Source organism: Panulirus ornatus, chromosome 10 (assembly GCF_036320965.1).
Source record: "Panulirus ornatus isolate Po-2019 chromosome 10, ASM3632096v1, whole genome shotgun sequence".
NCBI classification, from domain to species: Eukaryota; Metazoa; Arthropoda; class Malacostraca; order Decapoda; family Palinuridae; genus Panulirus; species Panulirus ornatus.
In genome coordinates, this window is record NC_092233.1 from 31017508 (window position 1) to 31301419 (window position 283912).

At 41.5% G+C, this 283912-nt stretch overlaps 3 protein-coding genes across 8 annotated transcripts; all 3 read right to left on the bottom strand.

Moving 5' to 3' along the window:
* Nucleotides 1-19859: 19859 nt before the first annotated feature.
* Nucleotides 19860-241235, bottom strand: LOC139750877 (probable methyltransferase-like protein 25). 6 transcript variants are annotated; one of them, XM_071665729.1, is made up of 9 exons: nt 241099-241235; nt 236391-236611; nt 222646-222761; nt 200076-200193; nt 182673-182821; nt 130680-131786; nt 91703-91867; nt 46591-46737; nt 19860-19994 (listed from the first exon to the last, which is right to left on the bottom strand). In XM_071665729.1, the coding sequence occupies exons 2-9, from the start codon at nt 236602-236604 to the stop codon at nt 19896-19898; spliced, it is 2115 nt and encodes a 704-aa protein (XP_071521830.1). In that variant the 5' UTR covers nt 236605-236611; nt 241099-241235; the 3' UTR covers nt 19860-19895. The 6 variants fall into 6 exon arrangements, with proteins under 6 accessions (XP_071521830.1, XP_071521827.1, XP_071521829.1 ...); XM_071665726.1 differs by lacking the exon at nt 241099-241235 and adding an exon at nt 240054-240277; XM_071665728.1 differs by lacking the exon at nt 241099-241235 and adding an exon at nt 239949-240276.
* On the bottom strand, nt 214605-222608 carry LOC139750876 (uncharacterized). The gene has a single exon (XM_071665725.1). It carries the CDS (start codon nt 218847-218849, stop codon nt 217581-217583), a length of 1269 nt encoding a protein of 422 aa, XP_071521826.1. The 5' UTR covers nt 218850-222608; the 3' UTR covers nt 214605-217580.
* A 33703-nt stretch (nt 241236-274938) lies between the features above and the next one.
* On the bottom strand, nt 274939-279398 carry LOC139750622 (glutathione S-transferase theta-1-like). The gene is made up of 2 exons (XM_071665297.1): nt 279225-279398; nt 274939-277033 (listed from the first exon to the last, which is right to left on the bottom strand). The coding sequence occupies exons 1-2, from the start codon at nt 279396-279398 to the stop codon at nt 276725-276727; spliced, it is 483 nt and encodes a 160-aa protein (XP_071521398.1). The 3' UTR covers nt 274939-276724.
* Between the last annotated feature and the right edge of the window lie 4514 nt (nt 279399-283912).

A 283912-nucleotide genomic window follows, 5' to 3' on the forward strand; every position in this document is an offset into this window, starting at 1 on the left:
GGGATGTAAGTTTGAATGGAGAAAAATTGGAGGAAGTGAAGTGTTTTTGATATCTGGGAGTGGACTTAGCAGCAGATGGAACCATGGAAGCAGAAGTGAGTCACAGGGTGGGGAAGGAGGTGAAGGTTCTGGGAGCAATGAAGAATGTGTGGAAGGAGAGAACATTATCTCGGAGAGCAAAAATGGGCATGTTTGAAGGAATAGTAGTTCCAACGATGTTATATGGTTGCAAGGCATGGGCTATAGATAGGGTTGTACGGAGGAGGAGGGATGTGTTGGAAATGTAATTTTTGAGGACAATATGTGGTGTGAGGTGGTTTGATTGAGTAAGTAATGTAAGGGTAAGAGAGATGTGTGGAAATAAACAGAGTATGGTTGAGAGAGCAGAAAAGGGTGTGATGAAATGGTTTGGATATATGGAGAGAATGAGTGAGGAAAGATTGACAAAGAGGATATATGTGTCAGAGGTGGAGGGAGTATGGTTGAGAGAGCAGAAAAGGGTGTGTTGAAATGGTTTGAAAATATGGAGAGAATAAGTGAGGAAAGATTGATAAAGAGGATATATGTGTCAGAAGTGGAGGGAACAAGGAGGAGCAGGAGACCAAATTGGAGGTGGAGGGATGGAGTGAAAAAGATTTTGAGCAATTGGAGCCTGAACATACAGGAGGGTGAGAGGCCTGCAAGGAAGAGAATGAATTGGAACAATGTGGTATACCGGGGTCAATGTGCTGTCAGTGGACTGAACCAGGGCCTGTGAAGCATCTGGGGCCTGGATGTAGGTAGGGTGTTGTGGTTTTGGTGCATGACACACAAAAGCTAGAGACTGAGTGTGAATGAATGTGGCTATTTTGTCTGTATTCCTGGCACTGCCTTGCTGAAGTAGGAAAGAGTGATGCTGTTTTCCTGTGGGGCAGGGTAGTGACAGGAATGGATGAATGCAAGCAAGTATGAATATGTACATGTCTCTGTATGTATTATCTGCAGATGTGTATGTATATGTTGATATGTATATGTATGTATATGTGCGTATGTGGGCATTTATGTATATATATGTGTATATGAGTGGATGGGCCATTCTTCATCTGTTTCCTGGTGCTACCTCACTGGTGCAGGAGGCAGCAATTATGTATAATGATTAGATAAAAAATATGTATGTGTAACAAAAGAACATTTACTCAATGAAAATCAACCTTTTTAAGAACTGATTATCTGACCAATTATCATAGAAAAAAACAATATCAGAAGAGCCTCTTCTATAAAAAGGGTCCTCCATACTTCACTAAAGACTTACGCCACAGAAAGAGGTTAAAGTAGAAGAGAAAAAGTAGAAAGGCTTTTCCATTATGCCACTATTCACACCATCTAGTCCAACAGATTACCAGTATGATAATGATACAATACAATAAAGAAATACTTACATACTACAGAACTTAGAATCTTCAGGTTTCAGGAACTTACTAGCTACCTCAAGGAAACTCAGATGAGTGGACAATGTCATATGAAAATAACTGGTAAACGAATACTGAAAAGAGTTAAAAACTGAGAATGATGCCTGGATCACAAAAAGACAGAGTAAGCAGTGCTCATCTTCCTAAAGCTTAGTCCTAAGAAAGGCTGTAGCAGTAGTACTAAAAGGCTAAATTTCCTAAAACAATGAAAATTCAAGGACAGTATCTGTATCCAACTGTTTTAAGATTTTAAGTCTACTGCAGCAGAATATCCCTGAGCTAAACTGGGCATAATTAGGCAGATTAGGTGAGGTCAAGTTTGGAATTACAAAGGTATGTATATATGTATCAGAATTCTAAAAATTTTGCTGTAGAACAGTTTCACCTTTACACTTAATTAGACCATCATCATTGGATGTTAAAAACTGGTGCATAAAAGAAAGAGCTAGTGGTGCTGCCAGGAGGTTGCATACTCTTCCTCCTCAAACTCGATTATCAAGAAGTTAACTCGACTACATTAGAGAAGCAAGAGAAGAGTTAAAATCATTACACATAATGACCCATTGATAATATATTATGAAACTACCAATTCATCAGGTTACTAAGTACCTCAGTAATAGTGCAAAGATCTAAGTAGAGAGCTAACCTTCATATAAACAACAAAATGCATAAGAGTAGATTTAAAGAATGATAAGTAATTTTAGTGTCCTTACATTTGATTTGCAGCAGTAACTGCCTAACATTTTTGTAGAGCACCTAAACTGAAATGTCAAGCTTAGTGCATATCATCATCCACAAAACTTTCTTAAAATCAGCAGAGGCTGATACACCAAAAAAGTATAATTCAAGCTGAGAAATCATTTTTCTGCTTGATAGTTTATTGTCCTTTTTAAAAGTAATTAGGACTTACCTATTGAACACTGCTTGACAAACCTATACATATGGAACATAGAATTATTACTGCAGGTCACATGGTGATAAATCTTCTGAAAATCAGATACCACAACAATGAAATGTTGCAGGGTGAATATTCCGCAGTCCTCAATTTTAAACAGTGATAAGCCAAAGCTATATTTCCACATACAGCTAGTATAGAATAAGGCACTGTTAGTAGATGCAGATTAACTCAGAAGCTACACATAAAGCAACAATGGATCTTATGATCAATTACTGGTATGGACCTAACATGTGCCTAAGTCAACAGGTCTGAGATCAGGTAAATAAAAAAATTCTTGCACTTACATGCCTGAAGCTACTCAAAGAAATTTAAGGCTCATATCCAATGCTAATCCTAAGAGACAGCATCTGCCTTGTTCTCATCCTGCTAATACTTCAGCCAGTTCTATATAAGACTGGAGGAAGGTCCATGCTGTGTCATATATTGGCACATAGAGGGTTCATCAAGTCCAGTATGAAGGAAATCTTATAAGCACCTCTTGAATTCATCAGCAGACATACCCTACCCAGTTTCTAATGTTTCAGATAGACAGTTGAAGTGCTCAGCTACCAGACCTAGCCAGTTAAAATGTCAGGTGATCTCTGACATCTGATGAGACCAGGTTAGGTTCTAAGTTCTGAATAATCTTTTGTGTAGATAATCCTTCCCTCTCTTTTGTTCCAAGAGACAGAGTCTGAGGACCATGAGCTGTTCCCAGTTATCCATCTTGATTGTCCTTGAGATTTACTAAGTGAAGTTGCATTAGGCTTCCTCTAGTTCTTTTGTCCCCTGATTTGTGTTAATTCCACTGCTGCAAGCAGTAGTTTAACCTGGATACGACGATACTCATTTCAGGGAGCAGAAAGGGGCCTGAGTCTCATGAATGGAAGATCCTCAGAATCCATGGGTATAAAGCACTGGTTCATGTTGCTAGTGCTTTGGTTGCTTGTTAGGACTCAGGTTCCATGTTATCTCATCTACTGGATCAAAGCAAACTTGGCAGAGTTGAAAGCCCTGTAGTGAAGTAGCCATCAACATTCTTTTCCTCATCACTGCCTGTTATCGCTTCCTCATTTACCCCTTTCACCAAGGTTCCTATTTGTTCTCTTGTTTCTTTGCACATTGTTAACCTCATTTCAAAACTTCATCTTATTCTCCCTGATGTTAACTGATACTCACTCACCCCAACTCTCATTTGCCTTGTTTTTCAATTGCTGCACCTTCTTCATGACCTCCTGTTGCTTTCTCTTATACATCTCCAATCATTTGTGCTCCCTTTCTACAAATAGTGCCCATATACCTTTCTTTTCTCTTTCACTAGCAACTTTCTTTGTCATCACATCACTGGTATTTCTTCAGACAAGTCTTTTTCCAAGGTTACTTACTTTCACCTCTCTCTTCTAACCCATAACATATTATTGCTGAAGACTACATTTATTTTAACAAAACTGGAACATTAAGCAAGATCTCAAAGTAGAGTTTTTTGAACAATAACTTGTTGGTAATAACATATTGCTAGAACTTATTTAATGTCCCTGTTTTGTTAAAAACTTTTAATATTAATGAAGCCTTTAACAATGATAATAATATCAGGGAACGTCTTATCAGAAATTCTGTAACTGCTCAAAAAAGTTTTGTATACAATATCCCCTGTTCAGAATGTGATCACTTTTACATTGATTAAACTAATAAGGTTCCTAATGTTAGTGATGAAAAACATAAATGTAGTGTCATGCATGGTCAAGAATCAAATACGGTATTAGTTCCATTTTAGAGATTTTGATCTACAAATTGACTGGAGCAATGCTAAGGTTATCACATACAATAACTCAGTGATGGTTAGAAATATTGTTGAATCATCTATTAACAAAAAAGTAGAGATATTGAGAATCGGAATTTTGGTTCATATGAATTAGGTAACTATATAAGGAGTAAAAACATAGGTTAACCTGATTTTTCAATCCCTTTACCTGTTTCTTGATTCATTTGCCTGCCCCTCCCAGTGGTAGCTGGTATATAATTCTGTGGTTTTCTTCATCTGTGCTCAATCTTGACAATGTAATTATACAGAAGCACACGACAATTTGTACTTTCCATTTCCTTGTGGTTTTCCCTGGATCCTATCTACACTCACTAACTCACTACTTTACTTTTTCCATATGTTTTTCTTTCTTTTATACATATTTGCCATTTCCAGCACTAGCGAGGTAATGTTAAGAACAAAGGACTGAGCCTAAGAGGGAATCCTCACTTGGCCCCATTCTCTGTTCCTTCTTTTGGAAAAAGTAGAAAACTGGAGGGGAAGGTTTCCAGCTCCCCACTCCCTTCCCTTTTAGTCGCCTTTTATGAAGGGAATATGTGGGAAGTATTCTTTCTCCCCTATCCCCAGGGATATTTTTTTTTCTTTTTGCATGTTATTTATTCATTTATTACAGGTACACCACCAATTTTCTGGCAACTGATGGTTTGGCACTTCCTTTAGTCTGGACAAAATTACGTGAGGGAACTTGAAATTACCGCGGCCACCAGATTAGCTTACTGGGCAGCCACAGACAGCATTGTGGGTAGGGCAAGCTTATTTACATTCTTTACACTGCACTTGTTGGTGATGAAACTGCAATTCTGTGAGATTCTTAGCTTATTTTGCTTAAATCTAATCCTAGCTATGGCTTCTAAGACATATGAGAATGTCAGTCGTGGTGTCAAACTAAACACAAGTCCATATCGATCCAAGATAAAGTAGAACTGTTGAAAAAATGGACCGTGGTGTTTCGGTGTGTAAGCTGTGTGACATCTACAGTATTGGTTCATCAACTATTTATGATATAAAGAAGCAAAGGAAGAAAATATTGAAATTCTATGCAGAGAGCAATTCCAAGAAACAAATGACGATTAGATAAACTATGAAAGATGGTAAGAGTACTGAGCACGATCGAGTGATGATAGAATGGTTTTAACAGAGTCAGAGTGATGGAGTGGTCTTGTCAGGTAGCATGACAATGGACCAGGCTAAGTTCTTCCATAAAGAACTTAAATTACAACATGAGCATGACTATAGTGAAGAATGGATTCAAAGATTCAAGAGGCATCATGGAATTTCCATGAATAAACTGTGCAGAGAAAAGTGGTCTACAAACCATGAAGGAGCTGCCAAGTACATAGATGAATTTGCAAAACTTGTGGCTGACGAGCACCTCAGTCCTGAGTAGGTGTATAATGTATTTCATTTATTTATGTAATTTACATTTAATATATGTTTAATTTAAATTTCTAGCAGTCCATGGTATACTTTAGACACATGGGAGATGTATAATTAGTGGGTTAGAGGTGTGTTGAATTAATATTATGTGACCATGGTTGGTGCTGCAAAATGGTTGATTCAGCAAGGCTTTGGAACCAAGAGTGCTGGAAAATCGGTGGTGTGTTGATGAATTAATATTATGTGACCATGGTTGGTGCGGCAAAATGGTTAATTCAGCAAGGCTTTGGAACCAAGAGTGCTGGAAAATCGGTGGTGTACCTGTTTACTTAATTGCCATCTCCCGTGTTAGTGAGGTAGTGTACAGAGACAGACGAAGGAATGGCCCAACCTCCCCACATACACATGTATATACATAAACGCTGACACATGCGCATATATATACCTATACATTTCAACGTAAACATACATATACATTTATTTATATTTATTTATTTTGCTTTGTCACTGTCTCCCGCGTTATTGAGGTAGCGCAAGGAAACAGACGAAAGAATGGCCCATCCCACCCACATACACATGTATTTACATACACATCCACACACGCAAATATACATACCTATACATCTCAACGTATACATATATATACACACAGACATATACATATATACACATGTACATAATTTATACTGTCTGCTTTTATTCATTCCCATCGCCACCTCGCCACACATGAAATAACAACCCCCTCCCCCCTCATGTGTGTGAGGTAGCACTAGGAAAAGACAACAAAGGCCCCATTCATTCACACTCAGTCTCTAGCTGTCATGTAATCATGCACCAAAATCACAGCTCCCTTTCCACATCCAGGCCCCACAGAACTTTCCATGGTTTACCCCAGACGCTTCACATGCCCTGGTTCAACCCATTGACAGCACATCAACCCCGGTATACCACATCGTTCCAATTCACTCTATTCCTTGCACGCCTTTCACTCTCCTGCATGTTCAGGCCCCGATCACTCAAAATCTTTTTCACTTCATCTTTCCAACTCCAATTTGGTCTCCCACTTCTCTCATTCCCTCCACATCTGACACATATATCCTTTTTGTCAATCTTTCCTCACTCATTTTCTCCATGTGACCAAACTATTTCAAAACACCTTCTTCTGCTCTCTCAACCACACTCTTTTTATTACCACACATCTCTCTTACCCTATTATTACTTACTCGATCAAACCACCTCACATCACATATTGTCCTTAAAGATCCCATTTCCAGCACATCCACCCTCCTGCGCACAACTCCATAGCCCACGCCTCACAACCATACAACATTGTTGGAACCACTGTTCCTTCAAACATACCCATTTTTGCTTTCCGAGATAATGTTCTCGACTTCCACACATTCTTCAAGGCTCCCAGAATTTTTGCCCCCTCCCCCACCCTATAATTCACTTCCGCTTCCATGGTTCCATCTGCTGCCAAATCCACTCCCAGATATCTAAAACACTTCACTTCCTCCAGTTTTTCTCCATTCAAACTTACCTCCCAATTGACTTGACCCTGGGGATATGGGAGAAAGAATACTTCCCACGCATCCCTCACATGTCGTAGAAGGCGACTAAAGGGGATGGGAGTGGGGGGCTAGAAACCCTCCCCTCCTTGTATTTTAACTTTCTAAAAGGGGAAACAGAAGAAGGAGTCATGCGGGGAGTGCTCATCCTCCTCGAAGGCTCGGATTGGGGTGTCTAAATGTGTGTGGATGTAACCAAGATGAGAAAAAAGGAAAGATAGGTAGTATGTTTGAGGAAAGGAACCTGGATGTTTTGGCTCTGAGTGAACGAAGCTCAAAGGTAAAGGGGAAGAGTGGTTTGGGAATGTCTAGGGAGTAAAGTCAGGGGTTAGTGAGAGGACAAGAGCAAGGGAAGGAGTAGCACTACTCCTGAAACAGGAGTGGTGGGAGTATGTGATAGAGTGTAAGAAAGTAAACTCTACAATGATATGGGTAAAACTGAAAGTTGATGGAGAGAGATGGGTGACTATTGGTGCATATGCACCTGGGCATGAGAAGAAAGATCATGAGAGGCAAGTGTTTTGGGAGCAGCTGAATGAGTGTGTTAGTAGTTTTGATGCACAAGACCGGGTTATAGTGATGGGTGATTTGAGTGCAAAGGTGAGTAATGTGGCAGTTGAGGGAATAATTTGTATACATGGGGTGTTCAGTGTTGTAATTGGAAATGGTGAAGAGCTTGTAGATTTATGTGCTGAAAAAGACTGGTGACTGGGAATACCTGGTTTAAAAAGAGAGATATACATAAGTATATGTATGTAAGTAGGAGAGATGGCCAGAGAGTGTTATTGGATTAAGTGTTAATTGATAGGCACGCGAAAGTGAGACTTTTGGATGTTAATGTGCTGAGAGGTGCAATTGGAGGGATGTCTGATCATTATCTTGTGGAGGCGAAGGTGAAGATTTGTAGAGGTTTTCAGAAAAGAAGAGAAAATGTTGGGGTGAAGATAGTGGTGAGAGTAAGTGAGCTTGGGAAGGAGACTTGTGTGAGGAAGTACCAGGAGAGACTGAGTACAGAATGGAAAAAGGTGAGAACAAAGGAGGTAAGGGGAGTGGGGGAGGAATGGGATGTATTTAGGGAAGCAGTGATGGCTTGCGCAAAAGAAGCTTGTGGCATGAGAAGCGTGGAGGTGGGCAGATTAGAAAGGGTAGTGAGTGGTGGGATGAAGAAGTAACATTATTAGTGAAAGAGAAGAGAGAGGCATTTGGACAATTTTCACAGGGAAATAATGCAAAGAGTGGGAGATGTATAAAAGAAAGAGGCAGAAGGTCAAGAGAAAGGTGCAAGAGGTGAAAAAAGGGCAAATAACAGTTGGGGTAAGAGAACATCATTAAATTTTAGGGAGAATAAAAAGATGTTTTGGAAGGAGGTAAATAAAGTGCGTAAGACAAGGGTACAAATGGGAACTTCAGTGAAGGGGGCTAATGGGGAGGTGATAACAAGTAGTGGTGATATGAGAAGGAGATGGAGTGAGTATTTTGAAGGTTTGTTGAATGTGTTTGATGATAGAGTGGCAGATATAGGGTGTTTTGGTCGAGGTGGTGTGCAAAGTGAGAGGGTTAGGGAAAATGATTTGGTAAACAGAGAAGAGGTAGTAAAAGCTCTTCGGAAGATGAAAGCTGGCAAGGCAGCGGGTTTGGATGGTATTGCAGTGGAATTTATTAAAAAAGGGGGTGACTTTATTGTCGACTGGTTGGTAAGGTTATTTAATGTATGTATGATTCATGGTGAGGTGCCTGAGGATTGGTGGAATGCTTGCATAGTGCCATGGTACAAAGGCAAAGGGGACAAAGGTGAGTGCTCAAATTACAGAGGTATAAGTTTGTTGAGTATTCCTGGGAAATTATATGGGAGAGTATTGACTGAGAGGGTGAAGGCATGTACAGAGCATCAGATTGGGGAAGAGCAGTGTGGTTTCAGAAGTGGTAGAGGATGTGTGGATCAGGTGTTTGCTTTGAAGAATGTATGTGAGAAATACCTAGAAAAGCAAATGGATTTGTATGTAGCATTTATGAATCTGGAGAAGGTATATGATAGAGTTGATAGAGATGCTCTGTGGAAGGTATTAAGAATATATGGTGTGGGAGGTAAGTTGTTAGAAGCAGTGAAAAGTTTTTATCGAAGATGTAAGGCATGTGTATGTGTAGGAAGAGAGGAAAGTGACTGGTTCTCAGTGAATGTAGGTTTGCGGCAGGGGTGTGTGATGCCTCCCTGGTTGTTTAATTTGTTTATGGATGGGGTTACTAGGGAGGTGAATGCAAGAGTTTTGGAAAGAGGGGCAAGTATGCAGTCTGTTGTGGATGAGAGAGCTTTGTGAGTGAGTCAGTTGTTGTTTGCTGATGATACAGCACTGGTGACTGATTCATGTGAGAAACTGCAGACTGAGTCTGGTAAAGTGTATGAAAGAAGAAAGTTGAGAGTAAATGTGAATAAGAGCAAGGTTATTAGGTACAGTAGGGTTAAGGGTCAAGTCACATATACATACACAGACATATACATATATACACGTGTACATATTCATACTTGCTGCCTTCGTCCATTCCCATCACCATCCCGCCACACATGAAATAGCATCTGCCACCCACCCCCCATGATGTAGGGCAAGGGAAAGGCAAAAATGGCCACATTCGTTCACACTCTAGCTATCATGTGTAATGCACCAAAACCACAGCTCCGTTTCCACAGGCCCCACCAAACTTTCCATGGTTTACCCCAGACTCTTCACATGCCCTGGGTCAATCCATTGTTAGCACGTCGACCCCGATATACCACATCGTTCCAATCACTCTATTCCTTGCACGCCTTTCACCCTCCTATATGTTCAGGCCCTGATCGCTCAGAATCTTTTTCACGCCATCCTTCCGCCTCCAATTTGGTCTCCTGCTTCTCCTCGTTTGCTCTACCTCTGACATATATATCCTCTGTCAATCTTTCCTCACTCATTCTCTCCATGTGACCAAACCATTTCAATACACCCTCTTCTGCTGTTTCAACCACACTTTTTATTACCACACATCTCTCTTACCTTTTCATTTCTTACTTGATCAAACCACCTCACACCACATATGGTCCTCAAATATCTCATTTCCAACACATCTGCCTTCCTCCCCAGAACCCTATCAATGCCCATGCCTCGCAACCATATAACATTGTTGAAACTACTATTCCTTCAAACATTCCCATTTTTGCTCCAAGATAACATTCTCGCCTTCCACACATTCCTTAACACTCCCAGAACCTTCGCCCCCTTCCCCTCCCTGTGACTCACTTCTGCTTCCATGGTACCATTCGCTGCTAAATCCACTCCCAGATATCTAAAACACTGCACTTCCTCCAGTTTTTCTCCATTCAAACTTACCTCCCAATTTACTTGTCCCATAACCCCACTGAACCTAATAATAACCTTGTTCTTATTCCCAATTACTCTCAGATTTCTTCTTTCACACACTTTACCAAACTCAGTCACCAACTTCTACAGTTTCTCACCCGAATCAGCCACCAATGGTGTATCATCAGCAAACAACAACTGACTCACTTCTCAAGCCCTCTCATCCACAACAGACTGCATACTTGCCCCTCTCTGCAAAAGTCTTGCATTCACCTCCCTAATAACCCCATTCATAAACAAATTAAACAACCATGGAGACATCATGCACCTCTGCCGCAAACCGACATTCACTGGGAACCAATCACTTTCCTTTTTTCCTACTCATACACATGCCTTACATTCTCGATAAAAACTTTTCACTGCTTATAGCAACTTACCTCTCACACCATATACTCTTAACACCTTCCACAAAGCATCTCTGTCAACTCTATCATATGCCTTCTCCAGATCCATAAATGCTACATACAAATCCATATATTTTCTAACTATTTTTCATATACATTCTTCAAATGAAACACCTGATCCACACATCCTCAACCACTTCTGAAACCACACTGCTCTTCCCCTATCTGATGCTCTGTACATATGTTTACCCTCTTGTTTAATACCCTCCCATATGATTTCCAAGGAAAACTCAACAAACTTATACCTCTGTAATTTGAACACTCACCTTTATCCCCTTAGCCTTTGTACACTGGCATTATGCATGCATTCCACCAATCCTCAGGCACTTCACAATGAACCATACATACAATGAATATCCTTACCAACCAGTCAACAACAAAGTCACCCACTGCAATACCATTCTGCTTTGATGCACGAGACCGGGTTATAGTGATAGGTGATTTGAATGCAAAGGTGAGAAATGTGGCAGTTAAGGGAATAATTAGTGTATATGGTGTTCAGTTTGTAAATGGAAATGGTGAAGAGCTTGTAGATTTGTGTGCTGAAAAAGGACTGGTGATTGAGAATACCGGGTTTAAAAAGAGCTATACATAAATATACATATGTAAGTAAGAGAGATAGCCAGAGAGCATTATTTGATTACGTGTTAATTGAGAGACGCGGGAAAGAGAGACTTTTGGATGTTAATGTCCTGAGAGGGGCAACTGAAGGGATGTCTGATCATTATCTTGTGGATGCGAAGGTGAAGATTTTTAGAGGTTTTCAAAAAAGAGGAGAGAATGTTGGGGTGAAGAGAGTGGAGAGAGTAAGTGAGCTTGGAAAGGAGACTTGTGTGAGGAAGTACCAGGAGACACTGAGTGCAGAATGGCAAAAGGTGAGATGAAGTGATGTAAGGGGAGTGGGGGAGGAATGGGATGTATTTAGGGAATCAATGATGCCTTGCGCAAAAGATGCTTGTGGCATGAGAAAGGTCGGAAGTGGTCCGATAGAAAGGGTAGTGAGTGGCTGGATGAAGAATTAAGATTGATAGTGAAAGACAAGAGAGAGGCATTTGGACAATTTATGCAGGGAAGTAGTGCAAATGACTGGGAGATGTATAAAGGAAAGAGGCAGGAGGTCAAGAGAAAAGTGCAAGACATGAAAAAGAGGGCTACTGAGAGTTGGGGTGAGAGAGTATCATTAAATTTTAGGTAGAATAAAAAGATGTTTTTTCTGTTTCCCATTTTAGAAATTTAAAAATACAAGAAGGGGAGGATTTCTGGCCCCCTGCGCCCATCCCCTCTAGTCGCCTTCTACGACACGCGAGGAATGCGTGGGAAGTATTCTTTCACCCCTATCCCCAGGGTGACTGAGTTTGGTAAAGTGCGTGAAAGAAGAAAGTTAAGAGTAAATGTAAATAAGAGCAAGGTTATTAGGTACAGTAGGGTTGAGGGTCAAGTCAATTGGGTGGTGAGTTTGAATGGAGAAAAACTGGAGGAAGTGAAGTGTTTTAGATATCTGGGAGTGGATCTGGCAGCGGATGGAACCATGGAAGCGGAAGTGGATCATAGGGTGGGGGAGGGGGCGAAAATTCTGGGAGCCTTGAAGAATGTGTGGAAGTCGAGAACATTATCTCGGAAAGCAAAAATGGGTATGTTTGAAGGAATAGTGGTTCCAACAATGTTGTATGGTTGCGAGGCGTGGGCTATGGATAGAGTTGTGCGCAGGAGGATGGATGTGCTGGAAATGAGATGTTTGAGGACAATGTGTGGTGTGAGGTGGTTTGATCGAGTGAGTAACGTAAGGGTAAGAGAGATGTGTGGAAATAAAAAGAGCGTGGTTGAGAGAGCAGAAGAGGGTGTTTTGAAATGGTTCGGGCACATGGAGAGAATGAGTGAGGAAAGATTGACCAAGAGAATATATGTGTCGGAGGTGGAGGGAACGATGAGAAGAGGGAGACCAAATTGGAGGTGGAAAGATGGAGTGAAAAAGATTTTGTGTGATCGGGGCCTGAACATGCAGGAGGGTGAAAGGAGGGCAAGGAATAGAGTGAATTGGAGCAATGTGGTATACCGGGGTTGACGTGCTGTCAGTGGATTGAATCAAGGCATGTGAAGCGTCTGGGGTAAACCATGGAAAGCTGTGTAGGTATGTATATTTGCGTGTGTGGACGTATGTATATACATGTGTATGGGGGTGGGTTGGGCCATTTCTTTCGTCTGTTTCCTTGCGCTACCTCGCAAACGCGGGAGACAGCGGCAAAAAAAAAAAAAAAAAAAAAAAATATATATATATATATTTTTTTTTTTATACTTTGTCGCTGTCTCCCGCATTTGCGAGGTAGCGCAAGGAAACAGACGAAAGAAATGGCCCAACCCCCCCCCCATACACATGTATATACATACGTCCACACACGCAAATATACATACCTACACAGCTTTCCATGGTTTACCCCAGACGCTTCACATGCCTTGATTCAATCCACTGACAGCACGTCAACCCCGGTATACCACATCGCTCCAATTCACTCTATTCCTTGCCCTCCTTTCACCCTCCTGCATGTTCAGGCCCCGATCACACAAAATCTTTTTCACTCCATCTTTCCACCTCCAATTTGGTCTCCCTCTTCTCCTTGCTCCCTCCACCTCCGACACATATATCCTCTTGGTCAATCTTTCCTCACTCATCCTCTCCATGTGCCCAAACCACTTCAAAACACCCTCTTCTGCTCTCTCAACCACGCTCTTTTTATTTCCACACATCTCTCTTACCCTTACGTTACTCACTCGATCAAACCACCTCACACCACACATTGTCCTCAAACATCTCATTTCCAGCACATCCATCCTCCTGCGCACAACTCTATCCATAGCCCACGCCTCGCAACCATACAACATTGTTGGAACCACTATTCCTTCAAACATACCCATTTTTGCTTTCCGAGATAATGTTCTCGACTTCCACACATTCTTCAAGGCTCCCAGAATTTTCGCCCCCTCCCCCACCCTATGATCCACTTCCGCTTCCATGGTTCCATCCGCTGCCAGATCCACTCCCAGATATCTAAAACACTTCACTTCCTCCAGTTTTTCTCCATTCAAACTCACCTCCCAATTGACTTGACCCTCAACCCTACTGTACCTAATAACCTTGCTCTTATTCACATTTACTCTTAACTTTCTTCTTCCACACACTTTACCAGACTCAGTCACCAGCTTCTGCAGTTTCTCACATGAATCAGCCACCAGCGCTGTATCATCAGCGAACAACAACTGACTCACTTCCCAAGCTCTCTCATCCCCAACAGACTTCATACTTGCCCCTCTTTCCAAAACTCTTGCATTTACCTCCCTAACAACCCCATCCATAAACAAATTAAACCACCATGGAGACATCACACACCCCTGCCGCAAACCTACATTCACTGAGAACCAATCACTTTCCTCTCTTCCTACACGTACACATGCCTTACATCCTCGATAAAAACTTTTCACTGCTTCTAACAACTTTCCTCCCACACCATATATTCTTAATACCTTCCACAGAGCATCTCTATCAACTCTATCATATGCCTTCTCCAGATCCATAAATGCTACATACAAATCCATTTGCTTTTCTAAGTATTTCTCATATACATCCTTCAAAGCAAACACCTGATCCACACATCCTCTACCACTTCTGAAACCACACTGCTCTTCCCCAATCTGATGCTCTGTACATGCCTTCACCCTCTCAATCAATAACCTCCCATATAATTTACCAGGAATACTCAACAAACTTATACCTCTGTAATTTGAGCACTCACTCTTATCCCCTTTGCCTTTGTACAATGGCACTATGCACGCATTCCGCCAATCCTCAGGCACCTCACCATGAGTCATACATACATTAAATAACCTTACCAACCAATCAACAATACAGTCACCCCCTTTTTTAATAAATTCCACTGCAATATATATATATATATATATATATATATATATATATATATATATATATACATATGAAAAATGTAAGAAATAATTTAGAAAATTGAAACTTCTAGCTTGAAATGAAATGAAAAATGAATGTCACATAATGGTTCAACCTCTGGCTATGGAAAAGGGAAATGTATAATTTATTTACACAAACGTCAATAGTAGTTTTCATCAATTTAACCACTGTATCATACTGCCTGGTCCACTTCTCTCATCATGAAACAGGAATATTGGCTTATGATGTTTCTCAATTGTCATCACACAAAGCACAACCATATCTTGGATACATGAGGGTAGGTAGTTGGTCATCCGCCATAATAAAGCCTTGACAGACCAAAAATTTATCTGGACCTCAACTTTTCCAGTACATTTCTGAAAAACACCTTTTTGCTTTCCATCTCTATCACTTTGAAAAAAAAACTCCCTTTGTTCACATTTCAATGAAAGAATAAGCTTCAATGTCTAAGCTACATTTTTTTCCAATTTCACTATTTTCTTGTCAGAGCACCATGTATGAAAACTATCACTCCAGTAACACAGCTATAAACAGTGGATTGAATCAGGGCATGTGAAGCGTCTGGGGTAAACCATGGAAAGTTGTGTGGGGCCTGGATGTGGAAAGGGAGCTGTGGTTTCGGGCATTATTGCGTGGCAGCTAGAGACTGAGTGTGAACGAATGGGGCCTTTGTTGTCTTTTCCTAGTGCTACCTCGCACACGAGGGGGGAGGGGGAAGGTATTCCATGTGTGGCGAGGTGGCGATGGGAGTGAATGGGGGCAGACAGTGTGAATTGTGCGCATGGGTATATATGTATGTGTCTGTGTATGTATATATATGTATACATTGAGATGTGTAGGTATGTATATTTGCGTGTGTGGACGTGTGTGTGTATACATTGTGTGTGGGGGTGGGTTGGGCCATTTCTTTCGTCTGTTTCCTTGCGCTACCTCGCAAACGCGGGAGACAGCGACAAAGCAAAATAAATAAAATAAAAAGATGTTTTGGAAGAAGGTAAATGAAGTGCATAAGACAATAGAACAAATGGGAACATTGGTGAAGGGGGCTAATGGGGAGGTAATAACAAGTAGTGGTGAAGTGAGAAGGAGATGGAGTGAGTATTTTGAAGGATTGCTGAATGTGTATCCTGATAGAGTGGCAGATATAGGGTCTTTTGGTCGAGGTGGTGTGTGAAGTGAGAGGGTTAGGGAGGGAGATTGATTTGGAAAACAGAGAAGAGGTAGTGAGAGCTTTGTGGAAGATGAAAGCTGGCAAGGCGGCGGGTTTGGATGGTATTGCAGGGGAATCTATTAAAAAAGGGGATGATTGTGTTGTTGACTGGTTAAAAATATTCAATGTATGTATGGTTCATGGTGAGGTGCCTGAGGATTGGCGGAATGCATGCATAGTGCCCTTGTATAAATGCAAAGGGGATGAAGATGAGTGTTCAAATTACAGAGGTATAAATTTGTTGAGTATTCCTGGGAAATTATATGGGAGGGTATTAATAGAGAGGGTAAAAGCATGTACAGAGCATCAAATTGGGGAGGAGCATTGTGGTTTCAGAAGTGGTTGAGGATGTGTGGATCAGGTGTCTGCTTTGAAAAATGTATGTGAGAAATACTTAGAAAAGCAGATGGATTTGTATGTAGTATTCATGGATCTGGAGAAAGCATATGATAGAGTGGATAGAGATGCTTTGTGGCAGGTAATAAGAGTATATGGTGTGGAAGGTAAGTTGCTAGAAGCAGTGAAAAGTTTTTATCAAGGATATATGGCATGTGTACGAGTAGGAAGAGAGGAAAGTGATTGGTTATCAGTGAATGTCAGTTTGCTTTGTTTATGGATGGGATTGTTAGGGAGGTAAGTGCAAGAGTTTTGGAGAGAGAGGCAATTATGCAGTCTATTGTCGATGAGAGGGCTGGGGAATTGAGTCAGCTGTTCGCTGATGATACAGCGCTGGTGGCTGATTCGAGTGAGAAACTGCTGAAGTTTGGGACTGATTTTGGTAAAATGTGTGAAAGAAGAAAGCTGAGAGTAAATGTGAATAAGAGAAAGGTTGTTAGGTTCAGTAGGGTTGAGGGACAAGTTAATTGGGAGGTAAGTTTGAATGGCAACAAACTGGAGGAAGTGAAATGTTTTTGATATCTGAGAGTGGATTTGGTGGCAGATGGAACCATGGAAGCTGAAGTGAGTCACAGGATGGGGGAGGGGGCGAAGGTTTTGGGAGCAATGAAGAATGTGTGGGAGGTGGAACGTTATCTCTGAGAGCAAAAATGGGTATGTTTGAAGGAATAGTGGTTACAACAATATCATATGGTTGCGAGGCATGGGCTATGGATAGGGTTGTACAGAGGAGGGTGGATGTGTTAGAAATAAAATTTTTGAGGACAATATGTGGTGTGAGGTGGGGTGATCAAGTAAGGAATGAAAGGGTAAGAGAGATGTGTGGAAATATAAAGAATGTGCTTGAGAGAGCAGAAGAGGGAGTGTTGAAATGGTTTGGACATATGGAGAGAATGAGTGAGGAAAGGTTGACAAAGAGGATGTGTGTCAGCTGGAGGGAACAAAGAGAAGTGGGAGGCCAAATTGGAGGGGGAAGGATGGAGTGAAAGAAATTTTGTGCGATCTGGGCCTGAGAGGCATGCAAGGAACAGAGTGATTGGACTGAACCAGGGCATGTGAAACATCTTGCGTAAACCATGGAAAGGTCTGTGGTGCCTGGATGTGGATAGGGAGCTGTGGTTTTGTTGCATTACACATAACAGCTAGAGAGTGAGTGTGAAAAAATGTGGCCTTTTTTTTTTTCGTTTTCCTGGCACGATCTCACTGAAGCAGGAGGTACCAATGCTGTTTCCTGTGGGTCAGGTTAACGACAGGAATGGATGAAGGTAAGCAAGTGTGAATATGTACATGTGTATATATTCATATATTTGTGTATGTGTATGTATATGTGTATATGTTGATATGTATTTATATGTGTGTGTATGGGCATTTATGTACATGTATGTGTACATGAGTAGATGTGCCATTCTTTGTCTGTTTCCTGGCACTACCCCACCTCACAGGAAACAATGTCCCTACCCTCTGCTTCAGCGAGGTAGCGCCAGGAAAACAGACAGGAAAGGCCACTTTCTTTCACACACAGTCTCTAGCTGTCATGTGTAATGCACCAAAACCACATCAAGGCCCCACAGACCTTTCCAAAGTTTACTCCAGACATTTCACTTAGAAAAGCAAATGGATTTGTATGTAGCATTTATGGATCTGGAGAAGGCATATGATAGAGTTGATAGAGATGCTCTGTGGAAGGTATTAAAAATATATGGTGTGGGAGGAAAGTTGTTAGAAGCAGTGAAAAGTTTTTATCGAGGATGTAAGGCATGTGTACGTGTAGGAAGAGAGGAAAGTGATTGGTTCTCAGTGAATGTAGGTTTGCGGCAGGGGTGTGTGATGTCTCCATGGTTGTTTAATTTGTTTATGGATGGGATTGTTAGGGAGGTAAATGCAAGAGTTTTGGAAAGAGGGGCAAGTATGAAGTCTGTTGGGGATGAGAGAGCTTGGGAAGTGAGTCAGTTGTTGTTCGCTGATGATACAGTGCTGGTGGCTGATTCATGTGAGAAACTGCAGAAGCTGGTGACTGAGTTTGGTAAAGTGTGTGGAAGAAGAAAGTTAAGAGTAAATGTGAATAAGAGCAAGGTTATTAGGTACAGTAGGGTTGAGGGTCAAGTCAATTGGGAGGTGAGTTTGAATGGAGAAAAACTGGAGGAAGTGAAGTGTTTTAGATATCTGGGAGTGGATCTGGCAGCGGATGGAACCATGGAAGCGGAAGTGGATCATAGGGTGGGGGAGGGGGCGAAAATTCTGGGAGCCTTGAAGAATGTGTGGAAGTCGAGAACATTATCTCGGAAAGCAAAAATGGGTATGTTTGAAGGAATAGTGGTTCCAACAATGTTGTATGGTTGCGAGGCGTGGGCTATGGATAGAGTTGTGCGCAGGAGGATGGATGTGCTGGAAATGAGATGTTTGAGGACAATGTGTGGTGTGAGGTGGTTTGATCGAGTGAGTAACGTAAGGGTAAGAGAGATGTGTGGAAATAAAAAGAGCGTGGTTGAGAGAGCAGAAGAGGGTGTTTTGAAGTGGTTTGGGCACATGGAGAGAATGAGTGAGGAAAGATTGACCAAGAGGATATATGTGTCGGAGGTGGAGGGAACGAGGAGAAGAGGGAGACCAAATTGGAGGTGGAAAGATGGAGTGAAAAAGATTTTGTGTGATCGGGGCCTGAACATGCAGGAGGGTGAAAGGAGGGCAAGGAATAGAGTGAATTGGAGCGATGTGGTATACCGGGGTTGACGTGCTGTCAGTGGATTGAATCAAGGCATGTGAAGCGTCTGGGGTAAACCATGGAAAGCTGTGTAGGTATGTATATTTGCGTGTGTGGACGTATGTATATACATGTGTATGGGGGGGGGTTGGGCCATTTCTTTCGTCTGTTTCCTTGCGCTACCTCGCAAACGCGGGAGACAGCGACAAAGTATAATAAATATAAAATAATTTCACATGTCCTGGTCCAGTCCATTGATAGCATGTCAACCCCAGTATACCACATAGTTCCAATTCACCCTATTCCTTGCACACCTTGTACCCTTCTGTATGTTCAGGCCCTGATCACTCAAAATCGTTTTCACTCCAACCTTCCATCTCCAATTTGCTCTCCTGCTTTTCTTGTTCCCTCTGCCTTTGACACATATATCCTCTTTGTCAATCTTTCCAGACTCATTCTCTCCATATGTCTAAACCAAGTACCAGTTTATTAGCTAACCCCTCAGGGAGAATGAACAGCTAGGTTGACTGGAGCAACTGCCACAACCAGAATTGAAACCTATGCTCTCAACCCTGGGCAACCCATGAATGCATGACATCCAGGCATTAGAATATGATAAAGGAGACTGAAGATTCAAATACTCAATTTACATAATATACTTGCAAAATATCATTTATTAGGTACAATGCCAATGATTCTTAATGGCAATTATCCCATAGCAACGTGGAGAGATGACTGGGTCAAACAGTTGGACAAGGTGAGCAGAAACATTCTCCTGTAAAGAAAAAATACAAGTACAGTAAGTCAGAATGTTTAACCCCAAGAGTTTGTGAGTTACATAAGCAACACTACCTTTTCTATGAATTAAGGTTAGAAATAAGCTTTATGGTTCAAAAGGCTAGACATAATCCCTTTACTCAATGTATGTCAGCACGTAAGAGCCAGAACATCTAGGTTTCTTTCCTCAAACTTACAATTTCTCTTTCCTCTCTTCTCATTGTGGTTACATCCACATGCATTTAGACACTCAAGCCTGAGCCTCTCCCTACTTGGTTCCTTCTTTTAGAAACGAATATAAAGAAGGGAGGGAAGCAGTTTCCAGCCCCCCCAACTCCCAACCCTCTTGTTGCCTTCTATAACATGCAAAGTAGTAAAAGAGTGAGGAGATGGCCCTTTTTAGTGTATTTAGTGATGGACTTTCATGTGTAATATTGTTCTGTGGTTTTCCTCAACTGTAAGTTATCTTTTTTTTGTTTCCATATGTTGTATTTAGATTGTACTACCCTTCATGAGATTTTTAATTTGTTCAGTGTTTCCCTTACTTTTATGTGCTATGTGATGCATTTCTCTGAGTGCTTTTATATTTTGTTTCCATTTCACTTTTCTAATCGAAGTTTTGTGATGCATTTTTCCTCTTTTTGTAGATTTCTGATGATGCCTCAGTGAAGCTGAAAGCTTGAATGTAATAAATGTCGGACTACAGACAAGTGGTGTTTGAGCATCCACCAAATGGTAGGGTAATACTAAGATAACAATTGAACAAACGAAAGAAGATTAATAACTCTAAATATGCTATCGTTTTCAATTCTATGTGCATTAGAGAAAACCTGCTCCTAGCATATACTAATATATCATTTATTTTTTGCTTTGTCGCTGTCTCCCACATTAGCGAGGTAGTGCAAGGAAACAGATGAAAGATTGGATGAACCCACCCACATACACATGTATATACATACACGTCCACACACACAAATATACATACCTATACAACTCAACGTATACATATATATACACACAGACATATAAATATATACACATGTACATAATTCATACTGTCTGCCTTTATTCATTCCCATTGCCACCCCACCACACATGAAATAACCCCCTCCCCCTCATGTGTGTGAGGTAGCGCTAGGAAAAGACAACAAAGGCCACATTCGTTCACACTCAGTCTCTAGCTGTCATGTAATAATGCACCAAAACCACAGCTCCCTTTCCACATTCAGGCTCTACAAAACTTTCCATGGTTTACCCCAGACACTTCACATGCCCTGGTTCAATCCACTGACAGCACGTCGACCCTGGTATACCACATCATTCCAATTCACTCTATTCCTTGCACACCTTTCACCCTCCTGCATGTTCAGTCCCCGATCGCTCAAAATCTTTTTCACTCCATCTTTCCACCTCCAATTTGGTCTCCCACTTCTCATTCCCTCCACCTCTGACACATATATCCTCTTTGTCAATCTTTCCTCACTCATTCTCTCCACGTGGCCAAACCATTTCAAAACACCCTCTTCTGCTCTCTCAACCACACTCTTTTTATTACCACACATCTCTCTTACCCTATTATTACTTACTCGATCAAACCACCTCACACCACATATTGTCCTCAAAATTCTCATTTCCAGTACAGCCACCCTTCGCCGCACAACTCTGTCTATAGCCCACACCTCGCAACCATATAACACTGTTGGAACCACTATTCCTTCAAACATACCCATTTTTGCTTTACGAGATAATGTTCTCAATTGCCACACATTCTTCAACGCTCCCAGAACTTTCGCCCCCCTCCCCCACCCTATGATTCACTTCCGCTTCCATGATTCCAACCGCTGCTAAATCCACTCCCAGATATCAAAAACACTTTACTTCCTCCAGTTTCTCTCCATTCAAACTTACCTCCCAATTGACTTGTCCCTCAACCCTACTGTACCTAATAACCCTGCTCTTATTCACATTTACTCTCACCTTTCTTCTCTCACACTCTTTACTAAACTCAGTCACCGGCTTCTGCAGTTTCTCACACGAATCAGCCACCAGCGCTGTATCATCAGCGAACAACAACTGACTCACTTCCCAAGCTCTCTCATCCACAACAGACTACATACTTGCCCCTCTTTCCAAAACTCTTGCATTCACCTCCCTAACAACCCCATCCATAAACAAATTAAACAACCATGGAGACATCACACACCCCTGCCGCAAACCAACATTCACTGAGAACCAATCACTTTCCTCTCTTCCTACACATACACATGCCTTACATACTTTCTTTCATACTATTCGCCATTTCCCGCGTTAGCGAGGTAGCGTTAAGAACAGAGGAATGGGCCTTAGAGGGAATATCCTCACCTGGCCCCCTTCTCTGTTCCTTCTTTTGGAAAATTGAAAAAAAAAAAGAGAGGGGAGGATTTCCAGCCCCTGCTCCCTTTCCAGCCCCCCGCTGTATTTAGGGAAGCTGTGATGGCTTGTGTAAAAGATGCTTGTTGCATGAGAAGTGTGGGAGGTAGGCAGATTAGAAAGGGTAGTGAGAGGTGGGATGAAGAAGTAAGATTATTAGTGAAAGAGAAGAGACAGGCTTTGGGACGATTTTTGCAGGGAAATAATGCAAATGACAGGGAGATGTATGAAAGAAAGAGGCAGGAGGTGAAGAGAAAGGTGCAAGAGGTGAAAAAGAGGGCAAATGAGAGTTGGGGTGAGAGAGTATCATTGAATGTTAGGGAGAATAAAAAGATGTTTTGGAAGGAGGTAAATAAAGTGCATAAGACAAGGGAACAAATCGGAACATAAGTGAAGGGGGCTGATGGGGAGTTGATAACAAGTAGTGGTGATGTGAGAAGGAGATGGAGTGAGTATTTTGATGGTCTGTTGAATGCATTTGATGACAGAGTAGCAGATATAGGGTGTTTTGGTCAAGGTGGTGAGCAAAGTGAGAGGGTTAGGGAGAATGATTTGGTGAACAGAGATAAGGTAGTAAAAGCTTTGCGGAAGATGAAAGCTGGCAAGGCTGGGGGTTTGGATGGTATTGCAGTGGAATTTATTGAAAAAGAGGGTGACTGTATTGTTGACTGGTTGGTAATGTTATTTAATGTATGTATGACTCATGGTGAGGTACCTGAGGATTGGCAGAATGCTCGCATAGTGCAATTGTACAAAGGGAAAGGGGATAAAAGTGAGCGCTCAAATTACAAAGGTATAAGTTTGTTGAGTATTCCTGGGAAATTATACGAGAGGGTACAGAGTGGAAGGGTGAAGGCATGTACTGGTTCCTTTCCTCAAACATACCACCTATCTCTTTTTTTCTCATCTTGGTAACATCCACACACATTTAGACACCCCAATCTGAGCCTTCGAAGAGGTTAAGCACTCCTTGCGTGACTCCTTCTGTTTCCCCGTTTAAAAAGTTAGAATACAAGGAGGGGAGGGTTTCTAGCCCCTGCTCCCATCCCCTTTAGTCGCCTTCTACGACGCGTGAGGAATGCGTGGGAAGTATTCTTTCTCCCCTATCCCCCGGGATAGATTGATATGGGTAAAAGTGAAAATGGATGGAGAGACATGGGTAATTATTGGTGCATATGCACCTGGGCATGAGAAGAAAGATCATGAGAGGCAAGTGTTTTGGGAGCAGCTGAGTGAGTGTGTTAGTAGTTTTAATGCATGAGACTGGGTTGTAGTGATGGGTGATTTGAATGCAAAGGTGAGTAATGTGGCAGTTGAGGGAATAATTGGTGTACATGGGGTTTTCAGTGTTGTAAATGGAAATGGTGAAGAGCTTGTATATTTATGTGCTGAAAAAGGACTGGTGATTGGGAATACCTGGTTTAAAAAGAGCGATATACATAAATATATGTATGTGAGTAGGAGAGTTGGCCAGAGCGTTATTGGATTATGTGTTAATTGATAGGTGTGCGAAAGAGAGACTTTTGGATGTTAAAGTGCTGAGAGGTGCAACTGGAGGGATGTCTGATCATTATCTTGTGGAGGCAAAGGTGAAGATTTGTAGAGGTTTTCAGAAAAGAAGAGAGAATATTGGGGTGAAGAGGGTGGTGAGAGTAAGTGAGCTAGGGAAGGAGACTTGTGTGAGGAAGTAATAGGAGAGACTGAGTACAGAATGGAAAAAGGTGAGAAGAAAGGACGTAAGGGGAGTGGAGGAGGAGTGGGATGTATTTAGGGAAGCAGTGATGGCTTGCGCAAAAGATGCTTGTAGCATGAGAAGTGTGGGAGGTGGGCAGATTAGAAAGGGTAGTGAGTGGTGGGATGAAGAAGTAAGATTATTAGTGAAAGAGAAGAGAGAGGCATTTGGACGATTTTTGCAGGGAAATAATGCAAATGAGTGGGAGATGTATAAAAGAAAGAGGCAGGAGGTCAATCTTATCGTGGAAAGCAAAAATGTGTATGTTTGAAGAAATAGTGGTTCCAACAATGTTATATGGTTGCAAGACATGGGCTATAAATAGAGTTGTGCGGAGGAGAGTGGATGTGCCAGAAATGAGATGTTTGAGGACAATATGTGGTGTGAGGTGGTTTGATCAAGTAAGTAATGAAAGGGTAAGAGAGATGTGTGGTAATAAATAGAGTGTGGTTGAGAGAGCAGAATAGGGTGTTTTAAAATGGTTTGGTCACATGGAGAGAATGAGTGAGGAAAGATTGACAAAGAGTAAGGTTATTAGGTTATTAGGTATTAGGTATCAGAGGTGGAGGGAACGAGAAGTGGAAGACCAAATTGGAGGTGGAAGGATGGAGTGAAAAAGATTTTGAGTGATCAGGGCCTAAACCTGCAGGAGGGTGAAAGGTGTGCAAGGAATAGAGTGAATTGGAATGATGTGGTATACCGGGGTCGACGTGCTGTCATTGGATTGAACCAGGGCATGTGAAGCATCTGGGGTAAACCATGGAAAGTTCTGTGGGCCTGGATGTGGAAAGGGAGCTGTGGTTTCGGTGCATTATACATGACAGCTAGAGACTGAGTGTGAACGAATGTGGCCTTTGTTGTCTTTTCCTAGCACTACCTAGCGCACATGCGGGGGGAGGGGGTTTTCATTTCATGTGTGGTGGGGTGGTGACGGAAATAAATAAGGGCAGACAGTATGAATTATGTACATATGTATATATGTATATGTCTGTGTGTGTATATATATGTATACGTTGAGATGTATAAGTATGTATGTGTGCACGTGTGGACGTATATGTATATACATGTATATGTGGGTGGGTTGGGCCATTCTTTCGTCTGTTTCCTTGAGCTACCTTGCTCACAAAGGAGATAGTGACAAAGTATAATAAGAATAAATATATATATATTTTTTTTTTTTTTATACCTCGTCGCTGTCTCCCGCGGTTGCGAGGTAGCACAAGGAAACAGACGAAAGAAATGGCCCAACCCCCCCCCATACACATGTACATACACACGTCCACACACGCAAATATACATACCTACACAGCTTTCCATGGTTTACCCCGGACGCTTCACATGCCTTGATTCAATCCACTGACAGCACGTCAACCCCTGTATACCACATCGCTCCAATTCACTCTATTCCTTGCCCTCCTTTCACCCTCCTGCATGTTCAGGCCCCGATCACACAAAATCCTTTTCACTCCATCTTTACACCTCCAATTTGGTCTCCCTCTTCTCCTCGTTCCCTCCACCTCCGACACATATATCCTCTTGGTCAATCTTTCCTCACTCATTCTCTCCATGTGCCCAAACCATTTCAAAACACCCTCTTCTGCTCTCTCAACCACGCTCTTTTTATTTCCACACATCTCTCTTACCCTTACGTTACTTACTCGATCAAACCACCTCACACCACACATTGTCCTCAAACATCTCATTTCCAGCACGTCCATCCTCCTGCGCACAACTCTATCCATAGCCCACGCCTCGCAACCATACAACATTGTTGGAACCACTATTCCTTCAAACATACCCATTTTTGCTTTCCAAGATAATGTTCTCGACTTCCACACATTTTTCAAGGCTCCCAAAATTTTCGCCCCCTCCCCCACCCTATGATCCACTTCCGCTTCCATGGTTCCATCCGCTGACAGATCCACTCCCAGATATCTAAAACACTTCACTTCCTCCAGTTTTTCTCCATTCAAACTCACCTCCCAATTGACTTGACCCTCAACCCTACTGTACCTAATAACCTTGCTCTTATTCACATTTACTCTTAACTTTCTTCTTCCACACACTTTTCCAAACTCAGTCACCAGCTTCTGCAGTTTCTCACATGAATCAGCCACCAGCGCTGTATCATCAGCGAACAACAACTGACTCACTTCCCAAGCTCTCTCATCCCCAACAGACTTCATACTTGCCCCTCTTTCCAAAACTCTTGCATTTACCTCCCTAACAACCCCATCCATAAACAAATTAAACAACCATGGAGACATCACACACCCCTGCCGCAAACCTACATTCACTGAGAACCAATCACTTTCCTCTCTTCCTACACGTACACATGCCTTACATCCTCGATAAAAACTTTTCACTGCTTCTAACAACTTTCCTCCCACACCATATATTCTTAATACCTTCCACAGAGCATCTCTATCAACTCTATCATATGCCTTCTCCAGATCCATAAATGCTACATACAAATCCATTTGCTTTTCTAAGTATTTCTCACATACATTCTTCAAAGCAAACACCTGATCCACACATCCTCTACCACTTCTGAAACCACACTGTTCTTCCCCAATCTGATGCTCTGTACATGCCTTCACCCTCTCAATCAATACCCTCCCATATAATTTACCAGGAATACTCAACAAACTTATACCTCTGTAATTTGAGCACTCACTCTTATCCCCTTTGCCTTTGTACAATGGCACTATGCACGCATTCCGCCAATCCTCAGGCACCTCACCATGAGTCATACATACATTAAATAACCTTACCAACCAGTCAACAATACAGTCACCCCCTTTATATATATATATATATATTTTCTTCCGCCCACCAGTGATGCTACTACATTTGTGAATCAAGAATCATTGCAACACAAACCTCGCCAGGTGGTAGAGTGTCCCGCAGTGTATCGAGACAGACTTCCCCAGAACTTTTTTAGAGGGGAAGTAAATGTTTATAGTTGTGTTACTGGAGTGATAGTTTTCATACATGGTGCTTTGACAAGAAAATAGTGAAATTGGAAAAAATGTAGCTTAGACATTGAAGCTTCTTGATACAGTGGTTCAATTGATGAGAACTACTATTGACGTTTGTGTGAATAAATTATACATTTCCCTTTTCCATAGCCAGAGGTTGAACAATTATGTGACATTCATTTTTTCATTTCATTTCAAGCTAGAGGTTTCAGTTTTCTACATTATTTCTTACATTTTTCATATGTATATATATGTATATGTGTGTGTGTGTGTATATGTGCGTATGTATGTGTATGTGTATGTATATGTATATATATATATATATATATATATATATATATATATATATATATATATATATATGTATTATCCCTGGGGATAGGGGTGAAAGAATACTTCCCACGCATTCCTCGCATGTCGTAGAAGGCGACTAGAGGGGACGGGAGCGGGGGGCCAGAAATCCTCCCCTCCTTGTATTTTTTTTAACTTTCTAAAATGGGAAACAGAAGAAGGAGTCATGCGGGGAGTGCTCATCCTCCTCGAAGGCTCAGACTGGGGTGTCTAAATGTGTGTGGATGTAACCAAGATGTGAAAAAAGGAGAGATAGGTAGTATGTTTGAGGAAAGGAACCTGGATGTTTTGGCTCTGAGTGAAACGAAGCTCAAGGGTAAAGGGGAGGAGTGGTTTGGGAATGTCTTGGGAGTAAAGTCAGGGGTTAGTGAGAGGACAAGAGCAAGGGAAGGAGTAGCACTACTCCTGAAACAGGAGTTGTGGGAGTATGTGATAGAGTGTAAGAAAGTAAATTCTCGATTAATATGGGTAAAACTGAAAGTTGATGGAGAGAGATGGGTGATTATTGGTGCATATGCACCTGGGCATGAGAAGAAAGATCATGAGAGGCAAGTGTTTTGGGAGCAGCTGAATGAGTGTGTTAGTGGTTTTGATGCACGAGACCGGGTTATAGTGATGGGTGATTTGAATGCAAAGGTGAGTAATGTGGCAGTTGAGGGAATAATTGGTATACATGGGGTGTTCAGTGTTGTAAATGGAAATGGTGAAGAGCTTGTAGATTTATGTGCTGAAAAAGGACTGGTGATTGGGAATACCTGGTTTAAAAAGCGAGATATACATAAGTATACGTATGTAAGTAGGAGAGATGGCCAGAGAGCGTTATTGGATTACGTGTTAATTGACAGGCGCGCGAAAGAGAGACTTTTGGATGTTAATGTGCTGAGAGGTGCAACTGGAGGGATGTCTGATCATTATCTTGTGGAGGCTAAGGTGAAGATTTGTATGGGTTTTCAGAAAAGAAGAGTTAATGTTGGGGTGAAGAGGGTGGTGAGAGTAAGTGAGCTTGGGAAGGAGACTTGTGTGAGAAAGTACCAGGAGAGACTGAGTACAGAATGGAAAAAGGTGAGAACAATGGAAGTAAGGGTAGTGGGGGAGGAATGGGATGTATTTAGGGAATCAGTGATGGATTGCGCAAAAGATGCTTGTGGCATGAGAAGAGTGGGAGGTGGGTTGATTAGAAAGGGTAGTGAGTGGTGGGATGAAGAAGTAAGAGTATTAGTGAAAGAGAAGAGAGAGGCATTTGGACGATTTTTGCAGGGAAAAAATGAAATTGAGTGGGAGACGTATAAAAGAAAGAGACAGGAGGTCAAGAGAAAGGTGCAAGAGGTGAAAAAGAGGGCAAATGAGAGTTGGGGTGAGAGAGCATCATTAAATTTTAGGGAGAATAAAAAGATGTTCTGGAAGGAGGTAAATAAAGTGCGTAAGACAAGGGAGCAAATGGGAACTTCAGTGAAGGGCGAACATGGGGAGGTGATAACAAGTAGTGGTGATGTGAGAAGGAGATGGAGTGAGTATTTTGAAGGTTTGTTGAATGTGTTTGATGATAGAGTGGCAGATATAGGGTGTTTTGGTCGAGGTGGTGTGCAAAGTGAGAGGGTTAGGGAAAATGATTTGGTAAACAGAGAAGAGGTAGTAAAAGCTTTGCGGAAGATGAAAGCCGGCAAGGCAGTAGGTTTGGATGGTACTGCAGTGGAATTTATTAAAAAAGGGGGTGATGGTATTATTGACTGGTTGGTAAGGTTATCTAATGTATGTATGACTCATGGTGAGGTGCCTGAGGATTGGCAGAATGCGTGCATAGTGCCATTGTACAAAGGCAAAGGGGATAAGAGTGAGTGCTCAAATTACAGAGGTATAAGTTTGTTGAGTATTCCTGGTAAATTATATGGGAGGGTATTGATTGAGAGGGTGAAGGCATGTACAGAGCATCAGATTGGGGAAGAACAGTGTGGTTTCAGAAGTGGTAGAGGATGTGTGGATCAGGTGTTTGCTTTGAAGAATGTATGTGAGAAATACTTAGAAAAGCAAATGGATTTGTATGTAGCATTTATGGATCTGGAGAAGGCATATGATAGAGTTGATAGAGATGCTCTGTGGAAGGTATTAAGAATATATGGTGTTGGAGGCAAGTTGTTAGAAGCAGTGAAAAGTTTTTATCGAGGATGTAAGGCATGTGTACGTGTAGGAAGAGAGGAAAGTGATTGGTTCTCAGTGAATGTAGGTTTGCGGCAGGGGTGTGTGATGGTTGTTTAATTTGTTTATGGATGGGGTTGTTAGGGAGGTGAATGCAAGAGTTTTGGAAAGAGGGGCAAGTATGAAGTCTGTTGGGGATGAGAGAGCTTGGGAAGTGAGTCAGTTGTTGTTCGCTGATGATACAGCGCTGGTGGCTGATTCATGTGAGAAATTGCAGAAGCTGGTGACTGAGTTTGGTAAAGTGTGTGAAAGAAGAAAGTTAAGAGTAAATGTGAATAAGAGCAAGGTTAATAGGTACAGTAGGGTTGAGGGTCAAGTCAATTGGGAGGTAAGTTTGAATAAAGAAAAAGTGGAGGAAGTAAAGTGTTTTAGATATCTGGGAGTGGATCTGGCAGCGGATGGAACCATGGAAGCGGAAGTGGATCATAGGGTGGGGGAGGGGGCGAAAATTCTGGGAGCCTTGAAGAATGTGTGGGAGTCAAGAACATTATCTCGTAAAGCAAAAATGGGTATGTTTGAAGGAATAGTGGTTCCAACAATGTTGTATGGTTGCGAGGCGTGGGCTATGGATAGAGTTGTGTGCAGGAGGATGGATGTGCTGGAAATGAGATGTTTGAGGACAATGTGTGGTGTGAGGTGGTTTGATCGAGTAAGTAACGTAAGGGTAAGAGAGATGTGTGGAAATAAAAAGAGCGTGGTTGAGAGAGCAGAAGAGGGTGTTTTGAAATGGTTTGGTCACATGGAGAGAATGAGTGAGGAAAGATTGACCAAGAGGATATATGTGTCGGAGGTGGAGGGAACGAGAAGTGGGAGACCAAATTGGAGGTGGAAAGATTTTGTGTGATCAGGGCCTGAACATGCAGGAGGGTGAAAGGAAGGCAAGGAATAGAGTGAATTGGATCGATGTGGTATACCGGGGTTGACGTGCTGTCAGTGGATTGGATCAGGGCATGTGAAGCGTCTGGGGTAAACCATGGAAAGCTGTGTAGGTATGTATATTTGCATGTGTGGACGTATGTATATACATGTGTATGGGGGCGGGTTGGGCCATTTCTTTCGTCTGTTTCCTTGCGCTACCTCGCAAACGTGGGAGACAGCGACAAAGCAAAAAAGAAAAAAGAAAAGAAAAGAAATATATATATATATATATATATATATATATATATATATATATATATATATATATATATATATATATATATATATATATATATATATATATTTTATCCCTGGGGATAGGGGAGAAAGAATACTTCCCACGTATTCCCTGCGTGTCGTAGAAGGCGACTAAAAGGGGAGGGAGTGGGTGGCTGGAAATCCTCCCCTCTCGTTTTTTTTTCTTTTTTTTTTTATTTTCCAAAGGAAGGAACGGAGAGGGGGGCCAGGTGGGGATTTTCCCTCTGAGGCCCAGTCCTCTGTTCTTAACGCTACCTTGTAAACGCGGGAAATGGCGAATAGTATGAAAAAAATATATATATATATATATATATATATATATATATATATATATATATATATATATATATATTATTTATTTTGCTTTGTCGCTGTCTCCCGCATCAGCGAGGTAGCGCAAGGAAACAGACGAAAGAATGGCCCAACCCACTCCCATACACATGTATATACATACACGTCCACACACACAAATATACATACCTATACATCTCAATGTATACATATATATACACACAGAGACATATACATATATACACATGTACATAATTCATACTCTCTGCCTTTATTCATTCCCATCACCACCTCGCCACACATGAAATAACAACCCTCTCCCCCCTCATGTATGCGAGGTAGTGCTAGAAAAGACAACAAAGGCCCCATTCATTCACACTCAGTCTCTAGCTGTCATGTAATAATGCACCGAAACCACAGCTCCTTTTCCACATCCAGGCCCCACAGAACTTTCCATGGTTTACCCCAGACGCTTTGCATGCCCTGGTTCAATCCATTGACAGCACATCGACCCCGGTATACCACATCGTTCCAATTCACTCTATTCCTTGCACGCCTTTCACCCTCCTGTATGTTCAGGCCCTGATTGCTCAAAATCTTTTTCACTCCATCCTTTCCACCTCCAATTTGGTCTCCCACTCCTCCTTGTTCCCTCCACCTCTGACACATATATCCTCTTTGTCAACCTTTCCTCACTCATTCTCTCCATGTCTCAAAACCATTTGAACACATCCTCTTCTGCTCTCTCAACCAAACTCAACCAAACTCTTTTTATTACCCCACATCCCTCTTACCCTTTCGTTACTTAATCAAACCACCTTACACCACATATTGTCCTCAAACATTTCATTTCCAGCATATCCACCCTCCTCCACACAACCATGTCTATAGCCCATGACTCACAACTATATAACATTGGTGGAACCAGTATTCCTTCAAACATACCCATTTTTGCTCTCCGAGATAACGTTCTTGCCTTCCACACATTTTTTAATGTTCTTAGAACCTTTGGCCCCTCCCCAACCCTGCAACTCACTTCCACTTCCACGGTTCTATCCACTGCTAAGTACACTCCCAATTATCTAAAACACTTCACTTCCTCTAGTTTTTCTCGATTCAAACTTAACCTCCATTTAACTTGCCCCTCAACTCTACTGAACCTAATAACCTTTCATTCACTTTTACTCTCAACTTTCTCCTTTCACACACTTTCATAAACTCAGTCACGAACCTCTGCAGTTTCTCACCCGAATCAGCCACCAGCGCTACATCATCAGCAAACAACAACTGACTCACTTTCTAATCCCCCTCATCCACAACAGACTGCGTACTTGCCCCTCACTCCAAAACTCTTGGGTTCACTTCCCTAACCACCCGATCCATAAACAAGTTAAACAATCAAAGAGACATCACACACCCCTGCCACAAACCTACAATCACCGGGAGCCAACCACCTTCCTCTCTTCCTACTCGTACACATGTCTTACATCCTTGGTAAAAACTTTTCGCTGCTATTAGCAACTTACCTCCCTTACCATATACTCTTAAACCTTCCACAAAGCATCTCTATCAACCCTATCATATTCCTTCTCCAGATCCATGAATGCTACATATAAATCCATCTGTTTTTCTAAGTATTCCTCGCATACATTCTTCAAAGCAAACACCTGATCCACACATCCTCTATCACTTCTGAAACCACACTGCTCCTTCCCAGTCTGATGCTCTGTACATGCCTTCACCCTCTCAATCAATACCCTCCCATATAATTTCCCAGGAATACTCAACAAACTTATGCCTCAGTAATCTGAAAACTCACCTTTATCCCCTTTGCCTTTGTACAATGGCACTATGCATGCATTCCACCAGTCCTCAGGCACTTCACTATGATCCATACATACACTGAATATCCTTACCAACCAAACAAAAAAACTATGATCAATACATACTTTGAATATCCTTACCAACCAAACAAAAAAAAGTCATCCCCTTTTTTTGAATACATTCCATTGTAATACCATCCAAACCTGCTGCCTTGCCAGCTTTCATCTTCTGCAAAGCTTTCACTACCTCTTCTCTGTTTACCAAACCATTCTCCCTGACCCTCTCACTTCCCACACCAACCCGAACAAAACACCCTATATCTGCCACTCTGTCATCAACAACATTCAACAAACCTTCAAAATACTTACCCCATCTCCTTCTTACTTCATCGCTACTTGTTATTACACTTCACCTCCTCCAGTCTCTCTCAATTCAAACTTACCTCCCAATTAACTTGTCCCCAAACCGTACTGAACCTAACACCTTGCTCTTATTCACATATACTCTCAATTTTCTCCCTTCACACACTTCACCATACTCAGTCACCAAACTCTGCAGTTTCTCACCCAAATCAGCCACCAGTGCTGTTGCTGAGAGTGGACATGGAAGCGGAAGTGAGTCACAGGGTGAGGGAGGGGGCTAAGGTTCTGGGAGCGTTGAAATATGTGTGAAAGGTGAGAATGTTATCTTGGAAGGCAAAAATGGGTTTGTTTGAAGGAATAGTGGTTCCAACAATGTTATAAGGTTGCGAGGCATGAGCTATAGATAGGGTTGTGCAGAGGAGGGTGGTTGTATTGGAAATGAAATGTTTGAGGACAATATGTGGTGTGAGATGGTTTGATCGAGTAAGGAATGAAATGGTAAGAGAGATGTGTGGTAATAAAAAGAGTGAGGTTGGGAGAACAGAAGAGGGTGAGTTGAAATGGTTTGGACACATGGAGAGAATGAGTGAGGAAAGATTGTCAAAGATGATATATGTGTCAGAGTTGGAGGGAACAAGAAGTGGGAAACCAAACAGGAGGTGGAAGGATCGACCGAAAAATTTTTTTTGAGCGATTGAGGCCTGAACATACAGGAGGGTGAAAGGTATTGCAGAAATAGAGTAAATTGGAACGATGTGGTATACCAGGGTCAACATGCTGTCAATGGACTGAATGAGGGCATGTGAAGCGTCTGGGGTAAACCATGGAAAGGTCTGTGGGGCTTGGATGTGGAAAGGGAGCTGTGGTTTTGGTGCATTACACATGACAGTTGGAGACTGTGAACAAATGTGGCCTTTTTGTCTTTTCCTGGTGCTACCTCACTGATTGGAAGGGGGAGGGGAAGGATGCTATTTCCTCTGTGATGGGGTAGCAACAGGCATGAATGAAGGCAGCAAGTATGAATATGTACATGTGTATGTATATGTATGTGTGTATGTTTGTGTGTATGGGTGTTTATGTATGTGTAAATGCGTATATGAGGAGTTAGGCCATTCTTCATCTGTTTCCTTGCGCTATATCATTATGCGGGAAATAGCAATTAAGTATAATAGTAAAAAATTATAGCATATACATCCCTGGGGATAGAGGAGAAAGAATACTTCTCATGTATTCTCGCATGTCATAGAAGCAACTAAATGGGGAGAGAGCAAGGGGCTGGAAACCCTCCCCTCCTTGTATTTCAATTTCTGAAAGTGGAACAAAAGGAGTCAAGCGGGGAGTGCTCATCCTCCTCAAAGGCTCAGATTGGGGTGTCTGAATGTGTGTGGATGTAACCAAGATTTGAAGAAAGGATAGATAGGTAGTATGTTTGACAAAAGAAACCTGGATGTTCTGGCTCTGAGTGAAATGAAGCTCAAGGGTAAAGGGGAAGAATGGTATGGAAAAGTCTTACGAGTAAAGTCAGATGTTGGTGAGAGGACAAGAGCTAATGAAGGAGTAGCACTACTCCTGAAGTAGGAGTTGTGGAAGTGTGTGATAGAGTGTAAGAAGGTAAATTCTTGATTGATGTGGGTCTGAAAGTGGATGGAGAGAGATGGGTGATTATTGGTGCTTATGCACCTGGTCATGAGAAGAAAGATCACGAGAGGCAAGTGTTTCGGGAGAAACTGAGTGAGTCTGTCAGCAACTTTCATGCTCGAGACAGGGTATTAGTGAAGGGTGATTTAATTGCAAAGGTGAGTAATGTGGCAGTTCAGGGTATGATTGTTGTACATGGGGTATTCAGTGTTATAAATGGAAATGGTAAAGAGCTTGTGGATTTGTGTGCTGAAAAAAAGGGTGGTGATTGGGAATACCTAGTTTAAAAAGAGATATACATAAGTATACGTATGTGAGTAGGAGAGATGTTGAAAGGGCATTAGCAGATTATGTTTTAATTGATAGGCATGTAAAAGAGAGACTTTTGGATGTTAATGTGCTGAGAGTGGCAGCAGGAGGGATGTCTGATCACTATCTTAAAGAGGCGAAGGTGAAGATTTGTGGAGGTTTTCAAGAAAGAAGAGAAAATGTTGGGGAGAAGAGAGTGGTGAGAGTAAGTGAGCTTGGAAAGGACACATGTGTGAGAAAGTACCAGGAGAGACTGAATGCAAAATTGCAAAAAGGTGAGAGCAAATGATGTGAGGGGAGTGGGTGAGGAATGGGATGTATTTAGGGGAGCAGTGATGGCATGTGCAAAAGATACATGTGGCATGAGAAAGGTGGGAGGTGGGCAGATTAGAAAGGGTAGTGAGTGGTGGGATGAGGAAGTAAAGTTATTAGTCAAAGAGAAAAGAGAAGCGTTTGAACATTACTTACAAGGAAGGAGTGCAAATGATTGGGAGATGTTAAGAGGAAGTTTTTTTTTTTTTTTTTTGTCGCTGTCTCCTGCGTTTGCGAGGTAGCGCAAGGAAACAGACGAAAGAAATGGCCCAACCCACCCCCATACACATGTATATACATACGTCCACACACGCAAATATACATACCTACACAGCTTTCCATGGTTTACCCCAGACACTTCACATGCCTTGATTCAATCCACTGACAGCATGTCAACCCCGGTATACCACATCCCTCCAATTCACTCTGTTCCTTGCCCTCCTTTCACCCTCCTGCATGTTCAGGCCCCAATCACACAAAATCTTTTTCACTCCATCTTTCCACCTCCAATTTGGTCTCCCTCTTCTCCTCGTTCCCTCCACCTCCGACACATATATCCTCTTGGTCAATCTTTCCTCACTCATTCTCTCCATGTGCCCAAACCATTTCAAAACACCCTCTTCTGCTCTCTCAACCACGCTCTTTTTATTTCCACACATCTCTCTTACCCTTACGTTACTTACTCGATCAAACCACCTCACACCACACATTGTCCTCAAACATCTCATTTCCAGCACATCCATCCTCCTGCGCACAACTCTATCCATAGCCCACGCCTCGCAACCATACAACAGTGTTGGAACCACTATTCCTTCAAACATACCCATTCAAGGCTCCCAGAATTTTTGCCCCCTCCCCCACCCTATGATCCACTTCCGCTTCCATGGTTCCATCCGCTGCCAGATCCACTCCCAGATATCTAAAACACTTCACTTCCTCCAGCCTTTCTCCATTCAAACTCACCTCCCAATTGACTTGACCCTCAACCCCACTGTACCTGATAACCTTGCTCCCATTCACATTTACTCTTAACTTTCTTCTTTCACACACTTTACCAAACTCAGTCACCAGCTTCTGCAGTTTCTCACATGAATCAGCCACCAGCGCTGTATCATCAGCGAACAACAACTGACTCACTTCCCAAGCTCTCTCATCCCCAACAGACTTCATACTTGCCCCTCTTTCCAAAACTCTCGCATTAAAAAAGAGGGCAATTGGGAGTTGAGGTGAGAGAGTATCAGTAAACTTTAGGGAAGATTAAAAGATGTTTTGGAAGGAGGTGAATAACATGCATAAGACAAGAGAACAAATAGGAACATCGGTGAAGGGTGAAGTGGGGAAGTAATAGCAGTTACTGATGAAGTGAGAAGGAGGAGGAATGAGTATTTTGAAGATTTGTTGAATGTGTTTGATGAAAGGGTGGCAGATGAAGGGTGTTTTGGTCGGGGTGGTGTGCAAAGCGAGAGGGCCAGGGAGAATGGTATAGTTAAGAGAGAAGAGGTAGTGAAGGCTTTGCAGACAATGAAATCCAGCAAGGCAGCAGGTTTCATTGGTATTATGGTTGAATTTATTAAGAAAGGAGGTGACTTGTGTTGTTGATTGGTTGGTAAGGATATTCACTATATGTATGGATCATGGTGAAGTGCCTGAGGATTGGCAGAATGCATGCATCGTGCCATTGTACAAAGGCAAAGAGGATAAAGGTGAGTGTTTCCTGGGAAATTGTATGAGAGGGTCAAGGCATCAGATTGGGGAAGAGCAGTGTGGTTTCAGAAGTAGTAGAGGATGTGTGGATCAGGTGTTTGTGTTGAAGAATGTGTGTGAGAAATACTTACAAAAACATGGATTTGTATGTAGCATTTATGGATCTGGAGAAGGCATCCACACACATTCAGACACCCCCAATCTGAGCCTTCAAGGGGGATGAGCACTCCTCGAGTGACTCCTATTTCCTCTTTTAGAAACTGAAATACAAGAAGGGGGGTTTCAAGCCTGCTGCTCCCGCCCCCTTTGGTTGCCTTCTACAATACACGGTGAATATGGAGGTAAAATTCTCTCTCCCCTACCTCGGGGATAATAATGATAATTATTATTATCATTATTATTATTATTATTATTATTATTATTATTATTATTATTATTATTATTATCATTATTATTATTATCATTATATTATTAGTATTATCATTATTATTATTATTATCATTATTATTATTATTATCATTAATTGCTGTTTCTCGCATCAGCGAGGTAGTGCCAGGAAACAGATGAAGAATGGCCCAACCCCTCATATACATAGGTATATATACACACAAACGCCCATACACGCACATATACATACATATACCTTTCAACGTGTACATTTATATACATTAACAGATGTACATATATACACATGTACATATTCATACTTCCTGCCTTCATCCATTCCCATTGCCACCCTGCCACACAGGAAACAGCATACCTACCCCCCCCCAGTACAGTGAGGTAGTGCCAGGAAAAGACAAAAAGGCCACGTTCGTTCACACTCAGTCTCTAGCTGTCATGTGTAATGGCCCGAAACCACAGCTCTTTTTCTACATCCAGGCCCCCACAGACCTTTCCATGGTTTACCCCAGATGCTTCATATGCCCTGGTTCAATCCATTGACAGCATGTCGACCCAAGGATACCACATCATTTCAATTCACTCTATTCCTTGCGCACCTTTCATCCTCCTGTATGTTCAGTCCCTGATCACTCAGAATCTTTTTCAACTCCATCCTTCCACCTCCAATTTGGTCTCCCAAATCTCCTTGTTCCCTCCACCTCTGACACATATATCCTCTTTGTCAATTTTTCCTCACTCATTCTCTCCATGTGTCCAAACCATTTCAACACATCCTTCTCTGCTCTCTCAACCACACTCTTTTTATTACCACATATCCCTCTTACCCTTTCATTACTTACTCGATCAAACCACCTCATACCACATATTGTCCTCAAACATTTCATTTCCAATACATCCCCCCTGCTCTGCAGAATCCTATCTATAGCCCATGCCTCACAACCGTATGACATTGTTGGAACCACTGTTCCTTTAAACATACCCATTTTACCTCCCAATTAACTTGCCCATCAACCCTACTGAACCTAATAACCTTGCCCTTATTCACATTTACTCTTAACTTTCTCCTTTCACACACTTTACCAAACTCAGGCACCAACCTCTGCAATTTCTCACCTGATCAGCCACCAGCTCTGTATCATTAACAAACAACAACTGACTCACTTCACAAGTCCTCTCGTCCACAACAGACTGCATACTTGCCCCTCTCCAAAACTCTTGCATTCACTTCCCTAACCACCACATCCATAAACAAATTAACCATGGAGACATCACACACCCCTGCCGCAAGCTGACATTCACTGGGAACCAATCACTCCTCCCTTCCTACTCATACACATGTCTCACATCCTTGGTAAAAACTTTTCACATCTTTTAGCAACTTACCTCCAACATTATATACTCTTAAAACCTTCCACAGAGCATCTCTATCACCCCTATCACATTCCTTCTCCAGATCCATAAATGCTACATACAAATCCATTTCTTTTCTAGGTATTTCTCACATACATTCTTCAAAGGATACACCTGATCCACACATCCTCTACCACTTCTGAAACCACACTGCTCCTCCCCAATCTGATGCTCTGTACATGCTTTTACCCTCTCAATCAATACCCCCCATATAATTTCCCAGTAATTCCCAACAAACGTATGCCTCTGTAAATTGAACACCCGCCTTTATCCCCTTTGTCTTTGTACAATGGCACTATGCATGCATTCCATCAATCCTCAGGCACTTCACCATGATCCATATATACAGTGAATATCCTTACCAACCAATCAACAACACAGTCACCACCTTTTTTAGTAAATTTCACTGCAATACCATCCAAACCCGCCACCTTGACGGCTTTCATCTTCTGCAAACTTTCACTACCTCTTCTCTGTTTACCAAACCATTTTCCCTGACCCCTCTCACTTTGCACACCACCCCGACCAAAATACCCGATATCTGCCACTCTATCATCAAACACATTTAACAAATCTTCAAAATACTCACTCCATCTCCTTCTCACTTCATTACTACTGTTTATTACCTCCCCATTTACCCCCTTCATCGATGTTCCCATTTGTTCTCTTGTTTTACACACTTTATTTACCTCCTTCTAAAACATCATTTTATTCTCCCTAAAATTTAATGATACTCCCTTACTCCCACTCTCATTTGCCCTCTGTTTCACCTCTTGCACCTTTCTCTTGACCTCCTGCCACTTTCTTTTACACATCTCCCAGTCATTTGCACTACTTCCAGGCAAAAATCATCCAAACGCCTATCTCTTCTCTTTCACTAGCAACCTTACTTCTTCATCCCACCACTCATTACCCTTTTTAATTTGCCCACCTCCCACCTTTCTCATGCCACATGCATCTTTTCTGCAAGCTATCACTGCTTCCCTAAATACATCTCATTCCTCCCCCACTCCCCTCACATCATTTTCTCTCACCTTTTGCTATTCTATGTTCAATCTCTCTTGGTATTTCCTCACACAAGTCTCCTTTCCAAGCTTACTTACTCTCACCACTCTTTTCTCCTCAACATTCTCTCTTCTTTTCTGAAAACCTCTACAAAGCTTCACTTTCACCTCCACAAGATAGTGATCAGACATCCCTCCAGCTGCCCCTCTCAGAACATTTACATCCAAAAGTCTGTATTTTACATGCCTATCAATAAACACATAATCCAATAATGCCCTTTGACCATCTCCTCTACTTACATATGTATATTCATGTATATCTCTTTTTAAACCAGGTATTCCCAATCACCAGTCCTTTTTCAGCACACAAACAACAAACAAACAACACTGAACACCCCATGTAAACCAATTATACCCTAACTGCCACATTACTCACCTTCACATTCAAATCTCTATAACCTGGTCTCGTGCATCAAAGTTGCGAACACACTCACTCAGCTGCTCACAAAACACTTGCCTCTCATGGTCTTTCTTCTCATGACCAGGGGCATAGGCACCAATAATCACCCATCTCTCCCACCATCCACTTTCAGTTTAACCCACATCAATCTAGATCTTTCTTTCAATCTTTCTTACACACTCTATCACATACTCCCACAGCTGCTTCAGGAGAAGTGCTACTCCTTCCTTTGCTCTAGTCCTCTCACCAACCCCTGACTTTACTCCCAAGACATTCCCAAACCACTCTTCCCCTTTACTCTTGAGCTTCATTTCACTCAGAGCCAAAAAATCCAGGTTTCTGTCCTCAAACATACTACCTCTCTCTCCTTTCTTCTCACCTTGGATAAATCCACACACATTCAAATACCCCAGTCTCAGCCTTCGAGAAGGATAATCACTTCCTGCTTGACTCCTTCTGTTTCCCCTTTTAAAAATTTAAATACAAGGATCATTATTATTACCATTATTGAAATACTAGGATTATTATCATTACCATTAGTATTATTAGTATTATTATTCATTTATCATACTTGATTACAGTTTCCCACATCAGCGAGGTAACACCCAGAAACAGACCAAGAACGGCCCACCACTCATATACACATATATACATACATAAATACCATACACATATACATACACATACAAAGACATATACATATATACACATGTACATATTCATACTTCCCTACTTTCATTCATTTCTGGTGCCACCACACCCTGGAGGAAACGGCAATACTAGCCCCCGCTTCATCAAGGTGGTGCCTGGAAAACAGACAAAACAAGCCACCCACATTTGTTCACTCTCACTCTTTAGCTGTCACGTTGTATTGCACTAAAACCACAGCCCCTTATCCACATCCAGGCCCCATAGGCCTTTCCATGGTTTACCCTAGACATTTCACGTGCCCTGGCTCAGTCCATTGACAGCATGTCAACCCCAGTATATCACATCATTTCAATTCACTCTATTCCTTGTACACCTTTCACCCTCCCTGAACTTTTTCACTCCATCCTTCAACCTCAAATTTGGTCTCTTGCTTTTTCTTGTTCCCTCTTACTATGACATATATGCTCTTTGTCAGCCTTTCCTTACTTATTCTCTTCATATTTCTAAACCATTTCAAGACACCCTCATCTGCTTTCTCAACCAAACTCTTTCTATTATTATTATTATTCTTATCATTAATATCACTAATATTTTTTTATTATACTTAATCACCATTTTCCCAGGTAGCATAAGGAAACAGATGAGGAATGGCCCAACCCACCTATATACACCTGTATATACATAAACGCCCACACACGCACATATACATTCCAGCGTATACATACATATACATAAACAGACATATATATACATGTACACATTCTTACTTGCTGCCTTCATCCATTCCTGTTGCCACCCCTCCACACATGAAACAGGGCCCCTCCCACCCCCTCCAGCAAGGTAGTGCCTTGGTCTCCTGCTTCTCCTTCCCTCCACCTCTAACACGTATATCCTCTTTGTCAATCTTTCCTCACTCAATCTCTCCGTGCGACCAAACCATTTCAATACACCCTCTTCTGCTGTCTCACCCACACTCTTTTTATTACCACACATCTCTCTTACCCTTTCATTACTTACTCAATCAAACCACCTCACACCACATATTGTCCTCAAACATTTCAATTCCAACACAACCACTCTCCTTCGCGTAACCCTATCTACAGCCCATGCCCCGCAAACATATAACACTGTTGGAACCACTATTCCTTCAACCATACCCATTTTTGCTCTCCAAGATAACGCTCTTGCCTTCCACACATTCTTCAAATCTCCCAGAACCCTCACCTCCTCTTCACCCTGTGACTCACTTCCGCTTCCATGCTTCCATCCGCTGCCAAGTCCACTCCCAGATATCTAAAGCACTTCACTTCCTCCAGTTTTTCTCCATTCAAACTTACCTCCCAATTGACTTGTCCCTCAAAACTACTGAACCTAATAACCTTGCTCTTATTCACATTTACTCTCAACTTTCTTCTTTCACACATTTTACCAAACTCAGTCACCAACTTCTGCAGTTTCTCACCCGAATCAGTCACCAGCAATGTATCATCAGCGAACAACTGACTCACTTCCCAAGCCCTCTCATCCACAACAGACTGCATACTTGCCCCTCTCTCCAAAACTCTTGCATTCACCACCCTAACAAACCCATCCATAAACAAATTAAACAACCATGGAGACATCAAGCACTCATGCCGCAAACCAACATTCACTTAGAAACAATCACTTTCCTCACTTCCTACTCATACACATGCTTTACATCCTTGATGAAAATTTTTCAATGCTTCTAGAAACTTACCTCCCACACCATATATTAAAACCTTCCACAAAGCATCTCTATCAACTGTTTCATATGCCTTCTCCAGATCCATAACTGCTACATACAAATCCATTTGTTTTTCTAAGTACTTCTCACATACATTCTTCAAAGTAAACACGTGATCCACACATCCTCTACCACTTCTGAAACCGCACTGCTCCTCCCCAATCTGATGCTCCGCACATGCCTTGGCTCTCTCAATCAATACCCTCCCATATAATTTCCCAGTAATACTCAACAACCTCTGTAATTTGAACACTCACCTTTATCCTCCTTGCCTTTGTACAATGGCACAATGCATGCATTCTGCCAATCCACAGGCACTTCACCATGAACCATACATACATTGAATGTCCTTACCAACCAGTCAACAACACAGTCACCCCATTTTTTAATAAATTCCACTGCAATACCATCCAAACCCACTGCCTTGCCTGCTTTCATCTTCCCCAAAGCTTTCACTACCTCTTTTCTGTTTACCAAACTGTTCTCCCTGACCCTCTCACTTCACACACCACCTCGACCAAAACACCCTATATCTGCCACTTTATCATCCAACACATTCAACAAACCTGCAAAATATTCACTCCATCTCTTTCTCACTTCACCACTACTTGTTATTACCTCCCCATTAGCCCCCTTTACTGATGTTCCCATTTGTTCTCTTATCTTATGCACTTTATTTACTTCCTTCCAAAACATAATTTTATTCTCCCAAAAATTTTATGATACTCTCTCACCCCAACTCTCATTTGCCCTCTGTTTCACCTCTTGCACCTTTCTCTTGACCTCCTGCCTCTTTGTTTTATACATCTCCCAGTCATTCCCACAACTTCCCTGCAAAAATTGTCCAAACACCTCTCTCTTCTCTTTTGCTAATAATCTTACTTCTTCATTCTACCACTCTCTGCCCTTTCTAATCTGCCCACCTCCCACCTTTCTCATGCCACAAGCATCTTTTGAACAAGCCATCACTGCTTCCCTAAATACATCCCATTCCTCCCTCACTCCCCTTACGTCATTTGCTCTCACCTTTTTCCATTCTGCACTCAATCTCTCTTGGTACTTCCTCACACAAGTCTCTTTTCTAAGCTCATTTACTCTCACCACTCTCTTCACTCCAACATTCTCTCTTTTTTCTGAAAACCTCTACAAATCTTCACTTCCACAAGATAATGATCAGACATCCCTCCAGTTGCCCCTCTTAGCACATTAAAATCCAAAAGTTTCTCTTTCATGCACCTATCAATTAACACATTTCCTTTTACAACACTGGACATCCCATGTACACCAATAATACCCTCAACTGCCACATTACTCACCTTTCCATTCAAATCACCCATCCCTATAACCCAGTTTTGTACATCAAAGCTGCTAACACACTCACTCAGCTGCTCCAAAAACACTTGTCTCTCATGATCTTTCTTCTTGTGACCAGGTGCATATGCACCAATAATCACCTGTCTCTCTCCATCCACTTTCAGTTTTACCCTTATTAATCTAGAATTTACTTTGTTACACTCTATCACATACTCTCACAACTCCTGCTTCAGGAGTAGTGCTACTCCTTCCTTTGCTCTTGTCCTGACTTTAATTCCAAGACATTCACAAACCATTCTTCCCCTTTACCCTTGAGGTTTGTTTCACTCAGAGCCGAAACATCCAGTTTCATTACCTCAAACGTACTACCTTTCTCTCTTTTCTTCTCATCTTGGTTACATCAACATAAATTTAGACACCCCAATCTAAGCCTTCAAGGAGGATGAGCACTCCCCGCATGACTCCTTGTTTTGTTTTCCCTTTTAGAAAGTTAAAATACAAGGAGGGGAGGGTTTCTAGTCCCCTACTCCCGTCCCCTTTAGTTGCCTTGTACGACACACGGGAATGCGTGGGAAGTATTCTTTCTCCCCTAATATTATTATTGTCATTATTACATTTTTAATTATCATTATTATACTTTGTCACTGTCTCCCGCATTAGCGAGGTAGCATAAGGAAACAGACGAAAGAATGGTCCAACCCACCCACATACACATGTATATACATACATGTCCACACATGCACATATACATACCTATACATTTCAATGTATACATATATATACATACAAAGACATATACATATATACACATGTACATAATTCATACTTGCTGCCTTTATTCATTCCCATCGCTACCCCGTCACACATGAAATGACACCCCCTCCCCCTGCATGCGCGCGAGGTAGTGCTAGGAAAAGACAACAAAGGCCACATTCGTTCACACTCAGTCTCTAGCTGTCATGTATAATGCACTGAAACCACAGCTCCCTTTCCACATCCAGGCCCCACAAATCTTTCCATGGTTTACCCCAGACGCTTCACATGCCCTGGTTCAATCCATTGACAGCGCGTCGACCCCGGTATACCACATCATTCCAATTCACTCTGTTCCTTGCATGCCTTTCACCCTCCTGCATGTTCAGGCCCCAATCGCTCAAAATCTTTTTCACTCCATCCTTCCACCTCCAGTTTGGTCTCTCATCTCTCCTCGTTCCCTCCACCTCTGACACATACATCCTCTTTGTCAATTTTTCCCCACTCACCCTCTCCATGCGACCAAACCACTTCAAAACACCCTCCTCTGCTTTCTCAACCACACTTTTCCCACCACCACATATCTCTCCCACCCTTCCACTACTCACTTGATCAAACCACTTCACACCACATATTGTCCTCAAACATCTCATTTCCAACACATCCACCCTCCTCCGCACAACTCTATCTATAGCCCACGCCTCGCTACCATATAACATTGTTGGAACCACTATTCCTTCAAACATGCCCACCTTTGCTTTCCGAGATAATGTTCTCGACTTCCACACATTTTTCAACGCTCCTAGAACTTTTGCCCCCTCCCCCACCCTATGACTCACTTCCGCTTCCATGGTTCCATCTGCTGCCAAATCCACTCCCAGATATCTAAAACACTTCACTTCTCCAGTTTTTCTCCATTCAAACTTACCTCCCAATTGACTTGTCCCTCAACCCTACTGGACCTAGTAACCTTGCTCTTATTCACATTTACTCTCAGCTTTCTTCTTTCTCACGCTTTACCAAACTCAGTCACCAGCCTCTGTAGTTTCTCACCCGAATCAGCCACCAGCGCTGTATCATCAGCGAACAACAACTGACTCACTTTCCAAGCCTTCTCATCCACAACAGACTGCCTACTTGCCCCTCTCTCCAAAACTCTTGCATTCACCTCCCTAACAACCCCATCCATAAACAAATTAAACAACCATGGAGACATCACGCACCCCTGCCGCAAACCGACATTCACTGAGAACCAATCACTTTCCTCTCTTCCTACTTGTACATATGCCTTACATCCTCGATAAAAACTTTTCACTGCTTCTAGCAACTTATCATTATTATTATCATTATCATTATCATTATCATTAATGTTCTTATTCCTAGAAACTTCTTGTTTTATTATGTTTATCAACTTGGTCAATATTGCTATTAAATACAGTTCTGTTATGTTTTTATAAACTACTTAACTTCAAACTTTTAACTCACACTTGAAATAAAAACTATAAATCCATCGAAAGGTTCTATTTTTCATGCACAAACATAAAGGTTACCTGTTCGCAAAGAAAAGCCAGTCTGTCAAGAAGAATTATTCCCTCTATCACAGGAGCTATAGATGCACGAAGAAGATAAAACCGTTCTAACTTCTTCAAGTCATCTAGATGTTTGTGGTCGTACTGCTCTAACTCTTCCTGTGTCACCTATCAATGAAAAAGAAACAGATACTAACAATGCACCTAAGGAATATAGTTACTATTGCCCACACACAAACATTCTTGTAAAACTTATCTACAGCCAAGAAACAAATGCAACCTTGGAAGCAAACCCTCTGTTTTAGCACACTGTTCTGCACTGAATCAATTAGAATGATACATGAATATTAGATTATGTTTATGCATTCATATTAAGTTAGAATACTTTATGCTGTTGACCATTTTGGCAGTGGACAAAGTTCATTTATACTAATTATTCTAGAAAATTATATATATTATTTTTCAATTCAATTTACATGGAGTGTATCCAGAATTTGATTGGGAGGTGAATTATGAACTCTTCAAGATGAAAGCTCAAAACAAGAATGGAATGTAAGAACAATTATATCTTAGAAAATTTAGCCCTTTCTGAGTGAATTAAATTTCTGATATTACTAATGTCCAGTTCTCATAAAATATAATATAGTAATTGTATACAAGTTTATCATGAGTTCATCAATTGTTTTTGAACAAAAATAGATTGAAGATGGTGGGACAGGTTAGTTGAGGTGAAAGTCTGAATGGAGAAAGACTGGAGGAGGTGAAATGTTTTATATATATGGGAGTGGAAATGGCAGAAAATGGAACCATAAAAGTGGGAGTGAGCAATAGGGTGGGGGATGGGAGGAAGGTTGTGGGAGCAATGAAGAATGTGTGAAAAGAGAGAACATCATTTCAGAGGGCAAAAAAGAGTATGTTTGAAGGAAGAGTAGTCCAACACTATTATTTGGATGCAAGGCATGGACTATAAATAAGGCTGTGCGAGGGAGGGTGAATGTGTTGGGAAAAAATGTTTGCTGACAATAATTGGTGTAAGGAGGTTTGATTAAGTAATGAAAGGGTAAGGGATATGTGTGGTTATAAAAAGTGTGGTTGAGAGAGCAGAAGGAGGTGTACTGACATGGTTTGGACATGAAAGAATGAGTGTGGAAAGGTTGACAGAGGACATACATGTCAAAACTGGGGGGAACAAGGAGAATGAGGAGACCAAATTGGAGATGGATGGAGTGAAAGAGATTTTGAGTAATCAGGGGCCTGAAAGTACAGGAGGGTGAAAGGCGTGCATGGGATAAAGTGAATTGGAATGATGTGGTACATGGGTAGACATGCTGTCAATGGGCTAAACCACAGCATGTGAAGTGTCCTGGGTAAACCATAGAAAGTTCTGTAGGGCCTGCTTATGGACAGGGAGCTGTAGTTTCAGTGCATTAGACATGACAGCTAGAGAATGGATGTGAGTAGATGTGGCCTGTCTTTATCTGTTCCTGGTGTTACCTCACTAATGTGGGAAAGTATAAAAAATATTTGATAACATAAAACAGCTGATAGCAATAATAAAGGATTTTTTTCTATAAGACAAACTGATATGCTTCTTCAGAGATAAGAATCTCATTATCATTCAGTGTTATAGGAAGTGGTTAAATGGGCATAGTTGTTTAACTGGTTGCATGTAAATGAGTAAAACAGTAAATATTTAAATATCTAATTTTCCTTTTGAGGTACTGAGTTAAAATAACAGTAAAAATATATAAATCACTTTTATTGGATAATTTTATTGTATACTGTAAAGCTCAAGTGGGCTTTACTGATAACCTCTCTCAGGTAAAACCAGACAAAACACTTTCATAATACAGCATTATGTTGTATTGTGTAAGTCAACCCTTGTATCCAGTTTTACTTGAGTGAGTTTATCCATGAGATGTTAGGCCAAGGTTAGGTAGAGGGTGGGTTACAATGATCCCCATGCCTATCACTAATTACAAGCTTTATATGACCCCCTTCCAAGTTTTCTCCAGTTCTGTATACATAACCTCTACTGTATCTATTTTCTCACTTCATAACTAGTCCTCTGAAGATGTGGTAATACACAAAAGGGTTAAGGATTCTTGTGTTTCCTTTCCAAGTTGTGCTTTTGTATTTATGATGTCATGTTTTTGTTGTGATTTTCAGCATAAATACAAATAAAAGCAAGGTTATTTGGTATAGCAGGGTTGAAGGGCAGATTAGCTGGGGTGTGAGTTTGAATGGAGAAAAATTGGAGGACATGAAGTGTTTTAGATACTTTGGAGTGGACATGGAAGGGAATGGAACCATGGAAGCAAAAGTGAATCAGAGTGGGTGAGGGGGAGGGGCAAAGCTTCTGGGAGCGATGAATGCGTGAAAAGAAAGGATGATATCTATGACAAAACAGGTATGTTTGAAGGAAAAGAAGTCCCAACAATATTATACAGATATGAAGCATGGGCTATAGATGAAGGCTATATGGAGGAGGGTGGATGTGTTCGAAATGAAATGCTTGAGGACAATATGTTGTGTAAGGTGGTTTGATTGAGTAAGTAAATGGAAAGGGTAAGAGAAATGTGTGGAAATAAAAAGTGTGGATGAGGGAACTGAAAATGGTGAGCTGAAATGTTTTGAACATATGGATAAAATGTGTGAGGAAAGGTTACAAATAGGATATATGTGTCACAAATGGAGGGAATAAGGAGTATGGGGAGGCTGAATTAGGAATAGAAGGACGGAGTGAAACAGGTTTTGAGCGATCAGGTCCTCAACATGCAGGAGAGTGAAAATGCATAAGTGGGATAAAGTGAACTGAAACAATATGTTATACTGGGGTCAACATGCTGGCAAGAGACTGAATCAGAGAATATGCAAGAGACTGAATCAGAGAATATGAAATAACCAGGGTGAACCATAAAAAGTTCTGTGGGGCCTGGTTGAGGATACAGAGCTATGGTTTCAATGTAATACACATGACAGCGACAGAATGGATGTGAGTGATGAGGCCCTTTTTTGTCTGTACCTGGCCTTGCCTCACTAACTCGAGAAATGGTATTCAAGAATAAAAAAGAGAAAAGAGAGGTGTTTGGACGATATTTGCAGAGAAGTAGTGCAAATGACTCGGAGATGTATAAAAGAAAGTGGCAAGAGGTCAAGAGAAAGAAGCAAGAGTTGAAAAAGAGGGCAAATGAAAGTTGGGTTGAGAGAGTATCATTAGATATAAGGGAGAATAAAAAGATGTTTTGGAAGGATGTAATTAATGTCCATAAGACAAGAGAAACAAATGGGAACATTGGTGAAAGGAGCAAGTGGGGAAGTGATAACAGGTAGTGAAGGAGTGAGGAGATGAGGAAAGTATTTTAAAGGTTTCTTGAATGTGTTTGATGATAAGAGTGGCAGATATAGGGTGTTTGGGTCAGGATGGTGTACGAAGTGAGAGGGTCAGGGAGAATGATTTGGTGAAGAGAGAACAGGTATTGAAAGCTTTGCAGAAGATGAAATCAGGCAAGGTGGCAGGTTTGAATATATCAAAAAAGGGTGACTGTGTTGATGATTGGTTAGTATGGATATTCATTGTATGTATGGACCATGATGAAGTGCCTGAGGATTGGAGAAATGCATGTATACTGCCATTGTACAAAGTCAAAGGGGATAAAGGTGAGTGTTCAAACTACAGAGGCATAAGTTTGTTGAGTATTCCTGGGAAATTATATGGGAGGGTATTGATTGAGAGGGTGAGGGCATGAACAGAATATCAGATTGGGGAAGAGCAGTATGGATTCAGAAGTGGTAGAGGATGTGTGGATCAGGTGTTTGCTTTGAAGAATGTATGTGAGAAATACTTAGGAAAACAAATGGATTTGTATGTAGCATTTATAGGTCTGGAGAAGGCATATGATAGGGTTGATAGAGATGCTTTGTGGAAGGTATTAAGAGTATATGGTGTGGGAAGTAAGATATAGGGTGTTTTGGTCGAGGTGGTGTGCAAAGTGAGAGGGTTATGGAGAATGATTTGGTAAACAGAGAAGAGGTAGCTTAGTGGAAGATGAAAGCCAGCAAGGCGGTGAGTTTGGATGGTATTGCAGTGGAATTTATTAAAAAATGGGGTGACTGTGTTGTTGACTGGTTGGTAAGGATACTTAATGTATGTATGGCTCATGGTGAAGTGCCTGAGGATTGGTGGAATGCATGCATAGTGCCATTGTACAAAGGCAAAGGGGATAGATGTATAAATTTGTTGAGTATTCCTGGGAAATTATATGGAGGGTATTGATTCAGAGGGTGAAGGCATGTACAGATCATCAGATTGGGGAAGAGCAGTGTGGTTTCAGAAGTGGTAGAGGATGCGTGGATCAGGTGTTTCCTTTAAAGAATGTATGTGAGAAATACTGAGAAAAACAAATGGATTTGTATGTGGCATATATGGATCTGGAGAAGGCATATGAGAGAGTTGATAGAGATGCTCTCTGGAAGGTATTAAGAATATATGGTGTGGGAGGCTAGTTGCTAGAAGCAGTGAAAAGTTTTTATCGAGGATGTAAGGCATATGTACGAGTAGGAAGAGAGGAAAGTGATTGGTTCTCGGTAAAAATCAGTTTATGGCAGGGGTGCATGATGTCTCCATGGTTCTTTAATTTGTTTATGGGGTTGTTAGGGAGGTAAATGCAAGAGTTTTGGAGAGAGGGGCAAGTATGTAGTCTCTCATGGATGAGATGGCTTGGGAAGTGAGTCAGTTGTTGTTCACTAACGATACAGTGCTGTTGACTGATTCGGGTGAGAAACTGTAGAAGCTATCAACTGAGTATGATAAAGTGTGCGAAAGAAGAAAGCTGAGAGTAAATGTGAATAAGAGCAAGGTTATTAGGTACAAAAAGGTTGAGGGACAAGCCTACTGAGAGGTGAGTTTGAATGATATCTGGGAGTGGCTTTGGAAGCGGATGGAACCATGGAAGCGGAAGTGAGTCACAAGGTGGGGGAGGTGACGAAAGTTCTGAGAGTGTTGAAAAATGTGTGGAAGGCGAGAACATTATCTCAGAAAGCAAAAATGGGTATGTTTAAAGGAATACTGGTTCCAACAATGTTATATGGTTGTGAGGCATGGGCTATAGATAGGGTTGTGCGGAAGAGGGTGGATGTGTTGGAAATGAGATGTCTCAGAACAATATGTGGTGTGAGATGGTTTGATCGAGTAAGTAATGAAGGGGTGAGAGAGATGTGTGGTAATAAAAAGAGTGTGGTTGAGAGAGCAGAAGAAGGTGTTTTGAAATGGTTTGGTCACATGGAGAGAATGAGTGAGGAAAGATTGAAACAGAGGCTATATGTGTCAGAGGTGGAGGGAACGAGGGGAAGTGGGAGACCAAATTGGAGGTGGAAGGGTGGAGTGAAAAAGATTGAGCGATCGAGGCCTGAACATGCAGGAGGGTGAAAGGCGTGCAAGGAATAGAGTGAATTGGAACGGTGTGGTATTCCGGGGTTGATGTCTTGTCAATGGATTGAAGCAGGGCATGTGAAGCATCTGGGGTAAACCATGGAAAGTTTTGTAGGGCCTGGATGTGGAAAGGGAGCTGTGATGTCGATGCATTATACAGGACAGCTAGAGACTGAGTGTGAACGAATGTGGCCTTTGTTGTTTTTTCCTAGTGCTACCTCAAGTGCGTGCAGGGGGAGGGGATTGTCATTTCATGTGTGGCAGGGTGGCAATGGGAATGAATAAAGGAAGCAAGTATGAATTATGTACATATGTATATGTCTGTGTATGTATATATATATGTATACGTTGAAATGTATAGGTATGTATATGTGCGTGTGTGGACGTGTATGTATATACATGTGCATCTCGGTGGGTTGGGCCATTCTTTCGGCTGTTTCCTTGCACTTCCTCGTAATATATATATATATATATATATATATATATATATATATATATATATATATATATATATATATATATATATATATATATACTTAGAAAAGCAAATGGATTTGTATGTAGCATTTATGGATCTGGAGAAGGCATATGATAGAGTTGATAGAGATGCTCTGTGGAAGGTATTAAGAATATATGGTGTGGGAGGCAAGTTGTTAGAAGCAGTGAAAAGTTTTTATCGAGGATGTAAGGCATGTGTACGTGTAGGAAGAGAGGAAAGTGATTGGTTCTCAGTGAGTGTAGGTTTGCGGCAGGGGTGTGTGATGTCTCCATGGTTGTTTAATTTGTTTATGGATGGGGTGGTTAGGGAGGTGAATGCAAGAGTTTTGGAAAGAGGGGCAAGTATGAAGTCTGTTGGGGATGAGAGAGCTTGGGAAGTGAGTCAGTTGTTGTTCGCTGATGATACAGCGCTGGTGGCTGATTCATGTGAGAAACTGCAGAAGCTGGTGACTGAGTTTGGTAAAGTGTGTGAAAGAAGAAAGTTAAGAGTAAATGTGAATAAGAGCAAGGTTTTTAGGTACAGTAGGGTTGAGGGTCAAGTCAATTGTGAGTGAGTTTGATTGGAGAAAAACTGGAGGAAGTGAAGTGTTTTAGATATCTGGGAGTGGATCTGGCAGCGGATGGAACCATGGAAGCGGAAGTGGATCATAGGGTAGGGGAGGGGGCGAAAATCCTGGGAGCCTTGAAGAATGTGTGGAAGTCGAGAACATTATCTCGGAAAGCAAAAATGGGTATGTTTGAAGGAATAGTGGTTCCAACAATGTTGTATGGTTGCGAGGCGTGGGCTATGGATAGAGTTGTGCGCAGGAGGATGGATGTGCTGGAAATGAGATGTTTGAGGACAATGTGTGGTGTGAGGTGGTTTGATCGAGTAAGTAACGTAAGGGTAAGAGAGATGTGTGGAAATAAAAAGAGCGTGGTTGAGAGAGCAGAAGAGGGTGTTTTGAAATGGTTTGGGCACATGAAGAGAATGAGTGAGGAAAGATTGACCAAGAGGATATATGTGTTGGAGGTGGAGGGAACAAGGAGAAGTGGGAGACGAAATTGGAGGTGGAAAGATGGAGTGAAAAAGATTTTGTGTGATCGGGGCCTGAACATGCAGGAGGGTGAAAGGAGGGCAAGGAATAGAGTGAATTGGATCGATGTGGTATACCGGGGTTGACGTGCCGTCAGTGGATTGAATCAGGGCATGCGAAGCATCTGGGGTAAACCATGGAAAGCTGTGTAGGTATGTATATTTGCGTGTGTGGACGTATGTATATACATGTGTATGGGGGGGGGGGGTTGGGCCATGTCTTTCGTCTGTTTCCTTGCGCTACCTCGCAAACGCGGGAGACAGCGACAAAGTATAAAAAAAAAAAAAAAAATATATATATATATCTTTTTTTCTTTCTTTCGTACTATTCGCCATTTCCCGTGTTAGCGAGGTAGCGTTAAGAACAGAGGACTGGGCCTTTGAGGGAATATCCTCATCTGGCCCCCTTCTCTGTTCCTTCTTTTGGAAAATTGAAAAAAACGAGAGGGGAGGATTTCCAGCCCCCCGCTCCCTCCCCTTTTAGTCGCCTTCTACGACTCGCAGGGAATACGTGGGAAGTATTCTTAATCCCCTATCCCCAGGGATAATATATATATATATATATATATATATATATATATATATATATATATATATATATATATATATATATATGGATGGTATTGCAGTGGAATTTATTAAAAAAGGGGGGTGACTGTATTGTTGACTGGTTGGTATGGTTATTTAATGTATGTATGACTCATGGTGAGGTGCCTGAGGATTGGCGGAATGCGTGCATAGTGCCATTGTACAAAGGCAAAGGGGATAAGAGTGAGTGCTCAAATTACAGAGGTATAAGTTTGTTGAGTATTCCTGGTAAATTATATGGGAGGATATTGATTGAGAGGGTGAAGGCATGTACAGAGCATCAGATTGGGGAAGAGCAGTGTGGTTTCAGAAGTGGTAGAGGATGTGTGGATCAGGTGTTTGCTTTGAAGAATGTATGTGAGAAATACTTAGAAAAGCAAATGGATTTGTATGTAGCATTTATGGATCTGGAGAAGGCATATGATAGAGTTGATAGAGATGCTCTGTGGAAGGTATTAAGAATATATGGTGTGGGAGGCAAGTTGTTAGAAGCAGTGAAAAGTTTTTATCGAGGATGTAAGGCATGTGTACGTGTAGGAAGAGAGGAAAGTGATTGGTTCTCAGTGAATGTAGGTTTGTGGCAGGGGTGTGTGATGTCTCCATGGTTGTTTAATTTGTTTATGGATGGGGTTGTTAGTTATGAGTAAATGTGAATAAGAGCAAGGTTTTTAGGTACAGTAGGGTTGAGGGTCAAGTTAATTGGGATAAGTTTGAATGGAGAAAAACTGGAGGAAGTGAAGTGTTTTAGATATCTGGGAGTGGATCTGGCAGCGGATGGAACCATGGAAGCGGAAGTGGATCATAGGGTAGGGGAGGGGGAGAAAATTCTGGGAGCCTTGAAGAATGTGTGGAAGTCGAGAACATTATCTCGGAAAGCAAAAACGGGTATGTTTGAAGGAATAGTGGTTCCAACAATGTTGTGTGGCTGCGAGGCGTGGGCTATGGATAGAGTTGTGCGCAGGAGGATGGATGTGCTGGAAATGAGATGTTTGAGGACAATGTGTGGTGTGAGGTGGTTTGATCGAGTAAGTAACGTAAGGGTAAGAGAGATGTGTGGAAATAAAAAGAGCGTGGTTGAGAGAGCAGAAGAGGGTGTTTTGAAATGGTTCGGGCACATGAAGAGAATGAGTGAGGAAAGATTGACCAAGAGGATATATGTGTCGGAGGTGGAGGGAACGAGGAGAAGAGGGAGACCAAATTGGAGGTGGAAAGATGGAGTGAAAAAGATTTTGTGTGATCGGGGCCTGAACATGCAGGAGGGTGAAAGGAGGGCAAGGAATAGAGTGAATTGGAGCGATGTGGTATACCGGGGTTGACGTGCTGTTAGTGGATTGAATCAAGGCATGTGAAGCATCTGGGGTAAACCATGGAAAGCTGTGTAGGTATGTATATTTGCGTGTGTGGACGTATGTATATACATGTGTATGGGGGTGGGTTGGGCCATGTCTTTCGTCTGTTTCCTTGCGCTACCTCGCAAACGCGGGAGACAGCGACAAAGCAAAAAAAAAAAATATATATATATATGAATACGAATAAAGTGTATATGAACGCGCACCTTCATAGAACATACAAACCTCCAACAGCCAGGATCGAACCTGGGACCCCTTGTGCAAGAGGCAGGTATGCTAACCGCTAGGCTAAGGGACTGTATAATAGGAAACAACTATTCGAAATACTAAGTACTCGAATACCCTTCGTCTCACAATGGTGAGCAATGGGGTCTATCGGTTGTTTCCGAACAGAACACATAGCCAGCTGATAGCGTTTTACCGAACCTGACTGTACAACGTGGAGTTATATGAATACGAATAAAGTGTATATGAACGCGCACCTTCATAGAGGTTTGTATGTTCCATGAAGGTTCATATACACTTTATTCGTATTCATATAACTCCGCGTTGTACAGTCAGGTTCAGTAAAACGCTATCAGCTGGCTATGTGTTAAGAGTAAATGTGAATAAGAGCAAGGTTATTAGGTACAGTAGGGTTGAGGGTCAAGTCAATTGGGAGGTAGGGTTGAGGGTCAAGTCAATTGGGAGGTGAGTTTGAATGGAGAAAAACTGGAGGAAGTGAAGTGTTTTAGATATCTGGGAGTGGATCTGGCAGCGGATGGAACCATGGAAGCAGAAGTGGATCATAGGGTGGGGGAGGGGCGAAAATTCTGGGGGCCTTGAAGAATGTGTGGAAGTCAAGAACATTATCTCGGAAAGCAAAAATGGGTATGTTTGAAGGAATAGTGGTTCCAACAATGTTGTATGGTTGCAAGGCGTGGGCTATGGATAGAGTTGTGCGCAGGAGGATGGATGTGCTGGAAATGAGATGTTTGAGGACAATGTGTGGTGTGAGGTGGTTTGATCGAGTGAGTAACGTAAGGGTAAGAGAGATGTGTGGAAATAAAAAGAGCGTGGTTGAGAGAGCAGAAGAGGGTGTTTTGAAGTGGTTTGGGCACATGGAGAGGATGAGTGAGGAAAGATTGACCAAGAGGATATATGTGTCGGAGGTGGAGGGAGCGAGGAGAAGAGGGAGACCAAATTGGAGGTGGAAAGATGGAGTGAAAAAGATTTTGTGTGATCGGGGCCTGAACATGCAGGAGGGTGAAAGGAGGGCAAGGAATAGAGTGAATTGGAGCGATGTGGTATACCGGGGTTGACCTGCTGTCAGTGGATTGAATCAAGGCATGTGAAGCGTCTGGGGTAAACCATGGAAAGCTGTGTAGGTATGTATATTTGCGTGTGTGGACGTATGTATATACATGTGTATGGGGGGGGTTGGGCCATTTCTTTTTTTTTTTTTTCATACTATTCGCCATTTCCCACATTAGCGAGGTAGCGTTAAGAACAGAGGACTGGGCCTTAGAGGGAATATCCTCACCTGGCCCCCTTCTCTGTTCCTTCCTTTGGGAAATTAAAAAAAAAAAAAAGAAAAAACGAGAGGGGAGGATTTCCAGCCACCCGCTCCCTCCTCTTTTAGTCGCCTTCTACGACACACAGGGAATACGTGGGAAGTTCTACTTAGAGTTGCTTAAAATAAGTGCTTCATAAGGTTTAAGGTTGCATTAAGGATAGTCTGTGATATATGAGATGGGAAAGCCTTTAATCTCCTAAATGTATTATTGATTACATAGCTTGATTTCTCATTTTTTTCTCTAATATTCAATTCAGTTTAGATCCTTGCACAAAAGTGGCCATTCTGTGGTGCAAAAGAAGTTTAGAAAATTGTTGCTTTATAATTGACGGTATTGGTAATAAGCAACAAACATATTTTCAACATCATTCAGTACTGAAAGTATTTGGCTTGCTTTTAAATGCTTTTTTTTTTTTCAATCTCATGTAACACTTAAATTAAGAAAAATCTATGAAACAGGAATTATTTTTTTAAGAGTATAGAGTTTAGTTAATATGAGGAAGTTGCCATATGCATGACAAATGACCTGGGGATGGATTCATCCCCCCTTGAGTTATACATTATACAACGATCATATTCAGTAATAATGATCTTCAGGGTATTCCTACAATTATTCTGACCCTTTTCATCATTTGAAAGGAAAAATTAATGTGCAGTATAAGGGAGGTAAATGCAAGTCTTGGAGAGAGTGTGAGTAGGCAGTCTGTAGGGGATGATGGTGCCTGCAATGTGAGTCAGTTGCAATTGTTTGCTGATGCCACAGCCGGTTCAAGTGAAAAACTGCAGAAGTTTATGACTGAGAGTGGAAGACGAGAGTGGAAGAGTGTGTGAAAGGTGGACTTTGAGAGTAAATGTAAATAAAAGTAAGATTATTAGATTTAGCAGGATGGAGGGACAGGTTAGTTAGGGTGTGAGTTTTGAGTGAAAATTTGGAGGAAGTGAAGTTGGAGTGGACATGTCAACAGATGGAACTATGGAAGTGGGAGTGAGCAATAGGTGGGTGAAGGGGCAAAGGTTCTGGATGCTTTGAAGAATATTTGAAAAGAGAGGTCTTCTTGTGTAAGACAAAAATGGGTATGTATGAGGTATAGTGGTCACAACAATGTTTTGTGGATGCGAGGCATGGGCTATGGATGTGTTGGAAATGAGATGTTTGGTCATCTTTGCCCAGTGGTGCAGATGACTTCCAAGTGATAACACTGAAACTAACAACTCAAGGTAACAGGCCCCAACACACATATATGATGCAGAAGTGGAAGTACTTCTACAAGGTATTTATTCCATGAACCATTAGATATAAACCAGATAACTGAATAAACTCCATGATGAATCACTGTGCACCCGTACCCATTGTATTTGTATAACCATCCTGTTTGTCCATTTTCTTGTTTCAAATGTTAAAAGGCTTTAAAATACCTTAGTAAGAGAAGTCAAATTTTTGAAGCTGTTATTATAAAATTATGGTCAAAAAATAAGATCATCCCGTGAGTTTAGTTATGGTTCCAACATTTTTTGTTTTTTAATGAAGACAGTCTACTGCTAAAGAGGTTTGCAAGTATCCTTATAGTTCTATTGCCCTGAGAAGAATAATGAACTCCTTATGAATGGAAAGTTAAAAGAGATGTCAGCAGAAACTAGAATAATGAGCTGATGAGTGAAAATCTCTCATTTTTTCCTCCAAGTCAGGGAACCACTGATAATAACATTCTTGTGGGGAAAAAACTAATGAAATTAGCCTTAGTGGTAATGAAATGGATGTTGTGAACAAGCCAGTTAAGGAACTAGAAACTAGGAATAGAGCTGTACTCTCAAATAACATCACACAGAATGAAATAAAACTAGATACAAAGACAATTCTAACATTACATCCCAAACCAATTCGTAGAATACAGAACTTGTTGGTGCCACAGGTAGGGGCACTTGTTCACAGTGAAGAAAGCAAAATATATGAAACACTTGTCATATCAGACATTCACCAATGTGTAACACCATGAAGAGACAAAAGACCTTTATTAATTGTAAAAGTTCTGCCACCTGTAAATATGCAGCCAGTTACTCACAAACAATGCCATTATGAAATGTGATTTAATTCTATCAGAATAATTCAGATGCTTATTTGCATGTATATCTTGTAGGAGTGCAATGATGCGGCAAAGAATGACGCCATAGAAAGAGATGAACAAACACTTGAGGGATTAAAAGAGCTGGGTGCATTTGGTCTTCAGGTAAGTATTTGTTTGTACAGTTGCATGATTTTATTTTAAGACTTGATAAAACAAAAAGAATACTGGCAGTACTACTCTGTAAAAGATTAAACTGTAGTCACAATAATGAATTAGTTTAAGTGACTGTGCCTCTAGTATCTTAGTAGCAGAGGATGGTCCTCTTCTCTGCCTGTTACCACTCTGCCTTCTTCTTCCCTCACTAATCTTCCAATTTACTTTCCTCATACTGTTCATCTTCCAAAACACTGAAACCACAGCTCCCTTTCCAAGCTCCACAGACCTTTCCATGGTTTACCCTCAGATGTTTCACATGCCCTGGTTTAGTCCACTGACAGCATGTGTCCCCGATATACCACATCATTCCAAGTCTTTCTATTCCTTGCACACCTCTCACCCTCCTGTATGTTAAGGCCCCGATTGCTCAAATCTTTTTCACTGTGGTTTCATTGCATTACACATGTTTGCAAATCCAGCCTCTCCTCATTTATTCCAGGCGCTACCTCGCTTAAGAGGGAAATGGCAAACAAATTAGGAATTTTTTTTTATTTATTATACTTTGTTGCTGTCTCCTGTGTTAGCAAGGTAGCACAAGGAAAGATGAAAGTATGGCCCAACCCACCCACATACACATGTATATACATAAACGCCCACACACGCACATAAACATACCTATAAATTTCAACGAATACTTACATATACATACACAGACATATACTTATATACAAATGTACGTATTCATACATGTTGCCTTCATCCACTCCCGCCACACATGAAATGGCACCCCCCTCCCCCGCATGCATGCGAGGTTGTGCTAGGAAAAGACAACAAAGGCTGTCGTGTATAATGCACCAAAACCACAGCTCCCTTTCCACATCCAGGCCCCCACAAAACTTTCCATGGTTTACCCCAGATGCTTCACATGCCCTGGTTCAATCCATTGACAGCATGTTGACCCTGGTATACCACATCGTTCCAATTCACTCTAAACCTTACATGCTTTTCACCCTCCTGTATGTTCAGGCCCTGATCGCTCAAAATCTTTTTCACTCCATCCTTCCACCTCCAATTTGGTCTCCCACTTCTTGTTCCCTCCACCTATGACACATATATCCTCTTTGTCAATCTTTCCTCACTCATTCTCTCCATGTAACCAAACCATTTCAGTACACCTATATATATATATATATATATATATATATATATATATATATATATATATATATATATATATCTATCTTTTCTTTTTCTTTCATACTATTCGCTATTTCCCGCCTCAGCGAGGAAGCGTTAAGAACAGAGGACTGGGCCTCTGAGGAAACATCCTCACCCGGCCCCCTTCTCTGTTCCTTCCTTTGAAAAAAAAAAAGGAAAAAAAAAAAAAGAGAGGGGAAGATTTCCAGTCCCCCGCTCCCTTCCCTTTTAGTTGCCTTCTACGACATGCAGGGAATACATGGGACATATTCTTTCTCCCCTATCCCCAAGGATAACATATATATATATATATATATATTTTTTTTTTTGCCGCTGTCTCCCGCGTTTGCGAGGTAGCGATGTATATATATATATATATATATATTCCTATGAGTCCACGGAGAAAATGAAACACGAAAAGTTCCCAAGTGCACTTTCGTGTAATAATCACATCATCAGGGGAAGCACAAGAGAGAAATACAACAGTCAGTTGATATACATCGAAGAGACGAAGCTAGGACGCCATTTGGTAAACATGTGATTGTCCAAAACATACATGGGTATGTTTTGGACAATATATATATTTTTTTTTTTTTTTCAAACTATTCGCCATTTCCCGCATTAGCGAGGTAGAGTTAAGAACAGAGGACTGGGCCTTTTTCGGAATATCCTCACCTGGCCCCCTCTGTTCCTTCTTTTGGAAAATTAAAAAAAAAAACGAAAGGGGAGGATTTCCAGCCCCCCGCTCCCTCCCCTTTTAGTTGCCTTCTACGACACGCAGGAAATACGTGGGAAGTATTCTTAATCCCCTATCCCCAGGGATATATATATATATATATATGAAGAATGTAAGAAATAATTTAGAAATCTGAAACTTCTAGCTGGAAATGAAATGAAAATGAATGTCACATAATGGTTCAACCTCTGGCTATGGAAAAGGGAAATATATATATATATATATATATATATATATATATATATATATATATTTTTTTTTTTTTGCTTTGTCGCTGTCTCCCGCGTTTGCGAGGTAACGCAAGGAAACAGACGAAAGAAATGGCCCAACCCACCCCCATACACATGTACATACATACGTCCACACACGCAAATATACATACCTACACAGCTTTCCATGGTTTACCCCAGACGCTTCACATGCCTTGATTCAATCCACTGACAGCACGTCAACCCGGTATACCACATCGCTCCAATTCACTCTATTCCTTGCCCTCCTTTCACCCTCCTGCATGTTCAGGCCCCGATCACACAAAATCTTTTTCACTCCATCTTTCCACCTCCAATTTGGTCTCCCTCTTCTCCTCGTTCCCTCCACCTCCGACACATATATCCTCTTGGTCAATCTTTCGTCACTCATTCTCTCCATGTGCCCAAACCATTTCAAAACACCCTCTTCTGCTCTCTCAACCACGCTCTTTTTATTTCCACATATATCTCTTACCCTTACGTTACTTACTCGATCAAACCACCTCACACCACACATTGTCCTCAAACATCTCATTTCCAGCACATCCATCCTCCTGCGCACAACTCTATCCATAGCCCACGCCTCGCAACCATACAACATTGTTGGAACCACTATTCCTTCAAACATACCCATTTTTGCTTTCCGAGATAATGTTCTCGACTTCCACACATTCTTCAAGGCTCCCAGAATTTTCGCCCCCTCCCCCACCCTATGATCCACTTCCGCTTCCATGGTTCCATCCGCTGCCAGATTCACTCCCAGATATCTAAAACACTTCACTTCCTCCAGTTTTTCTCCATTCAAACTCACCTCCCAACTGACTTGACCCTCAACCCTATTGTACCTAATAACCTTGCTCTTATTCACATTTACTCTTAACTTTCTTCTTTCACACACTTTACCAAACTCAGTCACCAGCTTCTGCAGTTTCTCACATGAATCAGCCACCAGCGCTGTATCATCAGCGAACAACAACTGACTCACTTCCCAAGCTCTCTCATCCCCAACAGACTTCATACTTGCCCCTCTTTCCAAAACTCTTGCATTCACCTCCCTCACAACCCCATCCATAAACAAATTAAACAATCATGGAGACATCACACACCCCTGCCGCAAACCTACATTCACTGAGAACCAATCACTTTCCTCTCTTCCTACACGTACACATGCCTTACATCCTCGATAAAAACTTTTCACTGCTTCTAACAACTTGCCTCCCACACCATATATTTTGGCAATTTTTGCAGGGAAAAAATGCAATTGAGTGGGAGATGTATAAAAGAAAGAGACAGGAGATCAAGAGAAAGGTGCAAGAGGTGAAAAAAAGGGCAAATGAGAGTTGGGGTGAGAGAGTATCATTAAATTTTAGGGAGAATAAAAAGATGTTCTGGAAGGAGGTAAATAAAGTGCGTAAGACAAGGGAGCAAATGGGAACTTCAGTGAAGGGCGCAAATGGGGAGGTGATAACTAGTAGTGGTGATGTGAGGAGATGGAGTGAGTATTTTGAAGGTTTGTTGAATGTGTTTGATGATAGAGTGGCAGATATAGGGTGTTTTGGTCGAGGTGGTGTGCAAAGTGAGAGGGTTAGGGAAAATGATTTGGTAAACAGAGAAGAGGTAGTAAAAGCTTTGCGGAAGATGAAAGCCGGCAAGGCAGCAGGTTTGGATGGTATTGCAGTGGAATTTATTAAAAAAGGGGGTGACTGTATTGTTGACTGGTTGGTAAGGTTATTTAATGTATGTATGACTCATGGTGAGGTGCCTGAGGATTGGCGGAATGCGTGCATAGTGCCATTGTACAAAGGCAAAGGGGATAAGAGTGAGTGCTCAAATTACAGAGGTATAAGTTTGTTGAGTATTCCTGGTAAATTATATGGGAGGGTATTGATTGAGAGGGTGAAGGCATGTACAGAGCATCAGATTGGGGAAGAGCAGTGTGGTTTCAGAAGTGGTAGAGGATGTGTGGATCAGGTGTTTGCTTTGAAGAATGTATGTGAGAAATACTTAGAAAAGCAAATGGATTTGTATGTAGCATTTATGGATCTGGAGAAGGCATATGATAGAGTTGATAGAGATGCTCTGTGGAAGGTATTAAGAATATATGGTGTGGGAGGAAAGTTGTTAGAAGCAGTGAAAAGTTTTTATCGGGGATGTAAGGCATGTGTATATGTAGGAAGAGAGGAAAGTGATTGGTTCTCAGTGAATGTAGGTTTGCGGCAGGGGTGTGTGATGTCTCCATGGTTGTTTAATTTGTTTATGGATGGGGTTGTTAGGGAGGTAAATGCAAGATTTTGGAAAGAGGGGCAAGTATGAAGTCTGTTGGGGATGAGAGAGCTTGGGAAGTGAGTCAGTTGTTGTTCGCTGATGATACATCGCTGGTGGCTGATTCATGTGAGAAACTGCAGAAGCTGGTGACTGAGTTTGGAAAAGTGTGTGGAAGAAGAAAGTTAAGAGTAAATGTGAATAAGAGCAAGGTTATTAGGTACAGTAGGGTTGAGGGTCAAGTCGATTGGGAGGTGAGTTTGAATGGAGAAAAACTGGAGGAAGTGAAGTGTTTTAGATATCTGGGAGTGGATCTGGCAGCGGATGGAACCATGGAAGCGGAAGTCGATCACAGGGTGGGGGAAGGGGCGAAAATCCTGGGGGCCTTGAAGAATGTGTGGAAGTCGAGAACATTATCTCGGAAAGCAAAAATGGGTATGTTTGAAGGAATAGTGGTTCCAACAATGTTGTATGGTTGCGAGGTGTGGGCTATGGATAGAGTTGTGCGCAGGAGGATGGATGTGCTGGAAATGAGATGTTTGAGGACAATGTGTGGTGTGAGGTGGTTTGATCGAGTGAGTAACGTAAGGGTAAGAGAGAGGTGTGGAAATAAAAAGAGCGTGGTTGAGAGAGCAGAAGAGGGTGTTTTGAAGTGGTTTGGGCACATGGAGAGGATGAGTGAGGAAAGATTGACCAAGAGGATATATGTGTCGGAGGTGGAGGGAACAAGGAGAAGAGGGAGACCAAATTGGAGGTGGAAAGATGGAGTGAAAAAGATTTTGTGTGATCGGGGCCTGAACATGCAGGAGGGTGAAAGGAGGGCAAGGAATAGAGTGAATTGGAGCGATGTGGTATACCGGGGTTGACGTGCTGTCAGTGGATTGAAGCAGGGCATGTGAAGCGTCTGGGGTAAACCATGGAAAGCTGTGTAGGTATGTATATTTGCGTGTGTGGACGTATGTATATACATGTGTAGGGGGGGGGTTGGGCCATTTCTTTCGTCTGTTTCCTTGCGCTACCTCGCAAACGCGGGAGACAGCGACAAAGTATAAAAAAAAAAAAAATATATATGTATGTGTGTGTGTGTGTGTATATGTGCGTGTGTGTGTGTGTGTGTGTGTGTATGATATGTATATTATCCCTGGGGATAGGGGTGAAAGAATACTTCCCACGCATTCCTCGCGTGTCGTAGAAAGCGACTAGAGGGACGGGAGCGGGGGGCCAGAAATCCTCCCCTCGTATTTTTTTTAACTTTCTAAAATGGGAAACAGAAGAAGGAGTCACGCGGGGAGTGCTCATCCTCCTCGAAGGCTCAGATTGGGGTGCCTAAATGTGTGTGGATGTAAGAAAGATGTGAAAAAAGGAGAGATAGGTAGTATGTTTGAGGAAAGGAACCTGGATGTTTTGGCTCTGAGTGAAACGAAGCTCAAGGGTAAAGGGGAAGAGTGGTTTGGGAATGTCTTGGGAGTAAAGTCAGGGGTTAGTGAGAGGACAAGAGCAAGGGAAGGAGTAGCAGTACTCCTGAAACAGGAGTTGTGGAAGTATGTGATAGAATGTAAGAAAGTAAATTCTCGATTAATATGGGTAAAACTGAAAGTTGATGGAAGAGATGGGTGATTATTGGTGCATATGCACCTGGGCATGAGAAGAAAGATCATGAGAGGCAAGTGTTTTGGGAGCAGCTGAATGAGTGTGTTAGTGGTTTTGATGCACGAGACCGGGTTATAGTGTTGGATGATTTGAATGCAAAGGTGAGTAATGTGGCAGTTGAGGGAATAATTGGTATACATGGGGTGTTCAGTGTTGTAAATGGAAATGGTGAAGAGCTTGTAGATTTATGTGCTGAAAAAGGACTGGTGATTGGGAATACCTGGTTTAAAAAGCGAGATATACATAAGTATACTTACGTAAGTAGGAGAGATGGCCAGAGAGCGTTATTGGATTACGTGTTAATTGACAGGCGTGCGAAAGAGAGACTTTTGGATGCTAATGTGCTGAGAGGTGCAACTGGAGGGATGTCTGATCATTATCTTGTGGAGGCTAAGGTGAAGATTTGTATGGGTTTTCAGAAAAGAAGAGTGAATGTTGGGGCGAAGAGGGTGGTGAGAGTAAGTGAGCTTGGGAAGGAGACTTGTGTGAGGAAGTGCCAGGAGAGACTGAGTACAGAATGGAAAAAGGTGAGAACAATGGAAGTAAGGGGAGTGGGGGAGGAATGGGACGTATTTAGGGAATCAGTGATGGATTGCGCAAAAGATGCTTGTGGCATGAGAAGAGTGGGAGGTGGGTTGATTAGAAAGGGTAGTGAGTGGTGGGATGAAGAAGTAAGAGTATTAGTGAAAGAGAAGAGATAGGCATTTGGACGATTTTTGCAGGGAAAAAATGCAATTGAGTGGGAGATGTATAAAAGAAAGAGACAGGAGGTCAAGAGAAAGGTGCAAGAGGTGAAAAAAAGGGCAAATGAGAGTTGGGGTGAGAGAGTATCATTAAATTTTAGGGAGAATAAAAAGATGTTCTGGAAGGAGGTAAATAAAGTGCGTAAGACAAGGTAGCAAATGGGAACTTCAGTGAAGGGCGCAAATGGGGAGGTGATAACAAGTAGTGGTGATGTGAGAAGGAGATGGAGTGAGTATTTTGAAGGTTTGTTGAATGTGTTTGATGATAGAGTGGCAGATATAAGGTGTTTTGGTCGAGGTGGTGTGCAAAGTGAGAGGGTTAGGGAAAATGATTTGGTAAACAGAGAAGAGGTAGTGAAAGCTTTGCGGAAGATGAAAGCCGGCAAGGCAGCAGGTTTGGATGGTATTGCAGTGGAATTTATTAAAAAAGGGGGTGACTGTATTGTTGACTGGTTGGTAAGGTTATTTAAGGTATGTATGACTCATGGTGAGGTGCCTGAGGATTGGCGGAATGCGTGCATAGTGCCATTGTACAAAGGGAAAGGGGATAAGAGTGAGTGCTCAAATTACAGAGGTATAAGTTTGTTGATATTCCTGGTAAATTATATGGGAGGGTATTGATTGAGAGGGTGAAGGCATGTACAGAGCATCAGATTGGGGAAGAGCAGTGTGGTTTCAGAAGTGGTAGAGGATGTGTGGATCAGGTGTTTGCTTTGAAGAATGTATGTGAGAAATACTTAGAAAAGCAAATGGATTTGTATGTAGCATTTATGGATCTGGAGAAGGCATATGATAGAGTTGATAGAGATGCTCTGTGGAAGGTATTAAGAATATATGGTGTGGGTGGAAAGTTGTTAGAAGCAGTGAAAAGTTTTTATCGAGGATGTAAGGCATGTGTACGTGTAGGAAGAGAGGAAAGTGATTGGTTCTCAGTGAATGTAGGTTTGCGGCAGGGGTGTGTGATGTCCCCATGGTTGTTTAATTTGTTTATGGATGGGGTTGTTAGGGAGGTAAATGCAAGAGTTTTGGAAAGAGGGGCAAGTATGAAGTCTGTTGTGGATGAGAGAGCTTGGGAAGTGAGTCAGTTGTTGTTCGCTGATGATACAGCGCTGGTGGCTGATTCATGTGAGAAACTGCAGAAGCTGGTGACTGAGTTTGGTAAAGTGTGTGGAAGAAGAAAGTTAAGAGTAAATGTGAATAAGAGCAAGGTTATTAGGTACAGTAGGGTTGAAGGTCAAGTCAATTGGGAGGTGAGTTTGAATGGAGAAAAACTGGAGGAAGTGAAGTGTTTTAGATATCTTGGAGTGGATCTGGCAGCGGATGGAACCATGGAAGCGGAAGTGGATCATAGGGTGGGGGGGGGGGCGAAAATTCTGGGGGCCTTGAAGAATGTGTGGAAGTCGAGAACATTATCTCAGAAAGCAAAAATGGGTATGTTTGAAGGAATAGTGGTTCCAACAATGTTGTATGGTTGCGAGGCGTGGGCTATGGATAGAGTTGTGCGCAGGAGGATGGATGTGCTGGAAATGAGATGTTTGAGGACAATGTGTGGTGTGAGGTGGTTTGATCGAGTGAGTAACGTAAGGGTAAGAGAGATGTGTGGAAATAAAAAGAGCGTGGTTGAGAGAGCAGAAGAGGGTGTTTTGAAGTGGTTTGGGCACATGGAGAGGATGAGTGAGGAAAGATTGACCAAGAGGATATATGTGTCGGAGGTGGAGGGAACGAGGAGAAGAGGGAGACCAAATTGGAGGTGGAAAGATGGAGTGAAAAAGATTTTGAGTGATCGGGGCCTGAACATGCAGGAGGGTGAAAGGAGGGCAAGGAATAGAGTGAATTGGAGCGATGTGGTATACCGGGGTTGACATGCTGTCAGTGGATTGAATCAAGGCATGTGAAGCGTCTGGGGCAAGCCATGGAAAGCTGTGTAGGTATGTATATTTGCGTGTGTGGACGTATGCATATACATGTGTATGGGGGGGGTTGGGCTATTTCTTTCGTCTGTTTCCTTGCGCTACCTCGCAAACATAGGAGACAGCGACAAAGTATAAAAAAAAAAAAAAAATATATATATATATATATATATTTATTTATTTATTTTGCTCTGTCACTGTCTCCTGCGTTTGCGAGGTAGCGCAAGGAAACAGACGATAGAAATGGCCCAACCCACCCCCATACACAATGTATACACACACACGTCCACACACGCAAATATACATACCTATACATCTCAATGTACACATATATATACATACACAGACACATACATATATACCCATGCACACAATTCACACTGTATGCTCCCATTCACTCCCATCGCCACCTCGCCACACATGGAATACCTTCCCCCTCCCCCCTCATGTGTGCGAGGTAGCACTAGGAAAAGACAACAAAGGCCCCATTCGTTCACACTCAGTCTCTAGCTGCCACGCAATAATGCCCGAAACCACAGCTCCCTTTCCACATCCAGGCCCCACACAACTTTCCATGGTTTACCCCAGACGCTTCACATGCCCTGATTAAATCCACTGACAGCACGTCAACCCCGGTATACCATATCGATCCAATTCACTCTATTCCTTGCCCTCCTTTCACCCTCCTGCATGTTCAGGCCCCGATCACACAAAATCTTTTTCACTCCATCTTTCCACCTCCAATTTCGTCTCCCACTTCTCCTCGTTCCCTCCACCTCCGACACATATATCCTCTTGGTCAATCTTTCCTCACTCATTCTCTCCATGTGCCCAAACCATTTCAAAACACCCTTTTCTGCTCTGTCAACCACGCTCTTTTTATTTCCACACATCTCTCTTACCCTTACATTACTTACTCGATCAAACCACCTCACACCACACATTGTCCTCAAACATCTCATTTCCAGCACGTCCATCCTCCTGCGCACAACTCTATCCATAGCCCACGCCTCGCAACCATACAACATTGTTGGAACCACTATTCCTTCAAACATACCCATTTTTACTTTCCGAGATAATGTTCTCGACTTCCACACATTCTTCAAGTCTACCAGAATTTTCACCCCCTCCCCCACCCTATGATCCACTTCCGCTTCCATGGTTCCATCCGCTGCCAGATCCACTCCCAGATATCTAAAACACTTCACTTCCTCCAGTTTTTCTCCATTCAAACTCACCTCCTAATTGACTTGACCCTCAACCCTACTGTACCTAATAACCTTGCTCTTATTCACATTTACTCTTAACTTTCTTCTTTCACACACTTTACCAAACTCAGTCACCAGCTTCTGCAGTTTCTCACATGAATCAGCCACCAGCGCTGTATCATCAGCGAACAACAACTGACTCACTTCCCAAGCTCTCTCATCCCCAACAGACTTCATACTTGCCCCTCTTTCCAAAACTCTTGCATTCACCTCCCTAACAACCCCATCCATAAACAAATTAAACAACCATGGAGACATCACACACCCCTGCGGCAAACCTACATTCACTGAGAACCAATCACTTTCCTCTCTTCCTACACGTACACATGTCTTACATCCTCGATAAAAACTTTTCACTGCTTCTAACAACTTGCCTCCCACACCATATATTTTTAATACCTTCCACAGAGCATTTCTATCAACTCTATCATATGCCTTCTCCAGATCCATAAATGCTACATACAAATCCATTTGCTTTTCTAAGTATTTCTCACATACATTCTTCAAAGCAAACACCTGATCCACACATCCTCTACCACTTCTGAAACCACACTGCTCTTCCCCAATCTGATGCTCTGTACATGCCTTTACCCTCTCAATCAATACCCTCCCATATAATTTACCAGGAATACTCAACAAACATATACCTCTGTAATTTGAGCACTCACTCTTATCCCCTTTGCCTTTGTACAATGGCACTATGCACGCATTCCGCCAATCCTCAGGCACCTCTCCATGAGTCATACATACATTAAATAACCTTACCAACCAGTCAACAATACAGTCACCCCCTTTTTTAATAAACTCCACTGCAATACCATCCAAACCTGCTGCCTTGCCGGCTTTCATCTTCCGCAAAGCTTTTACTACCTCTTCTCTGTTTACCAAATCATTTTCCCTAACCCTCTCACTTTGCACACCACCTCGACCAAAACACCCTATATCTGCCACTCTATCATCAAACACATTCAACAAACCTTCAAAATACTCACTCCATCTCCTTCTCACATCACCACTACTTGTTATCACCTCCCCATTTTTTATTTATTTTTTTTTTTGCTTTGTCGCTGTCTCCCGCGTTTGCGAGGTAGCGCAAGGAAACAGACAAAAGAAATGGCCCAACCCACCCCCATACACATGTATATACATACGTCCACACACGCAAATATACATAACTACACAGCTTTCCATGGTTTACCCCAGACGCTTCACATGCCCTGATTCAATCCACTGACAGCACGTCAACCCCGGTATACCACATCGCTCCAATTCACTCTATTCCTTGCCCTCCTTTCACCCTCCTGCATGTTCAGGCCCCAATCACACAAAATCTTTTTCACTCCATCTTTACACCTCCAATTTGGTCTCCCTCTTCTCCTCGTTCCCTCCACCTCCGACACATATATCCTCTTGGTCAATCTTTCCTCACTCATTCTCTCCATGTGCCCAAACCATTTCAAAACACCCTCTTCTGCTCTCTCAACCACGCTCTTTTTATTTCCACACATCTCTCTTACCCTTATGTTACTTACTCGATCAAACCACCTCACACCACACATTGTCCTCAAACATCTCATTTCCAGCACATCCACCCTCCTGCGCACAACTCTATCCATAGCCCACGCCTTACAACCATACAGCATTGTTGGAACCACTATTCCTTCAAACATACCCATTTTTGCTTTCCGAGATAATGTTCTCGACTTCCACACATTCTTCAAGGCTCCCAGGATTTTCGCCCCCTCCCCCACCCCTATGATCCACTTCCGCTTCCATGGTTCCATCCGCTGCCAGATCCACTCCCAGATATCTAAAACACTTTACTTCCTCCAGTTTTTCTCCATTCAAACTTACCTCCCAATTGACTTGACCCTCAACCCTACTGTACCTAATAACCTTGCTCTTATTCACATTTACTCTTAACTTTCTTCTTTCACACACTTTACCAAACTCAGTCACCAGCTTCTGCAGTTTCTCACATGAATCAGCCACCAGCGCTGTATCATCAGCGAACAACAACTGACTCACTTCCCAAGCTCTCTCATCCACAACAGACTTCATACTTGCCCCTCTTTCCAAAACTCTTGCATTCACCTCCCTAACAACCCCATCCATAAACAAATTAAACAACCATGGAGACATCACACACCCCTGCCGCAAACCTACATTCACTGAGAACCAATCACTTTCCTCTCTTCCTACACACACACATGCCTTACATCCTCGATAAAAACTTTTCACTGCTTCTAACAACTTGCCTCCCACACCATATATTCTTTATACCTTCCACAGAGCATCTCTATCAACTCTATCATATGCCTTCTCCAGATCCATAAATACTACATACAAATCCATTTGCTTTTCTAAGTATTTCTCACATACATTCTTCAAAGCAAACACCTGATCCACACATCCTCTACCACTTCTGAAACCACACTGTTCTTCCCCAATCTGATGCTCTGTACATGCCTTCACCCTCTCAATCAATACCCTCCCATAAAATTTACCAGGAATACTCAACAAACTTATACCTCTGTAATTTGAGCACTCACTCTTATCCCCTTTGCCCTTGTACAATGGCACTATGCACGCATTCTGCCAATCCTCAGGCACCTCACCATGAGTCATACATACATTAAATAACCTTACCAACCAGTCAACAATACAGTCACCCCCTTTTTTAATAAACTCCACTGCAATACCATCCAAACCTGCTGCCTTGCCGGCTTTCATCTTCCGCAAAGCTTTTACTACCTCTTCTCTATTTACCAAATCATTTTCCCTAACCCTCTCACTTTGCACACCACCTCGACCAAAACACCCTATATCTGCCACTCTATCATCAAACACATTCAACAAACCTTCAAAATACTCACTCCATCTCCTTCTCACATCACCACTACTTGTTATCACCTCCCCATTTTTTATTTTTTTTTTTTTTTTGCTTTGTCGCTGTCTCCCGTGTTTGCGAGGTAGCGCAAGGAAACAGACGAAAGAAATGGCCCAACCCACCCTCATACACATGTATATACATACGTCCACACACGCAAATATACATAACTACACAGCTTTCCATGGTTTACCCCAGACGCTTCACATGCCCTGATTCAATCCACTGACAGCACGTCAACCCCGGTATACCACATCGCTCCAATTCACTCTATTCCTTGCCCTCCTTTCACCCTCCTGCATGTTCAGGCCCCAATCACACAAAATCTTTTTCACTCCATCTTTACACCTCCAATTTGGTCTCCCTCTTCTCCTCGTTCCCTCCACCTCCGACACATATATCCTCTTGGTCAATCTTTCCTCACTCATTCTCTCCATGTGCCCAAACCATTTCAAAACACCCTCTTCTGCTCTCTCAACCACGCTCTTTTTATTTCCACACCTCTCTCTTACCCTTATGTTACTTACTCGATCAAACCACCTCACACCACACATTGTCCTCAAACATCTCATTTCCAGCACATCCATCCTCCTGCGCACAACTCTATCCATAGCCCACGCCTTACAACCATACAGCATTGTTGGAACCACTATTCCTTCAAACATACCCATTTTTCCTTTCCGCGATAATGTTCTCGACTTCCACACATTCTTCAAGGCTCCCAGGATTTTCGCCCCCTCCCCCACCCCTATGATCCACTTCCGCTTCCATGGTTCCATCCGCTGCCAGATCCACTCCCAGATATCTAAAACACTTTACTTCCTCCAGTTTTTCTCCATTCAAACTTACCTCCCAATTGACTTGACCCTCAACCCTACTGTACCTAATAACCTTGCTCTTATTCACATTTACTCTTAACTTTCTTCTTTCACACACTTTACCAAACTCAGTCACCAGCTTCTGCAGTTTCTCACATGAATCAGCCACCAGCGCTGTATCATCAGCGAACAACAACTGACTCACTTCCCAAGCTCTCTCATCCCCAACAGACTTCATACTTGCCCCTCTTTCCAAAACTCTTGCATCCACCTCCCTAACAACCCCATCCATAAACAAATTAAACAACCATGGAGACATCACACACCCCTGCCGCAAACCTACATTCACTGAGAACCAATCACTTTCCTCTCTTCCTACACACACACATGCCTTACATCCTCGATAAAAACTTTTCACTGCTTCTAACAACTTGCCTCCCACACCATATATTCTTTATACCTTCCACAGAGCATCTCTATCAACTCTATCATATGCCTTCTCCAGATCCATAAATACTACATACAAATCCATTTGCTTTTCTAAGTATTTCTCACATACATTCTTCAAAGCAAACACCTGATCCACACATCCTCTACCACTTCTGAAACCACACTGTTCTTCCCCAATCTGATGCTCTGTACATGCCTTCACCCTCTCAATCAATACCCTCCCATAAAATTTACCAGGAATACTCAACAAACTTATACCTCTGTAATTTGAGCACTCACTCTTTTCCCCTTTGCCCTTGTACAATGGCACTATGCACGCATTCTGCCAATCCTCAGGCACCTCACCATGAGTCATACATACATTAAATAACCTTACCAACCAGTCAACAATACAGTCACCCCCTTTTTTAATAAACTCCACTGCAATACCATCCAAACCTGCTGCCTTGCCGGCTTTCATCTTCCGCAAAGCTTTTACTACCTCTTCTCTGTTTACCAAATCATTTTCCCTAACCCTCTCACTTTGCACACCACCTCGACCAAAACACCCTATATCTGCCACTCTATCATCAAACACATTCAACAAACCTTCAAAATACTCACTCCATCTCCTTCTCACATCACCACTACTTGTTATCACCTCCCCATTTTTTATTTATTTTTTTTTTTTGCTTTGTCGCTGTCTCCCGCGTTTGCGAGGTAGCGCAAGGAAACAGACGAAAGAAATGGCCCAACCCACCCCCATACACATGTATATACATACGTCCACACACGCAAATATACATAACTACACAGCTTTCCATGGTTTACCCCAGACGCTTCACATGCCCTGATTCAATCCACTGACAGCACGTCAACCCCGGTATACCACATCGCTCCAATTCACTCTATTCCTTGCCCTCCTTTCACCCTCCTGCATGTTCAGGCCCCGATCACACAAAATCTTTTTCACTCCATCTTTACACCTCCAATTTGGTCTCCCTCTTCTCCTCGTTCCCTCCACCTCCGACACATATATCCTCTTGGTCAATCTTTCCTCACTCATTCTCTCCATGTGCCCAAACCATTTCAAAACACCCTCTTCTGCTCTCTCAACCACGCTCTTTTTATTTCCACACATCTCTCTTACCCTTATGTTACTTACTCGATCAAACCACCTCACACCACACATTGTCCTCAAACATCTCATTTCCAGCACATCCACCCTCCTGCGCACAACTCTATCCATAGCCCACGCCTTACAACCATACAGCATTGTTGGAACCACTATTCCTTCAAACATACCCATTTTTGCTTTCCGAGATAATGTTCTCGACTTCCACACATTCTTCAAGGCTCCCAGGATTTTCGCCCCCTCCCCCACCCCTATGATCCACTTCCGCTTCCATGATTCCATCCGCTGCCAGATCCACTCCCAGATATCTAAAACACTTTACTTCCTCCAGTTTTTCTCCATTCAAACTTACCTCCCAATTGACTTGACCCTCAACCCTACTGTACCTAATAACCTTGCTCTTATTCACATTTACTCTTAACTTTCTTCTTTCACACACTTTACCAAACTCAGTCACCAGCTTCTGCAGTTTCTCACATGAATCAGCCACCAGCGCTGTATCATCAGCGAACAACAACTGACTCACTTCCCAAGCTCTCTCATCCCCAACAGACTTCATACTTGCCCCTCTTTCCAAAACTCTTGCATTCACCTCCCTAACAACCCCATCCATAAACAAATTAAACAACCATGGAGACATCACACACCCCTGCCGCAAACCTACATTCACTGAGAACCAATCACTTTCCTCTCTTCCTACACACACACATGCCTTACATCCTCGATAAAAACTTTTCACTGCTTCTAACAACTTGCCTCCCACACCATATATTCTTTATACCTTCCACAGAGCATCTCTATCAACTCTATCATATGCCTTCTCCAGATCCATAAATACTACATACAAATCCATTTGCTTTTCTAAGTATTTCTCACATACATTCTTCAAAGCAAACACCTGATCCACACATCCTCTACCACTTCTGAAACCACACTGTTCTTCCCCAATCTGATGCTCTGTACATGCCTTCACCCTCTCAATCAATACCCTCCCATAAAATTTACCAGGAATACTCAACAAACTTATACCTCTGTAATTTGAGCACTCACTCTTATCCCCTTTGCCCTTGTACAATGGCACTATGCACGCATTCTGCCAATCCTCAGGCACCTCACCATGAGTCATACATACATTAAATAACCTTACCAACCAGTCAACAATACAGTCACCCCCTTTTTTAATAAACTCCACTGCAATACCATCCAAACCTGCTGCCTTGCCGGCTTTCATCTTCCGCAAAGCTTTTACTACCTCTTCTCTGTTTACCAAATCATTTTCCCTAACCCTCTCACTTTGCACACCACCTCGACCAAAACACCCTATATCTGCCACTCTATCATCAAACACATTCAACAAACCTTCAAAATACTCACTCCATCTCCTTCTCACATCACCACTACTTGTTATCACCTCCCCATTTTTTATTTATTTTTTTTTTTTGCTTTGTCGCTGTCTCCCGCGTTTGCGAGGTAGCGCAAGGAAACAGACGAAAGAAATGGCCCAACCCACCCCCATACACATGTATATACATACGTCCACACACGCAAATATACATAACTACACAGCTTTCCATGGTTTACCCCAGACGCTTCACATGCCCTGATTCAATCCACTGACAGCACGTCAACCCCGGTATACCACATCGCTCCAATTCACTCTATTCCTTGCCCTCCTTTCACCCTCCTGCATGTTCAGGCCCCGATCACACAAAATCTTTTTCACTCCATCTTTACACCTCCAATTTGGTCTCCCTCTTCTCCTCGTTCCCTCCACCTCCGACACATATATCCTCTTGGTCAATCTTTCCTCACTCATTCTCTCCATGTGCCCAAACCATTTCAAAACACCCTCTTCTGCTCTCTCAACCACGCTCTTTTTATTTCCACACATCTCTCTTACCCTTATGTTACTTACTCGATCAAACCACCTCACACCACACATTGTCCTCAAACATCTCATTTCCAGCACATCCACCCTCCTGCGCACAACTCTATCCATAGCCCACGCCTTACAACCATACAGCATTGTTGGAACCACTATTCCTTCAAACATACCCATTTTTGCTTTCCGAGATAATGTTCTCGACTTCCACACATTCTTCAAGGCTCCCAGGATTTTCGCCCCCTCCCCCACCCCTATGATCCACTTCCGCTTCCATGGTTCCATCCGCTGCCAGATCCACTCCCAGATATCTAAAACACTTTACTTCCTCCAGTTTTTCTCCATTCAAACTTACCTCCCAATTGACTTGACCCTCAACCCTACTGTACCTAATAACCTTGCTCTTATTCACATTTACTCTTAACTTTCTTCTTTCACACACTTTACCAAACTCAGTCACCAGCTTCTGCAGTTTCTCACATGAATCAGCCACCAGCGCTGTATCATCAGCGAACAACAACTGACTCACTTCCCAAGCTCTCTCATCCACAACAGACTTCATACTTGCCCCTCTTTCCAAAACTCTTGCATTCACCTCCCTAACAACCCCATCCATAAACAAATTAAACAACCATGGAGACATCACACACCCCTGCCGCAAACCTACATTCACTGAGAACCAATCACTTTCCTCTCTTCCTACACACACACATGCCTTACATCCTCGATAAAAACTTTTCACTGCTTCTAACAACTTGCCTCCCACACCATATATTCTTTATACCTTCCACAGAGCATCTCTATCAACTCTATCATATGCCTTCTCCAGATCCATAAATACTACATACAAATCCATTTGCTTTTCTAAGTATTTCTCACATACATTCTTCAAAGCAAACACCTGATCCACACATCCTCTACCACTTCTGAAACCACACTGTTCTTCCCCAATCTGATGCTCTGTACATGCCTTCACCCTCTCAATCAATACCCTCCCATAAAATTTACCAGGAATACTCAACAAACTTATACCTCTGTAATTTGAGCACTCACTCTTATCCCCTTTGCCCTTGTACAATGGCACTATGCACGCATTCTGCCAATCCTCAGGCACCTCACCATGAGTCATACATACATTAAATAACCTTACCAACCAGTCAACAATACAGTCACCCCCTTTTTTAATAAACTCCACTGCAATACCATCCAAACCTGCTGCCTTGCTGGCTTTCATCTTCCGCAAAGCTTTTACTACCTCTTCTCTGTTTACCAAATCATTTTCCCTAACCCTCTCACTTTGCACACCACCTCGATCAAAACACCCTATATCTGCCACTCTATCATCAAACACATTCAACAATATATATATATATACATATATATATATATATATATATATATATATATATATATATATATATATATATATATATTTTTTTTTTTTGCTTTGTCGCTGTCTCCCACGTTTGCGAGGTAGCGCAAGGAAACAGACGAAAGAAATGGCCCAACCCACCCCCATACACATGTATATACATACGTCCACACACGCAAATATACATACCTACACAGCTTTCCATGGTTTACCCCAGACTCTTCACATGCCCTGATTCAATCCACTGACAGCACGTCAACCCCGGTATACCACATCGATCCAATTCACTCTATTCCTTGCCCTCCTTTCACCCTCCTGCATGTTCAGGCCCCGATCACACAAAATCTTTTTCACTCCATCTTTCCACCTCCAATTTGGTCTCCCACTTCTCCTCGTTCCCTCCACCTCCGACACATATATCCTCTTGGTCAATCTTTCCTCACTCATTCTCTCCATGTGCCCAAACCATTTCAAAACACCCTCTTCTGCTCTCTCAACCATGCTCTTTTTATTTCCACACATCTCTCTCACCCTTACGTTACTTACTCGATCAAACCACCTCACACCACACATTGTCCTCAAACATCTCATTTCCAGCACATCCATCCTCCTGCGCACAACTCTATCCATAGCCCACACCTCGCAACCATACAACATTGTTGGAACCACTATTCCTTCAAACATACCCATTTTTGCTTTCCGAGATAATGTTCTCAACTTCCACACATTCTTCAAGGCTCCCAGAATTTTCGCCCCCTCCCCCACCCTATGATCCACTTCCACTTCCATGGTTCCATCCTCTGCCAGATCCACTCCCAGATATCTAAAACACTTTACTTCCTCCAGTTTTTCTCCATTCAAACTCACCTCCCAATTGACTTGACCCTCAACCCTACTGTACGTAATAACCTTGCTCTTATTCACATTTACTCTTAACTTTCTTCTTTCACACACTTTACCAAACTCAGTCACCAGCTTCTGCAGTTTCTCACATGAATCAGCCACCAGCGCTGTATCATCAGCGAACAACAACTGACTCACTTCCCAAGCTCTCTCATCCCCAACAGACTTCATACTTGCCCCTCTTTCCAAAACTCTTGCATTCACCTCCCTAACAACCCCATCCATAAACAAATTAAACAACCATGGAGACATCACACACCCCTGCCGCAAACCTACATTCACTGAGAACCAATCACTTTCCTCTCTTCCTACACGTACACATGCCTTACATCCTCGATAAAAACTTTTCACTGCTTCTAACAACTTGCCTCCCACACCATATATTCTTAATACCTTCCACAGAGCATCTCTATCAACTCTATCATATGCCTTCTCCAAGTCCATAAATGCTACACACAAATCCATTTGCTTTTCTAAGTATTTCTCACATACATTCTTCAAAGCAAACACCTGATCCACACATCCTCTACCACTTCTGAAACCACACTGCTCTTCCCCAATCTGATGCTCTGTACATGCCTTCACCCTCTCAATCAATACCCTCCCATATAATTTACCAGGAATACTCAACAAACTTATACCTCTGTAATTTGAGCACTCACTCTTATCCCCTTTGCCCTTGTGCAATGGCACTATGCACGCATTCCGCCAATCCTTAGGCAACTCACCATGAGTCATACATACATTAAATAACCTTAGCAACCAGTCAACAATACAGTCAGCCCCTTTTTTAATAAATTCCACTGCAATACCATCCAAACCTGTTGCCTTGCCGGCTTTCATCTTCCTCAAAGCTTTTACTATATATATATATATATATATATATATATATATATATATATATATATATATATATATATATATATATATTTATCATTTTATATTATACTTTGTCGCTGTCTCCCGCGTTTGCGAGGTAGCGCATATATATATATATATATGTATATCATCCCTGGGGATAGGGGAGAAAGAATACCTCCCATGCATTCCTCACGTGTCGTAGAAGGCGACTATAGGGGACGGGAGCCGGGGGCCAGAAATCCTCTCCTCTTGTATTTTAACTTTCTAAAATGGGAAACAGAAGAAGGAGTCACACGGGGAGTGCTCATTCTCCTCGTAAGCTCAGATTGGGGTGTACAGAAGAAGGAGTCACACGGGGAGTGCTCATTCTCCTCGTAAGCTCAGATTGGGGTGTCTAAATGTGTGTGGATGTGACCAAGATGTGAAAAAAGGAAAGATAGGTAGTATGTTTGAGGAAAGGAACCTGGATGTTTTGACTCTGAGTGAAACGAAGCTCAAGGGTAAAGGGGAAGAGTGGTTTGGGAATGTCTTGGGAGTAAAGTCAGGGGTTAGTGAGAGGACAAGAGAAAGGGAAGGAGTAGCACTACTCCTGAAACAGGAGTTGTGGGAGTATGTGATAGAATGTAAGAAAGTAAATTCTAGATTAATATGGGTAAAACTGAAAGTTGATGGAGAGAGATGGGTGATTATTGGTGCTTATGCACCTGGGCATGAGAAGAAAGATCATGAGAGGCAAGTGTTTTGGGAGCAGCTGAATGAGTGTGTTAGTGGTTTTGATGCAAAAGACCGGGTTATAGTGATGGGTGATTTGAATGCAAAGGTGAGTAATGTGGCAGTTGAGGGAATAATTGGTATACATGGGGTGTTCAGTGTTGTAAATGGAAATGGTGAGAGCTTGTAGATTTATGTGCTGAAAAAGGACTGGTGATTGGGAATACCTGGTTTAAAAAGCAAGATATACATAAGTATACGTATGCAAGTAGGAGAGATGGCCAGAGAGCGTTATTGGATTACGTGTTAATTGACAGGTGTGCGAAAGAGAGACTTTTGGATGTTAATGTGCTGAGAGGTGCAACTGGAGGGATGTCTGATCATTATCTTGTGGAGGCGAAGGTGAAGATTTGTATGGGTTTTCAGAAAAGAAGAGAGAATGTTGGGGTGAAGAGGGTGGTGAGAGTAAGTGAGCTTGAGAAGGAGACTTGTGTGAGGAAGTACCAGGAGAGATTGAGTACAGAATGGAAAAAGGTGAGAACAAAGGAGGTAAGGGGAGTGGGGGAGGAATGGGATGTATTTAGGGAAGCAGTGATGGCTTGCGCAAAAGATGCTTGTGGCATGAGAAGCGTGGGAGGTGGGCTGATTAGAAAGGGTAGTGAGTGGTGGGATGAAGAAGTAAGATTATTAGTGAAAGCGAAGAGAGAGGCATTTGGACGATTTTTGCAGGGAAAAAATGCAAATGAGTGGGAGATGTATAAAAGAAAGAGACAGGAGGTCAAGAGAAAGGTGCAAGAGGTGAAAAAGATGGCAAATGAGAGTTGGGGTGAGAGAGTATCATTAAATTTTAGGGAGAATAAAAGGTTTTGGAAGGATGTAAATAAAGTGCGTAAGACAAGGGAGCGAATGGGAATTTCAGTGAAGGGGGCTAATGGGGAGGTGATAACAAGTAGTGGTGATGTGAGAAGGAGATGGAGTGAGTATTTTGAAGGTTTGTTGAATGTGTTTGATGATAGAGTGGCAGATATAGGGTGTTTTGGTCGAGGTGGTGTGCAAAGTGAGAGGTTTAGGGAAAATTATTTGGTAAACAGAGAAGAGGTAGTAAAAGCTTTGCAGAAGATGAAAGCCGGCAAGGCAGCAGGTTTGGATGGTACTGCAGTGGAATTTATTACAAAAGGGGGTGACTGTATTGTTGACTGGTTGCTAAGGTTATTTAATGTATGTATGATTCATGGTGAGGTGCCTGAGGATTGGCGGAATGCATGCATAGTGCCATTGTACAAAGGCAAAGGGGATAAGAGTGAGTGCTCAAATTACAGAGGTATAAGTTTGTTGAGTATTCCTGGTAAATTATATGGGAGGGTAATGATTGAGATGGTGAAGGCATGTACAGAGCATCAGACTGGGGAAGAGCAGTGTGGTTTCACAAGTGGTAGAGGATGTGTGGATCAGGTGTTTGCTTTAAAGAGTGTATGTGAGAAATACTTAGAAAAGCAAATGGATTTGTATGTAGCATTTATGGATCTGGAGAAGGCATATGATAGAGTTGATAGAGATGCTCTGTAGAAGGTACTAAGAATATATGGTGTGGGAGGCAAGTTGTTAGAAGCAGTGAAAAGTTTTTATCGAGGATGTAAGGCATGTGTACGTGTAGGAAGAGAGGAATGTGATTGGTTCTCAGTGAATGTAGGTTTGCCGCAGGGGTGTGTGATGTCTCCATGGTTGTTTAATTTGTTTATGGATGGGGTTGTTAGGGAGGTGAATGCAAGAGTTTTGGAAAGAGGGGCAAGTATGAAGTCTGTTGGGGATGAGAGAACTTGGGAAGTGAGTCAGTTGTTGTTCGCTGATGATACAGTGCTGGTGGCTGATTCATGTAAGAAACTGCAGAAGCTGGTGACTGAGTTTGGTAAAGTGTGTGAAAGAACAAAGTTAAGAGTAAATGTGAATAAGAGCAAGGTTATTAGGTACAGTAGGGTTGAGGGTCAAGTCAATTGGGAGGTAAGTTTGAATGGAGAAAAACTGGAAGAAGTAAAGTGTTTTAGATATCTGGGAGTGGATTTGGCAGCGGATGGAACCATGGAAGCGGAAGTGAATTATAGGGTGGGGGAGGGGGTGAAAATCCTGGGAGCCTTGAAGAATGTGTGGAAGTCGAGAACATTATCTCCGAAAGCAAAAATGGCGATGTTTGAAGGAATAGTGGTTCCAATAATGTTTTATGGTTGCGAGGCATGGGCTATGGATAGAGTTGTGCGCATGAGGGTGGATTTGCTGGAAATGAGATGTTTGAAGACAATGTGTGGTGTGAGGTGGTTTGATCGAGTAAGTAATGTAAGGGTAGGAGAGATGTGTGGAAATAAAAAGAGCGTGGTTGAGAGAGCAGAAGAGGGTGTTTTGAAATGGTTTGGTCACATGGAGAGAATGAGTGAGGAAAGATTGACGAAGAGGATATATGTGTTGGAGGTGGAGGGAACAAGGAGAAGTGGGAGACCAAATTGGAGGTGGAAAGATGGAGTGAAAAAGATTTTGAGTGATCGGGGCCTGAACATGCAGGAGGGTGAAAGGCGGGCAAGGAATAGAGTGAATTGGATCGATGTGGTATACCGGGGTCGACATGCTGTCAATGGATTGAATCAGGGCATGTGAAGCGTCTGGGGTAAACCATGGAAAGTTCTGTGGGGCCTGGATGTGGAAAGGGAGCTGTGGTTTCGGGCATTATTGCATGACAGCTAGAGACTGAGTGTGAATGAATGGGGCCTTTGCTGTCTTTTCCTAGCGCTACCTCGCACACATGAGGGGGGAGGGGGATGTTATTCTATGTGTGGCGGGGTGGCGATGGGAATGAATAAAGGCAGACAGTGTGAATTGTGTGCATGTGTATATATGTATGTGTCTGTGTGTGTATATATGTGTGCAGATTGAGATGTATGGGCATGTATATTTGCGTGTGTGGACGTGTATGTATATACATGTGTATGGGGGTGGGTTTGGCCATTTCTTTCATCTGTTTCCTTGAGCTACCTCGCAAACACAGGAGACAGCGACAAAGCAAAATAATGATAATAAATATTATCTATTACTTATATTCTGGGAATGGGGGAGAAAGAGTACTTCCCACCTATTCCCTATGTGCTGTAGAAGGCGACTAAATGGGGAGGGAGCTGGGGGCTGGAAATCCTCCCCTGCCACTTTGATTTTTCCAAAAGAAGGAACAGAGAATGAGGCAAGCAAGGATATTCCCTCTAAGGCTCAGTCCTCCATTCTTAATGATACCTCACTTATGCGGGAACTGGTGAATATGTTTGAAATATAGATATAATTGTTTTTTCATACATATTTCCCTAGTTTGAGAGGTAGCATTAAGAACAGAGGACTGAGTCTAAGAGGGAAAATCCTCACTCAACTCTCTTCTCTGGTTCAAAAAGTGATATGCACATGTTTGTGTATGTTAGGAGGAATGCTAGTCAGCAGGCATTACTGGATTACATAGTAATTATTAGATAGGCATGTAAAAGAGAGACTTTTGATGTAAATATGCTGAGAAATGCAGCTGGTGGGATGTTTCGTCATTATCTTGTAGAAGCAAGGGTGAAGATTTGTAGAGGTTTGCAGAAAAGAGTAAATAATATCAGTGAGAAGAGAGTGGTGAAAGTAAGGGAGCTTGGAAAAGAGACTTGTGTGAAGAAATACCAAAGAAAATTGAGTGTAGAACAGCAAAATGTGAGAGTAAATAAAGGAATGGAAGTTGGTGAGGAATGGGAGGTATTTAGGAAAGCACTGCTAGCATGTGTGAGAAATGCATATGGCATGTAAAAGATGAGACGTGGGCAAATTAGAAAAGGTAGTGAGTGGTGTGTAATGAAAAGTAGGGTTGCTTGTGAATGAAAAATGGAGGCATTTGGGTGGTACTTACAGGGAAGGAGTGCAAATAATAGGGGGATGTATAAGGAAAGCAGTAGGAAGTTAAGAAAATGGTGCAGGTTGAAAAAGAGTGCAACTGGAAGTTGGAGTAAGTATCAGTAAACTTTAGCAAGAATAAGAGGTTTTGGAAGGAGGTTTGTGATGTTAAAAAAATACGAGAACAAATACGAACATTGGTGAAAGGGGCAAAAGGAAAAGTGGTAACAGGTAGTGATGAAGTGAGGAGATGGAGTGAGTATTTTGAAGGACTGCTGAATGTGTTTGCTCACACAGTGGCAGATGTAGGGTGCTTTGGTCAGGGTGGTTTGCAAAGTGACAGTCATAAAGAGTAGTTTGGTTAAGAAAGGAGAGGTGGTGAAAGCCTTACATTCGATGGAATGTAGCAATGGCTGGAGTGGATGGTATTGCAGTTTGATTTATAAAGAAAGGGGTGATTGTGTTGTTGTTTGGTTAGTTAGGATTTTCACTGTATGTATGGATCATGGTAAAGTGCCTGAAGACTGATGGAATACATATATAGTGCCAATATATGAAGGAAAGGAGGATAAAGGCAAGTGTTCAAACTACAAAGGCATGTCTGCTGAGTGTACTTAGTAAGTTGTATGGGAGGATGGTGATTGAGGGTGAAAGCACATACAGAGCAATAGACTGGAGAGGAGCAGTGTGGTTTCAGAAATGGTAGAGGATGTGTTGAGCAGGTGTTCATATTAACCTAACCTAACATAACCATTACCAAACCTAATCCAGGAAGAGATCTACATGAATAGAGAAAAAAAGGATTTAGTATTTCAAATATTCATTGAGTATTTCTGGTGTATGTGGAAGAATGTGTAGAATGGTGTATGCAAGGGAGGTATGTAAGGACAAGGATAAGCAAGGATAACCTTGATGGGAGTTCCCAGAGGAAATGGGCATCAGAGATATAGATAGATAGATGGTGGAAGGAAGAGATACCAAGATAACTGAGAGGTGAGGGTGATGATTGGTAAGCAACTTAATGTCTGCTTGAGGCAGCTTCTGAGTGAGAAAAACATGAGTAAGTGTGAAAAAGCTTGTTAGAGGGAAAAGGTTAGCATACCTTGATAACAGGAAGGAAATATGGATGTGAACAAACATAATAATGCATATAAAGGTTATAGAGAGGATTTCATGAAATTACGATATGAAGTAAAGAGAGTGGATAGAATGAGAGGTGAAAACTTAAGAATGAAAAGCAGAGTGGTGAAAATTGTGGTTGTGAAAAAAAATAAAATGATCTGGGTACCAGAAAAATGGATGTAGCATGGCTGACTAAGAGCTAATAAAAGAGTAAGGTAAAGGAGGAAGAGAAGGGGGAACCAGAGAGTGAGGTCACAGAAGAGAAAAGAGGGTATTTGAGAAAGGTATATGCATGGAGGAGTATGTGGAACTGTGCAAAGATAAGGCTTTATGAGAGATACTTTGTTAACCTTATGCTTATCCCTATAATCTCCGTCAGAAAATTTAAAAAGCACTCCTGTCTTTGGACACAAGCAGGATATAGGGATTGCATCCCTCATCATGTTTTCAAACAGAATGTTTCCAAACCTGAGACTGTGCTTGCCTGTGTTTCACTTTTTCCTAAAAAGAATCTATCTTAGAAACATTAAACAGTAAAGTTCATCCTCTGAAGGAAAACTGTTCTAACCCTTCCAACTGCTGTTCTGTTGCTTTGACTAGGAATTTTGTTCATAAGATGGGCAACATGGCATAGGAAAAACCTGCCCCAAAGGCCATCTCAGATGAAAGAAATATTGAATATGAGAGAAAAAGGATGTAAACATTAATCAGGACTCTACAGGTCTATGTAAAGCTGACTCTTAAATAGAGGCAGAAAGATTACAGGATAAGGGGAAGACAAATGGAGTAAGAAAATTCCACATCTTAGCTCTTCAAGGGAAGAAGGAAGTATCATAATAGTCAGTCCTAAAGTGGTGTGTCTCCACACATAGACTGTGGGAGGCAGCAGCCAGATGTTTGCCTTGGGTCCAAGAACTGGGGGTGGGAACATATGCAAACAGCTTACGAGAACAGTAGCTACATTAACTGATAATCTGTGAATCTCTCTTCAACTGTCATTTTCTCAAGCATTGCAGGTTTCATGAATTCCTCTGATCATCAGTATGAGCTTTCACTGTGCAAGATATACTGGTATTATCCTTTTGTACATTAGAATATTTCAATATTATTATGACTTAAACTACTTCCAAAGTCTATGAATTTCTCAACTCTTTCTTATGCATCATAAATTTTCATTTTTTCTCCGAATGTCCGTATAGTTTTTACAAAGCAAAATATTCTTGTGATATTCTTTCCTAGATCATCAATCAAGTGAAAAGTTTGGGGAATCCTATTTCACAGCTCTTGATAATTTGAAAGCTTTTGATACAGTGTGACAGACAAATTTGATCTTCCACCTTCTCTTTTTGCAACTTCTTCCTTGACTGCTCTCTTCTTTCTAGCTTTAACACTGGTTGGTCCATTTCTGTACTTTTTGATAAATCAACTACTTTCCCTAAAAACAGCAGGTTTCCTTATGGCTTTGTAGTGTCTCTTACAAACTTATTTGTCTTATTAATAGCCTTCCTTCAGTACATAAACCAGTGCACTAATGCAAAGATGATTTCACTCTCCATTCTTTCACTTCTTAATCTCCATAACTTTTCATGCTCAATTTGTATCTCATTTTTCACATCCACCTTTTTAAATGTGAATTTAGACTGGACTTTCAAGTGGGACAGATACAACCAAGTTAAGTTTTTGCTATTCTAAACTTTAATTTATCCCTGGGGATAGGGGAGAAAGAATACTTCCCACGCATTCCTCAAGTGTCATAGAAGGTGGCTAAAGGGAATGGGAGAGGTGGCTAGAAACCCTACCCTCCTTGTATTCTAACTTTCTAAAAGGGAAAAGAGAAGAAGGAGTCACGCAGGGAGTGCTCATCCTCCTCAAAGGCACAGATTGGGGTGTCTAAATGTGTGTGGCTGTAACCAAGATGAGAAAAAAGGAAAGATAGGTAGTATATTTGAGGAAAGGAACCTGGATGTTTTGGCTCTGAGTGAAATGAAGCTCAAGGGTAAAGGGGAAGAGTGGTCTGGGAATGTCTTGGAAGTAAAGTCAGGGGTTAGTGAGAGGACAAGAGCAAGGGAAGGAGTAGCACTACTCCTGAAACATGAGTGGTGGGAGTATGTAATAGAGTGTAAGAAAGTAAACTCTAGATTGATATGGGTAAAACTGAAAGTGGATGGAGAGAGATGGGTGATTATTGGTGTATATGCACCTTGGCATGAGAAGAAAGATCATGCAAGGCAAATGTTTTGGGAGCAGCTGAGTGAGTGTGTTAGCAGTTTTGATGCATGAGACCAGGTTATAGTGATGGGTGATTTGAATGCAAAGGTGAGTAATGTAGCAGTTAAGGGAATAATTGGTGTACATGGGGTGTCCAGTGTTGTAAATGGAAATGGTGAAGAGCTTGTATATTTATGTTCTGAGAAAGGACTGGTGATTGGGAATACCTGGTTTAAAAAGATAGATATACATAAGTATATATATGTAAGTAGGAGAGATGGCCAGAGAGCGTTATTGGATTATGAGTTAATTGATAAGCATGCGAAAAGAGAGACTTTTGGATGTTAATGTGCTGAGAGGTACAACTGGAGGGATGTCTGATCATTATCTTGTGGAGGCGAAGGTGAAGATATGTAGAGGTTTTCAGAAAAGAAGAGAGAATGTTGAGGTGAAGAGTGGTGAGAGTAAGTGACCTTGGGAAGAAGACTTGTGTGAGGAAGTACCAGGAGAGACTGAGTACAGAATGGAAAAAGGTGAGAACAAAGGACATAAGGGGAATGGGGGAGGAATGGGATGCATTTAGGGAAGCAGTGATGGCTTTCGCAAAAGATGCTTGTGGCATGAGAAGCGTGGGAGGTGGGCCGATTAGAAAGGGTAGTGAGTAGTAGGATGAAGAAGTAAGATTGTTAGTGAAAGAGAAGAGAGAGGTATTTGGATGCTTTTTGCAGGGAAAATAATGCAAATGACTGGGAGATGTATAAAAGAAAGAGGCAGGAGGCCAAGAGAAAGGTGCAAGAGGTGAAAAAGAGGGCAAATGAGAGTTGGGGTGAGAGAGTATCATTGAATTTTAGGGAGAATAAAAAGATGTTTTGGAAGGAGGTAAATGAAGTGGGTAAGACAAGTGAACAAATGGGTACATCAATGAAGGGGGCAAATGAGGAGGTGATACCAAGCAGTGGTGATGTGAGTAGGAGATGGAGTGAGTATTTTGAAGGTTTTTTGAATGTGTTTGATGATAGAGATGCAGATATAGGGTGTTTTGGTCGAGGTGGTGTGCAAAGTGAGAGGGTTAGGGAGAATGATTTGGTAAACAGAGAAGAGCTAGTAAAAGCTTTGCGGAAGGTGAAAGCCTGGCAAGGCAGCGGGTTTCGATGGTATTGCAGTGGAATTTATTAAAAAAGGGGGTGACAGTATTGTTGACTGGTTGGTAAGGCTATTTAATGTACGTATGACTCATGGTGAGGTGCCTGAGGACTGGTGGAATGCTTGCATGGTGCCATTGTATGAAGGCAAAGGGGATAAGAGTGAGTGCTCAAATTACAGAGGTATAAGTTTGTTGAGTATTCCTGGTAAATTATATGGGAGGGTATTGATTGAGAGGGTGAAGGCATGTACAGAGCATCAGTTTGGGGAAGAGCAGTGTGGTTTCAGAAGTGGTAAAGGATGTGTGGATCAGGTGTTTGCTTTGAAGACTGTATGTGAGAAATACTTAGAAAAGCAAAGGATTTGTATGTAGCATTTATGGATCTGGAAAAGGCATATGATAGAGTTGATAGAGATGCTCTGTGGAAGGTATTAAGAATATATGGTGTGGGAGATAAGTTGTTAGAGGCAGTGAAAAGTTTTTACCGAGAATGTAAGGCATGTGTACTTGTAGGAAGAGAGGAAAGTGATTGGTTCTCACTGAATGTTGGTTTGTGGTAGGGGTGCGTGATGTCTCCATGGTTGTTTAATTTGTTTATGGATGGCGTTGTTAGGGAGGTGAATACAAGAGTTTTGGAAAGAGGGGCAAGTATGCAGTCTGTTGTGGAGGAGAGAGCTTGGGAAGTGAGTCAGTTGTTCGCTGATGAGACAGCGCTGGTGGCTGATTCGTGTGAGAAACTGCAGAAGCTGGTGACTGAGTTTGGTAAAGTGTGTGAAAGAAGAAAGCTGGGACTAAATGTGAATAAGAGCAAGGTTATTAGGTACAGTAGGGTTGAGGGACATGTCAATTGGGAGGTAAGTTTGAATGGAGAAAGACTGGAGGAAGTGATGTGTTTTAGATATCTGGGAGTGGATTTGGCAGTGGATGGACCCATGGAAGCGGAAGTGAATCATTGAGTGGGGGAAGGGGCGAAAGTTCTGGGAGCATTGAAATTTGTGTGGACGTTGAGAACGTCATCTTGGAAAGCAAAAATGGGTATGTTTGAAGGAATATGGTTCCAACAATGTTATATGGGTGCGAGGCGTGGGCTATGGATAGAGTAGTGTGGAGGAGGGTGGATGTGCTGGAAATGAGATGTTTGAGGACAATATTTGGTGTGAAGTGGTGTGATCGAGTAAGTACTGAAAGGGTAAGAGAAATGTGTGGTAATAAAAGGAGTGTGGTTGAGAGAGCAGAAGAGGGTGTTCTGAAATGGTTTGGTCACATGGAGAGAATTAGTGAGGAAAGATTGACAAAGAGGATATATGTGTCATAGGTGGAGGGAATGAGGAGAAGTGGGAGACCAAATTGGAGGTGGAGAGATGGAGTGAAAAAGCTTTTGAGTGATCGGGGCCTGAACATGCAGGAGGGTGAAAGGCATGCAAGGAATAAAGTGAACTGGAACGATGTGGTATACTGGGGTCAACGTGCTGTCAATGGAATGAACCAGGGCATGTGAAGCACCTGGTGTAAACCATGGAAAGTTTTGTGGTGCCTGGATGTGGAAAGGGAGCTGTGGTTTTGGTGCATTATACATTACAGCTAGAGACTGAGTGTGAACAAATGTGGCCTTTGTTGTCTTTTCCTAGCGCTACCTCATGCACATGCGGGGGGAGGGAGTTGTTATTTCATGTGTGGCAGGGTGGCAATGGGAATGAGTAAGGGCAGACAGTATGAATTATGTACATGTGTATATATGTATATGTCTGTGTGTGTGTATATATGTATATGTTGAGATGTATAGGTATGTATATGTGCATGTGTGGACATGTATGTATATACATGTGTATGTGGGTGGGTTGGGCCATTCTTTCCTCTGTTTCCTTGCGCTACCTTGCTAACATGGGAGACAGCGACAAAGTATAATAATAATAAAAACTTTAATTTCCTCTTTTTCTTTCAAAGCTCCATACATTAATCTCATCGTCTCTAAAGAAATTATTTCACCACTAAACACTAAAAATATTTCCTATAAACCCCATGAAAGATGGTAGGTTAGCATTATTGGATTACATATTAACTGACAGGCATTCAAAAATAAGAGACTCTTGGGTGTGAATGTGCTGAGGAGGGCAGATGTTGGGATGTCTGATCATTACTTGGTGGATGTGAAGCTGAGGATTTGTAGAGGTTTTCAGACAACAGGAAATGATATGGGTGAGAAGAGGCCTTTCTTTGCCTGTTTTTGGCACTACCTTGTGAATGGTGAACAAGTATGAAAACAATAAACCCCACATTTCACCAACAACTGTTTGTGAATCTTGTTCAGATGCTGAAGATTCTTCTTATCTGAGCAGTTATTCTAGCAGTGAAAGGGACAGATTTGTCATCTTAAGAAATACTGCTATCACTTCTGGGATGAATCTAGATTAAATTAGATACCTGAGAAAATCATTTATAAAACAGTCAATTTCAACTCACATGACTTCAAAATCTTATCAACTTTCCCTCCTCTAAACTTTGTTCTATATTTATAGAACAGATATTACTTTGGCATCTGTTCATAAGAGCTGGCTACATGTGCACCTCTGCTATTATTAAACAAGTCATTGCACCATACAGTAATTATGTGGCCATTAGCAACATGAGGATAAGCCAATGTGAATTCTTGTTTCTTGCCTTGTACCGCTAAGCATGTGAACTTTTTACTTTCTTATGTCTTTATCAACAACTACAGCCAGCCAAAAGGTTAGTTGTTTACTTCTTAATATGCCTTGGACTATTTCTTTTTCAAATTCAAAATTTAGTCTTGACAAGGACTTTCGTCTGCAACTGAAGCTTTAGTCATATTAACATCCAGAACAGTTGGACTGTAGGAAAGAATATATTGGACAGAGAGAACTGAATATCATCAGCATGAAATACAGGTTCTCTGTCTATCTATATATGTAAAGAACCAAAAATGAATATGAGGCAGTTGTTTATATATGTATAGAACCAAGAATGAACATGCAGTAGCTTCCTGTAAGTTTAGAAATACAAAATTAATTGCTCACCTCAATAGCAATTCCCAGTTTTGAAAAAGCCATTCTTGCATATTCTGGGAAGTTTTGGCATTTTGCTGCTATGCGGCCAACATGAGCTATATTAGAAACATCTTTTAACTTGTCCTTCAGCAACAACTGAAGCAGTGCACGCCAGTATAATGGTTCAATCCCACTCTGGAATAGAAATTAAGGATACTAGTAACTATTTTTTATTTATTTATTTTGCTTTGTTGCTGTCTCCCGCGTTAGCGAGGTAGCACAAGGAAACAGACGAAAGAATGGCCCAACCCACCCACATACACATGTATATACATACACGTCCACACACGCAAATATACATATCTATACATCTCAACATATACATATATATACACACACAGACATATACATATGTACACTTGTACATAGTTCGTACTTCTGCCTTTATTCATTTCCATCGCCACCCCGCCACACATGAAATAAAAACCCCCTCCCCCCTCATGTGTGCGAGGTAGCACTAGGAAAAGACAACAAAGTCCACATTCGTTCACACTCAGTCTCTAGCTGTCATGTAATAATGCACTGATACCACAGCTCCCTTTCCACATCCAGGCCCTACACAACTTTCCATAGTTTACCCCAGATGCTTCACATGCCCTGGTTCAATCCATTGACAGCACATTGACTCCGATATACCACATCGTTCCAATTCACTCAATTCCTTGCACGCCTTTCACCCTCCTGCATGCTCAGGCTCCGATCACTCAAAATCTGTTTCCCTTCATCTTTCCACCTCCAATTTGGTCTCCCACTTCACATCGTTCCCTCCACCTCTAACACATATGTTCTCTTGGTCAATCTTTCCTCACTCATTCTCTCCATGTGACCAAACCATTTCAAAACACCCTCTTCTGCTCTCTCAACCACACTCTTTTTATTACCACACATCTCTCTTACCCTTACATTACTTACTCAATCAAACCACCTCACACCACATATTGTCCTCAGACATCTCATTTCCAGCACACCCACCCTCCTCCGCACAAATCTATCTATAGCCCACGCCTCGCAACCATACAACATTGTTGGAACCATATTCCTTCAAATATACCCATTTTTGCTTTCCAAGATAATATTCTCGACTTCCACACATTCTTCAACGCTCCCAGAACTTTAGCCCCTTCCCCACCCTATGATTCACTTCTGCTTCCATGGTTCCATCCGCTGCCAAATCCACTCCCAGATATCTAAAACACTTCACTTCCTCCATTTTTTCCCCATTCAAATTACCTCCCAATTGCCTTGTTCCACAACCCTACTGTACCTAATAACCTTGCTCTTATTCACATTTACTCTCAGCTTTCTTCTTTCACACACTTTACCAAACTCAGTCACCAGCTTCTGCAGTTTCTCACATGAATCAGCCACCAGCGCTGTATCATCAGTGAACAACAACTGACTCACTTCCCAAGCTCTCTCCTCCACAACAGACTGCATACTTGCCCCTCTTTCCAAAACTCTTGCATTCACCTCCCTAACAACCTGTCCATAAACAAGTTAAACAACCTATGGAGATATCACACACTCCTGCCGCAAACCTACATTCAGTGAGAACCAATCACTTTCCTCTCTTCCTACACATACACAAGCCTTACATCCTAGATAAAAACTTCTTATTGCTTCTAGCAACTTGCCTCCTACACCATATATTCTTAATACCTTCCACAGAGCATCTCTATCAACTCTATCATATGCCTTCTCCAGATCCATAAAAGCTACATACAATCCATTTGCTTTTCTAAGTATTTCTCACATACATTCTTCAAAGCAAACACCTGATCCATACATCCTCTACCACTTCTGAAACCACACTGCTCTTCCCCAATCTGATGCTCTGTACATGCCTTCACCCTCTCAATCAATACCCTCCCATATAATTTCCCAGGCATACTCAACAAACTTATACCTCCATAATTTGAGCACTCACTTTTATCCCCTTTGCCTCTGTACCATGGCACTATGCAAGAATTCCGCCAATTCTCAGGCACCTCACCATGAGTCATACATACATTAAATAACCTTACCAACCAGTCAACAATACAGTCACCCCCTTTTTTTGATAAATTCCACTGCAATACCATCCAAACCTGCTACCTTGCTGGCTTTCATCTTCCGCAAAGCTTTTACTACCTCTTCTCTGTTTACCAAATCATTCTTCCTAACCCTCTCACTTTGCACACCATCTCGACCAAAACACCCTATATCTGCCCCTCTATCATCAAACACATTCAACAAACCTTCAAAATACTCACTTCATTTCCTTCTCACATCACCACTTCTTGTTATCACCTCCCCATTTGCCCCCTTCAGTGAAGTTTCCATTGATTCCCTTGTCTTTTTTTTTTTTTTTTTTTTTTTTTTTTTTATACTTTGTCGCTGTCTCCCGCGTTTGCGAGGTAGCGCAAGGAAACAGACGAAAGAAATGGCCCAACCCCCCCCCCCCCATACACATGTACATACACACGTCCACACACGCAAATATTCATACCTACACAGCTTTCCATGGTTTACCCCAGACGCTTCACATGCCTTGATTCAATCCACTGACAGCACGTCAACCCCTGTATACCACATCGCTCCAATTCACTCTATTCCTTGCCCTCCTTTCACCCTCCTGCATGTTCAGGCCCCGATCACACAAAATCCTTTTCACTCCATCTTTCCACCTCCAATTTGGTCTCCCTCTTCTCCTCGTTCCCTCCACCTCCGACACATATATCCTCTTGGTCAATCTTTCCTCACTCATTCTCTCCATGTGCCCAAACCACTTCAAAACACCCTCTTCTGCTCTCTCAACCACGCTCTTTTTATTTCCACACATCTCTCTTACCCTTACGTTACTTACTCGATCAAACCACCTCACACCACACATTGTCCTCAAACATCTCATTTCCAGCACATCCATCCTCCTACGCACAACTCTATCCATAGCCCACGCCTCGCAACCATACAACATTGTTGGAACTACTATTCCTTCAAACATACCCATTTTTGCTTTCCGGGATAATGTTCTCGACTTCCACACATTTTTCAAGGCTCCCAAAATTTTCGCCCCCTCCCCCACCCTATGATCCACTTCCGCTTCCATGGTTCCATCCGCTGACAGATCCACTCCCAGATATCTAAAACACTTCACTTCCTCCAGCCTCTCACCATTCAAACTCACCTCCCAATTGACTTGACCCTCAACCCTACTGTACCTAATAACCTTGCTCTTATTGACATTTACTCTTAACTTTCTTCTTCCACACACTTTACCAAACTCCGTCACCAGCTTCTGCAGTTTCTCACATGAATCCGCCACCAGCGCTGTATCATCAGCGAACAACAACTGACTCACTTCCCAAGCTCTCTCATCCCCAACAGACTTCATACTTGCCCCTCTTTCCAAAACTCTTGCATTTACCTCCCTAACAACCCCATCCATAAACAAATTAAACAACCATGGAGACATCACACACCCCTGCCGCAAACCTACATTCACTGAGAACCAATCACTTTCCTCTCTTCCTACACGTACACATGCCTTACATCCTCGATAAAAACTTTTCACTGCTTCTAACAACTTTCCTCCCACACCATATATTCTTAATACCTTCCACAGAGCATCTCTATCAACTCTATCATATGCCTTCTCCAGATCCATAAATGCTACATACAAATCCATTTGCTTTTCTAAGTATTTCTCACATACATTCTTCAAAGCACTTTATTTACCTCCTTCCAAAACATCTTTTTCACCCCAACTCTCATTTGCCCTCTTATTCAACTCTTGCACCTTTCTCTTGACCTCCTGCCTCTTTCTTTTATACATCTCCCACTCATTTGCATTATTTCCCTACAAAAATCGTTCAAATGCCTCTCTCTTCTCTTTCACTAACAATCTTACTTCTTCATCCCACCACTCACTACCCTTTCTAATCTGCCCACCTCCCAGGCTTCTCATGCCACAAGCATCTTTTGCGCAAGCCATCACTGCTTCCCTAAATACATCCCATTCCTCCCCCACTCCCCTTATGTCCTTTGTTGTCACCTTTTTCCATTCTGTACTCAGTCTCTCCTGGTACTTCCTCACACAAGTCTCCTTCCCAAGCTCTATTACTCTCACCACTCTCTTCACCCCAATATTCTCTCTTCTTTTCTGGAAACCTCTACAGATCTTCACCTTCGCCTCCACAAGATAATGATCAGACATCTCTCCAGTTGCACCTCTCAGCTCATTAACCTCCCAAAGTCTCTCTTTCACGCGCCTATCAATTAACACATAATCCAATAATGCTCTCTGGCCATCTCTCCTACTTACATACACATACTTATGTATATGTCTCTTTTTAAACCAGGTATTCCCAATCACCAGTCCTTTTTCAGCACATAAATCTACGAGCTCTTCACCATTTCCATTTACAACGCTGAACTATACTCAATTAAATATCTGTAACAATGCTTCCACACATACTCTCTCACTCTGTACTTTTCTTTCACTGTTATATCACTCAATACATCTGTTTGGACATTCAATTTGCATAAACTTTCTCTCTACATCCACAACAATAAAGCACATCTCTTATTCCTCTGAGATCTCATTTCAAACCACTGTACATACAGTGAAAATCTTTAAACCTTTATCTACTCTTCAAACACCTCTTTCAAAATACACCTCTACTCCTCTCACCTTGCTTGTCATTATATTGCTACACACTTTAATTTTCTCTTGCATGAAAGGACAGGTTGCACTGTTCACTAGCAACCTGGGTAAAGCTCACATTTCACATTTTTTCCTTTCATCACTCCAAATCTATAGTAAGTACCTGCTTGCACTGTTCTCTTAGATATATGATAATTTATTCCATCATCCTTGCTGAATATTGTACTCAAAGTTTTACTCTTATAATTTCAATTTTGCTCATATATCAATCATGCTGAGATTTTATTGTAGGTGCATGAAAGAGACTTTTGGATGTTAATGTGCTGAGAGGGGCAACTGGAGGGATGTCTGATCATTATCTCATGGAGGCAACGGTGAAGATTTGTAGAGGTTTTCAGAAAAGAAGAGAGAATGTTGGGGTGAAGAGAGTGGTGAGAGTAAGTGAGCTTGGGAAGGAGACTTGTGAGAGGAAGTACCAGGAAAGATTGAGTGTAGAATGGAAAAAGGTGACAGCAAATGATGTGAGGGGAGTGGGAAAGGATGTATTTTGGGAAGCAGTGATGGTATGTGCTAGAGATGCTTGTGGCATGAGAAAGGTGGGAGGTGGGCAGATCAGAAAGGGTAGTGAGTGGTGGGATGAATTAGTAAGATTGTTAGTGAAAGAAATGAGAGAGGCATTTGGACAATTTTTGTAGGGAAGTAGTGCAAATGACTGGGAGATATATAGAAGAAAGTGGTAGGAGGTCAATAGAAAGCTGCAAGAGGTGAAAAAGAGGGCAAATGAGAGTTGGGGTGAGAGAGTTTCTTTAAACTTTAGGGAGAATAAAAAGATGGTTTGGAAGGAGGTAAATAAAGTGTGTGTAAGACAAGAGAACAAATGGGAACATCAGTGAAAGGGGCTAATGGGGAGGTAATAACAAGTAGTGAAGTGAGAAGATGGAGTGAATACTTTGAAGGTTTCTTGAATGTGTTTGATGGTAAAGTGACTGATATAGGATGACTTGGTCGAGGTTGTATGCAAAGTGAGAGGGTCAAGGAGCATGGTTTGGTGAAAATAGAAGAGGTAGTGAAAGCTTTGCGGAATATGAAAGCCAACAAGGTCGTGGATTTGAAAGGGGGTGACTGTGGTATTGATTGGTTGGTAAGGATATTCAATGTATTTATGGTTCATGGCAAAGTGCCTGAGGATTGGTGGAATGCATGCATAGTGCCACTGTACAAAGACAAAGGGGATAAAGGTGAGTGTTCAAATTACAGAGGTATAAGTTTGCTGAGTATTCCTGGGAAAGTATATGGGAGGGTATTGATTGAGAGGGTAAAGGCATGTACAGAGCATCAGATTGGGGAAGAGCAGTATGACTTCAGAAGTGGTAGAGGATGTGTGGATCAGGTGTTTGCTTTGAAGAATGTATGTGAGAAATACTTAGAAAAACAGATGGATTTGTATGTAGCATTTATGGATCTGAAGAGGGCATATGACAGGGTTGATAGAGATGCTTTGTGGAAGTTATTAAGAGTATATGGTGTGGGAGGTAAGTCGCTAGAAGCAGTGAAAAGTTTTTACCAAGGATGTAAGGCATGTGTATGAATAGGAAGAGAGGTAAATGATTGGTTCCCAGTGAATGTCGGTTTGCGGCAGGAGTGTGAGATGTCTCCATTGTTATTTAATTTGTGTATGGATAGGGTGGTCAGGGAGGTGAATGCAAGAGTTTTGGAGAAAGGGACAAGTATGCAGTCTGTTATGGGTGATAGGGGCTTTTTGAGTTTGGTAAAGTGTGTGTAAGAAGAAAGTTGAGAGTAAATGTGAATAAGAGCAAGGTCTTTAGGTTCAGTAGGGTTGAGGGACAAGTTAATTGGGAGGTGAGTTTGAGCTGAGAAAAACTGGAGGAAGTGAAGTGTTTTAGATATCTGGTAGTGGATTTAGCAGCAGATGGAACCATGGAAATTGAAGTGAGTTGCAGGGTGGGGGAGGGCACGAAAGTTCTAGGAGCGTTGAAGAATGAGTGGAAGACGAGAACGTTATCTCAGAGAGCAAAAACGGGTATGTTTGAAGGAATAGTGGTTCCAACAATGTTATATAGGTGTGAGGCATGGGGTACAGAAAGGGTTGTATGGAGGAGGGTGGGTGTGTTCAAAATGAAATGTTTAAGGACAATATGTGGTGTGAGGTGGTTTGATCCAGTAAGTAATGAAAGGGTAAGAGAGATGTGTGGTAATAGAAAGAAGAGCAGAAGAGGGTGTGTTGAAATGGTTTGGTCACATGGAGAGAATGAGTGAGGAAAGATTGACAAAGAGGATATAGGTGTCAGAGTAGAGGGAACGAAGAGAAGTGGGAGACCAAATTGGAGGTGGAAGAATGGAGTGAAAAAGATTTTGAGTGATCAGGGCCTGAACATACAGAAGGATGAAAGGTGTGTGAGGAATAGAGTGAATTGGAACAATGTGGTATAGGTCGATGTGGTGTCAATGGATTGAACCAGGGCATGTGAAGGGTCTTTGGTAAACCATGGAAAGTTTTGTGGGGCCTGGATATGGAAAGGGGGCTGTGGTTTCGGTACATTACACATAACAGCTAGAGACTGAGTGTGAACAAATGTGGCCTTTCTTTTCTTTTCCTAGTGCTAACTTGCGCACGCGCACGAGGGGGGGTGCTATTTCATGTGTGGTGGGGTGATGACAGGAATGGATGAAGGCAGCAAGTATGAATATGTACATGTGTATATATATGTACATGTCTGTGTATGTATATGTATGTATATGTTGAAATATATAGGTATGTATATGCACATTTGTGTATATACAAGTGAATGTGGGTGGGTTTGGGCCATTCTTTCATCTGTTTCCTTGCGCTACCTCAATAACACGGGAGACGGCGATTAAGTATCATAATAATAATAATATTAATAATAATAATAATAATAATAATAATAATAATAATAATAATAATAATAATAGTAATAATAATAATAATAATAATAATAATGATAATAATGATAATTTTTTTTTTTTTTTTTTTATACTTTGTCGCTGTCTCCCGCATTTGCGAGGTAGCGCAAGGAAACAGACGAAAGAAATGGCCCAACCCCCCCCATACACATGTATATACATACGTCCACACACGCAAATATACATACCTACACAGCTTTCCATGGTTTACCCCAGACGACGCTTCACATGCCTTGATTCAATCCACTGACAGCACGTCAGCCCCGGTATACCACATCGCTCCAATTCACTCAATTCCTTGCCCTCCTTTCACCCTCCTGCATGTTCAGGCCCCGATCACACAAAATCTTTTTCACTCCATCTTTCCACCTCCAATTTGGTCTCCCTCTTCTCCTTGTTCCCTCCACCTCCGACACATATATCCTCTTGGTCAATCTTTCCTCACTCATCCTCTCCATGTGCCCAAACCACTTCAAAACACCCTCTTCTGCTCTCTCAACCACGCTCTTTTTATTTCCACACATCTCTCTTACCCTTACGTTACTCACTCGATCAAACCACCTCACACCACACATTGTCCTCAAACATCTCATTTCCAGCACATCCATCCTCCTGCGCACAACTCTATCCATAGCCCACGCCTCGCAACCATACAACATTGTTGGAACCACTATTCCTTCAAACATACCCATTTTTGCTTTCCGAGATAATGTTCTCGACTTCCACACATTCTTCAAGGCCCCCAGAATTTTCGCCCCCTCCCCCACCCTATGATCCACTTCCACTTCCATGGTTCCATCCGCTGCCAGATCCACTCCCAGATATCTAAAACACTTCACTTCCTCCAGTTTTTCTCCATTCAAACTCACCTCCCAATTGACTTGACCCTCAACCCTACTGTACCTAATAACCTTGCTCTTATTCACATTTACTCTTAACTTTCTTCTTCCACACACTTTACCAAACTCAGTCACCAGCTTCTGCAGTTTCACACATGAATCAGCCACCAGCGCTGTGTCATCATAATGATAATAATAATAAAATCAATTTTGGTCATATATCAATCATGCTGTACCTCCAGTGTTCAAACAGTCACTAAACTTTTGATATACTCTTGCCATGCCACATGAGATTTCATTGTAGGTACTCACAGGTAATTGGTACATCTTTCCCTGAATTCATTACTGCATTTAGTCCTTTTGCCAGTTCCCCTACCATCATTTAATCTTTAGCATTTCTGTACTACAACCACTAACATGATTTTTTTATTCTACACTAATTACGATTTCTTCCACTTCCCCATCAGTAATAACATCACCCAGTTATGATATAATGCACACTAGTTTTATCTTTGATTAAATTTAAATTCTAAATCAATCATTATATCCACAGCTACTTGTCGCCCATGTCCAGTTCTTTTGATATGAAATCTGAACCATTCCTTTCAACTTTCTTCATCTACCATACTTTCCATAAAGCAAAATCCAATCCTAACCAGAGCATCAAAAGATTTTCCTTGATCAAAAAAATGCATATTCACTGTATTTCCTTCTCCAACCATCTCTCAATTAATATCATGCTGAAGATATTACCGACACACTTCCTTCCAGGTCATCTTTTCCTTCATTGCTTAGGAAAACTTTTTAATTCTCTGTGTTGCCTTCAAGCCATACACCTTATTGATATTCTTTCTTTCCCATCTTAAGTCTTTTGAATCATCTTAGATTATTCTTTAACCATGTGACTGCAACTGATGGTGTTAGAAGCAAGCTTAACCCTTTGAGTCAAAAATGAAAAAATTGTGAATGCCACCTGAAAAATTAAAATGTGTAAAATCAATATCCATGTTACTTTACTGATTGCTAGAACCTAAAGCATGTGGCATAAGGTACACACCATACCTTAGCTCTTCAAAAGAAGGAAGTATCATAATAGTCATACTACTTTGCACTTCAGTACACTGTGTAACAAAATTTGGGATATTTCAGTAATGATGATTCAAATAAGTGTTCCTCTACTAGATCAGGTCTGCCCATGTGTGTCATCTTAAGGGTCAAGACGAAAATGAGATACAATTTGTATTGTTCCATCACAGACACTTCCCTGTAGGTGAAAAATTTGTAATACAACCCAAGCATCTACACTGAACTAAATGTTGTACAAAGAAATGTGAAATATGGCAATATTACAGAAATTTTTTTTCTATGAAATATAATGGATTGCAGAAAAGTTACTAAAATCTCCCAAAACAACACAGTGCTTCTTCGGCATTGTGCTACATCACTAATTCTTTATCTTACTATTTTTATATTTATATTTATTATATTTTGTTGCTATCTCCCACGTTAGCGAGGAAGCTCAAGGAAACAGGCAAAAGAATGGCCCAACCCACCCACATACACATGTATATACATACATGTCCACACACGCATATATACTTACCTATACATCTCAATGTATACATATATATACACACACAGACATATACATATATACACATGTACATAATTCATACTGTCTGCCCTTATTCATTCCCGTCGCCACCCTGCCACACATGAAATGAAAACCCCCTCCCCCCACATGTGCGCGAGGTAGCGCTAGGAAAAGACAACAAAGGCCACATTTGTTCACACTCAGTCTCTAGCTGTCATGTACAATGCACCAAAACCACAGCTCCCTTTCCACATCCAGGCCCCACAAAACTTTCCATGGTTTACCCCAGATGCTTCATATGCCCTGGTTCAATCCATTGACAGTACATCGACCTAGGTATACCACATCGTTCCAATTCACTCTATTCCTTGCACGCCTTTCACCCTCCTGCATGTTCAGGCCCAGATCTCTCAAAATCTTTTTCACTCCATCTTTCCACCTCCAATTTGGTCTCCCACTTCTCCTTGTTCCCTCCACCTCTGACACATATATCCTCTTTGTCAGTCTTTCCTCACTCATTCTCTCCATGTGACCAAACCATTTCGAAACACCCTCTTCTGCTCTCTCAACCACACTCTTTTTATTACCACACATCTCTCTTACCCTTTCATTACTTACTCGATCAAACCACCTCACACCACATATTGTCCTCAAACATCTCATTTCCAGCACATCCACCCTGCTCCACACAACTCTATCTAAAGCCCATGCCTCGCAACCATATAACATTGTTGGAACCACTATTCCTTCAATTATACCCATTTTTGCTTTTCAAGATAACGTTCTTGACTTCCATACATTTTTCAGCACTCACACAACTTTCGCCCCCTTCCCCACCCTGTGATTCACTTCCACTTCCATAGTTCCATCCGCTGTCAAATCCACTCCCAGATATCTAAAACACTTCACTTCCTGTCCCTCAACCCTACTGTACCTAGCAACTTTGCTTTTATTCACATTTACTCTCAGTTTTCTTCTTTCACACACTTTACCAAACTCAGTCACCAGCTTCTGCAGTTTCTCACCTGAATCAGCCACCAGTGCTATATCATCAGCAAACAACAACTGACTCACTTCCCAAGCTCTCTCATTCACAACAGACTGCATACTTGCCCCTCTTTCCAAAACTCTTGCATTCACCTCCCTAACAACCCCATCCATAAACAAATTAAACAACCATGGAGACATCATGCACCCTGCCGCAAACCAACATTCACTGAGAACCAACCACTTTCCTCTCTTCCTACACGTACACATGCCTTACATCCTCGATAAAAGCTTTTCACTGCTTCTAACAACTTACCTCCCACACCATATATTCTTAATACCTTCCACACAGCATCTCTATCAACTCTATCATATACCTTCTCCATATCCATAAATGCTACATACAAATCCATTTGCTTTTCTAAGTATTTCTCACATACATTTTTCAAAGCAAACACCTGACCCACACATCCTCTACCACTTCTGAAACCACACTTCTCTTTCCCAATCTGATGCTCTGTACATGCCTTCACCCTCACAATCAATACCCTCACATATAATTTCCCAGGAATACTCAACAAACTTATACCTCTGTATTCTGACACTCACTCTTATCCCCTTTGCCTTTGTACAATGGCACTATGCAAGCATTCTGCCAATCCTCAAGCACCTCACCATGAGTCATACATACATTAAATAACCTTACCAACCAGTCAACAATTCAGTCGCACCCTTTTTAAATAAATTCCACTGCAATACCATCCAAACCCGCTGCCTTGCTGGCTTTCATCTTCCGCAAAGCTTTTACTACCTCTCCTCTGTTTACCAAATCATTCTCCCTAACTCTCTCACTTTGCACACCACTTCAACCAAAACACCCTATATCTGCTACTCTATCATCAAACACATTCAACAAACCTTCAAAATACTCACTCCATCTCTTTCTCACATCACCACTATTAGTTATCACCCCATTAGCCCCCTTCACTGATGTTCCCATTGTTCCCTTGTCTTACACACTTTATTTACCTCCTTCCAAAACATCTTTTTATTCTCCCTAAAATTTAATGATACTCTCTCACCCCACCTCTCATTTGCCCTCTATTTTGCCTCTTGCACCTTTCTCTTGAACTCCTGCCTTTCTTTTATACATCCCCCAGTCATTTGCATTATTTCTCTGCAAAAATCGTCCAAATGCTTCTCTCCTCTCTTTCACTAATAATCTTATTTCTTCATCCCACCACTCACTATCCTTTCTAATCTGCCCACCTCCCATGCTTCTCATGCCACAAGCATCTTTTGCACAAGCCATCACTGCTTCCCTAAATACATCCCATTCCTCCCCCACTCCCCTTACACCCTTTATTCTCACCATTTTCCATTTTGTACTCAGTCTCTCCTGGTAATTCCTCACACAAGTTTCCTTCCAGAGCTCACTTACTCTCACCACTCTTCACCCCAACATTCTCTCTTCTTTTCTGAAAACCTCTACAAATCTTCACTTTCACCTCCACAAGATAATGATCAGACATCCCTCCAGTTGCACCTCTCAGCACATTAACATCCAAAAGTCTCTCTTTCATGTGCCTATCAATCCTTTGCTTTGTAATCCAATCATGCTCTCTAGCCATCTCTCCAACTTACATACATATACTTATGTATATGTCTCTTTTTAAACCAGGTATTCCCAATCACCAGTCCTTTTTCAGCACATAAATCTACAAGCTCTTTGCCATTACCATTTACAACACAGCACCCCATGTGCACCAATTATTCCCTCAACTGCCACATTACTCACCTTTGCATTCAAATCACTAAGTATTAGAAATACATCAATACAGTGGTATCCTAATATTATGCACAAAAAGTGTAATGTATTTTACATATTCACAGATATGATCCAATATATACCCCTGTTTGTAGCTGCCTTTGTTTTGAAATGGTCAGGTATTTCATATTAGAACTTGAGATGAGAACTAAATAACATACATATCATTCAGTATTTGTCAACCAAACATTTTAGTTTCCTCTCATACCTCCTTGCCCTTCCTCCCTTAGCGAGGTAACATATTTACATGCTTACACTTGACAAAAATATGCTCTTCCTGATAGTAGTTACAACATAAAGATGTAACTTGCAGGTACCTGTGGGAGTGGTTTTCACCAACACATGTTAATGATGCATGGCCATAAGTACTTAATACCAAAAGATATCATTTTAGATATTTACCTCAAAATATCCCTGGGGATAGGGGAGAAAGGATACTTCCCATGCATTCCTCATGTGTCGTAGAAGGCGACTAAAGGCACGGGAGCAAGGGGCTAGAAACCCTCCCCTCCTTGTATTTTAACTTTCTAAAAGGGGAAAGAGAAGAAGGAGTCACGCGGGGAGTGCTCATCCTCCTCGAAGGCTCAGATTGGGGTGTCTAAATGTGTGTGGATGTAACCAAGATAAGAAAAAACGAGAGATAAGTAGTATGCTTGAGGAGAGGAACCTGGATGTTTTGGCTCTGAGTGAAATGAAGCTCAAGGGTAAAGGGGAAGAGTGGTTCATGAATGTCTTGGGAGAAAAGTCAGGGGTTAGTGAGAGGACAAGAGCAAGGGAAGGAGTAGCACTACTCCTGAAACAGGAGTGGTGGGAGTATGTGATAGAGTGTAAGAAAGTAAACTGTAGATTGATATGGGTAAAACTGAAAGTGGGTGGAGAGAGATGGGTGATTATTGGTGCATATGCACCTGGGCATGAGAAGAAAGATCATAAGATGCAAGTGTTTCAGGAGCAGCTGAGTGAGTGTGTTAGTAGTTTTGATGCACGAGACCGGGTTATAGCAATGGGTGATTTGAATGTAAAGGTGAGTAATGTAGAAGTTGAGGGAATAATTGGTGTACATGGGGTGTTCAGTGTTGTAAATGGAATTGGTGAAGAGCTTGTAGATCTATGTGCTGAAAAAGGTCTGGTGATTGGGAATACCAGGTTAAAAAAGAGAGATATACATAAGTATACATATGTAAGTAGGAGAGATGGCCAGAGAGTGTTATTGGATTACGTGTTAATTGATAGGCACGCGAAAGAGACTTTTGGATGTTAATGTGCTGAGAGGTGCAACTGGAGAGATGTCTGATCATTATCTTGTGAAGGCGAAGGTGAAGCTTTGTAGAGGTTTTCAGAAGCGAGAATGTTACGGTGAAGAGAGTGGTGAGAGTAAATGAGCTTGGGAAGGAGACCTGTGTGAGGTAGTACCAGGAGAGACTGAGTACAGAATGGGAAAAGGTGAGAACAAAGGACATAAGGAGAGTGGGGGAGGAATGGGATGTATTTAGGGAAGCAGTGATGGCTTGTGTAAAAGATGCTTGTGGCATGAAAAGTATGGAAGGTGGGCAGATTAGAAAGGGTAGTGAGTGGTGGGATGAAGAAGTAAGATTATTAGTGAAAGAGAAGAGAGAGGCATTTAGACGATTTTTGCAGGAAAATAATGCAAATGAGTGGGAGATGTATAAAAGAAAGAGGCAGGAGGTCAAGAGAAAGGTGCAAGAGGTGAAAAAGAGGGCAAATGAGAGTTGGGGTGCGAGAGTATCATTAAATTTTCGAGACCATAAAAAGATGTTTTGGAAGGAGGTAAATAAAGTGCGTAAGACAAGGGAACAAATGGGAACTTCAGTGAAGGGGCCTAATGGGGAGGTGATAACAAGTAGTGGGGATGTGAAAAGGAAATGAAGTGAGTATTTTGAAGGTTTGTTGAATGTGTTTGATGATAGAGTGGCAGATATAGGGTGTTTTGGTCGAGGTGGTGTGCAAAGTGAGAGGGTTAGGAAGAATGATTTGGTGGACAGAGAAGAGGTAGTAAAAGCTTTGCGGAAGATGAAAGCTGGCAAGGCAGTGGGTATGGATGGTATTGCAGTGGAATTTATTAAAAAAGGGAGTGACTGTATTGTTGACTGGTTGGTAAGGTTGACTGGTTGGTAAGGTTATTTAATGTATGTATGACTCATGGTGAGGTGCCTGAGGACTGGTGGAATGCTTGCATAGTGCCATTGTACAAAGGCAAAGGGGATAAGAGTTAGAGCTCAAATTACAGAGGTATAAGTTTGTTGAGTATTCCTGGGAAATTATATGGGAGGGTATTGATTGAGAGGGTGAAGGCATGTACAGAGCATCAGATTGGGGAAGAGCAGTGTGGTTTCAGAAGTGGTAGAGGATGTGTGGATCAGGTGTTTGCTTTGTAAAATGTATGTGAGAAATACTTAGAAAAGCAAATGGATTTGTATGTAGCATTTATGGATCTGGAGAAGGCATATGAAAGAGTTGATAGAGATGCTCTGTAGAAGGTATTAAGAATATATGGTGTGAGAAGTAAGTTGTCAGAAGCAGTGAAAAGTTTTTATCAAGGATGTAAGGCATGTGTACGTGTAGGAAGAGAAGAAAGTGATTGGTTCTGTGAATATTGGTTTGCGGAAGGGTGCGTAATGTCTCCATGGTTGTTTAATTTGTTTATGGATGGGGTTGTTACGGAAGTGAATGCAAGAGTTTTGGAAAGAGGGGCAGGTATGCAGTCTGTTGTGGATGAGAGAGCTTGGAAAGTGAGCCAGTTGTTGTTCGCTGATGATACAGCGCTGGTGGCTGATTTGGGTGAGAAACTGCAGAAGCTGGTGACTAAGTTTGGTAAAGTATGTGAAAGAAGAAAGCTAAGAGTAAATGTGAATAAGAGCAAGGTCATTAGGTACAGTAGGGCTGAGGAACAAGTCAATTGGGAGGTAAGTTTGAAAGGAGAAAAACTGGAGGAAGTGAAGTGTTTTAGATATCTGGGAGTGGATTTGGCAGCGGATGGAACCATGGAAGCAGAAGTGAATCATAGGGTGGGGGAGGGGGCAAAAGTTCTGGGAGCATTGAAAAATGTGTGGAAGTCGAGAATGTTATCTTGGAAAGTAAAAATGGGTATGTTTGAAGGAATAGTACTTCCAACAATGTTATATGGTTGTGAGGCATGGGCTGTAGATAGAGTTGTGTGGAAGAGGGTGGATGTGCTGGAAATGAGATGTTTGAGGACAATATGTGGTGTGAAGTGGTTTGATCGAGTAATTAATGAAAGCCTAAGAGAGATGTGTGGTAATAAAAAGAGTGTGGTTGAGAGAGCAGAAGAGGGTGTGTTGAAATGGTTTGGTCACATGGAGAGAATGAGTGAGGAAAGATTGACAAAGAGGATATATGTGTCAGAGGTGGAAGGAACGAGAAGTGGGCGACCAAATTGGATGTGGAAGGATGGAGTGAAAAAATTCTGAGTGATCGGGGCCTGAACATGCAGGAGGGTGAAAGGCATGTAAGGAATAGAGTGAATTGGAACGATGTGGTATACCGGGGTCAACGTGCTGTCACTGGATTGAACCAGGGCATGTGAAAGTGTCTGGGGTAAACCATGGAAAGTTCTGTGGGGCCTGAATGTGGAAAGGGAGCTGTGGTTTTGGTGCATCATACATGACAGCTAGAGACTGAGTGTGAACGAATGTGGCCTTTGTTGTCTTTTCCTAGCACTACCTCGTGCACATGCGGGGGGAGGGGGTTGTTATTTCATGTGTGGTGGGGTGGCGACAGAAATGAATAAGGGCAGACAGTATGAATTGTGTACATGTGTATCTATGTATATGTCTGTGTGTGTATATATTTGTATACGGTGAGATGTTGGAGATTAACCATAAGGTATTACTGGAACCTGTTGTATTACTTAGTATGGACACCTATAGAAAGAAATAGCTTTTCAGGAGTTCAGAACTTTTTCTTCAAACCAGGAATGAGCAAATGACCAATGGATTTGAGAGGGCCTTGCATCTGTTAGGACAATACAATGTTCACACAAACCTTATAATTTACCATGGTTTGCCTAATATACATGCTGAAAGGCAGGTTCACTTTGGATGACCCACTGCTTACTGTCCCCATTGTCATGTCATGAACCCAAACCATAAACTAATCATATGTCATTCAATGGAACTCATCCATTGCTCACCTTTCACTACAGATGGACACCTTCAAGTTGATGTCCTTATTTTTTCTGTTGCAAAATTTGTGAGACTGTCCCTTGTACTTTTGTTTCACTCTTTTCATAAGTTTATGTCACTGATGTGGGGGAAGAACAGAGGACAGGTCTATTTCTTCTATCAAAGGTCATATGTACATTCAACACCAGCCACATTGTTTACTGAGAAATTGATTTTTTTACCTTCATAATTTTTTCTTTATTTTGCGTGATATACAGTGTTTCATTATATTTGTTTTTACTGTGTTGCCATCCTGTGTGTTACATTGGGGTCTACTTCATTTCTTCACATGCTGAATGCCAGATATTTTGTAAGATTATGGTCTCTGGGTGTGACTACATTGCCATGTGACAACAAACCACTTATCAGATCATCACAACTAAAACAGCTCTGCACTTTTTGCCCACTTGTATTTATCAATTTATAGCCAACAGTAATCCAAGATCAAAGTTACTATTACAACCCTTTTACATGGGTTTTGTGGTTTTTACCTAATCAGTTTGCTTTAACTGCATTCTGATTTAGGAATTCAAACAGGCACTTCTTCCTTAGATATTGTTTATCACTTCCTTTACTTTAGAAAAAGAGTTCCCTCCATCCTTCATTTGGATATTCTCTCACTTTCCTTGCTCAATGGACAAATCATGTAATGAAGAAAACATGTTCTGAACTTGTGAAAAGTTGCTGCTTCCTACTGACAAATAGCAAACCAGTTAGCTACTTTGGATTTCTGCCTGTTGGTTCATGGACTTCATTATTGTCTTACTGAATCGTCTTCAGCCTTCCCCTTCATATCACAGTACTGCAGCTTTTCTCATCATTAAAATCATCTTTCCAAGATTTTCTCTTTCTTTCTCTTGATCTTTTGCCTTCATATCATCCCTCTGTTAGATCTTTCAGCAGACTTTTTCATCACAGTATATGTCATATCTGGTTCTTTCATCTCCATGCAATTGCTTTGAGTAATTTCCTTCTCTTTTCCACTTTACATTAAACTTCTTTGTTGCTATAGGATACCACGGAAATATCTTTCTTGATTGCTCACTAAAATATTTTCAGGGGGTTGTTAAAACATGGGGGGCACAACCTTTACAGTATAAGTAAATGTCCCCATCTTGACTCTTCCTGTGGGCACCCATGTTTGTTGTTCAAATGTTCTGTCCAACTTATCTTCATCACTCTTCACCAGGCCCACATTTCAAAGCCTTCTAATAGTTTCTTAATTTTTGTTCTCAAAGTTTCTGCACTGCACAGAACTGTGCTCAATATTAAGCTCCTTGCTGTACAGTATTTTTCTTCAGTTTCTGGTCAGGCTTACCTGTGAACAACCTTTTCTCTTTATTAAAAGCTGCTTTGCCCATAGCAGTTCTAGTTCTTACTTCCTTTCTGCAAACTGGACCTTTCTGCAAACTCCACTGTACAATGCAACACTTCCTAAATACTTGCAATAGTTTACTTCTTCAAGTGTTTGATTTTCATAATGTATAATCATAGTTCCTTGTAGTTTTAGCACATTTATTTTCATGCTGAAAGCACTTGCCATCCCAACTAAACTATTCATCATATGCTGGAGATCTTTGCTTTTGAGTGATGCCTTTTCATCAGCAGACTTGACTGCTTTGACTAGTTCTATTGCAAAGTTCACTTCCTCATCAAGGTCTGAAATTGCTTCTCTCACCATTGCTACTGCATTAATGTTGAACAACACCAGAGTCAGCCGGCAACCCTGTCTGATTTCCCTATTACAGGCATTGATTCCCCATTAGCATTAGCACTGTAAAAGTGTGAATGGGATACAGCTGTTTAATCAAATTAATCTTTGGTCTCCAATGAATATTTGCATATCATTTTTATTCCAACCTTTTTCTTTTTCTATATTTTCATTATACTTGATTACCATTTCCAGTATTAGTGAGGTAGTGCCAGGAAACAGATGAAGAAAGACATCCACTCATATACACACATCTATATACATACATGTACATATGCCTACATATACATACATATACATATATGTCGATGGACAGACTAGTGTATATACACCATGGGTCAGATTCGAACCCTGGGCAGGATGTCTGGCTAGCTCTGCCACATGGATGTTAAAAGACACACACACCAGACTTCTAGTGCTTTTATGTGTCTGTGGCAGAGGTAGCCAAATGCCCTGCCCAGGGTTCGAAAATCCGATCTGTGGCATATACACATTTGTTCGTCCATTGACATATCTGTCACACTATCAGCGCTGCAGTAATCAAAGTCCATGCTATCCCCAACAAGATGAGGTTGGGACACACATAAAAACATTAGAAGTCTAGTGTGTGTCTTTTAACCTCTGTGTGGCAGAGGCAGCGGGACACCCTGCCCAGAGTTCGAATCCAACCCATGGTGTATATACATATCAACATACACATACATACATACATATTTCCACGGGGAAAATGAAACACGATAAGTTCCCAAGTGCACTTTCATGTAATAATCACTTCATCAGGGAAGACACGAGAGAAATATAACAGTCAGTTGATATACATCAAAGACATGAACCTAGGACGCCATTTGGTAAACATGTGGTTGTCCAAGACAATACACTTTAATATACAAATATTCATATATGTACGTATGTACATATTCATATGTACATATTTATACTTGCTCGCCCTCATCCATTCCTGGCACCACCCCGCCCCACAGCAAATAGCATCGCCATCCCCTACATCAGTGAGGTAGCACCAAGAAACAGATGAAAAAAGGCCACATCTGTTCACACTAATTCTCTAGCTGTCATGTGTAACTGTTTATCCCATTGAATTCTCTCTAAAGCATTCTCAAAGTCATTATAACACACATGAATCTCAAAATCATGACCTATTAATTTTTCTCCCCCTAACATTCTTATGGTATTGATTGCTTATTCTTCATCCTTATCTAAATCCAAAGTTATCTTTAACAATGGATTGTTTTGCTCTAATTGTGAAAACAGTTTGAGTGAGATACAGTAGTTTAATCAGTACTGGGCCTGTCCAATCAACATTTGTATTTTTTGATATTCTCATCAGTTTATCCCTCTGAACTCTATCAAAAGCATTATCACAGTCTTTAATATATATAAATCATCTCTGTGGTAGGGGAGAAGAATCTACCTCTGTATTCCCAGTATGTTATTGAAGGCAACTACAGAGAGGTGGAAGCGGAGGGTTGGAAACCTTCCCCCTCTTGTATTTCAATTTCTAAATGATGGAACAAAAGGAGCCAAGCAGGGATTGCCATCCTCCATGAAGTCCAGGCTGGAGAGTCAAAATCTGTGGATGTAACCAAAATGAAAAGTGAGGGAGAGATATGTACCATGTTTGAGGAAGCAAACCTAGGTGTTCTGGCTCTGAGTGAAACAAAGATCAAGGGTAAGAGTGAAACAAAGATCAAGGGTAAAGGGGAAGAATGGTTTGAAAATATATCATGAGTACAGTCAGGGATTGGTGAGAGGACAAGAGCTAGGGAATGAGTAGCACTACACCTGAAGCAGGAGCTGTGGGAGTGTATGAAAGAGGGAGGCATTTGGGCAGTACTTATAAGAGAAAGCAACAGGATGTCAAGAGAAAGGTGCAAAGGTTGAAAAAGAGGGAAAATGAGAGTTGGGGTGAGCAAGTATCAGTAAACTTTAGAGAGAATAAGATGTTTTGGAAGGTTAATAATGTGCAAAAAAACAAGAGAACATGTAGGAACATTTATGAAGTTGGCAAAATTGGAAGTAGTAACAAGTAGTGATGAAGTGAAAAGGAAGTTGAGTAAGCATTTTGAAGGACTGCTGAATTTATTTGAAGATAGGGTGGCAGATGTAGGATGTTTGGGATGGGGTGGTATGCAAAGTGATAGAGTCATGGAGAGTGGTCTGGTGACGCGAGAAGAGGTGGTGAAAGCCTTATGAGGGATGAAATGTGACAAGGTAGCTGGAGTGATGGTACTGCAGTTGAATTTATTAAAGGGAGTGATTACTGAGGATGAGATGTGGCAAGGCAGTTGGAGTAGATGGTATTGGTGTTAAAATATTAAGAGAGGGGTGACTGTTGTTGACTGGCTTGTTAGGATTTTCAGTGTATGTATTGATTATGGTGAGGTGCCTGAGGATTGGTAGAATGCATATATAGATCCAATGTATAAAGGCAGAGAGGATAAAGGTGAGTGTTCAGGTTACAGAGGTATAAGTTTGTTTAATGTATCTGGTAAGCTGTACAAAAGAGTGAAGGTATGAACAAAGCATCAGACTAGGGAGGAAGATTGTGGTTTCAGAAGTGGTAGAGTTTGAGTGGATCAGGCATTTCACTGAGGAATGTGTTTGAGAAACAGATGGATTTGTATGTAGCATTCATGGAGATGATGAAAGCATATGACAGGGTTGATAGAGATTCCTTGTGGAAGGTCTTACAAATATACAGTGTGGGAGGAAAGCTGCTGGAAGCAGTGAGAAATTCTTATTAAGGTGTAAGGTATGTATATGAGTAAGAAGACAGGAGAGTGAGTGGTTCCGTGAAGGGATTGGTCTAAGATAGGGGTGTGTAATGTCACCATGGTTGTTTATTTTGTTTAAGGATGGGGTGGTGAGGGAGGTAAATGCGAGAGTCCTGGAGAGGGGGGTGAGTATGTAGTATGTAGGGGATGAGAGGGCCTGGGAAGTGAATCATATTTTGTTTGCTGATAATACAGCACTAGTGGCAGATTCAAGAGTGAACCTGCAGAAGTTGGTGACTGAATTTGGAAGGATGTGAAAGGAGGAATTTAAGAGTAAATGTGCATAAATGCAAGGTTTAGCAGTTAAAAACAGCGTGAGTTTGACTGGAGAAAAACTGGAGGAACTGAAATGTTTTAGACACCTAGCAGTAGACACGGCAGCAAATGGAACCATGGAAGTGGAGGTGAGTCTTAGGTTGGGTGAGGGGGAGAAAGTTTTGAAAGCAATGGAGAATGTGTAAAAATAGAGAAATTATTATATGGATGAGCAAAAATGGGTGTGTTTGAAAGAATAGTAGTTCCAACATTATTATTTGGATGTGAGATATGGACTATAGATAAGACTGTGCAGAGGAGGATGGGTATGTTGGAAATGAAATGTTTGAGGACAATATGTAGTGTGAGGGATTTTATCGAATAAGTAGTGAAAGCACAAGAGAGATTTGTGATAATAAAAAGACTGTGGTTGATAGACCTGAAGAGGGTGTGCTGAAATGGTTTGGATATATAGAGAATGAGTGAGAAAAACTTTACAAAAAGGATATATGTATCAGAAGTGGAGGAAACAAGAACACAGACACCGAATTGGAGATGGAAGGATGGACTGAAAAAGATTTTGAGCAATTGGAGCCTGAACATACAGGAGGGTGAAAGGTGTGCACAGGACAGAGTGAACTGGAACATTATGGTATACTGGGGATGTGCTGTCAGTGGACTGAACCAAGGCATGTGTAGCATCCAGGGTAAACCACAGAAAGGTTTGAGATATCTGGTTGTGGATTTGGAGCTGTGCTTTCAGTGCATTACACATGACAGACAGAGAATGGTTGTGAACTGATGTGGCCTTTCTTCATCTGCTCCTGGTACTAACTTGCTAATGCAGGAAATGGTGATCAAGTACAAAAACAAATCTAAATCATTAATCTGGTACTTTTTCTCCAAACATTTTTGTGGTAGTGATTGCTTTTCATTACATACCTTCCAAATACAAATTGATTTTAAGCCAAGCTAGTGCTTTACTCTCACTGTCTCACTTTTCATTAGTATCATTAACAGTTTTTAGGAGCATGGCCAATGAGGATAACACAAAAAGCTGAGAATTTTGCGGCTTCCATTCTGTGGGGGATATGAGTATCGTTATTGTTTTCAGGATATCATTATGGCACTTGTCTTTATAATATGTGCTTTTGTATAGACTCATCAACTCCCTCATGTTTGGTGATATTTTTGAAAAACTCTGCTGTAATACTGCCAGATCCAGTTGCTTTTCTATCCTTCAATTCTTTTTAAGACCTCTCCAGTTCTTTTTTTCAGAATTTGGGGTCCTTGACATTCCTCAATCACTTTGATTTTATCTGCTTTGTGATGGTTGGTTTGCCCTGTCATAATGCCCTTCAGTATACTCAACCCATCATTCCTTTAGAACCTTTGATATTTTTTTCTTCTTATGTTATATTATTCATAACATTGCCATTCTTTATTCTTACAATTAAAATCCTTCAAATTCTGTTATGATAAGTCCAGTTTCCCTCCTCTGTAAAGATATATAATTTCCTAACACTGATCTTGTAGCCACTTTTCTCTCACTGTATCAGCTCCTTGCCTAAGTTCATTATTACTTAATTGCCTTCTCTGCACTGACACTGTTCCACTTCAACTTCTCCATTTGTTCAAGCAATTTTAGGTAACCCATAGCTTTCTTGCTCTTTTCTTAACAAAACCAATGTTTTATTCTGCACCCCCCTTAACCACATCCTTTAGTATTTGATACCTTTTGTTGCTATCAACATTTATGGATGCATCATTAAAGGTTTTCTATAATTCTTTGTCTCAAAAGAAATTTTCTTTTCCATTCTTTTCAGTAGCACAGCATTCCATATTCTCCTTACTTTCCTCTTAGGCTTATGTTAGTAGCCATTACAGTGACAGTGATCGGAATCAGCATCTACAACATGAGATACAATTTCTGTATCTATGCCAGACTAGAACATAGCCAGTCTGACATCTTCCAGTATCTCCAGGTTTCAAACAAGTGCTGCCTTCTCTGATGTGTTGGAATCATATATATGTCATCATTTCTTATGTCCAGCAAAAGCCCCTTTTTCTTTCTCCTTCATTTCTTCCTCCAGATTCAAAAGGCCCAATGCACAATAGTGGATTCAAATTGCTGTGAAAAAAGACAGACCAGTTAGCATAACTCTGTATATCATTAAGGTATTGTAGAGGGTAACTTAAAACATATGGAACATTATCTCCAACAGACTCACAAATGAGGTAAACATGGATTGGTACTTGGTAAAAGCATGTAGACACATCAACAAGCTCAGTATAATGATGTATATCAACATTGATGAATGGGAAAAAGAGTAGACTCTTTTCTTAGATTTTGCACAAAAATTTTATAAAGTAAGCTAAAGAGTATTACTCAAAATAGTAATGGATGGGGTTGTTAGGGAGGTGAATGCAAGAGTTTTGGAAAGAGGGGCAAGTATGAAGTCTGTTGTGAATGAAAGAGCTTGGGAAGTGAGTCAGTTGTTGTTCGCTGATGATACAGCGCTGGTGGCTGATTCATGTGAGAAACTGCAGAAGCTGGTGACTGATTTTGGTAAAGTGTGTGAAAGAAGAAAGTTAAGAGTAAATGTGAATAAGAGCAAGGTTATTAGGTACAGTAGGGTTGAGGGTCAAGTCAATTGGGAGGTAAGTTTGAATGGAGAAAAACTGGAGGAAGTAAAGTGTTTTAGATATCTGGGAGTGGATCTGGCAGCGGATGGAACCATGGAAGCGGAAGTGAATCATAGGGTGGGGGAGGGGACGAAAATCCTGGGAGCCTTGAAGAATGTGTGGAAGTCGAGAACATTATCTAGGAAAGCAAAAATGGGTATGTTTGAAGGAATAGTGGTTCCAACAATGTTGTATTGTTGCGAGGCGTGGGCTATGGATAGAGTTGTGCGCAGGAGGGTGGATGTGCTGGAAATGAGATGTTTGAGGACAATGTGTGGTGTGAGGTGGTTTGATTGAGTAAGTAATGTAAGGGTAAGAGAGATGTGTGGAAATAAAAAGAGCGTGGTTGAGAGAGCAGAAGAGGGTGTTTTGAAATGGTTTGGGCACATGGAGAGAATGAGTGAGGAAAGATTGACCAAGAGGATATATGTGTCGGAGGTGGAGGGAACGAGGAGAAGTGGGAGACCAAACTGGAGGTGGAAAGATGGAGTGAAAAAGATTTTGTGTGATCGGGGCCTGAACATGCAGGAGGGTGAAAGGAGGGCAAGAAATAGAGTGAATTGGATCGATGTGGTATACCGGGGTTGACGTGCTGTCAGTGGATTGAATCAGGGCATGTGAAGCATCTGGGGTAAACCATGGAAAGTTGTGTGGGGCTTGGATGTGGAAAGGGAGCTGTGGTTTCAGGCATTATTGCATGACAGCTAGAGACTGAGTGTGAACGAATGGGGCCTTTGTTGTCTTTTCCTAGCGCTACCTCGCACACATAAGGGGGGGAGAGGGATGGTATTCCATGTGTGGCGAGGTGGCGATGGGGAATGAATAAAGGCAGACAGTGTGAATTGTGTGCATGGGTATATATGTATGTGTCTGTGTGTGTATATATATGTGTACATTGAGATGTATAGGTATGTATATTTGCGTGTGTGGATGTGTATGTATATACATTGTGTATGGGGGTGGGTTGGGCCATTTCTTTCGTCTGTTTCCTTGCGCTACCTCGCAAACGCAGGAGACAGCGACAAAGCAAAATGAAATAAATAAATAAATAGTAATTTTAAACATAAAAGGAAAAATTTGAAAATGGATAAAGTAACCTTTAACCAACAGAAGGTTCAAATTAGATGCAAATGGAAACATATCACTGGAAGATGTACTCTCAGAGGCAATGATTCTGGCCATAATACTATTTGTAATCATGATTTGACGTAGATAAGGAGGGAGAGAGAGTGTGGTCAGAGTTTCACAGATGACATGGGAGTAAGTAATGCAATGGAGGGTAAGCAATCAAGAAGTACAGAAAGATTTAGATAGTATCTATAGATGGGTAGATGAGAACTTAATGGAATGTGATGAGAAATCTGAACAAATGTCATGGGGCAATTAATCCTTTTTTTAATGCCTACAAACAGAGATCCTACAGGAATAGAAATCAATAGTGAAACAAAGTCTGAAATTTATGATTCTACCTATGTGAGATGTATAAAAGAAAGAGACAGGAGGTCAAGAGAAAGGTGCAAGAGGTGAAAAAAAGGGCAAATGAGAGTTGGGGTGAGAGAGTATCATTAAATTTTAGGGAGAATAAAAAGATGTTCTGGAAGGAGGTAAATAAAGTGCGTAACACAAGGGAGCAAATGGGAACTTCAGTGAGGGGCGCAAATGGGGAGGTGATAACAAGTAGTGGTGATATGAGAAGGAGATGGAGTGAGTATTTTGAAGGTTTGTTGAATGTGTTTGATGATAGAGTGGCAGATATAGGGTGTTTTGGTCGAGGTGGTGTGCAAAGTGAGAGAGTTAAGGAAAATGATTTGGTAAACAGAGAAGAGGTAGTAAAAGCTTTGCGGAAGATGAAAGGCGGCAAGGCAGCAGGTTTGGATGGTATTGCAGTGGAATTTATTAAAAAAGGGGGTGACTGTATTGTTGACTGGTTGGTAAGGTTATTTAATGTATGTATGACTCATGGTGAGGTGCCTGAGGATTGGCGAAATGCGTGCATAGTGCCATTGTACAAAGGCAAAGGGGATAAGAGTGAGTGCTCAAATTACAGAGGTATAAGTTTGTTAAGTATTCCTGGTAAACTATATGGGAGGGTATTGATTGAGAGGGTGAAGGCATGTACAGAGCATCAGATTGGGGAAGAGCAGTGTGGTTTCAGAAGTGGTAGAGGATGTGTGGATCAGGTGTTTGCTTTGAAGAATGTATGTGAGAAATACTTAGAAAAGCAAATGGATTTGTATGTAGCATTTATGGATCTGGAGAAGGTATATGATAGAGTTGATAGAGATGCTCTGTGGAAGGTATTAAGAATATATGGTGTGGGAGGCAAGTTGTTAGAAGCAGTGAAAAGTTTTTATCGAGGATGTAAGGCATGTGTACGTGTAGGAAGAGAGGAAAGTGATTGGTTCTCAGTGAATGTAGGTTTGCGGCAGGGGTGTGTGATGTCTCCATGGTTGTTTAATTTGTTTATGGATGGGGTTGTTAGGGAGGTGAATGCAAGAGTTTTGGAAAGAGGGGCAAGTATGAAGTCTGTTGGGGATGAGAGAGCTTGGGAAGTGAGTCAGTTGTTGTTCGCTGATGATACAGCGCTGGTGGCTGATTCATGTGAGAAACTGCAGAAGCTGGTGACTGAGTTTGGTAAAGTGTGTGAAAGAAGAAAGTTAAGAGTAAATGTGAATAAGAGCAAGGTTATTAGGTACAGTAGGGTTGAGGGTCAAGTCAATTGGGATGTGAGTTTGAATGGAGAAAAACTGGAGGAAGTGAAGTGTTTTAGATATCTGGGAGTGGATCTGGCAGCGGATGGAACCATGGAAGCAGAAGTGGATCATAGGGTGGGGGAGGGGGCGAAAATTCTGGGAGCCTTGAAGAATGTGTGGAAGTCGAGAACATTATCTCGGAAAGCAAAAATGGGTATGTTTGAAGGAATAGTGGTTCCAACAATGTTGTATGGTTGCGAGGCGTGGGCTATGGATAGAGTGGTGCGCAGGAGGATGGATGTGCTGGAAATGAGATGTTTGAGGACAATGTGTGGTGTGAGGTGGTTTGATCGAGTAAGTAACGTAAGGGTAAGAGAGATGTGTGGAAATAAAAAGAGCGTGGTTGAGAGAGCAGAAGAGGGTATTTTGAAATGGTTTGGTCACATGGAGAGAATGAGTGAGGAAAGATTGACCAAGAGGATATATGTGTCGGAGGTGGAGGGAACGAGGAGAAGAGGGAGACCAAATTGGAGGTGGAAAGATGGAGTGAAAAAGATTTTGTGTGATCGGGGCCTGAACATGCAGGAGGGTGAAAGGAGGGCAAGGAATAGAGTGAATTGGAGCGATGTGGTATACCGGGGTTAACGTGCTGTCAGTGGATTGAATCAAGGCATGTGAAGCGTCTGGGGTAAACCATGGAAAGCTGTGTAGGTATGTATATTTGCGTGTGTGGACGTATGTATATGCATGTGTATGGGGGTGGGTTGGGCCATTTCTTTCGTCTGTTTCCTTGTGCTACCTCGCAAACGCGGGAGACAGCGACAAAGCACAAAAAAAAAAAAAAATGAGTGGATGGGCCATTCTTCTTCTGTTTCCTGGCGCTACCTCACTGACGTGGGAAACAGCAGTTCAGTATAATAAAATAATAAATACCTATGTGAGAATCTTAAATTTATGGAACTTTTTTCTTTTCACTGGAAGCTACAGTCACAGATAAAAGTCCATATCAAGGCCGGGCCTTTACTGCAATATAGAGAGGATTATGAAAGGAAAAAAGAAGAGACAAGTGAAAATATTTACAAATATTGGAGGATGTGAAAAACCTGTCTTAGAAATATGCCAGGTCATAATTATTCAGAAGGACATGAGAAGGTACTGAGTTCCAAAGCTATGAGGTGTAGGGAAAGAAACAGTTATCAAATTGGCCCACCCTTGAGTTGCTAACAGCCATACAGTAGTTATGTGATGCAGCAGCTTTCCGAGTATTGCATGGTCTAGCTAATGGTGGGGGCACATAAGCAGCCAGTTCTTGAGAGCAAAAACCAAAGTAATACCTATAGAACTGAGAAAGTGAACCAACATTGTGGCATACAGCAAAAGGGTCATGTTTTGAAGTTAGCCTGGGAGAGTTTATAAGCTGGAGTGCTTCCACCTGTCAAGTAAGGATGCAGAAGTAGAACCACTCCCAATGTGTGAGCAGTACTCTATGCAAGGACGAATCAGTTCTTTGTATAAACAGAGCAAATTGTTCAGAGGCAAAGAAATTTCAGCATCTAAATAGGACTCCCAGTTTCTTAGAGGCAGACTTACCTATCTACATAATGTGGGTTTTCAAAGAAAGAGTGGATGTTACAGTAATACCAAGTATGTTCATTGTCAAGATTTGGAATAACAGAACCATCAAAGGAGAGATGAAAGTCATGAGGAGTTTTCAAGAGAGAGATGGGTAAAAACAATACTAAAAAGATATTGTTTTCAACCCAAAAAATGAATTGGATGATACTGAGAACATTAGCAACAAGAGACAAACACTTAATTAAAATGTTTAACATATAAAGAATAAGTAAACTTGAAGACTGCTGTGCTGCATAGTCACCAGAACTGGACATAATCAAACAATATCTATCTATTTACTTATTATACTTGATCACCATTTCCAGCATCAGCGAGGTTGTGCCAGGAAACAGATGAAGAATGTCCCATCCACTCATATACACACATATATACATAAATGCCTATACATGCACATATACAAACAAAAAGATATCAACATATACATATACACATACATACACATGCACAAACATATACATATATACACATGTACATATTCAAACTTGCTTGTATTCATCCATTCCTGGCCCCACAGACCTTTCCATGGTTTACCCTAGACGTTTCACATGCCCTGGTACAATCCATTGACAGCATGTCGGCCCCAGTATATCACATCATTCCAGTTCACTCTACTCTATGCACGCCTCTCACCCTCCTGTATGTTCAGGCCCTGATTGCTCAAAATCTTTTTCACTCCATCCTTCAACCTCCAATCTGGCCTCCTGCTTCTCCATGTTCCCTCCACCTCTGACACATATATCCTCTTTGTCAATCTTTCCTCACTCATTCTCTCTATATGTCCAAAACATTTCAACACACCCTTTTCTGCTCTCTCAACCACACTCATTTCCACACATCTCTCTTACCCTTTCATTACTTTACTCGATCAAACCACCTCACACCACATATTATCCTCAAACATTTCATTTCTAACACATCCACCTTCCTCTGTACAACCCTATCTACAGCCCATGCCTTGCAACCATACAATATTGTTGGAAACTACTATTCCTTCAAAGATACCCATTTGTGCTCTCTGAGATAATGTTCTCTCCTTCCACACATTCTTCAGTGCTCCCAGAACTTTCGCCCCCTCCACCACCCTGTGACACTTCCACTTCCATGTTTCCATTCACTGCTAAGTCCACTCCCAGATATCTAAAACATTTCACTTCCTCCAATTTTTCTCCATTCAAACTTACATCCCAATTAACTTATCCCTCAACCCTACTGAACCTAATAACCTTGATCTTATTTACACTTACTCTCAATTTTCTCCTTTCATGCACTTTCCCAAGCTCAGTCACCAACTTCTGCAGTTTCTTGGTTGAATCAGCCACCAGAGCTGTATCATCGGTGAACAACAACTGACACTTCCCAGGCCCTCTTATCCCAAACAGACTGCCTACTCGCCCCTCTCTCCAAAACTCTTGCATTTACTTCTCTAACTATCCCATCTATAAAATGATTAAACAACCATGGGGACATCACACACCCCTGCTGCAGACCGATCTTCACTGGGAACCAATTATTCTCCTCTCTTCTTACTTGTACACATGCCTTACATCCTTGGTAAAAACTTTTCACTGCATCTAGCAGCTTATGTCCCACACCATATACTCTAAAAACCATCAACAAAGCATCTCTATCAACCCTATCATATGCCTTCTCCAGATCCATAAATGCTACATACAAATCCATCTGTTTTTCCAAGAATTTCTCGCACACATTCTTCAAAGTAAACAGCTGATCCACACATCCTTTACCACTTCTGAAACCACACTGCTTTTCCCCAATCTGATCCCTTCACTCTCTTAATCAATACCCTCCAATATAATATCCCTGGAATACTCAACAATTTTCTGCCTCTGTAGTCTGAACACTCACCTTTATCCCCCCTTGCCTTTGTACGATCGCACTATTCATGCATTATGTCAATCCTCAGGCACTTCACCATGACCCATACATACACTGAATATCCTTACCAACCAATCAACAACAGTCGCCCCCTTTCTTAATAAATTCAATTGCAATACTATCCGAACCAATCACTTTGCCTGATTTCATCTTCCGCAAAGCTCTCACTACCTCTTCTCTGTTTACCAAACCATTCTCCCTCTCACTTCGCGCAGCGCCCCGATCCAAACACCCTATATCTGTCAATCTATCATCAAACACATTCAACAAACCTTCAAAATACTCACACCATCTCCTTCTCACTTCATCACTAATTATTACTTCCCCCTTGCCTCCTTCGCTGATGTTCCCATCTGTTTCTTGTCTTACGCATGTTATTTACCTCCTTCAAAACATCTTTTTATTCTCCCTAAAGTTTAATGATACTCTCTCACCCCAACTCTCATTAGCCCTCTTTTTCAGTCCGTGCTCCTTCCTCTTGCCCTTCTGCTGCTTTCTTTTATACATTTCCCAGTCATTTGCACTCTTTCCTTGTAAATATCATCCAAACACATCTCTTATTTTTCACAAACAACTTTACTTCTTCATCCCACCCCTCACTACCCTTTCTAATCTGCCCACCTCACATCTTTCTCATGCCGCATGCATCTTTTGCACATGCCATCACTGCTTCCCTAAATACATCCAATTCCTCACCCACTCCCCTCATGTCATTTGCTTTCACATTTTGCCATTCAACACTCAATATCTCCTGGTACTCCCTCAGACAAGTCTCCTTTCCAAGCTCACTTACTCTCACCACTCTCTTCTCTCCAACATTCGCTCTTCTTTTTTGAAAAACTCTACAAATCTTCACCTTCGCCTCCACAAGATAGTGATCAGACATCCCTCCAGCTGCCCCTCCCTGCATATTAACATCCACAAGTCTCTCTTTTACAAGCCTGTCAATTAACATGTAATCCAATAATGCCCTTTGACCATCTCTCCTACTCACATATGTATACTTATGTATATCTCTCCTTTTAAACCAGGTACTTCCAATCACCAGTCTTTTTTCAGCACACAAATCCAAAAGCTCTTCTCCAGATCCATTCACAGTTCTGAACACCTCATGTACACCAATTATACCCTCAACTGCCACATTACTCACCTTCACATTTAAATCACCCATCACTAACACCCGGTCTCTCGCATCAAAGCTGCTGACACACTCACTCAGCTGCACCCAAAACACTTGCCTCTCATGATCTTTCTTCTCATGACTAGATGCATAAGCACCAATAATCACCCATCTCACTCCATTCCCTTTCAGTTTTACCCATATCAATCTAGAACTGAACAAGAATGGCAGAATACGGAAGCATTTCACAAGAAAAATAAGTGGACAGGGCCTATGAACTACCATGAAAGATTAAAAGAGGTAGAGCTTTACAGTCTCTTTCACAGGGAGAATTTTTTTTTCTATATTCTTATTATACTATGTCGCTGTCTCCCACGTTAGCGAGGTAGCACAAGGATACAGACGAAAGAATGGACCAACCCACCCACATACACATGTATATACATAAACGCCCAGACATGCACATATACATACCTATACATTTCAATGTATACATACATATACATACACTTACATATACATATATACACATGTACATATTCATACTTGCTGCCTTAATCCATTCCCGTCACCACTCCATCAAATGGGAAATGGCACTCCCTCCCCCGTGCGCATGCAAGGCAGCGCTAGGAAAAGACAAAGGCCACATTCGTTCACACTCAGTCTCTAGCTGTCATGTGTAATGTACCGAAACCATAGCTCCCTTTCCACAACCAGGTCCTACAAAACTTTCATGGTTTACCCCAGATGCTTCATATGCCCTGCTTCAGTCCATTGACAGCAAGTCGAACCCAGTATACCACATTGTTCCAATTCACTCTATTCCTTGCACGCCTTTCACCCACCTGTATACTCAGGCCCCAATCGCTCAAAATCTTTTTCGCTCCATCCTTCCACCACTAATTTGGTCTCCCACTTCTTCTCGTTCCCTCCACCTCTGACACATATATCCTCTTTGTCAATCTTTCCTTACTCATTCTCTCCATGTGACCAAACCATTTCAATACACCATCTTCTGCTCTCTCAACCACACTCTTTTTATTACCACACATCTCTCTTACCCTTTCATTACTTACTCAATCAAACCACCACACAACCCATATTGTCCTCAAACATCTCATTTCCAACACATCTACCGTCCTCCGCACAACCCTATCTATAGCAAATGCCTTACAACCATATAACACTGTTGGAACCACTATTCCTTCAAACATACCCATTTTTGCTCTTCAAGATAATGTTCTCGACTTCCACACATTCTTCAATGCTCCCAAAACCTTCGCCCCCTCCCCAACCCTGTGACTCACTTCTGCTTCCATGGATCCATCCGCTGCCATATCCACTCCCAGATATCTAAAACACTTCACTTCCTCAAGTTTTTCTCCATTCAAACTTATCTCCCAATTTACTTGTCCCTCAATTCTATTGAACCTAATAACCTTGCACTTATTCACATTTGCTCTCATTTTTCTTCTTTCACACACTTTACCAAACTCAGTCACCAACTCCGGCAGTTTCTCACCTAAATCAGCCATCAGCGCTGTAACACCAGTGACCAACAAATGACTCACTTCCCAAGCCCTCTCATCCACAACAGACTGCGTACTTGCCCCTCTCTCCAAAACTCTTACATTCACCTCCCTAACAACCCATCCATAAACAAACTAAACAACCATGGAGACATCACGCACCCCTGCCGCTAACCGACATTCATTGGGAACCAATCACTTTCCTCTCTCCCTACTCGTACACATGCCTTGCTTCCTCAATAAAATTTTTTCACTGCTTCTAGCAACTTACCTCCCACACCATACACTCTTAATACCTTCCACAAAGCATCTCTATCAACTCTATCATATGCCTTCTCCAGATCCATATGTGCTACATACAAATCTATCTGTTTGTCTTAAGTATTTCTCATATACATTCTTCAAAGCAAACACTTGATCCACACATCCTCTACCACTTCTGAAACCACACTGCTCTTCCCCAATCTGATGCTCTGTACACGCCTTCACCCTCTCAATCAATACCCTCCCATATGATTTCCCAGGAATACTCAACAAACTTTTACCTCTGTAATTTGAACACTCACCTTTATCCCCTTTGCCTTTGTACAATGGCACTATGCAAGCATTCTGCCAATTCTTAGGCACTTCACCATGAACCATACATACCTTGAATATCCTCACCAACCATTCAACAACACAGTCACCCCCTTTTTTAATAAATTCCACTGCAATACCATCCAAACCTGCCGCCTTGCTGGCTTTCATCTCTCACTTCGCATACTACCTCAACCAAAACACCCTATATGTGCCACTCTATCATCAAACACATTCAACAAACCTTCAAAATACTCACTCCATCTCCCTCTCACTTCACCACTACTTATTTTTACCTCCCCATTTGCCCCTTTCACCAATATTCCCATTTGTTCTCTTGTCTTACGCACTTTATTCACCTTCAAAACATCTTTTTATTCTCCCTAAAATTCAGTGACACTCTCTCATCCCAACTCTCATTTGCCCTCTTTTTCACTTCTTGCACCTTTCTCTTGACCTCTTGACCTCCCAGTCATTTGCACTATTTTCCTGCAAAAATCATCCTAATGCCTCTCTCTTCTCTTTCACTAACAATCTTACTTCTTCATCCCACCACTCACTACCCTTTCTAATCTGCCCAACTCCCACCTTTATCATGTCACTGGCATCTTTTGCACAAGCCATCACTTCTTCCCTAAATACATCCCATTCCTCCCTCACTCCCCTTAGGTCATTTGCTCTCACCTTTTTCCATTCTACACTCAGTCTCTCCTGGTACTTCCTCATACAAGTCTCCTTTCCATACATAGTTATTATATAACTTTGAATTTATAGCATCATTACAAAGGACAGTGGTGAGCAGTGGGTCATTAAAGGTAAAAAAGCTTTTAGGGTTAAATGATAGATAAGCAAAGTACAGGCTGCTCTTGACAAACGAGTTCCGTTGACTGACCTGTCGTCTCTCGAAATGGACATAAGTTGGACGTATGTCACCATGGCATGTAGAATTCTTATACTTGTACAGCATTCTTTTGTTCTACTCAATTTCTATCATGATTATCTGATTCTTTAGTAACTAGCTTTATCATATAATCCAATAGTTTCTTCTTACCTTGTATTTAAGATTCTTTGGTTCAGAGACTTATTCATTCAAGCTTTCAATGAACTTTTTGGCAGCTCCTTCCTCAGCACTTGCTGCTTCACACATGACTCAAATGTTATGCAAGCTATATCTTCTTTTAAATCTATTCAACCTACCATGACTTGCTGCAAATTTCTCGATGTAATCCTGTCCCACTCACTCCTTCAAAGTCTCAAAAAGACTTCTAGCCTTTGCCTGAGTTGTTTGTAAGCTTAGTGGTACACAATTCTTAATATGATCTTCCATCCACAGCATCAACAACTTTTCACTGCTTCATGTATATTTTCTTTGTCCTTTAAAATTGTGGAGAACATCAAATGGGACAACTGTAGATAATGTGCAATCACATTAACTTTTTTTCTCCCTTATACTGGATGATTACCTTCATTTTCAGTTTCAAATCAAACATCTTCCTCAGCTCCTTGCCAGATCTATCAACATATGATTGGTTTTTCCTCTTGCTCGTCATCTTCTTTGGCATTTAATAAGAAAATGGTTTAATCCAGCATGAAAATTCATTAGATAAACTTGAAAAGCATGCACTTACTGAATGGTAACTGAGAACTAGAACTGAGATAGATGATATGATGTACATACACACAGCTGTTAGCACTGGTGGATATATGACCAAGCATAATTTTCATATTTACATATATTTCTAATTTACATATTTTCCATCAGAGCATCAGATTGGAGAATAGCAGTGTGGTTTCAAAAATGGTAAAGGATGTGTGCATCAGGTGTTTGCTTTGAAGAATGTTTGTGAGAAATACTTAGAAAAACAAATAGATTTGTATGTAGCATTTATGGATTTGGAGAAGGCATATGATACGAGTTGATAGAGATGTACTGTGGAAGGTATTAAGAGTATATGGTGTGGGAGGTAAGAAGCTAGAAGCAGTGGAAAGTTTTTATCGAGGATGTAAGGCATGTGTACAAGTAGGAAGAGAGGAAAGTGATTGGTTCCCAGTGAATATCAGTTTGTGACAGGGATGTATGATGTCCTCATGGTTGTTTAATTTGTTTATGGATAGAGTGGTTAGGGAGGTGAATACAACAGTTTTGGAGAGAGGGGCAAGTATGCAGATTGTTGTTGATGAAAGGGCTTTGGAAGTGAGTCAATTGTTGTTTGCTGATGGTACAGTGCTGGTGGCTGATTTGGGAGAGAAACTGCAGGAAGTGAAGTGTTTTAGATATCTGGGAGTGGATTTGGCAGCGGATGGAAACATGGAAGTGGAAGTGAGTCACAGGGTGGGGGAGGAGGTGAAGGTTCTGGGAGCAATGAAGAATGTGTGGAAGGCGAGAACATTATCTTGGAGAGCAAAAATGGGTATGTTTGAAGGAACAGTGGTTTCAACAATGTTTTATGGTTGCGAGGTGTGGGCTATAGATAGGGTTGTGCGGAAGAGGATGGATGTGTTGGAACTGAGATGTTTGAGGACAATATGTGGTGTTAGGAGGTTTGATCGAGTAAGTAACGAAAGGGTAAGAGAGATGTGCGGTAACAAAAAGAGTGTGGTTGAGAGAGCAGAAGAGCATGTATTGAAATGGTTTGGTCACATGGAGAGAATGAGTGTGACAAAGAGGATATATGTGTCAGAGGTGGAGGGAACGAGAAGTGGGAGACCAAATTGGAGGTGGAAGGATGCAGTGAAAAAGACTTTGAGCGGTCACGGTCTGAACATACACAAGGGTGAAAGGCGTGCAAGGTATAGAGTGACCTGGAACGATGTGGTATACTGGGGCCAACGTGCTGTCAATGGATCGAACCAGGGCATGTGAAGCGTCTGGGGTAAACCATGGAAAGTTTTGTGGGGCCTGGGTGTGGAAAGGGAACTATGGTTTCGGTGCATTACACATTACAGCTAGAGACTGAGTGTGAACGAATGGGGCCTTTGTTGTCTTTTCCTAGCCCTACCTCGCATGCACATGGGGAAGGGGGGGTGCCATTTCATGTGTGGCGATGTGAATGGACAAAGGCAGCAAGTATGAATATTTACATTTGTATATATGTATATGTCTGTGTATGTATGTGTATGTATATGTTGTAATGTATAGGTATGTATATGTGCTTGTGTGGGCGTGTATGAATATAAATGTGTATGTGGTTGGATTGGGCCATTCTTTCATCTGTTTCCTGGCACTACCTCGCTAACATGGGAGACAGCGACAAAGTATGATAAATAATATAAATAATATTTTTTCCAGTTGTATGTATGGATAGTCGTAAGTTGCAAAGTTGTAAGTCGGGAAGCAACTGTATAATACTGGGATTACACTTTAATATTATACCAAAGGGAGCAGGAATTTCTAATTTCCCTTGTTCATTAGCATCTCTTGTAAGAAGAAGTAACTTTTCACAAGTTCAAGAGCAATTTTTTCCTTGAAGGAATAGTAGTATAGTGGTTCCAACAATGTTATATGGTTGCAAGGCATGGGCTATAGATAGGGTTGTGTGGAGGAGGGTGGATGTGTTGGAAATGAAATCTTTGAGGACAATATGTGGTGTGAGGTGGTTTGATCAAGTAAGTAATGAAAGAGTAAGAGAGATATGTGGTAATAAAGAGAGTGTGGTTGAGAGAGCAGAAGAGGGTGTATTGAAATGGTTTGGTCACATGGAGAGAATGAGTAAGAAAAGATTGACAAAGAGGATATATGTGTCAAAGATGGAGGGAACAAGAAGTGGGATATATTTCTACTTCAGTAGAAAGAGTAATGAAAGTAAATATTTACTGGGGTCGATGTGCTTCTATGGACTAAATCTGGGCATACAAAAAATCCAGGGTAAACCATGGAAAGGCCTGTCAGGCCTTGCTGTGGATAAGGGAGCTGCGGTTTTTGTGCATTACACATGATGGCAAGAGAATGGATGCGAGTGGATGTGGCCTTTCTTTGTTCCAGGTGCTACCTTGCTAATGCGGGAAACAGCAATTATGCATGGAAAAAAAATAATGTATTTCAGTACACCAGTGTGATTCACTTTAACAGTGTTTGGTATCTGGGGACTTACAATGTCTGTATTCAGTTTGTACATGAAGAATGCAGAAAAATAACTAAATTACATGGATTCTCCTCCAACTTTATGTACTTATTGTCTTTCTTTCTTTGCAACATTCCTAGATGCCATAATATATTTGAATCTTATTTACATGAATATAAACCTTTTTTAATTAGAACAGAAAAAAGTCATTAAAGTTATTGTTATATCAGAGCACTAAATATCTTTAAAATTCTGGTTTTTGGTTTGAATATGAAAAACAATCAATGGCAACTTGACTGTTTGAATTATCTGACTTGTCTAACTATGCTATATAGCCAAGTGGAATGCTAATGCTGACACTAGTATTAATATCATGGCAACTGCATAAGCTCTCTAGAATATTCTCTGAATCACGGAGCTGAATATGCTCATTACACTCTTTCAGGACTAACCCTTATGATGAAATTTACTCTGATGCTTTACTTCTGGATCATTTTCTTGACCCAAAAGTCCAATATGATTCCAATTACCAGCTCATTTACCAGAGGACTTAAAGATATAAATTACTGCATCATTCTTATCTCTAGTATTCAGCAGACAGAAAAAATACAGAAATTCTTTTTTACAAGAAATGACTATACTATTTTGTTTACTTGTGAAAATAAATATTTCCCAAAATGTTAAAATCAAAAAAATACTTAACAGCCTGTTCAAATGAGAAGGGGATATTAGATGAATATCTAAATAACTTACACACTTTCCCTGGGTCAGACGAACTGCTGGCTGACAGGAAAACATTCTGCAATTTCCCAGAATATTAAAATCAAGAAAATGACTATACTATTTTGTTTACTTGTGAAAATAAATATTTCCCAAAATGTTAAAATCAAAAAAATACTTAACATCCTGTTCAAATGAGAAGGGGATATTAGATGTATATCTAAACAACTTACAAACTTTCCCTGAGTCAGACGATCTGCTGGCTGACAGGATAACATTCTGCAATTTCTTCCAAGAGCAAATTTCTCTTCTTTGAGAGTAGAGCTGAGTGGGAACCCATAGCTTAAATGTGGGATTTCAGAAGGGTGCAATGGGTTCAACGGCAGAGCTTCTTGGCTTGTGAGATTATCAGAAGCAAGAACTTGGTCAACTGTTGTACTATCATATTCAGGTACTGGAGACTGTGAAGACATGACAAACTGTTCTCTTTTTGATTTCAAGTCAAATCCATGTTGTGCATCACACAATGAATTATATGCTGAATCAGAAGAATGTTCATCACTTTTTTTCTTTGGGGATATTATGTCAGAGTTGTCCTTACTTTTAGTTTCTTTCTGATTGAAAGGGTTTTTGGAAAATTTCTCCTCAATCAACTGGTAACAGCAACCAATATTACAAAGAAATTCAACATTAGGATTTGACAGAAATAATCGTAAACTATTTGGTGCAAGGTTACCACAAGTGTGGAGCCCAACTAACCCTAAATGAGGATCGTCATTTATTTGACTATTTTTACCTCCAGGACCTAAACAAGGAAGAAAACTTTCATGAGATTCTTTTTTAGGGATGAAAGCATTTTGATTTAAAGAATTTTTTAAAAGCTTTGGAGAATGAATCTCTGAATTTTCAAATATTTCCAAATTTTCCATATTTTCTTCGAGTTCTACATCAGTTTCAGAAGTCTGTTTAAAAGCTGGGTCACACATGACTTCTTTGATTTTATTCTTACCCATATTTTCAGTTTTTAAATCATTTCCACATTTATCAACCTTGTCAGAATCAAAAGTCGAAGAATACTTTATCATATGTTTTTCTTCACCAATAATATCTCTAACAATTTGAACTAAGTTTGTATCATCAGTTATGAAACTTGTAATTCCAATATATCTACCACAAACTTTAGGCCTTGGATTTAAGAAACTGGATGACACTTCCTCAATTTTTCCTTGAGTTTCACTGTTTTGCTTTGAATGACCTTCCCTCCCTTGTTTTCCTCTCATCTTTACAAATCTTCCATCCATTATGCGCGGTTCACTTTGCTTCACCTTTCCCCAGCGTCTCTGTGAAGTATATGCAAAGTTTAAGTGAAACTAAAATGTACATAATGTAAAATGACAGTTGCTTATATGAATATCCATCAGAGTAAAGTTGGAATTGAAATAAAGATAATGAATGAAATTCTAAAGATGCATGGGTTATAATCATTATATACAATTTGTAGCCTAGTAACCCTTTAACGTCTCACTAAATGATTCCTTACTACCTTAAAAATTCACATATTTCAAGTTGCTTAAAAATGAATGTAACCATCCAGTTTAAAAGATATTAATTTTTCTTCTTTGTTTGCCATTTCTCACACTAGTGAGGTAACAGGATCAGACATAGAAAGGTCACTTTTGCTCACATCCATCCTCTAGCTATCATGTTCGGTGCAAATATACCAATAAGAAAATCATTTCAGAAGTATATTATGTTCATTACTTTTACAGTAATAACATTTAGAAATTCTACAGATGTTTCAGCTCAATGCAGTATAAAGTGCAAGAATGTGTCCTGAGTGTCAACTGAGTTAACACTGTGTGTGTCATTTATTCACACCAAAATACAGATCACTGAATTTCATCATGTTTTATCTTACATTATACATCTTTTCTTGCAATAATTAGGGAGGGTCACGGATTTTTTCATAATGGCAAAACCATTTATTATCCATTGTACTTGATTACCATTTCCCACGTTAGCAAGGTAGCGCAAGGAAACAGACAAAGAAAGACCCATCCACTCATATACACACATATATACATACATATAAATATACATATAAACTTATGAATATATAAACCAAGATGAGAAAAAAGGAGAAATAGGTGGTATGTTTGAGGAAAGGAACCTGGATGTTTTGGCTCTGAGTGAAATGAAGCTCAAGGGTAAAGGGGAAGAGTGGTTTGGGAATGTCTTGGGAGTAAAGTTGGGGGTTAGTGAGAGGACAAGAGCAAGGGAAGGAGTAGCACTACTCCTGAAACAGGAGTGGTGGGAGTATGTGATAGAGTGTAAGAAAATAAACTCTAGATTGATATGGGTAAAACTGAAAGTTGATGGAGAGAGATGGGTGATTATTGGTGCATATGCACCTGGGCATGAGAAGAAAGATCACGAGAGGCAAGTGTTTTGGGAACAGCTGAATGAGTGTGTTAGTGGTATTGATGCACAAGACCGGGTTATAGTGATGGGTGATTTGAATGCATAGGTGAGTAATGTGTCAGTTGAGGGAATAATTGGTGTACATGGGGTGTTCAGTGTTGTAAATGGAAATGGTGAAGAGCTTGTAGATTTATGTGCTGAAAAAGGACTGGTGATTGGAAATACCTGGTTTAAAAAGAGAGATATACATAAGTATATGTATATGAGTAGGAGAGATGGCCAGAGAATGTTATTGGATTACGTGTTAATTGATACGCATGCAAAAGAGAGACTTTTGGATGTTAATGTGCTGAGGGGTGCAACTGGAGGGATGTCTGATCATTATATTGTGGAGGCGAAGGTGAAGATTTGTAGAGGTTTTCAGAAAAGAGGAATGTTGGGGAGAAGAGAGAGGTGAGAGTAAGGGAGCTTGGGAAGGAGACCTGTGTGAGGAAGTACCAGGAGAGACTGAGTTCAAAATGGAAAAAGGTGAGAACAAAGGAGGTAAGGGGAGTGGGGGAGGAATGGGATGTATTTAGGGAAGCAATGATGGCTTACACAAAAGATGCTTGTGACATGAGAAGCGTGGGAGGTGGGCAGATAAGAAAGGGTAGTGAGTGGTGGGATGAAGAAGGAAGATTATTAGTGAAAGAGAAGAGAGAGGCATTTGGACGATTTTTGCAGGGAAATAATGCAAATGAGTGGGAGATGTATAAAAGGAAGAGGCAGGAGGTCAAGAGAAAGGTGCAAGAGGTGAAAAAGAGGGCAAATGAGAGTTGGAGTGAGAGAGTATCATTAAATTTTAGGGAGAATAAAAAGATGTTTTGGAAGGAGGTAGATAAAGTGCGTAAGACAAGGGAACAAATGGGAACTTCAGTGAAGGGGGCTAATGGGGAGGTGATAACAAGTAGTGGTGATGTGAGAAGGAGATGTAATGAGTTTTTTGAAGCTTTGTCAAATGTGTTTGATGACAAAGTGGCAGATATAGGGTGTTTTGGTCGAGGTGGTGTGCAATGTGAGAGGGTTAGGGAAAATGATTTGATAAACAGAGAAGAGGTAGTAAAAACTTTGCGGAAGATGAAAGCCAGCAAGGCAGCAGGTTTGGATGGTATTGCAGTGGAATTTATTAAAAAAGGGGGTGACTGTATTGTTGACTGGTTGGTAAGGTTATTTAATGTATGTATGATTCATGGTGAGATGCCTGAGGATTGGCGGAATGCTTGCATAGTGCCACTGTACAAAGGCAAAGGGGACAAAGGTGAGTGCTCAAATTACAGAGGTATAAGTTTGTTGAGTATTCCTGGGAAATTATATGGGAGGGTATTGATTGAGAGGGTGAAGGCATGTACAGAGCATCCCATTGGGGAAGAGCAGTGTGGTTTCAGAAGTGGTAGAGAATGTGTGGATCAGGTGTTTGCTTTGAAGAATGTATGTCAGAAATACTTAGAAGAGCAAATGGATTTGTATGTAGCATTTATGGATCTGGAGAAGGCATATGATAGAGTTGATAGAGATGCTATGTGGAAGGTATTAAGAATATATGGTGTGGAAGGCAAGTTGTTAGAAGCAGTGAAAAGTTTTTATCAAGGATGTAAGGCTTGTGGACGTGTAGGAAGAGAGGAAAGTGATTGGTTCTCAGTGAATGTAGGTTTGCGGCAGGGGTATGTGATGTCTCCATGGTTGTTTAATTTGTATATGGATGGGGTTGTTAGGGAGGTGAATGCAAGAGTTTTGGAAAGAGGGGCAAGTATGCAGTCTGTTGTGGATGAAAGAGCTTGGGAAGTAAGTCAGTTGTTGTTCACTGATGATACAGCGCTGGTGGCTGATTCATGTGAGAAACTGCAGAAGCTGGTGACTGAGTTTGGTAAAGTGTGTGAAAAAAGAAAGTTGAGAGTAAATATGAAAAGAGCAAGGTTAGTAGGGTTGAGGGTCAAGTCAATTGGGAGGTAAGTTTGAATGGAGAAAAACTGGAGGAAGTGAAGTGTTTTAGATATCTGGGAGTGGATTTGGCAGTGGATGGAACCATGGAAGCAGAAGTGAATCATAGGGTGGGAGAGGGGGCGAAAATTCTGGGAGCCTTGAAGAATGTGTGGAACTCGAGAACATTATCTCGGAAAGCAAAAATGGGTATGTTTGAAGGAATAGTGATTCCAACAATGCTGTATGGTTGCGAGGTGTGGGCTATGGATAGAGTTGTTCGGGGGAGGGTGGATGTGCTGGAAATGAGATGTTTGAGGACAATATGTGGTGTGAGGTGGTTTGATCGAGTAAGTAATAATACGGTAAGAGAGATGTGTGAAAAGAAAAAAAGTGTGGTTGAGAGAGCAGAAGAGAGTGTTTTGAAATGGTTTGGTCACATGGAGAGAATGAGTGAGGAAAGATTGACCAAGAGGATATATGTGTCAGAGGTGGAGGGAACGAGGAGAAGTGGGAGACCAAATTACAGGTGGAAAGATGGAGTGAATAAGATATTGAGTGATCAGGGCCTGAACATGCAGGAGGGTGAAAGGCGTGCAAGGAATAGACTGAATTGGAACGATGTGGTATACCGGGATCAACGTGCTGTCAATGGATTGAACCAGGGCATGTGAAGCGTCTGGGGTAAACCATAGAAAGTTCTGTGGGGCCTGGATGTGGAAAGGGAGCTGTGGTTTCGGCGAATTATTACATGACACATGACAGCTAGAGACTGAGTGTGAACGAATGTGGCCTTTGTTGTCTTTTCCTAGCGCTACCTCGCACACATGAGCGGGGAGGGGGTGTTATTTCATGTGTGGCGAGGTGGCGATGGGAATGAATAAAGGCAGACAGTGTGAATTGTGTACATGTGTATATATGTATATGTTTATGTGTGTATAAATTATGTATACGTTGAGATGTATAGGTATGTATATTTGAATGCGTGGACGTGTATGTTTATACATGTGTATGTGGGTGGGTTGGGCCATTCTTTCGTCTGTTTCCTTGTGCTACCTCGCTAACGCGGGAGACAGCGACAAAGTGAAATAAATAAATAAAAATGAATTAATAAACATATACATATATGCATGAGACCAGGTTATAGTGATGGGTGATTTGAATGCAAAGGTGAGTAATGTGGCAGTTGAGGGAATAACTGGTGTTCAGTGTTGTAAATGGAAATGGTGAAGAGCTTGTAGATTTATGTGCTGAAAAAAGACTGGTGATTGGGAATACCTGGTTTAAAAAGAGAGATATACATAAGTGTACAGAATGGAAAAAGGTGAGAACAATGGAAGTAAGGGGAGTGGGGGAGGAATGGGATGTATTTAGGGAATCAGTGATGGATTGCGCAAAAGATGCTTGTGGCATGAGAAGAGTGGGAGGTGGGCTGTTTAGAAAGGGTAGTGAGTGGTGGGATGAAGAAGTAAGAGTATTAGTGAAAGAGAAGAGAGAGGCATTTGGACGATTTTTGCAGGGAAAAAATGCAATTGAGTGGGAGAAGTATAAAAGAAAGAGACAGGAGGTCAAGAGAAAGGCGCAAGAGGTGAAAAAAAGGGCAAATGAGAGTTGGGGTGAGAGACTATCAGTAAATTTTAGGGAGAATAAAAAGATGTTCTGGAAGGAGGTAAATAGGGTGCGTAAGACAAGGGAGCAAATGGGAACTTCAGTGAAGGGCGTAAATGGGGAGGTGATAACAAGTAGTGGTGATGTGAGAAGGAGATGGAATGAGTATTTTGAAGGTTTGTTGAATGTGTCTGATGACAGAGTGGCAGATATAGGGTGATTGGGTCGAGGTGGTGTGCAAAGTGAGAGGGTTAGGGAAAATGATTTGGTAAACAGAGAAGAGGTAGTAAAAGCTTTGCGGAAGATGAAAGCCGGCAAGGCAGCAGGTTTGGATGGTATTGCAGTGGAATTTATTAAAAAAGGGGGTGACTGTATTGTTGACTGGTTGGTAAGGTTATTTAATGTATGTATGACTCATGGTGAGGTGCCTGAGGATTGGCGGAATGCGTGCATAGTGCCATTGTACAAAGGCAAAGGGGATAAGAGTGAGTGCTCAGATTACAGAGGTATAAGTTTGTTGAGTATTCCTGGTAAATTATATGGGAGGGTATTGATTGAGAGGGTGAAGGCATGTACAGAGCATCAGATTGGGGAAGAGCAGTGTGGTTTCAGAAGTGGTAGAGGATGTGTGGATCAGGTGTTTGCTTTGAAGAATGTATGTGAGAAATACTTAGAAAAGCAAATGGATTTGTATGTAGCATTTATGGATCTGGAGAAGGCATATGATAGAGTTGATAGAGATGCTCTGTGGAAGGTATTAAGAATATATGGTGTGGGAGGCAAGTTGTTAGAAGCAGTGAAAAGTTTTTATCGAGGATGTAAGGCATGTGTACGTGTAGGAAGAGAGGAAAGTGATTGGTTCTCAGTGAATGTAGGTTTGCGGCAGGGGTGTGTGATGTCTCCATGGTTGTTTAATTTGTTTATGGATGGGGTTGTTAGGGAGGTAAATGCAAGAGTTTTGGAAAGAGGGGCAAGTATGAAGTCTGTTGGGGATGAGAGAGCTTGGGAAGTGAGTCAGTTGTTGTTCGCTGATGATACAGCGCTGGTGGCGGATTCATGTGAGAAACTGCAGAAGCTGGTGACGGAGTTTGGTAAAGTGTGTGGAAGAAGAAAGTTAAGAGTAAATGTGAATAAGAGCAAGGTTATTAGGTACAGTCGGATTGAGGGTCAAGTCAATTGGGAGGTGAGTTTGAATGGTGAAAAACTGGAGGAAGTGAAGTGTTTTAGATATCTGGGAGTGGATCTGTCAGCGGATGGAACCATGGAAGCGGAAGTGGATCATAGGGTGGGGGAGGGGGCGAAAATTTTGGGAGCCTTGAAAAATGTGTGGAAGTCGAGAACATTATCCCGGAAAGCAAAAATGGGTATGTTTGAAGGAATAGTAGTTCCAACAATGTTGTATGGTTGCGAGGCGTGGGCTATGGATAGAGTTGTGCGCAGGAGGATGGATGTGCTGGAAATGAGATGTTTGAGGACAATGTGTGGTGTGAGGTGGTTTGATCGAGTAAGTAACGTAAGGGTAAGAGAGATGTGTGGAAATAAAAAGAGCGTGGTTGAGAGAGCAGAAGAGGGTGTTTTGAAATGGTTTGGGCACATGGAGAGAATGAGTGAGGAAAGATTGACCAAGAGGATATATGTGTCGGAGGTGGAGGGAACGAGGAGAAGAGGGAGACCAAATTGGAGGTGGAAAGATGGAGTGAAAAGGATTTTGTGTGATCGGGGCCTGAACATGCAGGAGGGTGAAAGGAGGGCAAGGAATAGAGTGAATTGGAGCGATGTGGTATACAGGGGTTGACGTGCTGTCAGTGGATTGAATCAAGGCATGTGAAGCGTCCGGGGTAAACCATGGAAAGCTGTGTAGGTATGTATATTTGCGTGTGTGGACGTGTGTATGTACATGTGTATGGGGGGGGTTGGGCCATTTCTTTCGTCTGTTTCCTTGCGCTACCTCGCAAACGCGGGAGACAGCGACAAAGTATAAAAAAAAAAAAAAAAAAAAAAAAAAAAAATACATAAGTATACGTATGTAAGTAGGAGAGATGGCCGGAGAGCATTATTGGATTACATGTTAATTGACAGGGGCATGAAAGAGAGACTTTTGGATGTTAATGTGCTGAGAGGTGCAACTGGAGGGATGTTCAATCAGTATTTTGTGGAGGCGAAAGTGAACATTTGTACAGGTTTTCAGAAAAGAAGAGAGAATGTTGGAGTGAAGATAGTGGTGAGAGTAAGTGAGCTTGGGAAGGAGACTTGTGTGAAGAAGTACCAGGAGAGACTGAGTACAAAATGGAAAAAGGTGAGAACAAATGACTTAAGGGGAGTGGAGGAGGAATGGGATGTATTTAGGGAAGCAGTGATGGCTTGCGCAAAAGATGCTTGTGGCATGAGAAGCGTGGGAGGTGGGCAGATTAGAAAGGGTAGTGAGTGGTGGGATGAAGAAGGAAGATTATTCGTGAAAAAGAAGAGAGAGGCATTTGGACTTTTTGCAGGGAAATAATGCAAATGAGTGGGAGATGTATAAAAGAAAGAGACAGGAGGTCAAGAGAAAGGTGAGAGAGTTGAAAAAGAGGGCAAATGAGAGTTGGGGTGAGAGAGTATCATTAAATTTTAGGGAGAATAAAAAGATGTTTTGGAAGGAGGTAAATAAAGTGTGTAAGACAAGGGAACAAATGGGAACTTCAGTGAAGGGGGCAAATGGGGAGGTGATAACAAGTAGTGGTGACGTGAGAATTAGATGGTTTGAGTATTTTGAAGGTTTGTTGAATGTGTGTGATGATAGAGTGGCAGATATAGGGTGTTTTGGTCGAGGTGGTGTGAAAAGTGAGAGGGTTAGGGAGAATGATTTGGTAAGCAGAGAAGAGGTAGTAAAAGCTTTGAGGAAGATGAAAGCCGGCAAGGCAGTGGGTTTGGATGGTATTGCAGTGGAATGTATTAAAAAAGGGGATGACTGTATTGTCGACTGGTTGGTAAGTAATTTAATGTATGTATGACTCATGGTGAGGTGCCTGGGGATTAGCGGAATGCTTGCACAGTGCCATTGTATAAAGAAACAGGGGATAAAAGTGAGTGCTCAAATTATGGAGGTATAAGTTTGTTGAGTATTCCTGGGAAATTTTATGGGAGGGTATTGATTGAGAGGGTGAAGGCATGTACAGAGCATCAGATTGGGGAAGAGCAGTGTGGTTTTAGAAGTGGTAGAGGACATGTGGATCAGGTGTTTGCTTTGAAGAATGTAAGTGAGAAATACTTAGAAAAGCAAATGGATTAGGATGTAGCATTTATGGATCTGGAGAAGGCATATGATAGAATTGATAGAGATGCTTTGTGGAAGTTATTAAGAATATATGGTGTGGGGGTAAGTTGTTAGAAGCAATAAAAAGTCTTTATCGCGGATGTAAGGCATGTGTACGTGTAGGAAAAGAGGAAAGTGATTGGTTCTCAGTGAATGTTGGTTTGCGGCAGGGGTGTGTGATGTCTCCATGGTTGTTTGTTTATGGATGGGGTTGTTAGGGAGGTGAATGCAAGAGTTTTGGAAAGTGGAGCAAGTATGCAGTCTGTTGTGGATGAGAGAGCTTGGGAAGTGATTCAGTTGTTGTTCAGTGATGATACAGTGCTGGTGGCTGATTCATGTGAGAAACTGCAGAAGCTGGTGACTGAGTTTGGTAAAGTGTGTGAAAGAAGAAAGCTGAGAGTAAATGGGAATAAGAGCAAGGTCATTAGGTAAAGTAAGGTTGAGGTACAAGTCAATTGGGAGGTAAGTTTGAATGGAGAAAAACTGGAGGAAGTGAAGTGTTTTAGTTATCATGGAGTGGATTTGGCAGTGGATGGAACCATGGAAGCGGAAGTGAATCATAGGGTGGGGGAGGGGTCGAAAAATCTGTGAGCCTTGAAAAATGTGTGGAAGTCGAAAGCATTATCTTGGAAAGCAAAAATGGGTATGTTTGAAGGAATAGTGGTTCCAACAATGTTATATGGCTGCGAGAAGTGGGCTATAGATAGAGTTGTGCGGAGGAGGGTGGATGTGCTGGAAATGAGATGTTTGAGGACAATATGTGGTGTGAGGTGGTTTGATTGAGTAAGTAATAATAGGGTAAGAGAGATGTGTGGTAATATAAAGAGTGTGGTTGAGAGAGCAGAAGAGGGTGTTTTGAAATGGTTTGGTCACATGGAGAGAATGAGCAAAGAAAGATTGACGAAGAGGATATATGTGTCAGAGGTGGAGGGAACGAGAAGTTTGAGACCAAATTGGAGGTGGAAAGATGGAGTGAAAAAGATTTTGAGTGATCAGGGCCTGAACATGCAGGAGGGTGAAAGGCGTGCAAGGAATAGACTTAATTGGAATGATGTGGTATACCAGGGTCGACGTGCTGTCAATGGATTGAACCAGGGTGTGTAAAGTGTCTGGGGTACAGCATGGAAAGTTCTGTGGGGCCTGGATGTGGAAAGGGAGCTGCGGTTACAGTGCATTATACATGACAGCTAGAGACTGATATATATATATATATATATATATATATATATATATATATATATATATATATATATATATTACAGTTACCCCCTTTTTTAATTTGGTCTCCCACTTCTCCTCGTTCCCTCCACCTCCGACACATATATCCTCTTGGTTAATCTTTCCTCACTCATTCTCCCCATGTTCCCAAACCATTTCAAAACACCCTCTTCTGCTCTCTCAACCACGCTCTTTTTATTTCCACACCTCTCTCTTACCCTCACATTACTTACTCGATCAAACCACCTCACACCACATATTGTCCTCAAACATCTCATTTCCAGCACATCCATCCTCCTGCGCACAACTCTATCCATAGCCCACGCCTCGCAACCATACAACATTGTTGGAACCACTATTCCTTCAAACATACCCATTTTTGCTTTCCGAGATAATGTTCTCGACTTCCACACATTCTTCAAGGCTCCCAGAATTTTCGCCCCCTCCCCCACCCTATGATCCACTTCCGCTTCCATGGTTCCATCCGCTGCCAGATCCACTCCCAGATATCTAAAACACTTCACTTCCTCCAGTTCTTCTCCATTCAAACTCACCTCCCAATTGACTTGACCCTCAACCCTACTGTACCTAATAACCTTGCTCTTATTCACATTTACTCTTAACTTTCTTCTTTCACACACTTTACCAAACTCAGTCACCAGCTTCTGCAGTTTCTCACATGAATCAGCCACCAGCGCTGTATCATCAGCGAACAACAACTGACTCACTTCCCAAGCTCTCTCATCCCCAACAGACTTCATACTTGCCCCTCTTTCCAAAACTCTTGCATTCACCTCCCTAACAACCCCATCCATAAACAAATTAAACAACCATGGAGACATCACACACCCCTGCCGCAAACCTACATTCACTGAGAACCAATCACTTTCCTCTCTTCCTACACGTACACATGCCTTACGTCCTCGATAAAACCTTTTCACTGCTTCTAACAACTTTCCTCCCACACCATATATTCTTAATACCTTCCACAGAGCATCTCTATCAACTCTATCATATGCCTTCTCCAGATCCATAAATGCTACATACAAATCCATTTGCTTTTCTAAGTATTTCTCACATACATTCTTCAAAGCAAACACCTGATCCACACATCCTCTTTGTCGCTGTTTCCCGCGTTTGCGAGGTAGTGCAAGGAAACAGACGAAAGAAATGGCCAAACCCACCCCCATACACATGTATATACATACATGTCCACACACGCAAATAAACATCCCCATACATCTCAATGTACACATATATATACACACACAGACACATACATATATATACATGCACACAATTCACACTGTCTACCTTTATTCATTCCCATCGCCACCTCGCCACACATGGAATAACATCCCCCTCCCCCTCATGTGTGCGAGGTAGAGCTAGGAAAAGACAACAAAGGCCCCATTCATTCACACTCAGTCTCTAGCTGTCATGCAATAATGCCCGAAACCACAGCTCCCTTTCCACATCCAGGCCCCACAGAACTTTCCATCATTTACCCCAGACGCTTCACATTCTCTAATTCAATCCATTGACAGCACGTTGACCCCAGTATACCACATAGATCCAATTCACTCTATTCCTTGCCCGCCTTTCACCCTCCTGAATGTTCATGCCCCTATCACTCAAAATCTTTTTCACTCCATCTTTCCACCTCCAATTTGGTCTCCCACTTCTCCTCATTCCCTCCACCTCCAACACATATATCCCCTAGGTCAATCTTTCCTCGCTCATTCTCTCCATGTGCCCAAACCATTTCAAAACAACCTCTTCTGCTCTCTCAGCCACGCTCTTTTTATTTCCACACATCTCTCTTACCCTTACATTACTTACTCGATCAAACTACCTCACACCACATATTGTCCTCAAATATCTCATTTCCAGCACATCCACCCTCCTGCGCACAACTCTATCCATAGCCCACGCCTCGCAACCATACGACATTGTTAGAACCACTATTCCTTCAAACATAGCCATTTTTGCTTTCGGAGATAATGTTGTTGTTCGCTGGGAGGGTGGGGGCATGTGCGGAGCGTCGGGTTGGGGAGGAGCAGTGTGGTTTCGGAAGTGGTGGAGGATGTGTGGATCGGGTGTTTGCTTTGAGGAGTGTATGTGGGAAGTACTTGGAAAAGCGGGTGGATTTGTATGTAGCATTTGTGGATCTGGAGAGGGCATATGATAGAGTTGATGGAGATGCTCTGTGGAGGGTGTTGTGAGTGTCTGGTGTGGGAGGAGGGTTGTTAGAAGCAGTGAAAGGTTTTTGTCGGGGGTGTGGGGCATGTGTGCGTGTAGGAGGAGAGGAAAGTGATTGGTTCTCAGTGAATGTAGGTTTGCGGCAGGGGTGTGTGATGTCTCCATGGTTGTTTAATTTGTTTATGGATGGGGTTGTTAGGGAGGTAAATGCAAGAGTTTTGGAAAGAGGGGCAAGTATGAAGTCTGTTGGGGATGAGAGAGCTTGGGAAGTGAGTCAGTTGTTGTTCGCTGATGATACAGCGCTGGTGGCTGATTCATGTGAGAAACTGCAGAAGCTGGTGACTGAGTTTGGTAAAGTGTGTGGAAGAAGAAAGTTAAGAGTAAATGTGAATAAGAGCAAGGTTATTAGGTACAGTAGGGTTGAGGGTCAAGTCAATTGGGAGGTGAGTTTGAATGGAGAAAAACTGGAGGAAGTGAAGTGTTTTAGATATCTGGGAGTGGATCTGGCAGCGGATGGAACCATGGAAGCGGAAGTGGATCATAGGGTGGGGGAGGGGGCGAAAATTCTGGGGGCCTTGAAGAATGTGTGGAAGTCGAGAACATTATCTCTGAAAGCAAAAATGGGTATGTTTGAAGGAATAGTGGTTCCAACAATGTTGTATGGTTGCGAGGCGTGGGCTATGGATAGAGTTGTGCGCAGCAGGATGGATGTGCTGGAAATGAGATGTTTGAGGACAATGTGTGGTGTGAGGTGGTTTGATCGAGTGAGTAACGTAAGGGTAAGAGAGATGTGTGGAAATAAAAAGAGCATGGTTGAGAGAGCAGAAGAGGGTGTTTTGAAGTGGTTTGGGCACATGGAGAGAATGAGTGAGGAAAGATTGACCAAGAGGATATATGTGTCGGAGGTGGAGGGAACGAGGAGAAGAGGGAGACCAAATTGGAGGTGGAAAGATGGAGTGAAAAAGATTCTGTGTGATCGGGGCCTGAACATGCAGGAGGGTGAAAGGAGGGCAAGGAATAGAATGAATTGGAGCGATGTGGTATACCGGGGTTGACGTGCTGTCAGTGGATTGAATCAAGGCATGTGAAGCGTCTGGGGTAAACCATGGAAAGCTGTGTAGGTATGTATATTTGCGTGTGTGGACGTATGTATATACATGTGTATGGGGGGGGGGGGGCCATTTCTTTCGTCTGTTTCCTTGCGCTACCTCGCAAACGCGGGAGACAGTGACAAAGTATAATAAAATAAAAATAATATATATATATATATATATATATATATATATATATATATATATATATATATATATATATATATATATATATATATATATTTGGATGTTAATGTGCTGAGAGGTGCAACTGGAAGGATGTCTGAGCATTATCTTGTGGAGGCGAAGGTGAAGATTTGTGGGGGTTTTCAGAAAAGAAGAGAGAATGTTGGGGTGAAGAGAGTGGTGAGAGTAAGTGAGCTTAGGAAGGAGACTTGTGTGAGGAAGTACCAGGAGAGACTGAGTACAGAATGGAAAAAGGTGAGAACAAAGGAGGTAAGGGGAGTGGGGGAGGAATGGGATGTATTTAGGAAGCAGTGATGGCTTGTGCAAAAGATGCCTCTGGCATGAGAAGCGTGGGAGGTGGGTTGTTTAGAAAAGGTAGTGAGTGGTGGGATGAAGAAGTAAGATTATTAGTGAAAGAGAAGAGAGAGGCATTTGAAGGATTTTTGCAGGGAAAAGATGCAAATGAGTGGGAGATGTATAAAAGAAAGAGGCAGGAGGTCAAGAGAAAGGTGCAAGAGGTGAAAAAGAGGGCAAATGAGAGTTGGGGTGAGAGAGTATCATTAAATTTCAGGGAGAATAAAAAGATGTTTTGGAAGGAGGAAAATAAAGTGCATAAGACAAGGGAGTAAATGGGAACTTCAGTGAAGGGGGCAAATGGGGAGGTGATAACAAGAAGTGGTGATGTGAGAAGGAGATGGAGTGAGTATTTTGAAGGTTTGTTGAATGTGTTTGATGATAGAGTGGCAGATATAGGGTGTTTTGGTCGAGGTGGTGTGCAAAGTGAGAGGGTTAGGGAAAATGATTTGGTAAATAGAGAAGAGGTAGTAAAAGCTTTACGGAAGATGAAAGCCGGGAAAGCAGCAGGTTTGGATGGTATTGCAGTGGAATTTATTAAAAAAGGGGGTGACTGTATTGTTGACTGGTTGGTAAGGTTATTTAATGTATGTATGATTCATGGTGAGGTGCCTGAGGATTGGCGGAATGCTTGCACAGTGCCATTGTACATAGGTAAAGGGGATAAGAGTGAGTGCTCAAATTACAGAGGTATAAGTTTGTTGAGTATTCCTGGTAAATTATATGGGAGGGTATTGATTGAGAGGGTGAAGGCGTGTGCAGAGCATCAGATTGGGGAAGAGCAGTGTGGTTTCAGAAGTGGTAGAGGATGTGTGGATCAGGTGTTTGCTCTGAAGAATGTATGTGAGAAATACTTAGAAAAACAAATGAATTTGTATGTAGCATTTATGGATCTGGAGAAGGCATATGATAGAGTCGATAGAGATGCTCTGTGGAAGGTATTATGAATATATGGTGTGGGAGGCAAGTTGTTAGAGGCAGTGAAAAGTTTTTATCGAGGATGTAAGGCATGTGTATGTGTAGGAAGAGAGGAAAGTGATTGGTTCTCAGTGAATGTAGGTTTGCAGCAGGAGTGTGTGATGTCTCCATGGTTGTTTAATTTGTTTATGGATGGGGTTGTTAGGGAGGTGAATGCAAGAGTTTTGGAAAGAGGGGCAAGTATGCAGTCTGTTGTGGATGAGAGAGCTTGGGAAATGAGTCAGTTGTTGTTCGCTGATGATACAGCGCTGGTGGCTGATTCATGTAAGAAACTGCAGAAGCTGGTGATTGAGTTTGGTAAAGTGTGTGAAAGAAGAAAGTTAAGAGTAAATGTGAATAAGAGCAAGGTTATTAGGTACAGTAGGGTTGAGGGACAAGTCAATTGGGAGGTAAGTTTGAAAGGAGAAAAACTGGAGGAAGTAAAGTGTTTTAGATATCAGGGAGTGGATCTGTCAGCGGATGGAACCATGGAAGCGGAAGTGGATCATAGGGTGGGGGAGGGGGCGAAAATTTTGGGAGCCTTGAAAAATGTGTGGAAGTCGAGAACATTATCTCGGAAAGCAAAAATGGGTATGTTTGAAGGAATAGTGGTTCCAACAATGTTGTATGGTTGCGAGGCGTGGGCTATGGATAGAGTTGTGCGCAGGAGGATGGATGTGCTGGAAATGAGATGTTTGAGGACAATGTGTGGTGTGAGGTGGTTTGATCGAGTAAGTAACGTAAGGGTAAGAGAGATGTGTGGAAATAAAAAGAGCGTGGTTGAGAGAGCAGAAGAGGGTGTTTTGAAATGGTTTGGGCACATGGAGAGAATGAGTGAGGAAAGATTGACCAAGAGGATATATGTGTCGGAGGTGGAGGGAACGAGGAGAAGAGGGAGACCAAATTGGAGGTGGAAAGATGGAGTGAAAAAGATTTTGTGTGATCGGGGCCTGAACATGCAGGAGGGTGAAAGGAGGGCAAGGAATAGAGTGAATTGGAGCGGGTGTGGTATACAGGGGTTGACGTGCTGTCAGTGGATTGAATCAAGGCATGTGAAGCGTCTGGGTAAACCATGGAAAGCTGTGTAGGTATGTATATTTGCGTTTGTGGACGTGTGTATGTACGTGTGTATGGGGGTTGGGCCATTTCTTTCGTCTGTTTCCTCGCGCTACCTCGCAAACGCGGGAGACAGCGACAAAGTATAAAAAAAAAAAAAAAAAAAAATATATGTGTACATTGAGATGTATAGGTATGTAATATTTGCGTGTGTGGACGTGTATGTATATACATGTGTATGTGGGAGGGTTGGGCCATTCTTTCGTCTGTTTCCTTGCACTACCTCACTAACGCGGGAGACAGCGACAAAGCAAAATAATAATAATAATAATATATATATATATATATCCCTGGGGATAGGGGAGAAAGAATACTTCCCACGTATTCCCTGCGTGTCGTAGAAGGCGACTAAAAGGGGAGGGAGCGGGTGGCTGGGAAATCCTCCCCCTCTCGTTTTTTTTTAATTTTCCAAAAGAAGGAACAGAGAACGGGGCCAGGTGAGGATTTTCCCTCTAAGGCCCAGTCCTCTGTTCTTAACGCTACTTCGCAAATGTGGGAAATGGCGAATCATATGAAAAAAAAAAAATATATATATATATATATATATATATATATATATATATATATATAATATATATATATATATATGTGAATAAGAGCAAGGTTATTAGGTACAGTAGGGTTGAGGGTTCAAGTCAATTGGGAGGTGAGTTTGAATGGAGAAAAAAATGGAGGAAGTGGAGTGTTTTAGATATCTGGGAGTGGATCTGGCAGCGGATGGAACCATGGAAGCGGAAGTGGATCATAGGGTGGGGGAGGGGGCGAAAATTCTGGGGGCCTTGAAGAATGTGTGGAAGTCGAGAACATATATCTCGGAAAGCAAAAATGGGTATGTTTGAAGGAATAGTGGGTTTCCCAAAAATGTTGTATGGTTGCGAGGCGTGGGCTATGGATAGAGTTGTGCACAGGAGGATGAATGTGCTGGAAATGAGATGTTTGAGGACAATGTGTGGTGTGAGGTGGTTTGATCGAGTGAGTAATGTAAGGGGAAGAGAGATGTGTGGAAATAAAAAGAGCGTGGTTGAGAGAGCAGAAGAGGGTTTTTTGCAGTGGTTTGGGCACATGGAGAGAAATGAAGTGAGGAAAGTTGACCAAGAGGATATATGTGTCGGAGTGGAGGGAACAGGAGAAGAGGGAGACCAAATTGGAGGTGGAAAGATGAGTGAAAAAGATTCTTTGGTGGTATCGGGGCCTGAACATGCAGGAGGGAGGCAAGGAGGGCAAGGAATAGAATGAATTGAGCGATAGTGGTATACCGGGTACGTGCTGTCAGTGGATTGAATCAGGCATGTGAAGCGTCTGGGTAAAACCATGGAAAGCTGTTGTAGTAAGTATATTTGCGTTGTTGGACGTATGTATATACATGTGTAGGGGGGGGGGGCCATTTCTTTCGTCTGTTTCCTTGCCAAGCCTCGCAAACGCGGGAGACAGTGACATAAAGTAAATAAATAAAAATAATATATATAAATATATATATATATATATAATATATATAATATATATATATATATAAATTATATAAATATATATATATAGTATATAAGATGTTAAGTGTGCTGAGAGTGCAACTGTGTAAGATTTCTGAGCATTATCTTGTGAGCGAAGGTGAAGATTTGTGGGGTTATCAGAAAAGAAGAGAGAATGTTGGGGTAAGAGAGTGGTTAAGTAAAGTGAGCTTAGGAAGAGACTTGTGTAGGAAGTACCAGGAAAGAACTGAGTACAGAATGGAAAAAGGTGAGAACCAAAGAGGTAAGGGGAGAGGGGAGGAGATGGGATGAGTATTTAGGAAGGTCAGTGATGGCTTGTGCAAAAGCTGCCTCTGGCAATAGAAGTCGAGGAGTGGTTTGTTTAGAAAAGGTAGTGAGTGGGTGGGATTGAAGAAGTAAGATTATATGAAAGAGAAAGAGAGGCATTTGAAGATTTTGCAGGGAAAAGATGCAATATGAACGTTGGTAATGTATAAAAGAAAGAGGCAGGAGGCAAGAGAAAGTGCAAGAGGCTGAAAAAGAGGGCACATGAGAGTTGGGGTGAGAGAGTATCATTAAATTTTCAGGAGAATAAAAAGATGTTTTGAAGGAAGGAAAATAAAGTGCATAAGACAAGGGAGTAAATGAACTTCATGAAGGGGGCAAATGGGGAGTGTGATAACAAAGAAGTGGTGAGTGAGAAGGAGATGGAGTGAGTAGTTTTGAAGGTTTGTTGAATGTGTTGATGATAGAGAGGCAGATATAGGTGTTTTTGGTCGAGGTGGTGTGCAAAGTGAGAGGGATAGGGAAATGATTTGGTAAATAGAGAAGAGGTATAAAAGCTTTACGGAAGATGAAAGCCGGGAAAGCAGCAGGTTTGGATGGTATTGCAAGTGGAATTTATTAAAAAATGGGGGTGACTGTATTGTTGACTGTTGGAAAGGTTATTTAATGTATGTATTATATCAGGTGATGTGCTAGGATTGGCGGAATGCTTCAACATGCCATTGTACATAGGTAAAAGGGGATAAGAGAGAAGTGCTACAAATTAACAGAGGAATAAGTTTGTTGAGTATTCCTGGTAAATTATATGGGAGGGTATTGATTGAGAGGGAGAAGGCGTGTTGCATAAGCATCAGATGGGAAGAGCAGATGGTGGTTCAAGAAGTGGTAGAGGTATGTGTGTATCAGCAGGTGTTTTGCTCTGAAGAATGTAAGTGAGAAATACTTAGAAAAACAAATGAATTTTGTATGTAGCATTTATGGATCTGGAGAAGGCATAGAAAGAAGTCGAGAATGAAGCTCAGTGGAAGGTATGTATGAATATATGGTGGTGGGAGGCAAGTTGTTAGAGGCAGTGAAAAGTTTTTTATCCGAGGAAGAAAGGCATGTGTATGTGTAGAAGAGAGTAAATTGTATTGTTCTCATGAATGTAGGTTTCAGCAGGAGTGAGGTGATGATCCTCCATGGTTGTTTAATTTGTTTATGGATGGGGTTGTTAGGGAGGTGAATGCAAGAGTTTTGAAAAGAGGGGCAAGTATGCAGTCATTGTGGATTAGATAGCTTGAAAAGAGTCAGTTGTTGTTCGCTGATGATACAAGCGCTGGTGGCTGATTCATGGTAAGAAACTGCAGAAGCTGGTGATTAGTATGGGTAAAGTGTGTGAAAGAATAAAGTTAAGAGTAAATGTGATAAAGAGCAGGTTATTAGTTACAGTAGGGTTGAGGACAAGTCAATTGGGAGGTAGTTTTGAAAAGGGAAAAACTGGAGGAAGTAATAGTGTTTAGATATCAGGGAGTGGATCTGTCATCGAAGAACCATGGAAATCGAAATGGATCATAGGTGTTGGAGGGGGCGAAAATTTTGGACCTTGAAAAATGTGGGTGGAAGTCGAGAACATTATCTCTCGAAAGCAAAAATGGTATTGTTGAAGGAATATGGTTCAACAATGTTGTATGGTTGCGAGGGCTGGGCAATGGATAGAGTTGTGCGCATGAGGATGGATGTGCTGGAAATTAGATGTTTGAGGACAATGTGTTGTTGAGGTGGTATTGATCGAGTAAGTAACTAAGGGTAGAGAGATGTGTGGAAATAAAAAGAGCGTGGTTGAGAGAGCAGAAGAGGGTGTTTTGAAATGTATGGGGCACATGGAGAGAATGAGTGAGGAAAATTGACCAAGAGGATATATGTGTCGGAGGTGGAGGGAACGAAGGAGAAGAGGAGACCAAATTGGAGGTGAAAGAATGGTGTGAAAAAGATTTATGTGTGATCGGGGCCTGACATGCAGGAGGGTGAAAAGGAGGGCAAGGAATAAGTGAATTGGAGCGATGTGGTATACAGGTGACGTGCGTCAGTGGATTGAAACAAGGCAGTGAAGCGTCTGGGTTAAACCATGGAAAGCTGTGTAGGTAATGTATAATGCGTTTGTGGACGAGTGTATGTACGTGTGTATGGGGTTGGTGGGCCATTTTCTTTTCGTCTGTTTCCTCGCGCTACCTCCGCAAACGCGGGAAGACAGCACAAAGTATAAAAAAAAAAAAAAACAAAAAAAAAAATAAATGTGTACATTGAGATGTATAGGATGTATATTTGCGTGTGTGGACGTGTATGTATATACAAGTGAATGTGGAGGGTTTGGCCAATCTTCGTCTGTTTCCTGCACTACCTCACTAAACGCGGGAGACAGCGACAAAGCAAAAAAATAATAATAAGAAATATATATATATATATATCCCTGGGGATAGGGGAGAAAGAATACTTCCCACGTATTCCCTCGTGTCGTAGAAGGCGACTAAAGGGGAGGGAAGCGGGTGCTGAAATCCACCCCTCTCGTTTATTTTTTAATTTTCCAAAAGAAGGAACAGATAAACGGGGCCAGGTGAGGATTTTCCCTCTAAGGCCCATCCCTCTGTTTCTTAACCGCTACTTCGCACATTGGGAAATGGCGAATCATATGAAAAAAAAAAATATATATATATATATATATATAATAATATATATATATCTATAATAATATAATATATATATATGTGAATAAGAGCAAGGGTATATAGGATACAGTAGGGATGAGGGTCGAAGTCAATTGGAGGGAGTTGAATGGAGAAAAACTGGAGGAAGTGGAGTGTTTTAGATATCTGGGAGTGGATTGGCAGCGGATGGACCCATGGAAGCGGAAGTGGAATCATAGGTGGGGGGAGGGGGGGGGCGAAAATTTCTGGGGGCCTTGAAGAATGGTGTGAAGTTCGAGAAACATTATCTCGGAAAGCAAAAATGGGTATTGTTTGAAGGAATAGTGGTTCCAACATGTGTATGGTTGCGAGCGGGGCTGATGGATAGAGTTGTGCAACTGAGATGAATGAGCTGAAATGATATGTTTTGAGGACAATGTGTGGTGTGAGGTTGTTTGATCGAGTGAGTAATTGTTAGGGTAAGAAGATGTGTGAATAAAATAAGAGTGCGAGGTTGAGAGAGCAGAAGAGGGTGATTTTGAAGTGGTTTGGGCACATGGAGAGAATGAGTGAGGAAAGATTGACCCAGAGGATATAATGTGTCGAGGTGGAGGGAACGAGGAGAAGATGGAGACCAAATTGGAGTGGAACAAGATGGAGTGAAAAAAGGATTTTGTGTGATCGGGCCTGAAACATAGCAGGAGGGGAAAGGAGGGCAAGGAATAGAGTGAATTGGGAGCGATTGTGGTATACCTGGTTGACGTTGCGTGTCAGTGGATGATCAAGGCATGTGAAGCGTCTGGGGGTAAACCATGAAAGCTGTTAAGTATGTATATTTGCGAGTGTGGGAACGTATGTATAAATTAACATGTTATGGGGGGGTTGGGCCATTACTTTCGACAGTTTCCTTGCGCTACCTCGCAAACGCAGGAGACAGCGACAAAGTAATAATAAAATAAATAAATAATATATATAATATATATATTATATATATATATATATATATAAATATGAGCTTTTTTTTATTTTCCAAAGGAAGGAACAGAGACGGGGGTCTGGATGAGGATGTTTCCTCAGATGGCCCAGTCCTCTGTTCTTAATGCTACCTCCTGATGCGAGGAATGGCGAATAGTATGAAAGAAAGATATATATATGTATAGAGTGGATTGGCCATTCTTCATCTGTTTCCTCTGTGGTTACCCTCCGCAATGTGGGAAACAGCGATCAAGTAAATAATAAATAAGATATCGTTATCAAGGAGGGCATAAAAATGAGTATGTTTTTGAAGGTATATGTAGTCCCCAACTATCATCCCTATGGAGTAAGGCATGGATCATAATTATAGATAAGACTGTGCTAAGGAAGGTGGTATTTTGTTGGAAATTAAATGTTATAATGGACAATATAATAGTGTGACGTGGTTTGAATTGACTAATCAAATAACAGGGTAGATAGAGAATGTGGGTAAAAAAGGGTGTGGTTGAGAGCAGAAGAGAGTGTACTGAAATGGTTTTTGGACACACAGGTAAGAACGAGTGAGGAAAGGTTTACAAAGAGGATATAACTGTCAGAAGTGGAGGGAACAATGAGAACAGGAGACCCAATTGGAGATGGAAGGATAGAATTTCTAGAGATTTGAGCAACTGGGGCCTGAACATGCAAAAGGGTATAGGTGTGTACATGATAGTCTGTGAATTAAATGATGTGCATACTGAGATCAATGTTGTCCAGTTGGCTGAACTAGAGAATACGTTAAGCACCTGTGTTACACTGTTGGAAAGGTCTTGAGGCCTCGTGGTGGATAAGGAACTGCAATTTGGTCTCCCACTTCTCCTCGTTCCCTCCACCTCCAACACATATATCCTCTTGGTTAATCTTTCCTCACTCATTCTCCCCATGTTCCCAAACCATTTCAAAACACCCTCTTCTGCTCTCTCAACCACGCTCTTTTTATTTCCACACCTCTCTCTTACCCTCACATTACTTACTCGATCAAACCACCTCACACCACATATTGTCCTCAAACATCTCATTTCCAGCACATCCATCCTCCTGCGCACAACTCTATCCATAGCCCACGCCTCGCAACCATACAACATTGTTGGAACCACTATTCCTTCAAACATACCCATTTTTGCTTTCCGAGATAATGTTCTCGACTTCCACACATTCTTCAAGCTCCCAGAATTTTCGCCCCCTCCCCACCCTATGATCCACTTCCGCTTCCATGGTTCCATCCGCTGCCAGATCCACTCCCAGATATCTAAAACACTTCACTTCCTCCAGTTCTTCTCCATTCAAACTCACCTCCCAATTGACTTGACCCTCAACCCTACTGTACCTAATAACCTTGCTCTTATTCACATTTACTCTTAACTTTCTTCTTCCACACACTTTACCAAACTCAGTCACCAGCTTCTGCAGTTTCTCACATGAATCAGCCACCAGCGCTGTATCATCAGCGAACAACAACTGACTCACTTCCCAAGCTCTCTCATCCCCAACAGACTTCATACTTGCCCCTCTTTCCAAAACTCTTGCATTCACCTCCCTAACAACCCCATCCATAAACAAATTAAACAACCATGGAGACATCACACACCCCTGCCGCAAACCTACATTCACTGAGAACCAATCACTTTCCTCTCTTCCTACACGTACACATGCCTTACATCCTCGATAAAAACTTTTCACTGCTTCTAACAACTTGCCTCCCACACCATATATTCTTAATACCTTCCACAGAGCATCTCTATCAACTCTATCATATGCCTTCTCCAGATCCATAAATGCTACATACAAATCCATTTGCTTTTCTAAGTATTTCTCACATACATTCTTCAAAGCAAATACCTGATCCACACATCCTCTTTGTCACTGTTTCCCGCGTTTGCGAGGTAGCGCAAGGAAACAGACGAAAGAAATGGCCAAACCCACCCCCATACACATGTATATACATACATGTCCACACACGCAAATATACATCCCCATACATCTCAATGTACACATATATATACACACACAGACACATACATATATATACATGCACATAATTCACACTGTCTACCTTTATTCATTCCCATCGCCACCTCGCCACACATGGAATAACATCCCCCTCCCCCTCATGTGTGCGAGGTAGAGCTAGGAAAAGACAACAAAGGCCCCATTCATTCACACTCAGTCTCTAGCTGTCATGCAATAATGCCCGAAACCACAGCTCCCTTTCCACATCCAGGCCCCACAGAACTTTCCATCATTTACCCCAGACGCTTCACATTCCCTAATTCAATCCATTGACAGCACGTTGACCCCAGTATACCACATAGATCCAATTCACTCTATTCCTTGCCCGCCTTTCACCCTCCTGAATGTTCATGCCCCTATCACTCAAACTCTTTTTCACTCCATCTTTCCACCTCCAATTTGGTCTCCCACTTCTCCTCATTCCCTCCACCTCCAACACATATATCCCCTAGGTCAATCTTTCCTCACTCATTCTCTCCATGTGCCAAAACCATTTCAAAACAACCTCTTCTGCTCTCTCAGCCACGCTCTTTTTATTTCCACACATCTCTCTTACCCTTACATTACTTACTCGATCAAACTACCTCACACCACATATTGTCCTCAAATATCTCATTTCCAGCACATCCACCCTCCTGCGCACAACTCTATCCATAGCCCACGCCTCGCAACCATACAACATTGTTAGAACCACTATTCCTCCAAACATAGCCATTTTTGCTTTCGGAGATAATGTTGTTGTTCGCTGGGAGGGTGGGGGCATGTGCGGAGCGTCGGGTTGGGGAGGAGCAGTGTGGTTTCGGAAGTGGTGGAGGATGTGTGGATCGGGTGTTTGCTTTGAGGAGTGTATGTGGGAAGTACTTGGAAAAGCGGGTGGATTTGTATGTAGCATTTGTGGATCTGGAGAGGGCATATGATAGAGTTGATGGAGATGCTCTGTGGAGGGTGTTGTGAGTGTCTGGTGTGGGAGGAGGGTTGTTAGAAGCAGTGAAAGGTTTTTGTCGGGGGTGTGGGGCATGTGTGCGTGTAGGAGGAGAGGAAAGTGATTGGTTCTCAGTGAATGTAGGTTTGCGGCAGGGGTGTGTGATGTCTCCATGGTTGTTTAATTTGTTTATGGATGGGGTTGTTAGGGAGGTAAATGCAAGAGTTTTGGAAAGAGGGGCAAGTATGAAGTCTGTTGGGGATGAGAGAGCTTGGGAAGTGAGTCAGTTGTTGTTCGCTGATGATACAGCGCTGGTGGCTGATTCATGTGAGAAACTGCAGAAGCTGGTGACTGAGTTTGGTAAAGTGTGTGGAAGAAGAAAGTTAAGAGTAAATGTGAATAAGAGCAAGGTTATTAGGTACAGTAGGGTTGAGGGTCAAGTCAATTGGGAGGTGAGTTTGAATGGAGAAAAACTGGAGGAAGTGAAGTGTTTTAGATATCTGGGAGTGGATCTGGCAGCGGATGGAACCATGGAAGCGGAAGTGGATCATAGGGTGGGGGAGGGGGCGAAAATTCTGGGGGCCTTGAAGAATGTGTGGAAGTCGAGAACATTATCTCTGAAAGCAAAAATGGGTATGTTTGAAGGAATAGTGGTTCCAACAATGTTGTATGGTTGCGAGGCGTGGGCTATGGATAGAGTTGTGCGCAGCAGGATGGATGTGCTGGAAATGAGATGTTTGAGGACAATGTGTGGTGTGAGGTGGTTTGATCGAGTGAGTAACGTAAGGGTAAGAGAGATGTGTGGAAATAAAAAGAGCATGGTTGAGAGAGCAGAAGAGGGTGTTTTGAAGTGGTTTGGGCACATGGAGAGAATGAGTGAGGAAAGATTGACCAAGAGGATATATGTGTCGGAGGTGGAGGGAACGAGGAGAAGAGGGAGACCAAATTGGAGGTGGAAAGATGGAGTGAAAAAGATTCTGTGTGATCGGGGCCTGAACATGCAGGAGGGTGAAAGGAGGGCAAGGAATAGAATGAATTGGAGCGATGTGGTATACCGGGGTTGACGTGCTGTCAGTGGATTGAATCAAGGCATGTGAAGCGTCTGGGGTAAACCATGGAAAGCTGTGTAGGTATGTATATTTGCGTGTGTGGACGTATGTATATACATGTGTATGGGGGGGGGGGCCATTTCTTTCGTCTGTTTCCTTGCGCTACCTCGCAAACGCGGGAGACAGTGACAAAGTATAATAAAATAAAAATAATATATATATATATATATATATATATATATATATATATATATATATATATATATATATATATATATATATATATATATTTGGATGTTAATGTGCTGAGAGGTGCAACTGGAAGGATGTCTGAGCATTATCTTGTGGAGGCGAAGGTGAAGATTTGTGGGGGTTTTCAGAAAAGAAGAGAGAATGTTGGGGTGAAGAGAGTGGTGAGAGTAAGTGAGCTTAGGAAGGAGACTTGTGTGAGGAAGTACCAGGAGAGACTGAGTACAGAATGGAAAAAGGTGAGAACAAAGGAGGTAAGGGGAGTGGGGGAGGAATGGGATGTATTTAGGGAAGCAGTGATGGCTTGTGCAAAAGATGCCTCTGGCATGAGAAGCGTGGGAGGTGGGTTGTTTAGAAAAGGTAGTGAGTGGTGGGATGAAGAAGTAAGATTATTAGTGAAAGAGAAGAGAGAGGCATTTGAAGGATTTTTGCAGGGAAAAGATGCAAATGAGTGGGAGATGTATAAAAGAAAGAGGCAGGAGGTCAAGAGAAAGGTGCAAGAGGCGAAAAAGAGGGCAAATGAGAGTTGGGGTGAGAGAGTATCATTAAATTTCAGGGAGAATAAAAAGATGTTTTGGAAGGAGGAAAATAAAGTGCATAAGACAAGGGAGCAAATGGGAACTTCAGTGAAGGGGGCAAATGGGGAGGTGATAACAAGTAGTGGTGATGTGAGAAGGAGATGGAGTGAGTATTTTGAAGGTTTGTTGAATGTGTTTGATGATAGAGTGGCAGATATAGGGTGTTTTGGTCGAGGTGGTGTGCAAAGTGAGAGGGTTAGGGAAAATGATTTGGTAAATAGAGAAGAGGTAGTAAAAGCTTTACGGAAGATGAAAGCCGGGAAAGCAGCAGGTTTGGATGGTATTGCAGTGGAATTTATTAAAAAAGGGGGTGACTGTATTGTTGACTGGTTGGTAAGGTTATTTAATGTATGTATGATTCATGGTGAGGTGCCTGAGGATTGGCGGAATGCTTGCACAGTGCCATTGTACATAGGTAAAGGGGATAAGAGTGAGTGCTCAAATTACAGAGGTATAAGTTTGTTGAGTATTCCTGGTAAATTATATGGGAGGGTATTGATTGAGAGGGTGAAGGCGTGTGCAGAGCATCAGATTGGGGAAGAGCAGTGTGGTTTCAGAAGTGGTAGAGGATGTGTGGATCAGGTGTTTGCTCTGAAGAATGTATGTGAGAAATACTTAGAAAAACAAATGAATTTGTATGTAGCATTTATGGATCTGGAGAAGGCATATGATAGAGTCGATAGAGATGCTCTGTGGAAGGTATTATGAATATATGGTGTGGGAGGCAAGTTGTTAGAGGCAGTGAAAAGTTTTTATCGAGGATGTAAGGCATGTGTATGTGTAGGAAGAGAGGAAAGTGATTGGTTCTCAGTGAATGTAGGTTTGCAGCAGGAGTGTGTGATGTCTCCATGGTTGTTTAATTTGTTTATGGATGGGGTTGTTAGGGAGGTGAATGCAAGAGTTTTGGAAAGAGGGGCAAGTATGCAGTCTGTTGTGGATGAGAGAGCTTGGGAAATGAGTCAGTTGTTGTTCGCTGATGATACAGCGCTGGTGGCTGATTCATGTAAGAAACTGCAGAAGCTGGTGATTGAGTTTGGTAAAGTGTGTGAAAGAAGAAAGTTAAGAGTAAATGTGAATAAGAGCAAGGTTATTAGGTACAGTAGGGTTGAGGGACAAGTCAATTGGGAGGTAAGTTTGAAAGGAGAAAAACTGGAGGAAGTAAAGTGTTTTAGATATCAGGGAGTGGATCTGTCAGCGGATGGAACCATGGAAGCGGAAGTGGATCATAGGGTGGGGGAGGGGGCGAAAATTTTGGGAGCCTTGAAAAATGTGTGGAAGTCGAGAACATTATCTCGGAAAGCAAAAATGGGTATGTTTGAAGGAATAGTGGTTCCAACAATGTTGTATGGTTGCGAGGCGTGGGCTATGGATAGAGTTGTGCGCAGGAGGATGGATGTGCTGGAAATGAGATGTTTGAGGACAATGTGTGGTGTGAGGTGGTTTGATCGAGTAAGTAACGTAAGGGTAAGAGAGATGTGTGGAAATAAAAAGAGCGTGGTTGAGAGAGCAGAAGAGGGTGTTTTGAAATGGTTTGGGCACATGGAGAGAATGAGTGAGGAAAGATTGACCAAGAGGATATATGTGTCGGAGGTGGAGGGAACGAGGAGAAGAGGGAGACCAAATTGGAGGTGGAAAGATGGAGTGAAAAAGATTTTGTGTGATCGGGGCCTGAACATGCAGGAGGGTGAAAGGAGGGCAAGGAATAGAGTGAATTGGAGCGATGTGGTATACAGGGGTTGACGTGCTGTCAGTGGATTGAATCAAGGCATGTGAAGCGTCTGGGGTAAACCATGGAAAGCTGTGTAGGTATGTATATTTGCGTTTGTGGACGTGTGTATGTACGTGTGTATGGGGGTTGGGCCATTTCTTTCGTCTGTTTCCTCGCGCTACCTCGCAAACGCGGGAGACAGCGACAAAGTATAAAAAAAAAAAAAAAAAAAAAATATATGTGTACATTGAGATGTATAGGTATGTATATTTGCGTGTGTGGACGTGTATGTATATACATGTGTATGTGGGAGGGTTGGGCCATTCTTTCGTCTGTTTCCTTGCACTACCTCACTAACGCGGGAGACAGCGACAAAGCAAAATAATAATAATAATATATATATATATATATATATCCCTGGGGATAGGGGAGAAAGAATACTTCCCACGTATTCCCTGCGTGTCGTAGAAGGCGACTAAAAGGGGAGGGAGCGGGTGGCTGGAAATCCTCCCCTCTCGTTTTTTTTTTAATTTTCCAAAAGAAGGAACAGAGAACGGGGCCAGGTGAGGATTTTCCCTCTAAGGCCCAGTCCTCTGTTCTTAACGCTACTTCGCAAATGTGGGAAATGGCGAATCATATGAAAAAAAAAAAATATATATATATATATATATATATATATATATATATATATATATATATATATATATATGTGAATAAGAGCAAGGTTATTAGGTACAGTAGGGTTGAGGGTCAAGTCAATTGGGAGGTGAGTTTGAATGGAGAAAAACTGGAGGAAGTGGAGTGTTTTAGATATCTGGGAGTGGATCTGGCAGCGGATGGAACCATGGAAGCGGAAGTGGATCATAGGGTGGGGGAGGGGGCGAAAATTCTGGGGGCCTTGAAGAATGTGTGGAAGTCGAGAACATTATCTCGGAAAGCAAAAATGGGTATGTTTGAAGGAATAGTGGTTCCAACAATGTTGTATGGTTGCGAGGCGTGGGCTATGGATAGAGTTGTGCACAGGAGGATGAATGTGCTGGAAATGAGATGTTTGAGGACAATGTGTGGTGTGAGGTGGTTTGATCGAGTGAGTAATGTAAGGGTAAGAGAGATGTGTGGAAATAAAAAGAGCGTGGTTGAGAGAGCAGAAGAGGGTGTTTTGAAGTGGTTTGGGCACATGGAGAGAATGAGTGAGGAAAGATTGACCAAGAGGATATATGTGTCGGAGGTGGAGGGAACGAGGAGAAGAGGGAGACCAAATTGGAGGTGGAAAGATGGAGTGAAAAAGATTTTGTGTGATCGGGGCCTGAACATGCAGGAGGGTGAAAGGAGGGCAAGGAATAGAGTGAATTGGAGCGATGTGGTATACCGGGGTTGACGTGCTGTCAGTGGATTGAATCAAGGCATGTGAAGCGTCTGGGGTAAACCATGGAAAGCTGTGTAAGTATGTATATTTGCGTGTGTGGACGTATGTATATACATGTGTATGGGGGGGTTGGGCCATTTCTTTCGTCTGTTTCCTTGCGCTACCTCGCAAACGCAGGAGACAGCGACAAAGTATAATAAAATAAATAAATATATATATATATATATATATATATATATATATATATATATATATACTTTTTTTTTTTTTCCAAAGGAAGGAACAGAGAAGGGGGCTGGATGAGGATGTTTCCTCAGAGGCCCAGTCCTCTGTTCTTAATGCTACCTCGCTGATGCGGGAAATGGCGAATAGTATGAAAGAAAGATATATATATGTATATGAGTGGATGGGCCATTCTTCATCTGTTCCCTGGTGTTACCTCCGCAATGTGGGAAACAGCGATCAAGTATAATAAATAGATATCGTTATCAAGGAGGGCATAAAAATGAGTATGTTTGAAGGTATAGTAGTCCCAACATCATCCTATGGATGTAAGGCATGGATCATAATTAGAGATAAGACTGTGCTAAGGAAGGTGGGTTTGTTGGAAATTAAATGTTTAAGGGACAATATATAGTGTGACGTGGTTTGATTGACTAATCAAATAACAGGGTAAGATAGAGATGTGGTAATAAAAAGGGTGTGGTTGAGAGCTGAAGAGAGTGTACTGAAATGGTTTGGACACACAGGAAGAACGTGTGAGGAAAGGTTAACAAAGAGGATATAACTGTCAGAAGTGGAGGGAACAAGGAGAACAGGGAGACCAAATTGGAGATGGAAGGATAGAATCTAGAAGATTTTGAGCAACTGGGGCCTGAACATGCAAAAGGGTGATAGGTGTGTACAGGATAGTCTGAATTAAATGATGTGGCATACAGAGATCAATGTGTGGTCAGTTGGCTGAACTAGAGTACGTGAAGCACCTGGGTTACACTGTGGAAAGGTCTGTGAGGCCTCGTTGTGGATAAGGAACTGCAGTTTCATTGCATTACATATGACAGCTAGTGGCAGGAAAAATGATCTAAAAAGAAAAAAAGCAGGGCAGTTAACAGAAAGCTAGGTGCAAAGGGAAAAGTTTAACTTGAAGTGGAAATATGATGACAGCAGCTAACATGTCCAACTAAGGAAATAACATTAGTACAAGAGAAAAATGTTTTTAACAGAAAGTGTAGTACAATGATAAAACACAGAAATGCAGCTTTAATTCAAGGATTACTGGAAACCATTTTATTTGTAACTGTATTGTAATCATAACAGCAGATGTATTAAAGAAACATTAAAAATGGGAAAAGCTCAAATTTATGAATAATCAGTGTTGTTAATGACAGTTTTGTTTTCCTGAATGAATACAGTTACCATGAATCAGGAGGGATGTGGACTGTTAAGTAAAAGAGATAATCATACTGACCTACCATCTATCCAAACATTTCTTTTTTTTTTTTTTGCTTTGTCGCTGTCTCCCGCATTTATGAGGTAGCGCAAGGAAACAGACGAAAGAAATGGCCCAACCCACCCCCATACACATGTATATACATACGTCCACACACGCAAAATATACATACCTACACAGCTTTCCATGGTTTACCCCAGACGCTTCACATGCCCCGATTCAATCCACTGACATCACGTCAACCCCGGTATACCACATCGCTCCAATTCACTCTATTCCTTGCCCTCCTTTCACCCTCCTGCATGTTCAGGCCCCGATCACACAAAATCTTTTTCACTCCATCTTTCCACCTCCAATTTGGTCTCCCTCTTCTCCTCGTTCCCTCCACCTCCGACACATATATCCTCTTGGTCAATCTTTCCTCACTCATTCTCTCCATGTGCCCAAACCATTTCAAAACACCCTCTTCTGCTCTCTCAACCACGCTCTTTTTATTTCCACACATCTCTCTTACCCTTACGTTACTTACTCGATCAAACCACCTCACACCACACATTGTCCTCAAACATCTCATTTCCAGCACATCCATCCTCCTGCGCACAACTCTATCCATAGCCCACGCCTTGCAACCATACAACATTGTTGGAACCACTATTCCTTCAAACATACCCATTTTTGCTTTCCGAGATAATGTTCTCGACTTCCACACATTCTTCAAGGCTCCCAGAATTTTCACCCCCTCCCCCACCCTATGATCCACTTCCGCTTCCATGGTTCCATCCGCTGCCAGATCCACTCCCAGATATCTAAAACACTTCACTTCCTCCAGTTTTTCTCCATTCAAACTCACCTCCCAATTGACTTGACCCTCAACCCTACTGTACCTAATAACCTTGCTCTTATTCACATTTACTCTTAACTTTCTTCTTTCACACACTTTACCAAGCTCAGTCACCAGTTTCTGCAGTTTCTCACATGAATCAGCCACCAGCGCTGTATCATCAGCGAACAACAACTGACTCACTTCCCAAGCTCTCTCATCTCCAACAGACTTCATACTTGCCCCTCTTTCCAAAACTCTTGCATTCACCTCCCTAACAACCCCATCCATAAACAAATTAAACAACCATGGAGACATCACACACCCCTGCCGCAAACCTACATTCACTGAGAACCAATCACTTTCCTCTCTTCCTACACGTACACATGCCTTACATCCTCGATAAAAACTTTTCACTGCTTCTAACAACTTGCCTCCCACACCATATATTCTTAATACCTTCCACAGAGCATCTCTATCAACTCTATCATATGCCTTCTCCAGATCCATAAATGCTACATACAAATCCATTTGCTTTTCTAAGTATTTCTCACATACATTCTTCAAAGCAAACACCTGATCCACACATCCTCTACCACTTCTGAAACCACACTGCTCTTCCCCAATCTGATGCTCTGTACATGCCTTCACCCTCTCAATCAATACCCTCCCATATAATTTACCAGGAATACTCAACAAACTTATACCTCTGTAATTTGAGCACTCACTCTTATCCCCTTTGCCTTTGTACAATGGCACTATGCACGCATTCCGCCAATCCTCAGGCACCTCACCGTGAGTCATACATACATTAAATAACCTTACCAACCAGTCAACAATACAGTCACCCCCTTTTTTAATAAATTCAACTGCAATACCATCCAAACCTGCTGCCTTGCCGGCTTTCATCTTCCGCAAAGCTTTTACTACCTCTTCTCTGTTTACCAAATCATTTTCCCTAACCCTCTCACTTTGCACACCACCTCGACTAAAACACCCTATATCTATATATATATATACTTATTTCTAATGATAATAATAACAAAACATCATTACATAAACAGAATAACTGGGGTAACTTCCACTCGCTTCTATTAGTATTCAGATGAACAATCATCCCTTGCTTTCACATCACATAATGTCCCTGAAAAATATTAACACATGGGTACATTACCACACACTAATACACATCCACGTTATTTACTCTCCACACATTACAAAACCTTTAGACAGCACTTGAAAGTTATTCAGATGCAACACAAGAATTCAAAATTTTCTAAAATTCATTTTCACTGAATTAACCTTTCAAACTCTGCAAGTGTATCCTTTGTACACTTTCCTCTTTTTTACTAGATTCTCTCCACTACCCATAAATGTTGAAAAGTTTGATAAAGATAACCTCTTCCCTTCCTATATACATCTTATTTTCTTAACTAAAAGGAATTCATTTATCTTAACCATAATCACTGTTGATCTGGCTAACTATACTGAGAGCACTTATTCCTCTGTATTTATTATTCATTTATTCATTATACTTAATCACTGTGTCCTGCGTTAGCAAAGTGGCACAAGGAAACAGACGAGGAATGACCCAACCCACCCACATACACATGCATATACATAAATGCCCACACACACACACACACACACACACACACATTTACATACATATACAATTCAAAGTATACATACATATACATACACAGACATACACATATATACACATGTACATATTCACACTTGCTGCCTTCATCCGTTTCCACTGCCACCCTGACTAGCATCCCACCCCCCTCCAGTGAAGTAGCACCAGGAAAAGACAAAAAGGCCCCATTCATTCATACTCAGTCTATAGCTGTCATGTGTAATGCAACAAAACCACAGTTCCCTTTCCACATCCAGGCCTAACAGACCTTTCCATGGTTTACTCGAGACACTTCACATGCCCTGGTTCAATCCACTGACAGCACGTCGACCCCAGTATACCACATCGTTCCAATTCACTCTATTCCTCGCATGCCTTTCACCCTCCCGTAAGTTCAGGCCCCAATCGTTCAAAATCTTTTTCACTCCATCCTTCCACCTCCAATTTGGTCTCCCACTTCTCCTCGTTCCCTCCACCTCTGACACATATATTCTTTTTGTCAATCTTTCCTCACTCATTTACTACATGTGTCCAAACCATTTCAACACATCCTCTTCTGCTCTCTCAACCACACTCTTTTTATTACCACACATCTCTATTACCCTATTATTACTTACTCGATTATACCACCTCACACCACATATTGTCCTCAAACAATTCAGTTCCAACACATCCACCCTCCTCCATACAACCCTATCTATAGCCCATGCCTCACAACCATATAACATTGTTGGAACCACTATTCCTTCAAACATACCCATTTTTGCTCTCCGAGATAACGTTCTCGCCTTCCACACATTCTTCAACACCCTCAGAACCTTCGCCCCCTCCCCCACCCTGTGACTCACTTCCACTTCCATGGTTCCATCAGTTGCTAAGTCCACTCCCACATACCTAAAACACTTCACTTCCTCCAGTTTTTCTAAGTTCAAACTTACATTCCAATTAACTTGTTGCCTCAACCCTACTGAACCTAATAACCTTGCTCTCATTCACATTTACTCTCGGTTTTCTTCTTTCACACACTTTACCAATCTCAGTCACCAACTTCTGCAGTTTCTCACCCGAATCAGCTACCAGCGCTGTATCATCAGTGAACAACAACTGACTCACTGCCCAAGCCCTCTCATACATAATGGACTGTGTACTTCCCCCTCTCTCCAAAACTATTGCACTCACCTCCCTCACCACTCCATCCATAAACAAACTAAACAATCATGGAGACATCACGCACCCCTGCTGCAAACCAACATTCACTGGGAACCAATCACTTTCCTCTCTTCCTACTTGTACACATGCCTTACATCCTTGGTAAAAACTTTTTGCTGCTTCTAGCGACTTACCTCCCACATCATATACTCTTAAAACCTTCCACAAAGCATCTCTATCAGCTCTATCACATGCCTTCTCCAGATCCATAAATGCTACATGCAAATCCATCTGTTTTTCTAAGTATTTCTCACGTACATACTTCGAAGCAAACATCTGATCCACACATCCTCTACCACCTCTGAAACTACACTGCTCTTCCCCAGTCTGATGCTCTGTACATGCCTTTACCCTCTAAATCAATACCCTTCAATATAATTACCCAGGAATACTCATCAAACTTATGCCTCTGTAATTTGAACACTCACCTTTATCCCCTTTGCCTTTGTACAATGGCGCTAAGCATACATTCCACCCATCCTCAGGCACTTCACCATGATCCATACATACATTGAATATCCTTCCCAACCAATCAACAACACAGTCAACCACTTTTTTAATAAATTCCACTGCAATACCATCCAAAGCCGCTGCCTTGCTGGTTTTCATCTTCTATAAAGCTTTCACTACCTCTTCTCTGTTTACCAAACTATTCTCCCTGACCCTCTCACTTTGCACACCACCCCGACCAAAACACTCTATATCTGCCACTCTATCATCAAACCAATTAAAAAAACCTTCAAAATATTCTCTCCATCTCCTTCTCGCTTCATCACAAGTTATTACCTCCCCATTTGCCCCCTTTACCGATGTTCCCATTTGTTCTCATGTCTTACACACTTTATTCACCTCCTTTCAAAACATATTTTTATTCTCCCTAAAGTTTAATGATACTCTCTCACCCTAACTCTCATTTGCCCTCTTTCTCGCCTCTTGCACCTTTGTCTTGACCTCCTTCCGCTCTATTTTATACATATCCCAGTCATATGCACCACTTACCTGCAAAACTCATCCAAATGACTCTCTCTTCTCTTCCACTAACATCTCCCAGTCATTTGCACTACTTCCCTGCAAAAATCGTTCAAATGCCTCTCTCTTCTCTTTCACTAACAATCTTACTTCTTCACCCCATCACTCACTACCCTTTCTAATCTGCCAACCTCCCACCTTTCGCATGCCACATGCATCATTTGTGCAAGCCATCACTGCTTCTCTAAATACATCCCATTCCTCCCCCACTCCCCTTACCTCACTTGCTCTCACCTTTTGCCATTCTGCACTCAACCTCTCCTGGTACTACCTCACACAAGCCTCCTTTCCATGCTTATTTACCCTCACCACTCTCATCTCCCCAACATTCTCTCTCTCTTCTTTTCTGAAGACCTCTACAAATCTTCACCTTTGCCTCCAAAAGATAGTGATCAGACATCCCTTCAGCGGCCCCTCTCAGCACATTAACATCCAAAAGTCTCTCTTTCACATGCCTATCAATTGACACATAATCCAATAATACCCTCTGGCCATCTCTCCTACTTACATACATATACTTATGTATATCTCTCTTTTTAAACCAGGTATTCCCAATCACCAGTCCTTTTTCAGGACACAACTCCACAAGCTCTTCACCATTTACATTTACAACACTGAACAACCCATGTACACCAATTATACCCTCAACTGCCACATTTGCATTGAAATCACCCATCGCAATAACCCAGTCTCATGCATCAAAGCTGTTAACACACTCACTCAGCTGCTCCCATCACTATAACTCAGTCTCATGCATCAAAGCTGTTAACACACTCACTCAGCTGCTCCCAAATCACTTGCCTCTAATGATCTTTCTTCTCACGACCAGGTGCATAGGCACCAATAACACCCATCTCTCTCCATCCACTTTCAGTTTTACTCATATCAATTTAGAATTTACTTTCTTACACTCTATCACATATTCCCACAACTCCTGCTTCAGGAGGAGTGCTACTCCTTCCTTTGCTCTTGTCCTCTCACCAACCCCTGACTTTACTCCCAAGACATTCCCAAACCACTCTTCCCCTTTACCCTTGTGCTTCGTTTAACTCAGAGCCAGAACATCCAACTTCCTTTCCTCATACCTTTTCTTTTCTTTTAAACTATTCGCCATTTCCCGCGTTAGCAAGGTAGCGTTAGGAACAGAGGACTGGGCCTTTTTTGGAATATCCTCACCTGGCCCCCTCTGTTCCTTCTTTTGGAAAAAAAAAAAAAAAAAAAAAAAAAAAAATCAGACATATTCAGACACCCCAGTCTGAGCCTTTGAGGAGGATGAGCCCTCCCTGCATGACTCCTTCTTCTGTTCCCCTTTTAGAAATTTAAATATACAAGGAGGGGGATTTTCAGCCCCTTCTCCTGCCCCCTTTAGACACCTTCTATGACACGTAGGGAATATGTGAGAAGTATTCTGTCTCCTCTATTTTTACTCCATTAACATTTATGCAGAAAAAAGCTGCTTCAAACCAGTCATCAGGCACTCAATTACCTTTTTATGCTACAGAATACAGTTTCAAAAGATATCCAACTACAGCCTCACCATGATTCTTAGTTGTCTTCATTCCCATTCTATCTAGAATTTTTTTGTATATTTTTGTCTGTTCCTATGCAATTCATCTACACCTAATCCTACTTTCCTAATACTTGTATCTCTCACTGTCTGCAGTCAATAATCATTAATCTCTCATGTAAATTTACTAAACCCTCACTCTCAAACAAACGTCCTTTTCCATCTATCTCCTGAAGTTTCACATGCAGCCTCTGCAACATCACACACATCCTTAACCAACATCCACTTTCTTAAAGTGAACATTGTACTTCCTGACTTAACAAAGTGCATCATACTTTTTCAATTATCCCTGGAGATAGGGGAAAAGAATACTTTCCACATATTCCTCACATGTTGTAGAAGGCGACCAAGGGGGACAGGAGTGGGGGCTAGAAACCATCCCTTCCTTGTATTCTAACTTTCTAAAAGGGGAAAAAGAAGAAGGAGCCACGTGGGGAGTGCTCATCCTCCTCGAAGGCTCAGATTGGGGTGTCTAAATGTGTGTGGATGTAAACAAAATGAGAAAAAAAGGAGAGATAGGTAGTATGTTTGAGGAAAGGAACCTGGATGTTTTGGCTCTGAGTGAAAAGAAGCTCAAGGGGAAAGGGGAAGAGTGGTTTGGGAATGTCTTGGGAGTAAAGTCAGGGGTTTGTGAAAGGACATGAGCAAGGGAAAGAGTTGCACTACTCCTGAAACAGGAGTGGTGGGAGAATGTGATAGAGTGTAAGAAAGTGAACTCTAGACTGATATGGGTAAAACTGAAAGTGGATGGAGAGAGATGGGTGATTATTGGTGCATATGAACCAGGGCATGAGAAGAGAGATCATGAGAGGCAAGTGTTTTGGGAGCAGCTGAGTGAGTGTGTTAGTAGTTTTGATGCATGAGACCAGGTTATAGTGATGGGTGATTTGAATCCAAAGGTGAGAAATGTGGCAGTTGAGGGAATAATTGGTGTACATGGGGTGTTCAGTGTTGTAAATGGAAATAGTGAAGAGCTTGTAGATTTATGTGCTGAAAAGGGACTGGTGATTGGGAATACCTGGTTTAAAAAGAGAGATATACATAAGTATATGTATGCAAGTAGGAGAGATGGCCAGAAAGCATTATTGGATTATGTGTTAATTGATAGGCGCACGAAAGAGAGACTTTTGGATGTTAATGTCCTGAGAGGTGCAACTGGAGGGATGTCTGATCATTATCTTGTGAAGGCAACGGTGAAGATATGTAGAGGTTTTCAGAAAAGAAGAGAGAATGTTGGGGTGAAAAGAGTGATGAGAGTAAGTGAGCCTGGGAAGGAGACTTGTGTGAGGAAGTTCCAAGAGAGACTGAGTATAGAATGTAAAAAGGTGAGAACAAAGGACATGAAGGGAGTGGAGGAGAAATGGGATGTACTTAAGGAAGCAGTGATGGCTTGCGCAAAAGATGCCTGTGGCATGAGAAGTGTGGGAGGTGGGCAGATTAGAAAGGGTAGTGAGTGGTGGGATGAAGAAGTAAGATTATAGGTGAAAGAGAAGAGAGAGGCATTTGGACAGTTTTTGCAGGGAAATAATGCAAATCACTGGGAGATGTATGTAAAAGAAAGAGGCAGGAGGTCAAGAGAAAGGTGCAAGAGGTGAAAAACAGGGCAAATGAGAGTTGGGGTGAGAGAGTATCATTAAACTTTATGGAGAATAAAAAGAAGTTTTGGAAGGAGGTAAATAAAGTGCATAAGACATGGGAACAAATGGGAACATCAGTGAAGGGGGCAAATGAGAGGTGATAACAAGTAGTGGTGATGTGAAGAGATGGAGTGAGTATTTTGAAGGTTTGTTGAATGTGTTTGATGACATAGTGGCAGATACAGGGTGTTTTGGTCGAGGTGGTGTGCAAAGTGAGAGGGTTAGGGAGAATGATTTGGTAAACAGAGGAGAGGTAGTAAAAATTTGTGGAAGATGAAAGCCGGCAAGGCAGCAGGTTTGGATGGTATTGCAGTGGAATTTATTAAAAAAGGGGGTGACTATGTTGTTGACAGGTTGGTAAGGTTATTTAATGCATGTATGACTCATGGTGAGGTGCCTGAGGATTGGCGGAATGCTTGCATAGTGCCATTGTACAAAAGCAAAGGGGATAAAAGTTATTTATTTATTTATTCATTTTGCTTTGTCGCTGTCTCCCACGTTAGCGAGGTAGCACAAGGAAACAGACGAAAGAATGGCCCAACCCACCCACATACACATGTATATACATACACGTCCACACACGCAAATATACATACCTATACATCTCAACGTATACATATATATATATAAACACACAGACATATACATATATACACATGTGCATAATTCATACTGTCTGCCTCTATTAATTCCAATCGCCACCTCACCACACATGAAATAACAACCCCCTCCCTCCTCATGTGTGCGAGGTAGCACTAGGAAAAGACAACAAAGGCAACATTTGTTCACACTCAGTCTCTAGCTGTCATGTAATAATGCACCGAAACCACACCTCCCTTTCCACATCCAGGCCCCACAGAACTTTCCATGGTTTACCCCAGACACTTCACATGCCCTGGTTCAATCCATTGACAGCACGTCGACCCCGGTATACCACATCGTTCCAATTCACTCTATTCCTTGCACGCCTTTCACCCTCCTGTATGTTTAGGCCCCGATCACTCAAAATCTTTTTCAATCCACCTTTCCACCTCCAATCTGGTCTCCCACTTTTCCTCGTTCCCTCCACCTCTGACACATATATCCTCTTGGTCAATCTTCCCTCACTCATTCTCTCCATGTGACCAAACCATTTCAAAACACCCTCTTCTGCTCTCTCAACCACACTCTTTTTATTACCACACATCTCTCTAACCTTATTATTACTTACTCGATCAAACCACCTCACACCACATATTGTCCTTAAACATCTCATTTCCAGCACATCCACCCTCCTGCACACAACTCTATCCATAGCCCACGCCTCGCAACCATATAACATTGTTGGAACCACTATTCCTTCAAACATACCCATTTTTGCTTTCCGAGATAATGATTTTGACTTCCACACATTCTTCAACGCTCCCAGAATTTTTGCCCCCTCCCCCACCCTATGATTCACTTCCGCTTCCTTGATTCCATCCACTGCCAAATCCACTCCAAGATATCTAAAACACTTCACTTCCTTCAGTTTTTCTCCATTCAAACTTAACTCCCACTTGACTTGACCCTCAACCCTACTGCACCTAATAACCTTGCTCTTATTCACATTTACTCTCAACATTCTTAAACGCTCCCAGAATTTTCGCCCCCTCCCCCACCCTATGATTCACTTCCGCTTCCTTGATTCCATCCACTGCCAAATCCACTCCAAGATATCTAAAACACTTCACTTCCTTCAGTTTTTCTCCATTCAAACTTAACTCCCACTTGACTTGACCCTCAACCCTACTGCACCTAATAACCTTGCTCTTATTCACATTTACTCTCAACATTCTTAAACGCTCCCAGAATTTTCGCCCCCTCCCCCACCCTATGATTCACTTCCACTTCCTTGATTCCATCCACTGCCAAATCCACTCCAAGATATCTAAAACACTTCACTTCCTTCAGTTTTTCTCCCACTTGACTTGACCCTCAACCCTACTGCACCTAATAACCTTGCTCTTATTCACATTTACTCTCAACTTTCTTCTTTCACACACTTTACCAAACTCAGTCAGCAGCTTCTGCTGTTTCTCACATGAATCAGCCACCAGCACTGTATCATCAGCGAACAACAACTGCCTCACTTCCCAAGCTCTCTCATCCACAACAGACTGCATGCTTGCCCCTCTTTCCAAAACACTTGCATTCACCTCCCTAACAACCCCATCCATAAACAAATTAACGAACCATGGAGATATCACACACCCCTGCCGCAAACCTACATTCACTGAGAACCAATCACTTTCCTCTCTTCCTACACGTACACATGCCTTACATCCTCGATAAGAACTTTTCACTGCTTCTAACAACTTGCCTCCCACACCAATATTCTTAATACCCAACACAAAGCATCTCTATCAACTCTATCACATGCCTTCTCCAGATCCATAAATACTACATACAAACCCATTTTCTTTACTAAGTATTTCTCACATACATTCTTCAAAGCAAACACCTGATCCACACATCCTCTACCACTTCTGAAACCACACTGCTCTTCCCCAATCTGATGCTCTGTACACGCCTTCACCCTCTCAATCAATACCCTCCCATATAATTTCCCAGGAATACTCAACAAACTTATACCTCTGTAATTTGAGCACTCACTCTTATCCCCTTTACCTATGTACAATGGCACTATGCAAGCATTCCGCCAATCCTCAGGCACCTCACCATGAATCATACATACATAAAATAACCTTACCAACCTGTCAACAATAGTCACCCCCTTTTTTAATAAATTCCACTGCAATACCATCCAAACCCGCTGCCTTGCCAGCTTTCATCTTCCGCAAAGCTTTTACTACCTCTTCTCTATTTACCAAATCATTTTCCCTAACCCTCTCACTTTGCACACCACCTCGACCAAAACACCCCATATCTGCCACTCTGTCATCAAACACATTCAACATACCTTCAAAATACTCACTCCATCTCCTTCTCACACCACCAGAATTACAGAGATATAAGTTTGTTGAATATTCCTGGGAAATTATATGGGAGTTTATTGAGTGAGAGGGTGAAGGCATATACAAAGCATCAGATTGGGGAAGAGCAGTGTGGTTTCAAAAGTGGTAGAGGATGTGTGGATCAGGTGTTTGCTTTGAAGAATGTATGTGAGAAATACTTAGAAAAGCAAATGGATTTGTATGTAGCACTTATGGATCTGGAGAAGGCATATGATAGAGTTGATAGAGATGCTCTGTGGAAGGTATTAAGAATACATGGTGTGGGAGGCAAGTTGTCAGAAGCAGTGAAAAGTTTTTATCGAGGAAGTACGGCATGTGTATGAGTAGGAAGAGAGGAAAGTGATTGGTTCTCAGTGAAAGTTGGTTTGTGGCAGGGGTGTGTGATGTCTCCATGGTTGTTTAATTTGTTTATGGATGGGCTTGTTAGGGAGGTGAATGCAAGAGATTTGGAAAGAGGGGCAAGTGTGCAGTCTGTTGTGGATGAGAGAGAGCTTGGGAAGTGAGTCAGTTGTTGTTTGCTGATGATACAGTGCTGGTGGCTGATTCCTGTGAGAAACTGCAGAAGCTGGTGACTGAGTTTGGTAAAGTGTGTGGAAGAAGAAAGCTGAGTGTAAATGTGATTAAGAGCAAGGTTATCAGGTACAGTAGGGTTGAGGGACAAGTCAATTGGGAGGTAAGTTTGAATGGAGAAAAACTGGAGGAAGTGAAGTGTTTTAGATATCTGGGAGTGGATTTGGCAGTGGATGGAACCATGGAAGTGGAAGTGAATCGTAGGGTGGGCGAAGGGGCAAAAGTTCTGGGAGAGTTGAAGAATGTGTGGAAGTCAAGAACGTTATCTTAGAAAGCAAAAATGGGTATGTTTGAAGGAATAGTGGTTCCAACAATGTTATATGGTTGTGAGGCATGGGCTATGGATAGAGTTGTGTGGAGGTGGGTGGATGTGCTGGAAATGAAACATTTGAGGACTATATGTGGTGTGAGGTAGTTTGATCGAGTAAGTAATGAAAGGGTAAGAGAGATGTGTGGTAGTAAAAAGAGTGTGGTTGAGAGTGCAGAAGAGGGTGTTTTGAAATAGTTTGGTCCCATGGAGTTCTAGAATGAGTGAGGAAAGATTGACAAAGAGGATATATGTGTCACAAATGGAAGGAAAGAGAAGTGGGAGATCAAATTGGAGGTGGAAAGATGGAGTGAAAAAGATTTTGAGTGATCGGGGCCTGAACATGCAGGAGGGTGAAAGGCGTGCAAGGAACAGAGTGAATTGGAATGATGTGGTATACCAGGGTTGACATGCTATCAATGGATTGAACCAGGGCATGTGAAGCGTCTGGGGTAAACCATGGAAAGTTTTGTGGGGCCTGGATGTGGAAAGGGAGGTGTGGTTTCGGTGCATTATACATGACAGCTAGACACTGAGTGTGAACGAATGTGGCCTTTGTTGTCTTTTCCTAGAGCTTCCTCGCGCACACGTGGGGGGAGGGTTTTGTCATTTCGTGTTTGGCGGAGTGACGATGGGAATGAATAAGGGAAGACAGTATGAATTATGTACAAGTGTATATATGTATATGTCTGTGTGTGTATACATATGTATACATTGAGATGTATAGGTATGTATATGTGCGTGTTTGGATGTGTATGTATATACTTGTGTATGAGGGTGGGTTGGGCCATTCTTTCGTCTGTTTTCTTGCACTACCTCACTAACGCGGGAGACAGAGACAAAGTATAATAAATAATATATACTTTTTCAATTTGATTATCATTGTAATTTGTCAAGTGAGATCAGTGTTTCCATTCATAACACCATCATATACAAAATGTTTACATTTCTTTCAATCCCCAATCATTCCTCTTAACATCTTCACATGAAATATTCTTAGCTCTATAAATTTCTACTACATTTATCCATCTTTTCTGTAGTCTAATTCTCCTTGTACTTTTTGCTGCACTGCTTTATATTTTAATCAACCAGTCATCTGCTAAATGTATTTTCTGCTACACTGCTTTATATTTTGATCAACCTGTCATCTGCTAAATGTTCTATGTGATCAAACCGTCCTACGTGACTTTAATCAATGTGCCTTTCTAATGACCTCTTCATACCACATGACCCTCTCACGTTTTCATTCTATCTTTTTTATTTTCATACTATTCGCCATTTCCCGCATTAGCAAGGTAGCATTAAGAACAGAGGATTGGGCTTTTGAGGGAATATCCTCAACTGGCCCCCTTCTCTGTTCCTTCTTTTGGAAAAAAAAAAATAACGAGAAGGGAGGATTTCCAGCCCCCCGCTCCCTCCCCTTTTAGTCACCTTCTACGACATGCAGGGAATATGTGGGAAGTATTCTTACTCTCCATCCCCATCTATCTAACCTCCTTACTACCAACTAAACTGCATATATCATCCATCTTTTCTACTTTAATCTTTTATCTGTCCTGACCTATATCCACTTGGCATTCACAGCCATATATCAGGACTGGGACAAGTACTTATTTGTGACTCTGCGCTTAACTATTTTCCATTCAGAAGAGTTTTGATCTCACAAAATATCCTCTCTTCCTTTTCAAAAACTAGCTTCCTGCATATATTTGCCTTTACTTACAGCATTCTCCTCCTACATACATAATTTGAACCTGCCCACCATTGTAATCAGTTCTTTCTCTGATTCAGCTAACCATACAATATCATCTGCATACACAAACTTTGGTAACTTTCATTTTGTTTCTCCAAGATTAAGTATCACACTAAAATCACCCCACTCTACTCTCATCTCATGCAATGACCCATCCATAAAATCTTTTGATTAACCATGGTGATGTCACACAACCTTGACTCAATCCCTAATTCAATTCAAACAATTGATTTACTTTCACACATACTACATATTTATTTATTTTTTATACTTTGTCGCTGTCTCCCGCGTCAGTGAGGTAGCGCAAGGAAACAGACGAAAGAATGGCCCAACCCACCCACATGCACGTGTATATACGTACACGTCAACACACGCACATATACATGCCTTTACATTTCAACATATACATATATATACAAACACAGACATATACATATATACACATGTACATAATTCATACTGTCTTCCCTTATTCACTCCCATCGCCACACCGCCAAACATGAAATGACAAAACCCTCCCCCACAAGTGCGCGAGGTAGCTCTAGGAAAAGACAACAAAGGCCACATTCGTTCACACTCAGTCTCTAGCTGTCATGTATAATGCACCGAAACCACACCTCCCTTTCCACATCCAGGCCCCACAAAACTTTCCATGGTTTACCAAAGACGCCTCACATGCCCTGGTTCAATCCATTGATAGCATGTCGACCCTGGTATACCACATCATTCCAATTCACTCTATTCCTTGCACGCCTTTCACCCTCCTGCATGTTCAGGCCCCGATCACTCAAAATCTTTTTCACTCCATCTTTCCACCTCCAATTTGGTCTCCCACTTCTCCTCATTCCTTCCATTTGTGACATATATATCCTCTTTGTCAATCTTTCCTCACTCATTCTCTCCATGGGACCAAACTATTTCAAAACGCCCTCTTCTGCTCTCTCAACCACACTCTTCTTATTACCACACCAAATTGTGGACGTGTATGTATATACATGTGTATGGGGGTGGGTTGGGCCATTTCTTTCGTCTGTTTCCTTGCGCTACCTCGCAGACACGGGAGACAGCTACAAAGCAAATAAAAAAAAAACAAACAGACTTAATCTATTATTCATTTATTATTTTGCTTTGTCGCTGTCTTCCGCGTTAGCGAGGTAGCGCAAGGAAACAGACAAAAGAATGATCCAACCCACCCACATACACATGTATGGACATACAAGTCCACACATGCACATATACATACCTATACATCTCAATGTAAACATATATATATATTATATATTTTTATTATACTTTGTCGCTGTCTCCCGCGTTTGCGAGGTAGCGCAAGGAAACAGACGAAAGAAATGGCCCAACCCCCCCCCCATACACATGTATATACATACGTCCACACACGCAAATATACATACCTACACAGCTTTCCATGGTTTACCCCAGACGCTTCACATGCCTTGATTCAATCCACTGACAGCACATCAACCCCGGTATACCACATCACTCCAATTCACTCTATTCCTTGCCCTCCTTTCACCCTCCTGCATGTTCAGGCTCCGATCACTCAAAATCTTTTTCACTCCATCTTTCCACCTCCAATTTGGTCTCCCACTTCTCCTCATTCCCTCCACCTCTGGCACATATATGCTCTTGGTCAATCTTTCCTCACTCATTCTCTTCATGTGACCAAACCATTTCAAAACACCCTCTTCTGCTCTCTCAACCACACTCTTTTTATTTCCACACATCTCTCTTACCCTTTTATTACTTACTTAATCAAACCACCTCACACCACATATTGTCCTCAAACATCTCATTTCCAGCACATCTACCCTCCTCCGCACAACTCTATCTATAACCCATGCCTCGCAACCATACAACATTGTTGGAACCACTATTCCTTCAAACATACCCAATTTTCCTTTCCGAGATAATGTTCTCGACTTCCACACATTCTTCAATGCTCCCAGAACTTTTGCCCCCTCCCCCACCCTATGTTTCACTTCCGCTTCCATGGTTCCATCCACTGCCAAATCCACTCCCAGATATCTAAAACACTTCATATCCTCCAGTTTTTCTCCATTCAAACTTACCTCCCAATGGACTTGTCCCTCAACCCTACTGTACCTAATAACCTTGCTCTTATTCACATTTACTCTCAGCTTTCTTCTTTCACACACTTTACCATACTCAGTCACCAGCTTCTGCAGTGTCTCACATGAGTCAGCCACCAGCACTGTATCATCAGCAAACAACAACTGACTCACTTCCCAAGCTCTCTCATCCCAAACAGACTGCATACTTGCCCTTCTTTCCAAAACTCTTGCATTCACCTCCCTAACAACCCCATCCATAAACAAATTAAACAACCATGGAGACATCACACACCCTAGCTGCAAACCAACATTCACTGAGAACCAATCAGTTTCCTCTCTTCCTACACATACACATGCCTTACATCCCCGATAAAAACTTTTCACTGCTTGCCCCCCGCACCATATATTCTTAATACTTTCCACAGAGCATCTCTATCAACTCTATCATATGCCTTCTCGAGATCCATAAATGCTGCATACAAATCCATTTGCTTTGCTAAGTATTTCTCACATACATACTTCAAAGCAAACAGCTGATTCACACATCCTCTACCACTTCTGAAACCACACTGCTCTTCCCCAGTCTGATGCTCTGTACATGCCTTCACTCTCTCAATCACTACCCTCCCATATAATTTCCCAGGGATACTCAACAAACTTATACCTCTGTAATTTGAGCACTCACTTTTATTCCCTTTGCCTTTGTGCAATGGCACTATGCAAGCATTCCTCCAATCCTTAGGCATCTCACCATGAGTCATACATACATTAAATAACCTTACCAACCAGTCAACAATACAGTCACCCCCTTTTTTAATAAATTCCACTGCAATACCATCCAAACCTGCTGCCTTGCCGACTTTCATCTTCCACAAAGCTTTTACTATCGCTTCTCTGTTTACCAAATCATTCTCCCTAACCCACTCACTTTGCACACCATCTTGACCAAAACACCCGAATCAGCCACCAGCACTGTATCATCAGCGAACAACAACTGACTCACTTCCCAAGCTCTCTCATCCACAACAGACTGCATACTTGCCCCTCTTTCCAAAACTCTTGCATTCACCTCCTTAACAACCCCATCCATAAACAAATTAAACAACCATGGAGACATCATGCCACAAACCAACATTCACTGAGAACCAATCACTTTCCACTCTTCCTACTCGTACACATGCCTTACATCCTCGATAAAAACTTTTCACTGCTTCTAACAACTTGCCTCCCACACCATATATTCTCAATACCTTCCACAGAGCATCTCTATCAACTCTATAATATGCCTTCTCTAGATCCGTAAGTGCTATATACAAATCCATTTACTTTTCTAAGTATTTCTCACATACATTCTTCAAAGCAAACACCTGATCCACACATCCTTTACCACTTCTGAAACCACACCGCTCTTCCCCAGTCTGATGCTCTGTACATGCCTTCACCCTCTCAATCAATACCCTCCAATATAATTTCCCAGGAATACTCAACAAACTTATACCTCTGTAATTTGAGCACTCACTTTTATCCCCTTTTCCTTTGTACAATGGCACTATGCAAGCATTCTGCCAGTCCTCAGGTACCTCACCATGAGTCATACATACATTAAATAACCTTACCAACCAGTCAATAATACAGTCACCCCCTTTTTTAATAAATTCCACTGCAATACCATCCAAAACCGCTGCCTTGCTGGCTTTCATCTTCTGCAAAGCTTTTACTACCTCTTCTCTGTTTGCCAAATCGTTCTCCCTAACTCTCTCACTTTGCACACCACCTCGACCAAAACACCCTATATCTGCCACCCTATCATCAAACACATTCGACAAACCTTCAAAATACTCACTCCAACTCCATCTCACATCACCACAACTTGTTATCACCTTCCCATTGGCCCCCTTCACTGATGTTCCCATTTGTTCCCTTGTCTCACTCACATTATTTACCTCCTTCCAAAACATCTTTTTTTTTTTTTTTTTTTGCTTTGTCGCTGTCTCCTGCGTTTGCGAGGTAGCGCAAGGAAACAGACGAAAGAAATGGCCCAACCCACCCCCATACACATGTATATACATACGTCCACACACGCAAATATACATACCTACACAGCTTTCCATGGTTTACCCCAGACGCTTCACATGCCCTGATTCAATCCACTGACAGCACGTCAACCCTGGTATACCACATCGCTCCAATTCACTCTATTCCTTGCCTCCTTTCACCCTCCTGCATGTTCAAGCCCCGATCACACAAAATCTTTTTCACTCCATCTTTCCACCTCGAATTTGGTCTCCCTCTTCTCCTCGTTCCCTCCACCTCCGACACATATATCCTCTTGGTCAATCTTTCCTCACTCATTCTCTCCATGTGCCCAAACCATTTCAAAACACCCTCTTCTGCTCTCTCAACCACGCTCTTTTTATTTCCACACATCTCTCTTACCCTTACGTTACTTACTCGATCAAACCACCTCACACCACATATTGTCCTCAAACATCTCATTTCCAGCACATCCATCCTCCTGCGCACAACTCTATCCATAGCCCACGCCTCGCAACCATACAACATTGTTGGAACCACTATTCCTTCAAACATACCCATTTTTGCTTTCCGAGATAATGTTCTCGACTTCCACACATTCTTCAAGGCTCCCAGAATTTTCGCCCCCTCCCCCACCCTATGATCCACTTCCACTTCCATGGTTCCATCCACTGCCAGATCCACTCCCAGATATCTAAAACAATTCACTTCCTCCAGTTTTTCTCCATTCAAACTCACCTCCCAATTGACTTGACCCTCAACCCTACTGTACCTAATAACCTTGCTCTTATTCACTCACATTTACTCTTAACTTTCTTCTTTCACACACTTTACCAAACTCAGTCACCAGCTTCTGCAGTCTCTCACATGAATCAGCCACCAGCGCTGTATCATCAGCGAACAACAACTGACTCACTTCCCAAGCTCTCTCATCCCCAACAGACTTCATACTTGCCCCTCTTTCCTAAACTCTTGCATTCACCTCCCTAACAACCCCATCCATAAACAAATTAAACAACCATGGAGACATCACACACCCCTGCCGCAAACCTACATTCACTGAGAACCAATCACTTTCCTCTCTTCCTACACGTACACATGCCTTACAGCCTCGATAAAAACTTTTCACTGCTTCTAACAACTTGCCTCCCACACCATATATTCTCAATATCTTCCACAGAGCATCTCTATCAACTCTATCATATGCCTTCTCCAGATCCATAAATGCTACATACAAATCCATTTGCTTTTCTAAGTATTTCTCACATACATTCTTCAAAGCAAACACCTGATCCACACATCCTCTACCACTTCTGAAACCACACTGCCCTTCCCCAATCTGATGCTCTGTACATGCCCTCACCCTCTCAATCAATACCCTCCCATATAATTTCCCAGGGATACTCAACAGACTTATACCTCTGTAATTTGAGCACTCACTTTTATCCCCTTTGCCTTTGTACAATGGCACTATGCAAGCATTCCGCCAATCCTCAGGCACCTCACCATGAGTCATACATACATTAAATAACCTTACCAACCAGTCAACAATACAGTCACCCCCTTTTTTAATACATTCTACTGCAATACCATCCAAACCCACTGCCTTGCTGGCTTTCATCTTCTGCAAAGCTTTTATTACCTCTACTCTGTTTACCAAATCATTCTCCCTAACCCTCTCACTTTGCACACCACTTTGACCAAAACACCCTATATCTTCCACTCTATCATCAAACACATTCACCAAACCTTCAAAATACTCACTCCATCTCCTTCTCACATCACCACTACTAGTTATCACCTCCCCATTTGCCCCCTTCACTGAAGTTCCCATTTGTTCCCTTGTCTTATGCACTTTATTTACCTCCTTCCAAAACAACTTTTTTCATTCTCCCTAAAATTTAATGATACTCCCTCACCCCAACTCTCATTTGCCCTCTTTTTCACCTCTTGCACCTTTCTCTTGACCTCCTGCCTCTTTCTTTTATACATCTCCCGGTCATTTGCATTATTTCCCTGCAAAAATCGTCCAAATGCCTCTCTCTTCTCTTTCACTAATAATCTTACTTCTTCATCCCACCACTCACTACCCTTTCTAATCTGCCCACCTCCCACGTTTCTATTGCCACAAGCATCTTTTGCGCAAGCCATCACTGCTTCCCTAAATACATCCCATTCCTCTCCCACTCCCCTTACGTCCTCTTGTTCTCACCTTTTTCCATTCTGTACTCAGTCTCTCCTGGTACTTCCTCACACAAGTCTCCTTCCCAAGCTCACTTACTCACACCACTCTATTCACCCCAACATTCTCTCTTCTTTTCTGAAAACCTCTACAAATCTTCACCTTCACCTCCACAAGATAATGGTCAGACATCCCTCCAGTTGCACCTCTCAGCACATTAACCTCCAAAAGTCTCTCTTTCACTCCTATCAATTAACATGTAATCCAATAACGCTCTCTGGCCATCTCTCCTACTTACATACTTATACTTATGTATATCTCTCTTTTAAAACCAGGTATTCCCAATCACCAGTCCTTTTTCAGCACATAAATCTACAAGCTTTTCATCATTTACATTTACAACACTGAACACCCCATGTACTCCAATTATTCCCTCAACGGCCACATTACTCACCTTTGCATTCAAATCACCCATCACTATAACCCGGTCTCGTGCATCAAAACTACTAACACACTCACTCAGCTTCTCTCAAAACACTTGCCTCTCATGATCTTTCTTCTCATGCCCAGGTGCATATGCACCAATAATCACCCATCTCTCTCCATCCACTTTCAGTTTTACCCATATCAACCCAGAGTTTACTTTCTTACACTATCACATACTCCCACCACTCCTGTTTCAGGAGTAGTGCTACTCCTTCCCTTGCTCTTGTCCTCTCACTAACTCCTGACTTTACTCCCAAGACATTTCCAAACCACTCTTCCCCTTTACCCTTGAGCTTCGTTTCACTCAGAGCCAAAACATCCAGATTCCTTTCCTCAAACATACTGCCTATCTCTCCTTTTTTCTCATCTTGGTTACATCCACACATTTAGACACCCCAATCTGAGCCTTCAAGGAGGATGAGCATTCCCCGCATGACTCCTTCTTCTGCTTCCCCTTTTAGAAAGTTAAAATACAAGGAGGGGAGGGTTTCTGGCTCCCCACTCCCATCCCCTTTAGTCGCCTTCTACGACACATGAGGAATGCGTTGGAAGTATTCTTTCTCCCCTATCCCTAGGGATAACCAAGCAAACAATAAGTTTTATATTGTATATTGTATATCAGAATATACATGTAAGTGCAGAACCTATAGTATGTAAAGAGTATGCATGGAACACCCTACTAGCAATCAGAAATGCAGTTTATAAGGTTTATCAGATAGAAAAGCACAAGTGAAATGACCCACCTGTAATTTTTCTTTCCGAACCAATGCAGAGGAGGTGTTGGACTTATCTGAGTCAATAGCTACGACATTTAAATCATACTGTAGCACTAATGAGGAACTCAAATAGCCTCGCCCACTGCCAAGATCCACAATCCAATCCACTCTACACCCTGCAAGGTAAATATTCATGAAATACAAATGGAATAAAAAGATGGGTACAAAGAATTCAGAGCAAAATAATAAATTAAGAGATCCTTTCAAATCTCCGTTCAGACAAAACAATTTAAGAATCTGCCCCAAAACTATTGGCACAAATATATCTTTCTTATCATGAATACTTTTGTGTATTTCAGTGTCACTAAAGATGCCTTGAAGAAGGTCTAACAAATATATGGTGTACGTTCTATGGAGGTGCGTGTTCATATGCACTTTTTTCATATATATATATATATATATATATATATATATATATATATATATATATTATCCCTGGGGATAGGGGAGAAAGAATACTTCCCACGTATTCCCTGCGTGTCGTAGAAGGCGACTAAAAGGGGAGGGAGCGGGGGGCTGGAAATCCTCCCCTCTCACTTTTTTTTTTTTTTTTTTTTAATTTTCCAAAAGAGGGAACAGAGAAGGGGCCCAGGTGAGGATATTCCCTCAAGGGCCCAGTCCTCTGTTCTCAACGCTACCTCGCTAATGCGGGAAATGGCGAATAGTAAGAAAGAAAAAGAATATATATATATATATATATATATATATATATATATATTCATTTTTCATTTTATTTTGCTTTGTCGCTGTCTCCTGCGTTTGCGAGGTAGCGAAAGGAAACAGACGAAAGAAATGGCCCGACCCACCCCCATACACAATGTATATACATACACGTCCACACATGCAAATATACATACCTATACATCTCAATGTACACATATATATACACACACAGACACACACATATATACCCATGCACACAATTCACACTGTCTGCCTTTATTCACTCCCATCCCCACCTCGCCACACATGGAATACCATCCCCCTCCCCCCCTCATGTGTGCGAGGTAGCACTAGGAAAAGACAACAAAGGCCACATTCGTTCACACTCAGTCTCTAGCTGTCATGCAATAATGACCGAAACCACAGCTCCCTTTCCACATCCAGGCCCCACACAACTTTCCATGGTTTACACCAGACGCTTCACATGCCCTGATTCAATCCACTGACAGCACGTCAACCCCGGTATACCACATCATTCCAATTCACTCTATTCCTTGCACGCCTTTCACCCTCCTGCATGTTCAGGCCTCCATCACTCAAAATCTTTTTCACTCCATCTTTCCACCTCCAATTTGGTCTCCCACTTCTCCTTGTTCCCTCCACCTCCGACACATATATCCTCTTGGTCAATCTTTCCTCACTCATTCTCTCCATGTGACCAAACCATTTCAAAACACCCTCTTCTGCTCTCTCAACCACACTCATTTTATTTCCACACATCTCTCTTACCCTTACATTACTTACTCGATCAAACCACCTCACACCACATATTGTCCTCAAACATCTCATTTCCAGCACATCCATCCTCCTACGCACAACTCTATCCATAGCCCACGCCTCGCAACCATACAACATTGTTCCAACCACTATTCCTTCAAACATACCCATTTTTGCTTTCCGAGATAATGTTCTCGACTTCCACACATTCTTCAAGGCTCCCAGGATTTTCACCCCCTCCCCCACCCTATGATTTACTTCCGCTTCCATGGTTCCATCCGCTACCAGATCCACTCCCAGATATCTAAAACACTTTACTTCCTCCAGTTTTTCTCCATTCAAACTTACCTCCCAATTGACTTGACCCTCAACCCTACTGTACCTAATAACCTTGCTCTTATTCACATTTACTCTTAACTTTCTTCTTTCACACACCTTATCAAACTCAGTCACCAGCTTCTGCAGTTTCTCACATGAATCAGCCACCAGCGCTGTATCATCAGCGAACAACAACTGACTCACTTCCTAGGCTCTCTCATCCCCAACAGACTGCATACTTGCCCCTCTTTCCTAAACTCTTGCATTCACCTCCCTAACAACCCCATCCATAAACAAATTAAACAACCATAGAGACATCACGCACCCCCGCCGCAAACCTACATTCACTGAGAACCAATCAGTTTCCTCTCTTCCTACACGTACACATGCCTTACATCCTCGATAAAAACTTTTCACTGCTTCTAACAACTTGCCTCCCACACCATATATTCTTAGTACCTTCCACAGAGCATCTCTATCAACTCTATCATATGCCTTCTCCAGATCCATGAATACTACATACAAATCCATTTGCTTTCTAAGTATTTCTCACATACATTCTTCAAAGCAAACACCTGATCCACACATCCTCTACCACTTCTGAAACCACACTGCTCTTCCACAATCTGATGCTCTGTACATGCCTTCACCCTCTCAATCAATACCCTCCCATATAATTTCCCAGGAATACTCAACAAACTTATACCTCTGTAATTTGAGCACTCACTCTTATCCCCTTTGCCTTTGTACAATGGCACTATGCAAGCTTTCCGCCAATCCTCAGGCACCTCACCATGAATCATACATACATTAAATAACCTTACCAACCAGTCAACAATACAGTCACCCCTTTTATAATAAATTCCACTGCAATACCATCCAAACCTGCTGCCTTGCCGGCTTTCATCTTCCGCAAGGCTTTTACTACCTCTTCTCTGTTTACCAAATTATTTTCCCTAACCCTCTCACTTTGCACACCAGTCGACCAAAACACCCTATATCTGCCACTCTATCATCAAACACATTCAACACACCTTCAAAATATTCACTCCATCTCCTCACATCACCACTACTTGTTATCACCATTCGCCATTTCCCGCATTAGCGAGGTAGCGTAAAGAACAGAGAACTGGGCCTTTGAGGGAATATCCTCACCTGGCCCCCTTCTCTGTTCCTTCTTTTGGAAAATTAAAAAAAAATAATGAGAGGGGAGGATTTCCAGCCCCCCGCTCCCTCCCCTTTTAGTCACCTTCTACGACACGCAGGGAATACATGGGAAGTATTCTTTCTCCCCCATCCCCAGGGATAATATATATATATATATATATATATATATATATATATATATATATATATATATATATATATATATATATATATGGAGAAAAACTGGAGGATGTCTAGGGCACTTCACTTCCTCCAGTTTTTCTCCATTCAGGCTCGCCTCCCAGTTGACTTGACCCTCAACCCTGCTGTACCTAGTAACTTTGCTCTTGTTCACATTTACTCTTGACTTTCTTCTTTCGCGCACTTTGCCAGACTCAGTCACCGGCTTCTGCGGTTTCTCACATGAATCAGCCACCGGCGCTGTGTCATCGGCGAGCGGCAGCTGACTCGCTTCCCGGGCTCTCTCATCCACAACAGACTTCGTACTTGCCCCTCTTTCCAAGACTCTTGCATTCGCCTCCCTGGCGGTCCCATCCATGAACAGGTTGAGCAACCATGGAGACATCACACACCTCTGCCGCGGGCCTGCATTCGCTGGGAACCAATCACTTTCCTCTCTTCCTATATATTATCCCTGGGGATAGGGGAGAAAGAATACTTCCCACGTATTCCCTGCGTGTCGTAGAATGCGACTAAAAGGGAAGGGAGCGGGGGGGCTGGAAATCCTCCCCTCTCGTTTTGTTTTTGTTTTTTAATTTTCCAAAAGAAGGAACAGAGAAGGGGGCCAGGTGAGGATATTCCCTCAAAGGCCCAGTCCTCTGTTCTTAATGCTACCTCGCTATCGCGGGAAATGGCGAATAGTATGAAAAAAAAAAAAAAATATATATATATATATATATATATATATATATATATATATATATATATATATATATATATATATATATATATATATTTATATATATATATATATATATATATATATATATATATATATATATATATATATATATATATATACGTCCACACACGCAAATATACATACCTACACAGCTTTCCATGGTTTACCCCAGACGCTTCACATGCCCTGATTCAATCCACTGACAGCACGTCAACCCCGGTATACCACATCGATCCAATTCACTCTATTCCTTGCCCTCCTTTCACCCTCCTGCATGTTCAGGCCCCGATCACACAAAATCTTTTTCACTCCATCTTTCCACCTCCAATTTGGTCTCCCTCTTCTCCTCGTTCCCTCCACCTCCGACACATATATCCTCTTGGTCAATCTCTCCTCACTCATTCTCTCCATGTGCCCAAACCATTTCAAAACACCCTCTTCTGCTCTCTCAACCACGCTCTTTTTATTTCCACACATCTCTCTTACCCTTACGTTACTTACTCGATCAAACCACCTCACACCACACATTGTCCTCAAACATCTCATTTCCAGCACATCCATCCTCCTGCACACATCTCTATCCATAGCCCACGCCTCGCAACCATACAACATTGTTGGAACCACTATTCCCTCAAACATACCCATTTTTGCTTTCCGAGATAATGTTCTCGACTTCCACACATTTTTCAAGGCTCCCAAAATTTTCGCCCCCTCCCCCACCCTATGATCCACTTCCGCTTCCATGGTTCCATCCGCTGACAGATCCACTCCCAGATATCTAAAACACTTCACTTCCTCCAGTTTTTCTCCATTCAAACTCACCTCCCAATTGACTTGACCCTCACCCCTACTGTACCTAATAACCTTGCTCTTATTCACATTTACTCTCAACTTTCTTCTTCCACACACTTTACCAAACTCAGTCACCAGCTTCTGCAGTTTCTCACATGAATCAGCCACCAGCGCTGTATCATCAGCGAACAACAACTGACTCACTTCCCAAGCTCTCTCATCCCCAACAGACTTCATACTTGCCCCTCTTTCCAGGACTCTTGCATTTACCTCCCTTACAACCCCATCCATAAACAAATTAAACAACCATGGAGACATCACACACCCCTGCCGCAAACCTACATTCACTGAGAACCAATCACTTTCCTCTCTTCCTACACGTACACATGCCTTACATCCTCGATAAAAACTTTTCACTGCTTCTAACAACTTGCCTCCAACACCTTATATTCTTAATACCTTCCACAGAGCATCTCTATCAACTCTATCATATGCCTTCTCCAGATCCATAAATGCTACATACAAATCCATTTGCTTTTCTAAGTATTTCTCACATACATTCTTCAAAGCAAACACCTGATCCACACATCCTCTACCACTTCTGAAACCGCACTGCTCTTCCCCAATCTGATGCTCTGTATATGCCTTCACCCTCTCAATCAATACCCTCCCATATAATTTACCAGGAATACTCAACAAACTTATACCTCTGTAATTTTAGGGAGAATAAAAAGATGTTCTGGAAGGAGGTAAATAGGGTGCGTAAGACAAGGGAGCAAATGGGAACTTCAGTGAAGGGCGTAAATGGGGAGGTGATAACAAGTAGCGGTGATGTGAGAAGGAGATGGAATGAGTATTTTGAAGGTTTGTTGAATGTGTCTGATGACAGAGTGGCAGATATAGGGTGTTTTGGTCGAGGTGGTGTGCAAAGTGAGAGGGTTAGGGAAAATGATTTGGTAAACAGAGAAGAGGTAGTAAAAGCTTTGCGGAAGATGAAAGCCGGCAAGGCAGCAGGTTTGGATGGTATTGCAGTGGAATTTATTAAAAAAGGGGGTGACTGTATTGTTGACTGGTTGGTAAGGTTATTTAATGTATGTATGACTCATGGTGAGGTGCCTGAGGATTGGCGGAATGCGTGCATAGTGCCATTGTACAAAGGCATATATATATATATATATATATATATATATATATATTTTTTTTTGCTTTGTCGCTGTCTCAAGCGTTTGCGAGGTAGCGCAAGGAAACAGACGAAAGAAATGGCCCAACCCACCCCCATACACATGTATATACATACGTCCACACACGCAAATATTCATACCTACACAGCTTTCCATGGTTTACCCCAGACACTTCACATGCCCTGATTCAACCCACTGACAGCACGTCAACCCCGGTATACCACATCAATCCAATTCACTCTATTCCTTGCCCTCCTTTCACCCTCCTGCATGTTCAGGCCCCGATCACACAAAATCTTTTTCACTCCATCTTTCCACCTCCAATTTGGTCTCCCACTTCTCCTCGTTCCCTCCAACTCCGACACATATATCCTCTTGGTCAATCTTTCCTCACTCATTCTCTCCATGTGCCCAAACCATATCAAAACACCCTCTTCTGCTCTCTCAACCACGCTCTTTTTATTACCACACATCTCTCTCACCCTTACGTTACTTACTCGATCAAACCACCTCACACCACACATTGTCCTCAAACATCTCATTTCCAGCACATCCATCCTCCTGCGCACAACTCTATCCATAGCCCACGCCTCGCAACCATACAACATTATTGGAACCACTATTCCTTCAAACATACCCATTTTTGCTTTCCGAGATAATGTTCTCGACTTCCACACATTCTTCAAGGCTCCCAAGATTCTCGCCCCCTCCCCCACCCTATGATCCACTTCCGCTTCCATGGTTCCATCCACTGCCAGATCCACTCCCAGATATCTAAAACACTTTACTTCCTCCAGTTTTTCTCCATTCAAACTTACCTCCCAATTGACTTGACCCCCAACCCTACTGTACCTAATAACCTTGCTCTTATTCACATTTACTCTTAACTTTCTTCTTTCACACACTTTATCAAACTCAGTCACCAGCTTCTGCAGTTTCTCACACGAATCAGCCACCAGCGCTGTATCATCAGCGAACAACAACTGACTCACTTCCCAAGCTCTCTCATCCCCAACAGACTTCATACTTGCCCCTCTTTCCAAAACTCTTGCATTCACCTCCCTAACAACCCCATCCATAAACAAATTAAACAACCATGGAGACATCACACACCCCTGCCGCAAACCTACATTCACTGAGAACCAATCACTTTCCTCTCTTCCTACACGTACACATGCCTTACATCCTCGATAAAAACTTTTCACCGCTTCTAACAACTTGCCTCCCACACCATATATTCTTAATACCTTCCACAGAGCATCTCTATCAACTCTATCATATGCCTTCTCCAGATCCATAAATGCTACATACAAATCCATTTGCTTTTCTAAGTATTTCTCACATACATTCTTCAAAGCAAACACCTTATCCACACATCCTCTACCACTTCTGAAACCACACTGCTCTTCCCCAATCTGATGCTCTATACATGCCTTCACCCTCTCAATCAATACCCTCCCATACAATTTACCAGGAATACTCAACAAACTTATACCTCTGTAATTTGAGCACTCACTCTTATCCCCTTTGCCCTTGTACAATTGCACTATGCACGCATTCCACCAATCCTCAGGCACCTCACCATGAATCATACATACATTAAATAACTTTACCAACCAGTCAACAATACAGTCACCCCCTTTTTTAATAAATTCCACTGCAATACCATCCAAACCTGCTGCCTTGCCGGCTTTCATCTTCCACAAAGCTTTTACTACCTCTTCTCTGTTTACCAAATCATTTTACTTTAGGGAGAATAAAAAGATGTTCTGGAAGAAGGTAAATAAAGTGCGTAAGACAAGGGAGCAAATGGGAACTTCAGTGAAGGGCGCAAATGGGGAGGTGATAACAAGTAGTGGTGATGTGAGAAGGAGATGGAGTGAGTATTTTGAAGGTTTGTTGAATGTGTTTGATGAGAGAGTGGAAGATATAGGGTGTTTTGATCGAGATGGTGTGCAAAGTGAGAGGGTTAGGGAAAATGATTTGGTAAACAGAGAAGAGGTAGTAAAAGCTTTGCGGAAGATGAAAGCCGGCAAGGCAGCAGGTTTGGATGGTATTGCAGTGCAATTTATTAAAAAAGGGGGTGACTGTATTATTGACTGGTTGGTAAGGTTATTTAATGTATGTATGACTCATGGTGAGGTGCCTGAGGATTGGCAGAATGCGTGCATAGTGCCATTGTACAAAGGCAAAGGGGATAAGAGTGAGTGCTCAAATTACAGAGGTATAAGTTTGGTGAGTATTCCTGGTAAATTATATGGGAGGGTATTGATTGAGAGGGTGAAGGCATGTACAGAGCATCAGATTGGGGAAGAGCAGTGTGGTTTCAGAAGTGGTAGAGGATGTGTGGATCAGGTGTTTGCTTTCAAGAATGTATGTGAGAAATACTTAGAAAAGCAAATGGATTTGTATGTAGCATTTATGGATCTGGAGAAGGCATACGATAAAGTTGATAGAGATGCTCTGTGGAAGGTATTAAGAATATATGGTGTGGGAGGCAAGTTGTTAGAAGCAGTGAAAAGTTTTTATCGAGGATGTAAGGCATGTGTACGTGTAGGAAGAGAGGAAAGTGATTGGTTCTCAGTTAATGTAGGTTTGCGGCAGGGGTGTGTGATGTCTACATGGTTGTTTAATCTGTTTATGGATGGGGTTGTTAGGGAGGTGAATGCAAGAGTTTTGGAAAGAGGGGCAAGTATGAAGTCTGTTGGAGATGAGAGAGCTTGGGAAGTGAGTCAGTTGTTGTTCGCTGATGATACAGCGCTGGTGGCTGATTCATGTGAGAAACTGCAGAAGCTGGTGACTGAGTTTGGTAAAGTGTGTGAAAGAAGAAAGTTAAGAGTAAATGTGAATAAGAGCAAGGTTATTAGGTACAGTAGGGTTGAGAGTCAAGTCAATTGGGAGGTAAGTTTGAATGGAGAAAAACTGGAGGAAGTAAAGTGTTTTAGATATCTGGGAGTGGATCTGGCAGCAGATGGAACCATGGAAGCGGAAGTGGATCATAGGGTGGGGGAGGGGGCAAAAATCCTGGGAGCCTTGAAGAATGTGTGGAAGTCGAGAACATTATCTCGGAAAGCAAAAATGGTTATGTTTGAAGGAATAGTGGTTCCAACAATGTTGTATGGTTGCGAGGCGTGGGCTATGGATAGAGTTGTGTGCAGGAGGATGGATGTGCTGGAAATGAGATGTTTGAGGACAATGTGTGGTGTGAGGTGGTTTGATCGAGTGAGTAACGTAAGGGTAAGAGAGATGTGTGGAAATAAAAAGAGTGTGGTTGAGAGAGCAGAAGAGGGTGTTTTGAAATGGTTTGGGCACATGGAGAGAATGAGTGAGGAAAGATTGACCAAGGGGATATATGTGTCAGAGGTGGAGGGAACGAGGAGAAGTGGGAGACCAAATTGGAGGTGGAAAGATGGAGTGAAAAAGATTTTGTGTGATCTGGGCCTGAACATGCAGGAGGGTGAAAGGAAGGCAAGGAAGAGAGTGAATTGGATCGATGTGGTATACCGGGGTTGACGTGCTGTCAGTGGATTGAATCAGGGCATGTGAAGCGTCTGGGGTAAACCATGGAAAGCTGTGTAGGTATGTATATTTGCGTGTGTGGACGTATGTATATAAATGTGTATGGGGGTGGGTTGGGCCATTTCTTTCGTCTGTTTCCTTGCGCTACCTTGCAAACGCGGGAGACAGCAACAAAGCAAAAAAATATATATATATATATATATATATATATATATATATATATATATATATATATATATATATGTATACATACATATATATATATATAAACAGAAGAAGGAGTCATGCGAGGAGTGCTCATCCTCCTCGAAGGCTCAGATTGGGGTGTCTAAATGTGTGTGGAATGTAACGAAGATGAGAAAAAAGGAGAGATAGGTAGTATGTTTGAGGAAAGGAGCCTGGATGTTTTGGCTCTGAGTGAAACAAAGCTCAAGGGTAAAGGGGAAGAGTGGTTTGGGAATGTCTTGGGAGTAAAGTCAGGGGTTAGTGAGAGGACAAGAGCAAGGGAAGGAGTAGCACTACTCCTGAATCAGGAGTTGTGGGAGTATGTGATAGAGTGTAAGAAAGTAAATTCTAGATTGATATGGGTAAAACTGAAAGTTGATGGAGAGAGATGGGTGATTATTGGTGCATATGCACCTGGGCATGAGAAGAAAGATCATGAGAGGCAAGTGTTTTGAGAGCAGCTAAATGAGTGTGGTCGTGGCTTTGATGCACAAGACCAGGTTATAGTGATGGGTGATTTGAATGCAAAGGTGAGTAATGTGGCAGTTGAGGGAATAATTGGTATACATGGAGTGTTCAGTGTTGTAAATGGAAATGGTGAAGAGCTTGTAGATTTATGTGCTGAAAAAGGAGTGGTGATTGGGAATACCTGGATTAAAAAGCAAGATATATATAAGTATACGTATGTAAGCAGGAGAGATGGCCAGAGAGGGTTATTGGATTACGTGTTAATTGATAGACGCACAAAAGAGAGACTTTTGGATGTTAATGTGCTGAGAGGTGCAACTGGAGGAATGTCTCATCATTATCTTGTGGAGGCAAAGGTGAAGAATTGTGGGGGTTTTCAGAAAAGAAGAGAGAATGTTGGGGTGAAGAGAGTGGTGAGAGTAAGTGAGCTTGGGAAGGAGACTGGTGTGAGGAAGTACCAGGAGAGACTGAGTACAGAATGGAAAAAGGTGAGAACAAAGGAGGTAAGGGGAGTGGGGGAGGAATGGGATGTATTTAGGGAAGCAGTGATGGCTTGTGCAAAAGATGCTTGTGGCATGAGAAACGTGGGAGGTGGGTTGATTAGAAAAGGTAGTGAGTGGTGGGATGAAGAAGTAAGATTATTAGTGAAAGAGAAGAGAGAGGCATTTGGACGATTTTTGCAGGGAAAAAATGCAAATGAGTGGGAGATGTATAAAAGAAAGAGGTAGGAGGTCAAGAGAAAGGTGCAAGAGGTGAAAAAGAGGGCAAATGAGAGTTGGGGTGAGAGAGTATCATTAAATTTCAGGGAGAATAAAAAGATGTTTTGGAAGGAGGTAAATAAAGTGCATAACACAAGGGAGCAAATGGGAACTTTGGTGAAGGGGGCTGATGGGGAGGTGATAACAAGTAGTGGTGATGTGAGAAGGAGATGGAGTGAGTATTTTGAAGGTTTGTTGTATGTGTTTGATGATAGAGTGGCAGATATAGGGTGTTTTGGTCGAGGTGGTGTGAAAAGTGAGAGGGTTAGGGAAAATGATTTGGTAAACAGAGAAGAGGTAGTAAAAGCTTTACGGAAGATGAAAGCCGGCAAGGCAGCAGGTTTGGATGGTATTGCAGTGGAATTTATTAAAAAAGGGGGTGACTGTATTGTTGACTGGTTGGTAAGGTTATTTAATGTATGTATGATTCATGGTGAGGTGCCTGAGGATTGGCGGAATGCTTCCATAGTGCCACTGTACAAAGGCAAAGGGGATAAGAGTGAGTGCTCAAATTACAGAGGTATAAGTTTGTTGAGCATTCCTGGTAAATTATATGGGAGGGTATTGATTAAGAGGGTGAAGGCATGTACAGAGCATCAGATTGGGGAAGAGCAGTGTGGTTTCAGAAGTGGTAAAGGATGTGTGGATCAGGTGTTTGCTTTGAAGAATGTATGTGAGAAATACTTAGAAAAACAAATGGATTTGTATGTAGCATTTATGGATCTGGAGAAGGCATATGATAGAGTTGATAGAGATGCTCTGTGGAAGGTTTTAAGAAGATATGGTGTGGGAGGCAAGTTGTTAGAAGCAGTGAAAAGTTTTTATCGAGGATGTAATGCATGTGTACGTGTAGGAAGAGAGGAAAGTGATTGGTTCTCAGTGAATGTAGGTTTGCGGCAGGGGTGTGTGATGTCTCCGTGGTTGTTTAATTTGTTTCTGGATGGGGTTCTTAGGGAGGTAAATGCAAGGGTTTTGGAAAGAGGGGCAAGTATGAAGTCTGTTGTGGATGAGAGAGCTTGGGAAGTGAGTCAGTTGTTGTTTGCTGATAATAAAGCGCTGATGGCTGATTCATGTAAGAAACTGCAGAAGCTGGTGACTCAGTTTGGTAAAGTGAGTGAAAGAAGAAAGTTAAGAGTAAATGTGAATAAGAGCAAGGTTATTAGGTACAGTAGGGTTGAGGGTCAAGTCAACTGGGAGGTAAGTTTGAATGGAGAAAAACTGGAGGAAGTAAAGTGTTTTAGATATCTGGGAGTGGATCTGGCAGTGGATGGAACCATGGAAGCGGATGTGAATCATAGGGTGGGGGAGGGGGCGAAAATTTTGGGAGCCTTGAAGAATGTTTGGAAGTCGAGAACATTATCTCGGAAAGCAAAAATGGGTATGTTTGAAGGAATAGTGGTTCCAACAATGTTGTATGGTTGCGAGGCGTGGGCTATGGATAGAGTTGTGTGCAGGAGGGTGGATGTGCTGGAAATGAGATGTTTGAGGACAATATGTGGTGTGAGGTGGTTTGATCGAGTAAGTAATGTAAGGGTAAGAGAGATGTGTGGAAATAAAAAGAGTGTAGTTGAGAGAGCAGAAGAGGGTGTTTTGAAATGGTTTGGCAACATGAAGAGAATGAGTGAGGAAAGATTGACAAAGAGGATACATATGTCAGAGGTGGAGGGAACGAGGAGAAGTGGGAGACCAAACTGCAGGTGGAAAGATGGAGTGAAAAAGATTTTGAGTGATCGGGGCCTGAACATGCAAGAGGGTGAAAGGCGTGCAAGGAATAGAGTGAATTGGAATGATGTGGTATACCGGGGTCAACGTGCTGTCAATGGATTGAAGCAGGGCATGTGAAGCGTCTGGGGTAAACCATGGAAAGTTGTGTGGGGCCTGGATGTGGAAAGGGAGCTATGGTTTCGGTGCATTATTACATGACAGCTAGAGACTGAGTGTGAACAAATGGGGCCTTTGGTGTCTTTCCTAGCGCTACCTCGCACACATGAGGGGGGAAGGGGTTGTTATTCCATGTGTGGCGAGGTGGCGATGGGAACAAATAAAGGCAGACAGTATGAATTATGTACATGTGTATATATGTATATGTCTGTGTGTATATGTATGTGTACACTGAGATGTATAGGTATGTATATTTGTGTGTGTGGACGTGTATGTATATACATGTGTATGTGGGCAGGTTGGGCCACTCTTTCGTCTGTTTCCTTACGCTACCTCGCTAATGCGGGAGACAGCGACAAAGCAAAATAAATATAAAATATAATAATAAATAATAAAAATATATATATATATATATATATATATATATATATATATCTTTTCTTTTTCATACTATTTGCCATTTCCCGCATCAGCGAGGTAGCGTTAAGAACAATGGACTGGGCCTTTGAGGGAATATCCTCACCTGGCCCCCTTCTCTGTTCCTTCTTTTGGAAAATCAAAAAAAAGAAAAAAAGAAAAAATGGTCAGATTGGGGTGTCTAAATGTGTGTGGATGTAACCAAGATGAGAAAAAAGGAGAGATAGATAGTATGTTTGAGGAAAGGAACCAGGATGTTTTCGCTCTAAGAGAAATGAAGCTCAAGGGTAAAGGGGAAGAGTGGTTTGGGAATGTTTTGGGAGTAAAGTCAGCGGTTGGTGAGAGGACAAGAGCAAGGGAAGGAGTAGCACTACTCCTGAAACAGGAGTGGTGGGAGTATAAGATAGAGTGTAAGAAAGTAAACTCTAGATTGATATGGGTAAAACTGAAAGTGGAAGGAGAGAGATGGGTGATTATTGGTGCATATGCACCTGGGCATAGGAAGAAAGATCATGAGAGGCAAGTGTTTTGGGAGCAGCTGAGTGAGTGTTAGTAGTTTTGATGTACAAGACCGGGTTATAGTGATGGGTGATTTGAATGCAAAGGTGAGTAATACGGTAGATGAGGGAATAACTGGTGTACATGGGGTGTTCAGTGTTGTAAATGGAAATGGTGAAGAGCTTGTAGATCTGTGAGCTGAAAAAGGACTGGTGATTGAGAATACCTGGTTTAAAAAGAGAGATATACATAAGTATACCCATGTAAGTAGGAGAGATGGCCAGAGAGCATTACTGGATTACGTGTTAATTGATAGGCACATGAAAGAAAGACTTTTGGATGTTAATGTGCTGAGAGGTGCAACTGGAGAGATGTCTGATCATCATCTCTTGGAGGCGAAAGTGAAGATTTGTAGAGGTTTTCAGAAAAAAAGAGAGAATGTTGAGGTGAAGAGAGTGGTGAGAATAAGTAAGCTTGGGAAGGAGATTTGTGTGAGGAAGTATCAGGAGAGATTGAGGTCAGAATGGAAAAAGGTGAGAGCAAAGAACATAAGGGGAATGGAGGAGGAATGGGATGTATTTAGGGAAGCAGTGATTGCTTGTGCAAAAGATGCTTGTCCCATGAGAAGCATGGGAGGTAGGCAGATTATAAAGGATAGTGAGTGGTGGGATGAAGAAGTGAGATTATTGGTGAAAGAGAAGAGAGAGGCATTTGGACAAGTTTTGCAGGGAAATAGTGCCAAGGAGTGGGAGATGTTTAAAAGAATGAGGCAGGAGATCAAGAGATAGGAGCAAAAGGTGAAAAAGAGGGCAAATGAGAGTTGGGGTGAGAGAGCATCATTAAATCTTAGGGAGAATAAAAAGTCATTTTGGAAGGAGGTAAATAAAGTGCGTAAGACAATAGAACAAATGGGAACATCGGTGAAGGGGGCTAATGGGAAGATGATAACAAGTAGTGGTGATGTGAGGAGATGGAGTGAGTATTTTGAAGGTTTGTTGAATGTGTTAGATGACAGAGTGGCAAATATAGGGTGTTTTGGTCGAGGTGGTGTGCAAAGTGAGAGGGTTAGGGAGAATGATTTGGTAAACAGAGAAGAGGTAGTAAAAGCTTTGTGGAAGATGAAAGCTGGCAAGGCAGTGGGTTTGGATAGTATTGCAGTGGAATTTATATAAAAAGGGGGTGACTGTGTGGTTGACTGGTTGGTAAGGATATCTAATGTATGTATGACTCATGGTGGGGTGCCTGAGGATTGGCAGAATGCATGCATAGTGCCATTGTACAAAGGGAAAGGGGATAAAGGTGAGTGCTCAAATTACAGAAGTATAAGTTTGTTGAGTATACCTGGGAAATTATATGGGAAAGTATTGATTGAGAGGGTGAAGGCATGTACAGAGCATCAGATTGGGGAAGAGCAGTGTAGTTTCGGAAGTGGTAGAGGATGTGTGGATCAGGCGTTTGCTTTGTAGAATGTATGTGAGAAATACTGAGAAAAACAAATAGATTTGTATGTAGCATTTATGGATTTGGAGAAGGCATAAAATAGAGTTGATAGAGATGCTCTGTGGAAGGTATTAAGAATATATGGTGTGGGAGGCAAGTTGTTAGAAAGTGAACAGTTTTTATCGCGAATGTTGGGCATGTGTATGAGTACGAAGAGAGGAAAGTGATTGTTTCTTTGTGATTGTCGGTTTGCGGCAGGGGTGCATGATGTCTCCATGGCTGTTTAATTTGTTTATGGATGGGGTTGTTAGGGAGGTGAATGCAAGAGTTTTGGAAAGAGGGGCAAGTATGCAGTCTGTCGTGGATGAGAGGGCTTGGGAAGTGAGTCAGTTGTTGTTCGCTGATGATACAGCGCTGGTGGTTGATATGGGTGAGAAACTGCAGAAGCTGGTGACTGAGTTTGGTAAACTGTGTGAAAAAAGAAAGCTGAGAGTAAATGTGAATAAAAGCAAGGCTATTAGGTACAGTAGGGTTGAGGGACAAGTCATCTGGAAGGTAAGTTTGAATGGAGAAAAACTGGAGGAAGTGAGGTGTTTTAGATATCTGGGAGTGGATTTGGCAGTGGATGGAACAATGGAAGTGGAAGTGAATCACAGGGTGGGGGAGGGGGCAAAAGTTCTGGGAGCGTTGAAAAATGTGTAGAAGGCGAGAACATTCTCTCGGAAAGCAAAAACTGTATGTTTGAAGGAATAGTGGTTCCAACATTGTTATATGGTTGCCAGGTGTGGGCTATAGATAGAGATGTGCGGAGGAGGGTGGATGTGTCGGAAATGAGATGTTTGAGGACAATATGTGGTGTGAAGTGGTTTGATCGAGTAAGTAATGAAAGGGGTAAGAGAGATTTGTGGTAATAAAAAGTGTGTGGTTGAGAGAGGAGAATAGGGTGCTTTGAAATGGTTTGGTCACATGGAGAGAATGAGTGAGGAAAGATTGACCAAGAGGATATATGCGTCAGAGGTGGAAGGAAGAAGAAGTGAGAGACCAAATTGGAGGTGGAAAGATGGAGTGAAAAAGATTTTGAGCGATCGGGGCCGGAACATGCAGGAGGTTGAAAGGCGTGCAAGGAATAGAGTGAATTGGAACGATGTCGTATACCGGGGTCAATGTGCTGTCAATGGATTGAACCAGGGCATGTGAAGCGTCTGTGGTAAACCATGGAAAGTTTTGTGGGGCCTGGATGTGGAAAGGGAGCTGTGGTTTCGGTGCATTATACATCACAGCAAGAGACTGAGTGTGAACGAATGAGGCCTTTGTTGTCTTTTCCTGGCGCTACCTCGCGCACATATGGGGGGGAGGGGGTTGTCATTTCATGTGTGGCGTGGTGGCGATGGGAATAAATAAAGGCAGCAAGTATGAATTATGTACATGTGTATACATGTATATGTCTGTGTATGTATATATGTGTATACACTGAAATGTATAGGTATGCATATGTGAGTGTGTGGACGTGTATGTATATACATGTGTATGTGGGTGGGTTGGGCCATTCTTTCGTCTGTTTCCTTGCACTACCTCGCTAACATGGGAGACAGCGACAAAGTATAATAAAATAGAAAATGTAAAGCCATTTTCCTTCATACATAATTGCCATTTCCCACATCAGCAAGGTAGCTTTAAGAATAGAGGACTGAGCCTTAGAAGGAATATCCTCACTTGCCCCCTTCTTTGTTCCTTCTTTTGGAAAATTAAAAAAACGGGAGGGGAGGATAAAATAAACTATCATTTATCATTTACACACACACACACTCACACACACTCACACACACACACACACACACACACACACACACACACACACACACACACACACTACTTTTGTACTAAGAGGCCATAACAGCATTTAGAATCTTTCACCAATGTCTTACAGTCTGCATTTTTGAAAGTCCTTTTCTATGAACTTTATCAGAATGGCAGACAAGGATGTGACATATGACAAAATGGCTTAAAAATATAGAACACCAAAAAATATATCATTAAATTTCGAAGTAGAGAGGCTTTAAACAGTAAAGCATTTACATAAAGAATTCTAAAGAAGTTTGCTGGTCAAATCATCCCAGCAAAACTTTTTCAAATGAGAGATATTCTAGAATAGTTAAATACACCTAAACTGCATTCTTACTTTTACTTAATATTCAGTCTATCAATGCTCAGAATGATTATTCAATGTGATTAAATTATCAAGCTTTTCAGAATGATAAAAAGCACTCTCCAAAATTAACCTCAAAAAGTTACAAAAATGAACCTAAGTGTACTTCTGAGCAGTAAAGCAAATCAACAGAAAGCTATGGGTGGTTCATTTACTAACCTTTTGCAAGACGTGCAGTGACCTGACTCATGACTTCCACTTCATGTGACTTCTTATCTGACATTATTCCCCTCATCTCAAATGTGTTGACCTCGCTGGACCCATATGCATTAAGTACCTACAGCAAAGACTAGTGGTTGTTAAGACAGAAGCTACACTGAAATATCATATTTTTCCACATTAGAAACTCTTCTTAAACCTCTTACCAATAAACAGCACTCAGATGATTCTACCTATCTATAGGGTAATGCCCCCTTCACCTGCATAGCACTTTCAATTATTCTATTGCTTTGACATCTACCATTTCCAAAGTCTTTGAATCCTTCCTCAACTCCCATAGCCTTAAACATCTCGAAAATCACAGTCTTCTCTGTGATCACCAGTATGGCTTCCATAAGGTGAGATTCACTGGTAATATTCTTTCCCATTTACTAATGTCTGTTCATCATACCTGAAAGATTCTGGGGAGTCATGTGTGGTTGCCCTTAACATATCCAAGGCTTCTGACAGGGTGTGGCATCAGGGTCTCATCTCTAAGCTCCCATCTTTTGGCTTCCCTCCCTCACTCTGCTCCTTCCTCTTTGGCTGATCTCTGTGGTTGTTGATGGATCACCCTTCCCCCTTTTCTCCATCAACAATGGTGTCCCTTAAGGTTTTGTCCTGTCCCCTACACTTTTCCTCCCTTTATTCAAACATTTCCTCTCCACAAACAATCCAGTACTGATGACTCAATGCTGCATTCATCTACATCCTTCAATTCTGCTCCCTCTTCTCTCAATCAATCTGTATCTTGTCTAGACATAGCTTGCTCAATAAATTCAGACTTCGACTGGACATCTCAGTGGGACAGACAAAATATTGTTAAGTTTAATGCCTCCAAGACCAAATTTCTATCCATCTCTCTATGGAAAACTCCTCACAACTCTTATCTCTCCCTTGACAGTTCTGTAATTCCACCTCTTGACTCTATGAACATATGTGGTATTACTATGACATCCACTCTTTCTTGGAAATCCCACATTGAAGTAATAGCTAAGTCTATCTCTAAGAAACTGGGTGTCCTGTAGCTAAGTCTATCTCTAAGAAACTGGGTGTCCTGTTTAGATGTCGAAACTTCTCTTCTGAACAGCTGCTCCGTTTATACAAGGGGTTGATTTGTCCTTGTATGGAGTACTGCTCTCACATTTGGGGTGGTTCTAGCTCTGTATAATTACTTGACAGTTGAGTCAAAAGTGATCCAACTTATAAACTGTCCCAGGCTACCTTCCAAACTTGACCCCCTTGCCCTACACCGTATCATTCGTTCACTTTCCCTCTTCTATAGGTATAACTTTGGTTTCTACTCCCAAGAGCTGGATGCTTGTGTGCCCCCACTACTAGCTGAATCACATAATACTTGGCAAGCTGCTGCATCACAAGAATACTGTGTGGCCATTGGCAACTCAAAGGTGGGCTGTTTTGATACCTGCTTCTTTTCCTACATATCGAAGCTTTGGAACTCTCTACCTTCACATGTTTTTACCAATAACTATGACTTGGCACATTTAAAAAAAACAGGTGTTTCTTTGTGGAGGCTAAGGTGAAGATTTGTATGGGTTTTCAGAAAAGAAGAGTGAATGTTGGGGTGAAGAGGGTGGTGAGAGTAAGTGAGCTTGAGAAGGAGACCTGTGTGAGGAAGTACCAGGAGAGACTGAGTACAGAATGGAAAAAGGTGAGAACAATGGAAGTAAGGGGAGTGGGGGAGGAATGGGATGTATTTAGGGAATCAGTGATGGATTGCGCAAAAGATGCTTGTGGCATGAGAAGAGTGGGAGGTGGGTTGATTAGAAAGGGTAGTGAGTGGTGGGATGAAGAAGTAAGAGTATTAGTGAAAGAGAAGAGAGAGGCATTTGGACGATTTTTGCAGGGAAAAAATGCAATTGAGTGGGAGATGTATAAAAGAAAGAGACAGGAGGTCAAGAGAAAGGTGCAAGAGGTGAAAAAAAGGGCAAATGAGAGTTGAGGTGAGAGAGTATCATTAAATTTTAGGGAGAATAAAAAGATGTTCTGGAAGGAGGTAAATAAAGTGCGTAAGACAAGGGAGCAAATGGGAACTTCGGTGAAGGGCGCAAGTGGGGAGGTGATAACAAGTAGTGGGGATGTGAGAAGGAGATGGAGTGAGTATTTTGAAGGTTTGTTGAATGTGTTTGATGATAGAGTGGCAGATATAGGGTGTTTTGGTCGAGGTGGTGTGCAAAGTGAGAGGGTTAGGGAAAATGATTTGGTAAACAGAGAAGAGGTAGTGAAAGCTTTGCGGAAGATGAAAGCTGGCAAGGCAGCAGGTTTGGATGGTATTGCAGTGGAATTTATTAAAAAAGGGGGTGACTGTATTGTTGACTGGTTGGTAAGGTTATTTAATGTATGTATGACTCATGGTGAGGTGCCTGAGGATTGGCGGAATGCGTGCATAGTGCCATTGTACAAAGGCAAAGGGGATAAGAGTGAGTGCTCAAATTACAGAGGTATAAGTCTGTTGAGTATTCCTGGTAAATTATATGGGAGGGTATTGATTGAGAGGGTGAAGGCATGTACAGAGCATCAGATTGGGGAAGAGCAGTGTGGTTTCAGAAGTGGTAGAGGATGTGTGGATCAGGTGTTTGCTTTGAAGAATGTATGTGAGAAATACTTAGAAAAGCAAATGGATTTGTATGTAGCATTTATGGATCTGGAGAAGGCATATGATAGAGTTGATAGAGATGCTCTGTGGAAGGTATTAAGAATATATGGTGTGGGAGGAAAGTTGTTAGAAGCAGTGAAAAGTTTTTATCGAGGATGTAAGGCATGTGTACATGTAGGAAGAGAGGAAAGTGATTGGTTCTCAGTGAATGTAGGTTTGCGGCAGGGGTGTGTGATGTCTCCATGGTTGTTTAATTTGTTTATGGATGGGGTTGTTAGGGAGGTAAATGCAAGAGTTTTGGAAAGAGGGGCAAGTATGAAGTCTGTTGGGGATGAGAGAGCTTGGGAAGTGAGTCAGTTGTTGTTCGCTGATGATACAGCGCTGGTGGCTGATTCATGTGAGAAACTGCAGAAGCTGGTGACTGAGTTTGGAAAAGTGTGTGGAAGAAGAAAGTTAAGAGTAAATGTGAATAAGAGCAAGGTTATTAGGTACAGTAGGGTTGAGGGTCAAGTCAATTGGGAGGTGAGTTTGAATGGAGAAAAACTGGAGGAAGTGAAGTGTTTTAGATATCTGGGAGTGGATCTGGCAGCGGATGGAACCATGGAAGCGGAAGTGGATCATAGGGTGGGGGAGGGGGCGAAAATCCTGGGGGCCTTGAAGAATGTGTGGAAGTCGAGAACATTATCTCGGAAAGCAAAAATGGGTATGTTTGAAGGAATAGTGGTTCCAACAATGTTGTATGGTTGCGAGGCGTGGGCTATGGATAGAGTTGTGCGCAGGAGGATGGATGTGCTGGAAATGAGATGTTTGAGGACAATGTGTGGTGTGAGGTGGTTTGATCGAGTGAGTAACGTAAGGGTAAGAGAGATGTGTGGAAATAAAAAGAGCGTGGTTGAGAGAGCAGAAGAGGGTGTTTTGAAGTGGTTTGGGCACATGGAGAGGATGAGTGAGGAAAGATTGACCAAGAGGATATATGTGTCGGAGGTGGAGGGAACATGGAGAAGAGGGAGACCAAATTGGAGGTGGAAAGATGGAGTGAAAAAGATTTTGTGTGATCGGGGCCTGAGCATGCAGGTGGGTGAAAGGAGGGCAAGGAATAGAGTGAATTGGAGCGATGTGGTATACCGGGGTTGACGTGCTGTCAGTGGATTGAAGCAGGGCATGTGAAGCGTCTGGGGTAAACCATGGAAAGCTGTGTAGGTATGTATATTTGCGTGTGTGGACGTATGTATATACATGTGTATGGGGGGGGGGTTGGGCCATTTCTTTCGTCTGTTTCCTTGCGCTACCTCGCAAACGCGGGAGACAGCGACAAAGTATAATAAATAATATAAATATAATAGTGGATGGATATCTCACATGTAAAGTCTGCTGTAATCCAGCTTCAATCTAAGCTAAAAAGAGATGGAGTTGGGTAAAATGTAACAAATGAGTCCTTTCTGTCAAAAAATGAAATAATTTTCATTCCCTCCAAGGAAAGGCATTCAATGGCCCTAGTTATGGTAGCTAACCATACCAAGAGCAGTCTTCTACAATATATCCCACAAAGATGGATTAATGCAAATCCTTTTAGTTTGCAGCAAATCCAAGATCACATGCAAATACTGCAAAAATGCATTTCCTTGATTTTGTAATTTGACTTAGCTAAAACAATTTGCCATGTAAAATGACAAACAACTCAAAATGTGAAAAAATACTAACATGCTGCATGCTCTTTAAGTTATACTGCCCTGCTGTTTATTGCCTTGTTGTTAGGCACATGAGGTACACTAGGTGTACTATCAGGCATATAGGGAGATGTTTAGTATAACTGAAAAGTGTTTTTGTCACAAATAACCATTATTTCTTGAGGCTTTTATCTATAATACTACACATTATTTTCTACAAGCTTCACAACTTCACAAATTCTTATATAGGCCTCCTTGACATTCTTACAGAGAGTGATCACAGTACAGAAAAAAATTTTGTCTGTAGAACTTGGAAACAATGCATGGGATATCACCACAAGCAATAATGGCTGCATGTTTCACCTCCAGGTAAAAGCAAGCAATTCAAGAATAATGATTGCATACACACCAGTCGATGTAAACAGGAAACATCATGACACATACACCAGCAACAGTGAATGGGTTAAGGACCAAACAGGAAGCCCCAACCCCTCCAAACACACACACACACACACACACACACACATATTCTGTGGAGGAGAAACTTCCTAAGTGAGAGACAGCATAGTTTTATGAGAGAGTGACCTCAATCCTAGACAAAAGGGAAGGCCGCGTGGGCCATCTGTATCTGGATTGCCAGAAGGCATTTGACACTGTCCCACACAGGAGACCATTTATGAAACTGAATCACCAAGCAGGAACAAGGTGAAAACTCCTTCCTTGAGTGAAAGATTATATCACAGGGAGGGAAAAAAAGATGCCTGTCAGAGAAGCCTTTTCCAAATAGGTTGAGGTGACCAGTGGAGTGCCACAGGGTTCAGTTATGGAACCATTATTCTTCTTGATCTACATAAATGACTTGCCTGAAGGAATAGAATCCAACTTGAACATGTTTGCAGATGGTGTAAAAGTCTGGAGGGAAGTGAAAAGTGAAAAGGATTGCATCAGCTTAAAAGGGGACTTAAAAAGACTCCAAAGTTGATCAGGAATGTGGATGATGAAATTCATCTCTAGCAATTGTAAAGTAATGAGGTTGAGATAAAGCAAAAGATGGCCTCAGTATGATTACTACCTAACAGGAAGCATGTTTCATGATTCTGTGTGTGAAAAGGACATGGGAGTACACATCATCCCTAACCTGTCACCAGGATATCATATTAGGAAAATAGCTAAGGAGACACACCATCTGCTGGCAAATATCAGAATAGCTGTTAAGTATATGGATAAGGAAATACTTATAATGCCATTCATATTGTACATAAAGCCAAAACTAGAATATGCTTCACAGAATTAATAGAGCTAATTGACAGGAAAGGCTGGTGGCTTTTAATTTACCAACCTTGGAAGAGATAAGACTATGGGAGGACCTGATCACAACCCTTAAGTTTTTAAAAGAGAGAAATGAAGTGGACAAATACCAGTACTTTGAGAGATGTAGGGACAGAGGAACCAAACCTGAGGACACAACATGAAATTATGAAAGAAAATTGTAAATAAAGATTTAAAGAAATATTTTTATAGTATGAGAGGTGAATGATTGGGGCAGATTGGCTGATGACATAGTCAATACAGACAGCATGCATAAATCCAGAAAGTTGTATGACAGTTAAGAGTGTTCAAGAGATGGAGCCCCAAAAGCATAAAACTTCCTCCCCATAATTACACACACACACACACACACACACACACATACACACACACACACACACACACACACACACACAAACAAACACATACACACACAAAACATTCAGTCTACTAAAGAAAACCCTTGGCCACTTTAATGAAGATATCTAAACACATCAGTGTTAAAACCTAATTTAACTGGGTCATCAAAATATAACAAGTATGAGGAAACAGCATTAACTTGCAATTAACTACATCACAGTATCCTGAAACAATAGAGTAGAGAACACGAAAGAACCACTACTGAGATCTCAGATGGCTGCTTCAGGGCTACAAATCCCCTAAACATTATCTGTGTTGTTTCATACTGCCTTAGTGATGATTTTTTAATCCTCTGAAAACTATCAGTGTGTTCCTTAGCAGGACCCTTCAGATGAGGGTATTTCAAGATTCTAAGAAATAATAAAAAAATAATCTAGTCATCAACTAATAGTAGATATCAAGAAAATTAAAAGAGAAAGGAAAAATCTGATAAATTATCTATTTTTGTTGCTGTGCAGACTTTAAATCTGTCACATTATGTATTGCCTGTGTCATAAGGCATTTCTCCACACCAGTAAAGCACAACTTCCAATGCATATCTTTTGTGCGTAAACAAAAATGAAGACTCCACAGTAATCAATGACTAATATCAAAGCACAGAACCAGTAGGAACTACTGCTAAAGGGTTAATGCAGTCTGTCTTCAAGTCTGCGACCTGAGGACCTAACTGAGGAACATTATGAGTTCCTGAAAATCCATATATGAACTGCCCAAGGCCTCAGCAATGTATTCAAGAGCAACATTCCTTCAATTGCTGAACCTGGATTAGCTTCAGATAAGATATTTCGATTGGACTGTTCAACTTTCAAACATACAGGAACTAAGGCTGGTTTTACCAAAAACAGGCTAACAACGTAACCTGACTTAGCAGCTAAGCCTCTACTGCACTTGCAAATGGGTTTGGAGGAGGTAAGACAGAAACCATCAATCTGTGACTGGCCCTTGTTGCAAACATGGATGTTCCTTGGTCATTGTCTAAATATTGGATCCATATTAAAGGAGTCCAAGTCCAAGCTTCATACCCTTCTTACTGGTTTTTCTCAAGCTAGACCATTTACTATATTATTTAAAGCTGCCTTTTGAGAAATGCAACAAAGAACAAACCACTCCTCTTAACTAGAAAGATCAAAAGTGTTCAATATCACTGAGGTAATTACTTTGCTACATTACCTTTATTGACATATGACACCAATTACTTACTATCTAGAAATAGATGTTCTGATGTACCTTTCTCTGTCCTTGCCTCTCTGCGACAGATGTATTCTGTTAATATTCCCTTATACTGATACAGGTTAAACTGAAAAGATGGGACTATGTTCCTTACTTTACTGTCTTGTTACTGTATTTGTGTAGAAGCTTTGTCCTTGAGAGTTGTCTATGTATATCTCTTCTAGATGGTGGAAGTGCTCTCCAAAAGCTCTTCTTGCTCATTATCCCAAATGAAGCCACCTCCTTCCCTTGTCTCATGGCTCTGAGTGAAGAATAACTTCCCTGACTCATTCTTGCTGGGTCTAGAACAACTTCAAAGTTAAGCAACCCTCTAATCTATTCATTTCACCTTTCTACCTATTAACCTCCTTTATGTTCCTCCAAGCTCTGGTCTGAAAATCTCTAGGAAGGGACAAGGATCGATCTCTGTGTCCCAGACCAAACCCAACAAGTTCACTGTCTTTGAAGGAACCGGCATAGACTTCTATAGGTTTAAATGTGGCCAAACTTACCTATCACCTTTTGGACTCCCTTCAGATATTCCAAACATCTCAACAAAAAGCCTTTTTTTCTTCTAGGTGCTTTATAAGTACAGCTACTACTCATGAAAATGTGTTGGATGATATATTTAGACTGAAATATATGGTGTTGAACTTGAGAGCCTGGTGGCCAACTATGAATGATAGGAAATTCTGAAACAAGATTTTCAAAACCTTGCAAACATGTGTCCTTTAAGTAAATGAATACTGTTCCCATATCTATCTGAATTACTATTTTGCCTGATTTTACTTTAAACATTTTGAAGGATGTGCATTCTCCACTCAATCTCTCATGGTACTTCCTCACACAAATCTACTTTCCAGGCTCACTTACTCTCACCACTCTCTTCCCCACAATATTCTCTCCTCTTTTCTGAAAACGTCTACAAATCTTCACCTTTGCCTCCACAAGATAATGATCAGACATCCCTCCAGCTGCCTCTCTCAGTACATTAACATCCAAAAGACTCTTTTCACCAATAATCACCATCTCTCTCCATCCACTTTCAGTTTTACCCATATCAATCTAGAGTTTACTTTCTTACATTCTATCACATACTCCCACAACTCATGCTTCAGAAGTAGTGATACTCCTTCCTTTGCTCCCTGTCCTCTCACTAACCCCAGACTTCACTCCCAAGATATTCCCAAACCACTCTTCCCTTTTACCCTTGAGCTTTGTTTCACTCAGAGCCAAAACATCCAGGTTCCTTTCAATAAAATTACCGCCTATCTCTCCTTTTCTCTCATCTTGGTTACATCCACACACATTTAGACAATCCAATCAGAGACTTCGAGGGGGATGAGCACTCCCCGCATGACTCCTCCTTCTGTTTCCCCTACTAAAAAGTTGAAATACAAGGTGGGGAGGATTTCTAGCCCCCCCGATCCTGCCCCCTTAAGTCACCTTCTACGACACACGTGGAATACATGGGAAGTATTCTTTCTCACCAATCCCATGGGATATATATATATATATATATATATATATATATATATATATATATATATATATATATATATATATATATATATATATATATATATCTTTTCTTTCAAACTATTCGCCATTTCCCACATTAGCGAGGTAGCGTTAAGAACAGAGGACTGGGCCTTGAGAGAATACCCTCACCTGGCCCAATTCTCTGTTCCTTCTTTTGGAAAATTAAAAAAAAAATGAGAGGGGAGGATTTCCAGCCCCCCGCTCCCTCCCCTTTTAGTCGCCTTCTATATATATATATATATATATATATATATATATATATATATATATATATATATGTATATATATATATATATATCCCTGGGGTTAGGGGTGAAAGAATACTTCCCACGTATTCCCTGCGTGTCATAGAAGGCGACTAAAAGGGGAGGGAGCGAGGGGCTGGAAATCCTCTCCTTTCGTTTTTTTTTTTTTATTATTATTATTTTCCAAAAGAAGGAACAGAGAAGGGGGCCACGTGAGGATATTCCCTCAAAGGCCCAGTCCTCTGTTCTTAACGCTACCTCGCTAACGCGGGAAATGGCGAATAGTTTGAAAGAAATATATATATATATATATATATATATATATATATATATATATATATATATATATATATATTTTTTTTTTTTTTTTTTTTTTTTGCCACTGTCTCCCGCATTTGCGAGGTAGCGCAAGGAAACAGACAAAAGAAATGGCCCAACCCACCCCCATACACATGTATATACATACGTCCACACACGCAAATATACATACCTACACAGCTTTCCATGGTTTACCCCAGACGCTTCACATGCCTTGATTCAATCCACTGACAGCACGTCAACCCCGGTATACCACATCGCTCCAATTCACTCTATTCCTTGCCCTCCTTTCACCCTCCTGCATGTTCAGGCCCCGATCACACAAAATCTTTTTCACTCCATCTTTCCACCTCCAATTTGGTCTCCCTCTTCTCCTCGTTCCCTCCACCTCCGACACATATATCCTCTTGGTCAATCTTTCCTCACTCATTCTCTCCATGTGACCAAACCATTTCAAAACACCCTCTTCTGCTCTCTCAACCACGCTCTTTTTATTTCCACACATCTCTCTTACCCTTATGTTACTTACTCGATCAAACCACCTCACACCACACATTGTCCTCAAACATCTCATTTCCAGCACATCCATCCTCCTGCGCACAACTCTATCCATAGTCCACGCCTCGCAACCATACAACATTGTTGGAACCACTATTCCTTCAAACATACCCATTTTTGCTTTCCGAGATAATGTTCTCGACTTCCACACATTCTTCAAGGCTCCCAGAATTTTCGCCCCCTCCCCCACCCTATGATCCACTTCCGCTTCCATGTTTCCATCCGCTGCCAGATCCACTCCCAGATATCTAAAACACTTCACTTCCTCCAGTTTTTCTCCATTCAAACTCACCTCCCAGTTGACTTGACCCTCAACCCTACTGTACCTAATAACCTTGCTCTTATTCACATTTACTCTTAACTTTCTTCTTTCACACACTTTACCAAACCCAGTCACCAGCTTCTGCAGTTTCTCACATGAATCAGCCACCAGCGCTGTATCATCAGCGAACAACAACTGACTTACTTCCCAAGCTCTCTCATCCCCAACAGACTTCATACTTGCCCCTCTTTCCAAAACTCTTGCATTCACCTCCCTAACAACCCCATCCATAAACAAATTAAACAACCATGGAGACATCACACACCCCTGCCGCAAACCTACATTCACTGAGAACCAATCACTTTCCTCTCTTCCTACACGTACACATGCCTTACATCCTCGATAAAAACTTTTCACTGCTTCTAACAACTTGCCTCCCACACCATATATTCTTAATACCTTCCACAGAGCATCTCTATCAACTATATATATATATATATATATATATATATATATATATATATATATATTATTATTATTATTTTATTTTATCTTTTTTTATTTTGCTTTGTCGCTGTCTCCCGCGTTTGCGAGGTAGCGCAAGGAAACAGATGAAAGAAATGGCCCAACCCACCCCCATACACATGTATATACATACACGTCCACACACGCAAATATACATACCTATACATCTCAATGTACACATATATATACACACACAGACACATACATATATACCCATGCACACAATTCACACTGTCTGCCTTTATTCATTCCCATCGCCACCTCGCCAAACATGGAATATCATCCCCCTCCCCCCTCATGTGTGCAAGGTAGCACTAGGAACAGACAACAAAGGCCCCATTCGTTCACACTCAGTCTCTAGCTGTCATGCAATAATGCACCGAAACCACAGCTCCCTTTCCACATCCAGGCCCCACAGAACTTTCTATGGTTTACCCCAGACACTTCACATGCCCTGGTTCAATCCATTGACAGCACGTCGACCCCAGTATACCACATCGTTCCAATTCACTCCATATACATATATACACATATACATATTTCATACTCTCTGCCTTTATTCATTCTCATCGCCACCCCGCCACACATGGAATAACAACCCCCTCCCCCCTCAAGTGAGCGAGGTAGCGCTAGGAAAAGACAACAAAGGCCCCATTCGTTCACACTCAGTCTCTAGCTGTCATGTAATAATGCACCAAAACCACAGCTCCCTTTCCACATCCAGGCCCCACACAACTTTCCATGGTTTACCCCAGACGCTTCACATGCCCTGGTTCAAGCCATTGACAGCACGTCGACCCCGGTATACCACATCGTTCTAATTCACTCTATTCCTTGCACGCCTTTCACCTTCCTGCATGTTCAGGCCCCGATCACTCAAAATCTTTTTCACTCCATCTTTCCACCTACAATTTGGTCTCCCACTTCTCGTTCCCTCCACCTCTGACACATATATCCTCTTGGTCAATCTTTCCTCACTCATTCTCTCCATGTTACCAAACCATTTCAAAACACCCTCTTCTGCTCTCAGAACCACACTCTTTTTATTACCACACATCTCTCTTACCCTATTATTACTTACTCGATCAAACCACCTCACACCACATATTATCCTCAAACATCTCATTTCCAGCACATCCACCCTCCTGCACACAACTCTATCCATAGCCCATGCCTCGCAACTATACAAATTTGTTGGAACCACTACTCCTTCAAACATACCCATTTTTGCTTTCCGAGTTAATGTTCTCGAGTTCCACACATTCTTCAAGGCTCCCAGAATTTTCGCCCCCTCTCCCACCCTATGATTCACTTCCGCTTCCATGGTTCCATCCGCTGCCAGATCCACTCCCAGATATCTAAAACACTTCACTTCCACCGAGTTTTTCTCCATTCAAACTTACCTCCCATTTCACTTGACCCTCAACCCTACTGTACCTAATAACCTTGCTCTTATTCACATTTACTCTCAACTTTCTTCTTTCACACACTTTACCAAACTCAGTCATCAGTTTCTGCAGTTTCTCACATGAATCAACCACCAGCGCTGTATCATCAGCAAACAACAACTGACTCACTTCCAAAGCTCCCTCATCCACAACAGACTGCATACTTGCCCCTCTTTCCAAAACTCTTGCATTCACCTCCCTAACAACCCCATCCAAAAACAAATTAAACAACCTTGGAGACATCACACACCCCTGCCGCAAACCTACATTCACTGAGAACCAATCACTTTCCTCTCTTCCTACACGTACACATACCTTACATCCTCGATAAAAACCTTTCACTGCTTCTAACAACTTGCCTCCCACACCATATATTCTTAATACCTTCCACAGAGTATCTCTATCAACTCTATCATATGTCTTCTCCAGATCCATAAATGCTACATACAAATCCCTTTGCTTTTCTAAGTATTTCTCACATACATTCTTCAAAGCAAACACCTGATCCACACATCCTCTACCACTTCTGAAACCACACTGCTCTTCCCCAATCTGATGCTCTGTACATGCCTTCACCCTCTCAATCAATACCCTCCCATATAATTTCCCAGGAATACTCAACAAACTTATACCTCTGTAATTTGAGCACTCACACTTATCTCCTTTGCCTTTGTACGATGGCACTATGCAAGCATTCCGCCAATCCTCAGGCACCTCATCATGAATCATACATACATTAAATAACCTTACCAACCAGTCAACAATACAGTCACCCCCTTTTTTTATAAATTCCACTGCAATACCATCGAAACCTGCTGCCTTGCCGGCTTTCATCTTCCGCAAAGCTTTTACTACCTCTTCGCTGTTTACCAAATCATTTTCCCTAACCCTCTCACTTTGCACACCACCTTGACCAAAACACCCTATATCTGCCACTCTATCATCAAACACATTCAACAAACCTTTAAAGTACTCACTCAATCTCCTCACATCACCACTACTTGTTATCACCTCCCCATTTGCCCCCTTCACTGGAGTTCCCATTTGTTCCCTTGTCTTACGCACTTTATTTACCTCCTTCCAAAACATCTTTTTATTCTCCCTAAAATTTAATGATACTGTCTCACCCCAACTCTCATTTGCCCTCTTTTTCATCTCTTGCACCTTTCTCTTGACCTCCTGTCTCTTTCTTTTATACATCTCCCACTCATTTGCATTATTTCCCTGCAAAAATTGTCCAAACACCTCTCTCTTCTCTTTCACTAATAATCTTACTTCTTCATCCCACCACTCACTACCCTTTCTAATCAAACCACCTCCAACGCTTCTCATGCCACAAGCATCTTTTCCGCAAGCCATCACTGCTTCCCTAAATACATCCCATTCCTCCCCCACTCCCCTTTCATCCTTTGTTCTCACCTTTTTCCATTCTGTACTCAGTCTCTCCTGGTACTTCCTCACACAAGTCTCCTTCCCAAGCTCACTTACTCTCACCACTCTCTTCACCCCAACATTCTCTCTTCCTTTCTGAAAACCTCTACAAATCTTCACCTTCGCCTCCATAAGACAATGATCAGACATCCCTCCAGTTGCACCTCTCAGTACATTAACATCCAAAAGTCTCTCTTTCGTGCGCCTATCAATTAACACGTAATCCAATAACGCTTTCAGGCCATCTCTCCTACTTACATATGTATACTTATGTATATCTCTCTTTTTAAACCGGGTATTCCCAATCACCAGTCCTTTTTCAGCACACAAATCTACAAGCTCTTCACCATTTCCATTTACAACACTGAACACCCCACATATACCAATTATTCCCTCAACTGCCACATTACTCACCTTTGCATAGAAATCACCCATCACTATAACCCAGTCTCGTGCATCAAAACTACTAACACACTCATTCAACTGCTCCCAAAACACTTGCCTCTCATGATCTTTCTTCTCATGCCAAGGTGCATATGCACCAATAATTAATGAAGTACATGAGACTTACCGTAGGTCAGTTGAAATGTGCTTTGAATTTCATGAAGCAAATCACCTCTGCTAGAAGGAAGCTTTCACATGAGATACGCTTTGCCGCTTCACGCCACCAGACTTTAAAGAGTATGACCAACCACATGAAAGTAACTGAACATTTTGCACTGCTAGAAATATGTAAGCCACAAGACGCTACAGAGCGTAGGGTGGGAGAGGTGGGCACGTGAAAGCTCCCTTCTAGCAGGTGATTTGCTTCATAAAATTCGAAGCAAATTTCAACTGACCTACGGTAAGTCTCATGTACTTCATTAATTTTATGTCAGTAAATCACACCTCTGCTAGAGGCCACTTTCCCATGAGGTTTTGAAGCCATGTGGGTGTCGTACTGTAGACATGCAGAGAGAAATGATACAAGCAGTAACCAACTGCAATATAGTAAGAAATTTGCATAGCCATGGACCAGGTGACAAGAGACAACATCTCCTACGCAAACAAAATGAACAGACTATTGAAGGACAGCATCTTGGAAAGGATCGTGACTCGGGACAATCTCCTTGTCATAAAACTTGGCAAAAGTGGCAGCCCTGGACCACCCAGCCCTTGCCATGATGTGTCCAATTGGTAGAGCCATGGCTTTGGCTTTCGATGCAGCTGCAGGCCGAACACTGCCCGCTGAATACTGGCTGGAGTCTATGCCCGACAGAGAAAGCACTGTTCAAATCCACCTTGCGACAGTGTCCCTCGTTACATGCTTGTGGGGCTTGATAAAACTTAGGAGTATCTTCCCATCCTCCTGATGTGCAGAATTTCTGAACTCCTCTGTCCTAGCAATATACATTTCCAGAGTTTCACACACACACACAATCTAATGTCAGTAGAATATGCTTTAAAGGTCACAAACCACACATTGAACTTTGGCCTGCACTGTTTAATAGTTTCCCCTAACCAAACACAAACAGAATCCTACCCAAAACTAATATTCTTCAGCAACAAACAATGCAAAGTTTGTATTCTGGCAGCCTGCGTAAGTGCCATCAACATCACAAGCTTCAGTGTTAAATCCTTTAAAGAGAGGGAGGACAAAGGATCCATGGCACGCAGATGCTGTAGCACCTGCTGAACATCCCAAGTTCTTGTATACCTAGGGACAGATGGCTGCAAGTTAAAAACTCCCTTTAAGAACCTGGTGACAAGAGGATGGCTGCCTGCACTGCAACCATCCACAGTAATCCCCAGGGAGGAGAGTGCACCCCTGGCAGTGTTGATTGAAGTATAACTAACACCTCTGTGGAAAGTGACAGACAGAAAATTCACAATATTAGTTACAGTGGGAGCAAAGGGATCGATGTTCCGGCTACCACAAAACTGTAACCACCTGTTAATATGTGGCTGGTACTGCCTCGCAGTCGCAGGTCTCCAGGAGGCAAGGATGATGTCCATACCTGCCTGAGAAATGCCCCTGTCTCGCAGACATTGCCTGGATAAGAGGCAAGCCATCAGTCGGGCGTGTCGGAGAATGGGGTGTTCCTCGTCGATGGGTGACGCAAGACGTGTGCCCCCCTCGGAATCAGCCGTTGTTCCTTGACCAGCAAAGTGAGTAGAATCCCCATCCAGGGCTGGGACAGCCAGAGAGGCAATACCATCCACCCCTTCGCTGACTCTGCTCGAATTTTCTGTAGGCACCTGGCAATCAGAGCAAAGGGTGGGATTTCCAAAGGTAGATTAGTTCAAACTGCTACCAGCAGATAGAAAAGGCATCAAAATGTTCTGCATCTGGGTCAGGTTTCCAGGAGCAGAAACGAGTCACTTGAGCATTCAGTCTAGAAGCAAAGAGATCAATGCTCGGAACCCCAAATACTTCAGAGAGGGCCCTAAAGAGTTCTTCATTCAATTTCCACTCATGCCTGTCATTGAATGTCCGAGATGCAGCGTCTGCCATGAGATTGACTTTACCCGGTACATGAGAGCAGGTAAGCCAGATATTCACCACACACCACTCCCAAAGGTCACGGCAAATGTCATTACACAGTGAGGACCGTGTGCCGCCCATTTCATTGACATAGGTCACCACCGTCATGTTATCACAAAACACCCGAACATGTCGTCCTTTGAGAAGAGATGCAAATGAGCACACTACCAGGGAGATGGCTTTGAGTTCCTTTGCATTAATGTGCAAGGCAGATTCTGATAATGACCATCTCCCATTAACTTTTTGTTGATTGAGGTGGCCACCCCAACCTAAATTTGATGCATCAGTATACAGATCCAATTCTGTACCCTTCCGAAAAATCTGTCTGTTTTGCAATGCAATGTGAGATACCCACCAAAGCAAGTCCAATCTCATCTCATGAGTGACCACCATCCACTTGTCAAAGTTACCTTCTGCGACTTAACGCAGCAATCTTAGCACATTCTAACCGCCTGTAATGCAGTTTCCCCATCTCTGCTGCTGGAACGGCTGCAACTAATAGCCCAACAACTCTGGCCACATTCCGAATTTTGGCTCTGTCACTATGTAACAATTCCTCACAGCATTTGTAGTATCTTGTGTATCCTACGATCAGGTAATGTTACTGTCATAGTCTCAGAATCTATAATGTTCCCCAAATACTCCAAGCACTTAGTGGGGACCAAGACAGACTTGCTTTTGTTAATACAGAAACCTAACTTCTTGAGCAAGTCAACAGTGGCACGCACACTCTCACAACATCCATCAAAAGTGCAGTGACAAATAAGAGTATCATCAATGAAACTCGTGATGATATGTCCCTTCTCTCTAAGTACAGCAAAAACAGGTTTCATTAATTTAGTGAACAGACGGGGACCATCCGCAACCCCATTAGGGAGACACGTGAATTGATAAGTTTTTCCTTGCCACTTGAAACACAGAAAGCGTTGTTGCTCCTCAGCTATCTTAAGAGAATAATAGGCGTGCTGCAAATCGACAGAGGCCATGAAGACACCGCTGTTAACAAGACGAATCGCCTGCTCAAAATTTTCCATCTTGAAGTGTTTGTACTCTAAAACTTATTAAATTTTTCCAGGTTAAGGATCATCCTAAACCCACCATCCTTCTTCCATCTTAAGAAAATAGGGGAAAGAATCTGCCCCTCCTGTCTCTGGGTCTCCTTGATAACCCCCAGACTCAAAAGCAGTACAATTTCCTGGCAAACAATTTCCTTTTCCTCGACATTAAACACATACTCAACTTCTTCAGCAAATAAAGGACCAATGTTAGCAACATCAATATCTAAATGGCAATGCTGAACAATATCTAAAATATTTGGATCACTGGTATTAGCATGCCACTCATGTACAAAATAGTGAAGTCTGCCAGCTTGAAAAGGATGACTCACCTCAGTTACTGCCGGGGATTGTGACCCCGGCCTCGGGAGTTTTTTGTCTCAGGACCCTGCCATGAGAAGGATTGCCGGTGCTCACTCTGGGGACCATGCGTGCGTTGGCCATATGGATGAAACCTGGCCATAAAACCCCTGTATGGCAGTCTCCCAGAAGAGCCCCTAAACTTGCCAGGACCAAACTTCGAGGTAGAGAGCGGTTTCCTTGGAGCAATCTTACTCCTTAACTTTTCAGACTCCTCAATGTGCTTGGCTGAGAGTGAGACATCATCCCCAAACAGAAGACGAGTCATGGGCACCTTGTCTGAACAGAGGTGAGCATACTTGTGGTTAATTTCGCGCTTGATGATGAACTGGCGAGCCAGATTATTCTTGTGATTAGCATGACCCAGGGGTGCCAGGGCACCATTAAGCATGCCCACTTCCTGGGCAACATCTAGTTGGCTAGTCTGGGCGATCTTGTCAAGCACTGTGAGTGACTTAGTCAAAATTGTGGCAGCCGTAATAATGTCTTTCCCAACATCCTTCATACGGAAGTCTGCCTTCTTGGCATCAGTCTTCAGTGCATCTAAAACTTGCAAGTTGCAATCCACGGGCGCTAAGGCATGACAGTTATCTGGCCTCTTGGCTGCAGCATCTTCCAAAATCTCCTTATACTCCTCCTCTCCCAAGCCGTGAGGAAATACATGGTTAACCATATCGGCAACATGCTGGTCAATGCCATCAGACACCTCATCCACAGGACCGTAAGCCCTGGCGCACTGCAGGAGAACACTGTCAGGCCGCCCGTCATTCTGAGAGACACAATCATCACTGGAAAGGTAATGCTCAGCTGGAGTAAAGCCCGAAAAACCTGTGGGCGAGTGCGAGGGAGGCACCACCTGGCTAGAAAGGCCAATGTTTACATCGGCGGCCACCGCGGCATCATCTGCCCCCCGACTGGGGCCTAAGTTCCTTTCCTCCTTCAATTTCTCCACATCATCACGTAAAGCAGCCAAAGCGTCCATCACCATGTTCCAGGGCGGCGCAGATGCCTCATCCCGTGAGGTAGAAGGCAAGGAACATGTGTGCTGGGAAGCAGAGTCACCGCCATCACCAGTGACGTGACCATGGGGCCTATTGTTACCGCCCTGAAGAGCCTCCCACTGAGAAGGGCTGCTCCTGGAGCTAATCCTATGCGAGGAGCCTTTCCTCACATGCCTGGCATGTTCAGAATCGCCCTCCTTACTCGACCTCCATATGCTGGTGGAACTGCCCAGGACATCCGACATGGTGGCGGCGATAGCAAGGTGGTGGTGCAGGTCAGTGTGAGAGTCATCAACTCCACAAGTGCATCAACATCGCACTTCCCTCCCCGCTCCTAAATGGATCACAGGTGTTGTTGCAGCCAGCCCCAAACTGGGTCACAGGCTGTAGCAAAGCCTTTCCGCTCCAGAGGGATCACGGGAAGAAGGCTGCCAAGCTCGCAGCTGCAGAAAACCGTCTGGACAGCGCAAAGGAAGCACAGCAACTGGTGGCATGAAGCAGCAAAGCGTATCTCATGGGAAAGCGACCTCTAGCAGAGGTGTGATTTGCTGACGTAAAATTTCACAGGAATACTCAACAAACTTATACCTCTGTAATTTGAGCACTCACTTTTATCCCCTTTGCTTTTGTACAATGGCACTTTTATCCCCTTTGCTTTTGTACAATGGCACTAAGCAAGCATTCCGCCAGTCCTCAGGCACCTCACCATAAGTCATACATCCATTAAATAACCTTACCAACCAGTCAACAATACAATCACCCCCTTTTTTAATAAATTTCACTGCAATACCATCCAAACCCGATGTCTTGCCGGCTTTCATCTTCCGCAAAGCTTTTACTATCTCTCCTCTGTTTATCAAATCATTCTCCCTAACCCTCTCACTTTGCACACCACCTCGACCAAAACACTCTATATCTGCCAATCTATCATCAAACATATTCAAAAAACCTTCAAAATACTCACTCCATCTCCTCACATCACCACTACTTGTTATCACCTCCCCATTAGCCCTCATCACTGATGTTCCCATTTGTTCCCTTGTCTTACACACTTTATTTACCTCCTTCCAAAACATCTTTTTATTCTCCCTAAAATTCAATGATACTCTGCCACCCCAAATCTCATTTGCCCTCTTTTTTGCCTCTTGCATCTTTCTCTTTACCTCCTGCCTCTTTCTTTTACACATCTTCCAGTCATTTGCATTATTTCCCTGCAAAAATCGTCCAAATGCCTCTCTCTTCTCTTTCACTAATAATCTTACTTCTTTATCCCGCTACTCACTACCCTTTCTAATCTGCCCACCTCCCACACTTCTCATGCCACAGGCATCCCTTGCGCAAGCCATCACTGCTTCCCTAAATACATCCCTTTCCTCCCCCACTCCCCTTACCTCCTCTGTTCTCACCTTTTTCCATTCTGTATTCAGTCTCTCCTGGTACTTCCTCACACAAGTCTCCTTCCCAAGCTCACTTACTCTCACCACTCTCTTCACCCAATATTCTCTCTTCTTTTCTGAAAATCTCTACAAATATTCACCTTCACCTCCACAAGATAATGATCAGACATCCCTCCAGTTGCACCTCTCAGCACATTAACTTCCAAAAGTCTCTCTTTTGCATGCCTATCAATTAACATGTAATCCAATAATGCTCTCTGGCCATCTCTCCTACTTACATACGTATACTTATGTATATTTCTCTTTTTAAGCCAGGTTTTTCCAATCACCAGTCCTTTTTCAGCACATAAATCTACAAGCTCTTCACCATTTCCATTTACAACACTGAACACCCCATGTACACCAATTATTCCCTCAACTGCCACATTACTCACCTTTGCTTTCAAATCACCCATCACTATAACCCGGTCTCGTGGATCAAAACTACTAACACACTCATTCAGCTACTCCCAAAACACTTGCCTCTCATGATCTTTCTTCTCATGCCCAGGTGCATATGCACCATTAATCACCCATCTCTCTCCATCCACTTTCAGTTTTACACATATCAATCTAGAGTTTACTTTCTTACACTCTATCTCTATCACATACTCCCACCACTCCTGTTTCAGGAGTATGAATTTGTATATGCATGTGAGCAGATGTGGCCTTTCTTCATCTGTTCCTGGTGCTACCTCACTAACATGGGAAATGACAGTGAAATATAAAAGAAAGAACTAACTCAAATCACAAAAGAGCTTTTGCTAATAATACTAAACTATTAGCAAACCCAAAGATCAGGCATACCCATTCATGAATGAGTTTAGCCTAACCATAGTGTAGCTTACCAGTGCATCTTTCAATCACTTTTGTACATTATGCTGTATGGAATGAGGTGGCAGCAGTTGGCCATTGTGATCATATATTAGATGATTATATATTAGTTGGTGATCATAGCATTGTTTTTTAAAGTAGAATTTTCAGACTGCTTTTAAGACACATCACAGATTTTTGAATGGATCAAATGTGACTATGGAACTGTAAGCTGTGTATTTTCCTAAACTGTCTGTGGTAAACCTACAACTGCAAGATTACCACAACATGAGGCACAGGGAAGTGAAGAGGAAGCTTAACATACTTGCTTAATGGCCATCAAGCCATAAACTTTTAACACCAACTAGTAAACAGCAATTGGTTTTGGTAATGCATATATTATCTTGCATTATGCTACTGAGATAATTCAAAAACTTTTTTCATAGTTACATATTCACTTTCTGTTCCCTCTGAATGGGAAATTGTTAGTAACTGCAACATCAGCAGACAATGATACAACTGCAAATTAGTGATATAAGAAAAATGTGCTGTATTGATAGTATCAACACTGGAGATTAATCTTGTTTGTTACTAATTTCCTAAATCACTTTTCAAAAAGCATAAATACCTGATTGTACAAGTGCTTCTGGAGCTGCTCCATACTAGAATGTACTTTTAAACAATGTTCCATCACTTTATACCAGATACATACCATGAAAACATAACTTGAAAAAAATGTATGGTGGAACCCATTTCACCATAAGAACATTGGGGATAAGGGAGATTATGCTCCTTGGAGAGATATCAACCTAATTTTTACACAAAAATATAAACAGAATCCCAAGAAAAATAAAGTCAATGCCAGTACACTATCAATCTCAGTATCTAAATAAACATACAGCTTGAAATAGTTTTCTAAGAAAATATTCAATATAGTTAGTGATATAACTAAGCCAAAGTTGGTTATGATCTGGTATGTGAAGGATGTAGTGAGTGGAGAAGGTACAGTGGAGTTTTGCAAATGAAAAGCAAGGTTTACCTGGCTCTTTATCTAAGGGTTGATGTTCGAAGAATTCATCCAGAGATAACTGAAAATTTTTTCTCTTCTGGTGACAGAATTTCCTGCTTACTAACATGGTAAAGGTAAACTATATTTCTCTGTTTAGATCATTTTCATTAAATATTTCCACTACTGCATCAAGATATCAAGAAACCTCACGTATTTTCTCTACACTTAAACCTATAGGAGAATCTGTTTCTACACTTCTGTCTCTTTGCTCATTTTTGTTCTATCTACATCAGCTCCTCATTGATAATTCCTTTCTATGGGACTCAAGCAACTCCATCATATCCCCCTCCTCTAATTTTCTAAGGCCCTGAAACTTATATTTTTGTTTTTTCATGGAAACCAAAAATGTGAAAAACTGAATAATAAGAGACCAGAGAGAAAATGGTTAAAAGTATATGAAATGGTCATGGAAAAAGAGAAGATCCCATTCAATTCATTAAAGAATATTTATCAAAACCAATTATTTACTTATCTAGAATCTCTCCCTCTATATTATTCATTTATTAGAGGTGTTATGCATACATTTCATGATACCCAACAGTTTCAAATTATTCATATAAATTACACTAAGTGAGAGGTCATTAAAGTCAAATGGATACCATACAATACATCATTACCCATAATGTCAGAAACATATTATCTTGTGGCAATAGATAATGAATAAAACCATGAATGATCAATGCATGTAATCAGTTGGATACTAGAACATAAGAAAACAGCAACCTCCTCAACAGCAGTGGTGATGCCCAAGGATGGTAGGCAGTGCTCACGTATAGCTACTATGAAGGATGGCAGATCACTGGATGAAAAGCACCATCCCTCAGATGTGTACGCTATATCTGTAAAATTTATGAAATATTTAAATTGCCTGAACTCTGAGCCCTAAACTGTATACAACATAATCCAATCTGGCACACACCCTCAGAAAACTTTTACCAGGACAGAATTTGTATCAAATGCTATAAACATTAATCTATAAATTGAACTCCTTCCATTTCATGGATCTAAACATCTTCAAGGCAATGTATACAAGAGCTAAATCTAGGCATGTATGGTCATTTCTAAACAAGTGTAAATCATGCAAATACCTAGAGAAAGGAAGCAAAAGAAAACACCTAAAGCAACAGAAGTCATCAAGCCAAAACACAGTTAACACAACAGGCAATACCATTTTACAGAAGCCTCAGTGTGTCAGTTAACTGCAGTAATTAACTGAATCTTTCTCAATCTTTAATTTTTTGAAAAAATTATCAAATTTACCATAACAATTAAAGAACATGATAAGTGAAACTGTTACTCTGAGTAACATTACACAAATCCAAACTCTATACATCATTATCCTAATCATGGAAAGGCAGACTGCAAACTGGCACTCCTTCCTCAACAATGAACGATAAACCCACAACAACCAAGTCTGGCACCCACAAATGAAAATCTACTCCACATCATCCCAGCCCCCAATGTATATGATGCAGCTGACCCAATCCAATGACATCCCTTCTCCTATGAAAACACAAACTTAATCATGAAACATTCCCAAACAATCAGCCATAATCTATCCACAACCCTAAACACGAATGTCATGAAAAACCTATACAAAATCCATCAATAAACTACTTCTCACCCACTCTTCATTCCCACTGACATAGTGATGCAATTAAAACCTTAAAGAACTCCTGCAACATGCCCTAACAACATAAAAAACTTTTGCATAAACTACTTTGGCCCAATTGCAATGCTAGCACTTTCTGATATCTTAAACCACCCCTGGCTACAAAACACAGTCCCTAACAATGGAAACTTATTAATATAGTAATAATCCTAAAATCCCCCAAACCACCCAACTCCTCCACCTCTTAATGCTCTATATCACTTCTGTTTTTGGTATCCCAACCCAGAAAAACTGATCCATAAAAGAATTTAGAAAAAAAACACTCACCTATACAACATAACTTTAGAATCAATCACTCCACTGCCACTACACACACACATACCTAAAAAAACATATCCTGGATGGTTTCATCCACCTGCAACTCCCATCCCAAACAATATTAGTAATAACAGACATCAACAAAATATATGAAATTGTCCCTTGACACATCTTCATACTAAAGATATTTGACACCTTCCAATTTATCAATCCATCTATATCTCTGATGCCTGTTCCCAACTCAAACTCCCTTAAGAGGGTGGCCATGGTGTTATAAAGTCTCCATAACTAGCTTACTCTTAACAGGCTACTGGCAGAGGGCAACTCTACTGCAGTGTTTGCAAAGGCTCCTACCTAATATTCCTACTGACTACTTCTACATATTGCTCCTGCCTAATGTTCCTACCCACTACTTCTAACTAATGCTCTTAGCTAAATGTTCCTACCTACTAATTCTATCCACTGCTCCTATAATTTTGCCATAAGGTAGGGTTAGTGCATAGTGCTCACTGTGGAGAAACTACAGTTATGAAGAATGAGCTGTGTGAGTTATCAAGTGTTATGTATGGCAAGGAGAGATTTTATGTTTGTGGACAGATTGCCAGCAGTACACCTTCCACCAAGACAATAATAAAAGAAGGCTGGCCAACTTCACAGTTGTCTTTCAAACAAGAGATACACAATAAGGCTTCACCTCTAAAACCTAAAAGCTCTAAGATGGATTTCTCCAAGGAGCAGCTCTTTCTCCAACCCTCTTTAGTCTCTTACTACATGGCCTTCCATTACTTTCTACAGACTACAGGATGAAGGTCCTCTTATGTGGAGATGACCTTACAATCATGCGACAGCAACCTGACATTATCAAGCAGCAGCAAAAACATGCAACATTGCATTACACATTTGGAACAGTAGCTTACCTAGAGCAGAATGCCTACATCTCAAAAAAAAGTCATAAGTCACTCTTAACCTTAGACTGACACATATCCAACCTTCACTCTCCTATTACTTTAAATGGGCAATTGCTCCCACTACACAAAACACCAACTATTCTGCAACACACACAACACACCCAAGACTTTCCTCTCCACACCACAAACATCAACACTAAAGCAACATACTAAATGCCCTCAAAATCTGATTTACCAGATTTGGACTTGAAAAAAATCCCTTTGTATCCTCAGCAAACAATTCATCTTTCACACCCTAAACTATGCCTCACCTGCCTGGTCATCCATCCTGTGAAAAGCAAAAGCAAATATAACAAAGCCGCAAACCATTCAAAACAGCATTGAGAACAATCACTGGTTGTTCTACAAACGCAAACACTCAACACTTCTTTAATGAAACAGAGTTCCTTCCAATACAGTACCACCACAATATGCTTGGCACTCAATTCTTTGCAACAGCACTAGACTTCCCATCCAACCACTCCCTAACTACCCACCAACTCCCAAAAAGAAATAAAAAGGTTACCCTTGATATCTCCCCATCCCCAACAAGTACCATACTGACAATACATATATACTGATATGACCAAACAAGCACTAAGCAACTGCCTTCCCAACTCAGTCTCAAACACTACCCCACCACACATACACCCTCCTGAAACCACACTCTCCAGAAATAAACAAGTTACTTTTTTTTGTCTATGCTCAGGACATCAACCATCCCCAATACTACAAACACCAATCCAACATATATCAATACCTTTCATGATGCAATTACCACAATAAAGACCTACTATGCTTACTTCTCAATTGCCCTGCACTCTCCCCATAAAGACACTTATGCAATATCACTACACTCTATGACCTCTGGTCCTGCCTAGTGGACATGGCTGGTTTCTTGAGGACTGTAAGAACCACACAAAAGATACAGGGGACTTTTAGGGCAAGAAGGTAAAGGTTAAGTAACACTGTACTATTATACATGTAAAAACACAGCACTGAAGACTAATAAAAAAACAATTAGTCTTGCCCCTGTGGGTAATAGAATTTTGTGGTTAACCAGCAACTAAATGTATGCTGCAAACATAATTCCAAACTGTTTAGCAAAATCAAATAGTGAATAAATCAGCAATAAAATCTGTCTTAAAAAGTGAAGGTAAATGTGAGTGGGAAGAAGAGAAAAATAAGGTTAGAGTTATGGCATATATATGGAAAAATATTAAGTAAAGCCAAGAAAGAAGGCAAGATCAATGATCTTAACTCCTACATAAAAAAGTACTTTTATCTAATCACTTTCAAGTCATTTTGGGATGGGCACCCTAAATCAGAGATCATTTACAGTTATAGCACCCCAAACCACTTGTAAAACCCAGGTTAACCACATTGTACCACATCTAGATCTAATAAGGTGATAATACATTTCAAATTGGTATATGATGAGACCTCAAGGAATAATAAGCATAATAGTTACAGCAACTCAAACAGCATGGTTAATCCACTTACTCCTCACATAAGATGAACTACCAGCTAAGGCCACTCCTCCACTAAGCACAACAAAAGCTAAGAGCAAAATAATTGTCACAATATGCTCAGTAGCTTTGCAGCACCCTATATCTTTGATTTAGTGAAGAATGTTGTTGGTATCTTTACTAAATAATGCAACATGGAAAAGATTTAAATACAAAATAGAATTATAAACCCACTTTTTGGCCAGTTACCTAATCAATAAGAAACCTTACATCAGAAGAAGCCAAGACTAATATACCTAATTTACAGGAAACAAGACTCAAATGTGTTGAGAGAATCTATTTTCATTACTAGCTACAAGACGAGCTAAAGAAGGGAGCCATGTGTAGCAAGGAAGGAGTTGTTGCAGTTGATTGAGTACCAACATCACCTGATGTATGTTGCACCTCGAATATCCAAACAACAGAATAAGTAACTAACAGACGAGAGAGAGTAAATAAGTTTATCTAGGAATTACTATAAAGCTCACAATTCACTGACACTATCCTTTGCAGGCAAACATCATTACTAGCCCATTACAATGAGATGCATGAAAGTTTGATGGATGGGAAAAGAATAGACAAAGTTTTGCTTCATTTTCCAAGGGCATCTGATAATTTAAACTGTGAAGTATTATTAAAGAAAATTGCAAGTCAAAATATAAAAAAAAAAGGAAAATGGATCAAAGTAATCTCAACAAATAGAAAATTCATAGTTCCAAATGGAAACATAACTGAGGAAGATGTGCTTTCTGAGGTACTGCAGAGAACAATTCTCTTTGTATTCATGATCTCTGACATAGATAAGAAAGTAAGAGAGAATGCTCTCAGGCATAGATAAGGAAGTAAGAGAGAGTACAGTTAGATGTTCTGCAGATGACATGAGAGTAAGTAAAGTATTAGAGAATGTGGATGATAAACTTCAAAGAGACCTGGATACTACAGTATCTACAAATGGTCACATGAGAGCTCAATGGACTTAAATGAAGAAAAATTTGAACATAGTACATACAGAGGCCCTACAGGGAAAGTAACAGAAATAAGTAAACATCAGAGATTTGGTATTAACAATGTCAAAAACTTGAATTTAGTGAGGAGCATATTGAAATGGCATGTATTGCTTTCAAACTATGTGTGAATGACAGAGAAAATCTGCAACAAGAGGCAATGTTTAATGATGAAAAAGATTAATGTATATCTATAAAAGAAGGGTATGCAATTCTGCTATCACCAAGAGTGTGGGAAGGTGTTACAGAGCATGGATGGAATGGTTCACGAATCATGTGGGTGAAAGGAAAGACTGGAACTGTGAAATATGCATGGGCATGCATATATATATTTTTGTTTTGATATGACAGTGCCAAGTAGAGAAATAACTGTCTGTCCCAATAACAAGCCTTGGGTACACAAACAACTGAAAAATATGCCCATTGAGAAAATGTAGAATCATACAAAATGCAGATTGTACTCTATCAAAATTAATACAAAAGCAATCAAATAAGAAAGTATTGGATTATAAAAGAGCTTACAAGGAAAAGATTGATGGGTTATTTAGAATGCATCATGTGAAAGATGTGTGGAAAGGATTAAAAATATTCTGTGGTTAAAATAAAAGACTAACGTGCCTGAGTTAGAAAACCACATAATATTTTTAATGATATAAATCTATTTTTTGCAAGATTTGAAAGAAATGAGTTTAGCAAAGTGTAGTAATGTTATGTCAGTTATTCGAGAAAGAAATGATAAAAGAAACATGATATCGTACGAACATGTACTGCAGTCCCTGAAGCATATCAGGCCAGGAAAGGCCATGGGACCAGACAGTGTGCCAGCCAAGGCACTAAAGTGTTGAACTAAACAACTATTTCTGAACTCACTATATCAAGGGGTAGTGTCTGACATATGGAAACTGTCAGAAATAAAGTGAATTACCAAAATCTCATTTCCTAAAGTGTTCAACAATTTTAGACCTAACATTTTAACATCAAATACTATGAAATGTCTTGAAGACATAATGAGACACTATTTGTGTAATAGCACAGATAATTTCAAAGATCCACTGCACTTTGCATATTGTAAAAGTAGGAGTGTGCAGGATGTAAGTTTGACTTTTATGAATGAGATTAGCAAACACTTAAACAAACATAACTCACAAGCAAGAATCTTATACATTGATTTTAGCTCTACCTTTCATACAATCCAGCCTCTTACTTTGTCAAATAAATCATTTGGGATGGATGTAAACTGTAAGTCACTGAAATGGATCTTCAGAAGCCAAAGTATACCAAGATAGATAATGCAAAGTCCGACATAATTTTTACCAATGCAGGTGCACCCCAGGGATGCATTATATCCCCAACTTTGATCAGTTCATATACTTATGATTGTAAAAGTGTTTTTAGCAACTGCACTATTTCAAAATATGCTGATGATACAGTAAATGATAATTGTAATGATTGTAATGATTACATTGCACAGGTTGGTTGCTTTGTCAAGTGGTGTAAAACACATCATCTGCACCTGAATGTAAAGAAAACTACAGGGATGATAAAAGATTTTAGGACAAAAAACTATATATACCAGACTTTATTGAAAATGAAGATGAAAATGTCTAAAGAGTGAGTCAGTACAAGTATCTAGGCTTATCATACATGACCAGTTAAAAGGTGGTGCAAATACTGATATGGTGTATAGGGAATGTAATCAAAGGTTGCACTTTGTATGTATCTTAAATAGTCTACATATAGACAATGCAATAATTAATATTTTTAATAAGTCAACTATAGAATCAATTTTATGTTTTTCAATTACCACCTGGTATGGCAAGCTAAACAGTAAAGATGAAAATAAATTTGAGAAAATTGTTAAGAAAGCTAGGAAATTGGGTGTAAATACTAAAGGATCAGATATGCTGTATCAGGAATGTGCAATCAAGCAGGTGGAGATCATTCAAGATGCAATTCATCCTCTCCACCAAGAAGAGTGTCTCTGCTATACAGCACACCGATAGATTCAGGGAATCGTTTGCACCAAAAAGCATTCTATTGTTTAGCCATCTAAAGATGCTATAACTTCTCTATATAACTTCTGAGTCCAATAGATGATTCTTTACGTGATATTTTATGTGGTACTTTTATGCGATATTTCATAATCAATATTATAAAATTATTATACTTTTTAACCTTGAACTGAGCTTCTAGCTACAAAGAACTTAATTTTGTATCACGCATGCAATTTGACAATAAAGACATCATATCTTACCTTATCTAAATATGAAGACTGTGAAGTAAGGATGAAATGAAGCATTTCTGGAGAAATTTCAATGACTATAAACAGTGGATAGAGAGACTGAGTGTGAACGAATGTGGCCTATTTTGTCTGTTTTCCTGGCAATACCTTGCTGAAGCATGGGATGGCGATGCTGTTCCCTGTGGGGCATTGTGGCACCAAGGATGGATAAAGGCAAGTATGAATATGTACATGGGTATATATGTATATGGCTCTGTATGCATATGTATATATATGTAGGGTTGAGGGATAAGCTAATTAGGATGTAAGTTTGAATGGTTAAAAAATTGGAGGAAGTCAAGTGATTTAGATATGTGGAAGTGGACTCAGCAGCAAATGGACCCATGGAAGTGGAAGTGAGTCACAGGGTGGGGGAGGAGGCAAAGGTTCTGGGAGTCATGAAGAATGTGTGGAAGGAGAAAACGTTATTCCAGAGAGCAAAAATGGGTATGTTTGAAGGAATAGTAATTCTGACAACATCATATGGGCAATAAATAGGGTTGTATGGAAAAGGGTGGATGTGTTGGAAACGAAATGTTTGAGGACAACATGTGGTGTGAGGTATGTTTTATCGAGTAAGTAATGAAAGGGTAAGAGATGTGTGGAAATAAAAACAGTTTGGTTGAGAGAATAGAAAGAATGTGTGAGGAAAGACTGACAAAGAGGATATATGTTTCAGAGGTGAAGGGAACAAGAAGTGGGAGACCAAATTGGAGATGGAAGGATAGAATGAAAAAGATTTTGAGTGATCAGGCCTGAACATACAGGAGGGTGAGAGGGGTGCAAGGAATAGAGTGAATTGGAACAATGTGGTATACCGGGGTTGCCATGCTGTCACTGGACTGAACCAGGGCATGTGAGAAGTCTACCATAAACCATGGAAAGGTCTGTGGGGCCTGGATCCACATGGATAGGGAGCTGTGTTTTCAGTGCATTACACATGATAGCTAGAAAGTGAGTGTGAACTAATGTGGCCTCTTTTATCTGTTTTTCCGGCGCTAACTCACTGATGCGGGAAACAGTGATTAAGTACATTGAAATAAGCATATATATATATATATATATATATTATCCCTGGGGATAGGGGATTAAGAATACTTCCCACGTATTCCCTGTGTGTCGTAGAAGGCGACTAAAAGGGGAGGGAGCGGGGGGCTGGAAATCCTCCCCTCTCGTTTTTTTTTTTTTTTTTTTTTTTTTCAAAAGAAGGAACAGAGAATTGGGCCAGGTGAGGGTATTCCCTCAAAGGCCCAGTCCTCTGTTCTTAACGCTACCTCGCTAATGCGGGAAATGGCGAATAGTTTGAAAGAAAGAAAGATATATATATTTTTTTTTTTTTTTTTTTTTTTTATACTTTGTCGCTGTCTCCCGCGTTTGCGAGGTAGCGCAAGGAAACAGACGAAAGAAATGGCCCAACCCCCCCATACACACGTATATACATACGTCCACACACGCAAATATACATACCTACACAGCTTTCCATGGTTTACCCCAGACGCTTCACATGCCTTGATTCAATCCACTGACAGCACGTCAGCCCCGGTATACCACATCGCTCCAATTCACTCTATTCCTTGCCCTCCTTTCACCCTCCTGCATTTTCAGGCCCCGATCACACAAAATCTTTTTCACTCCATCTTTCCACCTCCAATTTGGTCTCCCTCTTCTCCTTGTTCCCTCCACCTCCGACACATATATCCTCTTGGTCAATCTTTCCTCACTCATCCTCTCCATGTGCCCAAACCACTTCAAAACACCCTCTTCTGCTCTCTCAACCACGCTCTTTTTATTTCCACACATCTCTCTTACCCTTACGTTACTCACTCGATCAAACCACCTCACACCACACATTGTCCTCAAACATCTCATTTCCAGCACATCCATCCTCCTGCGCACAACTCTATCCATAGCCCACGCCTCGCAACCATACAACATTGTTGGAACCACTATTCCTTCAAACATACCCATTTTTGCTTTCCGAGATAATGTTCTCGACTTCCACACATTCTTCAAGGCCCCCAGAATTTTCGCCCCCTCCCCCACCCTATGATCCACTTCCGCTTCCATGGTTCCATCCGCTGCCAGATCCACTCCCAGATATCTAAAACACTTCACTTCCTCCAGTTTTTCTCCATTCAAACTCACCTCCCAATTGACTTGACCCTCAACCCTACTGTACCTAATAACCTTGCTCTTATTCACATTTACTCTTAACTTTCTTCTTCCACACACTTTACCAAACTCAGTCACCAGCTTCTGCAGTTTCACACATGAATCAGCCACCAGCGCTGTGTCATCAGCGAACAACAACTGACTCACTTCCCAAGCTCTCTCATCCCCAACAGACTTCATACTTGCCCCTCTTTCCAAAACTCTTGCATTTACCTCCCTAACAACCCCATCCATAAACAAATTAAACAACCATGGAGACATCACACACCCCTGCCGCAAACCTACATTCACTGAGAACCAATCACTTTCCTCTCTTCCTACACGTACACATGCCTTACATCCTCGATAAAAACTTTTCACTGCTTCTAACAACTTTCCTCCCACACCATATATTCTTAATACCTTCCACAGAGCATCTCTATCAACTCTATCATATGCCTTCTCCAGATCCATAAAAGCTACATACAAATCCATTTGCTTTTCTAAGTATTTCTCACATACATATACATATATATATATATATATATATATATATATATATATATATATATATATATATATATATATATTCTATATCTATTCTATTATACTTTGTCACTGTCTCCCGCATTAGCAAGGTAGCGGAAGGAAACAGACGAAAAAATGGCCCAATCCACCCACACACACATGTATATACATACACATCCACACATGCACATGTACATTCCTATACATTTCAATGTATACATATATATACGTACACAGACATATACATATATACATATGTACATAATTCATACTGTCTGCCTTTATTCATTCCTGTGGCCACCCCGCCACACAGGAAATGAAAACCCCCTCCCCCCGCATGTGCGCAAGGTAGCGCTAGGAAAAGATAACAAAGGCCACAGTTGTTCACACTCAGTCTCTAGCTGTCATGTATAATGCACCGAAACCATAGCTCTCTTTCCTCATTCAGGCCCCACAAAACTTTCCATGGTTTATACCAGATGCTTCACAGGCCCTGGTTCAATCCATTGACAGCACGTCAACCCCGGTATACCACATCGTTCCAATTCACTCTATTCCTTGCATGCCTTTCACCCTCCTGCACGTTCAGGCCCCGATCGCTCAAAATCTTTTTCACTCCATCCTTCCACCTGCAATTTGGTCTCCCACTTCTCCTCGTTCCCTACACCCCTGACACATACATCCTCTTTATCAATCTTTCCACACTCATTCTATCCATGTGACCAAACAATTTCAAGACACCCTCTTCTCCTCACTCAATCACACTTTTTATTACCACACATCTCTCTTACCCTTTCATTACTTACTCGATCAAACCACCTCCCACCACCTATTGTCCTCAAACATCTCATTTCTGACACATCCATCCTCCTCTGCACAACTCTATCTATAGCCCATGCCTCGCAACCATATAATACTGTTGGAACCACTATTCCTTCAAACATACCCATTTTTGCTTTTCAAGATAATGTTTCACCTTCCACACATTTTTCAATGCTCCCACAACTTTCACCCCCTCCCCCATCCTATGACTCACTTCCGCTTCCATGGTTCCATCCGCTACCAAATCCACTCCCAGATATCAAAAACACTTCACTTATTCCGGTTTTTCTCCATTCAAACTTACCTCCCAACTGACTTGTCCCTCAACCCTACTGTACCTAATAACCTTGCTCCTATTCACATCTACTCTCAGATTTCTTCTTTCACACACTTTACCAAACTCAGTCACCAACTTCTGCAGTTTCTCACCCATATCAGCCACCAGCGCTGTATCATCAGCGAACAACAACTGACTCACTTCCCAAGCTCTCTCATCCACAACAGACTGCATACGTGCCCCTCTCTCCAAAACTCTTGCATTCACCTCCCTAACATCCCCATCCATAAACAAATCAAACAACCATGGAGACATCACGCACCCCTGCCACAAACCAACATTCGCTGAGAACCAATCACTTTCCTCTCTCCCTACTCGTACACATGCTTTATATCCTCGATAAAAACTTTTCACTGCTTCTAACAACTTGCCTCCCACATCATATATTCTTGATACCTTCCACAGATCATCTCTATCAACTCTATCACATGCCTTCTCCAGATCCATAAATGCTACATACAAATCCAATTGCTTTCCTATTCATTTCTCACATACATTCTTCAAAGCAAACACCTGATCCACACACCCACTACCACTTCTGAAACCACACTGCTCTTCCCTAATCTGATGCTCTGTACATGCCTTCACCCTCTCAATCAATACCCTCCCATACAATTTTCCAGGAATACTCAACAAACTTATATCTCTGTAATTTGAGCACTCACCTTTATCCACATTGCCTTTGTACAATGGCACTAGGCATGCAATCCGCCAATCCTCAGGCACTTCACCATGAGTCAAACATTCATTAAACATCCTTACCAACCAGTCAACAATACAGTCAACCCCTTTTTTTATAAATTCCACTGCAATACCATCCAAACCCGCTGCTTTGCCAGTTTTCATCTTCCACAAAGCTTTCATTACCTCTTCTCTCTTTACCAAATCATTCTCCCTGACCCTTTCACTTCACACACCACCTCAACCAAAACACCCTATATCTGCCACTCTATCATCTAACACATTCAACAAACCTTCAAAATACTCACTCCATCTCCTTCTCACATCATCACTACTTGTTATCACCTCCACATTAGCCACCTTCACCGATGTTCCCATTCGTTCTCTTGTCTTACGCACTTTATTTACCTCCTTCCAAAACATCTATCTATTCTCCCTAAAATTTAATGATATTCTCTCACCCCAACTCTCATTTGCCAAATGTAAACTACTAAAGCAGATCTTCAAGTGACCAATTATGATGTCTATTTTGAGAGCTGCACATAAGAAGGAAAAAGTAAACACATACCTTTATCATTAGCAATCATCTATGATATACCAACTGGCTTTGATGTTAAAAGATATGGAACTTATACTGTTTTATGGTCAACAGTCATAATGAAACCAAGGTACAGGAAATTTTGATAAAATAATTTTCACCTGCAATTTTGGAAATCTTCTGTGATACGAAGAAAATAAATACTGCATGGTCAGCTTTTTCCTCTTCTTCATGTCTCATAAAGGTAAATAAAAAAAACCTATTCAAAGGTCAAAATGGTGTATGTTTTTTTCTTTTTTAGGAAAAATATCTGCCTATTCTCATTATTTTTCCTTACTACCAATGCAAAGTGGATCAAGAACATAAATACTGCCTCCAAAACCTGCATTAACCTCCCTAAAATCCCCATCCATAAACAAATGAAACAACCATGGGGACATCACGCACCCCTGCCGCAAACTGACATTCACTGGGAACTAATCACTTTCCTCTCTTCCTACTCATACACATGCTTAGATCCTTGATAAAAACTTTTCACTGCTTCTAGCAACTTACCTCCCACACCACATACACTTAATACCTTCCACAGATCATCACTATCAAATGTCTTTGCCAGATCCATAAATGCTACATACAAATCCATTTCTTTTTCTAAGTATTTCTCACATACATTCTTCAAAGCAAATACCTGATCTACACATCCTCTACCACTTCTGAAACCACAGTGCTCTTCCCTAATCTGATGCTCTGTACATGCCTTCACCCTCTCAATCAATACCCTCCCATATAATTTCCCAGGAATACTCAACAAACTTATACTTCTGTAATTTGAACACTCACCTTTATCCCCTTTGCCTTTGTACGATGGCACTATGCATGCAAGTATGCAGTCTGTTGTGGATGAGAGGGTTTGGGAAGTGAGTCAGTTGTTGTTCACTGATGATACAGCACTGATGGCTGATTTGGGTAAGAAACTGCAGAAGATGGTGACTGAGTTTGGTAAAGTGTGTGAAAACAGAAAGCTGAGAGTAAATGTGAATGAGAGCAAGGTTATTAGGTACAGTAGGGTTGAGGGACAAGTCAATTAGGAGGTAAATTTGAATGGAGAAAAACTGGAGGAAGTGAAGAGTTATAGATATCTGGGAGTGGATTTAGCAGCGGATGGAACCATGGAAGCGGAAGTGAGTCACAGGGCAGGGGAGGGGCGAAGGTTCTGGGAGCATTGAAGAATGTGCGGAAGGCGAGAAAGTTATCTCAGAGAGCAAAATTGGGTATGTTTGAAGGAACAGTGGTTCCAACAATGTTATATGGTTGCGAGGCATAGGCTATAAATAGTGTTGTGCAAAGGAGAGCAGATGTGTTGGAAATGAAATGTTTGAGGACAATATGTGGCGTAAGGTGGTTTGATCGAGTAAGTAATGAAATGGTAAGAGAGAGGTGAGGTAATAAAAAGAGTGCGGTTGACAGAGCAGAAGAGGGTGTATTGAAATGGTTTGGTCACATGGAGAGAATGAGTGAGGAAAGATTGACAAAGAGGATAGATGTGTCAGAGGTGGAGGGAACGAGAAGTGGGAGACCAAATTGGATGTATACTTTCAGTAACTGATGATTGGTTCCTCTTCTCAAATATAATCCTTTCAGTCACTTTCTGAAATATACCGTATAATAATATGGATCTTGCTTGGAGGTTAAAGTTTAGATAGTATACATGCTGGAAATCTTACAGAAATTCCAAACTTACCATGGGTGTCAAACTGCATTGATGCAGTGGGTATATATTGTAGTTTTTCTCTGGGAAGCTGAAGAAGATCTTCCTGCAGTTGTGGTGGAAGGTAATTCTCCCAGTGGTTGGCAGTCATATAGTCTACCATATGACACCCAACAAGAGGAATCAGTGGAGCCAGGAACTTTGATACCTTCCTTAACGACTTATTTATATTGTCTAAAGAAGCCATCCCAACACTGAAAAATGAGAAAAAAATATCAAAAAAAATATTAAAGGATTTGGATTATAAATATGAATATACTTTCAATGGTTTCTTTATTCATTATCATATCCTAGATTTGGACACTTCTTTCTGGTAAAACTTTATCCAGTATCTTTGCAAATGCTGAAGAAAATTTCTATCTTTAGCTTGTTTTAAAATAATTCCAAAGTTGCCTTTCCATTCTATCAGAACAATACAAAAAAAATTTCATGATCTCTGTCTAAATTACTTGGGATGCCAACAAAAAGGCAACTCAACTTCCCTTCCCCATCCCATGCTATCATGAGCTATCAGTTCCCCTGCAATATTGCAGACTGAGATGACTACAAACAAAGGTTTTTGTACATACCCAGCATATTTCATGATCACATGACCATGGCTTCCTACTGATAACAGATCTGCTGTTGGAAAATTTCCAAAGAACCTCAAAACTCAACTTCCTCTTGGAGCTTGTTGACAATGGATGTCTGGCTTAGACTCGGGTGTATGCACTTGCATATATATGTAGGAGTAGAGCAATGAGGCAGATATACAAAGTTAAGAGAAAGGGCAGCACATGTAAAACTCTTTCACCTTAAAACCAAATAGTAATTATGCACCACAATCAAGACCCCTGACTGGAGGGGTTAGTTTGGAGGCTTATGATTTCATAGCTTGTTTCCCTTAAACTGAGACTGGTAAAGGAGGACTCTAAGTAATTTCCAATATTAGATTCATTTGATTTAGCATGAAGTATATACACGAACTAGTTTTACATGAAAACATAAAGTAAATCCCCATCAAAGGGATTTGCTAGTTTTAACTTTTCAGTATCAACAAAAATCACATCAGGGAGTGTGGTTTGGTGGAGAGAAGAGGTGGTGAAAGCATTGCAGAAGATGAAATCCAACAAGGCAGCAGGTGTGGATGGTGTTGCAGCTGAATCTATTAAGAAAGGAGATGACTGAAGATTGGTGGAATACATGTATAAAGCCACAGTATAAAGGTAAGGAGGATAAATGTGAGTGTTCAAACTACAGAGGTATAGGTTTGTTGAGTATACCTGCTAAGTTGTATGGGATGTTATTGATTGAGGGGGTGAAGGCATGTACTAAGCATCAGACTGGGGAGGAGCAGTGTGGTTTCAGAAGTGGTAGAGGATGTGTGAATCAGGCATTTGCTTAAAAGAATGTGTGTGAGAAATATTTAGAAGAACAGATGGATTTATAAATGGCATTTATGAATCTGGAGAAGGCCTATGATAGGGCTGATAGGGAAGCTTTGTTGAAGGTCTTAAGAATATATGGTGTGGGAGGTAAGCTGCTAGAAGTGTCGAGAAGTTTTAATCAAGGGTGTAATGTGTATGTACAAGTAGGAAGAGATGGGAGTGAATATGGTTCCAAGTGAAGGCTGGTCTGCGATAGTAGGTGATGTCACCATAGTTGTTTAGCTCATTTATGGATGGGGTGGTTAAGGATGTAAATGCAAGAGTCTTGGAGAGAAAGGCGAGTATGGAGTCTGTTAGGGATGAAAGGTCCTGGGAAGTGAATCAGTCGTTGTTTGCTGGTGGCTGATTCAAGTGAGAAACTGCTGAAGTTGGTGACTGAGTTTGGAAAATTGTGTGAAAGGAATGATTTGAGAGTGAATGTGAATAAAAGCAAGGTTATTAGCTTCAACAGGGTTGAGTGACAGGTTAGTTGCAATGTAAGTATGAATAGAGAAAAATTGAAGGAAGTGAAGTGTTTTAGATGTCTGGGAGTGGACATGCTGCAAATGGAACCATGGAAGTGAAAGTGAGTCATAGGGTGGAGGAGGGAGCGAAGGTTCTGGGAGCACTGAAGAATGTGTGGGAAGAGAGATCATTACCTGGAAGGGCAAAAATGGGCATGTCTGAAGGAATTGTAGTCCCAACATATTATATGGTTGTAAGGAGTGAGCAACAGATAGGGTTGTGCGGAGGAAGGTGGATGTGTTGAAAATGAGATGTTTGAAGATGATATGTGGTATGAGGAGGTTTGATCAAGTAAGTAATGAAAGGGTAAGAGAGATGTGTGGTAATAAAAGAATGTATTGAGAGAGCAGAAGAAGTTGTGTTGAAATGGTCTGGACATATGGAAAGAATGAGTGAGGAAAGGTTGACAAAGAGGATGTATGCATCAGATGTGAAGAAAACAAGGAGAATGGGGAAATAAAATTGGAGATGAAAGGATGGAGTGAAAAAGATTTTGAGCGACCAGAACCTAAGCATGCAGGAGTGAGAAAGGTGCGCATGGAATAAAGTGCAATGGAGTGATATGGTATACTAAGGAAAGGTATGTGGGGCCTGGATGTGGACAGGGAGGTGTGGTTTAGGTGCATTACAAATGACAGCTCAAGTATGGATGTTGGCAGATGTGGTCTCACTTCATCTGTTTCCCAACACTATCTTGCTGACTCAGGGAGTGGCGAGGCTGTTTCCTTTGGAGCATGGTGGCCCCAGGAATTGTCAAAGGCGAACAAGTATAATTATGCATGGGTATGTTAGGTTGATTTCTTCCATTGGTAGTGTTTCTATTGTAAAACCACAGATGAGCAGAAAAAGAGACAATATCAAACCAAAACTATAGTCCAACCAAACATTACATTCTATAAAGTGAAAGCTGCTTGGAGGATGGAATTCTCCAAATTGTCACAAATCCAGTGATGTGATTTTTGTTGATACTGAAAAGTTAAAACTACCAAATCCCTTTGATAGAGATTTGCTATATGTTTTCATGTAAAAATAATTTGCTTATAAACTTCATGCTAAATCAAATGAATCTGATGTTGGAAATAACTTAAGGTCCTCTTTTACTAGTCCCAGTCTAACGAAAAAAAGCTATGAAACTTAACACCATAAGCCTCCAATGCCCCCCCTCCCCCCAGCCAGAGGTCTTGATTATGGTATATGATTACTGTTTGGAGTTAAGGGGAAAGAGTTTACACTCGTGTTGCCACTTCTCTTAACTTTGTATATCTGTAACATGGCTCTACTCCTATATATACATATATATATATATATATATATATATATATATATATATATATATATATATATATATATATATGCAGACATACACCCAGTCTAAGCCAGGTACCCATTATTAACAAGTCCCGATGGAAGGTTTGGTTTTGAAGTTTCTCGGAAATTTTCTAACAGCAGTTCTGTTATCAGCATAACTTACATGGAATATAAGTATTACATAGGATAACCCCAAAAACAGGGCGGAATAGTAATCCATAACGTTACCTGCATAGGATAATCGACAAACAACAACCACATTCAACAACATACGAGAATGTACAGTACACACCTTCCAATACTTCAAACGTCAGTGACCGACCGTAAAACGAAATGGAAATTGGACATTGACATATAGCAGTTTCGTAAATAAAGGACCTCCCTTATTGACTTTTACACAAAATCTGATGCTTCGGAAAAGTCTCTGGTGAGATCTTTGTGACTTTCCATTTCCCTCTTCTTTTATTTTTTCTACTTATATATCATACACAATGTAATGTCTATCTTGTCCTGCTGATGCATGGTGCAAGACACTGGATTTATTAAATGCATATTTAGTCCTATGGTGATATTTATTTGTAAACATTGAACAGCTGATGTTGGTTGTGTTCGGCCGAGTTGCCAGTGTCCATGACTTGGTCTTAATTCGTCTCAGCAAAAATAAAATGTCAATGAGAACAAGTCTGTCGCCGAGAAATACATCGTCTGTGATTCTTGCTCTGTCATAGAAATTAACCCTCTTATCTGTGATTAAGGATATGCACACAGAGTGATTATTATAACACACCGACCGAAAAATATCTGGAGTTCAGGAAGCTCTCAGACGTGCTGATATTTGTAGGACTTCATTTTAAATTACTTCAGGGAAAAATAATGTTATGAAACATCAATTAATTATCCCTATAGAAAACTTGGTAACATGAATATGACGAACAGAACAAGAAAACAGAAAGACAGCAGAAGGATTTAATTACAATTTGATGACTTGAAATAGTAATTTTGATAAAGGAAATCCGTCATATTGTAAATGATTATCTTGAAATCTGTGCGTCTTACTAAATTGTGTTTACGCCCTTTGTGCATCATCCGCTGGTCATACTACGATGATTTGTAGGAATCTGGCAGTACTTACGTAGAATGAACTGAATATATAATTTCTGTGGGTAACTACTTATTTACACTGTATGCGTGGGTCTTTTACACTCTTAGGTCAAATCTCAAACATACTCAGCCATACAACTTTTTAAACATTACACTGTCCTCAGTTATATTCTCCTGAGTTCATTCCATTCATTTACTACTCTTACCCTATTTACATCTTTTCCAATTAATTTCTTTAACATCAAGTTATGGTGTTAGGTTATTCTCACATAGTGTCTTTCAAAAACTGCGCTAGAAACATTAAGATAATTTGAAAATAAGGTGCTCAAGTCACTGCTTACTCTTCTATCTTCCATGGTGAGCACTTGTAAGTCCACTAGCCTTTCCATGTATCTTAGCTCTCTTGATTACAAAACCATCTTCATCGCCACCCTTTAGATCTTTTCTAGTAGTATTTTGTGTTAAGTGCGGTGACCAAACTTTAAAAGCACATACTAGTTTTGACCTAATATTGTGAGCAAAATCTTCCTGAATATTTCCATAAATACATACTTGAAAGATTCAATTATTTAAAATCAAATAGTTGTCTCCTTTCGAAGGTGGTACCCAGGAGACTTTAGCACCTACTGCTCAATTGACCTGCATTCTCTTTACATGGACCCACACACGTCACAACGCTTTGTGACATGTTTATGACCGATAAACGTAATCAGTTCAGCGAATACAGGGACTCCTGAGGCATGAAAGTACGCATTCATATTATATATATATATATATATATATATATATATATATATATATATATATATATATATATATATATATATATATATATATATATCCAAACCTGTGTGAGGAAGTACCAGGAGAGACTGAGTACAGAATGGAAAAAGGTGAGAACAATGGAAGTAAGGGGAGTGGGGGAGGAATGGGATGTATTTAGGGAATCAGTGATGGATTGCGCAAAAGATGCTTGTGGCATGAGAAGAGTGGGAGGTGGGTTGATTAGAAAGGGTAGTGAGTGGTGGGATGAAGAAGTAAGAGTATTAGTGAAAGAGAAGAGAGAGGCATTTGGACGATTTTTGCAGGGAAAAAATGCAATTGAGTGGGAGATGTATAAAAGAAAGAGACAGGAGGTCAAGAGAAAGGTGCAAGAGGTGAAAAAAAGGGCAAATGAGAGTTGGGGTGAGAGAGTATCATTAAATTTTAGGGAGAATAAAAAGATGTTCTGGAAGGAGGTAAATAAAGTGCGTAAGACAAGGGAGCAAATGGGAACTTCAGTGAAGGGCGCAAATGGGGAGGTGATAACAAGTAGTGGTGATGTGAGAAGGAGATGGAGTGAGTATTTTGAAGGTTTGTTGAATGTGTTTGATGATAGAGTGGCAGATATAGGGTGTTTTGGTCGAGGTGGTGTGCAAAGTGAGAGGGTTAGGGAAAATGATTTGGTAAACAGAGAAGAGGTAGTGAAAGCTTTGCGGAAGATGAAAGCCGGCAAGGCAGCAGGTTTGGATGGTATTGCAGTGGAATTTATTAAAAAAGGGGGTGACTGTATTGTTGACTGGTTGGTAAGGTTATTTAATGTATGTATGACTCATGGTGAGGTGCCTGAGGATTGGCGGAATGCGTGCATAGTGCCATTGTACAAAGGCAAAGGGGATAAGAGTGAGTGCTCAAATTACAGAGGTATAAGTTTGTTGAGTATTCCTGGTAAATTATATGGGAGGGTATTGATTGAGAGGGTGAAGGCATGTACAGAGCATCAGATTGGGGAAGAGCAGTGTGGTTTCAGAAGTGGTAGAGGATGTGTGGATCAGGTGTTTGCTTTGAAGAATGTATGTGAGAAATACTTAGAAAAGCAAATGGATTTGTATGTAGCATTTATGGATCTGGAGAAGGCATATGATAGAGTTGATAGAGATGCTCTGTGGAAGGTATTAAGAATATATGGTGTGGGAGGAAAGTGTTAGAAGCAGTGAAAAGTTTTTATCGAGGATGTAAGGCATGTGTACATGTAGGAAGAGAGGAAAGTGATTGGTTCTCAGTGAATGTAGGTTTGCGGCAGGGGTGTGTGATGTCTCCATGGTTGTTTAATTTGTTTATGGATGGGGTTGTTAGGGAGGTAAATGCAAGAGTTTTGGAAAGAGGGGCAAGTATGAAGTCTGTTGGGGATGAGAGAGCTTGGGAAGTGAGTCAGTTGTTGTTCGCTGATGATACAGCGCTGGTGGCTGATTCATGTGAGAAACTGCAGAAGCTAGTGACTGAGTTTGGTAAAATGTGTGGAAGAAGAAAGTTAAGAGTAAATGTGAACAAGAGCAAGGTTATTAGGTACAGTAGGGTTGAGGGTCAAGTCAATTGGGAGGTGAGTTTGAATGGAGAAAAACTGGAGGAAGTGAAGTGTTTTAGATATCTGGGAGTGGATCTGGCAGCGGATGGAACCATGGAAGCGGAAGTGGATCATAGGGTGGGGGAGGGGGCAAAAATTCTGGGGGCCTTGAAGAATGTGTGGAAGTCGAGAACATTATCTCGGAAAGCAAAAATGGGTATGTTTGAAGGAATAGTGGTTCCAACAATGCTGTATGGTTGCGAGGCGTGGGCTATGGATAGAGTTGTGCGCAGGAGGATGGATGTGCTGGAAATGAGATGTTTGAGGACAATGTGTGGTGTGAGGTGGTTTGATCGAGTGAGTAACGTAAGGGTAAGAGAGATGTGTGGAAATAAAAAGAGCGTGGTTGAGAGAGCAGAAGAGGGTGTTTTGAAGTGGTTTGGGCACATGGAGAGGATGAGTGAGGAAAGATTGACCAAGAGGATATATGTGTCGGAGGTGGAGGGAACAAGGAGAAGAGGGAGACCAAATTGGAGGTGGAAAGATGGAGTGAAAAAGATTTTGTGTGATCGGGGCCTGAACATGCAGGAGGGTGAAAGGAGGGCAAGGAATAGAGTGAATTGGAGCGATGTGGTATACCGGGGTTGACGTGCTGTCAGTGGATTGAATCAAGGCATGTGATGCGTCTGGGGTAAGCTATGGAAAGCTGTGTAGGTATGTATATTTGCGTGTGTGGACGTATGTATATACATGTGTATGGGGGGGGTTGGGCCATTTCTTTCGTCTGTTTCCTTCCTATATATATATATATATGTATATATATATATATATATATATATATATATATATATATATATATATAATTCATTCTCCCTAACCCTCTCACTTTGCACACCACCTCGACCAAAACACCCTACATCTGCCACTCTATCATTAAACACATTCAACAAACTTTCAAAATACTCACTCAATCTTCTCACTTCACCACTACTTGTTATCACCTCCCCATTATCCCCCTTCATTGATGTTCCCATTTGTTCCCTTGTCTTACGCACTATATTTACCTCCTTCCAAAACATTTTTCCTAAAATTTAATGATACTCTCACCCTAACTCTCATTTGCCCTCTTTTTCACCTCTTGCACCTTTCTCTTGACCTCCTGCCTCTTTCTCTTATACATCTTCCAGTCATTTGCATTATTTCCCATCAAAAATCGTCCAAATGCCTCTCTCTTCTCTTTCACTAATGAACTTACTGCTTCATCCCACCACTCACTTCCCTTTTTAATCTGCCCACCTCCCACACTTCTCATGCCACCGAAAACCACAGCTCCCTTTCCACATCCAGGCCCCACAAAACTTTTCATGGTTTACCCCAGATGCTTCACATGCCCTGGTTCAATCCATTGACAGCACGTCGACCCTGGTATACTACATCGTTCCACTTCACTCTATTCCTTGCACGCCTCTCACCCTCCTGTAAGTTCAGGCCCTGATCGCTCAAAACCTTTTTCACTTCATCCTTCCACCTCCAATTTGGTCTCCCACTTCTCCTCGTTCCCTCAACCTCTCACATTTATATCTTCGTAAATCTTTCCTCACTCATTCTCATGTGACCAAACCGTTTCAATACACCCTCTTCTGCTCTCTTAACCACACTCTTTTCATTACCACACATCTCTCTTACCCTTTCATTACTTACTCGATCAAACCACCTCACACCACATATTGTCCTCAAACATCTCATTTCCAACACATCCACCTTCCTCTGCACAACCCTATCCATAGCCCATGACTCGCAACCCTATAACATTGTTGGAACCACTATTCCTTCAAACATACCCATTTTTGCTTTACAAGATAACCTTCTCGTCTTCCACACATTCTTCTGCTTCCATGGTTCCATCCGCTGCCAAATCCACTCCCAGATATCTAAAACACCTCAGTTCTTCCAGTTTTTCTCCCTTCCAACTTACCTAACAGTTTAATTGTCCATCAACTCTACTGAATCTTGTAACCGTGCTCTTATTCACATTTACTCTCAGTTGTCTTCTTTCACACATTTTACCAAATTCAGTCACTAACTTCTGCAGTTTTTCATCCCAATCAGCTACCAGCATTGTATCAACAGTGAACAACTGACTCACTTTCCATGCCCTCTCATTGACAACAGACTGCATACTTCCCCCTCTTTCCAAAACTCTTACATTCACCCCCCTGACCACCCCATCCATAAACAAATTGAACAACCATGGAGTCTTCACGCACCCCTGTTGCAAACAGACATTCACTGGGAACTAATAATTTTCCTCTCTTCCTACTCGTACACATGCCTTACATCCTCGATAAAAACTTTTCACTGCTTCGAGCAACTTGCCTCCCACACCATATATCCCAATACCTTCCACAGAGCATCTCTATCAACCCTATCACATGCCTTCTCCAAATCCATAAATGCTACATACAAATGCATCTGTTTTTCTAAGTATTTCTCACACACATTCTTCAAAGCAAACATGTGATCCACACATCCTCTACCACTTCTGAAACCACACTGCTCTTGCCCAATCTGATGCTCTGTACAAGCCTTCATCCTCTCAATCAATACCCTTCCTCATAATTTCCCAGGAACACTCAACAAACTTATGCCTCTGTAGTTTGAACACTCACCTTTATCTCCTTTGCTTTTGTACAATGGCACTATGAATGCATCCTGCCAATCCTCATACACTTCACCATGATCCATACATACACTGAATATCCTTACCAACCAGTCAACAACACAGTCACCTCTTTTTTGATAAGTTCTACTTCAATACCAAACCCACCGCCTCACCGGATTTCATCTTCCGCAAAGCTTTCACTTCCACTTCTCTCTTAACTAAACCATTCTCCCTGACCCTCTCACTTCGCACACCACCCCAACCAAAAACACTCTATCATCAGATATATTCAACAAACCTTCAAAATACTCACTCCATCTCCTCACCTCTTCACCACCTGTTGTTTCTTCCCCACTTGCCCCCTTCACCGATGTTCCCATCTGTTCTTTTGTCTTACACACATTATTTACCTCCTTCCAAAACATGTTTTTATTCTTCCTAAATAATAATGATACTCTCTCAACCCAACTCTCATTTGCCCTCTTTTTGAATCATTGCACTTTTCTCTTGACCTGCCACTTTCTTTTATACATCTCCCAGTCATATCCAGTCATATGCACTCCTTCCTTGCAAGTATCATTGAAGCGCTTCTCTTTTTCTCTCTCACTAACACCATTACTTCATCATCCCACCATTCACTACCCTTTCCACCTTCCACCTTTCTTGTGCCACATGCATCCTTTGCATTAGCCATCACTGCTTCCCCAAATACATCCCATTCCTCACCCCCTCCCCTCATATCATTTGCTCTCACCTTTTGCCATTCAATCTCTCCTGGCACTTCCTCACACAAGTCTCCTTTCCAAGCTCACTTACTCTCACCACTCTCTGTTCCCCAACATTCTCTCCTCTTTTTTGAAAACCTTTACAAATCTTCACCTTTGCCTCCACAAGAATGTGGTCAGACATCCCTCAAGCCGCCCCTCTCAGCACATTAACATTCAAAAGTCTCTCTTTTACACACCTATCAATTGAAAAAGTAATTCAATAATGCTCTTTGACCATCTCTCCTACTCACATGCGTATCTTTATTTTTATCTCTCTTTTTAAGCCAGGTATTCCCAGTCACCAGTCTTTTTTCAGCATGCAAATTGACAAGCTCTTCACCATTTCCATTTACAACATTAAATACCCCATGTACACCAATTATACCCTCGATGGCCACATTGCTCACCTTCGCATTGAAATCATACATACTTGCCATTTTCCGCGTTAGCGAGGTAGCGTTAAGAACAGAGGACTGAGCCTTTGAGTGAATATCCTCACTTGGCTCCCGCCTCTGCTCCTTCTTTAGGAAAACTAAAAACGAGAGGGGAGGATTTCCAGCCCCAGCTCCCTTCCCTTTTAGTCGCCTTCTACAACACGTAGGGATTATGTGGGAAGTATTCTTTCTCCCCTATCCCTAGGGATGATATATATACAGCTCCCTTTCTTCATACAGGCCTCACAAAACTTTTCATGGTTTACCCCAGACGCTTCACATGCCCTGGTTCAATCCATTGACAGCACGTTGACCCCGGTACACCATATCATTCCAATTCACTCTATTCCTTGCATGCCTTTCACCCATCTGTATGTTCAGGCCCTGATCGCTCAAAATCATTTTCACACCATCCTTCCACCTCCAATTTGGTCTCCCACTTCTCGTTCCTTTCACCTCCGACATATATATCCTCTTCGTCAATTTTTCCTCACTCATTCTCTCCATGTGACAAAACCATTTCAATACACCCTCTTTTGCTCTCTCATCCTCACTTTTTATTACCACACATCTATCTTACCCTTTCGTTACTTACTCGATCAAACCACCTCACACCATATATTGTCCTCAAACATCTCATTTCCAACACAACCACCCTCCTCCGCACAACCCTATCTATAGCCCATGCCTCTCAACCATATAACATTGTTGGAACCACTGTTCCTTCAAACGTACACATTTTTCTCTCCGAGATAGCATTATCGCCTTCCACACATTCTTCAACGCTCCCAGAACCTTTGCCCTCTTCCCTACCATGTGACTCTCTTCCTCTTCCATGGTTCCATCCGCTGCCAAATCCACTCCCAGATGTCTAAAACACTTCACTTCCTCCAGTTTTTCTCCAGTCAAACTTACCTTCCAATTGACTTGTCCCTCAACCCTACTGAACCTAATATCCTTGCTCTTATTCACATTTACTCTCAGCTTTCTTCTTTTACACCCTTTATCAAACTCAGTCACCAACTTCCGCAGTTTCTCACCCGAATCAGCCAACAGTGTTGTACAATCAGCAAAACTGACTCACTTCCCAAGCCTCTCATCCACAACAGAAGCATACTTAGCCCCTCTCCAAAACTCTTGCATTCCTTCACCCTCTCAATCAATACCCTCCCATATAATTTCCCAGGAATACTCAACAAACTTATACTTCTGTAATTTGAACACTCACCTTTATCCCCTTTGCCTTTGTACGATGGCACTATGCATGCAAGTATGCAGTCTGTTGTGGATGAGAGGGTTTGGGAAGTGAGTCAGTTGTTGTTCACTGATGATACAGCACTGATGGCTGATTTGGGTAAGAAACTGCAGAAGATGGTGACTGAGTTTGGTAAAGTGTGTGAAAACAGAAAGCTGAGAGTAAATGTGAATGAGAGCAAGGTTATTAGGTACAGTAGGGTTGAGGGACAAGTCAATTAGGAGGTAAATTTGAATGGAGAAAAACTGGAGGAAGTGAAGAGTTATAGATATCTGGGAGTGGATTTAGCAGCGGATGGAACCATGGAAGCGGAAGTGAGTCACAGGGCAGGGGAGGGGCGAAGGTTCTGGGAGCATTGAAGAATGTGCGGAAGGCGAGAAAGTTATCTCAGAGAACAAAATTGGGTATGTTTGAAGGAATAGTGGTTCCAACAATGTTATATGGTTGCGAGGCATAGGCTATAGATAGTGTTGTGCAAAGGAGAGCAGATGTGTTGGAAATGAAATGTTTGAGGACAATATGTGGCGTAAGGTGGTTTGATCGAGTAAGTAATGAAATGGTAAGAGAGAGGTGAGGTAATAAAAAGAGTGCGGTTGACAGAGCAGAAGAGGGTGTATTGAAATGGTTTGGTCACATGGAGAGAATGAGTGAGGAAAGATTGACAAAGAGGATAGATGTGTCAGAGGTGGAGGGAACGAGAAGTGGGAGACCAAATTGGAGGTATACTTTCAGTAACTGATAATTGGTTCCTCTTCTCAAATATAATCCTTTCAGTCACTTTCTGAAATATACCGTATAATAATATGGATCTTGCTTGGAGGTTAAAGTTTAGATAGTATACATGCTGGAAATCTTACAGAAATTCCAAACTTACCATGGGTGTCAAACTGCATTGATGCAGTGGGTATATATTGTAGTTTTTCTCTGGGAAGCTGAAGAAGATCTTCCTGCAGTTGTGGTGGAAGGTAATTCTCCCAGTGGTTGGCAGTCATATAGTCTACCATATGACACCCAACAAGAGGAATCAGTGGAGCCAGGAACTTTGATACCTTCCTTAACGACTTATTTATATTGTCTAAAGAAGCCATCCCAACACTGAAAAATGAGAAAAAAATATCAAAAAAAATATTAAAGGATTTGGATTATAAATATGAATATACTTTCAATGGTTTCTTTATTCATTATCATATCCTAGATTTGGACACTTCTTTCTGGTAAAACTTTATCCAGTATCTTTGCAAATGCTGAAGAAAATTTCTATCTTTAGCTTGTTTTAAAATAATTCCAAAGTTGCCTTTCCATTCTATCAGAACAATACAAAAAAAATTTCATGATCTCTGTCTAAATTACTTGGGATGCCAACAAAAAGGCAACTCAACTTCCCTTCCCCATCCCATGCTATCATGAGCTATCAGTTCCCTTGCAATATTGCAGACTGAGATGACTACAAACAAAGGTTTTTGTACATACCCAGCATATTTCATGATCACATGACCATGGCTTCCTACTGATAACAGATCTGCTGTTGGAAAATTTCCAAAGAACCTCAAAACTCAACTTCCTCTTGGAGCTTGTTGACAATGGATGTCTGGCTTAGACTCGGGTGTATGCACTTGCATATATATGTAGGAGTAGAGCAATGAGGTAGATATACAAAGTTAAGAGAAAGGGCAGCACATGTAAAACTCTTTCACCTTAAAACCAAATAGTAATTATGCACCACAATCAAGACCCCTGACTGGAGGGGTTAGTTTGGAGGCTTATGATTTCATAGCTTGTTTCCCTTAAACTGAGACTGGTAAAGGAGGACTCTAAGTAATTTCCAATATTAGATTCATTTGATTTAGCATGAAGTATATACACGAACTAGTTTTACATGAAAACATAAAGTAAATCCCCATCAAAGGGATTTGCTAGTTTTAACTTTTCACTATCAACAAAAATCACATAAGGGAGTGTGGTTTGGTGGAGAGAAGAGGTGGTGAAAGCATTGCAGAAGATGAAATCCAACAAGGCAGCAGGTGTGGATGGTGTTGCAGCTGAATCTATTAAGAAAGGAGATGACTGAAGATTGGTGGAATACATGTATAAAGCCACAGTATAAAGGTAAGGAGGATAAATGTGAGTGTTCAAACTACAGAGGTATAGGTTTGTTGAGTATACCTGCTAAGTTGTATGGGATGTTATTGATTGAGGGGGTGAAGGCATGTACTAAGCATCAGACTGGGGAGGAGCAGTGTGGTTTCAGAAGTGGTAGAGGATGTGTGAATCAGGCATTTGCTTAAAAGAATGTGTGTGAGAAATATTTAGAAGAACAGATGGATTTATAAATGGCATTTATGAATCTGGAGAAGGCCTATGATAGGGCTGATAGGGAAGCTTTGTTGAAGGTCTTAAGAATATATGGTGTGGGAGGTAAGCTGCTAGAAGTGTCGAGAAGTTTTAATCAAGGGTGTAATGTGTATGTATGAGTAGGAAGAGATGGGAGTGAATATGGTTCCAAGTGAAGGCTGGTCTGCGATAGAAGGTGATGTCACCATAGTTGTTTAGCTCATTTATGGATGGGGTGGTTAAGGAGGTAAATGCAAGAGTCTTGGAGAGAAAGGCGAGTATGCAGTCTGTTAGGGATGAAAGGTCCTGGGAAGTGAATCAGTCGTTGTTTGCTGGTGGCTGATTCAAGTGAGAAACTGCTGAAGTTGGTGACTGAGTTTGGAAAATTGTGTGAAAGGAATGATTTGAGAGTGAATGTGAATAAAAGCAAGGTTATTAGCTTCAACAGGGTTGAGTGACAGGTTAGTTGCAATGTAAGTATGAATAGAGAAAAATTGAAGGAAGTGAAGTGTTTTAGATGTCTGGGAGTGGACATGCTGCAAATGGAACCATGGAAGTGAAAGTGAGTCATAGGGTGGAGGAGGGAGCAAAGGTTCTGGGAGCACTGAAGAATGTGTGGGAAGAGAGAACATTACCTGGAAGGGCAAAAATGGGCATGTCTGAAGGAATTGTAGTCCCAACATATTATATGGTTGTAAGGAGTGAGCAACAGATAGGGTTGTGCGGAGGAAGGTGGATGTGTTGAAAATGAGATGTTTGAAGATATGTGGTATGAGGAGGTTTGATCAAGTAAGTAATGAAAGGGTAAGAGAGATGTGTGGTAATAAAAGAATGTATTGAGAGAGCAGAAGAAGTTGTGTTGAAATGGTCTGGACATATGGAAAGAATGAGTGAGGAAAGGTTGACAAAGAGGATGTATGCATCAGATGTGAAGAAAACAAGGAGAATGGGGAAATAAAATTGGAGATGAAAGGATGGAGTGAAAAAGATTTTGAGCGACCAGAACCTAAGCATGCAGGAGTGAGAAAGGTGCGCATGGAATAAAGTGCAATGGAGTGATATGGTATACTAAGGAAAGGTATGTGGGGCCTGGATGTGGACAGGGAGGTGTGGTTTAGGTGCATTACAAATGACAGCTCAAGTATGGATGTGGGCGGATGTGGTCTCACTTCATCTGTTTCCCAACACTATCTTGCTGACTCAGGGAGTGGCGAGGCTGTTTCCTTTGGAGCATGGTGGCCCCAGGAATTGTCAAAGGCGAACAAGTATAATTATGCATGGGTATGTTAGGTTGATTTCTTCCATTGGTAGTGTTTCTATTGTAAAACCACAGATGAGCAGAAAAAGAGACAATATCAAACCAAAACTATAGTCCAACCAAACATTACATTCTATAAAGTGAAAGCTGCTTGGAGGATGGAATTCTCCAAATTGTCACAAATCCAGTGATGTGATTTTTGTTGATACTGAAAAGTTAAAACTACCAAATCCCTTTGATAGAGATTTGCTATATGTTTTCATGTAAAAATAATTTGCTTATAAACTTCATGCTAAATCAAATGACTCTGATGTTGGAAATAACTTAAGGTCCTCCTTTACTAGTCCCAGTCTAACGGAAAAAAGCTATGAAACTTAACACCATAAGCCTCCAATGCCCCCCCTCCCCCCAGCCAGAGGTCTTGATTATGGTATACGATTACTGTTTGGAGTTAAGGGGAAAGAGTTTACACTCGTGTTGCCACTTCTCTTAACTTTGTATATCTGTAACATGGCTCTACTCCTATATATACATATATATATATATATATATATATATATATATATATATATATATATATATATATATATATATATATATATATATATATATATTTTTTTTTTTTTTATACTTTGTCGCTGTCTCCCGCGTTTGCGAGGTAGCGCAAGGAAACAGACGAAAGAAATGGCCCAACCCCCCCCCCATACACATGTACATACACACGTCCACACACGCAAATATACATACCTACACAGCTTTCCATGGTTTACCCCAGACGCTTCACATGCCTTGCTTCAATCCACTGACAGCACGTCAACCCCTGTATACCACATGACTCCAATTCACTCTATTTCTTGCCCTCCTTTCACCCTCCTGCATGTTCAGGCCCCGATCACACAAAATCTTTTTCACTCCATCTTTCCACCTCCAATTTGGTCTCCCTCTTCTCCTCGTTCCCTCCACCTCCGACACATATATCCTCTTGGTCAATCTCTCCTCACTCATTCTCTCCATGTGCCCAAACCATTTCAAAACACCCTCTTCTGCTCTCTCAACCACGCTCTTTTTATTTCCACACATCTCTCTTACCCTTACGTTACTTACTCGATCAAACCACCTCACACCACACATTGTCCTCAAACATCTCATTTCCAGCACATCCATCCTCCTGCGCACATCTCTATCCATAGCCCACGCCTCGCAACCATACAACATTGTTGGAACCACTATTCCCTCAAACATACCCATTTTTGCTTTCCGAGATAATGTTCTCGACTTCCACACATTTTTCAAGGCTCCCAAAATTTTCGCCCCCTCCCCCACCCTATGATCCACTTCCGCTTCCATGGTTCCATCCGCTGACAGATCCACTCCCAGATATCTAAAACACTTCACTTCCTCCAGTTTTTCTCCATTCAAACTCACCTCCCAACTGACTTGACCCTCACCCCTACTGTACCTAATAACCTTGCTCTTATTCACATTTACTCTCAACTTTCTTCTTCCACACACTTTACCAAACTCAGTCACCAGCTTCTGCAGTTTCTCACATGAATCAGCCACCAGCGCTGTATCATCAGCGAACAACAACTGACTCACTTCCCAAGCTCTCTCATCCCCAACAGACTTCATACTTGCCCCTCTTTCCAGGACTCTTGCATTTACCTCCCTTACAACCCCATCCATAAACAAATTAAACAACCATGGAGACATCACACATCCCTGCCACAAACCTACATTCACTGAGAACCAATCACTTTCCTCTCTTCCTACACGTACACATGCCTTACATCCTCGATAAAAACTTTTCACTGCTTCTAACAACTTGCCTCCCACACCATATATTCTTAATACCTTCCACAGAGCATCTCTATCAGCTCTATCATATGCCTTCTCCAGATCCATAAATGCTACATACAAATCCATTTGCTTTTCTAAGTATTTCTCACATACATTCTTCAAAGCAAACACCTGATCCACACATCCTCTACCACTTCTGAAACCGCACTGCTCTTCCCCAATCTGATGCTCTGTACATGCCTTCACCCTCTCAATCAATACCCTCCCATATAATTTACCAGGAATACTCAACAAACTTATACCTCTGTAATTTGAGCACTCACTCTTATCCCCTTTGCCTTTGTACAATGGCACTATGCACGCATTCCGCCAATCCTCAGGCACCTCACCATGAGTCATACATACATTAAATAACCTTACCAACCAGTCAACAATACAGTCACCCCCTTTTTTAATAAATTCCACTGCAATACCATCCAAACCTGCTGCCTTGCCGGCTTTCATCTTCCGCAAAGCTTTTACTACCTCTTCTCTGTTTACCAAATCATTTTCCCTAACCCTCTCACTTTGCACACCACCTCGACCAAAACACCCTATATCTGCCACTCTGTCATCAGACACATTCAACAAACCTTCAAAATACTCATTCCATCTCCTTCTCACATCACCGCTACTTGTTATCACCTCCCCATTTACGCCCAGACATACACCCAGTCTAAGCCAGGTACCCATTATTAACAAGTCCCGATGGAAGGTTTGGTTTTGAAGTTTCTCGGAAATTTTCTAACAGCAGTTCTGTTATCAGCATAACTTACATGGAATATAAGTATTACATAGGATAACCCCAAAAACAGGGCGGAATAGTAATCCATAACGTTACCTGCATAGGATAATCGACAAACAACAACCACATTCAACAACATACGAGAATGTACAGTACACACCTTCCAATACTTCAAACGTCAGTGACCGACCGTAAAACGAAATGGAAATTGGACATTGACATATAGCAGTTTCGTAAATAAAGGACCTCCCTTATTGACTTTTACACAAAATCTGATGCTTCGGAAAAGTCTCTGGCGAGATCTTTGTGACTTTCCATTTCCCTCTTCTTTTATTTTTTCTACTTATATATCATACACAATGTAATGTCTATCTTGTCCTGCTGATGCATGGTGCAAGACACTGGATTTATTAAATGCATATTTAGTCCTATGGTGATATTTATTTGTAAACATTGAACAGCTGATGTTGGTTGTGTTCGGCCGAGTCGCCAGTGTCCATGACTTGGTCTTAATTCGTCTCAGCAAAAATAAAATGTCAATGAGAACAAGTCTGTCGCCGAGAAATACATCGTCTGTGATTCTTGCTCTGTCATAGAAATTAACCCTCTTATCTGTGATTAAGGATATGCACACAGAGTGATTATTATAACACACCGACCGAAAAATATCTGGAGTTCAGGAAGCTCTCAGACGTGCTGATATTTGTAGGACTTCATTTTAAATTACTTCAGGGAAAAATAATGTTATGAAACATCAATTAACAGCAGAAGGATTTGATTACAATTTGATGACTTGAAATAGTAATTTTGATAAAGGAAATCCGTCATATTGTAAATGATTATCTTGAAATCCGTGCGTCTTACTAAATTGTGTTTACGCCCTTCGTGCATCATCCGCTGGTCATACTACGATGATTTGTAGGAATCTGGCAGTACTTACGTAGAATGAACTGAATATATAATTTCTGTGGGTAACTACTTATTTACACTGTATGCGTGGGTCTTTTACACTCTTAGGTCAAATCTCAAACATACTCAGCCATACAACTTTTTAAACATTACACTGTCCTCAGTTATATTCTCCTGAGTTCATTCCATTCATTTACTACTCTTACCCTATTTACATCTTTTCCAATTAATTTCTTTAACATCAAGTTATGGTGTTAGGTTATTCTCACATAGTGTCTTTCAAAAACTGCGCTAGAAACATTAAGATAATTTGAAAATAAGGTGCTCAAGTCACTGCTTACTCTTCTATCTTCCATGGTGAGCACTTGTAAGTCCACTAGCCTTTCCATGTATCTTAGCTCTCTTGATTACAAAACCATCTTCATCGCCACCCTTTAGATCTTTTCTAGTAGTATTTTGTGTTAAGTGCGGTGACCAAACTTTAGAAGCACATACTAGTTTTGACCTAATATTGTGTGAGCAAAATCTTCCTGAATATTTCCATAAATACATACTTGAAAGATTCAATTATTTAAAATCAAATAGTTGTCTCCTTTCGAAGGTGGTACCCAGGAGACTTTAGCACCTACTGCTCAATTGACCTGCATTCTCTTTACATGGACCCACACACGTCACAACGCTTTGTGACATGTTTATGACCGATAAACGTAATCAGTTCAGCGAATACAGGGACTCCTGAGGAATGAAAGTACGCATTCATATTATATATATATATATATATATATATATATATATATATATATATATATATATATATATATATATATATATATTTTTTTTTTTTTTTAATACTTTGTCGCTGTCTCTTGCGCTACCTCGCAAACGCGGGAGACAGCGACAAAGTATAATATATATATATATATATATATATATATATATATATATATATATATATATATATAATTCATTCTCCCTAACCCTCTCACTTTGCACACCACCTCGACCAAAACACCCTACATCTGCCACTCTATCATTAAACACATTCAACAAACTTTCAAAATACTCACTCAATCTTCTCACTTCACCACTACTTGTTATCACCTCCCCATTATCCTCCTTCATTGATGTTCCCATTTGTTCCCTTGTCTTACGCACTATTTACCTCCTTCCAAAACATTTTTCCTAAAATTTAATGATACTCTCACCCTAACTCTCATTTGCCCTCTTTTTCACCTCTTGCACCTTTCTCTTGACCTCCTGCCTCTTTCTCTTATACATCTTCCAGTCATTTGCATTATTTCCCATCAAAAATCGTCCAAATGCCTCTCTCTTCTCTTTCACTAATGAACTTACTGCTTCATCCCACCACTCACTTCCCTTTTTAATCTGCCCACCTCCCACACTTCTCATGCCACCGAAAACCACAGCTCCCTTTCCACATCCAGGCCCCACAAAACTTTTCATGGTTTACCCCAGATGCTTCACATGCCCTGGTTCAATCCATTGACAGCACGTCGACCCTGGTATACTACATCGTTCCACTTCACTCTATTCCTTGCACGCCTCTCACCCTCCTGTAAGTTCAGGCCCTGATCGCTCAAAACCTTTTTCACTCCATCCTTCCACCTCCAATTTGGTCTCCCACTTCTCCTCGTTCCCTCAACCTCTCACATTTATATCTTCGTAAATCTTTCCTCACTCATTCTCATGTGACCAAACCATTTCAATACACCCTCTTCTGCTCTCTTAACCACACTCTTTTCATTACCACACATCTCTCTTACCCTTTCATTACTTACTCGATCAAACCACCTCACACCACATATTGTCCTCAAACATCTCATTTCCAACACATCCACCTTCCTCTGCACAACCCTATCCATAGCCCATGACTCGCAACCCTATAACATTGTTGGAACCACTATTCCTTCAAACATACCCATTTTTGCTTTACAAGATAACCTTCTCGTCTTCCACACATTCTTCTGCTTCCATGGTTCCATCCGCTGCCAAATCCACTCCCAGATATCTAAAACACTTCAGTTCGTCCAGTTTTTCTCCATTCTAACTTACCTAACAGTTTAATTGTCCATCAATTCTACTGAATCTTGTAACCGTGCTCTTATTCACATTTACTCTCAGTTGTCTTCTTTCACACATTTTACCAAATTCAGTCACTAACTTCTGCAGTTTTTCATCCCAATCAGCTACCAGCATTGTATCAACAGTGAACAACTGACTCACTTTCCATGCCCTCTCATTGACAACAGACTGCATACTTCCCCCTCTTTCCAAAACTCTTACATTCACCCCCCTGACCACCCCATCCATAAACAAATTGAACAACCATGGAGTCTTCACGCACCCCTGTTGCAAACAGACATTCACTGGGAACTAATAATTTTCCTCTCTTCCTACTCGTACACATGCCTTACATCCTCGATAAAAACTTTTCACTGCTTCGAGCAACTTGCCTCCCACACCATATATCCCAATACCTTCCACAGAGCATCTCTATCAACCCTATCACATGCCTTCTCCAAATCCATAAATGCTACATACAAATGCATCTGTTTTTCTAAGTATTTCTCACACACATTCTTCAAAGCAAACATGTGATCCACACATCCTCTACCACTTCTGAAACCACACTGCTCTTGCCCAATCTGATGCTCTGTACAAGCCTTCATCCTCTCAATCAATACCCTTCCTCATAATTTCCCAGGAACACTCAACAAACTTATGCCTCTGTAGTTTGAACACTCACCTTTATCTCCCTTGCTTTTGTACAATGGCACTATGAATGCATCCTGCCAATCCTCATACACTTCACCATGATCCATACATACACTGAATATCCTTACCAACCAGTCAACAACACAGTCACCTCTTTTTTGATAAGTTCTACTTCAATACCAAACCCACCGCCTCACTGGATTTCATCTTCCGCAAAGCTTTCACTTCCACTTCTCTCTTAACTAAACCATTCTCCCTGACTCTCTCACTTCGCACATCACCCCAACCAAAAACACTCTATCATCAGATATATTCAACAAACCTTCAAAATACTCACTCCATCTCCTCACCTCTTCACCACCTGTTGTTTCTTCCCCACTTGCCCCCTTCACGATGTTCCCATCTGTTCTTTTGTCTTACACACATTATTTACCTCCTTCCAAAACATGTTTTTATTCTTCCTAAATAATAATGATACTCTCTCAACCCAACTCTCATTTGCCCTCTTTTTGAATCATTGCACTTTTCTCTTGACCTGCCACTTTCTTTTATACATCTCCCAGTCATATCCAGTCATATGCACTCCTTCCTTGCAAGTATCATTGAAGCGCTTCTCTTTTTCTCTCTCACTAACACCATTACTTCATCATCCCACCATTCACTACCCTTTCCACCTTCCACCTTTCTTGTGCCACATGCATCCTTTGCATTAGCCATCACTGCTTCCCCAAATACACCCCATTCCTCACCCCCCTCCCCTCATATCATTTGCTCTCACCTTTTGCCATTCAATCTCTCCTGGCACTTCCTCACACAAGTCTCCTTTCCAAGCTCACTTACTCTCACCACTCTCTGTTCCCCAACATTCTCTCCTCTTTTTTGAAAACCTTTACAAATCTTCACCTTTGCCTCCACAAGAATGTGGTCAGACATCCCTCAAGCCACCCCTCTCAGCACATTAACATTCAAAAGTCTCTCTTTTACACACCTATCAATTAAAAAAGTAATTCAATAATGCTCTTTGACCATCTCTCCTACTCACATACGTATCTTTATTTTTATCTCTCTTTTTAAGCCAGGTATTCCCAGTCACCAGTCTTTTTTCAGCATGCAAATTGACAAGCTCTTCACCATTTCCATTTACAACATTAAATACCCCATGTACACCAATTATACCCTCGATGGCCACATTGCTCACCTTCGCATTGAAATCATACATACTTGCCATTTTCCGCGTTAGCGAGGTAGCGTTAAGAACAGAGGACTGAGCCTTTGAGTGAATATCCTCACTTGACTCCCGCCTCTGCTCCTTCTTTAGGAAAACTAAAAACGAGAGGGGAGGATTTCCAGCCCCAGCTCCCTTCCCTTTTAGTCGCCTTCTACAACACGTAGGGATTATGTGGGAAGTATTCTTTCTCCCCTATCCCTAGGGATGATATATATACAGCTCCCTTTCTTCATACAGGCCTCACAAAACTTTTCATGGTTTACCCCAGACGCTTCACATGCCCTGGTTCAATCCATTGACAGCACGTTGACCCCAGTACACCATATCATTCCAATTCACTCTATTCCTTGCATGCCTTTCACCCATCTGTATGTTCAGGCCCTGATCGCTCAAAATCATTTTCACACCATCCTTCCACCTCCAATTTGGTCTCCCACTTCTCGTTCCTTTCACCTCCGACATATATATCCTCTTCGTCAATTTTTCCTCACTCATTCTCACCATGTGACAAAACCATTTCAATACACCCTCTTTTGCTCTCTCATCCTCACTTTTTATTACCACACATCTATCTTACCCTTTCGTTACTTACTCGATCAAACCACCTCACACCATATATTGTCCTCAAACATCTCATTTCCAACACATCCACCCTCCTCCGCACAACCCTATCTATAGCCCATGCCTCTCAACCATATAACATTGTTGGAACCACTGTTCCTTCAAACATACACATTTTTCTCTCCGAGATAGCATTATCACCTTCCACACATTCTTCAACGCTCCCAGAACCTTTGCCCTCTTCCCTACCATGTGACTCTCTTCCTCTTCCATGGTTCCATCCGCTGCCAAATCCACTCCCAGATGTCTAAAACACTTCACTTCCTCCAGTTTTTCTCCATTCAAACTTACCTTCCAATTGACTTGTCCCTCAACCCTACTGAACCTAATATCCTTGCTCTTATTCACATTTACTCAGCTTTCTTCTTTTACACCCTTTATCAAACTCAGTCACCAACTTCCGCAGTTCCTCACCCGAATCAGCCAACAGTGTTGTATCATCAGCAAACAACTGACTCACTTCCCAAGCCCTCTCATCCACAACAGACAGCATACTTGCCCCTCTCCAAAACTCTTGCATTCACCTTCCTAACAACCTCATCCATAAACAAATTGAACATCCATGGAGACGTCACGCACGCCTGCCACAAACCGACATGCACTGGGAACCAATCATTTTCCTCTCCTCCTACATGTACACATGCCTTACATCCTCGATAAAATCTTTTCACTACTTCGAGCAACTTACCTCCTACACCATATACTCCCAACACCTTCCACAGAGCATCTCTATGAACTCTATCATATGCCTTATCCAGATCCATAAATGCTACATATTTCTCACATTCTTCAAAGCAAACACTCGATCCACTCATCCTCCACCACTTCTGAAACCATACTGCTCTTCCCCATTCTGATGCTCTATACATGGCTTGACCCTCTCAATCAAAACCTTCCCCTATAATTTCCCAGGAATACTCAACAAACTTATACCTCTGTAATTTGAACACTCACCTTTATCCCCTTTGCCTTTGTACAATGGCATTATGCATGCATTCCGCCAATCCTTAGGGCACTTCACCATGAAACATACATTCAGAGTTTTGGAGAGAGGGATGAGTATGAAGTCTGTTGAGGATGAGAGGGCCTGGGAAGTGAGTCAGTTGTTCTTTGCCGATGATACAGCTCAAGTGCCTAATTCGAGTGAGAAATTGCAAAAGTTGGTGACTGAGTTTGGAAAAGTGTGTGAAAGGAGAAAGTTGAGAGTAAATGTGAATAAGAGCAAGGTTACTAGGTTCAGTAGGGTTGATGGACAAGTTAATTGGGAGGTAAGTTTGAATGGAGAAAAATTGGAGGAAGTGAAGAGTTTTAGATATCTGGGGGTGGACTTAGCAGCGGATGGAACCATAGAAGCAGAAGTGAGTCATAGGGTGGGGGAGGGGGCGAAGGTTCTGGGAGCAATGAAGAATGTGTGGAAGGAGAGAACGCTAATCTGGAGAGCAAAAATGGGCATGTTTGAAGGAATAATAGTTCCAACAATGTTATATGATTGAGAGGCAAAGGGCTACAGATAGGGCTGTACAGAGGAGGGTGGATGTATTGTAAATGAAATGTTTGAAGACAAAATGTGGTGAGAGGTAGTATGATCAAATAAGAAATGAAGGTGTAAGAGATATGTGTGGAAATAAAAAGAGCGTGGTTGAGAGAGCATAAGAGGGTGTGTTAAAATGGTTTGGACATATGGATAGAATGAGTGAGGAAAGATTGACAAAGAGGATATATGTGTCAGAGGTGAAGGGAAGAGGGAGAAGCAGGAGACCAAATTGGAGGTGGAAGGATGAAGTGAAAAAGATTTTGTGAGATCAGGACCTGAACATACAGGAGGATGAGAGACGTGCAAGGAATAGAATGAATTGGAACGATGTGGTATTCTGGGGTTGACATGCTGTCAATGGACTAAACAAGGGCATGTGAAACGTCTTGGGTAAACCATGGAAAAGTCTGTGGGGCTTGGATGTAGATAAGGAGCTGTGGTTTCGGTGCATTACACATGACATCTAGAGACTGTGAACAAATGTGATCTTTGTTGTCTTTTCCTGGTGCTCCCTTGATCGCATGCGGGGGGAGGGGGTTGTTATTTCAGGTGTGGTGGAGTGGCGACGAGAAAGGATGAAGGCAGCAAGTATGAATATGTAAATGTGTATGTATGTATATGTCTGTGTATGTATAGGTTGAAACGTATAGGTATATATATGTGCGTGTGTGGATGTTTATGTATGTATATACATGTGTATGTGGGTGGGTTGGGCCACTCTTTCAACTGTTTCCTTGCGCTACCTCAATAACGCAGGAGACAGCAACTAAGTATAATGATAAAATAGTTAATACCATATATCATTATCATTATCTTGTAGAGGCGAAGGTGAAGATTTGTAGAGGTTTTCAGAAAAGAAGAGAAAATGTTGGGGTGAAGAGAGTGGTGAGAGTAAGTGAGCTTGGGAAGGAGATTTGCATGAGGAAGTACCAAGAGAGACTGAGTGCAGAATGGAAAAAGGTGAGAGCAAAGGAGGTAAAGGGAGTGGGGGAGGAATGGGATGTATTTAGGGAAGTAGTGATGGCTTGCGCAAAAGATACTTGTGGCATGAGAAGAGTGGGAGGTGGGCAGATTAGAAAGGGTAGTGAGTGGTGGGATGAAGTAAGATTGCTAGTGAAAGTGAAGAGAGAGGCATTTGGACAATTTTTGCAGGGAAATAGTGCAAATGACTGGGAGATGTATAAACAAAGGAGGCAAGAGGTCAAGAGAGAGGTGCAAATGAGAGTTGGGGTGAGAAAGTATCATTAGATTTTAGGGAGAATGAAAGGATGTTTTGGAAGGAGGTAAATAAAGTGCATAAGACAAGAGAACAAATGGGATCATCAGTGAATGGGGCCAATGGGGAGGTAATAACAAGTAGTGGTGATGTGAGAAGGAGATGGAGTGAGTATTTTGAAGGTTTGTTGAATGTGTTAGATGATAGAGTGGCAGATGTAGGGTGTTTTGGTCGATGTGGTGTGCGAAGTGAGACGGTCAGGGAAAATGGTTTGGTAAACAGAGGAGAGGTAGTGAAAGCTTTGCGGAAGATGAAAGCCGGCAAGGCAGTGGATTTGGATGGTATTGCAGTGAAATTAGTTAAAAAATGGGGTAACTGTGTTGTTGACTGGCTGGTCAGGATATTCGATGTATGTATGGCTCATGGTGAAGTGCCTGAGGATTGGCAGAATGCAAGCATAGTGCCCTGTATAAAGAAGGCAAAGAGGATAAAGGTGAATGTTCAAAATACAGAGGTATAAGTTTGTTGAGTATTCCTGGGAAATTGTATGGGAGGGTATTGACTGAGAGGGTGAAGGCATATACAGAGCTTCAGATTGGGGAAGCACTGTGTGGTTTCAGAAGTGGTAGAAGATGTGTGGATCAGGTGTTTGCTTTGAAGAATGTACGTGAGAAATACTTAGAAAAGCAGATGGATTTGTTTGTAGCATTTATGGATCTGTAGAAGGCATATGATAGAGTTGATAGAGATGCTCTGTGGAAGGTATTAAGGGCATATGGCATGGGAGGCAAGTTGCTAGAAGCAGTTTTTATCGAGGATGTAAGTTTACGTGTAGGAAGAGAGGAAAGTGATTGGTTCTCAGTGAATGTAGGTTTGTGGCAGGAGTGTGTGATGTCTCCATGGTTGTTTGATTTATTCATGGATGGGGTTGTAAGGGAGGTGACTGCAAGAATTTTGGAGAGAGAGGCAAGTATGCAGTCTGTTGTGGATGAGAGGGCTCGGGAAGTGAGTCAGTTGTTGTTCACTGATGATCTGGCACTGGTGGCTGATTTGGGTGAGAAACTGCAGAAGCTGGTGACTGAGTTTGGTAAAGTGTGTGAAAGAAGAAAGTTGAGAGTAAATGTGAATATGAGCAAGGTTATCAGGTCCAGTAGGGTTGAGAGACAAGTCATGTGGGAGGTAAGTTTGAATGGAGAAAAACTGGAGGAAGTGAAGTGTTTTAGATATTTGGGAGTGGATTTGGCAGCGGATGGAACCATGGAAGTGGAAGTGAGTCACTGGGGGGGGGTGCACATAAGTTCTGGTAGCACTGGAGAATGTGTAGAAGGTGAGAACATTATCTCGGAAAGCAAAAAATGGTTATGTTTGAAGGAATAGTGGTTCTAAGAATGTTATGTGGTTGTGAGGCGTGGGCTATAGATAGGGTTGTTCAGAGGAGGGTGGATGTGTTGGAAATGAGATGTTTTAGGACAATATGTGGTGTGAGGTGGTTTGAATGAGTAAGTAATGAAAGGGCAAGAGAATTGTGTGGTAATAAAAAGAGTGTGGTTGAGAGAGCAGAAGAGGGTGTGTTGAAATGATTTGGTCACATGGAGAGAATGAGTAAGGAAAGATTGACAAAGAGGATATATGTGTCACAGGTGGAGGGAATGAGGGGAAGTGGGAAACCAAATTGGAGGTGGAAAGATGGAGTGAAAAAGATTTTGAATGATCGGGTCCTGAACATGCAGGAGGGCGAAAGGCATGCAAGGAATAGAGTGAATTGGAACAATGTGGTATATCGGGGTCAACGAGCTGTCAATGAATTGAACCAGGGCATGTGAAGTGTCTAGGGTAAACCATGGAAAGTTTTGTGGGGCCTGGATGTGGAAAGGGAGCTGTGGTTTCAGGGCATTATACATGACAGATAAAGACTGAGTGTGAACGAATGTGGCCTTTGTTGTCATTTCCTAGCACTACCTCGCACGCGTGCGGGGGAGGGGGTTGTCATTTCATGTGTGGCGGAGTGGCGATGGGAATGATGAAAGGCAGCAAGTATGAATTATGTACATGTGTATATATGTCTGCGTATGTATATATGTGTAGACGTTGAAATGTATAGGTATGTATATGTGTGTGTGTGGACATGTATTTATATACATGTGTATGTGGGTGGGTTGGGCCATTCTTTTGTCTGTTTCCCTGCGCTATCTTGCTGATGCTGGAGACAGCGACAAAGTATAACGAAATAAAATATTAACATATTATCATATATTATCAATATATTATTAATATATGCTATTAGTTAATATTCATATTTTACAAGATTATCTTTCACTATTCAAGAACATTCCAGGATATACAGGACATATCGGAATTTTGGGAATTTGAATGCTATAATAATGCTAAGAATAGTATGATGAGAGTGTAGCAGTAACTGAGGATCTTTTTTTATATTTTCATTTCCAGTTACCCCAGGCCCAATTTCTATGAGTCTTGATATCACCCACAACCTCTTTCAGAAGGCTCCAGAGCTCAAGACTGCATTATTTCACCGTCAGGAAAATGTGGACCCCTCTGGAATGATGAGACTGTACTCCCAGTGATTTAACCTCACCAAATGTGACTTTTCACTTAAAGAGTAACCTCTTGCAGGCAGAGCTTAGAATCACTTATTGAAGGAAAATAAGAATTAAGGTATACTCCTAAAAACATGTAATGCATTCACAGTGAAATACAGATCACAGTCATATTCATATAAAGACTCTTGCATACTCAAAATAAAATAAAAATTGCACCATTTACTTTTAGACCAAAAATGAAGGTGGATTAAAAATCTCTTATGTTGAATTATTCTAAGGGAGGACTTTTGATGTTTTTTTCTGTGTAAGGAATGGGCTTTATTTAAAAATTTATGATGCTGTAGGATTTGATAAATGGATACTGCAATCTTTCTGGTACAGAGAAAGTATAAAGAATTCAAAGAAGTTGTTCATAGAGGATGAAATAAAAGTTAGGTGAAAGATTAATAAAGGCAAAGTGTTGGTTAGCTTACTCACCCATAGCTGCTTCTTAGAGGTCCATCATAAAACTAGGTCTTTCCTTTAAAAAGTTGACATATTATAAAAATTGAAAAGATGCTATTTCAAGTTGAAAAGGAATAAGAAAATTAAGCATTAGTCAAGAGGAAGGCACTTTCCTGCGACTACTGTGTGACTGACCAGATCGTGCTTTATGTGGAATGAAGCCTGGCATATCATCAACCCATACAATCATCAGCAAGTTGCAAGGATGGGTACCATCACAGTTTTGTCTCAAGACTTGTGTTGCAGTTGTTGAGGAAATTCACCGTTTGCATCTTATGTTAACTCATATAACAGATATATGGTAAGAATTTCAAACATTTTATTAGTATTCTTTAGTACCATTACACTGCAAGAATGAATGATTTTATCTTAGATACAGATGTTTGTATACCTCCGTAGATCATTTTTTCATCGTAGAATCCTACAGTTAAAATTCTTAACCATGGGAATTATTTACCCCGGACGCTTCACATGCCCTGGTTCAATCCATTGACGGCACGTCGACCCCAGTATACCACATCATTCCAATTCACTCTATTCCTTGCACGCCTTTCATCCTCCAGTATGTTCAGGCCCTGATCGCTCAAAATCTTTTTCACTCCATCCTTCCATCTCCAATTTGGTCTCCCACTTCTCCTTGCTCCCTTCACCTGTGACACATATACCCTCTTTGTCAATCTTTCCTCACTCATTCTCTCTATGTGACCAAACCATTTCAAGACACCCTCTTCTGCTCTCTCAAACACACTCTTTTTATTACCCCATCTCTTACCCTTTCATTACTTACCCGGTCAAACCCACATATTGTCCTCAAACATCTCATTTCCAGCACATCCACCCTCCTCCGCACAACTCTATCTATAGCCCATGCCTCACAACTATATAACATTGTTGGAACCACTATTCCTTCAAACGTACCCATATTTGCTCTCCGAGATAATGTTCTCACTTTCCACACATTCTTCAACGTTCCCAGAAACTTTGCCCCCTCCCCCACCCTGTGACTCAATTCCGCTTCCATGCTTCTATCCGCTGCCAAATCCACTCCCAGATATCTAAAACACTTCACTTCCTACAGTTTTTCTCCATTCAAATTTACCTCTCAATTTACTTGTCCCTCAACCCTACTGAACCTAATAACCTTGCTCTTACTCACATATACTCTCAGCTTTCTTCTTTCATACTTTACCAAACTCAGTCACCAACTTCTGCAGTTTCTCACCCGAATCAGCCATCAGTGCTGTATCATCAGTGAACAACAACGGACTCACTTCCCAAGCCCTCTCATCCACAACAGGCTGCATACTTGCCCCTCTCTCCAAAACTCTTGCATTCACCTCCCTAACAACCTCATCCATATACAAATTAAACAACCATGAAGACTATACATGCATTCTGCCAATCCTCAGGCACTTCACCATGAACCATACATACATTAAATATCCTTACCAAACAGTCAACAACACAGTCACCCCCTTTTTTAATAAACTCCACTGCAATACCATCGAAACCCGTCGCCTTGCCAGCGTTCATCTTCCGCAAAGCTTTCACTACCTCTTCTTTGTTTACCAAACCATTCTCCCTGACCCTCTCACTTTGCACATCACCTCAACCAAAACACCCTATATCTTCTACTCTATCATCAAACACATTTGTTCTCTTGTCTTATGCGCTTTATTACCTCCTTCCAAAATATCTTTTTATTCTCCCTAAAATCTAATGATACTCTCTCAGGCCAACTCTCATTTTTGTCCTCTTTTTCACCTCTTGCACCTTTCTCTTGACCTCCTGCCTCTTTCTTTTATACATCTCCCAGTCATTCGCACTACTTCCCTGCAAAAATCGTCCAAATGCCTCTCTCTTCTCTTTCGCTAACAATCTTCTTTCTTCATCTAACCACTCACTACTCTAATCTGCCCACCTCCCACCTTTCTCATGCAACAGGCATCTTTTGTGCTAGCCATCACTGCTTCCCTAAATACATCCCATTCCTCCCCCACTCCCCTTACATCATTTGCTCTTACCTTTTTCCATTCTGCAATCAATCTCTCCTGGTACTCCCTCACACAAGTCTCCTTCTCAAGCTCACTTACTCTCACCACTCTTCACCCCAACATTGTCTTTTCTTTTCTGAAAACCTCTACAAATATTCACCTTCGCCTTCACAAGATAATGATCAGACATCCTAGCAGTTACCTCTTTCAGTACATTAACATCCAAAAGTCTCTCTTTCATATGCCTATCAGTTAACACGTAGTCCAATAATGCTCTCTGGCCATCTCTCCTATTTACATACATTTTATTTTATTTATTTTGTTTTGTCGCTGTCTCCTGCGTTAGCGAAGCAGCGCAAGGAAACAGACGAAAGAATGGCCCAACCCACCCACATACACATGTATATACATACACATCCACACACGCAAATATACGTACCTATACATCTCAACGTATACATATATATATACACACAGACATACATATATACACATGTACATAATTCATACTGTCTGCCTTTATTCATTCCCATCGCCATCTTGCCACACATGAAATAACAACCCCTTCCCCCCTCATGTGTGCAAGGTAGCGCTAGGAAAAGACAACAAAGGCCCCATTCGTTCACACTCAGTCTCTAGCTGTCATGTAATAATGCACCGAAACCACAGCTCCCTTTCCACATCCAGGCCCCACAAAACTTTCCATGGTTTACCCCAGACGCTTACATGCCCTGGCTCAATCCACTGACAACACGTCGACCCCGGTATACACATCGTTCCAATTCACTCTATTCCTTGCACGCCTTTCACCTTCCTGCATGTTCAGGCCCCGATCACTCCAAATCTTTTTCACTCCATCTTTCCACCTCCAATTTGGTCTCCCACTTCTCCTTGTTCCCTCCACCTCCGACACATATATTCTCTTTGTCAATCTTTCATCACTTATTCTCTCCATGTGACTGAACCATTTCAAAACACCCTCTTCTGCTCTCTCTACCACACTCTTTTTATTACCACACATCTCTCTCACTCTTTCATTACTTTCTCGATCAAACCACCTCACACCACATATTGTACTCAAACACTTCATTTCCAGCACATCCACCCCCCTGCGCACAACTCTATCCATAGCCCACGCCTCGCAACCATACAACATTGTTGGAACCACTATTCCTTCACACATATCCATTTTTGCTTTCTGAGATAATGTTCTCGACTTCCACACGTTCTACAAGGCTCCCAGAATTTTCACCCCCTCCCCCACCCTATGATTCACTTCCGCTTCCATGGTTCCATCTGCTGCCAAATCCACTCCCAGATATCCAAAACACTTCACTTCCTCCAGTTTTTCTCCATTCAAACTTACCTCCCAATTGACTTGACCCTCAACCCTACTGTACCTAATAACCTTGCTCTTATTCACATTTACTCTTAACTTTATTCTTTCACACACTTTACCAAACTCAGTCACCAGCTTCTGCAGTTTCTCACATGACTCAGCCACCAGCGCTGTATCATCAGCAAACAACAACTGACTCACTTCCCAAGCTCTCTCATCCACAACAGACCGCATACTTGCCCCTCTTTCCAAAATTCTTGCATTCACCTCCCTAACAACCCCATCCATAAACAAATTAAACAACCATGGAGACATCACACACCCCTGCCGCAAACCTTCATTCACTGAGAGCCAATCACTTTCCTCTCTTCCTACACGTACACATGCCTTACATCCTCGATAAAAACTTTTCACTGCTTCTAACAACTTGCCTTCCACACCATATATTCTTAATACCTTCCACAGAGCATTCTCTCAACTCTATCATATGCCTTCTCCAGATCCATAAATGCTACATACAAATCCATTTGCTTTTCTAAGTATTTCTCACATACATTCTTCAAAGCAAACACCTGATCCACACATCCTCTACCACTTCTGAAACCACCCTGCTCTTCCCCAATCTGATGCTCTGTACATGCTTTCACCCTCTCAATCAATATCCTCCCATATAATTTCCCAGAAATACTCAACAAACTTATACCTCTGTAATTTGAGCGCTCACCTTTGTCCCCTTTGCCTTTGTACAATGGCACTATGCAAGCATTCCACCAATCCTCAGGCACCTCACCATGAATCATACATACATTAAATAACCTTACCAACCAGTTAACAATACAGTCACCCCCTTTTTTAATAAATTCCACTGCAATACCATCCAAACCCGCTGCCTTCCCAGTTTTCATCTTTCGCAAAGCTTTTACTACTTCTTCTCTGTTTACCAAATCATTTTCCCAAACCCTCTCACTTTGCACACCACCTCTACCAAAGCACCCTATATCTGCCACTCTATCATCAAACACATTCAATAAACCTTCAAAATACTCACTCCATCTCCTTCTCACATCACCAGTACTTGTTATCACCTCCCCATTAGCCCCCTTCACTGAAGTTCCCATTTGTTCCCTTGTCTTACGCACTTTATTTACCTCCTTCCATAACATCTTTTTTTCTCCCTAAAATTTAATGATACTCTCTCACCCCAACTCTCATTTGCCCTCTTTTTCACCTCTTGCACCTTTCTCTTTACCTCCTGCCTCTTTCTTTTATACATCTCCCACTCATTTGCATTATTTCCCTGCAAAAATCATACAAATGCTTCTCTCTTCTCTTTCACTAATTATCTTACTTCTTCATCCCACCACTCACTACCTTTTCTAATCTGCCCACCTCCCATGCTTCTCATGCCACAAGCATCTTTTGCGCAAGCCATCACTGCTTCCCTAAATACATCCCATTCCTCCCCACTCCCCTTACATCCTTTGTTCTCACCTTTTTCCATTCTGTACTCAGTCTCTCCTGGTACTTCCTCACACAAGTCTCCTTCCCAAGCTCACTTACTCCCACCACTCTCTTCACCCCAACATTCTCGCTTCTTTTCTGAAAACCTCTACAAATCTTCGCCTTCGCCTCCACAAGATATGATCAGACATCCCTCCAGTTGCACCTCTCAGCACATTAACATCCAAAGTCTCTCTTTCACATGGCTATCAATTAACACGTAATCCAATAACGCTCTCTGGCCATCTCTCCTACTTACATATGGATACTTATGTATATCTCTCTTTTTAAACCAGGTATTCCCAATCACCAGTCCTTTTTCAGCACATAAATCTACAAGCTCTTCACCATTTACATTTACAACACTGAACACCCCATGTATACCAATTATGCCCTCAACTGCCACATCACTCACCATTGCATTCAAATCACTCATCACTATAACCCGGTCTCGTGCATCAAAACCACTAACACACTCATTCAGCTGCTCCCAAACACTTGCCTCTCATGATCTTCTCATGCCCAGGTGCATATGCACCAATAATCACCCCTTCTCTCTCCTTCAACTTTCAGTTTTACCCATATCAATCTAGGTTTACTTTCTTACACTCAATCACATACTCCCACCACTCCTGTTTCAGGAGTAGTGGTACTCCTTCCCTTGCTTTTGTCCTCTCACTAACCCCTGACTTTACTCCCAAGACATTCCCAAACCACTCTATCCAGGTTCCTTTCCTCAAACATACTACCTATCTCTCCTTTTTTCTCATCTTGGTTACATCCACACATATTTAGACACCCCAATCTGAGCCTTCGAGGAGGATGAGCACTCCCCGCGTGACTCCTTCTTCTGTTTCCCCTTTTAGAAAGTTAAAATACAAGGAGGGGAGAGTTTCTTGCTCTCCTGCTCCCGTCACCTTTAGTCGCCTTCTAGGACAAACTGGAAATGCGTGGGAAGTATTCTTTCTCCCCTACCCCCAGGGATAATAGTATTAATATATTAAGATGGTATTAATATATTATTATGGTATTAATATATCAATATACATCAACAATATAGTAATAATACCATATATATGGTAAACCCATAGTTAAGCAGTACCTTATATGTAAAGGACAAGAAATTTCAAATGTTTGCTTCCATGAATTAGATCTTTATAGTTCTTGTGGAGGCTAAGGTGAAGATTTGTATGGGTTTTCAGAAAAGAAGAGTGAATGTTGGGGTGAAGAGGGTGGTGAGAGTAAGTGAGCTTGGGAAGGAGACCTGTGTGAGGAAGTACCAGGAGAGACTGAGTACAGAATGGAAAAAGGTGAGAACAATGGAAGTAAGGGGAGTGGGGGAGGAATGGGATGTATTTAGGGAATCAGTGATGGATTGCGCAAAAGATGCTTGTGGCATGAGAAGAGTGGGAGGTGGGTTGATTAGAAAGGGTAGTGAGTGGTGGGATGAAGAAGTAAGAGTATTAGTGAAAGAGAAGAGAGAGGCATTTGGACAATTTTTGCAGGGAAAAAATGCAATTGAGTGGGAGATGTACAAAAGAAAGAGACAGGAGGTCAAGAGAAAGGTGCAAGAGGTGAAAAAAAGGGCAAATGAGGGTTGGGGTGAGAGAGTATCATTAAATTTTAGGGAGAATAAAAAGATGTTCTGGAAGGAGGTAAATAAAGTGCGTAAGACAAGGGAGCAAATGGGAACTTCAGTGAAGGGCGCAAATGGGGAGGTGATAACAAGTAGTGGTGATGTGAGAAGGAGATGGAGTGAGTATTTTGAAGGTTTGTTGAATGTGTTTGATGATAGAGTGGCAGATATAGGGTGTTTTGGTTGAGGTGGTGTGCAAAGTGAGAGGGTTAGGGAAAATGATTTGGTAAACAGAGAAGAGGTAGTGAAAGCTTTGCGGAAGATGAAAGCCGGCAAGGCAGCAGGTTTGGATGGTATTGCAGTGGAATTTATTAAAAAAGGGGGTGACTGTATTATTGACTGGTTGGTAAGGTTATTTAATGTATGTATGACTCATGGTGAGGTGCCTGAGGATTGGCGGAATGCGTGCATAGTGCCATTGTACAAAGGCAAAGGGGATAAGAGTGAGTGCTCAAATTACAGAGGTATAAGTTTGTTGAGTATTCCTGGTAAATTATATGGGAGGGTATTGATTGAGAGGGTGAAGGCATGTACAGAGCATCAGATTGGGGAAGAGCAGTGTGGTTTCAGAAGTGGTAGAGGATGTGTGGATCAGGTGTTTGCTTTGAAGAATGTATGTGAGAAATACTTAGAAAAGCAAATGGATTTGTATGTAGCATTTATGGACCTGGAGAAGGCATATGATAGAGTTGATAGAGATGCTCTGTGGAAGGTATTAAGAATATATGGTGTGGGAGGAAAGTTGTTAGAAGCAGTGAAAAGTTTTTATCGAGGATGTAAGGCATGTGTACGTGTAGGAAGAGAGGAAAGTGATTGGTTCTCAGTGAATGTAGGTTTGCGGCAGGGGTGTGTGATGTCTCCATGGTTGTTTAATTTGTTTATGGATGGGGTTGTTAGGGAGGTAAATGCAAGAGTTTTGGAAAGAGGGGCAAGTATGAAGTCTGCTGGGGATGAGAGAGCTTGGGAAGTGAGTCAGTTGTTGTTCGCTGATGATACAGCGCTGGTGGCTGATTCATGTGAGAAACTGCAGAAGCTGGTGACTGAGTTTGGTAAAGTGTGTGGAAGAAGAAAGTTAAGAGTAAATGTGAATAAGAGCAAGGTTATTAGGTACAGTAGGGTTGAGGGTCAAGTCAATTGGGAGGTGAGTTTGAATGGAGAAAAACTGGAGGAAGTGAAGTGTTTTAGATATCTGGGAGTGGATCTGGCAGCGGATGGAACCATGGAAGCGGAAGTGGATCATAGGGTGGGGGAGGGGGCGAAAATTCTGGGGGCCTTGAAGAATGTGTGGAAGTCGAGAACATTATCTCGGAAAGCAAAAATGGGTATGTTTGAAGGAATAGTGGTTCCAACAATGTTGTATGGTTGCGAGGCGTGGGCTATGGATAGAGTTGTGCGCAGGAGGATGGATGTGCTGGAAATGAGATGTTTGAGGACAATGTGTGGTGTGAGGTGGTTTGATCGAGTGAGTAACGTAAGGGTAAGAGAGATGTGTGGAAATAAAAAGAGCGTGGTTGAGAGAGCAGAAGAGGGTGTTTTGAAATGGTTTGGGCACATGGAGAGAATGAGTGAGGAAAGATTGACCAAGAGGATATATGTGTCGGAGGTGGAGGGAACGAGGAGAAGAGGGAGACCAAATTGGAGGTGGAAAGATGGAGTGAAAAAGATTTTGTGTGATTGGGGCCTGAACATGCAGGAGGGTGAAAGGAGGGCAAGGAATAGAGTGAATTGGAGCGATGTGGTATACCGGGGTTGACGTGCTGTTAGTGGATTGAATCAAGGCATGTGAAGCGTCTGGGGTAAACCATGGAAAGCTGTGTAGGTATGTATATTTGCGTGTGTGGACGTATGTATATACATGTGTATGGGGGGGGGTTGGGCCATTTCTTTCGTCTGTTTCCTTGCGCTACCTCGCAAACGCGGGAGACAGCAACAAAGTATAAAAAAAAAAAAAAAGTTCATGTGTTAACAACAGAAAATCAGTCAAACAAGCATTTTACTTCAAAGTGACCTTTCTTCCTATAAATCATAAATTTGTTGAGAAAAGTTTCTAATGATGGGGTTGGTCAATAACTCAAATAACAATAACTTTTCATGGTAAATGATATCCAACATGAATTGTAAATATATCATATCCAAAGGAGTCAAAACACTGTTGTAAAACCAGTTTTTGTAATTATTCACACCTGCAAACATCATAGAGCAATAAACAATTGCAGTAGATAGATAAATATATGGATGGTGTTATTGGACTCATCCTGAAGGGGTTACACAATGAGTGAAAGGTCACCCTTGGTGAAGTTGTATCACTGTTATTGAATGAAAGGGAGTACAGTCTCATCACAGAACTTCTCACTCCCTGGGCGTTCATCATCTTGCTGCTACTGATTTTATTGTACTGCTGTATGTGGAGGGAGTTTTATGATTCTGGGGCTAATCACTTGAACATTCTCTACTATCATACAACTTCTTAATTTTATGTATGCTGTGTTGTCTGCATTATCCATGTCCTCAGTCATTCTATTTCATTCACCTATCACTCTTATACAAGTATTTCTTCTACATTTTTTTCAACAAATCTCTTGCTTGAATTCATGTTATTTTCTCTGGTTGCTCTGTCCCTACAGATCTTGAAAAACTGATCACTGTCCATATAGATCTGTTTCAAAAACTTAAAGAATGTGATAAGGTCAACCTTTACTCTAATCTCTACAAAGAGATATGAATGTAACCTTGAAGCAGCAGAACCCCTATAAAGGAGGTTCTGGGTCCTGGGGTAAGTATAATAATGATAATATACTGGTAAAGGTTTATTGGCACTAATGATGTACAAAAAGATATATGGAACTAAACAGATATGCACAAATATCAATTAAAACGATACAAAGATTAAATTTACACAAAATTAAAGACAACGTTTACATTAGAAATACAAATGAGAAACAAGTGGTAAGAAGTTACATTTACACAGTCAAAAAACCATGTCTACATTAACAACTTGATCATAAAGCAAAATATGAATCATTTTAATGTGAACTATAATGCAACAGACCAGCACCATCAATTATAATCACTGCTAATCATGTTGACAATGGAGGGAACATAATTATGCCATTAAATGCATAATGGCACAAATGGGATTGTAGGTACAGCTTATACTACAGTATACGATACCAGAGCTGCAGGGAGGGAGGTACATGGTTACAAGACTGCTCAGAATGGTACAAGAGGCACTGCACCAATGCGTGCTGAATTTGACCTGCCATCAATTATTCAAATTCTTTTTAATTCCATAATTCATGAGATGAGGGAATCCTTTTAGCTATTATGCTGTAACTATTGTAACGCAAAGCCAGGGACAAAACCACTTTTGACCCACCTCTGATGTGAGTTAGGCAAAGAGTTGTTGTGCTACATATCTTTCAAATATTCCCAGATGTGATGGATGAATGACTTGTAAAAGGTCAGTAACTGTTGCCTAGAGATTTCAAATCAGTCTGCTACTTGCCAAACCTATCTAAAGAAGGCACAAAGCAAAGGCAAAATCTTACCTTTTGGTGGTTGTGTGTGATAACCAAAATGTATTCTAAACTGTTGGAACTTTGGGAAAGTTAGTAATGGCAACTGAGGCAGTTGACTGTGAAGTTAAGGTATGTAAATATTAAGGTTGATTCTTCAGAGCCCTGTGGGTTTCTGGAGATATAGGAGACCATGTTTTCTAAGGCCTATTCGCTCTACCCATGATAACCTTCAAAGTGTCTATATGCATGCTGTTGTTTAACATCCAACTCAAAGCACTGGCTAACATGACATTTACCAACATAGGACTGAGTCCATGTTTCTTTACTACTGGATACAGCTATGTACACAGTGGAGAGAGTACGAGCTTTTTCATTGCAAGGCAAATGGCTTGTCATTTATTAGACATATACACACAGTAGAAATCTATCTTATCATATCTGAAGTAACAATTATTCATCATCTAACCATGTGTCTTCAAAAAACTGAAGAAAGTCTATTCCAGGTTAAGATTATGGAGATTTATTAGATTTAGGAATTCTACTGTGTTCATGTACTCAAGAGCAATATAACATTCAAGAGGATGTAGAAAATAAATCGGGGACATGTGGAGCATTAGGTAGAAACATTAGATAGAAGTAGTATGTAGGACCCTCTTTAAACAGTGTACTGAAGTTGCCCTCTGCCAGTGGCCTGTTAAGGGTGAGATGCTAAAGGCTAAGGCGCTAAAGGCTAAGAAGCGGCACTGGAGTTCTCTAGGTTTGGAGACTCTATTGCCGGTCACTCCCTTGAGGGAGTTCCAATTGGAACAGGCATCAGAGATACAGATATAGATACAATGGTCTTTGCAATGAAAAAATACATTCATCTACAAAGAAATGCTTATCAACAAACCACAGGCCTTAAAATGTAACAAAGACCATTATATCCAATGGAAATATAATACATTCTGTAGTCCTTCAATTCCTATATTCACTATTTCTACATCAGATTAACAAGAGACCCACACCAGAATAGTCTATTATGAGTTTGCATTACCCAGCATTAAAGTCTGGCTAATCAGGAAATACATTTCTTGGCAAATTCTCTCATAGGAGTATGAATACTATCATAGTCTGGTCCCATAACTGTTTTGACTCTACTCAAAAACTCTAAGGTGGGCTGTGAAAGTTTGTAGCCTCCAGCTAAGGGTTGCTCAAACTCACAAGCAGCTAACAAGTCAGCAATGGTTATGTGATCTCCAGTAATAAATGGTCTAGATCCAAGAAAGTAACTGGAAAATTGCTTCTCTATGCGTCCTAACTCTTTCTTGTGCTCATTCACCAGAGTCATATCAGGTTCACACTTCTTGAGGGAGGGAAATAGAACCTGTAAAGGGCAGCAGTTAGGTGAAGGCACTTGCATAAAATGACTGACAGATGACATAAAATTCTGCCAAGTTTATTAGTCTACTCAAAAAAATATACATTTTTAGATTCACATATGCTGTATCATGTAACAACCAGTAAGTCATCCTTTACAAATAATCTTCAAGCCAAATCCATAAAGGTTTTTTAAGGTTTTTATGAAAATTAATGAATGAATTTCCTCAGAGGTATATAACTATGAAACACTCTTAACAAGCCTTTGGCATTTCCATCAAAATATGGCCTATATGAATATAACCTCACACACCCCTGCCACAAACCTACATTCACTGAGAACCAATCACTTTCCTCTCTTCCTACACGTACACATGCCTTACATCCTCGATAAAAACTTTTCACTGCTTCTAACAACTTGCCTCCCACACCATATATTCTTAATACCTTCCACAGAGCATCTCTATCAACTCTATCATATGCCTTCTCCAGATCCATAAATGCTACATACAAATCCATTTGCTTTTCTAAGTATTTCTCACATACATTCTTCAAAGCAAACACCTGATCCACACATCCTCTACCACTTCTGAAACCACACTGCTCTTCCCCAATCTGATGCTCTGTACATGCCTTCACCCTCTCAATCAATACCCTCCCATACAATTTGCCAGGAATACTCAACAAACTTATACCTCTGTAATTTGAGCACTCACTCTTATCCCCTTTGCCTTTGTACAATGGCACTATGCACGCATTCCGCCAATCCTCAGGCACCTCACCATGAGTCATACATACATTAAATAACCTTACCAACCAGTCAACAATACAGTCACCCCCTTTTTTAATAAATTCCACTGCAATACCATCCAAACCTGCTGCCTTGCCGTCTTTCATCTTCCGCAAAGCTTTTACTACCTCTTCTCTGTTTACCAAATCATTTTCACCCTCTCACTTTGCACACCACCTCGACCAAAACACCCTATATCTGCCACTCTATCATCAAACACATTCAACAAACCTTCAAAATACTCACTCCATCATGGTTGTTTAATTTGTTTATGGATGGGGTTGTTAGGGAGGTGAATGCAAGAGTTTTGGAAAGAGGGGCAAGGATGAAGTCTGTTGGGGATGAGAGAGCTTGGGAAATGAGTCAGTTGTTGTTCGCTGATGATACAGCGCTGGTGGCTGATTCATGTGAGAAACTGCAGAAGCTGGTGACTGAGTTTGGTAAAGTGTGTGAAAGAAGAAAGTTAAGAGTAAATGTGAATAAGAGCAAGGTTATTAGGTACAGTAGGGTTGAGGGTCAAGTCAATTGGGAGGTGAGTTTGAATGGAGAAAAACTGGAGGAAGTGAAGTGTTTTAGAGATCTGGGAGTGGATCTGGCAGCAGATGGAAACATGGAAGCGGAAGTGGATCATAGGGTGGGGGAGGGGGCGAAAATTCTGGGAGCCTTGAAGAATGTGTGGAAGTCGAGAACATTATCTCGGAAAGCAAAAATGGGTATGTTTGAAGGAATAGTGGTTCCAACAATGTTGTATGGTTGCGAGGCATGGACTATGGATAGAGTTGTGCGCAGGAGGATGGATGTGCTGGAAATGAGATGTTTGAGGACAATGTGTGGTGTGAGGTGGTTTGATCGAGTAAGTAACGTAAGGGTTAGAGAGATGTGTGGAAATAAAAAAAGCGTGGTTGAGAGAGCAGAAGAGGGTGTTTTGAAATGGTTTGGGCACATGGAGAGAATGAGTGAGGAAAGATTGAGCAAGAGGATATATGTGTCGGAGGTGGAGGGAACGAGGAGAAGAGGGAGACCAAATTGGAGGGGGAAAGATGGAGTGAAAAAGATTTTGTGTGATCGGGGCCTGAACATGCAGGAGGGTGAAAGGAGGGCAAGGAATAGAGTGAATTGGAGCGATGTGGTATACCGGGGTTGACGTGCTGTCAGTGGATTGAATCAAGGCATGTGAAGCGTCTGGGGTAAACCATGGAAAGCTGTGTAGGTATGTATATTTGCGTGTGTGGACGTATGTATATACATGTGTATGGGGGTGGGTTGGGCCATTTCTTTCGTCTGTTTCCTTGCGCTACCTCGCAAACGCGGGAGACAGCGACAAAGAAAAAAAAAAAAAAATGAATATAACCATCTTAAAATTAGGTTTTCTCTTTTTCTGTAAATATATATATAAAAAAATTCTCACCTTATTTCTAAAGTAGCCTACACCATGTGCTCGAGTGTTGAGATGCTGCCAGTCTAAGTATTCGTCCACTTTACACCGTACATCAAAATCATGTGGATACCACTGTCCAGAGGAGTCATACTTGCTTGCAATGTATCGCAAAGCTGTACAGCTGATAATAAATACAGGAACCATAATTACACACCTAATGAACACCATTCTTGCTTTGCTATTCAACTAGAAGTGTGTTAGAAGAGTAGGAAGCATAAGCCACATAAAAACTGCACATGAATAATTTTCACACAAGCACACACACATATACAGTAGTTCCAACAACGTTATATGGTTGCAAGGCATGGGTTGTACAGAGAAGGGTGGATGTGTTGGAAATGAAATGTTTGAGGACAATATGTGGTGTGAGGTAGTATGATCACGTAAGTAATGAAAGGGTAGGTTATAAAAAGAGTGTGGTTGAGAGCAGAAGAGGGTGTGCTGGAATGGTTTGGACAAATAGAGAGAATGAGTAAGGAAAGATTGACAAAGAGGATATAAGTGCCTGAGGTGGAGGGAAGAAGGAGAAGCAAGAGACCAAATTGGAGGTGGAAGGGTGAAGTGAAAAAGAGTATACCTGGATCGACGTGCTGTCAATGGACTGAACCAGGTCATGTGAAGTGTCTGAGATAAACCATGGAAAGGTCTGTGGGGGCCTGGATGTGGACAGGGAACTAATAGCCCTGCTCTTATTCACATTTACTCTCAAATTTCTCCTTTCACACACTTTTCCAAATTTAGTCACCAACTGCAGTTTCTCACTAAAATCAGCCATCAATGCTGTATCACTGGCAAACAACAACTGACTCACTTCCCAGGCCCTCTCATCCCCAACAGACTGCATACTTGCCCATCTCCAAAACTCATGCATTTACCTCCCTAATCACCCCATCCATAAACAAATTAAACAACCATAGGGACATCACACACCCCTGCTGCAGCCCGACCTTCACTGGGAACCAGTCATCACCTCTCTTCTGCTTCTAGCAGCTTACCTCCCACACCATATGCTCTTAAGACTTTCCACAAAGCATCTCTATCAACTCTATTATATACCTTCTCCAGAACCATAAATGCTACATACAAATCCATTTGTTTTTCTAAGTACTTCTCACACACATTCTTTAAAGCAAACAAGTGATCAACACATCCTCTACCTCTTCAGAAACCACACTGCTCCTCCCCAATCTGATGCTCTGTACATGCCTTCACCCACCCACTCAATCAATACCCTCTCATACAACATATCTGGGAGTGGATTTAGTTGCGGATGGAACCATGGAAGCGGAGGTGAGTCACAGGGTGAGGGTGGGGTCAAAGGTTCTGGGAGCGTTGAAGAATGTGTGGAAGGTGAGAACGTTATCTCAGAGAGCACAAATGGGTATGTTTGAAGGAATAGTGGTTCCAACAATGTTATATGGCTGTGAGGCATGGGCTATGGATAGGGTTGTGTGGATAAGGGTGGATGTGTTGGAAATGAAATATTTGAGGTGTGAGGTGGTTTGATTGAGTAAGTAATGAAAGGGTAAGAGAGATGTGTGGAATTAAAAAGTGTGTGGTTGAGAGAACAGAAGATGTGGTATAAAAGGGTCGACATGCTGCCAATGGATTGAACCAGGGCATGTGAAGTGTCTGGGGAAACCATGGAAAGTTTTGTGGAGCCTGGATGTGGAAAGGGAGCTGTGGTTTTGGTGCATTACACGACAGCTAGAGAATGAGTGTGAGTGAATGTGGCCTTTTTGTCTTCTCCTAGCACTACATCGCATGCAAGCACGCAAGGTTGGGATGCTATTTCATGTGTGGTGGGGTGGCAATGGGAATGGATGAAGGCAGCAAGTATGAATATGTACGTATGTATATATGTATATATCTGTGTATGTATATGTATGTATATGTTGAAATGTATATGTGCGTGTAGACGTTTATGTATATATGTGTATGTGGGTGGGTTTCCCATGTATTTCCTGCGTGTCGTAGAAGGCAACTAAAAGGGAAGGGAGCGGGGGGGCTGGAAATCTTCCCCTCTAGTTATTTTTTTATTTTCCAAAAGACGGAACAGAGAAGGGGGCCAGGTGAGGATATTCCCTTAAAGGCCCAGTCCTCTGTTCTTAACGCTACCTTGCTTAACGCGGGAAATGGTGAATAGTATGAAAGAAACATATATATATATATATATATATATATATATATATATATATATATATATATATATATATATATATTTTTTTTTTTTTTATACTATTCGCCATTTCCCGCGTTAGCGAGGTAGCGTTAAGAACAGAGGACTGGGCCTTTTTTGGAATATCCTCACCTGGCCCCCTCTGTTCCTTCTTTTGGGGAAAAAAAAAAAAAAAAAAAAAAAAAAAAAACGAGAGAGGGGAGGATTTCCAGCCCCCCGCTCCCTCCCCTTTTAGTCGCCTTCTACGACACGCAGGGAATACGTGGGATGTATTCTTAATCCCCTGTCCCCAGGGATAATATATATATATATATATATATATATATATATATATATATATATATATATATATATATATATATATATATATCTACATATTATACTTATTATCCCTGGGGATAGGGGAGAAAGAATACTTCCCACGTATTCCCTGCGTGTCGTAGAAGGCGACTAAAAGGGAAGGGAGCGGGGGGCTGGAAATCCTCCCCCTCTTTTTTTTTTTTTTTTTTTTTTCCAAAAGAAGGAACAGAGAAGGGGGCCAGGTGAGGGTATTCCCTCAAAGGCCCAGTCCTCTGTTCTTAACGCTACCTCGCTATCGCGGGAAATGGCGAATAGTATGAAAAAAAAATTATACTTATACATTTATCATACTTTGTCGCTGTCTCCCAGGTTAGCGAAGTAGCGCAAGGAAACAGACGAAAGAACGGCCTAACCTACCCACATACACATGTATATACATACACATTCACACACATATACATACCTATACAGTTCAACGTATAAATATATATATACATACACAGACATATACATATATACACATGTACAAAATTCACACTTGCTGCCTTTATTTATTCCTGCTACCACCCCGCCACACATGAAATGACACCACCCCTCCCCCCACACGCGCGCAAGGTAGCACTAGGAAAAGACAACAAAGGCCACATTCATTCACACAGTCTCTAGCTGTCATGTATAATGCACCGAAACCACTGCTCCCTTTCCACATCCAGGCCCCACAGAACTTTCCATGGTCTACCCCAAATGCTTCACATGCCCTGGTTCAATCCATTGACAGCACATCCACCCAGGTATACCATATCGTTCCAATTCACTCTATTCCTTGCACACCTTTCACCCTCCTGCATGTTCAGGCCCCGATCACTCAAAATCTTTTTCACTCCACCCTTCCACCTCCAATTTGGTCTCCTACTCCTCCTCGTTCCCTCCACCTCTGACACATATATCCTCTTTGTCAATCTTACCTCACTCATTCTCTCCATATGACCAAACCATTTCAGTACACCCTCTTCTGCTCTTTCAACCACAATCTTTTTATTACCAGACATCTCTCTTACCCTTTCATTACTTACTCGATCAAACTATCTCACACCACATATTGTCCTCAAACATCTCATTTCTAACACATCCACCCTCCTCTGAACAACCTTATCTATAGCCTATGCCTCGCAACCATATATCATTGTTGGAACCACTATTCCTTCAAACATACCAATTTTTGATTTCCGAGATAATGTTCTTGCCTTCCACACATTCTTCAATGCTCCCAGAACTTTCGCCCCCTCCCCCGCCCTGTGACTCACTTCCACTTCCATGGTTCCATCTGCTGTCAAATCCACTCCAAGATATCTAAAACATTTCACTTCCTCCAGTTTTTCTCCATTCAACCTTACCTCCCAATTGACTTGTCCTTAACCCTACCCTTAACCATGCTCTTATTCACATTTACTCTCAGCTTTCATCTTTCACACACTTTACCAAACTCAGTCACCAGCTTCTGCAGTTTCTCACATGAATCAGCCACCAGCGCTGTATCATCAGCGAACAACAACTGACTCACTTCCCAAGCCCTCTCACCCACAACAGACAGCATACTTGCCCCTCTCTCCAAAACTCTTGCATTCTAGTCCCTAACAATCCCATCCATAAACAAATTAAACAACCATGGAGACATCATGCACCCCTGCCGCAAACAGACAGTTACTGAGAACCAATCACTTTCCTCTCTTCCAACTCGTACACATGCCTTACATCCTTGATAAAAACTTTTCACTGCTTCTAGCAACTTCCCTCCCACACCATATACTGTTGATACCTTCCACAGAGCATCTCTATCAATTCTATCATATGCCTCCTCCAGGTCCATAAATGCTACATACAAATCCGTTTGTTTTTCTAAGTATTTCGCACAAACATTCCTCAAAGCAAACACCTGATCCACATATCCTCTACCACTTCTCAAACCACACTGCACTTCCCCACTCTGATACTCTGTACATGCCTTCACCCTTTCAATCAATACCCTCCCATACAATTATCCCTGGGGGATAAGGGAGAAAGAATACTTCCCATGCATTCCCCGCATGTCGTAGAAGGTGACTAAAGGGGACAGGAACGTGGACTAGAGAAACAAAACCCCCCCCCCCTCCCCTCCTTGTATTCTAATCTTTCTAAAGGA

Bases quoted from the DNA above. Each gene is read 5' to 3' on its own strand.
- LOC139750876 (XM_071665725.1), bottom strand. From the start codon at position 218,849: ATGTCGGATGTCCTGGGCAGTTCCACCAGCATATGGAGGTCGAGTAAG.
- LOC139750877 (XM_071665726.1), bottom strand. From the start codon at position 240,106: ATGGAAAGTCACAAAGATCTCACCAGAGACTTTTCCGAAGCATCAGAT. The intron at 182,822-200,075 runs GTTAGTAAATGA...TTTACCTTGCAG, and splicing joins CACTGCACGTCTTGCAAAAG to GGTGTAGAGTGGATTGGATT. The intron at 19,995-46,590 runs GTAACCTTTATG...TTTTCTTTACAG, and splicing joins TGGCTTTTCTTTGCGAACAG to GAGAATGTTTCTGCTCACCT.
- LOC139750622 (XM_071665297.1), bottom strand. From the start codon at position 279,398: ATGGTTCCTGTATTTATTATCAGCTGTACAGCTTTGCGATACATTGCA. The intron at 277,034-279,224 runs GTGAGAATTTTT...TGCCCTTTACAG, and splicing joins TAGGCTACTTTAGAAATAAG to GTTCTATTTCCCTCCCTCAA.